The sequence below is a fragment of the Bombus pyrosoma genome, linkage group LG5 (assembly GCF_014825855.1).
Source record: "Bombus pyrosoma isolate SC7728 linkage group LG5, ASM1482585v1, whole genome shotgun sequence".
In the NCBI taxonomy this organism is placed as follows: Eukaryota; Metazoa; Arthropoda; class Insecta; order Hymenoptera; family Apidae; genus Bombus; species Bombus pyrosoma.
In genome coordinates this window covers 1,713,669-2,002,026 of record NC_057774.1, presented here as the reverse complement: position 1 = coordinate 2,002,026, position 288,358 = coordinate 1,713,669, and the positions used below count along the sequence as shown (strand labels likewise).

At 36.5% G+C, this 288,358-nt stretch overlaps 1 protein-coding gene and 2 long non-coding RNA genes across 4 annotated transcripts; 1 reads left to right on the top strand and 2 right to left on the bottom strand.

Moving 5' to 3' along the window:
• Positions 1-3,484: 3,484 nt before the first annotated feature.
• LOC122568025 lies at positions 3,485-7,554 on the bottom strand. The gene is made up of 4 exons (XR_006316947.1): positions 7,508-7,554; positions 7,061-7,162; positions 5,969-6,036; positions 3,485-5,584 (listed from the first exon to the last, which is right to left on the bottom strand). It is a non-coding gene; the product is annotated as an uncharacterized LOC122568025 (long non-coding RNA).
• Positions 7,555-7,677: 123 nt separating this feature from the next.
• On the top strand, positions 7,678-19,395 carry LOC122567965. The gene is made up of 7 exons (XR_006316935.1): positions 7,678-7,924; positions 8,994-9,079; positions 15,394-15,448; positions 16,058-16,917; positions 17,034-17,371; positions 18,147-18,409; positions 18,930-19,395. It is a non-coding gene; the product is annotated as an uncharacterized LOC122567965 (long non-coding RNA).
• A 31,914-nt stretch (positions 19,396-51,309) lies between these two features.
• LOC122567430 (hemicentin-2-like) lies at positions 51,310-262,472 on the bottom strand. Of its 2 annotated transcripts, XM_043725919.1 has the most exons (13): positions 262,264-262,472; positions 262,113-262,176; positions 115,267-115,396; positions 109,062-109,273; positions 107,881-108,198; positions 91,828-91,979; positions 87,810-88,085; positions 87,182-87,341; positions 82,801-83,135; positions 80,717-81,083; positions 59,862-60,110; positions 56,041-56,321; positions 51,310-53,139 (listed from the first exon to the last, which is right to left on the bottom strand). In XM_043725919.1, exons 3-13 carry the CDS (start codon positions 115,389-115,391, stop codon positions 52,996-52,998), a joined length of 2,619 nt encoding a protein of 872 aa, XP_043581854.1. In that variant the 5' UTR covers positions 115,392-115,396; positions 262,113-262,176; positions 262,264-262,472; the 3' UTR covers positions 51,310-52,995. The 2 variants fall into 2 exon arrangements, with proteins under 2 accessions (XP_043581854.1, XP_043581853.1); XM_043725918.1 differs by lacking the exons at positions 262,113-262,176; positions 262,264-262,472 and adding an exon at positions 217,877-220,148.
• Between the last annotated feature and the right edge of the window lie 25,886 nt (positions 262,473-288,358).

Here is a 288,358-nt window from a genome sequence, read left to right as displayed (position 1 = left end):
CGAATTTAAAACGGCAACACATAATGAACCACAATATGTTAAACATGATGGGTTATAGAATAAATTTACACAATCTACTATTCTGTGAATAGAGCTAGCCTACTTTGTTGTTAGATAAATAATCGATGACTTATTTTATCTCACTTAAAACACTCCTGAAACAATGCACGTCTAAACTTCATGTTTGCGACACATGATTCTTTACAGTCTTTAATTACATTTGTCAAATAGTTTCGTTAATAATAGAATTAACGAATATATAGTACATCTACTTCTATTTTCATTAAATTAAATTAATTAATCCCACCTTTTTCATCTTTTTCAAAATAATAAAGCGAAATCTCTAGATATTCATCGAGTATTCCACTAATTGCATTAATCTCTTCTGAAATTTTTAGAGACTCGGTACGATAGTAATACACGTAACCAGCAGTTTAAAGCAGTTTACTATGCATTATGCGATTGGATTTACGATTCACGATTTCCGATTTCAAAACGCTTATGCTTAATGAAACAGTGGAGCAGAAAGCAGTCATTTACAGTTTCCTACCATGCACTCGCGTTTACTTCAAATTGGAATCATATTACAGTCAATGATTAAAGTAAAGATACGATTCAAAGGGAAACCAGCAATGCGCCATTGGCACTGAATGCATTATCGATTATAGCTTTATGTATCAAAAAAATCTTCAATTGTAATGAAATTAATTTTACATATTGCATATTTTATGAAAGGAATAATTTAACGTGGATTTTAAAGAATTCTGTTCTAGTGAATAAATTGATCTAATTGAATAAATAAAAAAATATAGTCTTAGAATCGCCAATATCATTAAAAATTTTACCTAATAAATTAGTACAAAAATCTGAGCAAACCAATAATCAGATTACCCACTACTAAATCTATCAGCATTCTATTCCTCAGAAGTTCTCCCAGAAAAATTGAAGTATGAGCATCGTATCTTTTTAAAACCTATCACATCATTGACCGCGTCTCACCGCTAACAGAATCTCCAGTACCGCTATTTGCCAATTTTCACTATCCCTTTTATTGTCACAACTTGAAAGCGTATAAATGCCAGAAAGAATATCTCCACGTCCCGTAACCGGAGGCTCTTCATTTTCCAGCATTGTTGAATTTCGCGCTCTACACCTGGAAAAGGGACGAGAGTACACGTGCGCGAGCCCACTACGATTAATCATTCTGTTTTTCGATGCTGCATCCCCCGACCTCGAGCTACCTCGTTTTTTTTTTTTTTTCGTTTTCGCCAGTTTTCACGGAGGAGTCGGGGGTAATTGTTCGCTCACGGTACGAACAACAAGCGCGTCAAAAGCCGGACGAGCCAACGGATTCGTTAGGCAAGCATTTAACGAAAAACGACGCGGCGTTTCCCCGAGCTGTCTCCACCCCTTCTCGTCCGGCTAGTTTTTGTTTTAACCCGTTACGTTCATCCCTTTCTCCGACGATACATACGAACACTTGTCAACGTCGCGTGTGTGCACCAGGAACCGCGGAATTTACGTGCGATTTTGCGATCCGTTTTATTTTTATCCGCCTTTTTTTTCTTTAACTTTCTCCCTTGTACCGTTTGATTCTTCACACCTTCTCAGTCTGTAAATTTTTCCGGTGTTTTGTTTGCCGTTAACTTTTTTATTCTATCCTTTGTGTCAACCCTCTTCTCATTTATTTTCTTTGTCTTTTCATTCTTGTTCCCTTATCGCTTTTTCCTCTTTTTTATTCAATCCTTTTTTTCCATTTTCTCTTCGTCTTTCTCTGTTTTCTTCTTCCAATGTTGACTTTTTAATCATCAAACTCCTATCGCTCTCCTTTTCTCCGTTTTCGAACAAGAGTATTGTGTCTACTAGTTTTCTTTTCGTCATATACTAAGACAGTAGCTATATGTATTTTTCTACAAATATTATATTTTATGACAAATTTGTAATAACTTCTATAACATTTATAAACGTACACAAGTAATTACAGCTAAAATAAGAAATAAGAACCTATGTCTGCTTTACATGTTTCACAGAGAAGTAGCGTTTGTAATAAAATTAATTAATTCCAATTTTATATCATATTTCTCACACGTTACTTAGCAAATCATATCATAAAATCTTCATCAACGGCCAAACTCTCAAATTACCCTAACATTTAGGTATTTATTACATCAATTAATTTCGTTTGATCCACCAACTGATTCTAAATTATTTAAGGGAGCATTGTTTTAATGGCTGCTCAAATTTCATCGCCCGAAGCATGGTCTGATTTACGCTATACATACTCGTGGTATCCGATCACTGCGATGCACACACCCCCTAGCAGTTCCCTAGAATTTAATCGGCGCTATTATACTGACAGTTAATCTTGTTGAACTGTACCCTGTTCTGCTCGTAAATGTGTAATGTTATGATAGTTGGCTCTATGAAGATTCCCAGATTTAGTCGTAAAGAAGAAAAGCATGATATTCAGAGACGTAAACGACCCCTCACTATGTTTTGCAAAAGAAATGGTAGATTATTATATTATCATACATTAAATCTGCTTACTCATGGAAATTACAAGAAAATTTTCGACTTTTATTGCCGTGGAAGTGAAGACTAATTGATTACGGTTATAATAATTATGATTAAGAGTTAAATAAAAAGGACAAGAAAATAAGATGAAATATGTGCCATATAGAATTAACTGTTACATAATATATACATTCTACAATGCCACGTTTTCACTACGATGCCATACTTCTTACTACTATGTCAAATATTTACTACCTACACCTTACCTACTTACTTAGATTACAACCTCAAAGTATCCTACCTTACTATAAATCACACCTACGTAAAAATCTAAATATTTGCTTATTCTATCTACGCAATAATCTAAATGTACAATAATAAGGGGAAAGGGAAGGAATATTGTATGGGGTATGAGCTACAAAAGACTCTGAAACAAATTCAATCTGCGAAAGGTTAGTAAAATTCTACAAAATATGTATAATTACTTTTTGATTGGTAAAGCCCAAATATTATTTCCTAATATTTAGCTCCTTTCTTTTGTTCACCTCCTATATTTCTCTCAGTCTTTTGAGCCTTTAGCATACGTATTTAAGATGCAATGAAATATTAAAAAATATAATTGAAATGTATTTTTTGCGAATTGATAAATCTGAAACAAACTCATTTGCTGGATTAGTACTTAAAAAATAGACATCTTTAAAATGAAAACATTTTATACGTGAAAAATAAAGTACTAATTATCAATTAGATTAAATTACTCATGAATACATTTTAGCAAAAATAGAGAATCATTTGTATGTTTTTAATCAAAACTAAGAAAATTGAAAGGAAGAATTTTAAGTTATTTAATTTGAACTGAATTAAAAATTGAAAATTTTATTTGAAAACTAAGATGAAAGAAAAGCCGATTATTATGAAATCACTTGCTTCGTCTTTTAACATTTACTATCTGTTACTTCTATCACCACTTTCACTATTTATTATATACATCGGCCAAAAAAAGAACTACTACTACTACAAATACTAAAAGAGAGCATAATGACAAAGTAGTAACAAGAATGACTTCCCATGCTTCTGGATGATCCAAAGGATCGAGGGTAGTTGCCCACTTCCATGGCAGTTTGCCGGGCCTCTTCGGCTCGTAGCCTCTTCTTTCTTCGAACGCAATGCCCGCTGAAACTCACATCTAAGCTCGAGACTTTCGATGACATGTTCCATTCGTGCCAACTTTACCGTCGATTATTCGAATGAAATTCCCTGAAACAGGTTGGTCACTCGAAAACGCGCCTACCCGACCAAAGACTGTGCCAACCTACCCGGTCCTACCTACTTATAATTAACAGATACACCAGAAAGTATACTACCTATCCTATCTAGCGTTATATTTAAAAAATGGCAAAACAAGCATACCAACACACTCGCTCCACGGTTCTCACATATAACACCCGAGCGCAAGAGTCTACACTAGAGAGAACGTCCCAGGACGCCTCCGACACCTGAGCTTAACACACAACATGCACAATCTAATTTGTGTACCATTTTCCTGAAATCGACTGACGAAGGCTAGTGAGCATTGCGCAAAACGTGATAAAACACGTCTAAAGAAATTATATCGTCAAAATAAATGTAAGTAAATTTGGAATTATATTTGTAATTTACAGCAATATTAACAGCGTGGTTACACTTAATCGTGTAGCTTATATTACCACGAATTGCGATTGTATTGATACATAAGTTGAATTAATATATGTCTCAAGATTTTTAATATCTTAAGTTGTAGCGAATGAGAAAAACGACTCAATTCCACAGCCTAACCACACACACACAATGTGAAAAATACGTCGTGCACTATACACTAACACATCGTCAGTCACTGAGAAATTATTACATTAAATATGATCATTGTGCCCAATGTCTTTTTCCCATTAAAGTAGCACCTGGGCACGTGAATGAGATCCTGACAATGGGCATGGAAAGGGTTAAATCTGAAAATCCTGATGTAAAAGCATGATTAGTTCGTCTAATTTGTATTTAACGGACCAACGTTCTTTGATTTTATATTTTATTACTTCGTTTCGGATTATGATAACTCTATTTTATTAATTTAATAAATTACTGAAATTTGAATATTATCAAAAAAGTAGCATTAATAGGAAAAAGTCTAAGACTTGATGAAATGGAATAATTGACTTTAAATGTATTACCAAAATAGAAATAATCTCAGGCAATCTCTTTGTCAAAGCATATTTCCGAAAATGCATAGGCAGTGTTCAAAATTATTGCTTCGATTCAAAAATCGACCTGCAGTGAAGTTTCTTCTTGCACATAAAATTTCGCACATTCTTGTACGGACAAAAAATAAATTTTAATTCATATTTTAAATTCTACTGATGTTTATAATATCTGAAGTCATATAAAAGAATGTGACTTAATATTGTCACAAAAGAGAAAATTAAATTGAAGATTATTTATTGTACCGTATATTGTATGTATCGTCATTATCTTTGAGTGAAAATTGCATCTTTCAACAAAATCGGAGGGCATCCGATTTCTCCGCTATAAAATGTTCAAACGAAATGGCTTTGATACTTCTTATTTATACCAAAATTCATTGCTTAAGATTAAATATATTTGTCATACAGGTATATTCGTCTAGATATTTGCCTTTTGCAAATATTTATACCGAATACTATTATACATATTTATAAGTACCACGAATATATTCTCAAATTTATACGTTTAAACTAATTATTAAAAAATTAATTATCATAATCCTATCCTGAACTAATAAATAGATATGAAAAAATACTCACGGGTATAAAAAATACCCGCGGTCACTATGCTCGCAAAAAATTCTACATAATACAACCAGTCACCCGTGCCGATTCGGACCTTTTATCCTACGACATGATTGAGTGACCGGAGGAACAAAAATGCATGCGACTCGCCATTAAAGAAACGGAAAACGTTGCCGTCGATACTGCACTATCTCAGCAAATATCATTAGAAAGACTAACATCAGGCAGGAACCGTTGAAAATCCAATGGTGGAAATGGAGGTTGTGAAAAATCTGTTATAAAATAAAACACGATAAGTGATCGCTAATTATTTGGAAAGTTGGAGATTATGAAAAATGGAAACTTATTACATTCGTAACTTTAGTAATAATAAAGATTGAAATTCTAATAAACTTCCATAAATGTAAAAACTGAAACTTTAATATAAATGTTTAAAATCTAGAAATCAAGAATCTAATGATTCTTTAAATATATTAGTCATTTGTTTTATAATTTGGTATTAGGAGTTTAACACTTTTTTTATTTTAATGGAAGAATAATCTTAGAAAACCCTAAGCTATGAAATTTTCAATCAAATTGTATTTTTTAATCAATAGTATTCAATGCAAAATATACAGAATACATATAATTCAAGTATGATATGTAAAGTTACTTACATTCTTGGCTTTTGAGCCATCGTTGGAGCATTCCCAAAGAAGGTAAAGAAGTCCAAGCTGTGATATGTCTATAACAAAACACAAAATATCATTAATGTCGTTAATACACAATAACAAGCATGGAACTTTAACAATAATAAATACTAAACTCTAATAAGTTGCACGCGGTCACAAATATTCCTTAAAAATAAAGTTGTTTATGGATGGGATGGGGTGGGGAGTAGAAAAGAAGCGAAATATTGTTTCGATGTTTTCTTTCTTTTCTCTATTTTATTTAGAAAACACTGCTACTTTTCTTTTCACACTTAAGAAATTATTATTAAGAAATCGAAATACGTATGAAAAATATTAGTTTAAAATTATAAGATATTTCTCGATATCGAACAGATGTTTACGAATAGCTTGAATACAATGCGATCATTTACAAGAATTATACTCTGAATGTTCGTTACTAGAATATAAAATATACATTCCACTAATACACTATAGTCGCGTGTTGTAAATAGTTGAAAATATTTGCAAGAATTCAAAAGTTTACAACTAAATATATTTAAATAATACTACAAAAACGCATGCGACATCTTGCTTTGAAGTACTTGAGTCTACTTGCGCGCCACCTCTATGAAAAAGATATAAGTTACGAAGTTGCAATATATGACGTTAACTAAAGCGAATTCACATAATATAGTAAAATAACTTGAATTCTATATGTGAATGTTACGATCCCTATCGAAATAAGTTAAAACTATTGTTATTAAAATTTCTATGTTTCAAACTGTCTACATGGAGCTATCTTTAAATTATCAAGAACTTTATATCGCGAATTACATTGAAACAATAAAATAATTTCTTACAAATGTGTTTGAAATAAGAGAATGATTTCATATATCCGAAATAGAACAATGATTAATTTAATCGTATTTGCTTTCATCTTAGTATTCCAAATAATTACGAAATTATCTATTATGAAATATGTACGAAATATATTTCAAAATAAATATAAATTGTATATCAAATGTTTACATGCTCGAATACAAAGACAACAGAATTGCTCATACGCAGCTGTCTTAGTTAAAATAAATTAAACATTACCAAACTTTCATGAAGATTCATCGGATCCATCATTAATCGTCGTTGCGTCCATATATTGATATTTCTGTTACTTCTATATTATCCCTGCTATCGATCAATAACCTGCGCAAAAAATAACTATAAGTCAAAACAAATATATAAAATAATTAAATAAAAACACAATCAAACTCAAATTTTGTTACGAAAGCTTACGATAGAAGCTATCGGTAACAGTATTATGTAATAAATAGACAATCGAAGAAAAAGTAAAACAAAAATTTAAAAAAACTGCTTAATTTCATTAGTTTAGTCTTCAATGAATTGTTCAATAAATGTGTATTAATTAAACGATATTAATAACGAGATATAAACGATAGTAAAAAAGATAGTAATGAATAATGCGAAAAAATGTACTAATGACAGTAATAAAGGATCGACGCCACCAATAGGTTATAATACGTTACAAACCTGACGCAACGCGATCCATGTTATCGGTACGACATGAGACGACTGAATGACTCCTTGTACCTTAGTTTCGCCGAGAAACTTCCAAAGTAGTGGGGCGAAGGAGGGACACACGAGCCGGTGGCACAAGCAGGTACACAGTTAACGATTACACGCAGTTACAGATGAACGATCTAGACAAAAAAATGTATGCATCAACAAAAACATTCATCTTCTACGCAGCGCTTACTCGAATCTTTCTCTAGATCGATATTTACAAACATCGTACAATAATTCGTAGCCCTACTGGCGGCATTCAGTATCACAGACACGTTTGTCTAACTTGGAATGAGAGAAAGAAACTCTTCTAGTAAACTCGCGGACGGGACACTCGCAGTATACGTTTCTGAATACCATGGTCTTCTCTACGACTTGTACGAGGTAAGCTACTGTCCATGTATCGTTAGGATTGACCATCACTGTGCGTCTCGTTGCTTAAACTAACCTCCTTTCGTTTGCGTAAGATTTTCTCTCCTGCAGGAGTATTTTGACCGATTTTTAATTGTCTATATAACTAAAAAGGAAAGACGAAAACGCAATATTTTTATGCTTGATTTCCATCTTATTTCGGCTTTAAGAATATTCCCTTAAGTTTCCTGATACCTGTATAATAGGAACCCTATATGATTACTTATCTAAATCATAGTCAAGTATTTATTAAAAAATCTCTTCTTCTCAAAGTACAATTACCCAATTATATTCCTATAGTGTGCTCATCGGTTTTACATTACACTGGCACACGCAACACTTTGCAGATGAGCCTTTTTCATAATGGCTGCTTTTAAACTACACCATCGTGACTTCCTAGCATTTGCCGTAATTGTTCCTTTGGATTTGATATCATAACGGTTCCACCATCCAGCTGCCTTTAAATTGAATTGTTTTATGCAATTCTTCTAAATTTAATACGTCACATTTTACATGGGTTATATATGTATTCTACATATTCTACATATATAATATAGTAATATACGTAATTATATACTTGTATATAATATTACATATTAATATATTATATTATAATATTACATATTAATATATATATATTATAATATAATATTATAATATTACATATTAATATATATATTATAATATAATATTATAATATGTAATATTATATTATAATATATATATATATATATATGCATCTACCACATTTTTATTATATATATTTATACAATGAATTTTTAATTACGTTTCATAGTATGTATAACAATATATTTTAATGTTTGAAATCCTATTGATGTTTGCATTGCTTCTGTTAAACTTAATTTTCTCAAATTAAAAGTTTTATCACATGTACTATTTTTCTTTTAAAAACTTCATTTATATTAATGATTACATTCAGCTTTTCATTATAACTACTGAGATCAAATTATGAGAATGCAACGCAACTTACGCAGGTTGCGTTAATAGTCTCATTGTAATTTCTAATAGAGTGTTTTTGTAGGAATGCTCAACGATATCCAGGAATTTTCGAGGCTCCTAGCAGTTGAGCAATTTTGTTGGAAGGGAAACTTTAAGATGGCGTATCAGGTAAAATTTCATAACAGTTTCCATTGGGACGGAATATTGCGAACGAACATTGTGCGAAACAGGTTGCGTTGGAAATCGTGCACAGGATTAGTATGGATAAATCCAATGAGAATTTCTTTAGTTTTTGTGTCACTTCGTAAGTACAGTCCTTGTTATTGTTGTGAAAATTGTATATGGCGGAAACAAAATAGTTCGATATGACTTCTTTTAATATTTGGATTTAAGCGTTTTTAATAAATACGTTTTTGTTCTTGTTGGAATTGGAAATCGCGATTTGCTTTAATAAAAGGAGGATTAAACGTATTGCATACTTGAATTTGCATACTTGAAATACTTAGCTTTTTAAAGATTTTCGTATGTTTCTTTATTATATTAAATGTGAAATAGTTAAATAGTATTAAATAGTGAATAGTTAAATGTGAATAGTTGATTTATTACTAAACTTGTTACGATTGTGCAGGAATATTTATTGGTACTGATAGTAATTTGTTACTATTGATTTCATTAGATTTTATTACTAATATTATTAAATTATTAGTTCAATTGTGCGAAAGATAATTTTTTCAGCAATGTTACATCATTTTGTACAGTATATGTTTTGACTATTAAAATACAGATATATTTTAATTATTCGCTCACTCAAATAAAGTTACAAATATGCAAAGAAAATCTGATAACAAAACTTCCCGATCTACTTAATATTTACTTCTTACAGTACTACAATGATAACATTTTAGTAAAGTTAGTAATATTATTAACTGATCAATTATTGCATAAAGAGCTCAGATTATGGAAATCTCCATGCAAAAATATTATAAACGATCGGATATTTCAGAAACCATCAAATTTATTTCTTACATTCTGGTCTTGACATACACAAGTAAATCAAGAATTATCCAAACTTTATTTATACAATTAATTAAATTATTAATAGCTGGAATTCTTAAACGCTAAAAGACACCACAGAGTAGAAGCTAAACAAAACATATCGCAGTTCTCAACCACGTTTCTTATTCGCGACCTCAACACACCTTATCGCGTAACAAGTTTACTCTTATCGCAATCAGTATTTCCAGACATTTGAGCGGATCTCCTTTTACTTCCGCGCGTTTTATCTTCCACGAGGGCGCGCCGGAGATGACGTGACGAGAATGTTGAACATGACCCGTCGAGTTACATCGACTTTGTGTCGGTTCGACCGGTTTTATTGATCTTAAAGTATTTCTCCAACGTGGAAAAGAAAAAAAACCAGGCGTGCAACCATAACCGTAACTAATGTAAGCTTCTTTCGGGGCTTGCGGAGAACTCTTCGCCGTAAAGTTTCCGCACGGCAGGCGCAGCCGCGAAAAGTTTCTACTACGGTGTACATTTGCACTCGGGTGTTTCTTGAATTTGAATATCGCTATGGGCACCGTTTCTCCCCCGCGTGAATTTATCTCGTGAATTATCTCTCTCAAGTGTACTCACGCTCACTCAGCTGCATTCAAACGCGTACACGCAGTGCGATTCATTCGAGTAGAATCCCGAATCCACGGAAAGAATCCGCCTGAAGAAATTGAAATCCGTAATTGCGGTCAGCCGTGTCAATTTATGAATAATTATAATTATAATAACGGTGTACAAAATAATAGTACGAGAACTACTGTTGAGATAACCAAATGATCAGTTTACACCAATTACTTTCGCACTGACGCAACTAGCTTCTAGTATGTAGCAAAACAAACAATTACTAATAAAAAATCTATAATTGTACATACTTTGATCTGAACAAAAGTTGATGTTAATTTTGTTAAAAACGTTTATACTAGACTACCTCACCCAAATACTAAATTTATATTTCCAACAACTTTCGTGGCATTTTATTAAAATAAGAAAATTCATGTTTTATGCGACGTGCTTTTTATTCCACTTTAATAAAAAAATTTACATTTATTTTTTTAACGTACATCCAAAAGTATCTATATATACAACATAATATGATAAGTAAATGGTATTGCGCGTGTCGTGTTTATGGTATCAGAGGTGAAATACGGATTTCAATCGGTGCTCTGAATTGAATGCTCAGTTAATGGAACGATACGATTGAATTGGTCGCCGCTATTGTTTGAGTTTTACTCAGATGTCAATGAACGAATTGATATGTAAATGAGCTCCTCCGACTCCCGTCGCTACTCTTCGTATTATTCTTTTCGTGCAGCTCCGTTGGATTATCAAGACTCATCGTGGTGTATTCGCTGGCACAATCATTCAACGATATTTATTGCCTTGGCGTCGTCGTCGAGATAGGAAAGTTTATGCTGTCGTTTTATCGACGATCACCACGATCGTTGATATCAATTCCACGCATCACGATTTTTCGCTAAGATCGCGCGTATCTTGCTTACAAGTTCGATACTTAAGTCTGCATCTCATGAAATATCAACGAAGAATTGGATATTGAATTTGCTTAATACTAATACCAATGCATTAATGATTTATATTTGCAAATTTGCAGATTCGTGTTAAGTAGAAGATAAACAGCCTTTCCTGTTTCACATATTTTTAGAATAAAGGAATCTCTTACATCATGGAAATACTTTACAAATGTGTCTTCTACAATTACTTAATATAAATTTTACCAACAACTTTCAGTAGAAGGAAGTCTATTAATTCTCCTTACATATATAAAAATTTGATAATGCGATAGAAAGGAAATACAAATAAGTATTATATATTTTTGACATTTATAAGGCATTAATACCTTCCTGTGGCCGTTCGATACTCCATTGTCGATGGCTATTCTCGACCCCTTTTTTATCCATCGATAAAAATGCTATCCCTGTCCCGAAAAGCAGCTTACGTGGAGAAAAAGGGAAACCGCGGGATTGAAAACCTTACCGCGCATCGTATCGTTTATTTGGAAGGTCCACTACACGTAAGCAAGTGGCACGCTGAGATAAAGTTTAAATCACTGGAGTAATAAAAATGAATACGGGGACAATATATCTTGCCATGAAGTCTTTCTTTTCCCTGTGCCAGACCGCTAGCCCATACAACTATGCATTGTCTGTCAAAGATTCGTTCATACACGTAATTTTTATCGTCATCCGTTTCCTTATGAAATTGATACTTCTAGATACGATCTCGAATAGTCTTAAAAGTTTCTCATACTTGCGTATTTTATTTCTTTTTTCAATATATTTTCCGAATTCTGATAAAATCAGTTCTTTTATTATTTATTTATTTATTTTCACTGATAATCGATTTTACAAACGAGTCATACAGTAAAAACAATAGAATAAGATAACCAGTAATTCATACTTAAAAAAAAAAATATAAATATTGTATAAGTATGTGTACTTTTCCGAGGAATGACCGTGTTTAACAGAAACACCATTTTTAGAAATATTATTAATATTTGTGCATAGTTTTGTTACATGTTACTATTTCTGTTACTTCTTTTCTTTCATTTCAAAAGAAGAAAGAGGTAACAGTCTGTTCAAGGAAATTTCAGAGGCAAAAATTATGTTGCAAATTATATTGGAGAATAAATTAATTTTCTTTATAACCCAAGAATAATACACGTAAGAATAATACAGCTTTAATACACGTATATGTGTAGGAAAAGGCAAGAGAGCACAGCTGAGGCAATATTTCATAGTAACCACGTTCGTTCACTGACCTACTCTACGCATCAGCTTTCAAAAGTATTCAAACTGGCCGAACAAGCAACAGTTCTCTCCACAATCCCGATCGTTCAAACCCCTTCTCCGTCTTTTCTTCTCTCTTCGTTCCTCTGCATGGTTCCTTGACAGTCCCGGGCGACAACAGCGTGGCAAATTAAATTAAATCCGCCTACAGGGCAACGCGATCGATAGATTTTCATTTGGCGTGGAGCGTTTTCGATTGGAGCGAGCAGGACAAAACGTGGGAAGAGAAGAGAGAAGGCTGCAACGACGCCGTAGAGACGAAAAAGAGAAGGAAAGAACAAGGGCGAAGTGAAAATATTGCCTCGCGGCCCTTTCGTCCCCATCGGTCTCTCTGACAATCGTCACCCTCTCTCGTGGGTGCCACCCATCCACCCACTCTCTCTTCGCTTCTCTTCTCTTCTCGATTCTCTTTCGCCGCCGGTTGCATTTCCAAAGATTAATCTCCCGATTTATTCACCAAGCACGCAGCTAGTCATGAATTTTTTCTGCCCCCGGTATCATATCAATAGCGTGTAATAAGCGAACCAGACACTGCGCTGAAACGAGGTTCGGTCAACGAATTATATATTTATTGTGCGAAGATAAGGTGCAAAAGCGAGAATCATGGACATTGTGTTTATTGTATTACTTAAATGTCAGTTAAACGATATTATTGTGCGTGTGTGTGTTTATCTAATGCGATTTTGGTATTCAGGCGTCGAGATAAACTAGTGGGATGTTTAGACGATGAAAGTGAGACATAACATGGTAAAAATGTTGATTGCACATTTATTAATAGATAAGTAGTACTCAATATTTAGCGGACTCAGTTTCAATTTCTTTAGATAAGTTCATAAAAATATAACTTTATATAAATAGTTTATTATACATAGTTCAGCTTCAAAATATTGTACGAACGTTCTTATTTATAATCGAATTCCGATTAGTTTAATTGTCTATATGTTTGAGAGAAATTTTCGTTACCATATGTACCTTTCTCACCGATTTCTATCAAGTAATGGAAATATTTTTAAAGGTTGATTTTGAATTATTGCTTGATATTTATGAAATAAAAGCTGTCGATTTAAGTGGAATAGAAAAACATACTTCAGAGACAATTATACGATCTATCAATAACACAAAGAATATTGAGCGAATTTTACATATTTACAAAAAGAATATGTACCCGGAAAGTCGAGAAGAAGGCTCAATAAGATTCACAATAAGTGGGCTCACAAGAAGTTGAAAGAAAGGAATATAGACTATAACGACGTTATTAGTTTCAAATGTTAATTGAAGTTATCGATTTATTACTGACGGAGGCAACAGAATAATTAATGCATGAAACCTTTGTGATAATAACCAATCGCTCGATATATTAAAAGGCAGAAACGGCCAATAAACGCGACCAGCTTGATTATGAAAGCATTTGAGAGAAGACTTCTATTTGATTGAATTTTAGCAATAAGTGGACAGAGCCATGTTTTCTACTTATAAGCGGCGAACTATCCATACCGATCAATGAGGTTAAGTGTCTGCATGGGTTTATTTCGAGCAGTTTCGATAGTAAAGTACGCCGCACACTCCATCAGCCGAATAGTATTACGAGCGCTATTGCTACTAACCACTCGTTATTTTGCTATCGATCGGTTCTAAGCTTTATTTCGGCGCGCGTGTACGACTAAATTATAATTCCGGCGGGCTATTACGATGCAGGCAGTCCTAGTTTCTACGATGGCATCGCTTGAAAATTTACTACCTATTTCTTCGTACAATAAAGAAAATGTTAGAATATCTTTTTTACAATCTCGATATAAAATTATTTTACAGTATGTTTATTATACGTTATATACCATCAAAAAAATTACAATTATAATCATCATATATTATTTTCTTGCATAATTCGACTCGCATGATTATTAACATCCTTGGATGTATAGACGTTAAAAATTAATAAGAACGAGCATAGAGATTGAAGTCGATACACCAGCGACTACATCATTACAGGTTTCATATAGAACCTAAAGATTTTTTAAAAAGGTTAATTTAGGATTCTGTTTTCTCGAAAGACTTTGTGATTCAAAATTTATTAAAGGAAAGCAATAAAACAAAATGAATCTTGCTTTAGTAACTAAGGGAAAAGTGAGAAAATCAACAGATACGAACTTATCATATTCTTCACGTGTGGTCTTCAAGTCAAATAAACATATAGTACGATTATATGGTAAAAACAATATCAGTTAAGGTAATTTCAATAATCTGAAGATTTTACATCGTTTCTTTCTTAATCGAAGATTCACAATCAATATTACGTTTACGTTTAACGTTTATGATAATCCAGCGATTGAGATTTGTCACGCCTGATTACCCTTGCAATGTAGCAATATCCATTCGTGAAAGCAGCTTGATATCGGAACCAATTTTCTCTATCGAATACAATAATAGATCTGAAAGGATCTTTTTATCAGATCTGCTTCGGGCGAACATATTGAGAGGAATATTATACGTGTACACCTCTCAGCTTGTAAAATTAAATTACGCAGGTCGTTTCGCGTTTGCGGCTCATATTGGAAGAAGAGGGAAATTTTCTCCTTCTACGCTCAACGCCTTGCACATAACGTTATTCACCTCACAATTTTGTTTCAGGTTATTCGACAGCGGTTCGATGCAGAAGTTCAAGATTCTTTTCCACGATATCGAGGTAAAGGTGGCAGCATATAAATGTAAACTCGCAAGTAACCGAGAAGTTACACGGAGTTCGCAATAAGAAACTCGCTCCCTTGCTTACTTGCACTGCGTTACGCTGCATTTAGTTCTATGGATTTACGAAAAATTACTTTCGAAATTAGTTCTTATAAATTGCAAGATATCCTTCGAGTGTAAATTCGAAAAGAAAATCTTTCTCCGGGAGGAATTCTGTCAGCACAGTTTTACATTTTACATTCTTTAGTTCTTGTAGTATATATTCATATTCGAGTGATAAATAGACTAATTATTAACTGTTGGGTAATTTGTAACTTCTTTAGACATTTCCAAATCAGTTCCAAACTTTAACGATATCACCATGATAATTGTGCTTTATAGCAATATTAACAATATTTCAAAAAGTTTCGTATAATACACATAATATATTCATAAAAGTTTTGTATGATGAATGTTCAAGTACTCTCATAAGTTACTATATAATACAATTAGGGTAACATTAACGGATCATGTCAGTTAAGGGTTAAATATAATTTTAGATATCAAATCTTTATCGAAGAGAAATTAGTTCGATCAAAAATAAGGAAAGACTTGATTTCTCAAACAGGTATTCGGGGACAACGAAATTGGACAATAAAGCTGGTTCCTGGAGTTAAACAAAACGTATCTGTTAAACGGAATACTGTTACGAAATCTGCTCGCCAAACAAGGGCACTGCCGTACTTCCGAATGACATCGTAGTCTGTTCTCTGTGTAACGGATTCCCGGACTCGAGATTGTCAATCGAAACAGGACTTTCGGCATGCTTGTTACCACGTGACTTAAGCGTGTTCTAAGACATGCCGAGTGGAGGCAGGGAGATGAGGAGGGAGTTGGAAACTTTGAATCTTGCAAACAGCCTCGAGGACTTGTTCGCCACCCTCGTGAAGACTAATAAAGCTACGAACTGCGAATAGGAACGGTAAATGGCGGGATTGCTAGGTAAGAAGTGGTCACCATCCATTAAAATTATCCAGCTCCTTACGAGAATATTCTACCAAATGTCCAAATTGGAAAAATTGAGAATATAAAGAATTAAATAAAAAAAACTTAGAGAATGAAACTAAACTAAATATGGAAATAATTAAAAACATTGCAAAATGTACCGTCGGTCACAAAAATTTACACACACTCTCGACGAATTTTATGTATCCGACTTATCAGAAGAAATTAAAAATGTACTTTGTATAAAATTATTTAGATTTGTATGCAAAATGATCTATCTTTTCTCGATATATTACGGTATTTGTAAAAAGAATTAAAAATATAAAGCATTTATGAACAAAAATCATGCTCGGAAAGTGCTTCGGAAAGAACAAAACCTTCGATTTTATCGATGTCAAGAATATTGCGAGCCGTAGGCTGTTATTGAGTCTTATTAGGACTTTCAACGTGTTAATATTAAATCTACTTGTTTCGTGACTTCATGTAAGTATAACGAAGATATTTACACTTTTATGAAATTGTATTCTTTTATTTCTTACGTTCTCTATTCGATATGTACAATATTGTATTATCTTTTATTTATTTTTTCATGTACCAAGATTACTTGAACACCATATGCGTACGAACGTTTTAGTAGTTAGGATCAAGACGCGTTCAAACAAATGAGAGAGGCATTTGAAATCCTTACAGCGAGAAAGCAATTAAATTGGCGCCCCGCTGCTCTCTTCTTTCGTGGAATCAGCCGGTGAGAAAGCGATAAAATTCGATTATTACCGAGCTTAATGGCGCGGCTTAAACATCTTTAGTTCATCTTTGCCAATGTCCATCGCGATTTTCGGCTTCACACTCGAATGCTTGGCAATTTTGTGATCGTCAACGACTCGAATGGAACGGCAGTTTTCACTGCCACGCATTTGCGACGAGTTCCTTTTAAAAGGTACGTAGATCTATCCCAAGCCTTTTTTCTTGGCTTAAGAATTTTCATGGAATTCAGGATGAAAAGACATTGTTCTTTGGAAGCGTTTAAAAGGGTTTTATTTTCTTCTTATTCTAGTCTTTGTGTTTGGCTTTATTACCATTGCTTTGTTCAGGATGTTCATATTTTGTGCTGTTTTTATTCAAAGTAGTAGTTGTAATGGACCGGATTATACTTCTATTTTTTAATTAAATTTTTATTTAAATTCGGAAAATTATATCATATCACATATTCTCTACTCCCGAGATCATTTAAAGCTTCGCAAATTTTAATTTCATTGTGTCTGAATCCAACGAATTTATAGTTTCCATGGAGCAACTGGAGTAGAAAAATCTCTTTATGTTCGATATATAAAGGGAAGGGCAAGAATAACTTTACTCCTCCGCCACTATAGGATTTTGAGGAGAAATAAAAAATGTCTAGTGGGCGATATAAAAGCAATAAAATTAATTTTTTATATAGCTCCATAATATGTTATGCGTTTCAGCATATTGCCATCTTTAATACCTGTGCTGATGACATATTATAGTTTTTAGAACGGTATTTGCGTTTATAAAATTATTAGTATATTTGAGGAAACCTGAGAGTAATGAATAATAGGAACAGAAATAAAAGGGAATGGAAATAACAATATGTTAGCGTCGACTCTTCTATAGAGATGATGTCAAGGTCGACGCATCGCGCGATGTCGAATCCATCTCCAAGCCGGAACCATAAATGTGTCATCGTGGTTTAGGATCGATCTCGATAGCGGCTTTGAATGGCGATACTCTGAAGGACCGTTGCGGTTCTAATTCGTGGATGTTACAACTATAGTTTCGGGATGCCGACTGTCAACAAGAAGATCAAGAGGATCAACGCTCTCTGTTGTTCCACGCGCCGCGCCGCCTATGACTTGGGGATACTCGGGTTCACGGTGGAGAGCGATAAGAGTTTTCTAGAAGGATCTGATCATGGACCGCTGGCGGGCTGATAAATCCTTTGGCAACAGAACTGACAGTGAGTGAAAAACCTCAGCACTTACCTCACAATCTTCGCGAGATTCCCATCGTCCAAGATGGATATATCGTCGAATTTCGAGATACGTATTATTTAACATGTACAAGATAGAAATTGGTCAATTAAACAATGATGATAGAATACGTAGAAATTTAATTGAAATCTGTGAAATTATTTATTAAGTTTTGTAGTTAAAAATTAAATTTTATTAACAATGAAATTTAATGTTTGTGGACAATAAAAGGATTGATATTTAATGAGCATTCCAATATACTTCAATACGTACGTACATACATTCACATGAAAAATTTCTTACAAAATCGATCCATAAGTAGATGCATTATTTCAGATCGCAATTTTATACAAACGAATAGATAATTTCACAATTAAAAAGTAATAGTTGATGTAAAACACAAAGTTGTATTGACCGACTTTTACGTCTAGTCTGTAATTAACACAGGTTTTTTTCACAGCGAAAACAGACAATCTTATGATAATTACGTATGATTCTATAACGAAGGCGACGCAACGTCTGGATCGACTGGATTCAACGAAAGCAGCCTGAATCCTGAGACTTCCTAAACTTATTACGCTTCCCTGACGTTGAAAATAAACGATGAAGAAGAGCGGCAGACTGTAAAAACCAGGGAATTTTTGTAAAACAAGTGGCTGCAACTCAGCTTGACGCCGCGCCGTGGAAACCGACTTCGAGGTTGCATTAAGAGCTCCGCGGTAAAGTGTACTGTCAATAATTTAGAAACCCTCCGATGAGTTTTTCTTTTCAAGCCAGCTACCGTACAGCAGAGACCAATAGAATGGTAATAAGATAAAGAAAATGGGACGAAGGTAAAAATTTTTGTTGTTTAATGTAATTTGCAGAGGTAGAAATCCATTAAATATGGAAATCAGAAGTAGTAATACCTTTTTGCTGTTTTAACGAAGTAATTTTGAAATCATTCTTGATTATGCAGTCGTTTTATTATTAAGATACATAGAATTAAAAAATTGTATATATTTCTTTTTCATAAAGTGGTTAATAAATTATTTCATACAGTACAATGAAAAATACTAATCGTAAATAAAATAAAATATTTGTTTTTCGTGATAAACTTTTTTTTACTCATTTATTTATGCGAACAGGAAATAAAATATCCTTTGGCTTTACAGAGTAAATGTAAGGAATACTAAATACTTAAGGCCAGCAATGTATAAGAGATATTACTATGTTATGAAACTATTAGCATGCATTCTATTTTAGTTTTATTAGAAACTTTTTATAGATACTCGATTATTGATTGATTGGATATGAGAAGGATGATGTGAAGTTACAGATATATGATTGATCGGTGACAAGCTGTCGAAAACAGTTTTGTAAAAATAGAATGTGCTAATAAAATTGAATGGATGTCAAGTGTTTTTTAGCTCTGGTTCTGCGCTTGAACGCTAATAAACTTCACATTACTCAATCAACCATTGACGTGTTGAACAAGTGTCACATCACATATACTTCTATGTTCATCAAATAAAACTACGTCAATAGTACTCAAAAGGTAATCAGTAACATGAAATACAAGTTATTTATACAAGTAAAAAATCAATGGATTGCAGTTCTAAGTAGTTCAATCACGTTCTTGCAGCTGTGTAAACAAAAACAGGCATACATCCTCTTGATTCATTGACGAGAATTTAATTTTCGCTCGCTCGATATTGTTCGGATAAAGAATAACAAATAATCAAAAGTAGTAAACATACACGCATAGGAACGATATGGATCTCTGTTTCAGTGAATACGTCGTGCTCTATAATTGTTTTATTACGAATAATATTTATCGGAACCCTGTGGTAAAACCCCATCTTGTACCGCGGATGTGTCTACTGGCTACATGCGGTACAAATGCCCATGAGGTTCCGGATGGGGTTCGTTTTCCCAAAGCTACCTAACCGCCAATGCAATCTCGTATCTCACGATGTAACATTCACCCTTACCACCATCGAATTTAGTTTAGGCAGGTTAACGAGTACGTATTTTCCACTCGCCACGTTATTCTTCAGTTGATTACAATTACTGTTAATATCCAATACTGTATAATTATTCTTACAATTATTACATCGTATAATAACTTTAACAATCATTATTGCATAATAACTTTCTCAATTATTGCATTTCATAGTTACTATATCGTAGTGGAATAATGAAACAGTGAGACAGCGTTCAATCGTCTTCATATATAATAGAATGCATTAACTTCCTAATTAAATTTCGTAGCATTTTATGTTAACAAAAGCAACCTTTGTACGCAGTGTACGAAAATTTTTGCGGGTTAACAAGCATCTATTACACACTAAAACTTTTCGTGAATCGTATAAATTCAGATAATAACACCCTATATTCAGTTCCTTTTTACTTAAATAATAGTGACCCAAGAATAAAAATATTTCCAAAGTCTAGAAGGATACTCGCGGCAAGAAGCGCCGTAGAACACCGAAACTGCCACTTCTGTCCGGAAAGCAATTCATGCTTTCGTTCATTCTTATCTCTATCCCATTCGAAAATTTCATTCCCCTCCAGAGGCGATTTCTGTCCATTGTAATTCAAGGGAACTGCAAGTTTACGCCTCGGTCTGATTTAATTGCCATCGCCGTGGCTGTTTCTATTGGCATCGAGACGATCGTAGAAAGAACGTTTCAAGTTCTGTTATTGCAGTTTCGAGTTTCTACACGAATCTTCCCCACTTTTTTGAGTTCATTCGGGATACTCGCTTGTGGCAAGCAGGGACCAATGAAATCCAGCCATTTCGAGGCGACCAGTCGGCCGCTGATCTTAAAGCTGCTACGTCGAATATTTGCAGCCGGATCGAACGTTGGTTGCCCATCCGACTGAGTTTCCGTCGAATAAATTCGAATGGCCACGAGGGTGAAAGTCGTGGGGGACACACGATGCTCGTATACAAGGATTATTCAAATTTCCGGCAACCCGTTCCCGTGGAAAACTGTCGAGACGTCCCGTGACCGAAGGGATTTGCTCGAAAATATAAAATAACACCACCCAGACAACGATTCAAAGAGATTTCCTAAGACAATGGCCTCTATTCAGAACTCGCTTAGGATGCAGAAAGATGTTTTCCTGGTCTGTTTGCTCTTCGTCCGGGACAAGTCGTCGGGCTTGCCCTTTCCTGGCACGGACGTTTTTAAGGGAATCGTTCAGGCTGAAAGTATAGCGTGGTACTAATATGAACACGTGCTGGCAGTGACTACTGGAATTGTAGAAATAAGGGTGGATAGAGCATACTCGAAAGCACTTGGGAATAGAGAATGTAGTTTGTCGAGTGATAGAAAGAAGTATCGAAGTATTTCTGCATCATTTAGAAAAATTGCATGTAAAGACTACGCAGGAATAAAAATATATACATGTGGGTAAAATAAAATATATACATGTATGCAGTATAATTTAATGTTATTATATATATTTATTAATAATTTATCATTATTCATTATTTAATGTTACACAATTTAATGTGTATAACAGTGAACTTAATCGAGGAATTGCGGAGTGTATGAATAGCTGTATATGTTTCTATGTGGTTTATAACCCGTTTCATCTGTTAACTGAAAGTAATTAGTGTTGTACTAATGTTGCGAAATATGTGGAAAGCATAATTTATCAAGACCTTCCGTACGAGTTGTGCCGTACTCCGCGAGTTTCGTAAGCGTTAAGAGCGAAACACAAGCTTGTATCTCTTTTATGCCATGTAAATAGTAAATAGCGTCAAGGAAAAGTGATGTATTCTGCAAAATAAAATATCGGAAACTTAAAAATAAAATGTAAATGAATTGTCAAGAATTTACAATATTTATTAGCGATACAGAATAGAAATGTGAAATGTTATAAATCGTATTAGTAACGTCAGCAGCATTTGTTACAAATATTCCTATATCGATCGTAATGATGTTTTTACAGATTCTTGACGCTAACACAATATCACAAAATAAGAACCATAATTGCCAAACATTTATGTCCCACTTCGTCGTTTTAACCACTGTCGAACTCCCATTTCTGTAAAAGCAAGCGAAACTCGATAAAAACAAAAACAAGAGAGCAAAAAAGAACGGGTCTATAGCCTCTCTGTGCGCTTTTACGCGACCGTACACCTTCGTGCATCTCGCTTTTCTGAAATATTACCGTCCACGCAAGCTCCACACCCGCCTCCGCTTTTAACAGCACCTCGACTGTGACACGGTTTGTATCTTGATACGATAGTCTAGGCCAGTTAGGACGGTTCCTCACGTAAACCTGTCGCAAACCGTTGGCAACCGGTCTCGACAAGCTACTGCATTTTGTAGGTCAACGCCGGTTCCACCGTGAGGGTGGTTGACAGTTTCTGAACGGGAGAGGGAGAAGTAGGGGATGAGCGGCAAAGGGTGAGATAGTCGAGAGTCGACGCTGGTTGTACGTGTCGCGAACAATAGCCCCGAGGGTACACGGCAACCTGATGTCACTTCCTGCGTCGGTGAAACTGCCCTAATTGTCCCCAACTGTACTCACAACGGCCACCTTCACCTCTATCCTCTCTCAGCATCGAGCGTTGAGAATCGTTCTGTTACTTTGTCCACGTTATACTTTCATTCAGATGGTTTGCAATAGAAGTAAGAAGAAGAGAGAACGGAAGCATGCCAAGACATAAAAGTGGAGGAACATTTTATTCGTGTGAAGCAGACGTGTGTATTGGATGATTGGTTGCAACTAGTAGTTTTTGCTTTGATTGTTATATCGCAGTAAAATCTCTGTAGGATGCTGTATTATATTTGTAGCAGAGTAAAACGTTTTTCTTTCTTATAAGCAATTCTCCGTTTCGGGAGCATTTACTAACGAACCATTTAAAAATGAATAGATTAAAATAGCTTCTTTAAATAGCTTTAAATAAATGAACAGATTAAATAGCTTCTTTTGGTTTGAGTCAAATAACTGACAAGAGAGGAATAATTTTATATAGAACAGGCTATATACGTTCATACATAACGTATGAACTTTTTTTAAGAAATTTGATCAAAAATCTGACAACAAATTTATAATATTATTCCCAACTATGGTTGAAACGAAGTTTATTTCTAGCACTCGTCATAGACTCAACTCATTTTAACTTAGCACTCACTCCCACATTAGACAATGATACAGTCAAGTCTCCTCTCTGTTACGTCGTAGCTGATAAATGCTTTTGAGATAACAAGGAGCCTAATCAGGGAAGGACAATAGGGGTGGCCTATCTTGCGTGGAAGCGAATTTTGCTGCCGTTTCATGCCATAATACGATATTCATGAGCCGATTATGACAGCACGTAGCCGTATAAGTAGGGCGCGCTGATGAGTTATTAACTTCCATAATTTAACAGACGAGCGTGCGACGAGAGTGAGAGAAGAGAGAGGGGATATCGTGATGCATTGTCAGTAGTCCTGAGCACGTCGATTACGGATTAGCATCTACGATTCCCTCACAGAAGATTCGTAATTGCTTTGCCAGGGTTTCAACCAGCCTTTGCCCCGACTTTTCATTAGGGATTCAATTATAATTTGCCCGATTGTTACTGGGAATCTCGAATACGCTGGTGATAGAGAACGTCGTCAACGGCGGCTCTCAAAATATAAGAGATTTGAAGTAATTAAATCTACTCTTTGCTGGCACACAATTCGATCAGATATTTCCTTTCATTTATTTTGTTACGATTGACCGAAATTCTTTTGTGGATCCTATCAGGATGAATTAAAATTCATTTGGTTCTAGTACTCATCGTTCGTTCCTTTTTTCTAGAATAAAAGATATAAGTATTCTTTTCCACTGGATACATTGGATTGTTCGATAAGCTCATAGTGAAATTTAATTAAGTATCCATAAGCGAGATTTCCTTTTCCTAAATTCCTTTTCACTTTAACAACGTACAATTAATTAATGTAATTTAATTTGGCACTAGTAAATTAAATATAAGATTTACATTTGCTTTTCCGAATCCCTATAGCAATATTTCACTTATTTATGTACATGTACATTGAAATGTAGTAAATTTTTTTAAACAATTTCGGCATTGTCCATTCTTCGTAATCTAACTAATAATGCATATGTTAACAAATTTTCAGAAATAGAGGCGAAAGAAGTATATATATAAGAGGGAGAAGCATTATACTAGCAGTACGCAAGTAGTAGCAGCCTATCATTAGTCAGACTGAAGATAACAGGCACTCCTCAAACTTGGTACGTATAATTATCGTTCTAGGAACTTCTAAAGAGTCATCTATTTCAATCGATAGTTTGAAAGTGCGATCACATTTACTAACAATACTGTATAACAATTTAGAGCATAATAATTTTAAATCTTTCCTTGTTTTCAATCGCATTCCGCTGAGCCAAGTGTCAGCGGAGCTCAACACGTGCCGATTCATGTTTTCAAAATGACCCATCCATCGTTTCGTATGTTTCCATTGAACCTACGGAGAGGTTATAGGTCCCTTTTTACGCCTCGCATCTAAAGATGGGATCGCAACCGTCCCTGGGAAAACGGTGTATCTAAATTTGAGGGAGTCGCTCCGACGTTATTACATCGTCAATATCAAACTTATGTGAGAACGTGTCCTTGAAACCTTCGTACATAAAGCAGATCTCTTCGAGTATCGTATCAGGATACACGTAACGACTTAATGCCGTCGTCAACTTTTATCACGTTCGTTGCAACAATAAGTCTCCTGAGCGTGCAGAGAAAACGAAAGCTCGTTACACTCTTTGTTTAACTTAATTATGGTCTCTTCGTTTGTGGGTGAAGCTTAATTTTTTGGGGTAAAAATAAATCGTGATGTTAAAAATGTTTTATAGACGAAAAAATAAAATATTGAAATTATGATTGGGGATGTTTTTATGAATATTTGTATTTGTGGGAAAGAAAAATATATAAGAGAATATAGGATGTCCATAATATGCAAAAATATATGAAATCTTCAAACTAAGGTACCATTTATCTACTTTTTATACTATGCACAAAACAAATTCTCTATAGTATTTTTTGTTTGTAATTACTATATTTCTTTGTTATTTTTCATATGCAAGCATTGTTGAGATATAATGTAGCTTTAAATGTTGCAGACATCAGATTATATTATAAATGGATAAAATTTGATTAGTTTACAATGTTGATCCTTCAAGCTTTTTATAACTAAACTGAAATTCTTTCCCTTCAAAATACAAATTGATTAACTTAAAGCTTAGATTTTTGATTTTTCAATTTTTCTATAATTTGATTAAAATTCATTAAATTGATAAAGTTTGTTTATTTTACAATTTGGATTTTTTCAAGCTTTCCATGACTCAACTGAAATTTTCTGCTTTCGTAAAGTTTCAATTAAAGTCGGTTATAATCTAAATTTCGATCTTAATAAAAGTTAATTAAAGTGCCTATTGGCAGAGAGTTTACAATCCATTGGGTACAGTTTTTGCAGATTGCACGATGCTGTTGGAATAGAACTGGAGTACATGCACGTGTAGAAAATTCGTTCAGAAAAACTGTTATTTAATTAAGAGAATTTTTCAAATAGTAATATGTGTAGCGAATTGAATTTTTAACAGTAGAGGATATATATATATATATATGAATTTTAAGTTGAAAATAGTTAATTTTCGTTACAATGTTAAGACACGATATTTTTTATCTATTTATTAATAACCTTACATGAAACCAAAATATATTTCCGAACCTTTTAAAATAATATATTTTAAAGGTTAAAGTTTAATATAAACTATTCACAAAAAAGATGTACAATTAAATATGTCGATGGGCTAAAAATATTGCACTCGAAGCTGCATTATTCTCGTCGATATTACGAAAACTAAGCACTTAACATCGAATACCTTCGAGTAGCGCTGAAGTGATATGCGATGCTCGCGTACCGATATTAATAGAAACCCATTAACTCAACCGTATTTCACGGGCTTGTTAAAGTGAAGCATGATCAACGTTAACGATAAAATTTCACGATCGTCTCGAGAGGCTTGTTTGTACGCAATTTTCTTCGAAACTTATCGCTGATACAACTTCAAATACGTGTAAGTCAAGATACGTATTGAAATACAGTAGTTCACAAGAGTGTTTGAACTGTTATAGAAATCTTTCATGAATATATTACGCGTGCTGCTTGCAAGCTTCCGAAACTTTTTGAGATTATATTAGCACTGCTTTAAGGCACAATAATTATGATTATATATGTAGATAAAATTTCAAATCAGTCTGGGAACGTGTATAGTAGTTACAAGATTATAATTGCAAATATACATTTATTATTAATCGAAAATTATATAACACGAATGACCGTGCTATTAGTTTTCCATAGCAAGTATTCCAGATATTTTTGTGAATCTTTCTATACCCTCGAGTGTATTGATCAAATTGTGCATTCGAGGTTTTTGTTCCGCCTTTCCCCAGGGAATGTTGCATGCTCTTTCTCACTGCGTTACTTTTTTCCATCTCGTATGGAAGATATTGAATCTAGCAGGATTCGTGTCTACGCATTCGCTGAGATGAAAAATGGCGAACGAAGAAAGTAAGGAACGTTCCTTGTCTTATGACAGGAAAATGTTTTGATTCCACGACGTCGACAGATTTGTCTTCTTCTATTAGTTGTTGAGATGTGGGCAAATAACTTTAAGACCAGGCGATACGCGAATCTCAACCACTTATGCGTCCTCGCGGTATAAAGATATTGCTTCTGGGCGTTTAAATTTTTCAAGTCGCGTCTGTCGGGTTAGAAGCGAACGAATAATATTATTTTCGGATTTGACACAAGAGGAGAATATGTTGCTGAGTTGCTTGGAGAGTTTGTAGCATTTTTCATAGTACGAGTACTACAAATTGAAAGGATATTGACATATTTATTTTAAATATCTTATTATAGCGTTACGTGATTTTTCGTTTTATTACAAGTATTAAAATGAATAGAATTTATTTTCCTTCCTCTTGTATAATGCACGTTAATTATCTGATATGTATTATCGTTTGTAATATCAATATTATTATATAAACTTCCATTTAATAGATTAAAATTTATCAGCAATTCTTCACACGTTTGGTAAAAGACCAACATATCAATTTCAACAATTTCAAAATTAAACCTTTTCATGCAAATTTCAATTCTGCTAGACTGTACGTGCGTATCGCGCATAAAATCGTGTGACGTGATAAAAGAAAAGCGCAGCAGGAGATATGAAATGAACTGCAACATCATCGTAATGCAATTTATTCCACTGTCGCTATTTCTAAATGAAAAGAAAAAAGAAAAATGTAATTTAGCTAGTTCCACGAGACATTCGTATTTATTAGAAAATTAAAGGATAACAGAGCGAAAAAGGGAAAAGAACATAAAGTGGTTTATTCGTATACCGCAGGTTTCATTTCCATTTACAGTAATCAAACGTGCCAGAAGGATGTAATCGTTCGACTATCTCACTGTGTCGACGCCTACCAAACTTCTTTTCATTCATCTACATTGAATAATTATCTGTGTTGTAATCTTCTGTTTCCCTTTCTTCGATCCTTCTCTTTTTACATTTGACTAATTTCGATCGGCCCTGCTCGCTTTATCAGCAAACTTATTTGATCAACGAATCGACAGTAACTACGAATATTATCCCATCGATATCCATCGTTGGAACTGCTTTCGAATTTAAATAAATCGAGATTTCGCTAAAGCCGTGAATAAGAGAAGGAATACAAGAGATTCGTTGAAAGTTTGCTAAAGTAGGTTTCGCTGTGAATATTCTATTTGACCGTTGCGTGACTACTTCGATTAAAGTTAGTTGTAATTAAATAGGAGCGTTAAAAGTAGCTTACAAAGTGTGCAGTGATGAAATGTAATAAGATTCAAATTAATTACCTTTAGTATCGCTAAATGTGATTGAATAGCAAGATTCTACTTGCTATGACATTTTTTCCGTGATACACGAAACATAATTACAAACATGGTAATTCTGTTCATCCTTTTTACTCTATCTATATAAATTACAAATCCTTAACCAAATTAATTTGCTTCTAATTCACTAACTACTTTCGATGGTAGTAGTAAAAATGAACGCGAATTACATCTTATATTATCTAAAATATATTTCCTAACTCTATTTCATTTCTGTATAAATTAAATTACGCCATTGATTTGTTTTTATCAGTTTTTAATTTCGTAAATATAGAAATTCGTCACAGATCTCACTGACAAACTATTTTCGCATTCTAAACTCAACACTAGCAAACGTAACAGCGTCAGGGTTCAGATTTTACGAGCGTAATAACTTGGATAAAAGCGATTTAATTACACGTTATTCTCGTACGGGTTTGGGAGATAAAAGTAGCAACGTTTGGTCGATCGAGTCGATCTTCGCCGAGCTGGAAAACAAAATCCCTAGCGAATACGGAGCAACCCAGCCGGAGACCGAACCAGCTCCCGCTTGGAAAATTGATGAAAAGTGAGATTTGACACAAGCACTTCGCACTAAGCGGATAACTGGACTGCTCTCCTCTTCCACTATTTTCGCGTTTGCATCCCGAATTCCGGCTTAAATTATTGCATGTACCATCTCTGTCAAGGGCACACACATTCGACCCTCTAAGCTTTCAGTTACCAAACCTGAATGCGACTTCGCATTGCGATTGCGTGTGTCGCTGTAAAATCTCTTTCTTTCTCCCTCTGTCGCTATTATCTCTTTCTTTCACACCGCCAGTCTCTTCTCTGTCTCCTGGAGGACGCACCGAAACATGGGCGAAGTAAATTGGAGGATGGTAATCGTACTCGCGCAGTTTTCCCTAATTCAGCAACCCTTCTTCGTACCATCTCTCTCCCATCTCTTGGTCCCGTCCGGGTGCAACGTACGGCCAGAGCGCGAAATAATGAATGGCTACCAAGTTTCCACGGCTCTGAATTCTGCGGATATCGTTCCCTACTCGCTCGTTTCGTCCACCTTTCGTCCACCTTCCTCTCGTACCGAATATTCAACCGAGACTTCTGAATTGCACGCGCCCGTTTTAAATCCCTTTGTTACGCCGTCACGTTATACATAGTGATGACGCGAATTAGAAGCGTGCCAATGCCAACGGGTTATCCATAAACGGAAGTGAAGTGTTGCTGGGTTTGCGTCGCGCGTGAACACGCGGAATTATTTCATCACCGTGGAAAAGTTTAATACACGGCGATTTGGCGGTACTTTTTAATACTACAATTTTATTAGGATATTAATAAATATTATTAGTGAAAAAACTAATTCACGAACCAATAATTATTACAAATAGATACAATCGACTAGTTAAAATTATGATTCCTCGTTTATAGAAATAAAAGTTACGATTCAACGTACTTTCCAACTTTATAATCTATGAAAGAATAAATTTCTTTCATTTTAATATGCCACGCGCATGCTGTTAATAATCAAAAGGTATGACAGAAGTAGTAAAAAGAAGAACATAAGACACGAATATGAGCAATTTTTGTTTGATTTAAGAAAACGAGCAGTAGTTGCCCTTTCTCCATTTCTTTAAATATCATCCTCGCCATCCGGTCTTTCGGTGAATCTTACTACGGGCTGCAAGCTCCACTACTACTGTCCAGCTTCTTCTCATTTGGAATATTCATTCGAGACTTTTGAATTGCGTCACTTTAAATCCCTTTGTTCCACGACTACGTTATACATACTGATGATAAGAGGTGAGCGTTGTGCGCAACGTGCGAGTATACCTACGAATATGCTGGACCAAGCCGCGAACAAAGTAGAAGCTTTTATTTTCTTTTGCTATGCTAAGAACGAGGAACAACCAAAGGCAAAGAGGGAGCAAAAACGTCTTTTCCAGTGAAAATAACTCTTAACGAGCTTCCAACGTTTCTCATTACAGAAGAAAATAACAGAAAATATTGTACGAACGTTTATTATAATTATTATTTATGTAACTATTATTTGTATATTAATTAATAATTAAGGACCAAGCAATGAATTTGTATATTTTTGTCATTATTTTTAATTCTCTACATTGTATGTATTCTGTATATTTTTTCAGATTAAAATTTTCCACGATTATGTTAAACATTCGCGGTATAGATATAATCGGAAGTGTCTAAAAAAGATAAAAGTACAGTAGACAAACAAATGGATTTAATTAATCCGGCATGTCGTTTGCTGCTTGCTCCTCTCCTAAATTTGAAAAAGTAACGAGTCATGAGAATCCGTAGACTTCTAATAATAAATAATGTAAGTAGCAAAATTAACAGAAGTTTTTGTATCTATCGAAGATCTTCACACCTGACATTTACATTGTTTATCATTTCAACTTCTCAATTAAAAAAAAAGAAGGCATCTTGTCTATCGCCTATGCATAATATTATCTTATAAAACAAACTGTAATGTAAACTATGTTGTTGGAACCAGCGAACGTCTTTGACATCTTCAATACACTGACACGTTCGCGTACAAGTAATTTCATTTCGTGTATATCAATTTTCACTTTGGTTAGCCCTAAATCGTCCAGGCGAAAGGAAAGAAGCTGGAGATTAATTCCAGGGCAAAGTTTGAACGGACGATAACCTCCGATAACATTGGGTCACCTTTCTCACCGCGTAACAGAACTTTGATACGGAAACGGTCGGATAACGGCGAGAAAAGGGAGAAGAAGAGGGTTAGAGAGAAGTGGAGGCCGCGTTCAGAAACTCGAGAAACGCGAGCCGAGCAACTATAACTTAGCCTCAGCCAGGGTTAATCGTCGTAATGCCGTGATTTAATACCCAGGCGAGACGAATATCCTCCATTTCTAGAATTAATGGCAGGATGCACTTTGCAATGACAAAAGAAAACGGACCTGAATTCGTGAGACATTCGTTCGTAATGCTTAATTTATTATACATTATCTCGTCGCACTGAATAGAAAGTCGACGATTCTTAGACACTAAGATTACTTACTGAATAATACATGTATGTACAACAGAATATGTATAATATGCGTATATATATATATGTATAATATGTAATATCTGCGTAATGGGAGAGACGAAAGTTGCTTGAAAAGAAAGTTTTGTAACGTAACGTTGACAGTTTTATTTTAAAATAGTATCATGGTTTTCGATAATATACTCTAATTTTTGTCATTGACTGTTTACGATCATATCAGCTACTATAATGGATCAACAGTATGAAAACTTATGATAAAGAATTGTCAGCTCTTGATTTCTCATCATCTTCTTTTAAATGACTTTTTCGATGCTATTATAGAGTAAAACACGTTAAATTAAAATATGTATTTCAATTTCTTAACTACATACAGATAATTCTTTTTAAATGCGCACGAATGTCCTAGCAATTCTGTCAAATTGTTACAACAATTAATCGAACACCGGTCGAAGTTTCAACCGTTCACGAAACTAATTACAACCGTCGGCAGCAATGCACGATTGTAGAGATTAGGACAATCATTATTCAGATCAAGCTCTCACGTGCGCTCGAACCGGAAACGGATCTCAATAAATGGCCATGCCAGATGGGCCAATCCTTTCCGAGATATATAATAGAGGCAGGAAACAATGTGCTCCCTGTGTGCCGCAGGCATTATCCTTTCATTCTCCTTGCGGCTTAGAATCTACTCGACGATCCGTAGTTGCAGAACCGTCGAGTTTTCTGCGTTAATATCTGAAGACTGTTTGTACTAGAATCTATAGATAATACATAGGCTGCTTCATTGGTGGCTACGATTACTTCAATGAAAATCGATTTCACGATTTATCGTTGAAAGTGTTCCCGTTGGCTTCACGTTTAATATAGAAATCATTTGAAAAATTGACAAACATATACAGATTGTCCCAGCTTTCTTTTCTTACATACATTCTATGAGTAAAAATAGGGAACTTTTTTAAAAATTCTGAAAAAAATATGAAAGTTTCTTGATTTTTCGTTATGGTTTATTTTTGTATGGTATACGTATTTTTTTTATTTTTACTTGTAAAATGTGCTAACCTCGTTTCACAGGAGGAATATGGGACATTTTGTATATGAAAGCTACGTATTGCATAATATCGAAAATAAGTTTCTTAATAAAATTTTTCATTCGTATAGAACATCTTCTTAACTTTTCATCCGTTTCCCTCCTGTTGTAGTATGTACTAATGTCTACTTTTGTATATTAAGGATATGTCTTACAGGACTAAATATACACATTTTATGTTCTCTTTTCTGTTCCTTATATCGTGTTTTTCGATATATATGTAGGAATATTGGTTTTTAAGGAAGTAAAATTTCATGATACATCTATGTATATTTAATTCATGAATTTTAAGTCATTTAGTATAAACTGTTACTTGAATATTGTATATTATGTATGAGACAAAAACAACGACAAATTGCAAAATGAATATTGAATTAATGTACAGAATAATTATTACTATCTGTTAACTATTAATACTTCTGCGAACACAATGCTATTTCTACAAATTTTCCTACAACTTTTCCATCTACAAATAAACATGATTTAATCTCACGAACGGAAACGTTGCCACTCGATAGTGAATTAAGTTTCCGAAACGTGCAAATATGTATTCTAACGATACACGAATATCGTAGATCACTTGTGCAATTTGCAAGTAGTACAAAGTGAGGCAACCAATACATAGACCGCCGCAATCTTCATATATTTCTCCTCGTTCGTTCATTCAGGCAGTTGCTTCAACTTTTAATTTAACTTGTATTCAAGCCGAAATATGTTGCCACCGGTAAATTGTATAGTCCGCCGGTAACAATATCTCGGAGCGTTTATGTGAGAATCATGGTTTCTGTTGTGGTGTACGTACAAGGTAAAATATGCTGGCGATAATTTTACGAAACGCGCGAAGAAAATAATCGTACCGATACCGGTGGATCGTTCCGCCGGAAAGTGTTTCCATAGCAATTTTTTTATTGCTTTTATCTTCTTTTGTTTTTAGTAACGTATCCGGCGTGAACAAGAAATATAGGTGTCGTGATTTTAATCCAAATCTGACCGGAAATGGAAGTAGTCACCGAATGTATCGACGCGTCAACTTGTCAAACCGATCCTTTCGGCCGTTTATCTACCGGCGTGGCCAACGTTTGTCACTTTTTTCACTCTTGTGCGACCGTAGGGAATGAAGTTATTATCTTAACCCTTCTTGGGTCGACGCGAAACCTCGCGTTACAATTCGAGTAGATTGTTTTTAAATTAATTATATTTTTACAACTAGAATGATGTTTAGCGTTAACAATATAATAGCGTGTCCTGTGATATTTATTATATCTTTAAAATAATATTTAGACTATGGATTTTTATACATTCGTGGTACAAAATTTATGCAAAAGTATAAATATTAATCCTAAGTGATTATAAAGACTAACTCTGTAATTTTGACGATCCAGATAATATGTGTATAACATACGAAGATATATAAAATATCTAAAATATAGTTTAAGATTCAGCGGAACAGCCGTTGGAAGGAATATTCGAAGATTCATTTCCTTATAACAGCATGTGCTGTAGAACCGTATTGTAAAATATACGTATCTCATGGATATTAGAAAACCAATATCGTCCAAAACTTTCATAGAACTTGCATCCATCAATTGCTCCTGATTCAAAGAGATCAATACTTGAAATTCGAGAAAGCGATGTTTCCGCGTCAATGACGTTTCTTAGTCCAAAAAAAAAAACCAATCGTGAGCCACATAAGAACTCAAAACAAACTTGCCAGGGGTACAAAACTTCGCGGCTACTCTCCAGCTAGGTCGAATTCCCACAGGGTTTGCATAATTAATTTGAGAAACCAAGATTATCCCGTACGCTTCTCTCGACCCTCTGTGCCAGGATTGGAACTTCTGTTACTATTCTTGTCTTCTTTTTCAGTAGACGCTATCCCTTTCAGCGCACGTATAAAGCCGAAGACATCGCATCGTAATCATATTTATTTCATTGGCCAACAGGAGCCAAGCCACCGTTGGCTGCTATGCCTCTTAAAAGCAATCCGAAAAAAGAAGTAGCGGCCTAGGTTTTCACAATTCTCCTTTTTTTCTCTTTCGTCGGGCTATTGTGCGTCTTTGTCGAATTTGCTTGAGCTTCCGTTCTCCGTCGCAGTCTCAACGGTCGTTATTAAAGGCAGCGAATTGCGACGATGCGGCACCGTGCCGTGAATAAGAAATTAATTTTCTTTTCCTGCATCCGGATTCCGGCGTGTCTGGCCTCCACCCACCGATCCTCCTTGTGATCCATTCCTTCTCTTTCCCTCGTTATCTCTCCCCTTACAGCCTTTCCTTTTTCTCACAGGCTAATCCAATCGCTAATAGGCAAGGAAGCCGCTCAACTTTATAGTTACAAGCGTAAACTTCATTAGCAGCTTCCAATTACTTTTCTTTTCCCTTCTCTCGGCTCTCTTTACCGCGCGCTTTTCTTGGACCGACTTCATCTTATCGTCTCCAACGCCCGTATTATCTTGCTGGTGCAGGAAATGAAAGGGCGCTTCCGTTTTAACGAACGCAACGGCGCCTGTGTGAGACAGCTCTGCAACGTGGTGCGTTGTCGAAAAGAACGTTGCCCACTTAGCGTAATTATAGTGAGATTTAATTAACGTCGTTCACAAGCAGTATATTTTTCTCTTCCTTCTTCAGTTTTGCCCGAGATGACTTAACAATGAAATTATTCGTTATAGGTTTGTTTTGCGTTTTGACAAGAAACTGTAAGAAGTCGAGGATGTGATTAACGGATAGTGCTTCTTTCTTTAGGTGTCACAGTTTCTCAATTTACGTTGCGTTATCTATATGTCTCAGAGTAGATTGTTTTATTTAACAGGTTGATTGGTTGATCTCAAACTGACACGTTGCTTTCAGTATTTATAATAAAACTGGTATAAAATATTAATTTCGAAGCACGTTATACTTGCATAACCCAGAAGTGTGCATCCATTACACAGCAATTAAATTTTTAGAATGAAAACTGCTATGCGAGCATGAACTGACTCTATACCTGCATTCTGCATATAACAATATGCTTACAAATTTTGACTTAACAAAAAGTTTTGAATCGGAAATGTGATGGTCCCTGAATATAAATACTTTGATTAATATTGATATTATTGTATACTATATATTACGTCATATATGTATATTTCATGCATTTATTTGTACCATTAATAATGCATGCATATATACCAGATGTAAAAAGCGTATTGGTCATGCTCTGTGCAAATGAATCTATGATAATGGCACGATAAAGGCTATGACGTTATTACGCATAATATCTGAAGAGTAGCTGCGAGTACATAATAATTGTGAATTAATTCAAATAACAAGAATCAATATATATATATATATATATGATGACTGACTGCATAGTATTAAATTTATTTTACGATCTTTCAGTACTATCTATACTTGCAATACTTTTGGGAAGTGATTATGGTCATGTCGAAATGATAATATCAGGATAATATCATTTGAAATATCAACTGTCAGTGATTCAAAATTTGACGAATACATTCGATTTGGAACTGTAATAAAGGGATGACATTATTAAAAAGAAATTATTACAAAAACGTCGAGCTCCTAGATGAGAAAACATCAATACACCAGCTTTAAAATGTTTAAAGACGAGGTATTAGCTTGTTTGATTCTCTTTTTCTTTCGTTTTGAGATTTGATAAACGTGTAAGAATAGGGAAGATTACCTATTAATAGAATGTACTGATTTTTAATTACAGGCTCGAAATGACTCTGCCATACGGCCAACAAAAAGAACCATGACGTGATACATTTCTTTCTATTGCTTTCGTCACGAGTGTACACGCAACTGAATCAAATGGATACCTTCCTACATCTTGACCAATATAAAAAAAGAGTTTACGAGTTCGATGAACGTCGCCGATTATGTCTGGAGCTGAATTATTTAATAAAAATGAGAAAGTATCGCGTGTTAAGTTGCAGTTCCGTTGTAACTTCCGGCAGACGTATTACTGCCCTTTTTCATGCTGTTAACTCGTGCCTGAAGAGAGGTATAGAAAAGGACAACGCGGAAATGGAGGACGAAAACGGAGCGCGGCAAAATTATTACGAAATAATTAGAGTTACCATTAGTCACGAGTCGTTTCATGACTGATCGATGATACGGAAATTGAGTCATCAAGGGACATTTCGTGTCGTACGTAAATATATATATATACATATAAAACTATCAGCAGTTCCTTTATCGATCAATAATCTTCCAAAGGAAAATAACTTAATCGGTAGATTTCATGTGCCGCGAAATTTTAATTTTTAAAACCTTACATCGTCTAGCGCTAGATGTAATTTGCGCTGCGTTATTCTGTTGCAAATTTGAATCTCCTATTAACATTAGAATCAAGTTCTATTAAATATAGTAAGTACTTAAAATAATACATACAAAGGTACCACTTGTGCTAAAAATATTGAAATCACGTTTTCCTGGAATGAATAATACAAGGACAAGGAGATTGCTGATTCACATAAGAGTCGCACTAGAGTTTTATAAGTCGATAATAGAGAATAGTTAGGGATAATAGTTAACAAATTTGATTGTCTCTTAAAATTATCTGTCATGTACTACGTCTACGTTTTTGTTATTGATTATTTTATTATTGATTGAAATTTCAACAAAAGTTTTTTTCTTGGCTAACATTTGGCTTTAAACTTCAAACGCAACATAGTAAACGGTGAAGTAACGTTCAATTTTCAACAAACATAAAAAGCTCGTTACTACAACGACAACAGCCAACCTCATATTTCTTGTCGCTCCATGCAAGAATACCATCAATAACGGCGCAATAACGTATACTTACATATACAGAAGGAGTAACATACGGAAAGTGACTGAGCCATAACTGTATAACACGTAACTATAGCTATCCACCTTTTGTTCTGTTAATTGCTACTTTCTCACTGCGAAAAATTTCTTCCTTTGAATCGTACTAATTTTTAAATAACATAAATTTTGAATAATAGCAATATCTTTTCATATTTATGAAAAAAAAGTTTACTAAAATACAAGATATAAATTTTTACTTAAACAACAAGAAAAGAGTACTAGTTGAACATATTTATATTTAATTCCATGAAAGATCAACGCTTAGTTTGCGAATAATAAAGAATAATAAAGATCTCCTTAGGCTGAAATATTCGAAGTATTTGGAAAAAGAGTTTTGACAATTTGAAGTGCAAAAAGAAGTTACTTGTGTAAAGAAAGTTATATAATTAAGCAGCCAAATAAATATGGGACAATTCTTGTATCGAAACAGACTGACAATTTCTTGATTACTATTTGAGTAAATGAAACTGTCTATTGTCTATTGGATCTATTTGTCTGTTTATTCGTTCGAATGCAGATAATTATGTAATATGTAATGTTACGTATACTATAATTATGTGTAAATATCGCAGTAAATATACCGAAATCGCCAAGACTATCATCTCGGGGCATGCGTCGGAAATTTAATCTTATCATACAGAAGCAACAAATTCGAAAAACCCAATTGCGTCCAGTCGCTACAACGGTCAGGCTTATTTACAGTCCGCAAAAAGATGCCGTTTATTAATCATAGCCCCATCGAGCTTTGCTAAAAAAGGCGAATCGATGAGACGTAACTTTCGGTTGGAGTGACTCTTGAGTTTTTCATGCGATTTCGTCCCTTGGAAACAGGTTCTGTGACGTCTAATGGATCGTTCCACGGCATTTTTTCGTTCACGCCTCAACTCTGACTGCCTCAGGCGTTAGATAAAGACATTAGGATGGCCACGATCCTGATTCGATTCCCTTTTTCCCGAGAATTCGACGACTGGTCAACGACGACATCGAAATTTATACGCATCACTTCTCGCGGCGATCGTTTCAATTTCGAGCCACGAAATTGGCCTGGATTTCGAGAGAGAACCGATCTCGTAGTTTACGATAGAAGATTTCCGATTATTTTCTATCAACTTGGTCTCTCTATTCTTTTATTTTTATAGAGGCTTTGTTAATACGATAGAATATCCATCGTCCAGACTATCGTAATTACTCACACAAAAAACAAATGATTAAATTTTTTATCGAACGATTAAAATCAAAGATTGGCAGAGAAAAACGCGATAAGTCCATTTTTATCGGTTTCCTGATCTTGATGTTATAAAAAAAAGTATATTTTAATATGAAATTATCGCGAAAGGAACAATTAGATCCAAATGCATGTATTTTGTAAAAAAACCAATGATATTTACATATATGTATGTTTTAATCATTTTCTTTTTAGTCTTCTAATCTGTATTCCCAATCTTTTCGAGCTACCAAGTTAAAAATTGTTTTTAAACTTAGTAGATCTGCAGATTTTATTGGATAGGAGAAGGTTGACTCGACGGTAATCGATTAAAATTTGACAGATGCCGTTCGAAGTGGGTTGGACTAAGGGATCGGTTGTTAAGCCGTTGTGTTGAGAGGATTCAATTAACGATGTCGTTTTAACGAGACTGTGTTGTCGCGGCTTGTAAGATTGATAGTTTCGGACGAATTAGCGTAAGAAAGTGAATCGATAAAATAATGATTAACGAGCGACTGTCCTTCGCGCGTGGCTGGTAAACACAACACGAACATAACATGACAATTACTGTTTACGAATATCAAATAATAACGAAGTTCAATTAGATTTAATTATTTTATATTTTTACTATTGTAATAAATTGTTATAGTTTTATTGCTAGGGATATAGTTTGATGCAAATTCGAAAATGTATATAACAGTTACGGGGAAAAATATATTTAGTTTACAAATAACTTAATTTGACGTTCACTCAATCATACGTAGGTACATGATTTATAGCAAATTTCTTCCTGTTTAACGTAATTAACAGAACAACGTTATAACCTAGTAGTTCCAACTTCACGTCGTTATCTTCAATCCTTTGTAATAGTTTCTAGATTTTCGTAAGTACTTAGACTATACTATCATTTAACCAACCTGGTTTCAATAACGCGTAACTTGTTCAGACGAATGTGTCAAACCGCCGAAACTGAAGCGATCCCTGGGCAGACAATCGTTACGCGGCTCGTTTTCAACAGCTCTCAGCAACGTCACGTTGCAATTAACCGTATCTCTTGCATAATAAGCCAAAACTCTGGCTGCGTCGTACGACGCATCATGCCGCGCTAGCTGTCTTTGCAAAATTAAGCGTTTCGTCGAACGCGAAACGCGAAGCACCCTTCAAACATTCTCGCTCGTTTCGCGAGCGAGACTCCGTCGGCGCTCGCCTAAGAACCCAGTCAGGCCGAAACTAAAGCTAACTTGTAACCCTGTTCGCTGTGTAACTGCATCGCAAAGCGGCACTTGTATAAATTAACTGGAATCTCAAGAAGTAAAGTGGCCGAAGAGCAACGCGCTGGTTGACTTGTTAATTCCATTTACCGGCGCGCGCCTCCGTTCTCGCGTGTGTTCGCCGATCGCGTTCATGCAACTTGCGTTGCAGCTACTGATTTTAAGTGGTATCTTATGTACGGTAGTCGCGGTGCGACTGGTATAGTGAGATTATAAATTAAAATGTCAAGTAGCGATTGAGAAATGTTAAAGCGACGTATAAAATCCTTTTAGGAATTTTTGCAATATGTACGAGACGATACTTACTCAACGTATATGAATATATATATACACATATAGATACACATACGTAATTAGTAAATCATAAAATGTCATATTATAATCGATATTCATTAGCATTTTTGTCGTTTATATTATAAAACACAGTTGCTGAGCCTTAGTGAAATTCATTAAGTTGCTTGAATCGAAGTAAATTGAACATCTGTATTAATCGAAAATGAGCAAGATCACTGACAACTTTATCTATGACATTTCAGATATATCACTTGCCTGAGTATTTAGGTAAATATCGGCTACTCTAGTGGCTACGTAAGCATCCGAATACTCGCCTGAATACTCATCTCATAAATTAATAGCTCTAAACGTAAGCACCTGTTGGAAATTGTTCTTATGAAACAGCTATGTTCAGCTCGTGTGTCTCTTCCCTCTAATTTCCCGGCGGCGACCACGCGACGTCAAAAGTCGGCCTTTCTCTTCCAGTCACTCGCTGAAATTCCCCGCACGTAGTCCTGTATTAACATCCTGGAAAATGAATGGTTCGTTGCGACTCGTCGAGTCGAAAGAGGATCCCCCTCTCTCACTCTCTTAACGAACTTTTCAGGTATACGTTTCTATGTCATGCACCTACCTTTTCGTTCCTTTCCACCCTTTTTGTCATTTTGTTGCTCCCACTTTTGGATTTGATTTCGTCTCTCTGTTTCTGAAAGGTATACGTTTTTTCATTTTGAAATTCAAATCACATGGGGGAACCTACACATTCTCTGTTTGTTGGTGTTCTGCCTTTGTGTCCGATTCCAACGCAGAATTGCAGAATTACTGACTAGTTCAAAGGTCACGCGGATTTCAGCCGTCTTTCTAATGCATTTGTCTACGTGAAACGACCGATTCGAAAGTTGATTGCGGTAGGTCATAGTGTCAGACGACACGCGGTTATAGGAGAAATGGTAGCTCGACGTTTTTGGTTTCAGTTCTATTTCAGGTAATTTTTGATGGATGATGCCTTAAATACATGGCAACGCCATGTGCCGATATATCTATATACCGAGGGAAAATTCAAAGTCGATTTTCTCGAAAACAAAGCCTCAAACGAAAAATTTTTATTCTATATTTTCGACTTCTTTTTTCGCGTAGAATCACCCCCTTTCCGATTGTACCACCAGTTACCAACCACCCTGTATATTTCTTGTAATACGACAGACATGTACATCACATAATATTTATCACGTGATGTATGATATATACATACCTTTTTAATTTTATTGTCTTATTAACTTTATTTCCACACAACTTTCTTCTAGCTCCACATACTTATAATTTATAAGTGCATATTCTTCGATAAACTTATATTGGATATTACACTTATTATAAAGTGTCGTGATAAATCACGTAAGTTTCTTTAACATATACTTTTTAATTTTCGAAAAGGATGAAGCAAAATGTTAAACTATGGAAGAAATAACGGAAAATGAAGTATATTTTTTACATATAATTATTTTACATAACGCGATGTGGTCAGTAAAAAATATTTAGATACTTAGAAATTATCCTATTATCTTATTTTATGTAAAATTATAAAAGTACAAAATACAAGTCTGTAATTTACAATTTCCCACGTATTAATTCGCTAACATTATCAATTAATAAATTATTGCAATAAAGGACTCAACAGTCAGGATTAAATGCTAGAGAAAACTTGTATAATAACGTTGTCAACTCGTCTTACTATCAACATTTTTTATGCTTCGAAACCTTTAACAAGCGAAATACTTACTATGACTATTTTTATGTCAATTTTCAAGATTGACTCGGAACAGTTTTATCGACGTTTGATAGGCGAACCACTTTTTCACGCCAAGTCTCAGAGAATCACGCATCAATCGGGAAATGTCTGGAATGAAAATCGCATACGTGGCAACTTTTTTCGTTCAGCTGCCATATAAGTATTTAATTTTATTCGTAGAAATTCCCATTTTATTGTCTTGCTTGCCAATCGTTAATCGAAAACACGCTATTTATACATATTATATAATACATTAAATTAAAAATACGTTATACAAAAGCATTTATTATCGGAAATAGTTCTGTGTCAAATTTCCGTCAAAATCACTGAACAATTATGAAACATAATAACCCCTAATTGGTTTGAAGAACGATCTCCGTCACTTAACGATCAAAAGAGAAAACTTTTCGATAAGTCATCCCCGCGACGATCCTCCTCGATCAAATCTACCACTTTGAGCGAAACTTTTCCTCGATGCGACGCCTCAAAGCGTTCATAATCGAGCTCGGAGCGTTGCGTTGTATGACTGACGTTGCTATGTTAGACGTTTGTAATTTTCCAAGTTGCCAGCTTTAGGTTTATCGTATATCAGGCGTTGCCATTATTCTATGTCCCGTTTACGACGAAGGCTTGTATTCAAACTATACTCAACCGTACTCTTCGCCACTTACCTCGACTGACGTACATCGTGTGTACCAACGGCGTTTCAACAGCTCGTTTGGTTAACATGTGCCGTCGTATTTCTAACACGGAACACACTCAGGCCAAAGGAAACGAATCCTTGCCGCTTGTGCTTCTGCGCGAAGACGCAAATTGCGCGAGGCGATGTCGAGGGTGCGACGATTCGAACGGAAGAACGTAATTCCACAGGTTTAATGGTCGTACTCGCCCAGTGTTAATTACGCGTTAATTGACTTGCTGTCAGGTTTTCAAACCTCGTTATTGCCTGGCCGTGTAAGAAATTACGTTTGTTCCAAGTGGTTGTCGTTACGAAATTTGCAGCGAATCCATGACCCCCTACTAGTCTTCTTGCAAATGAACTCGCATTGGATCGCGAGTTTGTAAATATTTGGAAAAGATGGATACCTCAGTTAGGACATTAGAATTGCCCGTCACATTCGATACAGGTAGTTCTTAAGTGAGGAACGACGAGGATATAAAGTTTGAAAGCATAGGAACAGAAGGTGCTAGTTCTGCTTGTAGTTAGACGCGAAAAGTTGTTGAAGAAAGAACATCGAACTTTCTTAAGATTCTTGGTTACTATTTATCGTATCTAACAGTCGTAAGGTTATGCGGTATTTTTTATGTTCAATAAAATTCCACATGATCTCACAGTTCCATTTTCAAAAAATGGTTAACTTATTGCGACGTGCATCACGGTGCCATTTCATCCATTCATTATCGATAATATTCCATCAATTCCTGCAATCATGGCTGCTGGAGACTATCGCGAAATTTACTGCGCGATTCTTTCGTGCAAGTCGACATTTTGCTAGAATCCCCTCGGCATACAATGTGGCCGTGGAAAATTACTGGGGAAACGATGGCGGGTCCGTAGTTGTTACCGCAGATTGCTACGATGCGAGTGACAGTGCTTAACTTTTCATACGCGCGGAAACTTCAATCCAAACTTTTCCACACCGCTCCTCTCCCTTTTCATCCTAACCCATCGTTCTTTCGTATGCCGCTTTAGAACGTTCACGAAAAGCGTCCAGATGTACATTTTCGGCAAGATTTCCCGCGACGAACCGTCTTCGATAGCTCGTTTCCGCTCCTCTCCCCTTCTGTCGATCGAAACTTCGAGCGCCTACTCGTTGCGAATCCTCGACTAGGGCTGCATCGACGAGTGGCTGTGCTGCACACCGGATGGGTTCTGGACAACGAGAGTGGCACCGAATGGCTCGTAAAAAATGATCGTAGCCGCCCGTAAAAATAGAACGAGCGCGAACGAGGCGGTCGAGACGGTTCGCGTTGCGTCCGTGAACAACGCCTGGAGCTGACTTTCCGCGGAACTGCGGATGAGGGATATACCGATACTGATAACAACGATGGCAAGGGAATGGAAAACCATGAAACCGTGTAATCCGGTGAATCGATGATGTGTCTTGCTCTTATGTATTTTTTATTCCTCAAATATGTATACGAATTGTTTGGTCGTAAACATACATATAGATATAATTTCGGATTTTTTTCATTAAAATAAATCATATCGTAAGTGGACGAATTACCAAATAAATTCTTATACATAAATAGAGACCAAATATTTAGCACAAAAAAGAATAAGAAGACTTAAAATTTTTAATTGAGAATTTTTCGAGATATAAATCGGATCTAACAACATCTTCATTGATATATGTTATATATGTTATCACTGTTTGGTACAATTAGTGAGACCATTAAACAATTTTAAATTAAGAAGTTTGCATATTCCCGAATATTCAATCGACTTTACTTTAGATATTTCATTACTCATTCAATCATTAAAACCTACAACATAATTGGATTCCAGAGAAAACAATTTTAACAATGTGAAATTTCAGCATGTAATATTAAATCATATACATATATATATAGTCGTACACATTGCAAGAAGCATTTTAATCATTTTGCACTTTAAAATGTACGATGAAATAAAAAATTATGAAACGTTGGAACATTTAGTGAAAAATTTCCAACGTTTGCTTTAATTAAAATGATCATACGCGAATGAAATACACAAAATGTGTTCGGCGAGAAATATTTTTTGACATAAAGTTATTTTATTTCCAGACATCCGAAAGTCGAATGTTAAAATTCATTTTGTGCGTTCTTGATTTTATTGAAATCGATAATTCATTACTTTATGCTCAAACTTACAGTTATACTTTCGATAATTTCTATCTTCTCTCAATTAATTGATCGTTAATCCCGATAGCTATAATTCTGTTTTATGGCGTATGATTTTTAAAAGCAATACCTATACCAAGTTAATGTTATAGTTAAACCGTCACACATTACTTATCTGAAATCTTATTATACGATTATTTCAGATGCGAAAGTTTATCGGTTAAAAGTTAGATTAACTTTTGTCTGTAAAGATTATTTCACTTAATTTCCTGCGTTTATCATAATCATATAACAATTATTATTTCAGTCAAGTTATTATGGCCATAAACTTCTAATTTATAAACGAAACAACTGGCATAATATTAATTTTAATGGCGTAAATTGAAGAATAAAATGAACTTTAAAATTGTCTGTGAGAAAGATTTCAAATATTCCTATAAATTCCTTCTATCGCGCTTCAATTTTTAATTAAGAACCGAACTACTTTTTCAATAGTCTTGTTTAATTTTGTAGGGCTTTCGCGCTATAGAAACTCTATATTAAATTCACGATCACATTTAACACTAATTAAATCTTCTAACTTCGTGCTTCATCATTTGTCGTAAATAATACGCCAATTTTATCGACCGACTGTTTATAAATCGATCACAACAGAAATTGAACAACCTCGGAAAACATATGTAGGTGCGCGTAAATTAATTTTACGGTGTTTCCATCGTGAAATCCAATCGGAGTGATGAAGAAATATCGGCGGAAGCAAATAACTCGCCTTCCCATGTCGAACGACACGTATTGCGAGAAAGGTGGTACATTTTTATGGAAGTCAAGTCGGGCGACGCGATGTCATAAACGGGTGATCTATAACATTTGACGAGATATTCGACCGTCGATTTCACTTCTTCTTCGACGGAACGATCGATGAAACGGAGTGACACACGCAATCGGCGCATTCGCCTTCCAACATACATCCGATACGCTCGATACACGTCTCTTTCAACATTCATAGCGTATCCGCAGCGTCCATTGGCTGCTTCCACGTGTCACTTCGCAGCCATCGATCCGCAATTATTTACGGGCCATTCCGGACATCAGATACTGTCGATTATCCTCGACTAGAGTTGGTCGCCTGTCTGAATCGTACGCGGCACGCGGCTCACATTTTGTATGCGCTACACGTTCATCGGCATCTCCGTACCAAAAAGCTTCTTCTTCCCTGTCCTGGAACGTGGCTTGAGGTAATGAAATATTAAGCGAACAGGCGAATTTTTAGTTTAATTCTCGACCATAGTCAAATCGTAGGAGAGTAACACGAGTTAAGTCAAATTGATATATTCGAAAGAATAAAAACTCAAACGTGCAAGCTTTTATTTTAAGCGATTCACGGTTGAGCCCGCAGGGTTAAACTCTTAATCTGCTGTATTCTCTGGACTCTGCGTCAATTACGAAAGTGCAAAAGATTGCTATCTGAAATACAACGAATAATTAGTCGCTAAAGCATCAAAATAAAATTTCCACAGTTTCGCTAGTTTACTTTAATCGCGTCTGCTATTTACACTGAAACAAAATAATCTATATTAGTATAATTAATATAGGAAGAAAGTTTACTAACATAAACAGATTAATCGTGAAATCTACCTGTGGACGTCCTTATGAATATGTAACGAGGATAAAACTGGAAGAACATTAATTATTAAGCAATATACCAACTAGCAAAAGCTCGGATACTTCCATCATAAATATTTGAGACGTTTTTGATAATTAGGGAACTATAATTCTTGGTCGGTTACTATGATAACAGATCATTTTGAATAGCATGCAACATTTAAAATTCTGCTCCAATAGGAACTATATCTTTCATTTCATTGTTAATTTTTTATTCTAACCTGCGCCGCTGCTTTCCTATATATACCTAATTACAATTTTAATTGTCGGCCCTTATCGAGCCATTCGGCCCTTTATCTGATGTCAACGTGGCATATCACATTATTCATAGATATCAACACTGTCTATCTTTACATCCTTCGCGACTTTATTTAAAGGCTTCGAGATAAAGCAAAAAGTTGTAAAGGAGCATGTGCATGTATAAGTATGTCTAACGATCAAGTCGTAAAAATGAGTTCAGTAACGCGAACCATAAATCTGATTCTCCTTTATATCATTAGATACACTATTATTGTAGATAATAAACATTATCTTTGTTATGACCTTTTTTGCTAAAGCTGACATTATTTCAGTCTTAATATTAGAATTTCTTTGTGATTACTATTTTACAATTTACTTTAGAACGTCAACAGAATGTAAATAAAAACAGAATAGTGTAAATGATATCTTGATCGGTTCTAAGTAAATAGTTTCGCACGTAATCCCATTTCATTCATCTCAATTTATTCGACGAATTAAGAAACAGTTAGCAGAAAGCTCGCTAAAGCTAATCGTTAATTGAATCAGTGTGTGCCCGTAGATCTTATTCCGGTTCAATACTCGGAGAACATTTTGGCTAATTTTCTGGTACGATAACATCAAGCCTATTCCACTGGGTATATTTGATCTAAGCTTAGAAGACAAATATGAGACAATAGATGGCATCAAAGTAAATGGAATTACTGCGTAGGCAATTGCCAGAGATGATCCAAAGCTAGGGATTAAATTATACTGATTTGCTTAATTATGTTTAAACGAAGAATCATTCTTTTTCGTAAAAAAATATTAAACAACTAAGATGTATGTTAGAAATTAGTTAGGAGAAAAATAGGCGAAGAAAATTGGAAGTAGATATATTATAATTTTTCTCTAAGAATGATACGTAAATAATATAGCAAGCTAATAATAATGATAATGAAGAAGCAGGAAAGGTTATCATAATGCCATATACGTATCTACTATTGATCCCTATATTAATAAATAAGTAGCATAATAATGTATGTTTAAATATACGTACCTTCTATTTCTTGTAATCTTCTTAATAACATTTTTTATCCTAATTTATTTTCCTACAAGAATAAAATAATAATACACGTAGCATACAAATTAAGCTCCTTACCTAGTCTACAATAAATTATTGCAATTATTGCATTGTACTCTAAAATTAAACTCTAAAATTAAATAATTGAACCTACCCTGTTTTCAACTACCTATGGATGCAACGTACACCATCTACAAGGGAGAGCGTCAAATCTTACTACAAATTTTGCAAACGTTCCACATTATAAACCATTTACCTGTCAAAAACATTTGTCATTATTCCTATTTTAATCTCCAGTTAAAAGTTCATGATGGTCAGAAAATATGTCAAGGGCAACGACAACGATTACAAGAAAAAGCTAAGCGTGTAATTGGGAATCCGGTGAACGTTTAAACAAAATGTACAAATCAGGCTAAAGCCGATACTTATGCACCAGGCGTACGTTGTTCATATCGATCACAACAGGCTGTGCTTAAAATAATACACGTTTCTGTGTAGATTTAATGGGCGGTTTAGGTAGGTAAGTGCAGTAATTTAGACTACGATTCCATGACCATACCGCGAGCTCGTTAATTATTAGAGAACGATACCGCCCATGGATATCGAATACTTTACAGCGTGTTGTGTACATTTACATACCAGACGTTTTCAGATACAGAATATCGAGGGCACCTCCGAAGATATTTTTCATGTTTTCAAATAATACGATATCGTTCGACCATTTGTCAGAAATATAAAATGGTTACTACGATCAGTCCCCATGGAAATTTATTCGTGTATTAAAGCGATTGTTATCGACGACGAACGTTCCATTATGTTAGAACGCAGCAACAATATTCTATGAATTGTTAAAGAGTTCTATCGTAATTTGAAATATCTCATCTCTCTCAACAGGGTTTGACTTTGACAATTTTGTTTCGGGAATTTGTTGTAACTTGTATAATTACGCGTACACAGTACAGCTTATTTATAAGTTTTGATTACCTATATTGCACTTTATTATAAGTTCTGATTAAATTTTGATTAAATTTTGATTAAATCGATGAGTAAGAATGTGTATGAATACTTATAGGTCATGGTTTTCGATGTATATTAATCCTTTGACAGCGTAATAAAGTGACGGAGAATTGAAAATTAATGATTTAGAAAATAATTATTTATTTTCGTTTCTTGTGTTCCTCATGTCAGATATAAAATATACGTACTTATCATTTTTTATAAAGAATAGATATTGATACGAAATTCCTACCACTATAATTGTTGAATCGTTTGAATCTCCCACTGATTACATCGTGAAAGGAAAAAGCATAGATATAGGTGTATTATATCTTATATCTTAATACGTGAGCTTTTTCAAATTAAACGCAGCTCTATTCATATCCAAATCAAATTAAATTTAATTCATAATAGAAAAGATACGATGTCTGAAACTTGTCGCCACGAATTAATTTCGCTAATGCGGTCACGATCAACCAGTTTTGGTTAATTTTGAGCACAACTGGTTAATTGGATATCGACTATGACAAAACTAGGTCAAGGAGACAGCGATAGAATCGAGTTCCAACAATAATACATGTATATCATTGACAATGATTTGTGGACATTTCGGCATAATTTAATATTAACTCGAATAAGTCGCAGTTGAATCACTTTGTTTTAAGATATTGTAAGATACTTCAGGACATTTGTTAATTTCTCACGTCTAATTCATTTTTCTAAATTCTGACGTACGTTTACGTGACAAGTAAGAAGCCCAACTTACAATAACATTTTAACATCATAAAGAAGCGAACGTTTATGAAAATGATCGTCGTTATTTTTATCAAAAAGCGATCGTGAAATTGAAATATAGTTCTAAGAATTCTAAAAAGAAATTACATACAGAACATTGGCAGAACCACTTGATTAGAAGGATACGTATTCTTAAACATTCTCAAAATAAACGTGCATTATTAGCTACTTTATTTTTATCCTCATGGAATAAACTACAAATCGTTAAGCTGCTAAAATAAATCAAAGCTGACAAGCAATATAATATACGTATATATTTTTAATATATTTTGACGTTACATCAAATGCGCGTATGTGAATATTAGCAATAGATAGTGAAACATGAAAATATCCTGACGATTAAAATTTGTTATAAAACGAAGAAAAATTTTTTGAAATTTGTTTTTATCCCACAATTTACAAATTTATGCCAGAAACATCAATCACGTAAACATTTTCGACTTCATTGTCATCTTCAGAAGCCGTCATCTTTCTTCGGTTCATATTACGCTCCATTATAAGCATCGTTCGTCTTCGCTCGTGTCACTTACCTTCTACCTACAGTGGCAAACAAATCATCTCCTCAAATTAACAACAAGCAGCACCGGAGCAGTGTACCGGAAGCAACCAACGGAGAGCCAAAAGCCATAGAATCGAGCCAACTCCCCAAAATAGCAATTAGAACAGACACAAAGATCCCCCATCGAACGAGCCATCGAAGCAAAATCAACTACCCTACGTCGTTCAAGTACGTAGCGTAGCTGCACGAAGTACAGTCAACCCAAAATTCGAAGAACCAATTACGCGTCAGCACTGTAGACGCTTTCGCTGATGGAGCAACGACGATCATGAGTGTTCACCACATCTGTATCCACTACAAAATCATCGGATTACAATGGTTGGATGGATCGTAATTACATAGTGTATTCACGAGTAGAATGGGCGACAGTTGGAGGCGCGGGGTGAACGCTGCTTGAACGTTAGGTGTAGAGAGTCGGGGTCGTCTTAACAGCCCCAGAGACACGGTTGGCACATAGAATAATAGGGTTCGTCAGTGTGCCGGGTTAGCAAGACCGAAGGTGCACAATGTATGCAAACACCGTCGCGCCACGGGATTCCCTGGAAATGCTCTAATTAATGCGCTCTGCCCAATAGGGCGCATCCTCTCCTTCTTGTCAGCCCGCTCTGCGTTCAAAACTAACGGTGACAAGCCGGCCATCCGTTTTCCTTAAAATGTTGGAAAGTAGGTCGAGGTGATATTCGAATGTGTATTCTTCGGGTTTGCTCGAAATCAAAGAGATGAAACAATGTACACTACACACTATCACTCAGAAGAAGTACGTGGACTGGTTTATTTGTTATTTTTTGGGAGCATAATTTGATTAGAAAGTTACAATTGGGGAGATGCAAAATGATCCCTTCAATGTAATTTAACTTTTTGATCTGATTTCATATCTTTAATTCAGTCGAGCCTTTATCAGAGCAGTCGTGGGATATCAGGACACGATAAAATTTATTTTTTAAAGTTTGTATATAAAATATGTACATACGTAGTATATACATAAGTGTAGTTTTTTAGAAGTCTTCCATATTTTGTAAAAGTGCTAAACGCTGAAAACCCAAAGAGTTCGAGCAATAATCGTTGTAAGTGTCAAAATTAACGAAGTTGCGTCTTTCTTATGCGTTATTCCTATCGGGATAATTTACGCTTGTGAAATTATACTTACCTGCGTTGTAAAAGTACTTACAAATTACAATACGATAAATTGCAAATGGGCGTATGAATATACGTTTGATTAAGCAAACTTATTCAAGCAAATTTCAAGCTTTTTGAGGAATACCTTCATCTTACCTTTACCTTTACCTTAACAACGCATGTCACAGAAAGTAAAATAAAAGGTAAAGTTTGAAAGAAATCGTAAAATTAACAACACAAAAGATAAAATGAAATTTATATTGAAGCAGTATAATACACAAAATATATCGACTTAACATTCATTTACGAATGACAATAATGCCAACGAAAATGAACCTAAACGATACATCCAGCTTCGTTTAAAACAAACACAAGTAAGAGAAAGAAGGTTTACATGGCTTAATAGACAAAATAAATTTTTAAGATTAAAATGATCTCAAACGAGATAATAACATAACAACGCATTGATACTAATCTGTTAACCGTGTCATCTCTTAATTAAATACCTACTTCTGTAATCATGGAATTCAAAATTAATACGGACACATTAATTTTCGTTAGACTTGATTTAGCTGTCGCAAATGTAGATATATTATATCTTCAAAGAAGATGAAACGACACAGGAAAGAGATAGGAGATTGGTCAATTAAAAAATTATTATATTCATCTTCTCCGGTTAACGTCAGAAGATTATTTCGAAATGAAAGGTTAATCGTGCCTTTATCGTCGTCGAAAATTTAAACCAAAGTCGAATCGTCGTTCGATACGGTCGTAGATGTTATTTGATAGTTGAGTGGTTCTGCTACGAATAAAATTTTCATGCTGCTTTCACCGCCGTAAATGCACGTGATGCGCTAAGATTTTCTTCACGTCCGGGATGGAGAATGGTTAGCGGTCAGTGAGAGGAAACGCGAAACGCGATTCGACTCACGTGCGACTGAAATTTTGACTGCTTGTTCGGTACGTTTTCTGCTCTCTTAATAGAGAAGATCGGGAAAAGGTTCGGACAGGACGACAAGTGGGCGAGGCTCGTTTCTGTAAAACAGATGAAACGTATTCTCTTTATTTCGTATGCCATCGAGTATTTATCTTACGTGACCGAACAATCCTCTCCCCGACATAACACGTGACTTTAGCGAATGAAATTCGGACATCGGTAACTATCCACTAGGACCAGGCTGTCTCGCCTATTTACAATAGATCTTTGTACAAAAACTAATCTCATATAAACAGTACAATGCACGATTCCAAGGTTCATGTACGCAACGTGAACAGGAACGAAAATCGTTCGAGATATCCATTTCGTGTTACAAACTGTATATTCGATAATTCAAGGACGCTGCCTCGTCAAATTGGACTTTGCTCTTATCGAGCTCTGTTTCCGTTCCCTCTGCTTTTCTATTTCCGTTTTGTTCGTGTAACGTGGCCGTACTCTATTATAAAAATCTGCAGGTAGAAAAAGAACGTACAATTCAAACGATTCGATACACTTCGTCAAGCATCGAGTTCCTGTCTGATCATCAACGTTTCATTAAACCTGCAACTGGACATCCACTTGTCCAATCTCATGGTGTACGCGACTAAAATCGTCGGCCCATCCGGGTGCAGGTCCTCGTTCCCGTCACAAACCCGGAATTTTTCCGTCGGTTTTTCCCTCTTTTATTTTTTTTTTCTTACTTCTTTCTCTCTTTTCCACTTGTTATCTCCGTTTTTCTTTTGTACAGCGAATTTTCGAAGTGTTTCGCGAAGATGCTCGGAATTTCGCACGTCGATCGTAGAAAGACGCAACGTGCGACTCGGCTCGCGAGAATTTCGACTCCGTTTCACAGGCTCGGCAACAATGTTCGCGCACTTTGTAACTAGCTTTTCGTACGAACGTTGTGCAGAGTTGCTCAAGTGTCTAGACTCGGTGAGACCTTCATCGCGAGCTTTATATACAACTCTCTTGTATTCGATTCGAACGCGTCACCACCTCCGGTTGATGGAACTTCCCCTGCGCGGAAACCGACGAGGAAACTGGCCTCTGCGGCATCGACGATAACCCTTTGCCTGACCTCTGGAGACTGTAGTATACCTGCAATCAATGAAACAGGATTCTTTGCTTCGAAAAATAAATGTTAACCATCGATTGCTAGTTGAGTAACGAGTTAATTCCTTAACGCTAAAGTTTTTCCTCAGTTCATTGATATTAGATTATCCTGAAAATTCTCACATTTTTTGTCATATTTGACTTTATAGTTCTTATTGTAATAAAAATATTTGGAATTTTATAAATTCGATATTGGGTAAAATAAATAAATTCCATGAATTTCACGGAACAAATTAATCTTCAACGTTTCATGAAAAATAGGATAAATATGTAAAGCAATTCATATCATTTAGAATTTTCCATGTTTCAAAAGTACAAGGAAAATGTTTTAATAGGATTGAACGTAATAAAAACAGAAGGCTACACGCATTAAGTAGGGGTAATAATTACGTAATTTCGAATTTTAATGGTTGTCCAATTTGGCAGAAACCTGCGCTTAACTAGTTTACGATGCCGAGGAGAGAGATTAATTATTTTCTTTAACGCTTTTCGAAGGATGTAAACATTCTTTAAAATTGAGTTTCAGTTAATTGCGTCGAGAACGTAAAACGTTAAATGCTTTACGGAAGGTTAGTTCGCGTTCTTAGAGACTTTTCTGAAAGGTAAACGTGCTTTTTCTAACTTGTTTTTCCAATGTTAATTGAGTTTGCACGTTACCATATTGCATCAACGCGTTCTATTTTCATTTAATATATCAAGGCCATTCCAAAACAGTTTTAAAATTGACGATAAATGGATTTAATTTTTATGAATGATTACTTATTAATGCATCGCATTTATTTTATAAAAAACAGAAAAAAGACACGCTTTTGTATCTTCAAAATTGCGCACTTAAAACTCATTAATTTCTTGTTGTTGTAACTTATAACAAAATATACAAAAGGTGAGCCAAGTAAAATGATGCCAATTGCTGTTTCCAAATATACTGCAGATAGATACCGATTTCAATTTCTTTTTTCTTCCTTTTTTTAATTAAGCTACAAAAATTTACTTCAAAATTGCAGTTCCTCGAGTTCAAATCACATATTAAAAATACGTAATTTGCGCATACCGCGAGTGTATAATTTAGCGTCGCTTATGACCGTATTATTAGCGCAAAAACCAGATACATTAAATCGGATCTCGAGATCGATAAAATCTATATCGTATTGCAGAAGCTGCATAAACTATTTGTTTGGAAAATAACCGAAACTTCCGATTTACGATAGAGCCGCGTGAAATGCGAGTGGACGAGCGAAAGAGAGAGGTTACAAAGAGAGGAAGAAAGAGGGGAAAAAAAGAAGAACGGTAAATGCAAATGTATCGATACTTGTGAAAATTGCAAATTCGGGGTTGGAATTAATAATGGAAGAGCTGACGGGGAACGAACGCGCGGAGCGAGGTTGAAAATAATCGAAAACCGCGGCCGGCTACGTAATTCCGAGGAAAACAAAAACAGTGAAACGAAAACATCCAGGAGGAATATCGGGATCGGTTAATGAAAAGGACGACGAAGTAATGGTGTAGATGTTGGCTGGATGGGGGACTGGTTCGAATCGGTATTAAAATTATTCAGACACTCAACGGAACGCGACCAGTGTCGAAAGGAAACTGAAGTCGAGTTCAAGACGAGTTATATACGCGCATCGGGACCTCTCGAATTATCGAGGAAACTTCGATGTAATTAAACTGGCGAAAGCACAGATAACCCAAGGCCTCGCTAAACCGGAAAAGTTAAAGTAGAAGACTGCCGCATATTAAAACGAACGATCCCTTTTCTTGGCTCGTGCTCTAGGTCTCCTGTGGTCGTCTTCGAAACTTCGAATATTTAAAACAACCTTGTCGGTTTGGCTATGCGAGACAGTGTAGAAATTATACAGAAGAAAAAGAGAGGGGAGAGACTGGTCGTGATAAAGAAAAGAAATCGCGTCGACGAAAGAGGATCGATTGTATTACTTCCTCCGGCGAAAAAAAGGAACGCGATCTCCCTGTTGAATATTGTATCACGTTTTATCGATCGTTCGTTCGGTAATTCGCTAGTTTCCCCTACGACCTTCCACTTCTTCCTCTCTACCCTCTTCCGCAGCTAGGGGAAGCGTTAATTGCTTCTCATTAATCAAACGGCTTCGACTAAATACACTCTATTAGATATCGCTAAAAAAGGCACCCGATTAAATTTACAGACCGTAATGAGTTTACGGGGCTAATTGTCGGAATGATTTATATGGCCACGGGACTCATCGATTAGTTCCGCTTCCGGGATATCGGCTATTCTGCTTCTACGCCATTTTTGTCATCTCTCGGCACGAGGGAATATGAGTGAAACGCGATTAAAACAATAGACCGGAAACGAATGAAATCTGTATTATATCGGAGATGCTTCTCCTTTCGCTTGTATATTCGTTTACTTGTTATCTCGTTTCTTGTCCTACTATCTATAAGAATGGTGGCTCGTGAATTGAATCTCCTTCAGAGAAGTAGTCTCTATCGAACAATTTCGAGGAAATTTAGTTTAAATCGAGTAAAGTAATCTACACTTTTAGTGGAATCCATGATCACGATTGTAAGGTTAATATTGACGCTACAGTTTCGAAAATTATACGTTTATTTTTGGTCTTGTATTTAGTTTCGAGATATGTTCCTACTGTAAAATATTTAACTTCTCCTAGATTGCTGCTGTATGAATGTAACTTCTAATAAAATTAACTTTATGCGGAATTATTCTTTCAAAGAATCGTAGAAGTTTCATTCTTTATGTCAGATCGATGGATATGAAATATCTTTTCGTTATCCTTTGAAATCAGTACATAGATGTAATGCTTCAAATTTGGATATTATAAAAGCTTGGACAACAATTCTCACTTTGACTTGAAATATATATTACGAAAATATTCTTGAAAATCTCACATTTTGGTTGTTTCGCTGGTTGTAAGCGTCCATTGCCATCTGCTTGAAGTCCGCCATAGTGGGTGGATTACTGTAAGTATTCGCTTGGGATACATGGTTTTGGGGATAATTTATGGTCGGGGTTGGCAGACAGTCGGTCAACATTGGATCCGGTGGTAGATCTAAACCGTGTTGCACGATCGGCCTTTTCTCTGGTGAGATCGCCTCATCCATAACTCGATCTTTCTTTCTTCGTTGAGGCGGTGTCTTATATATCGGAGTATACGTTAGAGGTCTTCTCTCTGTGAACAGATTCGAACGAAGCCATGCAAAGTCGCGCATCCACTAAGCAGATTAGTCGATTAAATCTAGACGAGAATGGTCTCCGCGTACGATACAATACGTTACAACAGGACAAAGAAGTGCGCAAGCAGCGCTAGATTTATTTAATATGCTATTTTCTTAATTTCTCGATAGTAAACAGCTTATTGGTCATACGATTCAATTCCATTTGTTTTTCTTTGAAGGACGTGAAGAAAACAATTTCCGCGAGATGTTGTGTAGCGTTAGCTCGAGGAAATTTAATGAAATAAAGCGGAGGAAAGATGATAAAAAATTATTGAAATCTGAATGCATCGATATTTAAAGTATGAAGGATAGAACAAATGTTACACATATGCGTGCAATGTATTAACGATATTACCAATTATGATTTCATTTCCTTTCGCAATTACCAAATGCACGCAAATGCTTTTAAAACTAATGTTGACTTCGATTGAAATAAAAACATCATTATACTATACATATAGCTATTAATTTTCAACACATTGCTTTAATTATAATTATTTGTGTGGAATATATTCAGATTCTATATCTAGTTGTGATATCAATAAGGTATTATTAACAACAAGAACCTAAGAAATTGTAAAACAGTAATTATTTACTATAAACTTGTTTACTTAATGGAATTGAATGTATTTTAAGTATCGGAGGTATCTAAATTCAGATCATTCTCTACCATGTTCCTTTAAACAGAGAGAAAATAGATCAAAGAAATTCAAATCGAAAGAAAAGAATACTTTCAGACTATTATATTTTAAGGAGAAATAATTATTATTATTTCGTTCATTTTTCTTTCGACGTATCGCGCGTCAAAGCTTTCGACGTGGCGGACAGTGCGTTTGCGTTCGCCCACGTTAATACTGAGATAATAATGTAGAAGTTTGATGAGCACACATTGATCACTATTCACTGTGGATAAAGGCATTGCATTTCCGATCTATTAATGTGTATTGAAGCGTACCAATTTAACCTGACAATGCATTTCGAAATTCATTGCTACGCGACGCGGAAATATCTTTGATGGGAAAAGAACGCCAAAGCATTCGCTATTAACATTCCCGGGAATTTGAATAGAAAGAAATGACAATACACTATCATACCTTTATCGATCTTTTCTTTCGTTTGATCAACGTATTTTCCAAAATTAAATATACCGTGAATCATAGCTTAAATAGAAAGCAAGTGTGTTTATAATTAGAAATAAAGATGATATCAAATCAGATGATAAAGTTTAAAAGAACGAAATTATGCATTTACATTGGACTTGGGCAAATTTTATTTGAAATAGAGATGGAAAAATTTGGTGCCGATTATCTTAGTGAAATTTAGATCAAGTATCTAAATATTTAAAACAAAATATAATTATCTACTCGTTCTACCTTCTACATTTTTTATTTTTTTTATTTTAAACAATCTATCGGAGGCAGAATGGGATAAGAAAAAAGCTCGGTATTTGACAGATGATATGTAACTCTATAAATGTTTTGCAACTGGTAAATTGCAACCGAAACGAATAAACCGCAGAATTTCCACTTTCAATCAAGCGATTTAACGAGGAAGAGAGATACGGTACTTCAAAACCAATAACGATTCCATGAAACGATAATAATCTGTCCAGAACAATCATCGCGTGAAAAAATCTTTCTGAAATTTTCATTTCACCCGAAGATTATGTTCTGAAAAACATAATATATCCTACGGGGGTGGAGTATCACATACCAATTAATTCTTTGAAAAATGAAGATTCTACATGTGTGTGTATGTGTGTTTGTATGCGTTATCTTTTAGTGGAATATTAAATTTATATTCTCTTATATACATATACAGGGTGATTTTGAAGTAATATTTAGTACTTGCAACAGGGAAAAAAGTGATACTTTGGATAAAAATAAATCAAAGATATAAACTGACATTTTTTCACGTTTCGTTTCCGAGAAAATCGACTTTGAAAAGTTGTCAAATAGACTTCAATTTAAATAATTATCGCCTGTACAGAATCGAATATATTTTATTTATCTACTTACAAAATAATTGCAAATAGCTATCTTTTTTTATCGTAGTTTTAAAACAATAGATAGTAAATTTCAGCAGTTGAATAATACATTTTTCTACTCCAGGTGATATATTAATCATGAAAAAGAAAATACAGAAATAGAAGTTTATAGCAATAGCGTTATTCAAAGCAAAAATTGGTATTTTTAAACAGTATAAAACTTCGGTATATAACAGGTACTCGACACCCTAAGCATCTTTTATTATGTCCTGACCCAGTACGCGTAGCAGGGTTAAAGGAATCCATGAAATCTGTTTTTAACTCTACTGAAAATATTCATACTTCTCAATGAACAATTGAAACAAAAATAGAGCGGGCCACGTCGATAATCCAAGAAATTGCACGATCTGGAGGCACACGGAGGTATAAGTACAGGCACACGAAAGCGGTACGATAATCGACCTGCGATTGTTCCAGTTACGCGAATCATGGCTATCAATCGTGGCGAAGACGAGCAATTAAACAACCAATGAGATAAGCAGATAAAAGTACATTTTAACCAGTTCAGCAACAAGAATTCTTTTTCTAACCTTACACGTATATTTGCCAAATCTAGTTTATTTGCCGAACTTTGTGCTTCGTGTACATTTTTTCTTTCTTTTGGACAGAAAAAATGTTTGCAGTGAATAGGACCATTGTACCTAGCTTTACGATACAAACACTGAATTCATCCTTTGTTTTCAAGCATTTAGGTTTTCAGCTTTTGGGCACAGCATAGTCGAATATTTCCACTCACGATTTTGTAACAACGTTCGACTCTTTTGAACTGAATTTTTGTTTGCTTGCCTGGCAAGAAACTCTAATTAATCATAGTTTCTCATTACGCTCCACAAACTAGAAACAAATAATTGTCATAAATAGACTCTTTGGTACTGATATAAAAAAAGGTAGGAAAAATTAAATTAACCAAGTTCGCTTATACTTGACAAATCTTCAAGGATGTCGGTTTCATTTTGAGTCATGGGATAACTTGTACCGATTTTCTCAACGTATTAAACCATATTAAAATGTAAGATTTTAATTGTAATAAAAGACACTTATATTTTGGTTTGGTCCACAAGGTGATTTCAAGATCATGGTTCAAATTTTATTTTCTCAAGAAGAAGGCGTCGAATGAAAAAAACCTTATTATACGTTTTCGACATATTTTCACCCATAGCATAAGCTCCTGCCGAATCTTCGCTTCTGCACAAGCGATAATTAATTAAACTGAAGTCTACTTGACAGCTTTTCAAAGCCGATTTTCTCGGAAACGAAACGTTAAACATGGAAAAATGTCATTTTATATCTTCGATTTATTTTTGTCCGAAGAATCACGTTCTTTCCCGTTGCAAGTACCGTTACTTCAAAATCACCCTGTATATGTATTGGTCTGTATGACCGCGTTGTGTACACGAAGGCCATAGTTTAGCGAACGTTTCGAACAATCGGAAAGCCGTAGACTCACCATACTCGTTGGGTATGATGTCCGGATCGATGTCATCGACCGCCTGCTTGGTCTGGGGGTGTACCGGAGTAGTTGCACCTGCATTAGGTGGCTCGCACACGATGGGAGCGTGCTTTGGACTTCCGGGCCGACCGTTCGAGTGCTTCCGGTAGAGCGCCGTCAGGATTCCAGCTACAGCCAGGGCCAAAAGGGTCGCTGTTGCTGCCAGGCCCAGCAGCAACGGGTTCAACATTGATGCGTCCGTGTTCCCTGTCATGGCAGCAATGTAAAATGCTCGATCAGGCGGAACTTCCAACGGGTTACCTATCTGTTTTGTCCCTGCTTCTCGGTTATTGCGGCAAGTATATTTTTACCTCGTGATACATCCACCCACTCACCCTTTTTTTAACCCTTGCGATCTCGCCACCGACGATCCGATTTTGCCGACAGACATCGCTAAATTTACTGTTCTATCGGTATTTCTCGTCTTTTTGGAGCCACTGTAGGCTCGCGAAACAATTCCAGCATATATGACAATCTTTTACGAATATATTAAATACATGCGCTGTACGAAACATTTTGAAAATTCATTGTCACTGTAATGAGATCATGATCGTGATTATATTGCTAAAATATAAAACAAGACTGACAACCTGCGTGGAGTATAAGAGTTGCAAGATATTTGTTACAAATATGTATTTAGTAACAAATTAGTATACGACATAAACAGCCATCTTAAACATGTAATAAATGTTAGAGATGGACCTACCGAATGGATAATCGCACTTTTGTGATTTTTATGAAATGTATACTTAAAATATCTTGTACCTTCCATGTATATTTCCAATCCTATTTCAATTAACAATATAATCGTGACTGTCGTGCCCCACTACAATGCTAATGAAATTTCAGAATGTTTCACGTAACACGTGTTATATATTCATACAAGATTTGTATATATATATCGTATGTTTAAGTTTAATTCAAAGATATATCTAACATTGGAGCAATAAAATATTTCTAAACAATCTGTAAATGTATTGGCATTTTTTATGTTATTCAGACACTTGGCACGATCCTCTATTTTCAACCGCATCATTATCTCCACTCGTGCTCTTTCTAGGATATGTCAGCTTAATAAGCAGAACGATAATTAACGAAGGTACGTCAATTACGTTGCTATTGCAGTTCAACCGTAGTACACGTACAGTGTTCCACTTCAATTATTCGATGCGACTATCTCTAAACTTAGTGACTGTTGAAAGAAATGTTATCGCTCAAAATTAATCTGCTTCCTGACGAATGGCTATAACTTTTTAAACAGCTTCCGTGATTTAGTACGCTGTTTTAAAAATAGTGCTATCATTTAAACAAAGGTCGATTGTTACCGTTTTCAGAAAGGAAACGATGAAATATTTACATCGTAAAAATGTTTAAGTTCGATATAAAGTAAGATATCGTTCAAAAATAAAAGATCACAACTGACCTCCTCTTGTATTCTATTACGAATATGTAGCATCAAAAATAAAATATATTTTTGAATATTACAAAACTAATATTATCTATAAAAATGACATAAAATTCGATTGAGTTTAATAAAAAAACAATGAAAACATCCGTCGGAAAACTAACAATTTCAACGCGATTTTCTGATAAACGAGAATGTTGATTTAGAGCGAAATCGTTGAAATAGGACACCGGCCATTCACATAACAAAGAGTGATCCTTGTGTCCACTTCTCTGAATACAAAATGCTGTTGATCCTTAGAAATATTACAAAAATTAAAATGAATCTTCTGGATGTCACGACGCAAATCCTTGTTTCGATTTCTCTTGAAACTCAACGTACATAGCTCATTTCTACCAACGTTGAAGCAACGTTGAAGCAACCAGATAATACAGTATGATCCTTATGCCCACTTCTCGGAATACAAAATACGATTCAACTTTAGAAACATTACAAACAGCAGAATAAATTCTTCTGCCCTATAACGACGCATGAACCTCTACATTGTTCTCCCCAAATACACAATGAAATATAATTTTGTCAACTAAAAAAGCCAGATAAGCAATGAAAATTCTAAGAACAAGAATATATATCATATTATCGATTGGAATATTCTTGAACGCAGACCTCGTTCAAATACGCACGTTTCTTCCATCGTATTGAACGCGCTTATACTTTCTCTACTTAAAATCTGTTCACTTTCATTCTTTTCGCATTCTGACAATTTCATTAATCCGAGCAAACACTCACAGCCGTGATATATCGATGCACGAAAGAAACGTTACAAAGACTAAAACAAATCTTCGTAGAACGAGACGACAGAAATTCTTACGTGCATTTCTTTCGGCACGCAACGCGACTGATCCTCAGCATCCGGCTTTTGTACGCCTGGTGCATGCGGATACATGGAAGCGTGTGCACGCGTCACTGCAGGGGGTTGAATCGTAAATCAGCCGTTAGAAGCCGTTTAAAGCTAGTCGCGCCGATGTCGCGCGTTGTAAATTTTGTTCCGGCGCGGCGCGCGTAATCGTCGTAAATTATTAAACGGCCGGTGTCCGTTTCGCACGAGGCATCGGTTCGCTTTCGCCCTTATCGATTTTTCCGCGCCGATTTTTCCGAGCGCCTTCAATGCTATCGTGTCTGCTAATTGGTGTTTGCGCGAAAATGTTTGCTAGCCGGGCATTAATAAGGCTGTTTGGTTTCGTTACGCGGCATGTTTGCTCACTATCAAGCGAACGGATTATTCGTTAGCTATTAATTGGGAAGTATTCATAGGCATTGCTCGCGCGCTAATACCGCGATGAAAAAAACTTGATTGCTTTCAGTTCATAGTGAGAACATTCGATCAATTTTTATTACCGTTCCTGGAAATATATTAATCATTATACAGGTTTATAAGATCTCGTAGATTTCTTTAAGATCATTATGCGACAAACGCTTTGATTAGACAGGTGTTAATATCGAGATGTTTATTGAGAATTTTTCCATATTTAATTCGCGTTGAAAGTTGTTCTATTAGGTATGCTAATTTCTCTACAAGTATCATTCTTGCTGAGTATTATTATGGCATCGTTGCAGAATATAACGACGTTTATTGAAAACAGATCTCGAGTTGTGTTTTTTCTACTGCCGCGTAATTTTACATAAAATGTAGCAAGTAATTTATACTGCCGAATAATTTTGCGAACTTCATTTTATGTTATGAACATAAAACATAAATAATACAAACATAAAGAATAAATAAAAGAATCTCGAGCGATAATATGATTGGTAATTGTAAAATTATACAACATTAATTGATATAATTATAAAATATTTAGTGCTAAAACGCTGAATTCTATAAACAGTTTGGTTTTTCCACTGCATCCCTACCCAGGTGTATGTAGGTTTCAAACCACATCCCTCTCATTTTCATGGAAATTTCGCATTCATTGCACCTTTTTGTTCGGCGAGAGTACGTTTTAAAACTTCATGAAATGAAATCGATAAATTCGCGTATAGCTCGCGGGCCGAAATAAATGCGAACGAAAATAGCCGTAAATAAAGACTCGCAGTACGAGCGACGACACGAAAGAGCTCAGTGAAATGTTATATTTCAATCGTCGTGCCTTCATACGAAAAGAATCATTTCAAAAACAGCGTTGAAAATTACGAAAATCATTTATTTTCAATATATCAATTATCGGCTGCAAGAACTGGTCAAAGCAAATATCAAGAAATACGTATTTTTCAATTCGAGTGAACTTTAATTCCACGACGAAAAATTGTGATTGACGTCACATTATTTTACCTAAAAGAAAAGAATTTTTAGAAACTTTAATTCGTAGTTCATGAAATTGAATTTATTATTCAATGATAGGTTGAGAACAGTGGCGTTATTTTATCCCAGAAAGAATTAATTCTTATATTGGGCGTATTATGTTTCGTTTTTCCAAATAAAACTTTAACTGCATGTTAAATGCATGTTTATGTTAAGGTATTATATTTAACTCAAGTAATTTCCACATGATTTTGCGCAATTTTATTATTTCAAGGTCGTAAATATAGGGAATTGACCACTAAATTTCACGATTATGAAAATGTTAATGACTTCATTTACACATATCACGCTTAAACATTGGCCCGATATTTCCTTAACGTAAGAATCAAAAAATGATCTGAATTAAAAGAGAAATCCAGTTATGATTGATCCGAGGAATCAGCTATTACTCTAAGTACTCCAATACCTTTTCAAATGTACTTTCAAATACATTTTCAACAATCTTCCGACGAACATAGCTAAATTTTTGGATATGACATTGCAGAAAAAGATTTCAAATTTACATTAGAATACTCTCTACTTGAAAGAGATCAAAAATTTCTAATAACATACTCCAGGAACTTCGAGGATATTTATATTTTATATAGAAGAAATATACATATACACGAGGAATATTTTACCTGATCATTTTCATCAGTCATTTAAATATCATTTTACAAAGGATTTCGCATTAAATAAATTGAATCGAAGTCGCACAACGACATTGTTTAACTTAAATATATATTTCAAGACAAATCTACCGATAACATTAGCGCCATGCATTGTTCGGAACGTAAAACATCCCCTGAAAATAATCAAATTTCATAGTATCGTTTAAATATTATTAAGTACCATTGTACGATTATTAATTATTAACGCCTTTCATATTAATAATAATTATAGGTACTTGTGAATAAAACCACAATGTTCAGTAACTATATACAGAAGAATATAGCGAACTGTAAAAATTTCTATAACGTGGTGGAATTTGATACTTTAAGGTTTAATCATACTTCGGTTGAATGGACGTGGTCTCATTGTCAGTGGAAAAAAGGGGAACGAAACCTATCGGTAAAATTTAATTCAGCGACCAGGACACACATCTGCCCATATTCAACGTTGTCGGCTGATCGTTGAAATTTTTAAAAGAGCCGTAAATCCAGCGTAACCCTTACCGACTATACTGTCGCAGATCGAGCCGGCGTTGAATTCCCGAGCTGGACGATCGTCCAGGGAGCATTCGTGATACTCGTTAAAGTTTGATTAGACTTTGATTGCCGGCAGAAAGCGGACCAATTTAAACTCCACCTAGCGAACGGCAGTCGGTGTGTACAAGATAAAAAGAGGAGCAACGACGAGCAAAAGGGTAGAACGATAACGAAACGACATCCGGTGATCAAGCGAGCGTCGCGTCACCATCGAGGAAGAATTCTACCTCGAGAAGAGTCGTCGAACTGTCTTTCTCTACCGGCGTGCTGTACAGACGTGTTTACACCGGAATATGTCACCAACGTTCACTGTAATTAAACTTTTTCCGCCGCGAAATTGGTTGCTCGCCACTCCCATCCCGATATCCCTCCACCGGAACCCGCTCGACGGCAGATTAATCGATTGCTGTGGAAAATGGCAACAGCGAAATTGCTCAGACGTACGCGCCAAGAAGAATATGTTGTAACGCCCGCGATTCCAAATGAATCTTGTTTAGATGAGTCATAACTTTAACTACGTTCTCAGATATACCGAAAGACAAGTCGCAATTTGTATTTACGATAAAAATAGTTGATTAACGTGTTGATTGCAATCATATATTTGTAAAACAATACACACAAAGTGTATGCTAACACGCAATTAATAAAACATAAATCGTGCTACCCGAAGACAAAACGAACTTTTGATGATCATTATCTGATACTTTTAACGTTTTTCTTTAGACGATATTTTTCTCTTTTATTTTGCTTTTCATAGCGATGCATGAATATTTTCGTTTGATCAATTAGCCGGAGTTATGGACGTTGCACGATTTCATCCTGTAATTTGTACAACACGAATAAATTTCTTAATTTATCGATGCATTAACCTATCGCGCGCAGTCGCTTCTGGATCTGATCGTACAAAAATTGCGTTTTATATAGTTTTACATAAATATCACCAGACTATTTTCCATGGAAAAGTCACTATATAAATTGTTAACAACACGATGGATACGGGTTTACTCACTATACCACATACCGTACGCTTTTACATTTTATTTGTTCGTTTGCCAGAATTTAGTATATATATTGCGTCTAACAGATAGGAAAACGAAGATAATATCTGTATATTTTAATTTTGCTATTAGATTAGATTTATGTGAATGAAAGATTATTACTAAAACTTCTCTAACTCCTCGATTATTCTCTGACAATAGTTACCTTATTACTTCATTACATGCTCCTTTCTGCAATAGGAAAAAATGTCAGAAGATTCAACATCTTTTCCACACAATTCAAAAAAAAAAAAAATAAAAAAATATCCATGTTCCATCCGGAAAAAAAAAGAATCAGAGGATTCGGTATAAATCATAACGCATCCCGCGATTATTTTGCTGGCACAACGCCTGCAAGAAATCACCCATCTGAAATCACAGCGACGATCCGCGTTCCCCATCTGCTGAAACAGTCTAAATGAGCTTCAAGTTTAACCGTAGAATAGGAGTCGTAAGACTGGTGTCTCAACTATTCCCATTGGTGAACCAAACATACTCAGCTAGCTTAAATACGTTTCCTGGACTGTTTGCGTTGAAACTCGTGAGCTCCGCCAACCTACCGTCCCATTACTAATTGTGACAGAAACAAGAGCAAATAATGAAGCAACGACGGGGAATAGGTACCACCACGTCAACTGTTGCCAAATATTGATATACCTGCTACTAGGTTGCAGTAACGACTGATGGAAATTACTACCACTACGGGGTAATAGCAACAACGGTAACAACAACGCATGTTACTGCCAGGACTGCCTTTTATAGGAGAAATAACCGTCTAAACACGCACGAAATACTTAGGATAGATGTTTGTATATCCAGTGGCAACGTAGCTTGCGTTGCGTGCTGCTACGTTTCTACCGCCTTTCCGTATCGCCTCCTTTGAATATTTAGGGAGCAACTTTAAATAATGAAAGTATTCCTTAATAATGAACCAACTACCTTGGGGAATGCATATGTCGCAATGTATCTGGATTTTTATAATTCTTTGCACTATCGTAGGTAGATAGCACGAATAAGAGTTTCAATGAAACATTGAAAAGTATCGATATTAAGGATTTTTACAAAAACGGAGAATAAGGAATCGATAAAATATTGTAATAGTCTTATATTTTGTTGAAGTAATTACTTCAAGAAAAACTCTATACCTTTTCTTTTGTATACTCGTCTCCTGGAGACCGCTGTTACGAAGAGAATAGAATTTAGTGAAACAAAAAAATATTCTAAATAAGGAGAGGTCCAAATTATGTTTTGGGTTACAAGGTCAAGAAACAAAGGAGCTGTGTGATTTCTATTGCTGTTTCTTGTAGTTTTTAGCTAGAGCTACATGGTTAACTTTTTTGGTAATGTTCTTTATCGCTTCTATTGTTTTGTAACACTATAAGAATGAGGATCTGGATCAACATACTTATACTTATACCCTTATTTATTTCGATATATTTTTCTATTACAAATTCATCCATTCGTTCTCCTATCAGTCAACCTCAACAAATTTAGTGAGTTATGTTCTTTTTTATATGGCTTATTGTTCTCTTTTTCGAAATGAAGAAAAGTTAAAAATTTCGAAATTTATTGTTTTTTTTTTTATGTTACTTGAATCGAACTGTAGTAGATACCTGCTTGACGAGAATCTTATAGTTCAAAAAAATACAATGGACTCACGTACAGCGCAGCAATGCGTTCCTCCTTATATGGGCGCATATTTTTCTAACCAAAAAGTTGACAAATGTGTCAAAATTTATTTAAAGCATTATACAGAATGTTTATCGCGTTGTAAGTGTACCAGGCCGTAATTTTTTCGTCGTGTCAAGAATCTACTGTACAGGTAGCCAAATACTTATGAACGATAGTGTATATCTTGGTTCAATTACGTGCAACACCGTATACTGCTTGATTATGCCCGAGATCATCGATCTTCATTTCATATCTTAATTAGTCTGTTTCATCTCAATAAAATTAAGTTGTCGTTTCAATGCACCGCGGCGTCGCTCCGTTTGGCATTTTCTTCCCATCTCGCTCTCTTGAATAGTTTGCCGACTATTGTCGGAAATTTCCTATGGCGTTCGCTGTAATAATTTCGCTAACTGAAACTTATTATCACCCAGAACGAAATATCTCATTGCACGAATCTTCCGGCTCTATATATTTTTCTGGATGATACGCTGCCCGTAGGAGCTGGCAATTTTAAACGGACATATTCGCAAAGAGCTTTACGATCCCGCAGCATTTATTTCGGGATAGGAATCAACGGGCGAAAAAAGCGGAAGATTATGGGAACACATTTCCAACAACTGGCTCCTCTGGCAATTCGTGTTTCAGTTTTCGTATATTTCACGGAGAAATAACCATCGTATTTAAAAAGAACTTTTCATTCGTTCTTTTCTATTCTTTTTATTAAATTATTTAAATACTTATAAGAAATATTTGTAAATACTTTTATACATACATTATGTGTCTTATATGAAACACTTTTCGACAATTTTGTTGATATTTGATAAAGTTTGAAACAAGATACGAAAATCTACATAGAAACTAAAAGATATTTTGTGCAAATATACATTTCGTAATGATGAAAAAAGTATTTAAAGTAATTTAAGTAGTCGATCGTCTACTATGTTAATAAATCCTATTTCACATTACTTTTATACAATCGCCAAAATTCTTCAGAGCCCCACACAAAAAAACTCTCGATCTAATTAATTTTGTCTTTAAAAATTCTTCGAGTAATACATCAAGGCACGCCAGTGAACGAGTTAAAAGCCAATAAAGTTCCAACGAATTTAATTGCAGAAGGATACCGTGTGTCAGTCTTAATCGGTCGATTCCTTTTTTTTTTTTTTTTTTTTACCCATTGGAAAGTTTAAAACGGTAAACAGAGAGCAACAGTAAATAAGGTTGAAAATGTCTAGGAATTTTAAGAGGACAGCTCCTCGTTCCTTTATGAGTGCAACTTCTTCAGGATGGAATTTGAATATACTTAAGACACTCACCTTGTCGTAACTTCGTGTTGACCATGCACTTTGTTCCGCCTGCATAAACAATGCAGTCCCGGCACGCTAGTAAAGCGAAACGCGTGGACAACCGTGCGTTGGAAACTACGATGCAAGTGTATGCACTTGAAATCATTATGCAACCCTTCTCGCGAGTTGACAGATGCCAACTGTCATCTAAGCTATCTGTCAACACTCCTCCAGAAAGAGAATTTTTCTGGTGGATGGTTTCGGAATGCTGCACGCCCTGACAGTCAAAAGACACGAAGAAAAATGGGAGCTCGACGCGCAGCCTGCTTCTCTCGTCACCGTGTATACATTTAACCGACAATGGTAATCCGTATTTCAGAAGACGAAGTGAACATTCGCGTGTCGAAAAGTGACTTACGCGTCTGACAACCGAACTTCGTAATACGCATGCTTCCCGTAATTATTGATGACTTAAATTTTAGTTTGTAGCTTGATTTTAAATCTATCGTATTCCTATGTACCGTAATATTAACCAGTTTATCAAAAGTCTGAATCGAAATTTTAAACGAAATAACAATATACAATAAAGGAAAACTAGTAACACGAGTATCAGAATAGATTTAGAATATAAGGATAAGATTATATATTTCTATTTGATAGCAAGTATTCGAATACGAATAATCTTCAAGCAGATAATAAAGTTCTTGAAGATTTTAATAATTTTCTAATCGTGTATCATGCAAGGAGAATTACGTCCTCTGGATGGTACGTTCTAACAAGGAAAAGGAATCGTTATTGCGTTCTTTCTCATTTTACAAACGTTTGCTAAAGATTTATTTATATACATACATCACTATCTTATTTCTTGATATGATCATTATTTTAATCGATAGTTTATTTAACCAAATACTTATTTCTTTAAAGAATATGAAGATACATAAGAAACTTAAGGCATAATTTCATAAATACAAAAATAAAAATTAACAGTGTCGCAAATGAAGATTATTTACCTTTAAAACGTACTAGGGACATTTGTCATATTCTCTAGAAATTTACTTCTCAGACTTTTCGTTTCTTTTCCGAGTTATACAAAATATCCAAAGGCACAGTTTAAATCTTTGTAATATCTATCTGTTCAAAAACGAAGTTTAATGCTTCTTAGAAATAAGATCTTAGAACTCAAATCGTAATTTTGTCCTGATAAGATCGATTTAAGCTTCCTTCCTGTATCTTGTTTCGCGTTTGCTCTTCATAAAGTAAACATAACGAAGAGAACGGAAAAGAACAAGATGTCGCTTTCGCGGAATATTCGAGACCATTGCAAGAAAGTTTCGCAGACGTCGAGTTGGCCGAAACTTCTCCGCGTTCTAAGCTGGCCGGAAGTGTCGGGCATGCGAGCGTGCGACTTTAAGGCAGTCAAGACAATTCATCCCAAATCGAAGCAATCTCGTGGAAACCCGAAACCAATTTCGAAAGAATTGCATTCTAAAACCATCCACGTGCTAGCTTCCGGCCAAACAATCGACCACCGCGCGCATACGATCGAAATGTCTATCCGAGCGAATGCAGGAACTTGTCGAGGAGTTCGTGGTCGAAATCGATATCTTGCTAAGTCAAGAACAGGGAAACGACCCTGAAGCTACTCGATCCTCTTTTTTTCTTATTCTATCAACCAGCGACTCGATGCTCCTGATTTCGTGCACGGTTTCTTTCTGTTGCGTTGCTTTCAACTTGTCGATCTCCTTTTTCCTCTGACGTTTTACTGAATAGACTACGTAGACGGTGCACGCTAATTCACGAAAGTATTCAAATAGTTACCATAGAAAACTTGCTCAATATATTATGTACGTTATACGAAAGTTTTCGGAACTTAATTAGCATTGTAACGAGACACGACCGTCACGATTATATTGGTAAAATTTGGAAAAAATGTGAAAGTATAGATATATAGAAGTTACAAGATACTAAATACAAACACGTGTAATTAGTAGAAAATTTCTATACGACATGAATAACTGTTTTCAACCTGTAATAAGTGTCAAACATAATCTCAATGAAGATCGGGGCTTAATGCAATGGATAATGTTCTTCGTAGAGTAATCTAAGATTAGCATATTTTGTGTCATGTTCATTTTCAGTATTTTGTTGGGTAAAAATTTGCTATAGTTTAATTCTATTCTAAAAGAAATGTAACTAAAGATAGTAATTTGAGAAATGAAAAAGATAAAAGTATTATCAGATGTAAATTATTGTTATATTTTAGTGAAAATCAATTACATTAAATTTGTATGTTATAATAATATCTAGGATAAACTTTTGATAAACTTTTTCTTTAGTACATCGCATTCGGTCGTTCTAACTTTTGAAAGTTTCCGCGAAGCGAATTTTAAGACACTTAGAAAATTGAATTGGATGCCGGATCTCGAAGGATGCGAGATCCTGGCAAGTAATTTTCTTTTAATTTTTAAATGATTAAAAGTTGCACGGAGTGGTAAATGAGTTTTAGAAAATAGAGTGGACCTTTTCCTTTGAAATTTAGAAACCTCATCATGCCGAAACTTTCCTTCCTTCGTCATTGGTAGGTACCTTGTGCTACAATTTTTCCAAACTAACGCAACTTTCCCGGAATATTTTTGTCCGAAATTTTTAAATCAGAATACTCGATGACATAAAAATTATAATAGAAGAGTTATGTGATAGGAGATATTAGAAAGAATTCGGAATAAAATTCTATAATTTCATATATCGACAGTTTGATTTTCACATAGATGAGTTGCTTTTTTTCATAAATTGACGATAAAATAAAATTGTCAAAGCATGAAATTATATAATTTTGTTATATTTCAATGGAAATATATGTATAATAAAAGGAATCAATGTTTATGATTTTATGATTCTATATCTGTATAGAAAATCATATCACATTTTCACCACATCGCCATTTTTGTTACAACGTCGAGGACAGAGTTTTCACTTTGAATTGAATTTTTATGGTTGTGGGGAATTCTTTCTCAATGTAGTTTTTAGCACGGATGTGGAAGTACTTTCGAAATTTTTTGGAGCTTGGATGAGTAATGAGATAGAGTCTACTTGTGTATGGTGCCCTAAGGGTCTTCGCTGGCGAACTATGGTGTTCAGCTTCGACAGAACAATATCGCGTGACTGGTATTCTATGAAGAAGTTAGCAGCTGCGGAATAGATTTTAATTTCAGATGTACCATTATGACGCGAACGCATTAAATCTGTTATATTTTAAATTAAACAGTAGGTAATATTATTTTATCAATTATTCGTAAAAAGCGATAAAATTTATGAAATGTAATTATTATCGCAAATTATTTCAATGTTATTATTATCATAGATTTTATAACTTCAGTAATGCAATTGTAAAAATTCAATTATCATCTCAATATTCCGTTTAATTTTTTCATTGTAATTTCGATCTGAATTCCAAATATTATCTTCCTCTCATACAAAGTGAAATTTAAGGAAAATTAAATAAGTGGTATTTAAAGAGTTATAAAGAGCTATGCAAATATAAAATTTTGCATGTTTCACGTATTAAAAGTAATAGTCACTTAAAACTTGGGAAATTGCTATAAAATCTAAATTTCAAATACCTTGATAAAGATTCGAACAGTGCATCTTACATTTTTCGAAGTACTTTAAAATTCTTTTCATGTATGAAAATACATAAATAAATTGATATGTTATCGAAAAGTTCATCGAATTTTAAATTCCAAATAGGTTTTTAACGTAAACATAAATAGGTTTACTAGAAAAATATTCGTTTTAAAAAGAACTTGTCAATATTAAATTTCCCTTCAATAAAGTAAACCAAACATTCAAATCGAAAGCAAGCAATTAAAATATTTAATTTCCAGCGAAAAAAAAATAACGCGCGAAATAATTACGGTGCAAATTTTAATAGCTCTTGGAGTATAAAATTTATCGATATTCAGAGGAAAGCAATTGCATAAATTGCTTGTCTGAGGAACCAAAACAGAAGCGTTCTTCGAATAGTTCACGACTGGATATGAAAGGGAGAATGGTGGTTGCAAAAAGACGTGGGAGAATGACTATTTATCACCTTGCTTTCGTTTCCTCATCTCCGATATCTTATTCGTTTTTTCACTCTCCGGGGCTATGGTTCCTCCCTCTATCTTTTTCTTGTCTGGCGGAGCATGGTGTGTGCTTAAAGAAGGGACAGCCTTATTTCTTATTCCACGATCCGCGACAGGTCGGGCGGGGTTAACAAAGAAGAACCAGAGGATACATTACTCCGTCAGGAATAAGGAAAGCCCTATCCCACGCTTAATTTTCCTAATGGATTAGCTGGAGCTAGTTCAACAGCCACCACCATGAAATGGAGAGAAGCGATTCTGTTCGCGCGTCGTTCGCGTTTTCATTCTCCGCGCTCATTTCCTTGCTCCGTCGCGTCATCATCGCCACTACGGCTCGATTCGCCGTTTTTCTTTCGTCTTTCCTAACGGCCAACCGGGTTCCTTTTCCTCGATACCTGAGAAACCGCTCGTCTACCCAGCATTGTCTTTGTCCACTGAAAAAGAATCTCCTCGAATCCCTTCGCATTTCATAACGCGACTCGTTTTGTACTGTTGCCTTGAGTCGAGATAGAGAGAGAGAGATAGAGAGAGAGAGAGAGAGAGAGAGAGAGAGAGAGAAGGAGAATAAGGGAGATGGGGACAAGGAACGCGAGCAGGTTTCGGCTGCCATTTGTTTTTCCACCTTGGGAATTACGCTTGATGTCTTTCGGTTCCCAAGATGGAGCCTCCGCATAGAAGAATTTCAACCCACGTTGAATGAATTTTAATGCCAAATTCAATGTTGAGATATTAGATGTTCGCTGTCTTTTGGAATCGGTGAATTGAGTTGATACGATACGAAGTCATATCGGTTAAATGTAGAAATTGAAAAATATAGGTAAATGAGGTGTTAGAAATAGCAATAATGGTAAATAATATAACGTAGTATTTGTACCGATTACAGTTATTGTCTCTATGTTATGTGGTAACCCAATTACCATGCAAACGAGGTTTTGATAAGAGAACAACGATAATGTAGCATCCGTGCAGATTATAGACTCGTATTCTATAATACGTAGAGAACTCGACTATCTTGTTATACATTCTGCTAGTTAGTTGCTTCTTGTAGACAACCAACAGACAATTGTGGATTTCCAAAATGAAATCTTCCTGAATTGTTCTTTATTTGACAATGGTATTAATGCCGATTGCAATACTAATTTCTGGCAAAAGAATTATAGTACTAATTGACACCCAGCAAGAAGAATATACTCTAAGAAAAAATGATCAAATATTATCTTTACAATTTTCTATTCTCAGCTCTTGAAATCTCTCTTTGACAATTTTCATACGCTTGTAAGGCAAAACTGACTTATGTCGATTCATAATACTTTTGATCACAAGTCTAATATCAATTTCAATTTAAATATAATAAACTCTGATTCTGAAAAAATCCTACCACCTACAAAGGCAACGTAGCTAGTTCCAACATTTCAAGTTAGCCAGTGTGTTTCGAACGGAAGCTTCGGAGAAGATACGAGCGGCACACAGAATAGAAGCGCTGAATGCGCGGAGAGAGTGGCACAAAGGGCGGTGCTACGACGACTTTCTCGAAGAATTGACCCCAATGGCGTTCCAACAAACGAGGACAAAGCAAAGAGGCCGAAAATTGGCTGCGACGGCTCCGCAGCCGCCGTGTCGTTCGGACAAATCAACGCCGCGGGCTTACGGTCGTCAAATCAATATTTGCAGCTCGCCACCCTTGCACACGGACAGACTAGGGTGCAAAGTCAGGCGTGTTGGAATTAGGAGAAGGAGGGACAGGGTTGCCAAGAGTGGTAAGGTCGAAGAAGGAGAAGAGACGAATTGGATGATAGTCGGCACCTACTCTGTGCGGTTGGTCGCACCGAAGATCGCCGGCAAACTGAATTAACCCAATGTTAACCCCGTGACCGTATGTTACCAACGACTTTCTGTTATGTCCCAAGGGCTGCCAGGGTAAAGTCGATTATAACCGAGACGCCTCTGGCGCGCCAGGAATCCGCCACGAGCAATTTCGCAAACATACAGGCCGATACTCTGGACCAGTGACGTCTTTGTCCGTGATTCCCGTGGGAGTCGAAACCGCGCTACGAATTTACGTTTGCTCCGGCCAATTTCCTTGGGAACGGATACACGATAAATTTGATCGTTGTAGAAACATGACGTGTAATGAAAATGCATGGTAAATAGAACCAGGTACAATATACATATGTGTAGCTAAATAATCATCAAAGTTCGATGAAATTCATCCTGAACCCTCTCAGAACAATCCGCTTTGATAATATCGCGAGAGCGACTGGAGATAAAAGAAGTTAGCTTAATTGTGCCCGAGATTTTTGCTTGAAATGTACATTGGGTCGTCGGTGACGCCCTTATAGCGAAAAACATTATGCTTGATTAAAATTGTTTTATTTAGTTTAGCAAGATAATTTTCGAGAAAATTAAGACGATCTTGATATGTTCGATTAACTTATCGTTAATTTCCTGCTGCTATATTTTCATTACGATTATAATTTTAAATAAAACGACATCAAATATATTCCGCCACAAAATATCCTCACTCTACCGATTCTATCGAGCCTTACTGAATCCAATTCGTCCTTCTTTCCCTATCACTTACCCCATCGCATCAATCGCTTCATCAGCCTGCTACCATGACAAGCATCCGCTTGCTACAATAGGTAGCCATTGAAACTTCGATATCGCACACTCACTTCGCACAATCCTTTCTCGTCAGATCCATGCCAACACGGAAATCCTACCACCTGAAACTAATTCGGCAAACGATCGTGGCTATGGTAGAAACGGATGCTCCGTATCGACCAGAGGAAGAGGCACTAGCCGACTGGGGGATTCCGGTATTTATCATAGAGAGTCGGCGCTCGCAGAAGGCATCGCGGAAGGCACATGAAAGCCAGTGTAACGATTCTGACACACGGACACCGGAAGAGATATAGGTGCTCGTTGATTGTATAATCTGTTTTGTTAATTGCAAGGTCCGCAGAGCCCGATACCTGCGGTTGCGTTCTGCTATGTTCAGCGTCAGTAAACCGGCCGGGCCTCTGTTCGGTCCCTCGTTTCTACTTCAAGCATTGTGTGTACCTGTAAAGGCCAACAACGAGCCAGACCACAGTCAGGCTCCCTTATGGGGCCCATGTCGAGCGTAGCGTCGGCGATGGGCCGAGTTTGAGGGGCGGTTAACCAACTAATTGCAATACCGACGCGTGCGCTTGGACTATTTGCGCAATTGCAATCATATCCGTCGTCGTTGTGTCGACTATCGCGAGTATAATAGACACAGAGGCCGCGTGCAAGCGCCGATGGACCATCAAAAGCGGAATTCAGCGTTTTTCCGCCAGTCATTTTTCAAAAGCCAACCTACGCCGGAATCGGCAACAGTGATTCGCCGTCGCGACAGCGGCTGTTACCATTGCGACTCTAGCGTTTTTCTTTTTTTTTCTTTCTTCTTTTATTTATTTCGTTTGTTCCCCTCGTCTCACTGTCCTCTACCATCGTGAGTCAGTTTCGGCAAGCCGCGTGAAAAACGACCGCGCAGGATTTATGTGCAGCTTTGTACGCCGTTTTGTTCCCCGAGACCTTCGGGCGACTTCGACGAACGATCTGTGGGTTTTGTTCGACTCTTAGCCAATTACGGCTGAAAAATATCGACGGGTGAAGTTTCTGTGATTGTAAAGGAACGATGAGGGCACTTAATTTCTGGGTGGTTTAACGCGTTTAATGGTATTGACACTCTGAAACCTGGTGTGGCTTTGTGAAACAGTTTGGGATATTATTGCCAAGTTTTCTTCACTGTCAAAGTAACGGTTGTATTTCTGACGAGACAAAGAGCGAGTCAGTATTAATAAATAAAATGTTAGAAATCATCGCAAATATCTTTTTACATATTTTTACTCTTTGTAAATCGTAAAACCTCGCTCTTGTAATAACTCGCTAACAATATTAGTTGGATCATGCAAACAAGTTCAGAATATAGAATTATAAATATAATATTATAGAATATAACAAATATAGAAGAAGCATTGATCTTTTAGCTCTGGTATCTTCTAAATTTGTACAAATTAAAGAAATTTCGAAGAATCGAGTCATTTAACGTTTAACGTTCGTTCGACTAATAATTTACAAAAGATATAAACTTATTTAGTCGGCTAATACCGAATGCTTAATAAATATAAATCTAATTAGTTTCTTACAAGGCAAAAGTTCGTCTTTGAGCGTAAAGCACGTTGAAGACCGCTTTTTATTCCAGAAACCTGAAGTACTTTAGAGTTAATAATAAAATGTTACAAAGAGTTTGCGAAAGTTGTATGTTTCAAAGGAAAGAAACCATTGAAGGGAGAAAAGTTGAACTACTTGGAATGAAACCTAAAATAATGAATGTTATCGATCGACCTTTTTTACTCCCTGTAAATAAGACACTGTATACAGCATTACAAATAACGATGACATAAAGTATCTTTGCTTAAGTTGGCTGCATCGTGTTAACAATAGTTTCATAGCGTGTAACGAAGATAGAGCGCTTGCAAAGTTCTTCCCATGTCGATGGTACGGTCGACTAGGAATTTTTAACATCGCGTCAGTCGTTTTTTCAAACGCTAGCAACATCAACGTTCGTAAATTATAGCGAGATTTATAAATGCTTGATAGTGTTCGTGCACTCGCGTAGCGTATTAAAAACAACAATTACGATTAAAGTTTGCGTTGCAGCGAGATTTGACAGTTGTGGACGTCAACGATTTAATTAATGCCGATTACATACGTTTCCAATGTCATACGATTTTACATTTTTTGTCAAACGAAAATCACGCTGGATTCGCACCTTCTCCTATTTTTCGCGATTTTATGCATTTTCCCTTAAATTAAAATTTTTATAAAATCCTGTCGATAATAATTTATATGTCGAGGAATATTTCAGCTTCAAAGTAGACATAATCGTCAAATAAAATAATACCGCAATACAATTGATACTTTGTAACCGTAATGAAATTTACCGCATTTAGTAATTTCTACTAACGTAGCGTAATCGTCGTGCGATCTTTTACTCCTAAAACCTACGGTAATGGTTTTTAACCTATTCGTTTAAAAAAAAATTACTCTTTATTTGATAATAAATTTTCCTTAGCTAGCAAATATATATACATACGTACATATATCAAATCGATTTTGAATTGTTTATCGATCAACTCCTGACTTGGTTCGCGTAAAATTATCATTTTCGAAAATGGATCTAGGCTTGTAAAAATTTCAAAAGGCTTGGTATAAAACAAAGCGACAGAAGTTTCCACGAGTCTTGATACAATCAATATCAAATCATTGCGTAACGAGTATCGCGACATATTTTCCACGAAAACAAAGAACGACGATAACGATCATTGAATATTACTTTCAGATTAAAGTAGGTTCTCGGAAGGTGTATTTAAATTCGATATTCGATGAAGGAGATCTGAATACCTCCTTCAATTATACCTCTTCCAATTTATAATCTGTTTCGATCATTTTCCTGGCCGTTAATCGTGCCGTGCCACGATTCGAGAATAGCCTCGTGACCGAGGCTTAAAATTTACCGGACGTTCCGTTTTCTTTTAACTTCTCGTTTTCTCAATAGCAAGAAGTTCGTTCGCGAGAACCGTCCCAGTTTCCCTTAGCTTCCGTTCTCCTCCTTACAGATAATGCGAAAATAATCATCATCGGTAACGAGAAAACTTCTCGACGCTTCTTGCGCTTTACTGAACTCGATAATGTAAATACACCCTCCTGCTGTCTCAGTCGAATTAGAGAATCGTAGAGAATATGAATGCACAGCTTCGTTTGTGTTTTTCTCCTATTCTTACAACTCGAGAAGCGTTAGATTACATATCGCTTACAGATAAAAGTTGATTTGATCAGGTATCTGTTAAATTAATCAGTTAAATTAATGTTATTAGCGAAATTTCATAAGCTGCAAACTGCAAATTGCCAACATTATTCAATTCTCTTATATGATGGGAAGAAAATTAATAAAACAGATAGCAGTTCTACAAGTGCAATTTTTCAAACGTGCCAAGACTTTCTTGCACAATAACTTAATACCTAATTAATGCTTAATGCTTTTATTGAACTCTTTTAAAAGTCAATAAATTTTGGAAATTTTCCACCAAATAATTTATACTAAGATCGTTTGGCGCTGATACGATTAATAATTTCTACAACTTACAGTCGTAATCGTAAGCGAGTATTGCAATGTATTTGAAACACAACTGACACAAGAAATTGAAATTATCAATATAGAGAAAAATACTCTGTCCATACAAAGTTCCGTCAATTTTTCAAAATCATCGTTCTTATTGAAATTGAAGAAAAGAGAGGAAACAGATCGCTGTTAAAATTCAATTGGATGTGACACATTTAATCGATTCGTTTTGAATATCGTTCGCGACCAAAATCCTTTGAGTGAAAGTATTTCGAGGTCAAAAAAAAAATAATAAATTTGCATGTTTGTATTCACTGGGATTTCTTATACACCTATAATTACCGAGCACAACTATCATGGTGTTACTCTCTCTGTATCGTCGCTATCGAAATAACAGTCGAATAAGCAGTAATTACATCCTTGATCGCTTATCGTTGAGAAGCAATTTTCGTTTAATTGTTTCTGCTTCAAACGATTGCGTGATTGCCAGTTGTTGTGACTAATACTCGAAACGAACGAAAATCAGTGCACGATCGATCGGCCGGTGCAAAGATTTAAATCGAGGTCTTTAAAACGTGGTTATTTTGTATGCAACTGGAAAAGGGCTTGGCGATATTTATTACCGCCATTCGATATTTATTACCTTTGTAATTGCATGCTTCCTCGCAACATTACCATTTTCGATTGTGGTAATTCTATTAGATCGTTCAATAAGTTCGTGATAAGGTGTCGTTTTATGACGAATTTTTTCGAGTAACAATTGCCTACCTGCAATCTATCCAGTCCTTTCATAAGCTTTGCTCTTTCTTCGTTGTTCCATTCATACGAAGCATTATTTTCTATTTCGTTTTATATTCCAAATTGAAAATACTTTGAATACTTGGAAACCTCGATCATCGTAAGCGAATATTAAAAGTATTCTTCGTTTAAAAAAATTTAATTACGTTACAAAAATCTATATATAAATATCGTTAACGTTAATGATCACGTAGTATATATAATGATTCGTGTAGTTATGTAAGCAGAAATGCACGTTAATATTTCAGACTATCATCTCATATGGATATACAAACTGACCTGCTTTCGTTGTTCAAGATAAAGATGTTCAATAATCTGATGTGCCACGTGACATTCAACGACTATGTAGCGATACATAAATTCTAATCATATCGTAACTAATTATAATAAACCAAAGACGAGATTCCGCAAACTTTTTATTTATCATATAATGGGAATTGAGCTTAATAAATTTTTCCTGTTTATAAGATAATTCTCATCTAATACTCGTCGCAATAGTACTCGTTTTTTTCTAATACATAAAACTTAAAACCCTTTCCAAGCAGGTATATAATCTATAAAATGTGGCATAACACACCTCCTCGAACATTCAGATCGCTTCTACACATGCTCCATCCCATAGGTATTCTATCCCAACATATATAAAATAGATTCGACGAGCAGAAAACGTTAAACGAGACTGGTCGTCGTTTAACGCGTCGTTTAACGCGAAGAATCGTTTCTCATTAGAGAAGTGATTTGACATGTGTCAAACGGTTCCGTTAAATGCGATACGCATTAGAAAGTCAATGTACTCACCGGTTGTGTACATGGCGACACCCTTCAGGGTCACTGGCTCGAGAATGGCAGGTTCGCTCCTCCCCTTTGCATTAATCGCGTACAGAAAAAGTCGATAACTCCTTCCTGTCGTTAGGCCTGCCACCTCGAAAGTTGGTCCGTTCGGGCTGGCGGGCATAGTTTTGTTCAACAGAATTGGCCCGCCGTCTTCATCCGCGACCACTTCCAATTGATAGCTATAGATCGGAAGACCGCCATCGTAACCCTCCAAGCAGCGAACTATCAGTCCGGTTCCGGACTTGGCGTTTAGTTCCTCCGCGTCTAAAGGCGCGGACATTTCCGTCGTACTGCAGTTGTGCAGAGCGTACGGACGTCCTGCGGCTATCACCTGAAAAATGTGACCATTCGGATGTTTGTACTTTTGAATTTAATACAGTTCGAAAAAGTTCGTATTAGATTTCGATTTAGACGGTTCGATTCAATTATAGTACCTTCGATGTGTATGAGACATGCCACGCGTTTTAATCTATTAAAGGCCATTGTTGCTTTAACACAACATGTCATTCGCAGGTTTTGTTAATTACAGTACATTGAATTTTGCTTTTTAACGTTATGATTACGAGAAAATTCCAAGGGTTCGCTTAATATCCTTTTCGACGAGAATTATAATATATTAATGATTGCTGCTAAAACTGAGCATTCTATGAAAAACCGATTTTAGTAAATTACGATGAAAATCTATGGCGCACGTAATTCACCGGCACAGAATAACGAAATTTATCGAAGAAATTTCCAAGTGACACAAATTTAAAGCAAATCTTACTGCTGCTACAATAGTTTACGTGTACATGTGTATGTAGGATATTGCGTAATCGATATAACTATGCTTAGATTGAACAGATCAACGTAGCAATCATGTGGTATTGTGTTGACTTAATTAATTGATAGAACTTGATTAATAGGGTTGATTGAAACCGATACATAATGTCATATGGGGTTGTTATTCATCGCTACAAAAATTTTCACGTACATAGATGAAACACGAAGTAAAGAGCTTTTACGAACAATCTTGTTAGGTATAGATATGTATTGACGACAGCAAATGTATTAATTCGGCCAAAGATGACTTACTGATTGAAACTAGCTTAATTTAATTAGTCCTATTCAAAGTATCAACTGATGCAAATATTTTTCTCCAAATTTCGAAAAAAAACGTGCTCTATTATAACTTATTTCACTTTCATTTCACTGTTCAAATATTCGTAGTCTGTTAACAAATATGTTAAATAACAAATCAGAATTCTTGGCAAAGATATATCATTTTCATTCATCGACCTATTACATTGTTGATATACCGTATTGGTCCATGAATGTGCAAAAATGAACAACTATCAAACATTTAGCTGGATGGAGTATTTTCCATTTTGGAAGAAATTCGATTCCGGGCCATTAAAAGCAATTCTATGTTTGCATGGCCGATCTGCAATACGCTCGTCGCATACAAATACGTATTTGAACACTTCTCTCTAATAGACTCAATTCCTGTAGATTTTTCAATTATACAATAGATAGATCTTGCCTTAGAAAATTCATTCACGCGCCAAACTTAATTCTTTTTTCTTGTTCTCTTGTTCCTGTAAACTAATCACACACTTTACGGAAAATTCAATATTAACCAATAATTAAAATGAAATGTACCGATCTGATTATTAAATAGGTATTTAATTTTTCATTGTTTAGGTATAATCAATAATAATCGTTGATATTAACATTTCACAGAAAATGCACATACAGTGACTCATGAAAGTATTTGAATCTTATCGTGTCATAATATTTTACTATACATATTTGTAACTATTATAAAAAATAAAATCGTTAGAAATCCATTCATTCGTAAAAAAAGACGATCCAGCTTTCGTTTATTTTTGATCGGTAATATATCTCGCGCATTCTGTGTAAATCCAAACAACTATAAACGTACTTAAATTATTTTCTATGCCTAATGTTCCTAATATCGTCCATTCTAAGTAATATAGCGTAGTGAACAATTCGGAAAATTGCAAGATGCCGGTGCAACGTAAGATAAACGAGAGAAATGCATTTACCTGAAAGAGGCATGGCGTCCGTTGCTTGCCAACCTGGTTGCTCGCCCAGCACGCTACCGTACCATAGTCCATTTCCGTTGCGGGCGTGTAGTTCAGCCTGGACCCATGAAATTGTGGATACTCCTTCAGGTTTTCGGCAACGGACGGCGTCCCGACCGCTGCCACGTGAGAGTAACGAGAATGAGGAACCTCCACCAACTCTCCGGAATTATTGAATGTCCAGTGGAAAATCAACGGTGCTGGGTGACTCTCCACCGAACAAACCAACGATACAGTTTCTTGCTTCAGCGCACCAACCACCACTTCGCTTCTACCCTCCTTGCAAACTGGCGTGTCTGTGAAAGAATGTCACGTTTCTTTTTATTATAACGTTTCAGTCGCGTAATTAAAGATCATTTAACGCGAATCAATTTTAGTGAAGAAGGTCTTGGTTATTAGAAATAAAGATAGGGATAATATATAAACGAAGTAGAAATAGAAACGAAAACCAGAGGGGGAAAACATAATAAATTATATTTTTCATTTTTTAATTTTAAAATTTGATACGCCATCCTATATTATCAAGATTCCTTTGTGTTCCATTCTAGGGTTAAATACGTATTCTTGGTGACATTTGTTCAAATAATATCCAAGGCTGCCCGATCCATTCGTATAAAGGGGAGTATATTATAATTTATCGAATTCAATCATCGAATCACAACAATGTCTCGTACTTCAATGTGAATTTCACTTTGATGTAATCGAACGCTCATTACAAATCCGAAGCCGTATATCTGAACTCTATAAACTGAAGCAGTCATGCGGATCCAATTGATCTAATACACGGATAAGTCGGACAGCGTATTAAAAGTGGTAAATTAAACATACGTTTTAATGTTTCGAACGTTTATGCAGATACGATGTCGTTAAAATTTAAGCAATTTTTAACTTGACACTTGCCGAAGTAATTGCCTGATGCTTGAGCTCGTATCCACGCTGTAAATGAATTGTTTTCAAGCGAATTGCTACCTCTCCGATGGGTTTAACTTGCTTGCAAAAGTCTTCGGAAATGCTTGAGCTGTACTACTTCACCTTCAAATATTTGCGCCTTAATCAAGTAATCATTTCTCTTAACCCAAATCTGATTGGGAAAGTTTCATATCGGATGTAAAACTCGGAGAAGTTTATCCAATTCTGAATCGAAACTTGGAACCAAACGAAGGGTCCATGACAAAAAGGTATAATATCTTTTTCGCATGCTCCTTGCCTGCTCTTTATTCCTGGCTATGCCGCATTGGAAATTAACATTTTCCGAGTTTTATACCAATTACAACTGAGATGTACAATGAAAAATAAATACATTTCATTTTTTAGAATTTAACGTGCTATACATTACGTAAAATGACAATTAAAAGTTGAAACTGATGCAGAATATTGAAAAATAAATCTCTGCTTTTTGAGAAATGCTGAAACTTGATATTCTTTCTTTTTCTCATGATTCCTTCAAAGAAACGCCAAATACAATAGAGAAATTAATAAGACGAGTGCCAGAATTGAATGTTTAGAGCAACAGAAGCAACGACTTAATATAAATAAAGAAGTTGGAAATTGTCGCACATAAAGATGAAATCTTTATTATAGCGTTGAATATACAAATTCTTTATTTACATTAAATCTCTATAGTCTTTGTATAAGTTCCAAATCAGATAACAATTAATAGTTTTAATAAATCTTCCATCCAGATGATAATTAATAATTTCGGACCCCGATGCTTATGAATATGGCTGTATCTCTACCACTCAAAACTCGGTTATTCGCAACAAAACAACTATCCAGAATTGTCATTGCCTCAGAATTACCTACAATCTTTTAAAGGATCTAGTCCAACCTTTCCTTAATTTGTTCTTTCAAGCAGAAGAAATTACTACCGATATGGAAAGCGTCTAGAGAAGACGATGCTCGAGGGAGCGTTTAATATCCAAATGTGAGAGATGTTGGCGCGTGAAACGGAAGAAGAAGCTCGACACCACTGAACTAGCGACTAGTTCGATCGATCGCCTAATAGGAAATTCCCTTGACATCGGTATTTGCAATAGGCCATGGCATACGGAAATTCCAAATGGCACGAGAGATGATTTACGGCGGAAGTACGGGATCACCAGACGGCTTGGTTTCAATCTGATGCGTTTGATGCACTGCCGAATTAATTACTAATACGAGAAGTCGACGATACTGGATGCTCGACGTATCACCGACACTGCATTTGTCGAGTGAAACGCACAGTACACGGTTCCTGATTAGTACGCATTACCAGTCGCCTGATGTTAATCGAGATGCGTATAATGTTGTCTTACGGATGTACTGTAGGTTCTTTGTATAGCATAGCTGTATATTATTTGAAATTCGCTTCTCGAACTATTAGGTAAATCAATTTCATTTAAACGGATGGCTTGCCAGCTCAGGTTGCAAATGAAGAGCGACGCGTTGCAGTGATATATTACGATTTGATTATGAATTTAATGAAAATGTTAGATATCATTATTAGATTGTGGATTATTAAGGGAATTCAAATTTTCTGAATAGAAATGAAAGGAGAGTATATAACGAAATATCATTACGGATACTTTACCTTGGATATTTTATACATCTTTACGCATTGTGTGTTTAAATTTTGAATCCATAAATATCCACAGGCTATTTATTCTAAATTGAGGGATGATACTGCTTGATAATAATTTTCGCCTGTTTCATAATTGAATTTCCTGTTTCTTGAGAACATTAATCCTCGGATGGCGAACAACAGATGGTAGCGAGTGGTTAGTTATCTCTTATCCAACACTTTCTGAATCACGTGTTTGTCATTATTTTTATCGACTTACATATACAATTTTATTTCTTTAAGTAATTTCACTATCGAGTAAAGATCAAGTAAAGATTGAATAAAACACGAACCGCTAGTTAAATTCGTCAGCGGAAATAACTCGATTTTCGAAATTCTTCCAGCGACTCGACTCAAGGATCAATGCCAACGGCCGAAACAGCAGCGAGTGATGGAGAAATCCTAAAACATTAGGGCGAATTCGCGGTTTCCTTTAACTCGGCGCGCTCCCACTGTTGTCTCGCGTCGCGTCGGCCTGGCTTAGCACATTGCCAGGCTGCGTTCACCCACACATGAATATTCAGTTATGCTTTACATACATTGAATATGCATCGGAGTCCTTCCTTCCCTCTTAGGTCATTTACAAGATGCAGATATGCCGGGCTACCAACGCCGCTACCGACCATTCTAATAGAATAACTCGTGCTGTGTGTTTTACAGAAAACTATCCGCCCTATCCTCATCCTATCTTTATCCTCTGTCCTTATTGCCTCCTATGTTCCTCTTGCCGCTTCCTTTCACACCAATTTTCTCTAACGGAGGCTAGGAAAGGTCCTTTCGAGTCTCTGATTCCAGTATTCGACCGCTACTTGCCATCGATTAAGTAATTATCGAACAGCCGAGGCGAGAGCTGGCAAATTAGAGAATTGGCGAGAGAATATCAAGCCGAAGCCGCAATTCTATTCGCGACCTCTTCCGTTGTTCTTGTGATTAACGAGTGGAAGCAGGGCTTGAGATCAGGCCAATGGAACGCTTTTGTGCTCGCGCGGCAGGAGAACGGTGTTGCCCGTTGTTTGGGTAAAATTTTCGAATCGTTGTTTCAACGAAGTTTCGTTGGCCGATTGTGTTAGCGACAGGAGCGTTTGTTTATTCGCGAAAACAATCGTGGATCGATTACTCCAAGATTAAGAACGAAGAAAATTATTTAAAGTGTGTAAAAAAGCGTGGTAATCTGAGAAAGTCATTTGAAGCAAGAAGATGTATTCAATGAAGAAATATATGTATATATAGAGTTTTGTTCGTATTCTAGCAAGTGAAATAAAAAACTAGTGTAATTTAATTTTTCTCCTTGTAAGTACAAGATAAAAATTTCTTGTCGTTTGTCTTAATTTCTCTATAATTTATTCTTATTTATAGTACTAATTAAGAAGCTAATTATTTATATTGCTAATTAACTAATTATTTATATACTACTTTATTATATTATATATTACTAATAAACTAATTATTTATATTACTAAAGAAGCAATATAATTCGAATAATTGAATAAATTACTCTAAGAATAACTGTTCGATAAAAGAACTTCAACAATTCTTTTCTTAAAATACATGTATAACTATATAACAATTTTTTCTATAGTACAGCGTCCGAAAATTTTCTAATACACGTATCATAAAGTATCATTCGATTAAATTTTGTGCGTAACATTAAGAAATTAATCAATCAAGTTAACGATGGATATATTTAAGAGCAAATTTATTTGTAGAATCGAGAAAATAAAAGTGAGAGATACGTAAACTCACACATTATTTGAAGAGTCACCGGGTTACTGGCAGTTTTCCCTTCGCTATTGGCAACAAGACAAGTATAATCACCTGCCGAGTATCGGGTTATGCGCTGAAGTACCAAAGAATGATCGCTGAGGACGATACCTGCCGTGGCATTGTTCTTTAACTCTTTGCCCTGCAACAAATAACTCTATTCCGTGTAATGGCAGTTGCGAAATTTTATTACTGTACATTACAAAATCTTATTATTTGTAAATTATTTTACAGCAAAAGGTATGAAGCTTATTTTAGAATTAATCTTTGAAATCTAGATCAAATATAACCTTTGTGTGTAAAAGTTTTTAATAAAAAATTATCCATTCCTGTTAAATACTTCGTTAAATATAAATCTACTTAATGCTATTTCTCATCAAAATTATCAGCGTTTATTTTCTTCGTTAATTTTAATATACAAGATGTGATAATACGTGGAACACAGAAAGTGGAATAAAGGAAAATTAAATCTCTAAGAGAAATATCCAATAATCTTCTAACTGTTGTATACATCATAATCAAAAGAATGAAAAGAAACGCAACTAGCTGCTCATCTTATCGTAATACCCTTAAAATGTATTATTTAAGGATACACTATGTCGAAACTTACGTCTTTGAACCAGGCAAGCTTGTACACTTTCGGATTAGCCCTGACTGAGCACTCGAAGTAGACATCGTCACCCTCTTTGATATCATCTGGATTCAAGGTCTTGCCCATTTTCAGAGTGACTACTGGCTGATACTGCACGTCCAGTCTCCACTTGTCCTCCAAAGCGCTGCCAGAAATAACGGGATTCTCCGCTCGACAAGTTAAGTATTTGCCATCGTCGTCAATGCTTGGCACGAAACTCAGGACACTGAGGCTCTCGTTATTTTCCAACGGATACTGCCAATGAAAATATTCCATATTCTAGTTATAATTGCGAGAACGATTGAACGTTCTGATATAGAGTGAAAGGTAGATGTATAAATTACGGAAAATGAATCATTTTTGTAGGATACAGAGCGAGATGAATTAAATATTAGAATTGAAAGCAATATTTTCAGATGTAAATTGAATGTTTGATCACGTTTGTCGGAGGGGGTAATGCAAATTATACGTTTTGGATTTTATTTAAAAAGCGAAATATCAGCTTTTTTATCTTTGTAATTCAGATCGATATTTATAGCGAGGAATTTCAAGAGAAGAAAAGCTACCGATAATATCAGATAAAGATCAAACGGATGATTGAAAGTTTACATGGAGTTGACAAAGTTACCGTGAATAAATATCGCTGCTGCTATCAATATCTTTAAAAGAGGTATTTCTTATATATAAAACTATTCCTATTTGTATGAAATTAAATCTTCATTATATTTTCTTAGAAAAAAAAGTTATTTTAAAAGAGTAAGCATTACTTGATATTTTTTTCACATCAATAAGCAATTTCAGATGATTGCTATTCGTTACGAAGAAGTATCGTAGTAACCAAAGCGTATATCGTTTCTATCAAACAACGTCCGCTTCATGCTTTTCATTACCCTCTGTCCATCACTTACCCTAATCCCTCGATCTAACAAAGATTAACGTTTCTGATTTCACACAATTAAAAGCTAAACAGATTTCGTAGGCTGTAATGGCCCGGTTGCGTAAACGAAAGCATCCGAGCGATTTGTCACTGGTTTAATATGAAAATCCATTCGACAGTGGCTTGCATTGCCGCGCAAGAGAAATGAGAAAATAAAGGGGCACGGCGACAGGAGACGGAAGGGGGGACGGGCTGAAAAATAGATTAACGATTTTTCAGAATTTACGATGCAGTCGCGTGGAATTGAGGAAACTGTAGCTCGACCAGACGGGCTAGTATAGCAAATGGGTGGCAGGTCGATGACTGTCTCCTGGCTGGATTTCATCTTTCTGTTTCTCTTATAGCGCGCCGCGTAACCTTCCGTTTCCGCGATGTCATTTTAATGATAGCGCCACGAGGCATACGTATCGAGAAAAGCCGCGTATTCCGCATGAGTATCGCGAGCACGATGAATGGAACTAACAGTTCGTCAGGATGAATGTCGCTTCGCGAGCTACCACCATACTTCTTCTCTCTGTCTCTGTCTCTTTCTCTCTCTCTCTCTCTCTTTTGCTGTTTTTCTTTTTCTAACCCTTTCTGACCAGCAACGCCATTATCCGTTTATTTCACTGATTTTTCGTCTCGCTCGCTCAACGTTGACGGTTCGTCTCTCATTTTTCCAGCGTAAGCTACGAACCGCACAGACTCGGTTCGCTTCGCCTCGTTGCGGAGCGATCGAATTTCTCGATAAAATTCTGCGGATAGTCGAGCACTAGCGTCGATATATCTTGCAGGGAGGATAGTGTGCGCAGACTACGATGGTGCGACCGCTATGCCGGATACGCGCGAACGCGAAACTTATCCGCGCAGAAATTGAGGCTATCTCTTCCGTGAATGATGCAAAATAAATCAGATCTTTCGCGGCTTTCCCTCGCTTCATAACGCTCTCAGTCGTCAACAGCTGACGCTTCGATCGGGTTATGGAACTACGCAATTTATCTATTCCGTTCTTTTGTACATGATCGAAGTAAGGAAGAAATGAATTACTCTGTTTTGTCAGTGTAACTAGGCATAAGTCAGTAATCGACTAAGAATTTTGCAAGAATCATTGACGACGAACAGTAATTGTTTTGAGCAAAGATTCAACGATGACGCGAATTTAGTGTTATTTGTTCTTAGCTTTCAATAAGCGTTATTGATTAAGCTTAATATTGTACCTTATAGATGCGATTTCTTAGACATCTTCTTAAGAAGACTATTTTGTTAAACGTTGTATGCGTCTGTGTGTAATAAAACTAAAACGCATGGTTAAAATGAACATAAATGCAAATGTGTATATAAATATAAATGTGTATACCCGATGGACATGACATAACGTGGTTATAAATAAAATAAGGAGCGTCTAGCATAATTTAATGCGGGAGAATATCAGATAAGCCTTAAATAGCATTTTAAAACATCAAAGATAATTAGGTATCATATTAAAAGCAGTAGAAATTTGTGACACCTACACCATGCAAAACGAACAGAGCTCTCATATTTTTTACTCTACCATATGGTTTCAAATAAACTAAAAAACTATTCTTTGTAAATATCTTCGAATTACACTATTATCGATTACAACTACTAAATTGTAAAGATTCGTGCAAGTCTATATCTTTATGAACATAATTAGAAAAATAAAATCTAAGCAAAGATTTGCTTCCTCGCACTTCTTTTTCTATCCATATTTTCTCCGCGATAATGTAGCATAATCCGAACTGCCGAAAAGTTTCGAAAAGTAAAGAATTTCCGTTTCGAAACACAGGAAAAGTAAATTCGGCGTTCAGATTGTACGATTACGAAGGAGAAACAGCCCCGTTGCAAATAAGAAATGAAAGTAAAGTCTTCGGTAATTTATCGAGGGGCGTGGAAGGAGTCGTAGAAAAAGAAGGGAATGGAAAGGGAGTATCCAGTGGATTTGAAGTTCTATCTCGTCAGTACCGGGGAAGGTGTCGAGTCGACTCAGGATCGAAACGAAAAAAGAAGCAGACCGCTTGTTGGAAAAACGGAATAACTTCATTGCACCAACTTCCCGATGAGCCGTTGCGAACTGGAGAAACTCGTGGCGCATCGATTTCCAGAATTCTCCTTAAAATCGCGTCACGAACCTCGCTGACACATGCGTAACTTCCACAACTCGAAACGCTAACGTGGTCGATTCGATTGGCGATTTTTGCGATTTGCTGATTCTGTAAAGCTCGCGGTTTTCCTTCCGTGTTCCTTACTTTTCTCTTCAATTTGCATCGTAGATGCTGTCGAAGCTCGAAGCTTGTTTCTAAAACGACGGCAATACCGTCCAAAATCAATGAAAACGTTTTATGCAGCACCAGAGAAGTTGTAGCGAATATATGGAATTGGGGATTTTTCGCTTATCAAGTGGTTATAGAGGCATAAAGTCTAACAGAAGGCAACGAAAGTCGCTTAGATATTCCTCGAACAGTTATAATTGACATGAGAGTTTATAGAAGCATGTATCTAGAAAGTGACGGAGTGATACTTAGATGAAAGTATGCCATGTGACAAGTAATATATTAAATGTCTGATGTAAATGTAGACAAAGCGACATATTTATATTATATAATTACAGTAAGAAATATTTGATTTCGTATCTATGGAAGAATTTCATTTTCATTGCTTATCGTATAAAACTCGAGCAGTTTTAGAAAAGGAGGTAAGAAATTTTACGGCATTCATCGAGATAATAGTAAGGTTCGAAACAAAATATTGGGCGAAAGAAATTATATTGAAAACAGAACGGAGCGGACTATTGGATTTTGCAAAATTCCAATTATCGGTAGCGGAACGTTTTTAATTATCACGAGTTATATTACACATTGTTTCCAACATCGATGCATGCTTTCTCTTTAGGCATTGTAATCCAGTCGTTCGAACGATAAAATTACATCGTGAATAGAGAACGAGGCAATTTCCATTGTAACGCGAACAGTATTTTCATAATAAATCCGTTACGAAATAAATGTACGCTTTCACATCGGCGTTTGTGGAGATTGTTAGGTATTTATCCTCGACAAAGCTTACATTTTGCGCCATTTTCTTAATCTGCTTTTCCGCCTTCCACCAAGTAATTACTGCTTCTGGTCTAGAACCACTTGTCCTGCACTCCACATCGTAGTTCTTGTCAGCGGAAACTCGAGGCTCCTTCGTCAAAATCTGCACGACCAGTGGCTTTACTGAAATAAAAGATACAAAATGTCGGTTTTTGCATACGATAAGATAATAAGTTGTTCTACACCGTTTTAAAAATGATAAGTCGTATTTCCCATCTTTTGTAACAAAGTAGTTTTAAAATTCGATACGATGTCAACCGATTGTACGACAAAAACATCTTTTTCATTTGATTTCAAATACAGTGGCTCGCGAAAATACTTGGCCACTTACTACACGAACCTTTTAAGTGTATAATATAACTGTAGTACATTAATTTCAATGTTAATATTTGCAATAACTTTTTCTAAATACGATGCAACTTTTGCATTCGTTAGTTCCTGTTTGAGAAGTAGCCGTCGTTCTAAAAACGTTGAATATGAATTTCGATGCATCGTTGAATTTCTTCCAAGCTAACAGGAAAACTTTCTTTCCTCTAAAACTCAAATTTCCCTGTAACTTTGTTAAGTTGCATAAAGGATCGAAACTGATAGCGAGCAATTTCTGTTTCTACTCTGTTTTCACTACCTTACAAGAAACTTCAGACATTGAGTGCTCGATTTGCGCTATTATACAAATATAACATTTGTAATACGCTACTCCTCTTTTCACTTAATAATTTTATACAGTTAGAATTCGCAACGAACACAAATCTGCCTAAAATATGCGACTAAGATATGCACGACGTAACATCCTCTCTAGAACAGTTGTATCGTTCTAGATATTAATTTTCCAGTATGTTCCAATAATTTTCTGTATCCTGTATCTCTAAATTTTCTGATTTTTTTTAAATTTCGTACTAAGCTTTCCAAAGATCTTTTTAAATAATCTTCCTAAACATATTTATAATTTTCGTTCTGTATCCAAGTCCTTGTACGTATACTATAAAACTACAAGTCAATTTGAATTTGCGTTGTATGTGAGTGTAAGTACATAAAGAACATATTAAAATAATTCAAATGTTCTAGTTATTAAAACTCGCAAAAACAAGATAGCATTGGATGCGATACCAGCATAATTTAACGCGAATAACGGCACGATAAACATGCAACGAAATAAGTAAGAAGGAATTACAATTTCGGGAGGAGATTCTTAACTAGACATAGTTTGTTCTAAAGCACGTTATATAACCAACTCTCACCTAGTTGCAAAAACAAATTTTCTCTCTGAACAACTTAACTTTAACCAACTTATGCGAGCGCTGCCACTTTCCGAACTTATCCTGTTGGCTCTGTCGTTCGTGAAAACTGCAAATTATTCCGACGAAGCGCCTGTCGTGTCGTCCCATTTTCGTAGTGCTCCACGCGTCGAGATAATGTGAACGAATCCAAGGGGACGATAAGACAAGAATGTCTAATTCTGGGAAGCGTTGCTAGAACGTGTTTAGCAAATAGAGACAGGCCTTTCTTAAACTCTATGTAACAAGTTCATATTCAACTCGATCGTCAGCAGTGTTTTACATCGTTGCGCTAACGACTCGCTGTACATTACTCTACATAAATATATTTTGAAGGTTTTGGTCGATTATTAATGAAAATGTTTGTATTTGCCAAAAGTGTACGAATTACTATTAAGGTCTCTACAATAATTGTTTCAATATTTTTATAATTCGCTGTATATGTATGTCAAAAAAGTGTCGGAGCATTGTACTTTTACTGACAAGTAACCGATAAATTATACCAAGTAGTTGGAACAAGGCAACTTCAGAAGTAGCGTCTTCGAAATTAAAGAAACGGAATAGAAACGTATAAGCCGCACGTGTTTCGTGGAAATATTACGTTGCTTAGGGTTAAGGAGAATCTTTCAGGGCGTTTATTGCCGCGTAAACGAGCGGGAGAGGCTCGAAGAAGGGCGTCTTACATGCTGAAGAAACCTCTTAAAATGCCGACGGCACGGTACTGCGGTAAATCTCAATTATTTAATTTCTTGGTTATGTCAACAACCCCTGTGTTTTGCGGCCTATTGAAATTAGACGATTTTCTTGTCAATTTCCGAGCTTTAAATTAAAACGAACTGAAACGAATTAATGCGAAAGTATTCAAGAAAATAAAGTTTCAGTTACAGAGAGTTAATCGTACGTCTCAAGTACATAAATTATGATATTCTTACTTAGAATTAAGAGTATCATCCGTTCGTATCGTACTCTTAAACCTATTCAATCACTTAAGTTTAATTATTAAGGTAGTTCGTCTAGAGGGTTGAAAACTTTCTGAGTTTTAATCTCCGTAACAAGTTTTACGTCTGGAATATTAAATTTCATAACTCACTTTGAAAAGTGATAGCAATTTTCGTACACGGAGTTTTTAGCAATACAGCTACTCATCTTTACAGTCAATATTTGTCGTACATGAGAATAAAATATTTAACAAATTTGAGATAAATAATGAAATTCTGTAATTCTTGCTATTCAATTGTTTGTAATTACATATACCCGATCATGCTGCCTTTAGGCAAAATTTATTAACAACTTTATAATTGAACATTTAATTTCAATGTTATATAACGCATTAACATATTTTAAAGCACGTATAATGCTAGATGTGTTTATTCTTCGTTAAATATACAGCACACTGCTACGTATTGGTTGTATAACATATGCAAACGTTTCATTGCAATTATCAGCGGCTACTTATATCGAGCAATTTTGCAGGATGAACGATAGAGAATATTGAATTTCCTATTAACGTCGTCGCTTGTGCGTTGACTACGGAAATTCATAGGTTGGAACGTATACATCTGTCACGGTAAATGCATATATGTACCGCCTGTCCATTTCCATCAGCGATAAATCTTGGAACGTCTATTGATTGCAATTATTGCATGCAATATTGGATCGCCTTAATCACGCAGAATAAGGCATGTGTAACGCCAACGAGTCGCTGCAACATTCTGTTTACGATAATTGTTTCACCACTTTAACGTGTTATCGAATGTGATCTACGAATACGGTTAGTAACGAAAATGTGATACATCTGTTGTATCGAATTAACTAAAATTTCACATCAAGATATATATATATCTTACGACAATGTCTTGATACTATGAAACAACTCGTCAAAATATTACAAGAAACTAGCAATTCGAGCTGTTCAAACTTTTATATAACTTTTTCTCTATTAAAGTACTTATTAAATTTACAAAATTAAAGAAAGGACAGAATAACGTTGCATGTCCGTTCGCGTGTTCTTTCCCGTCTTATATCCCATAAAGCCTATACCACCGACTAGTTACATTTTACTGGCCGTTCATCGGTAGAAATTTAATAACGATCGAGACTGAAAACAAAAGGCCAGTTGTATCTAGCACGATCTATAATACCACGTTGCCCATCGCGCGGTCTGCCTCGTAAATTCCAGCGCACGCTTATGCGCTGCCGCAACCAGCCACTCGTACAACCCCTAATTGCCATTAGCCGGTAGCCACTTCTCTGAAATTGGTTCCTCCGTTCCGTTTCGTGGCTTCGCTGCTACTCTATGTGCGATGGCGATCCTTCTCGTCGCTCGACCAACCCCCACTCTCTTTTCACTCACCAACAGATACATACGTTCGCGTTTATAAAGATCTTCGTTCCTCGAAACATTCAATTCTTGGATACCAAACAAACTTTTCTGTAGCTTGCGAGGGAGGAAAGAAATGAAATTGTCTTGCTCCCGTGGCAGTTTATGCATCGATGGTTATCGATAACGCAATGGAGATTATGTACCACGTTCGAAACGTTATATGTTATATGTCACTATCGCGTGTTCACGCGAGATTATAACTCGTTACAGCTTTCCAGATTACAACATTTTGTTATACTTCAAATCAATAATGAACGGCTATAGTTATGTTAACTCATTAACGCTCACGCTCGTAGGAAACACCACTTAAACGAGAGAGTTGTACGTCATAAAAATCGAATTTATTGTATCTGCCGGAATTAAAATGATAGTTAAACGACTAGATAGAATAATACATTGTGAGAAATTATAGATATAAAACCAGAAAGGCATGTTATATAAAATTGAAAGCTATAGTCAATCAGAGGCATATGTATCTTAAGATATGAAGTTGCAGTGCGAATTTCTGTTTTCTAGATATTCGCTTTCAGATCAAAACGGAGCCTTATGATTGGTCAGTATCGTAAAGATAATGGAAATGGAGAGCACAGATAAGTGATCAAAGAAGAGGTAATGTCTGAAATTTTCGATAGTCTCGACTATTTTTAGCAATTGTTAAGACATGACATTACTACTACAGCTGGGTGCAGTTAGCATCCCCAAATGCGAATTTTTACAAAAACCAAACGACATTCGTTTGTCCACGATATGTCCACATTCACCCAACCAAAATTTTCGTTTGTCTTTCCGTCCCAAAAAATGTACCAGTCCTTCTAAATTTTCATTTAGCAATAACTTTTTTTTTAAATGGCGGACAAACAAAAATTCTGGGTGAACAAACATATCTCGCTTGAAAGTCAACGAAAAAGTTCACGGGGCGCTGATTACAAATTGTTTGAAATTTTCATTTAGTGATAACTTCTTTTTCGAGGGTGGACGAACGAAAATTCTGGATGGACAAACGTAAAAAAATCGTGAACAACCGAATGCAGCTTGGTTTTTGTAAAAGCTCGCATTTGGGGATATCAAATCCATACCCCTTTTTTTTAAATTTGGCGATAACATCGTTTTGAAGGGGAGACAAACGAAAATGTTGCTTGAATAAATGTGGACAAGCGAATGTTGTTTGGTTTGGTAAAAACTCGCATTTGGGGCCGCCAAATTCATTCAGCTTACTGGTACACTTTAATGTCTATAGGATTTTGTAAATTAAAATACTTATTGTTCATATCATTAATAGTACAATTCCTCGTTATATCTATTGATTATCGTGAATTATATAAAAAGTTAAAAAATAAAGAAAATCCAGTTATCGGAAGAAAATATAAAGATTGTAATTAAAGAGTATTTCGAAGGAATAAATAAAGTAAGAATTTGAATAATATTGCCTTTTGAATAAAACCAATTTGAAAAGAAGAATAAATGGTAGGATTGATGAATAAACAGGAGAATGAATAAAGGAATTTAAATGAGATTCAAATCGAATGAGTAGCAGAATGAATGTTTGTAGTGAAGAGTGTGTAGAAGTCCTAAGGATTCAAAGGCTTTCATCTTACGAGCATTATGAGCAGTGTTTTAATATCCTCAGATAATTTTTGTGCTGATTTACTTGAAAAAATTAAAATTGAAATTGATTTAATAGAATCTGGTGGCGGCTGACTCTTTCCAGGTTACTCTACTTGTCAAATTATAACACCATTTATTCCACCAACTGTTCTGATATAATAAAGGGACATTTTTTTGTAACAGATATTGGCCTGAACCCTACATTTTGTTTTCATTTGTTAGATAAAACATTTATAAACAAAAATTAATTTCAATATTTTGCATTCGATTTAGTATAGCAACAAACGCTGAAATGCTTTAATGCTGAAGAGATCGTAAGGCAAGAGATTAAAAAATTAAAGTTAATAACATACACAAGAGTTCAGACAATATGACGATTTATTTTAAATAATTATCGTATTTTAAAAAGAGAACAGAATGATGAGATAAAAATAAAATCGCGAGTTAAATTAATGGAGAGTGCGACAATTTCAACTTTCAATTAGACCGCGATGTTTGAAAAATCGTGGACAAGAATCGCAAAAGTTCGTTTCGTGCGAGACATGTCAGGAACATGTATCAAGCATCGATAAGAATGGCATAGCTGAAATCAAAGGCTGTATCGTTTGGTGCACGAAGCATCGCGTGTTGTTGCATCGTGATCACGCCTTCCTGCCTTTTAAGAAGCAGAAGAGAATCGACTGTACTTTTTACGATCAATTACGGAGAAAATCTGCTCCGAATGATTCTTCGAATTGCTTTACAATGTCAAACGAAAGGTTTGATTCGTACTTTTCTATGGTTTTTCGTATGATTTCATTTGAAAGTCTTTTTACTTTTACAATCGGGGCAGTTAATACGAACGGTGTAAAACAGTATACTCGTTACTACTTTCACGCGTAGGTACATCTATACATGATAATCAACCCAGATTTATCAAACGAATTTATTACGTTCTTACATTTTTTGCTTACACTCTTGCAACAAACTTTTTCGTTATAAAATGATTTGTATGTGATAACTTCAGTTTCTTTCATTTTGCAAAAAATATTACAATTTTAATTTCTCCCCAACTTTAATTCAGATATAATGTTTATTGTATGCTATCAATATTGTATAATATACTCAAGACTTATTTAACATTCTAAAAATTGTATAGAGCTTTGGGTTCCCAAATGCATAATATCCATTTCTATTTACTTGGAGCTTCGGAACAGAGCCATTACAGATACGCTGGCATAGGTAAAATTTCAGCTAATAGATCTCCTTCTGCTTTAGAAATTTCATGCAATAGACTTCTTTCTGCTTTAGAAATTTCATCCATGATTGTTTTAAAGAAAATACGAAACATTTGAAACAGAAGCTACAAAATTCGCAATTTTTATGTTCCAAGAATTCTATATTACCTATTCAAATTCTATATTTTTATCACAAAATCTACAAAGGAAAGTATTCAATGTTGTCGGTAAAATAGCACGAAGAAAATTCAAGGAAACACAACTACATATGCATTACATTTCCAAGGAAACAATGTTCCATATAAAACGCAACACGCACGGTCTAAACTTTAAATACAACAACGTACAAATTAAAAAATTAGAACGTACAGCAGGAAACGTTAAGCGTATTCGCATCTTTATCACACGTAATTACGTGTAGCGCACTACTCTAATAAGTTCACGACTAAGTTCACCTTGTGCTATTATCGTTAATCTGAGTGTGTAAGCTTCGGCCACACGACGCACGTTCTATTGACCACTGGTGCACGTCCATCGTTTACATAGATGTACGCTAACTATCGAAATCGTGAGTTAACACCTGTGTAGTTGGCGCTACACAATGTAACTTAATGTCCCTACGCCTGTTTATCACGACGCGACTTTGTCGTTTTCTATTCGAATAATTCTCTAAGAATCGATAACTCGCTGATAAGCTTGTTGCACGTCCATCAAATTGCATTTCTGCATATACATATACATAGGTTTTTGACATAATACAACGATTAATATGTAGACAGATGTACGTGTAATCTTTTTCTCGACGCACTCGACAACATTCTTTACCTACATTTTGCATTATTTGATATACTATATCCGCATAAACATCTGCAGTCTGGTTATAGCCTATTGCATGTCAGAACATGTAACATACCATGAATAAATTCACGTTTAGAAAACGGCGTATCAAGGCCGCATAATATTTTATTTTTGAATTTTCTTTACTTTTCTATTAAAGATTCAAGAAGTTAGTTACAGTTATTAGTATTCGATCTGCACCATAACAGTGAATCTAAATATGCTTAAAAAGCACCATTGTTGATTGGAAGAAATAAAAGAAGCAAATCTATCGTTTGCAGTCTGAAAGTAACCAGAATTTAAAGGAAATTTAAAGTCGCATAAAATTTGGCGACAGTTTCACAGAAGATTACTTTTCACGATACAAACGGTAACAAGATAATTTTTCACAGACAATCGGAATAAGTTGGCGAAAAGAGGGAGGCGAATACGTATCGCGCATGAGTCCATTATTAATTATCATCCCGTGAACAGTTTTGACACGCATCACCGCGTTCGAGTAAATATTGCGACCGACTACAACTGTGCTTCTGCATAGTCACGGATAGTCGCGTACGAGCACGCGTTTGGTGAGCATTCAGATCAACGGAATATAAATTAGCGACAATCAGAGTAGCGATGCCTATCAATAATACGATGGCCGTTTATATTAGTCTTTAATCCTTCATTGGCATAATATTTCGCAAATTTCAGGAATTTAGATATTAAAAGAGAATTAGTTGTTGAATTCTCACAATCCAATCGGCTCGTTTATACGCTCAACGTATCTATTTACGTATTCCCTGTGAAATATATTTACAATTTTACATGATTGATTATGGAGCAACTGGTCCTATCTCCATCTTTTCTTTCTTTTTTCACGCGTTTTTCAGTCAAACATAAGGTAATATTTTTAACTCAAATCGAAAAATGCCTATGAATCTACTAAATCGTTACTCGAATTTTTTAGATATACATAATTTGTTTCTATGGGAATCCCCTATCTTTTTATATATCGTCTCATTTTTATTAAGGATAAATTATATCGCGTTTTGATTTGAGAAGATTGAAACTGATTTAACTGACGCTCATCTGTTTCTAATAGCTTTCATTTCCCTAATTATCGGAATTTCTGTTCAAGATTGATACGATTAAGCAGCCAACATTTTATTAGGTTCCGTGTTAAACGGAACGAAATAGTTAACAACTGACAACTTGTATTGGCAATTAATCTGGGAGATATCCTTTTTTCGCTTTTACTGATACATAACTCTCTTTTAATAAATACAATTAAATATTAAATCTAATGCTTGTAGTAACAATGCACAGTCTAAAAATATGATACTCTATGATATTATATATATACGATATAGATACACATATGTACTATGATTGTAAATGTTACAATAATTTATAACCAACTTTGAAATTCATGCTCCTAATTGTTAAGTAATCAAGTATCGTGTAAATTATTTGATGTATCACGTGAGACTACTTGAATTACAGAAATAATAAATGAACAATATAATAAAATATAATGTATTATTTATATAATAAATAAACCACTTACACATTGAATTAATTAAAATTTTATGTTTCAGATATTAATGGAACTGATTGAAGGTCATACAATTATGCAGGATTATTGTATGATATATAGACTAATGTAATGAATTATATTAATAAAATAAGTTTTCTTTAATAATTAGCATAAATTCTTTCCAACTATTGATAATTTGCTATGAAATTGATTTTGCTATGATATGTAGATAATTGACAGTTATTTCTTGTTATAGGCGTTCATAGTTCTACTTTCTCTTCTACGTATTATACAGGTTTTCTTAGAAATCAACTAGTCATAGGATACAAATATCTATCAAATAGACGTACAGTGATGTACGTCTGCATGTTTATCTTTAGTTTCTCCACGAGAATGAAACTTCTGATTAATTCATAATAGTCTACCACAAGATTCAAATGCGAGGACTAAAAAAAGGATAAGAACATTTTCAATATATATTTCTTTAAAAAATAAAAATATTTGCGATTGAAGCAATAAAGTCAGTAATAATAGTATAACGCTTATTAAAAAATCATGTTCGTCCCTTTTGAGACAAATTTCTCTTTTAACAATGACTATAATTAAATAGATCGTATATCAAACTAATAGTTACATTTGTAAAAGAATCTTAATCCCAACAAATGAAAATTATAACAACCTGGTTTTTCCAAAAGTTACTTCAGGGCCTATAGGCCAATTAGTCTGAAATGGGTCAATATACTGAGAAAGAAATCACAGATTACCAAAATAAATCAACGCTATAGTTTCTTTCGCAAAAATATTTCACTTGGGCTATCAAACAGATTTTAATCGCACAAATTATCAATTATCTAGTAATTTATCGTTCTTCCCATTTTCTGTATTAACGACCATCATATATAACGTTAAAGCCATAAAAGATGAAAAACGTTCGAACACCAACTCCGTCATTGAACGAAATTCGAACTTGGCCACAGAGGCGAAAAACGGCGAGATTGACCCGGGGCCACTTTAATGAAAAACGATAAAGTTCTCCGGGAACATTTCTGGAAAGGAAGGAAGAAAATCGAAGTACATAGAAGAAGCGGAAGGATTCGCGAAAGAGCAAAGTTGCTTGGCCATCGAACACCATATCGCTCAAGGACATTTAATTGGCAATCGAATCGGTAACGCTAATGCGGGCTGAACAATTAAAAGAGAATTTATTGGCGGTAAACCAACCAGTACCAGGAACAGGAATGCTTATTATTATTTGTACTGTTGAATGAAACTTGCTACGGGCTGGCAATGCTTCGAATTAATAGCTATCAGCCGGGGGGAATATATGAAATTATAGCTGGTTATGTGTACTTCCCTATACCATTGCGCGCCACTGTCGAAATCGGCTAACCGCAAGCAGGCCGTGTTCGTACGTCTAAATTTATTTACAACCGTTCTTTGGCACGAATTAATCAAACGGCAGCTCGGCCGACCTCCATCCAGCTCTTACGCAGCGCAGGCAACGCTTGTCAATTAGAAATTTAGGGGATTGGTCTCTCTGTGAAACGAGATAATTGATTCCTACACGCGTTTCCTACAGTTGGAGAAATTCAATTCCTCTGATTATAATATCCGGTGATTTATCAGGGAAATTCGCAGTATCCCAATATGCAGCCGTGTACCTATTTATTATTGGTATGTGCAAATATTGTAATAAAGCAGCATGATATAAATTGTATTAGAGAATTTTCATTGATTACGCGAAGCTTGTATAGTAAAATGGTAGCGATTGGTCCAAAATCAAATGCCAGACGCTTTTAAAAAAATATTGATTTTAACTAAATTGGAACTTTTTATATTAAATTGTATCAAATTATTTATAGTAAATTAAATGGAAAATAAAAATTCAAAAACAACAGATTATCTTCGTGTTCTGCATTTCTATAAATTCATTTGAACTTGCATTTTGTTCCGTAATAAAATTTAATTATTCTATATAAAATTGAAATTTCAATGTTAATAAAACATAAAATATATTTATAATTGATTTAAACTTACATAAATATAGTTTTCAAAATTGCTTTATCACCGAATATTAATTTAAAACATACTAATTTTCATAAAAATTGGATATATTATATTCCCGAACGGAAGAAACTATTATTTATTACGATACGTATCAACATTAGATGTAGATTATCTTCTTAGAAATACATAATTGATTAATTTCATGTGCTACAATGCACTAGATCGTAATTTCCTGATAATTCTCTTAAAATGATACAGTCTAGATCGCAGTTCTTTTTATGCGTTTACGAAAAATTTAAAGCTGCCAAAAATACCTAGGATTCTCATAATATAAAAAAATGTATAAAATAACCAAGGTAACTTGTCAGAATATGTACATATTTAGCGAATGAAACAAATTTCTACTTAGCTCTCTTTTCTTTATTTGTCCATATGAAAATATGAATTTCCATAAATATTTGCATTCTAATACAGTCTCCTAGATTTCGGACATCTTATCCAAAGTCGAACAGCGTACCGATACGGCGATCGACAGGATCAGATACCGATGTTCGAGTTAAAAGCACGAACTGTAACTCAAGCTACTAATCGTTTCACGCGTGTTTACATTAACGTTATCGCTCGGTTCGAATAGTTTTACCCCTCGTAATGGTTACGACTCCCTAACCCTCGCCCTAACTCTATTCTTGCAAGTAAGGCAACGCTTCTAGCTTCTCCGGAGTGGAACACCCTTCAGCCACCGCTTGTACAATATATCTATCCCGTCACCCCAAGCAGCTCTTTGCACGGTAACACCTAAACGCGTGCCGCGGTCGTACAAGCGCGTATCCTTTAGCTCGTAGAAAGCAGAAACTAGCGGATAACACAATCGCACACATACATCGAGTGTCTCAATACTCATGGTACAATCGTCGAAGACGATTCTACATGTACAAATTAGTCGAAAATATACGTAACAATTTCTCATATGACCTTTTATTTTCGAGAAAATCGAGTTTGAAAATTTGTCAAATATATCAATTAATTTTACATTAGACTGAAGCGGATAATTAACAGGAGGTCGACCTACTTGCGAAGATAAGTCGAGAAGCGTAGAATAACATTTCTTCGCACGATGTTTCGTTTTTGAGAAAATTAAAGTCGAGAATTCTCATCAAGTACGCGTGTATCTGGCTAATTTTTAACTAAACACGATGAAACTCTATTTTTTTTTGGAAACGAGGCCTTAAACGAACAAATTTTATTCCGCATTTCTCGCTTATTTCTTCACGTAGAATCACTTTCATACCGACAGTAGTACGATTATACCGAGATACTCTGTCTTTGCCTTATGCAAAAATTCTGTTCTACATACGTATCTTCGATTTATTTCTTCATGTAGAATCACCTCCACGCTGACGTATCATGATTATTGGAACACTCTATATATACACATGCGAAGAGAGGCATATATATACTACACATACGACGCCTCGTCACAAGTATCGACCGACAACGGCTGAACACGCCAAGAGCTCGCGTAGAAACACGGAATCGAAGCCGCGGACCTAGAAAGCACGCGATCCACTGATCCGTCTTGCGAGAGGCGTTACTGTTATCTTCGCTGACCAATCTCGAGCGGACGACTAATAGGTTCAGCGCGTGAACACCTTGTCCTGGCAGGACCACGTGAAAAGGCGTTCGGTAGCGAGAGTCCATCGGCTCGGCTCAGGTCCGAGAAATCGTCGTGGCGAATTGTTTAACCGCGATGGTAGATAGAACGATAACCGGGGCAGAGGCCGATCAAGCCTCGGGTCAGGTGGCTTCGCGAGCCGCGAAGAATATTACTTTGAAGCGTTTATCGCCGGAATCTAGCACGCCGGATTTTCCTCTGATTCCCTAGCAGATTAGTTCGAATTGGACTTTAATTCTGATAGTCGTACGAGGATCTTTCTACCGTAGTACTGTTTCTTTCATGGCATGAATATTCTCTGGATTTTTCTACTGCAAATATTTATGTGGCATTGATCGATGTCGATTAAAAGCTAAATGGGACCAATTAAGTGTAACTGAGAAAGATATATTTTATGTATTATAGTGGCAAATAAAGAGGTGCTGATTTATGTAAAATTATAGATAAGTTGTTGATTAGTCACGTTATTCATTTGCAATTAATCTGCTGTTAAGAATACAATAAAGGTGTGAAAATATTTCGAGTTGCTTTCTCTGATTTATTATCTTTAGTTTTCTATCGTCGGATGGCTTTTGAAATTGTATGAAATGTAATGAAATCACGTCACCGCAATCTAGTCACGAATATTCGGAACATTACTGTGATTTTACGCGAGTCTAAATTTGAGAAAAGTGAAATGAAGGTTACCGGAGACGTTGTTTTAGCGTTTGAGGATACTTCAGATCCCCAAAGTCACCTAGATAATTTTTTAGCGCGTAAATTATTTTTAAGAAAACTGCAACAATTCTAATTCAATTCAATTTATAGAACTGATAATTCCTATAAATCTGGAATAACGAAACTAATTCATTTAAAGTGGCAGAGAAAATGTATCGAATCACACGGGATACTTTAGAGAAACGAAATGCCACCAAAATCTTTTTTAAAAGACTATATTTTATACACTTCCACCAATAAATCTCAGCCTAATAAATGTTTATCAGATTTGCTGCTTTTTCTATCATACGATGTTAAGCCTAATATTCTCTTCGCAAATGAAGAAAGCCTGTTCATGCACCATGGAAACTCCAGACGGCCAGCAAGGAAATACATACAGATGAATTCTCGAACGAGTTTCTTAACCCTTTCCCGTACTTTATCGAGTCAGACTCGCGATGAAGATTTTGGCCAAAACATGAATATCGCGAGTCTGACTCACGACCAGATACTTGGGCCAAACATAAATATCGCGAGTCTGACTCGCGACCAGATCCTTGGGCCAAATGTAAACATAACAAGCCAACGAAGTGGGAATGCGCGAAATGTAAAGTGGCTTTACATCTGCCAGGATGTTTTAAGAGGTATCATACCACGGAGGATTTGTAGAGTTTTACGTATTTCCTTTTTAGATATTCATTCAGTTTTATGATTAAATTTTATATAATTATATAATGTTATATAATTTTAAATAATTTTATGACAAAATATAATAAATTTATAATATCTATAAAAGTAAAAGCATAAGAGTTTACTCCCCCAACAGCATTATCGCGTAAAATTAACTATACCACAGGTATCGCAGGCATCTACGTTTCAGTTCGTATTGCGACTGTTTACGAGTATCAGTCTGGTCTGTTTACCGTCGATGTCTACCGCTTGGGCCCGAGTTTCGTTGAACTAAATGGCACGGGAAGAGGTTAATCGGTCTTTCATTCCTTTTTGCGTATGATCGTCTGAAGCCGTAAAAGACGAAACTTATTGCCGCGAGTCAAGCGTGTAAGTTGTATGACCTATGCGTTAATTCGCCGCAAAAGCAACTGATTTCTGTATAATTTCGTTGCGAAAGTTTCGACAACACGAACCAGAGATCGCACGAAACGCGCCCTGCGTCTCGTTAATGCTTACCACTTGACGTCACCGGTATCATGATTCTATCTACTTATAGCAGACGGAAATATGTAACCGTTTAGCCTGGTATTCGTGCGATTTCGCCATTATAACTGCAATTGTACATGATTTAGAGAAGCTGTTGAGGGAACATACTTTGTTGACTATGAAGAAATATCACGAGGTATTTAGAAAGGTGAAAGTGATATATGCATTCTATCTAATGTTTAATTTACGATAGACACGTAGTTCTTAATGTCATTTTCTCGGAGGGTATATATCCTTAATAGAAAATTATTTATATCGCTAATTCAGATTTATTATTATGTCCAACATTTAGACAAAAAATTAAATACTGTACTCAATGTGCTAAGTTGTATCACAACACATGTGTAAGAACAGAATTCTTTTCGATATTCGAAGCAGTAAGGATCAGAAAAATTGTTAGAAAATATTTTGATATGTTTCAACTCTTGAAACTAGCGGAATAATACGACCCAAGATAAGTTTGTCATTTTTCTGACACCAATAATGTCTGTGGAGACATAAGATCTCGTTATAAGCGAAATATAAAGTTAGCCAAGACCCGAAGCTCCTAATAAAGTCTAACGTTATAAGATTTTGATAGACTGTTTCCAAAATATATAAATCTTACAAAAATAATGAAATGAATATTTAAACGATTTCATTAGCCTTTTCTTCCTTATATGCTGTTTCAATTACAATTAAATTACCAACTATTCTATTTCTGGATCTTCTATCTAGAAATCTTCTATCTGAAACTGCACCAGCTTGAACGACACAATTATCTCCGAATTACGACAAGCACGATGTTGAAATTCTCGGAATGAGAATAGAAATAGAACCAATGATGAGATTAAAGGAGTAATGTCATTTCAAAATGCGACGAAGAGAAATGAACAAAAAGTCGAAGAAAGGCATTTCCACAGCAAAAAATGAAGATATCTTATTCGATTCTTTAGATACCTCAAAAATATTACATTTTCAATATAAAACATAAAGAAACATCAAAGCAAGTTGCTAAATTCTCTACTCTAATCCACCATTTATCCGAATTCCTTTCACTCCATTCATCATCCTATTTCGTTCATTCCCATCTGCAAATAAACGCAAGCTTCGTCTCAAAGAAAATTCTCATCAACCGATGGCAGCTACTTTCCAAAACACATTGTACTTACTAACGCCACCATAAACGCCCATATTAAAGTCTCGAAAGTATCTGTTGGAATACATCGGGACAACGTGGTATTGAAGCGCGATCCAGTCAAAACGTGCGTGGAAATTTTTTAATTACAGCTATCCATCACAGTTATTTTACGCATTAGCTTTGCTCTGTTCACTGGTAGCGCTTTTATGCTTTTAACGAACAAGAGATTAAAATGCAACAATGACAAATGTAATAACTAGACTACGGGAAATTTGAAAATGTAAAAATTCACAGAAAGTTTATAATCTGCAAAAATATATAAAACATCCGAAGCGTAATATCTTTTGCTAAATATTTAGTAGAGAAAACGATCTTCTGCTTGAGTGCAATTTTTTCAATTACACTCGTCAAAATACGAATATACGTAAATATCCGCGATCTGGTAATATGGTCGCGAATAAGATTCTGTAACTTACGATTCACATCGAGAACGACCAGCCTGGTTTGCGGCGACACAAGGTTAGTGTTGCTGGCCTCGCATATCAGGCGAGCCTTGAGATGTTGCCTTCCAACTTTAGGATAGGACAAGCGGTTAACCGTCAGGCCAGAGTCGGCGTTGTAGTGATAGGACTCGTCTATCACGGTGTTGTCGAGGTACCACGTCAGCTTCGGGGGCGGCTTGCCACCTCGTACCTCGCAAATCAGGTTCACGTCACTCCCCTCGTTGTATGGTTCCTCTAACCTCGAGATGTCCCTCGTCGTCCCGTCCAGTATCACCGGCTTCGACGGAGGCACTGTGCGAAACACACATACGTATGTACACATGTACACGTGTATATACAGACGCACAGGCACACAGAGGCAGCATGATTGAATCAGCGGAAATGCGGATTGATTATTTGTCCGCCGCTTGAGAATGGCTGATCTATCGCGCTACCTGCGTGCCGGCGTGATTTACTCGTGAAAGATTGATTAGGGCCAATTGAGTTCCGCTGATGCGAGTGATTTACCATTCGGTGAATACTCTTTTGTCGGCGATTACGCGCAAACCGTGGAAATGAACGGTTAAAAACCAGCAAATCCTGCTGGAATTCGTGTAAGCGTGAAACGGTAAATTGCGCAAGCCTTGGATGGTTCGTCTATCTCTCTTACTGGATATATAATTGTTCTTCTCGTTGCCAGAAATACGAACAATTTCGTGCAATGAATAGCGTAAATGAAGGTGTTCCGTGCAACGTTAGAAATATTTTCTAAAATGAATTCGATGAGATACGAAAAATGTAAATGTCTTGATCAAGACGATAGTTATGTCGTGTGGTTAGTACGATAGCTTATCTTTCTGGTTTGGAATCCAACTGCCATTGAGAAATTATTATTGTATGATATATCGAATGTGATTGTTAAATTATTATACTTTCAGGATTATTAATACAATTAAATTTTTTTTCATTTATATCTTTTCTTTCTCTTACTAGCGAACGTTACGTTGTATAGATTGGTAGATGTTTCAGTATTTCTGAAGGAAGATGTATAGCGTTACAATTCCGACGATTAAAGTATTAATTGCAGTATGAAATATTCGCTGAGACTTTTGAAGAATCGGAACAGCTACTGACGTTGCGCGTAATTTCTGATAAATGACAGGCGCACTACTCACTTATAACAGTCAGATTCATCTTCTGCTTTCTCGTCGGCGAATTCTTGAAGTCCACTCGACACCAATAGATCCCTTCGTCCTTCGTCTCCAACCGATCGATGCTGAGGTGAGCAGGATTCGATGCTGTGATAAAAAAAGCTCTTGGTCCTAACGCCGTCGGCGACGACCACAGGCGAGCATTGTTCAACTGTCGACGACCACGGACGTCGAAGCTGAAACCATCGGCTCTTTGTAGCAATGACAAGCATCCACGAAACGTTATTGTTTCTTATTACATTGTGATAAATTTGATAAGACACGATTACTAATGTAATCTTGCGATATGTTTTTCATTTTCTTTGAAAATCTGCGAAAGAAAGATTTATCAAACAACCCATATCGTAACGAAAGGATTTCAAGTACTGCGAATTTCTTCGCGAGAATGTTTCTGCTGGATATGAGTCAGTACTAAAATCTCATGGAATTGAGACGAGAATTTTCATGCAACAAGCACTTGTAATCTCGAAGATCCGACAGTCGACAACGGTCTTCGAGTCGTCTAGCGTCGTAGACTTTACTTGGTGTAACGTGCGAACTTGAGAACATGCTTGCGCGAGCTTATCGCTCCTGAAATCCTCGACGATTCCGCCTTCGATCTAGCTACGAATCTTGAAATCATTGGTAACACGATTATGGAGTGAATAATCGTGTCTCTCGAGTCTAATTGAGCAGGAAGGAAAGCTTCCATTCGAGAAACTTAGTAATGTTCGAAGTTTAATCATATGAATATTAAGTAAGTGTAAAGTCTTCTAAAGCGTAGATGACAAATGTATAGCTTCCCTTGTTATATACTATCGATCTGCTAAAACAGCGACGAAATTAAAAAATATAAATTTAATAGAAATTTTGAAACAGAATTAGTCAATTAGAATTTAGTCAAAGAATTTTCGTTTATAATTTACAATTTAGATTGTATATTTTGATATAATTGAAATTTTTATACTACTGTTACCTACTATTTGAACGATTATTTCCTATTGCAAAGAATATCGTCAAAAATCGTAAGATATAATAAGATCTTCGAATAATCCTTTCTGAAGGACGATAGTCGTATGTAGATGAAATCACAATGTTTTCCGTTTCTCAAATATCGAAAAACATATTTTTTAAACACCCGAACAAGATTCTATTATTTATAACGTAATCCCGATATCGAGGCCAGGGTCCAAGTCCAGTCACGATTTAAAATTCTTCGCTGTACCGTGAAGGATCTTAGCGGGAGAAGCATAACGGAATTAGGATGCGGACAGGACAAAGAGGTAGGCGTATACGTCGAGTCTCGTCCGGGGAGCTATTCTCCGCGCATGATTGCATATTAAACAGTCAAGGACGAGGGAGCCGCGAGAAAGGAGATGATTCCGCGTGTGGAAAGACAGACGGAAGTTTCGGGAAGATCGAAAGACAACGAGACGTTAAGCCTTACTCCTTTCACTCGTCTCTACCTGTTTCTCTTACCTGGTATCACGACGGTGAAGAGGAAGAGAGAGACAGAGAGAGAGACAGAGAGAGATGGGGGTCGAGAATGAAAGAAGTGGAAATTGGTAGGAGGCCGAGGAACATGGAAACCGACGGTTCCTCACGAGCGACTAAAAGTTAAATTGCGTTCCACGACTGCACGGGAGTTCGGATTTCCGCTCGTGACTGAATATTCCCAAAGCTATCCCACTCTGCCGGCTGCTTCCGCGGCATTGACGTTGAAATACGATTTAATTCTTCCACTTCGCACTTCCAACAGACGAGGAAAGCGCTTCCGTGACGTGCCGCCGCCGTCCGGACGTCCGTATGGTTGCTTGCCTTGAGGCCGCCGCACCATCGGCCCTTAGGGCTCCTCCACACTGATGCAACGTATCACACACATACATATACGTATACATATGTATAATATGGATCTCTACATATTTCCTATCCCTCGTCTCCTTTCAGAAAATCACCAGTTTTCCATCGGGGCTGAAACGATTCTTGGATATAACGCGTTCATTCCTTCGTTCGATTGGCTTTCGACGAGCGATAACCCCGCAAAGCGATTCCTAGCTATCAGTCTTCCGACTCTTGGCTGAATCTTCGGATCGATCGACGGTCTCTCACGTGCCTCGTCGATCACCTGACTGATTCGCGGAGATTTTCGAAAGAAGAATCGCCGATCGAACGTTCCTGAACGCGGCGTTGCATAGAAATCGGGACGATCCGCGGCGAAAACCCTCGTTTTTATTGGAAATCACAAGCGCTGGATTCAAGAATTGCAGCAGGACTCGACGCCTGCATTCGTGAATGCACGGCGAACTATCTTACTATCGTAAGAACTGCTCCCCTGTGGTCTGTATGCAGCATATTGCTCCTCTTTGATTTGCTGAGTTTCGGTTTCGTGATTATCTGCAACGTTCGATGGCGTATCTATGGCTCCTTGCTCTAAGTTTGTAAATTTGGTATAAGAGAGTATTGTTAAATGAGAAGCATTTAGAAAAATGTTCAACTCCTTAAAAGTGTAACGAAATGAGTAGGATAAATACGATAAAATAGATATTTTAGTCTAAATTCATTCTATTAGTAAATTTGCATTCATGAGGACACGGAACGAATTCTTGTACAATATATAATTTGGTATAATAATTATTCTAGTAATTTTTATTATATACGTTCTAAAGAAATACTTATTGAACGAATATCTACAAAACAGTGACTTCAGACGTTGCAAGTTGCAACATATTGGACTATTTTTTCCCTGTCTTCTGCCAGAACACGCTCTTATCTTTTGTTTCCCTACGGCTTCGATAGTAAACTATTAACCCTTTGGCGAAAGAACGACACCAGGACGATCATTCGTATAATGCAAGCGATTTAGAAGGTTTCTAAGGGGAGTAGCGTATGAAATTGGACAGATTCAATTCGATGGAACGATGTCCCTTAAGAGCAATTCAGGACGCTGTTCGGAGATCTCACAAATATTACGGAAAATTTCATAAAAAGCTGACGGTGACCGAGTCTAAAGAAAATACGGAAGAGTGGAGCAGCAGTAGGAACTGGAGAATAAGAAGGAAGAAAACGTAGAAATAAGGTCAGCCAAGAAAACGAAGTAGATGAATCGATAATCGGGAGAATCGAATGAACGAAACGTCCTGACGGGGTAAAACATTCAAGTGACCGAATAAATCGGTGTAATAGGATTACAAATGAGATTAAGCGGCAACTACACGACGGGGTTAACACGGGTGAGGTGATTTAAACGGGTGAGAGGGTAGATTTAAAAACGTTAACAACTCAGTCAAGTTAACTCGTAAAAGAGATTCCAAATATAATATCATAATTCGTCGGAGTTTTACGACGCGACATACAGAGAACTAGATTTACATATAAAACAAGCCAGCGCTTATCTCCCGACATGGGTTTGCTCGAGGGCGGAGTAGCGTTTCGTTTCGTTGGATTAGTCAAAAAATTACCCCTGTTTATCAGGTATAACAGTGCTTAGTCATAATCACAGGAGGTATTCGCTTTCTCTTTACAACATACGTTTTCATTATGCCGCATTAATTAAAGAAATCTGAAAGGTTATTATTTCTCGTATTATACGAACGAACGAATAAATTTGGTCTACATTGATAAACAGAGTATAAGCAAGGTGTAGAATATTATACAAGCCATATGGAAAGGACGTGAATGATTTACATTGTTAAGGAAATAATCATTTCTGTTATTATAGGGAGTAGAAAATAGAAATTAAAGAAACGAACGTGAAGCGTAACGTGATAAAACGAAATATCAATTAATATTTCATTTACATCGAAGCTTTAAGCAAAATTTGGAATTTGAACGGTTATTGAAGAGATTAATTCAATTTTATTTGTTATAATTATGTGCGGAAAAGAAACGTGATATTTGCATTGCTATTGAAAAGTTTGAGCTGTGTACTTCTATGTGCTATCCTAAAGAATTCATATCCAATGTATATTATTTAACGGCAGATTATCGCTGACTAAGACTAATTGTAAAGAAGGTTATACAACATAATTAGGGAGATTATTAATCAAATTACAAATTATGCGCTACATTTGGAACTAAAAGCACCTCTGATGTGTGAAATGAAATAATTAGTCTACTCTGATCTATTTATATGCTAAATATTTAGATATTTCGCATAATTAATTAGCAAATAATTTACAACCGCTTATAAACGATTACATCGTATAGTGAATAGATTCGTATGTTTGACAAATAATAATTTCGATTTTGCGGTTTCTTTGTAAATATACTATGTGTAAGATTATAAAGAAATAACTTTACTTGAAGCTATAAAAATATATGTTGGATATAAATTGTTAAAAGAAGACATGTAAGCTAAGTCTATAGAAGATAACAAATAGATGAAGTTTAAAATTCTTCAAAACTTAGAAGTTTGACGGATTTCTTTTGGAATGGTAGGGATTTAACGTATCCTTGCAATAGACGCGACATTCAATAATATACGTATGATATGATAACTTAGAGGTAGTTTTCACGTTTTACGCATCTAAAATCTGCACTTTTGTACGTAAAATACACGCACTATTTTTATACGTCGTAGAATTGGTATAAACCGATCGCGAATGTTAGCAATAAAACATCGTATAGTACCAGATTTTGTTAAGAATTTATGAGCTATTCATAAAATCGTATAATTTCGATACAGACACCCGGCTTACATGTTATTTCAAAAACACAACTTTCTATATATCACTGAATTTCTCTCTATAGCAACTGAAACAGAACAAATAAAATGTAATAATAAAAAAACCAATTTTTAAAAACAGAACATTCGATATGCTTCATTTCATAATACATCTTTATAAAACCTAGTCTTTTTCCCTTTTTCTTTTCCTTTTGATATACTTTTTACATTCTTGAAAATAAAAAAAAAACTTTTTAGGGGTTTAAATACACGTACGATTGTTGTTAAACCCATTGAGTAAGTCCCGGTATCAATTTCAAATTGATTTAAATTGTAATTATTCCTCAAAATAATTAAAAAATCGAATTCTCAATTCATTTATAAAAATTCTGATGAAAAGCTTACCATCGCTTTCACATCGCACCGTTGAAGAGAGGGTGTGCGATAACTTGAGGAAAACAAGAGAAAGCCGAAGAAACGATATTCGCCATTTCGTGTCTTTAACAGTCTGGCGCACGTATGATAAGCGAGCTGGCACGTCTCGTAATAAATATTTTACTGCCTCAGTCGGAAAAGGGTACGCGGGGAGGACAGGAAGAAAAGCTCGTCGAGAGGATACAAGGGGTGTCTGTCTGCCTCTAAATTTAAAGTTCCCTCTCTAGCGGCGAGGATTAAACTGACTTTACAACAGGCAACGACCTATGCCTCCAACCATCCGATTCAACCCCTACATCGCTTCTGCTAGGGATGGAAGAGAAGAAAACGGTGGAAAAACTCGAGACGATGCATCGCCACCACCACACATATCTTACACCTTATTACATTTCTTAAATATGACCCGACGGGCAGCAACGTCGACTACCCCCACGACCACATACCCCTACCCTATGATAGAGAGTGTCGCGCTTCTTCGCGAAAGCGACGAGCTTCGAAGGTTTGCGGGCCAAGCACCATTCTATATGCAAAATTTCACGGGTCGCGGAAGCGAAATAGCGAGTCGGCAAGCAAATGAAGTTCACGGTGGAAAATAACGCGAGGAATTTCTGGACCGTCCCTTCTCCATCCCTACGACCACGCCCGCAGTGCTCCCCGTTTTATTTCTTCTAGGCAATTTATATTCCCGGATTATCGGGTTTCAAGAGAATTTTAGACGTCGCATAGCCTCGCGTGATATCCTTCTAACCGTTGGCTGGTTTTTAAAGGCTTCTGATGAATTCGGGGCTTTTAATAACGATTCGGGATTACAGTGGATTTTATTAGCGGATAGGAGTACGGGAGAATTTAGTTTTCTATCGTGTTCTCTAGTTATTCAATGTTATGTTCCGTCATGTCTTTTCTATCAGTGATCATCGGTGTTTTCTGACTGTTTATAAATTGAGATTATCGCAATATTACTTTGGCATAAATATCTAATAGCAAACAAGTAATGTCCTTCCTTTTTCTGCCTTAAGGAGGAAAGAGGTTGGTTTTCGTGTTAATAGAATTTATGTATCTTTGGTTATTCAAGTAAAAGATTTAATGGCTCACCTGTAGATTGGTTCACCAGCACCTTCTTTGTACCAGAATACCATGCTGACTTCGTCGTTGTCGTTCGAACGAATATCACAAGGAAGGTGCACTTTGTTTCCTACAACCCCACTGATAGTAATCATTGGAACTGTAAGCAAAAAAGATGAAATATTTATAGTTAATTGTACTATAATAGGATAAAAATTGGATTAAAAGTGATGAAGACGATTAAACTTGAAATTTTATTATCCTCCGGCATCCTTTTACAGTAATTCGCTAACTGAAACCTTAATTAAATTAACATGAAATTAATTATAAGTTTAAACGGTTACTAACACATATTTCCTCGTAATATAATACTTGATATAATATTTAAAAAGAACGTAAAACTATATTTAAAGTTTAATTCAACAAAGGTTCCAAAGATTGAAAATACTTTAAATTATACTTTATAGAATATAATACATATTTCATTTATGGAAGATTATGCATGTATTGTATAATATAATTTAGACATTAAATAAAAATGTTAATTAATCACTATAGCGATATATGTAATGAATCCAAAAAGTGTTGAAATAAAATATTTGCTGAATGATATTGAAGCAGTAAAATATTTATTTCTATTCTATGCTTTGTCTAAACATTAATACCTATCAATATAATACGCATTATATACATTATATATTCATATTAATATAAATTGATGTTTGTAAATTTTGAAAAGAATGGAACACAAACAGAAACATGTCTCGTAAAATTTTGTAATTAATTATACTTAATTCAAATCTGCTCTTTAATTAATCATACGCAGGGATACTTGCTAACCGATTTATTCGCAACTGAACCTACATTGTAACCATTTTTCAAGGCAACATCAATCACGCTCAGAAGTGTGAGCGAACTTCTTTCGAAATCAATGAACACACCAACGCCTCGAAATATCTAATCTCGCCATTAATCAAACTAAATTAATCTCCTTTTATCAATTTGCCATGTACCTCGACAATTTTCTTTCCTCTCTTGCGTAAATGTGAACGCGCGATTCGCATCGAATTAAATGACTGTCATGGACAACGTAGCATGACAAAACTTTTCCCACGTCACATTCACGGCCAAACAATGACAAGAACTTACCGTTCTTACTAAAACGCGCAAAGGTAATCCGACGTGCGTAATAATATTTTCATCCTCTAGCTCTCGAATTTTAAAATATTTAATGCTGCATTGTGAAACAAAAAATCCTCCACCATATATGGTATTGACAACGGCCGAAAGAGTTTCTTAAAAATTATATTAATTCTCGATTCTACTATCAAAACCAGCGAGCCATCTCAAGTATGTACATTATCGTACATCCACGAGGAGAATAATTAACCGCATTCGTTTGGTAGGTGGATAGCGTAGTTTTACCAGGTAATAGAAAGCGCCCGTGAGAAGCAGAACCAAGGTGGTGCACGCAAACTACGAAGACATCCTTCGGGATTAGGTCTCATTACATGAGAATTCTGCGGTGACGTACGCGCTGACGGTTAAGGTCGTGGCTTTCCGACCGAGCTTAAGGCGGCCAAGTCGTCTTGCTGGTTGACGATGCAAGCTGCGGTTAACGGAGGTTTGATGTCCTCATCGCCTTGTCTACCCGATTAGATTTACATGTAGATGGAGTTATCGCGTTTTAACGAGCTACACGGTGACGTACATATCACGAATACCACTCCTTATTTTCCTTCTTGACTGATGCGTTTGCCATCCTTGTCAGTCGAAAATCAACGATTGCGTGGAACGTTCTCGAGGACCAATGGTCGGACAATATCATCGATCAATGACACTCTCCTACCCACTTGTTCCACAAAACAATCGTAATAGCTCACTGTTACGTGGACTTCCATCTTGGGTCACACGACGCTGATACTTCTCTACAAGTTTGGAAACATAACCGCAAAAGTCGGGAAATCGTGGGTGGAGGATAGATAGTGGATGAGTGTTCCGAGATGAACCGTTAGAAAGTTGCTCCGGCAGTTCCGACTGAATATTATTGGCCGAGTAAGTTTCTATGATGAATTCCCCGCATTGTAAGATTCGTAAATTCTGTTATCAAATTTAACTTTGCTGTTCGAAGGAAAATGGCTAATTGAGGCACTTAGAGATCATGCCGAAGACCATTTCGTTTAAGTCTTCGTATAGTTCGCGAAGTTGTGTGTACATACACTAATTTTTCAGTGAAGCAGCTTTTTTATCAGATTCTATATTTCGTTTCAATAGTATAGTACATAAATATCATTAAATGATACGAAATTTGATATACCTACACCAAATTAATTAGTATGTAAATACCATAATGAATACAGTGGTGTACAAATACTTTTTGTAACCACTATAGATTACCAATTTCCGATATGCTCGTCCTACGGCAATTTAAAAAAATTCTGTCTATGTTAATTTTGTAGTCCGTGATTCATAAATGTAGTTCTAATTTTACAAATATAATTGAATTATAAAAGTTCAAATCTTCCACCAACGCCGGTCATCCGACCAACATTTGTAAACTAAAATTCTAACGAAGAAAAATTTCACGCAACATATTATACAACAAGCGTAGTCACAATCCGACGAACTTATCGCAAACTTTATTTTTCGGCAAACACAGACTACGAAAACGTCCACAGTGACAAACACCAGGCTCGGTTATATTAGAACAATTTCATTTACCACAAGAAAAATGCTGGCTAAATTTCACGACTAGGCGTAACCATACATTTTCTTGACATCCTGATCTGGAAGAAAGAAGCCTCTAATCAGTTACAAGCTCATGAAACGTCGAGAAATGGGGAGCAATGATGGCTAAGTCGTTTCTTCTTTTTCGTCTCCTATCGTTATACGACGAATATTAACGTAGGAAACGTAATCCGGTACAACTACCATTTTTTTTTATGGCATTTAGCGAACTCCAGACGAACAATTTGCATCGTTATGCAAGTCCGCATCACGTGAGTCGTGGTAAGATTTTAATAATTGCACGTGTTTCGATCGCCGCTGTTGTGTCCGGTCGATCAGGTATCGACTATCGGCCAACGTAACTTCTCCAACCTCTGGCTAGGGTCGACTGATTTTAATTACTTTTGCGAAAGTTTAGCAACTGAAAGTGTATTTACCGTGGAAATTCGCAATTTTGTTGGGTGGTTCGTTAGTTCACTGATTGTTCTCTATTTTTCTTTATATCTGAATGATTTCAGAAGGAAGATAGCTCTATAGGTAATTTATTATATAGGGTGAGGTACGTTACGCGTTTTCGCCGAGTATTTTTATGAATATCGGTTATATCGAAAAGTTTTAGTAGACGAAGTTGAAACTTTTCATATTAAGTTGAGTTTGTAGATAAATAGTAATAAATCCAAAATAAATCAAGACTAACTTAAAGAACGACTCAACGTAGATTCATCCTATGGTGCAAAAATTCGATGTGCCATACATATTCCAATTCACCGATCTACGATAATCAGAAGATAAAACTACCGAATCGTTGAAACAGTTCTGTCAAATTTCCACCTTAGTAACGTTTCATAGTCGAATCGATTGGACTGACAAGCGAATAGTACCCTTTAGCGTGGTTAACGTTGACAAAAGCGTCAATTATCATGATCAAATAAGAGACTATTTCGAACTTGTTTCAATCGAAATTCTAGTGGTCGTCTAGTTTGCCGATTGGACAGATATGCGTGTAGCGTGCATCGTAATTGGTTTCTGTTGCCGAAGAATCCTCGAACCCCCACGTCGTTCCCGGTACGGATCGATGCCTCGACTCGTGCGGTTCATAAATAACCTTTCTACGCGGAAAACGAATCCATCAACGGGTTTGCTTCTTAACTAGCCAATTCGAGGTAACATCAAACGCAACATAAGGCTGCCGTCTTCTTCCATCCCCTCGCAGCTGCTCCGCGTTGCCAGGCCCCCGTAAATAAGTAATCTTTCCGTTTCCACGAATGCGCGAGAGGGTTTTGAATCTCGAGGATGATCGCCTTCGGGCGAGCGTGTCCAAGATACCAGCCGCGTTTATTTTCTTTTTTATCGAACGCGTAAATTTAACTGGCCTTATTTTTGCCCGACGTTTTCATTCGTTTCCGTTGCTCGCCATCGGCAAAATGAAATATAACGTTATTATTCTGGCATGCCGCGAATCCTTTCGCGATCTCCTTCCTTCCTCTTCTGCTTCTTGGTTGCGCATATCGTAAGAAGCACGTTCCTTTTCAGCGTGAAATCTTTTGATAATTTATCGACGCACGAAACAATCTTTCACATAACTCAAACGTAAATAAAGAAGCCGTATGTCAATGGCGCAAAGAATTTTTACTTCTGTTTCATGAATTTTAGCTGTCAACATGTATTCCGCGAGTTATCGACACTTTTATCGTGAGAATGTACGAAGACGCTGTGAACGGCTGTTGATTTCGGATAATTTAATCAAAGTTGGTTATGTAGAAAATTAATTAACGTGTACCTGTTACTATGGAAACTACTGAAGATAAATAATAAATAGAGTTTAGGCATAAATTCCTTTCACTTACTAAATATTATAACGAGTATTGCACTCTGCATATTTTATACATCTTCGCCCCTTAAATTTCCCATAAATGTATAAAAATCACCACTGCAATTATAAACTTTGACGATCTTGAGGATAGCCCTAAGGATGATAATGATCGATACCTTGGTAATTTAATAATCTACAGTTCGTCGATAACAGGACCATATTCCTCGATTCCATTGTAAAGTTGGAGCTAAGACAAATTGTCTCGTGTCGGGGTAATTAAGACTTGGCCTACCCTTGGGAATCGTGGAATGAAAATGTCAAAAGATTCTTAAGCCCTAGTCGTCTCCACCGTCGCGTGTAATCCAGATTTATACGGTGATAGATCTTGTTTCTGCGTTAATTATTTCCTTGAGTCGTTATTCAACATATAGGACCGTTTTACGATAGTGGCGGAACGAAGCAAAGCTATTGAGATAAACTAGCTGAGCGCCGTTCAAGTATCGTTCGTTATCTTTGCCGCGGCATAAATACGACTGTAAAGGAATAGCGTTAACAGGAAAGGGTGAAAATGTCGAGGTTCGTAGTCGTAAAGTAATAACAAGAGTAATTTGTTCTTGGTTCCACGTACATTTTCCCTCTCTGTAAGGGATTAACGTTATCGAATTAGTAGTAGAATGTACTTGAAATTTTGTAACACGACATTGACGAACTTGACGATTCTCACGATCAAATGGTCTGCGACTGTTTTGATATTTGATTAACTTTCTTTTCGTGAACATAATATGAATTAACAATTATTTCTATATCGAAATAAAAAATTCAAATGTTACAATGCCTTTTGTAAGCAAATCTAATTATCTGGAAGAAGAATTTTTTTCCCATTCAATTACATAAATAGCACTATCTTCTTTATAAAATAGAGATATAACATGTAGAGGGTGGAGAAAATAAAACTGAACGTACTCGTCCGAAAGAGGACTGTTATTAATTATTCAGAATGTTATGTCACAGTGCAATTTACTATCGGCTAAATCGTTTAACTAGATTCGACCGACAGATGACACTAGATTGGCTGATTGTTTATTAAATGCTGTCAAATTATTGATGCTAATAAGCCATGGTTTGCCGAGCACGCGTTCGAACGATGCCAAATAAGCGACGGTGGATGTCGAAAATATCTGGCAATGACGCATATGGGTAACTATATGACGCCCACCAATCAAAATTATTGTAATATTCGAACGCGGCCGTGACTCGGAAACGTCGGCTCTGTCCATAAGTACCTAATGAATCGAGAATTTATGTTAAAGCATTTTAATGGTGTTGGTAACAGTTTCTCGTTTCACAATAAGTTGAATGACATACATGCAACGTTGCATGAATTAATTAGATACGATGCTTCGGTTTTATTAATTTCGATAAATTTATACATGCATCGTGTATGTTCATGTATGTCAATTAAATATGTACATTCGATGCTATTCTATCTTTATAATTTGCTTGAAATTCTCATTACGTGTTAGTGCATTCTTCTAAAATTCCAGGATGCAGGGACCAGCCGAATAACATGTAAGAGTATAAATAGTGTTTCATATTGATGTACCTATTCAGAAATCTGAAGTATATTTAATATTTTGGTAATTATATACTTAAAACTTGTACTTTATTATGACAAAATACTACTCGACTTACTTTAACAATAAAATCCGGAAAGGATGCACTTGGAGTAAAAGATCCTCAAAAGGTGAAAAGTTACATAGATGTACCTTTCCGTCAATAAGCGAGTGAAGATACAAAGAGTGTCATCTCTCTTTGAATAATCTTGTCATCCGACTTCCGAGCAATCGAAATCCCTTTCAAACGAATAAACACGGGTGAAACAAATTACACGAGGATAAAGAAAAACACGAGAAAATATGGCGTTCTTGGCCAGTTTCTTAATGTCCTCCTTTGTAGCGGAGAAATGAAGGGAGACTATTAAAATGGTGCTGGTCTGTCGAAGAAAAATTCTCCTGGCAGCGGAGACGACTTCTCTGTTAAGTCCAGATGTATTGTAGACCGCAATGTAGTAGGTAGATTAATGGTTTTTACCGGTGCTCCACCGGAGCTTTTTATAGCAAAAGGTGGCCCTGCTCGGGATAGAGTGGCGCGACCGGCACATTCGGGTTCCGCTCAGCCAGTAAAACTTGTAATTACTGTAAATCGCGATGTAATTGCCGTAGTAATTACCGTGGAGCAAAGTAGGCGCCGGCTCGCGTAAATAAAGCTGTGCTTGCGAGCTTACCCGCAACCCCCGTAAATTTCAATCGTGAATGTTTCATTTGTTATGGAACCACTTTTAATCGCCCGCCCTGTTCTCTCAGTTCTATTAACTCCTCTGTACGATGGATATCGTTTTTCCCAGTTACCAATCTTATTTTTTCTCTTTAATTCCGCTAATAACAAAGATCGTTTCCAGTCCTTTCGGGATACCGTGTTGCGGTAAGCGTTATGACTTCCTTTTTTTAGAGGTTTCGTACGTACCGTTTATTTATATGCCGGGTTGTTCGTTCGTGTATGTTAATGTTTCTATAAGTGTCTGATTTAATAAGAAATTTATTCGGTTTATTAAGGACTTGTTATATTTTTGTAAAAATTGCTGTTACGAAATATATTGAAAACGCAGCTTTGCTTTTTTTTCTTAATTCTATAGAATATTTAGATATTCCGAATATTTGTATTTGGAATGAATTATTCAACTTAAGTTACGGGATTCACATATAGTTACTTTCCATGAATTTCTGGCTGGATATCTCGTGAACTTCAGGGACACCCTATGCGGACGCAGTTGTCGCGATTTTATGGATTCCCTTTGACGATCCCCACCCAGAAATGAGATTATGTATATCTCCGATTTACTTTGCTAACTACGCAAAGCCGATTTATCAGCGAGCTGTGACTACCAGGTCGCGTGTTTTTCTCTTTTACAATCGATTCGAGAAGTACCGTCTACCTAATTATCGGTGCTGCTTTAAAGTTAGGAAATACTTTCAAACGTGCGGCCACCACCAGCTTGCATTGCAAATTCGTTTAGGATCACGACTAGAGGTACGTGCACCGACATTTCCGTTCCTTTCAGTTCCAGAGGAGAAGTAGAAATTATTCCTTTTTTACAGGGAAATCTTGAGAAACCCAACCGGTATCTCGTTGAAGTAAATTACGTTTCCAAAAGACGAGTTCGTCGTACACTCTGATTAATTTCAAGTGAGATCGTTAAATGACTTTATATGTTGATAATATTCCATCCCTATCACAGGTAATGTTATGTCAAAGAAATTTTTCTAAAACTTTGAATAGATGGAGAAAATAAATCAAATATCAGAAATTCTAAGAGATACACTATATATATGTTGAGGCTTTTAAAGCATCGGATAATTTAATTAGTTTCACTGCTGTAGTTATAAATATTTAGCCCTTGCTAACATTAATCATTTGTAAATTATTTTACGTAAAATTAATAAATTTAAACGTTTGTAATACCAGTGTTTAATACAAAATTGTTTAAGTATTTAATGACCAATTATATGTACTTTAATAAATAATATGTTACAGGATTTAATTGCTTTCCACTCGTTATTATCCACTAATTAGTGTAAGTGTTGCTCCAATATAAATGATTGAATTAATAATAACTTTATTTCCAATTAATTTTCTATCAGGCTAATAACCCCGCGTTATATTATTTTCATCAACCAAATAATCAAAAGATGATTAATGGAAATATATTAATTGAAAAGAGTAAGATTAATACTACAATCCCCTTTTCAAATATTATGCCACCTACTCGTACATATGTGTATGTAACATACTAGAAAAATATTAAACACAGGGGAGTTCCCTAATGCCAGACGGCACATAATTCCGGGCATTAACTATATTGGTAACATTTGAAACGCGACCGAGCCGTTATTCCATGTAGAACATAGAGGAGCAAATGGAACAAATAACGAGTACTTTTCAAAACGGTCCAGTCGCATGTGCACATCTAACGAGATTCATTGATTATGGTGTTTGACAAGAATCTGGTGCATCCTATAAATTATAGCCTATTATATTTACCAAATTTCGTGGCTAAAAGACGCGTGAGTTGCTTAGTTACATCTTTTGGGAAGTGCTTTTTAAATTATCTTTGTATGTTGTGCATACATTGCACTGGTTTTTGCAAACAAAATATTTTCGATGGGTTTACTGTCTCATAGTTCCGAATAAAACATTTTCTGTCATCAGCGGGCAGAACAAATCTCAATTTTCTTTGCTTCTATTCGTATTATTATTTATTATTTTGGTCTTATCGGTACATACATCTAAACAACACGAATAACAAGAAAAAAAGATTCAATAAATATTTCACTGCAGGAAATGAGGGATCGTGAAACTATCATCGATATTTTTTATATGAATATTATTTTATATAATCCATACAGTTCACGCGCGTACATAAACTTCGAAACAACACGAGCCCTTACTCCAGGGACCAATAAAGGGACGCGAAGAAAGAGGAAAACTAAAAAAGAAGAAAAAGAAAAACGTGGAATAGCGGGATAAAAACATCCGTCTATTATACCCCGTTGGCCGCTTTATTCACGAGAAGCGTATTCGGAAACGATTTCCCCTATTCACGCAGGGTTATCAATAAAGAAAGGCCGAATTTCCCGTAGAAACGGCAAAAGGCGGCCAGGCTGAATACTCAAAGCTGCTCTTTACGACGTTCTACAGTCGCATCACGATCCTCGACTCAGTTTCCTCTGCCGAGTAACAGCTTTCGTACAGTAACGGAACAGTTTCTGTAGCGAAGCTTTACAGTTCTCTAGTTCCGCCGGAGACATTAATCTCCCTTATGAGTTACGACGTGTGCGCGCCACCGGTACACGCACACACACACACCCACATCTTTCTCGAGATCCAAGCATTTTCGGCACGCACGCGTTCGATATTTATACAAGTATATATTTATACGCGTGACGTAAGGATTTCGTAATCGCTATGATGGATAGTATCGAGGAAGCACGAGCCATAAAACGGCACGTGCTACGCGAAACAGAGAACACGACGAGAAGAAGAAGGAAGGAACGAGAGAAAAGGACAAAAAGTAAAGAAATTAATCGTAGGTGCAGGGGTGGAGTGAAATAAAAACGAGCCCCCGTGTGTCAACGCTGCTCCTTTTCCCTCCATCGACACGTAAGTCGAGTCGTTTTACAGGGCGTCGTAATTCACGCTTTACGAGCGGCCTGCGCTCGCTGCTCGCTTGCCCTCTCACACCCGTCCGTCCTGTTCTCGTGCCCAGGACGTTTTATCGAATTTAATTAAGTCGCCGCGCGTCTCCGGATTCCTCTGATTCCTGAGCGTTAGCACGAAAGTTGCCGTGGTGAAGTTAGCTAAATTACGCGAGCGCAACTTACGTTCTCCGCCGAAAACTTTCAAGGGAAACTCGCGAACGTGTGAACCAGGACTACCGTGAAACGCGATGCTGCGTGTCGTGTGATGCAGGCACATAACGTGATCATGCAGAGATTCTTCTGGCAGAGGAACGTTGGATACTTTGTTCCTCCAGAGAAATCTCCTTTCTAGTTCCAGCAATCAATAGACCAGTGATGGCGCGAGTGATATGGTAATTGAAAACGATTCTATGAGATTCTATGAGAATTGTATGCAGTTTGATAGCGACAATGAAGTAAATTTCTGACATATTGAATTGTGGAATAGAGTTTCGTTTTTGTAGACGCTGCTCGCGAGTATAGTCGTCGGGGTTTGTCATTTTGCTTACTATTGTTAGGCAAATGGTTTGCTCGCGTTTTTCATCGATAGGATTTCCACCAATCACCTGGAAATCCTCGCTCGTTTCTTTCAGATATACGGAGCATATCGAAATTGTACGGCATTTTAAGTGGACAAACACTTTTTATTAAATTAAGCGCTAACGTTTTTTTTGATATATCTCTTATACATTTAAAGTAACGAATCTTGAAGATTCGAGACTCTAAGAACTATTAAATGTAGAAAAATAAGAAAACTTCTTTGTTTCGCTGATAGAAAACTCGAAATAAATAAACAAACGTTAAATAAGATGTACACATTGTCCAGTCAAAAAAGTTTCATGTTCATCGATCAAAGCCAAATTGGATACAAACTTTTCTCCATAAATCGTAATATTTTCACTTGAATACCCTGCTGTGTCGCTCACACTTGTTTGCAAGATGTACCGATTTTCTTTTATGGACCGATAAAAAGTTCGATGATGAAACCCATCGAACCTCGTCCTTTCCTTTACAGCCTTCCGTTTCTCTGCTTTTTACGACTGACAGCTTTCGCAGAGTAGAGTAGCGGGTAGCGGTTAGCCTTTACACCACTTTGATGCCGCTAAGAACACCTAAGAAAGAGAACTATTTTTTATCGTACCTCGACGATTTGCACACATACAAGAAGAATTTATGGAAAGCATAGAAACAAGGAATAACGCAATGAAAGATCTAATAATGCAAATGTCAAAATGCACGAAGAGAAATATACGTATAGTAGTGAGAATACAATAAGAAAGAGAAAACGTATAACGAGAAAATGATTCAGTCGCGTTATTTATCGTTCGAAAGATTTTTATTATAATCTTATTATATAATTATAGAACACACGATATAGATTCCTTTTATCTTACGATTCGAAACGGAATAATAATTCTAAAGTTTGTAACAAGTTCTAAGTTGCGAATACTTTACTCGAAAAGAAATAGAATATTCGAGTAGCTTTGGAAAATTTGTTTAGACCAAAGTAATTTACAGGTTTAGAATCTTTTTCTCGTTCGTGATAAAATTTAAATTTAGCGTTGAAAGGACGACGACAAATTGGGGACACAAGGATGCTCTGGGTTCCGCACAGTTTGCAACACTAACGGCCGAAGTTGGTAGAAGCGTAACTGTCGCCGCTTTTACGATCAAGTGATTTCAAACATCGATACTATTCGATGCGCTGTTTTGGAACGGAAGCGTTGTATTGTTCACGATATAAAAGAGAATAGAAAGACTGGAAATTGTTTGAGGGCTGAAACCTGTACCTAAATCGGGAAAAAACTAGAACGTATTATTTCATAGAAAAGATAAATGATATTCCCCATATGAATCATTTTTATAGAAATACCAATGCTTCATCGTTTTATTTTTCCTGTAAAAATTACATCTTAATTAAATCTTATTTATGAGTGTCAATATTCGATTCTTATATTCATTTTAGTTTCATTTCAAAGTACTTCTCTTTTACCATAACGCGATACGTTATAAATTATTCTTATCATAATCGTGCATGATCTACCGAAGTTTGTCGTATAGTCACGATTATGTGGTTCACACTGATATGCTACTCCATAATTATTATCGACGCTCGTTGACTCGTGGCCGAAGATTATGTCGGATAATTGTTTGCGAATAAGACCATCTTCCACGCGATAAATGATTACTTCGAGCTTGATATATAGTTTCGTCGCTGTGCGTGCCATGATTTATCGATCAACGACGATCTCCGATCCGCAGCATCTTTCTTTCTTGCTCGCGAGAAAAAGAAATCTCGTGACAGGTATTCGTAATTAAAAATATCAAACGTAGCGCAATTATCAACAGGTCTGGAGTTTTGGAGTTATCGAGGGCCAGAAGGAAAATCGAAATCAGTTCGTTGGTAGTAGAAGAGTTATGGCTAATAATTATGGGTCCATGCAAACAAAGATGATCGTGGTTAGGTCGAGACCTGACTAAGGCTCAATGGAGATGAGCGATACCACCTGATTGCGTTTCGTACAAGCGATGAAAGATACAGTAGCATAGCACAGGAAAATGATCAAAAAAGAATTTCACCCAATTCCCGATTTTTTCTAATTCCAAATACTTCAAAATTGTGCTAACAACATATGCATTGAGTGTAAATGTTCTTTACAACCGTACAGGCATTATATTACATTGCATTATATACATACATTATATACATCCGTATAGGCATATATATAGAATTTAAGAGAAATAGCATGTACACATAAATAACATCAAGGTTCTAAACATATGTATGCTATTTAATTTGTAACAGCATTGTAATAAAGATGGTATTACTAAGTACCTTTAGAACATACAGAGTTGATCGGCACAGGTCCGACAATTAATTCTATCGATGAAGAATACAATTTTTTTCTTATATGCTATGAGATGTTCGATATGGCTTTTCTTCGTTAGAATGTCAAATCACGCAGTGCCATCGCTACGGGATAGCAATAACTCAAAAGTATTATTATACGACTGCGTCGAGTCTGACTACTATTCATAGCGTTCGATTTTTTCACGCAGTATATATATATATGTATGCATGTATGTATGTATGCACCCGTGGCTGATTCATCTCGGTGCGTGGTCGGTTACCAAACACTTTCCCGCCGATTAGGTTTCTTTCGCCTGTATGAAAATTGCGCTTTGATCGTGAAAGTAGACGCGAGAGGCGACTCGCGCGGAAATTGCAGGGGAGATTCTCCTCGGGGGAAAAAAGTGATTTAATGAAGGCTTCACGAGCATAATACGCGGCGCTGCGGCGCGACGCGCCGTTCCACTGCATGATGGAAAAGTCGAACGTTGAACCAGGGAAACGGATAACGTGGCTCCCTTACTCGTTTATTTAACTTCACTGCTTACTTAGCTCTGATTTTTCTCGTTAACACTTTCACATTCTCTTGGAAAAAGTATCTCTTCAAGAAACATTGTCTCGTCTCTGGTACAGTTATACGCGTCTATTCGATGAAGCAATTTAATTTTGGGACGATATTGTTTTACAACTATCCGGTTTCTTTCATTGTAACGTTTTTGTTGACGTTTCTGTATTGGGAAAAACAGCTGCTGGAATCGAACGATCATTTATCTAATTTAAGGGTATGCTGGTATTCGAATGGATCAATTAAATATTAATGGTTGAAAGAGAATTAATATGAACCTATCTTCCCTCTCTGAAGTAGATAAATTAAGTGTTGTTTGAGAGTGTGTGCTGTACAAAATTTTCAGGAAGAAAAATAATCTTTATTGTTAGAATATTATCTGTCGTAAATGATATCAATGCGACGTACCTAGTCTTCTAAGTCGTTAAAATCGTTCGACCCTTTATACCATTCAGATAATTATACGAGCATTGGAAACGTGGTAATCGAGTGGCGCTATATAACGCGAAATTACCTTTAAAACCTGCTGGATTATCGATCAAAATCTTGATGGGATATCACGGCTCTTCGATTCACTAGGAAACTCTTGGGATATTCACGGCGTTGAATGAAATTAAGTTTGTAAAGACTGTAATACCGGTGAAGTTGCTTTGGTATTTTGAGGTTTTACGATTTAAATTTTCATTGAGATTTTGTGATTGACTTCCATTTACGAAACATATTCGACGAAGTAATCTCTGATCGGTATATAATTTTTTCCTTATTAAAATATTTAAAAATAGATTGCAAACATTTTTTTCGTTGTATCATATCTTACATTTTTTAACAAGCATCCCTCAGATTAATGAAAGCGCGATATAAACGTGATATGGATCTAAAGCCTGCGATATCAATAACGAAGTCATATTGTAACGAAATCGTTGTTTTTATTATCGAACGTGCTATTGGTCAAATAACAAAACGAATGTTTTCACAAATTTCCAGCATAATCGCAGAAAAATAAAAATATCAATCAAAAGAGGGAAAATTCAGATTATTAGGTATCTAAAATGTAATTTAGTCGTGTATTGTGGTAGACGAATATATTCGTCGTACTATCATAATAAAATTAATTGTTTATTGCAGAAACAATTATTGTTTAGGGCAAAATGATGAAACGCATCTGAATGAAATCAAACAGAATGAATAATGTAGTAAAATGTAAATTGGAGAAAAATTGAGGACAACAGCCTATCAATTTCACGATGCACGAGTGACTTGGCTAAATTTGCGTATCAATAATAACAATGGAAAAAATAATTATCGAAAATTTTTGTCGCGATGGAATATTATTTTTGTTTATTTCGTGTCGTATTATTTGCTCGAATACGTCTATTTCACAGGTTTCATGCTTTTGATGATGTTAAAGTGTACAAACAAAATGGTAAAGTATTGAAAATAACTTTTAATAAATGTGAAAAATATCGTAATATATTACAATATAATTTCCATTATTAATAATTATATAGTGGCATTTAAAAATTATATTGAACATTACGTTGAAGACACTACAATTTTTAAATTCAATAAATACATATTTTTGAATCTACAATTTTAATATTAACTTATAATATAAACTCTCTTAAACGCCGTAAGAGAGTAATTAAATAGTATGTTTTTGTAGTATATTATGCTTGGATCAATATCAACTAAATCGATTGATTATTCTGCGTAAAGTTCAGAGTTCAAAAATAACTCGAATTTGTCCTCTCATAATTTTTTCACTTTACATTAAAACAAGTCACTAATTGCAAGCTGCAAACATTATGATTTCATCATTTCATTATCGTATTTTCTCAAGCAACAATCTCCCTTTCTATCAACTTTTTCTTTATAAATTAGATACGATACTCTCGATGAAAACGACACAGCAAACCTAATATCGCATCGAATATATAACGAGAGCCTAATATTTTACTTTGGTAATACAAGGACAACCAACTTTCACCCTCGTCCCCTTTACAAACTCATGTAAAACGTGGTCCGTCACAGGTAGCCACCCTTTTATCAAAGATTCAGTAACCTGTTAAACGAGCATCCAACACGGTCCGCTTTCAGGCTTGCCGCAGTTTCGATTTTTGTTTCCATTTCTCGTAGACACCGACCGGGTATGTGCCCAGAACCGTGAAAGCCGTGTGCAGAATAGCATTTGGTGTCTACTCTGGCAGGTTTTAACGGCTTGGTCCCGTATGCCAGACGCGTGCCAACTTCACATCCCCCCACCCTCGCATCTTTTCGTCTGTCTGCGCGTTTATCTTTCACCCTGAAAAAGAAGAAGCAGAGGGAGCAGCCAGCTACTATTTTCCCTCTGCAAGCATCCTCCATCTTGCCTTCAACCCCTTCGAATAATTCCACGTCGGGTGTCTTGGCTAAGTAGCTGGTAGCCGAAGGGTTTGACCGATTTCGAACTTGTTTCCTTATTTTATGGTCGTTAATTATTAAAATTGTATTTCACAAAATTAAAAACATGCAAAATCCTAGAATGCTCGATATAGATAATATAAAAATGATATTTCGTTAATGTTACATTATACTGCAAAGCTTCATTGCGTATGATATAGTTAAAAAAGATTCGATATTTATAGCTAGAGAATTCTAAAGTATTAAATACAGATTCCAGCAAAATAGTGCAACTTTATATACTTCTCTAGTTATGAATTTACGAATTGAGATGTTTGTACGGTAGATCTTTGTTGTTTGTTAGCGCTGACCGTGTAAGGAGATTGAAAGGAGAAGTTTGATACAGCTCCTAGTTGCATCGTATCTCATACTTAGCTTCCTTCTTATAACACGCTGTCATATCGATGATCATAATGTTTTACAAATTCTTTCAAGTTGTTTCAAAGCTAGAATTGCTTTTTCTTCTGAAACTGATAGCAATAAGTAAGATTATTATTAATTTTATTAGAAATTTTAATATCACGATTCTGTTATTCGTTTCTTTATTTAGTTGCGAGATTTGAGCAGAATTTACTAATTGTATAAAACTCGGAAATCCTTCCTTTTTCCAGAAATTCCAATTTTCAAGTTCACTTCTAAAACGATTCGTTAACAAGAAACATGTTGCGATCCAATCTTTCGAAGAATTTCATAAAAAATTTCAATTTCTCTTTTTTATCACTGTTATATTATTTGTAAAGAAATTTCAATTCAACACGCATAGTAATTTATAGCAGAAAATATAATCCAGTTTCAAATCTGCCTATTAAAATATTTTTTCTTTTTATGAGAGGAAATATTCGAACAACGTACGCGAGGACAAACAGTGTGCTCCGAAATTGTAATTTTGATGCGTTTGAAGGATAGCAGTCTATCTCAGGATCAAATTTGCGTAGGACAAATAGCGCTTATATCAAATACATAACGGCGATAGAAAGGACCGCTGCATCGGTTCGAAGCCACGATGACTCTCGAACGATTTTCAGCAGGAAAATCTCTCTTCCACCTCCGTCCATGCCTCCAAGGAAGTAGAGACTCCGGTTCCTGTAGGATTTCCGGGGACAAGCGTCCTTTTACTCCGAGGAAAATCAAGAATATATGCCGCAGGTCAGACTAGGATGCTTACAATGAGAAATTGCATATTTCGTTGTCCTCGAATTGTCAAACAGAAACCGTTCGAATAAAAACCGATTTCTATTCTTCTCGTTTTGACGCTCATGACCTTTGACTTTCCAAGTAGCGACGTTTCGATACGATACACCGCATTATATTTTCTATTGCTTTTATTCGCATATGTAAATAAAGCAATTTAAGAAAACTATGAATAGTCGATCTTCCTTTTACGTAGGATGCTAGAAGACAAAACTAAACAATATACTCTCTTTACGAAACCATCCGAAGAAATGGGTCCTCTTTATCGCAATTAACGAAACCAATTTTTCTCGCATGTTGAGTAAGAATTCGCTTACGAAAATCTGTGTATCTTGGAAAATAGTAGCAGCATGCAGCGTTTTACGATTTGTTTCTCACATTTTCTTTCAATTGGAACGAACTTAACGAATCCTAAAGACATTATCGTGCAACAGCTTTCGATTAATCGAATTTCTTTTCGCACTGCTGGCTGACGTTATCGAAAATCGGCATAATTTCTTTTTGATCACCTTTAACATTAATTCTAATCCATGTTTCCAGCATATTATGGTAAATCAGTACAAAGTATACACAGAGCACATTCGTATCCGATTGCTTTTTCGTTTTCGTTGAAAGACGTCTGGGATCAAAGGGTAAGGCCACGGACTCTTGGGAAACCGTCGATCTTCTAGACATCTCTCTTTCATACTTGCACCATCCGCAATACTCGTTTTACCGCAATACTCAATTGAACTTGAACAAGTTCTATCGCTGCTTCTTCGAACATTCATCAAGCGCTCTTTCGACAAATCAACGAACATTTGAGACGTAGTTACACGATGCATCCAAGTTTTAAAGTAGTAAAATCTTAGCTTTCCTAGTTGCATCGTTTCTCATACCTAGCTGTCATATCGATGATCGTTATATTAGGTTGTCCGAAAAGTTTCTTTCGTTTCATAAAGTGATAACAAAAGGTGTGAACAATTTCTGTTTTATTATTATTTTATTGAATTACGTATGATCCATTTCGTTATATTTCTATTATTATGTTCGTGCATAATTCAATAAACTAATATAAAACAAAAGATATTGTGCATCTATTATTTCCTTATAAAACGAAATGAACTTTTCGGACAACCTAATATATGTATATTATATATGTCGGGGATGGAAGGACACTGGAGCCTCCCGTTTGGAACTATGGGAAAAATCCTGTAATATTGTAATCTAGATTCTACTATAGCCGTAATTAAACAATTGTCATTCAATCCGATTGTATTTGTTCGAGACTTGTGATAGTGGGATTGGGTTCGAGGTGACACAACTGGTTACCGAACGTAGCCGCGGTCACGAGATGGACATTTTTCCTCGGAGATGTCAATATAATGGGACACACGTTGTATTAACAATCAAACTCCAAGCAAAGATTGCCTAGCAACGGCGATTGGAGCCTTCTCGAAGCTTCGGACCAGTATATAACAAACAAACGCAATCGTCAAGGCAGGAAAGAATTCCATCAGTCTATTATTCGTGCGATCGCCTTGGAGAGTTACACATTGAGCAGTATATATAGAGCGTCCCATTAAACGTGTTGTGTGTTAAAGTATTTTACGTTTAATACAGAGTTATCCTGTTGACCGTGGATTCGTTATCGAACCTGGAATCATTGTCACTAGCGTCTCGAGTATCTAATTACCACGGTTACTTGTCGATATCTGTAACAATCGTGTTTGCATTAGTCAATATCTTCTCTATTGCATAACGACAAAGTCTAACCATAACGAAGATTCGCTTCACGCCCTTTAACCCCAACCCTAAACATAATGCGAATCCGACATATATATATATTATCATAAATCATTAACAGATTTCAAAAAAGGCTATTAAAATATTTCTGCCTGTTTAAATGCTCTGTATAAATAGTTTTTTTTTAACTATGTCAGCTGTTATAACGTTCATACAGCTAATTATTATATAAAAAGAATTTTAATAAAATATATTCCACGCTTGCTACTAAAGCGATATGTACAAATGGACAAATGTTGAAGACAGTTATTTCTATACAGAATTAGTTGCCTTAATTCAGAAATAAAATTTATTTTAGTGTTTGCGTTTGGTATAACACGGAATTCATATTACGCGGAACGTGTTTCTTGCGTTATAGGGAGTCCCACTTTAATTGCATTAATATTTCATCAATTCTGTCCCTTTTAAAATATTCTCGGTATCAATCGAAAAGCATACAGCAGAGATATTAACGCATCGGCAATATCGGTAAAAAAAAAGAGGGAATTATTGCGTATGGCAGGGTCTCGTCAATAATATGTGCCAATAATGACATATAATATTTCTCGCTGATGCATTATTACAATATACAGATAGACATTGGCCGTGCAATTAAATTTCATTCACCGATCGTTCGACCAGTTTTTGTCGTTTCGTTGAAACGTCACGCAATCGTATGTCCATTACAGGGAATAAAGTTCCACGAACGGAATCATGGGTACATGCATGAAAATATGGTCGATGTACAAATTTTAAAATTGCGTAGCAATAAATTTTTCCGGTCGCATGTTCCGAACAAATTCTCCGACGGATATTCTGTGACGCACGAAACTGCTGCAACGTTTTATCCAGTCTAAAATTGCCTTTTATTGCGAAAATAGGATGGCTGGAATGTCTTTTCAAGGCGAGAATATAACTCTGATCAACATGATTCACACACACGATGTTAAAATATTTGAAGACCAGGTTTATGATGCGCGCGATTAAAATACCATTAACTTTGTAATCAGGGTTCAGGCAAGTCGCTTATTACTGTATATTTCGTAAATGTATGTGTTTTTTCAGTGCTTTAAATTTACTATGTAAGAACTTTTTATACCAGCTAATGTGAAACCACATAACCCTGCACGAGATTTTTCCTTTTGTTTTTTTTTTTTTTTTGAGACTAATAAAAAGAAAAAAACCGTATATTTCATACTTTACTTCTATCATTCGATAACTTTATGGACAATTCTCGAATAAGTTTTCTCGCTTAATCGTCACGAGAGTCTGACCAGTCTATAATGTCAGAGTTCTTGCAGCGATCATCAAAGGTATTTTATTTGAAGATCATGCTTGAAAATCGAGAATTATGTGACGTTTTTCAAAGCAGACTTCGGTTCATCAAGGATTTCCATCCTCGTCTGCTTCAAAGATCGAGTTACCTAATTAATGACCCTTTTATCTCTCGGCGTAGCCTTCTTCGCCCTCGTTGATTACTCTTTGATCGGGCGCGTGAAAAGCGACTTTGTGAGAAAATTTTTAAACAGACGAATTTTCACCGGTGGTCTGATTTCAAGTATTATGTATAATATGAGTCTAGAAGAAAAATTGCGAAACAAAATGTCCATTTAGTAGAAGCTGACGCTTGCGAATGATCAAGCAAGTAATTTTCTTATAGGAAAATGCAATTTGCTCGAAAATGATGCAAAGAACGTACACAAGGATTAAAGTTACGTGGAAAGAACTTGCAATTATTGAAAGATAATTTTCACAAGTATCCTTAACCGTTGCGCTTAAAGCGTTACGCTAAAATAGCGTGAAGAAAATTACTTAGAATTGAACGACGTCTAGCATCGATCAAAGTCGTGACGAGTTGTGCGAAGAAAAGTTCAAACGAAATCGACGCCATGAAAAACTGGCGAGAAAGGCAAAGGGGAAAGAAAGGAAAGATTCGTCGGAACGGAAACCGCGAAGTTGGGGGGGAAAAAGTACGACAGCAGCAAAGAGAAAAAGAACAGCAAAAAGCGGATGAGATAAAGGTGAAAAGAAAAGGCTAACGCGAAGCTGCCAACCGTGGAGAACCTTGATACTTTCGCGATCGATAAAAAATAGTATTACGTCTCTTTGTTTATAGAACTTGAGAATCGTTGATAAAATACTTGCCTCTTTTCATAAAACACAAACCTTTGACAAGCGGTTGCATTTTTTGTTCCGCGTTTTATCTTAAAACAGAACAGTTAAGAGAAGAGATATTGTTACTATTGTTTTCGCTTATGCAATATTTAGTGGTCTTTGTTTTTTAAAGCTTTTCCTTTCACAAAGATATTTAGTAGCTTGTCTTATCTTCAGTTCTCTTTAAAGATAAAGCATTCAGAAATTTATAATTACAAGAAAAATGCAATCCTATAGAAAGTATAGGATATTCTAAATCCCGTCAATTTATTTAAATAATATAATAAGTGAGTAATAATAACAATAATAAGTGAGTAAAGGTCTTTAAGAATTCCATTTGTATCAAGGATAAATGTTCAATTAATATGAAAAGCAATTTTCTATTATTTTTTCACGAGTATATTAAGAAGCTAAATTACTTCAGATAACTTGAAATAATACGATATAGAAAAAATTAGTACAGAAAGGTAGGTAAAATCATAAAATGTCACTATTACTCATAAATTTAGTCGATTAAACTAATCGTCGTCTGATGAAGCAATTTCATCACTCTCATCCCTTTTCTCACCAGACGGATCACTTAGCAAACTAACGAAGCAAACCGCGAGAACATAAAACACGCAAGAGAAACCGAAGAATAATCAACGACAAACACCGGCACGACGAAACGAGCGCTGCTTCGTAAACGAAGAAAGCTCGGGAGAAAGGAAGAGCTAAGCGACAGAGCAGGAGACAGAAGCTACGAAACAAAGCAAGTAAAGACCACTTTTAGAAAAAGTAGAAAAAAAAGAGGGGAAAAAAGGAAGACGAAGCAGAGTAAAGGCAAACGAGGAAGGAGGAAAGTTAAACGAGCAGAGGAAGAGCTAAATAGCCCGTTACCGTCGGTCGTGTGTAACTTCCGGGGCTTGACTTACTCCTCTATTAGTCGGCGAGCCGGCAGCTCTCCGTCTCGAAACTTCGTTTTAATACGCTCGCATCGAAGAACGACGGGAGAGGAAAGGAAAAGCGGCGTCTCTCCGCAATGGAACATACCAACGAGCGTACAACCTTAAGCCTCCTCGGTTTGCTCTACTCCCACGGCTTGCTCTCTGCCAACTTTCCTAAAGTTCCAGCGAGCGCGATCGTTTCGTCGCGAAGCCGACGAGAGAACCTTTCGAATCGCGAGCGGAACGTAATCCCCTCTCGCCTCGATGCCCTGAGAACAACAGGGGCTTCGTGCAACCCCTATTCTCTCCGTACCCTACTTTCGTCTATCGAAATTTTGGCTCCTTTATTCAATGGGGGTAATAATGCGCAGATTAAAAGTTACCAGCAATTCTGCCACGAGCATCAATGCAGTTTGCGGAACTAATCGCATCGGATGATTCATAGATCACGCGTTGGTATAATTAAACCAGCAGACTTTAGCGAGATTGGATAGGTTATTCTGGAAAGAGGCATAGAGGTAATTGTGGATGATAAAGGATGGTAATTCGAGTAAAGATCGCCGAGGATGTAACGCGGGAAAGTGATGTTTCAAGGTTTTAAGTGGAACTGAAAAAGGCTGATTTACGATAAGACTTTTATGAAGTTCATATCTGAAAGAAATTAAAAAAATGGAACCTATATAAAGATTTAAATATTCGATATATTTTTGTATATTGTACGCTCTGTAAATATTTGCGCTTTTAAATATTACAGGAATCCAATAAAAGTTCAACAGACTAATGATAACGAGGTGAATGGAATTTTTCGTTCATGCCGGTCGAAGGCAGACTCGATATTGGAATTTCGTTAAAAAACAAAATCAAATGAAATAAAATTCGGATTTGAAACACTTCTGTGAACAGCGCGAAAATAAGGGATAAATTAATAATTCATTTAGTATTAATTTCGGTAAACCGCGACGGAAGCTTTGCATTCAAATAATAATTAGAATTTTTAAACGATTTCTAAAAAGGAATTCCTCTTTTCTATGGAATTCTATGCAGTGTGATTTTAACAACTGGGTCAAGTTATATCTTCGTTTCAAACGAAGATAAAAAGAAGCAGCAGAGGAAAATTTCTGCCCGTTCTAGTAAACAAATTGGATGAGCTATGCAAATTATAGATCGGAAATGTTGCGCGATATTTTAATCAATGGTAATTTTTAATTAAAAATATTCTTGACTAAAATGAAATTGCAAATTCTGGATAAATATACACATAATATTCTATTGTTTCCAGTTCTTTGTGAGTTCGTCTAATATTGTGAAGTGTAGAAGAATTTAATAAATCGTATGACGTGTAACAAACTCTTCAATCCTTCTTCCAGTAACATTCTACAGAATAATTGTTATACAAAAGTTAAAGTTGGCAAAGAAAGAAAAAAGGAATTCAAGATATGTAAGAGAAGAAATTATAATTAAAAACCCATGCAATGATTTAAGCGAGCATTTTGTTGAAAACGCTAAAGCCAAGCTAAAAGCCAAGTGCGCACAACAAAGTCTTGTCATGTATGTAACTTTCTGGCGTAACGTAGTGAAGAGACAGTAGCAAAGTTACTTACACGAAACCTAATTTGATCCTCGCTGTCTGCGCTTACGTTGTTTAGTATAGTTATTTTAACTTTGAAAATATAAAAATACTCTTCGTGCATACCGTATACGTATTAGCGACGAAAACACCGAAATAAGATGTAAAGCTGACTAGTCTAATCGAAATCTAATAACTTAATTTAATTACTTTGAAAATTTATTATTACAGAATAAACTTACAAATTTTCTCATAACCTTATTTTCAGGGAATAATGCGTTATGAGTCCCTCTCCTTAAACGTATCTTAACAACCAATGCAATATAAAAGTTAGGTTCCTTCGCGACTGAAATATTGTTTCTCAGCCGAACCGCAATTACACAACCGGAAAGACACGCAAGGAACTGCATTCTGCACTCGTCAGCTGGACACCGTGGAATGTCAGGGTGGATGAAGTTTTACCAAGGAATCGTATGCGAGACGCGCAACCCGCCGAATTGTCTTGCCTCTATTATTTCGAACTCGTATCGCCAGGCACGTTCCACGGTTTATCCGGATCCGATGGAGCTGAAAAGACACGACCCCAAGACAGTTTCTCGTGTCTGTCTTGGTTCTATTGACCAATCTCATCAGCACGATCACGAGGATATAAATGAAGATTCTACCTTCTGACTCGTATTCTTTCGGTGAAACGTTCTCTTTTAACTGAGCTGGAGTTTCTTTCCACGAGTGTGATCGTTCCGGATCCAATTGTCGACGAATTGGTTCGCGTTTAAAGCATAATTGAGCGCTAGACACGGCACATGCCGTACATCCACCGCTCAGACTCGATAACGGTACAAACGAAAACGGAAATTTGTGTCTTGAGGCAGTTGCCGACCTCTCTTCCTCTCTCCTGCGCCTTCCTCTAGTTGCGTTCATTGGCCAGACCTCGTCGACGTGACCATTCTACTCAGCAGAGGAACTTTGGTCAATTTCGCTGACCAATCTCAGACACGCGAGTGGAATTTCCGTGTAATGTCGTACTGTCTCGAATGCTTGCTTCTAGATTATGTTTACCGTCAAAGAAACTTTGCGTTCGGAACGCTCGGTTAGAATCGAAGTTCCAAGGTTCGGACTAAAGTACCTGCAAACCCTTGCTTGCGTTCACGTTGACGTTCTACGAACGATGTACACCAAGGTTTCGAGGAATCTCGAACGCTTCCATTACGGTGTTTATGAAGAGATTCTCAGCTAGTTGAGAAGTTGCCGTCGCGATGGAGATGGCTGGTAAGATTGATCGACTGCTAATGTATCGATCAAAGTCGGCTGATGGACAAATAATACCTGACAGAGATATACAGGATTCGATCGATGAATTAGTCATTTATTTAGAAAAATCGAGAGAGATATATTGGACAAGACTCTCCAACTTGTCATGTTAAAATGAAGACTGAATCAACAAGAAGAAGAAAACGAAACATAGTCGCTCTTAACATCTGCCGATATTTCCTCTAAATTAAATTCTTTTCGCTGTTTTTATTTTCTAGCTGCTTTAGTATAGATGCACCATTTCATTTACGTCATGTATATCTCATAATGTAAAATACCAAGTAAAGGAAAATTCGTTAGAATCTGCCAATAAATGTGGCGCAACGTGTATATCCAACATATTTTTGATATATTTTTCGCGAATATTTGCATATTCTGCGCGTATAAATGTCACATACTTCTTGCATATTCAACGCGCATAAACATCCGCAGTTTACTCATAAGTATAGTGTATAGTATACACGAATACCTTCGTCATCTGTGAACGATTACACGTACTACCGTCATGGTAAATATTTTATCCAACTTATTCGATTCGCGTCGGTTGCCGGAAATAGCGACAAATCGCGGGTGAGAAAAGTCAGGGAACCGAATTTACGCTTTTCACTCGACGGGGAGAATTTCGTTGCCGAATACAGGCGCCGGTTTGCAGAAGTAATACGTCTCGTGATATTTGCTCGAATCACTTTCCCCTTTCAAACCAACCTTCGCTCCTTTTTCTTCCAGCCATTTCGTGATTCGTGGCACTCTAGGCGATTCGGTTTCGATTCTCAGCCAAACGCGTTTCCTTCCTTCCCGCCACCATCTTTCATAAACTACGCCTTGGAATATCTCGCTATTTCCACATTATTTCAACAATAAATTTCTACGTGGAAAATGGCATGGAATCGTCGAAGGGCAGCAGCTATTCACCAAGCAACGGTAAATTTATCGTCCAAGAAAAAAGATGGTCAGGACGCTGCGGCTGGTTCAATTCATTCCTATTATCGGTTTCCTCTTTTTCCTTCTTGCGTAAAAACTTGCGAAGAATAGAATACGAGAAATGTGTTTATTTCAAATTTACTAGAATTAAAGATACGACGTGGAACATTAGTTTACGTTGCAAGACATTTTCCTCGATATTATTGGGAAGTATCAAACATTCAACAGCGATGATTTTTAAAAGTAATCTCGGCACTTTGTTATATAATAATTTATTTTTGTCGATATCTCGTTACTTATAGCGGAAATAAACAGCTAGTCATTTATTTATCGGATATTAATTTTATACATTTAATTTCCTTTAAATCGTAGAATTATAAAATTTATACATAGTGAATAATCTCGCCGGTATCGTAAACTTCAGAACACCACAGTCGATTATTCTAAACACGCCTCGCGTATATCTCGCACATTGTTCGATTCATTAATATCATTGGACGAACGAAATCTCACAGAAAAACGAAATTTGGATTCCAGCACGAAACAAAAATTGAGCGGGGCCCGCGACAAAGTGATTGGGAGAGGGCATGCCGATGAATCGAAAATCAACGTTGCATCGACGATCTTTGTTCCGGCACAGAGAACACCTCAATTACTTCGGCTTTCGGGGCTTTGCTGATACACGTAAATTACAGACGTGACCCAGCTCGGCCCCTAGGGGGCAGCAAATTCGCATGGTCAGTGTTAAGGTGCTAGTACAATAGCAGTACCGCGAACAGAGAAATTGTACCACCAATGAAATATACGCTGTCGTCCGGCATCGGCCGAAGATTTGTCAAACGAGAATTGATTTAGGTTGCAGAAAATGGAGGGGAGGACCTTAATCCTCGAGGGAGCTGGCAGCAGCAGTTGGTTTGGTTTGGTTTGCCTTGGAACTCGTTCGATTGCAACGCAGCCCGCTCGTTTCTACGCAAATAAATTGAGATCCTTTATGTCGGTCAAAGGACACAAGCCTCATGTTTTATTCTGCGTCGCTCCAAATCTGTTGACGTATTGCTCGCAGCTCCGCTTTAATATTAATCCTGGATACTTTCGCCTGGAATTTCCGCAAAATTGTACTATCTGTAATTTCGCTTCTATTTTTCTTTCAAGCAAGCATTTTCCTGTATCTTCGAACAAAAATGGAAATATTTATGATTTTGTTTAACCTTAATCCTTTGCGGTCTAAGCCTATATTTTCAAGTAAACGTGATATTTATATGGCACGTTTATATACTTGCATCTTTATGAAAACAACCATACAAATTGATACCAAGTAGAAATTCGTTTCACCCTTTAAGTTACAGCAGATACTTTATTTTGAATATTTTGTACTTTTCTTCTGTATACTTTATTTGTATTTTGCATGTTTCGCATTTTAGTATCTTCACATTTTGTTCTTTGTCAGAGAATTTAATCTCGAAAAATTTCATCCTTCGAATATTTTTCAAGAGACACAGATTTTTATTCTAAGATACGCAAGTCTTAGAAGATCTCAATAGTCATAAGAACAGTTTCCATCGGAATTTCTTACAGCTACGTTTCGCGGTGAATTGTTTTCACAAAATGTAAATTCGATCGAGTCAACTGGGAATCGAATTTACTCTAATCGAGAACCAGGTTGCATCGCAGCAAAGCACACCGTGAATTGGTTTGTATAATAAAAATTATTATCATGCGGTACACGGATTTCAGGTTACGTGATCCACTTTTTCCACAAGAACATATCATAATGCCTGTACAGCCGCATAACGAGGGGCCCTAATTACGCTGCAAGCCAGCTGCGCCACGTTTGATGTTGCAAATGATCTTAAGAACAGCTGTGCTCGTGAAATATCCGCGTACGACCCAAGAATTTTTTGCCAAATATAATAAAACGTTTTCGGAAATTCTCTGTTGCCGTGCTAAACACTAACAAGATTCTTCATTTCTTTGGGCGCTATAATATACTCATAATGGTATCTTGAATAAAATTATCGGCTTCAAGGTGGCTACAAAGATCTCATACTATAGACAACGGAATGTGTGAAACCTAAAAAACAAACTATAGATAAATAAGAGAATGTGGAAATTTTTGTAACCACTGTATCTGTACATAAAAACTTTGTATGACAAATGTTCAAATATTTTCGTGGGCCATTATACATTTGTCCATATACAAGAACACCAATTGCAAATGATATTAAGATCGAAGTATCTGACGAACCACAAAATCGTGAAACAATACTGGCATCGGTGGCGATACCATCGGATCAAATTCACCCTCTGGGTACGATTTGTCCAATTTTAATAAACATTCGAATCAAGCAAATTGTCCAGGGCACCGAACGAGCCTCCGGAACCAAGTTGCTTTTTTATGAAGCTTTATCTCTCGCCATAAAGCCAGGGAGCAGAGGGAAACCAATATCGTGAAAATGTTACTTCCTCGTCATAGTCCTCCGGTCTGCCATAAATAAAGAGAAACACGATTTCGAGCTAACGTGCTCGTCGTTTCGTTCATCCTGTCCTCCATTAACCCTTCGTACGTGATAGGGACTGCGATTCCCTTGGAACGAGGGTAAATACCTTTGGCTAATGGTCTCCTAAATGGGATCGGAAACAGTTACCATGAAACTCTTGATACCTTGAGAATAGCTACCGAAATAAATGCGTGTGTGAAAGTGCAATTATCACTTGCATGTTTACAGCGTTTGTTAAGTGTTCGAGAGATTCGCCAACTACTTGTAACATCGCCACCTGGTCGAAACTAGCGCGCTGTTCTTCTTTTTTCGCGTCTCGATGGAAGTACGATAGAACTGCATTTAATGTGCTGAAAATTGCACTTTTGTCAATTAAATCTCCATGCATCGAACGTAAATTTTGATCATCCGAGCCAAAAGTCATAGACGACTATTGTACAAACTCCAGTTGTTATAAAATTTTCGTCACAGGGTGGTTGCAGATAAACGCAGTAGCACTGTATACTTTAGGAAGTTTACCTTCTGTTCTTTGAACGTTGTCCTAATCGTTGATCCAAATCACTTGCACGCTGCAGATACCAATTTACTATATAAACGAATAGGTTAAATCGTATGGAAATCAGAGGAGAACATTTCATTTGAACAGTATTAAATTGTTGAACGCTTAGCGCTAATTGAAAGAAAATTAACATGATTTTCTAAAAGATCTTTCAGTTGGAAAGTTCAAATCGAAATTGCAAAGTTTGTGTTCCTTAAAGGCAACAACGATGATCACTGAAACGAGAGTGGATTTAGCAATACGAACAGAGAATATAACAGCGTAATGCATAGCAACGAATGCAAATTTTCTTGCACGCGATAAAATCGAATTCGCGAAACACTGGATGAAATTAATATTGCCGTCGTGCCGTTTCCAACATCTGTTTCGTTTTGAGACCGAATAGACGCAAGTTTCAAGAGTATTGCACCAAATTGATAGTCGAAGAAGGCGAGAACGAGCAATTCCCGTTCGAGTGTATACGATGATTCATCGTGTTAATAGATATTCGGATTGTACAATTTTGAGAATGGTTCTTGCCAAGAACTTTAAACGAATCGACCGTGTAAAGGTACGAGGAAATTCCCATTTCACAGTAAATGCTTGTGGCTAACGTTCTTACCACAGAAAGCCGATAGCTGTTACGAACTGAATGTTCGTGTCTTCGAAATGGTTCGCAGAATTAATACTAACGTAATCGCAGGCTTCACAGTCTACTTGCAAATGAGATGGCAATAATATCTTCGACGCTTCGTATAAACGATCTGGTTAGGAACTCTGCTGTCGTGAAATTCTTTACGATATCTTTAATATTACAGAAATACGTCGAAAGCGAAATCATTTAGAAATAAAATGTATGTCTTTGTAACAATAAAATTATAATAACAAAGTACACATAGTTCATGATTGTATTGGAACACTTACAAAGAACCGAGTTAATCATAATTGTGCGGTATACTAGATACACATAAATACTAGTTGTTTCATTAAACAAACTACTTCATCAAGCAAATTTCCATAAAATCGATCTTAACTATCCAAACGTACCAACCACTCTGCCAATGTGCCATTGCATATCACAGAACGTTCAAGCATTCTCGGTGCTGAAATTAAACTACTTAACATAACATCCTAACCATTCATCGACAGAAGCAATGTGGTTGGATCTCTCGGCAAAATCAGCTGGATGTAACCGTAAATTTCCATTTCTCCCGACATGAAGTTCAGCCATCAAATTTTCAGCATGCTATCGTGGTTCTCCATTCTGAGCGAATACGGCGGCGAAAAGCAATCCGCGCGGCCGACTGGCCGCCGATATCGCCCGAGCATCGACAAACGCGTGGCCCACGGAAGCTCGATTTCCCCAGATAACGACGCGCGAGGCCGTCGGACAGTTCGCGATGCCGCATGCACCGGTTGGACATTAATCCAACTGTCCTCTCCTGGACGAGCACCATAAATTACGGGATTCCAATTTCCAGACGACGAGCCGTTGTGCACTGTTCTCGCGGATAGAGAGTAAAAGAGAAAGAGAGACAGACAGACAGAGACGGAGAGAGAAAGAGACAGGCAGGCAGACAGACAGACAGACAAAGAGGATGGAAACAGCCGGTGGTAACAGAAAACCACGGGGTTAGAGGGAACGAGGGTCGCGCGTCGGTCATACGGAGTTGCGTTTAATTATCCACGCTCCTAAGGACGCCGAAGAGGCGACAGGTATTGCATTTCCGGTGGATAGACGACTGAAAATCCTGTTACAGTTTAATTGTTAATTTACCAACTCGCCAACTGGGCCACGCCATAGTTCGGGCGAAAACAATAGGCCAACCCTTTCGGGAACCAACCCCCCTGAAACTCGCACACACGTACGGCAACCGCCTCAATGCCTCGGGAAGAGTTTGATCTCTAACAAGTTTCTAGAACGAGGCGTGAAACTTCGCCGCTTGTGTCCACAGGAATGAACGTGGTCCTTCGACCATTGGCCTCGAGAGAGACAAACGAGAATCAATACCTTATGAATGGGAACACTAAGTTTAAATGGTATAAAGGATATACTACTTTGGTGGAAGGTGTCAAAGATTGTTGGAGGATGACATGTTAGATTAGTAGTAGTGTGGGCACGTAGCTTCGTAAATTATGGATTTTATCGGAGGATATGGTAAAGATTGTTGCACTTTAGTTATTTCTGTGAATCGACGTAATTATTGGAAAATGGAATTTCTATTGTAAACGATAGGAAATGTTAACAAAATATGGACGTCCTGAAGTCTACTTCTCAATTCTCAATTACAGACTATTTGCGAGACTGAAATATCCAATTATCATCTTCTAAGTCCACCTAACTTAATCCTTTCACGCCATTATCCTCATATCACTCTTCTCTGTCATTTTACGATTCTTTCAATTCCTTCTATTTTATTTTAAAACGCGAAAACCGCACTACTATTCCTTTCGGTCCCATAACCACTAGAGCATGGATTTTATAGATCAGTGTTGCCTAACGAAATGAAACGAAGGTGCGGCAATCTCTCCTAATCCCCTGCGTCCAGTGTAGAAAACCAAGGACCTGAAAGTAGATCGAGTTTCGCCATCGACGACAAAGCCTATCTTTTCTCGTTCTAAGCTCGTACTCGCCACTTTTTTCCACTTTGGGTTCGCCAACACCGGAGTTGTGTTGTAAAACACAATTGCGTCTGTTAACGGTCAGTTAACCTCGACCAAGAAGCATCCACTTCCGACTACGAGCTTCGGTAATAGGTTCATCGACATTTTCTTAAAAGAGCACGTCAAGTGTTTCTTACTTTCACGTAAGATCTATCTAACCAAAAAATAATTTACTAATCTCATTTTTTCGTAGATCCAGATATATGTATTTTTACGTTCTTTAAACAATTTTCATAACATACTTCGAAATATATACGTCAATGAAAAGTGAATAAAGTCATTTCTCGATCCAATATTTTCCACAACGTTATTATTAGCAAAATCTTCGTGTCATTTGGAGCACCTTAGCCTCTGCCATTTTTCCATCCCACGCCGAGACAAACGAACTTTTCTTCACCATCTGGTTGTTTCTTCTTTCACCGCTACCACTTTTCATGTCGAGGATCGTTCGCGGCGTTAAATTCGTGGAATTAAAGAAGATCAGTCCGCCGGCACTCCGAATCGGTTTAACCACACCAGGTACAGGTAAATATGTAATTAGTATAGAAGCGTATACTGGCGCGTTCGATCGATACGAGCGAACCAGAAAGTTGTTATACGTATGTTGCAGCATTGGAAAGATACAGAACGTGGATGTTAATACACGAGGTTTAGTTGTTGCACAAATTAATGACAAATCGATGCTTAGAAGCGAAATTAGAATCAGTAAATAATTGGCCAAGTTCTCAAAATCAGTATTTTCTATAATACTTAAAAATAAATAATTTCAAAAACTCTAAAACATAAGTAAGTCTACTAAATAAGTTATACAACAGCATCCATATCGTAAATTACAGTTTAGCGGTGAAAACAAGCAATCCTGTTATGACTAACTGGTCAACTGGAGTATAAGAAACGTCTTTAGTAAGTTCGTTGATGATCGTCGTGACAAGATGATCGTTTGGTGAATTGATTAGGACGCAACGCGCTTCTTCTTGGTCATTGAACATCAGCGCAGCGCAGGTGAAATAAACGAGCACCGAGATAAACGCGTGCATGAAACAAGCTTGGTAAAATGCAATGTCAGAGCTTGTTTCATTAAGGTGATTGATGATCTTGGAGGGAATCTTTGCGGTCACGGCGTGTTTTTCCTATTCCGTGCGAGGCAATTTGAATTAAGGCAAATTCGTTTACCAAAGGACCAGAAGGGAGGGATGTTTGCACGAATGCATGCATTATCCCTTAATAATGGACGGTCGGTTGAGTACTGTCCGTCAATTTCTTGCTGCTAGCGTTTGCGATCTTATCGTTTCTTAGAAAACCTCGTTATAAATCATATCTGCACATAAAATGTCGTAAACTGGGTTTTTATAAGTTCGTAAATGATAATAGATCCAACGAGTGATATTAATATCTGTATGTTTCGATAAATGTATATTTTTAACACCAGAAACCACACAAAATGACCGGTTTCGGACCTTTCGTGTTCGCAAAAGCAAGTAGAGATTTTTGAACAAGATTAACGTTCAATTTCATCAAAACAGAAATATAACGTTACGTCCTATGCACTTATATTATTATATATAAGTTCAAGTGCGGATTAGAGATCGCTAATCGTGATATTGATGGGATATAAAAAATGGGCAATATGTATATTACATATTTGTAACATTTTTATGCCGATTCGATAAATTTGAATTTTTAATTCCCTTTTATGAAATTCCTTTCGAAACTATCATTCACGTCACTAGCTCCATTTTTGTTCTCATCAAATGCAATGTCTCATTCCTTTTACGATTACTATCAGAAAAGTCAACTTTTGTATCAATTTATTATTTAAACGAAGTTAAACAACTTTTATGCGAAAACTCTTTTCACATATTCGATGATCGAATAAATAACAACATGTCCTGTAGCTCATAGCAGATATATTGTATATTCGTTACAAAGAATAACATCCTCCAGAAATTCTTGCTATCTACTTACAATTTTTGATATTGTTGGAGAAAAGAGTCTAAAATCCGATGATATGCTACTGTCTTCCCTACTACGAAGCTTTTTACAGAACGCAAATAGTAGGATAAAATTTCGCGAGAGAATGCGTATGTCACGCCAACTTATTTCACTTTAAAATCCCCGCTGTCAAACTATATTTTCTCCCGATTCTTACCTCGTAGGTTGGTTTTTTCAGATAGTCGACGGGAGGAAAACACGCTCGGTTAGAAGCCATACACCGACGCGACGGCTGGGCTCCTTCTTTAGATTCCACCGGATATCTGTTGGCGGTTAGTGAACCGTTACGCCAAAATTAATAGATCCCTGGCTTCGCTTCTCTTCCGGAAGGTGAAAGAGCCTTGATAAACAGCCGGTCGCAGTGTATCGGGGTGCTTTGAAATTTATGTTCGCACCGTAGACCGCGACCTAGCACAGTGATTTTTCATTGGCCCTTTCGCCATGACAGCCAAGGAAAAACCGAAAATCGCGTGCACCACATCTTCGCAAAAACCGTTTCCCTGACGCTATATTGACATTTTTAATTCCCTAGATTGAAGAAGGGACGTTATATTTTTTAAAATATCTCTCTTCCTGGTATTTTCTCAGATAAGAGTTTAGAAATACAAGCTGGAAATTTTTATCTGGTCTTTTTACTTGAAATATTTGAGATATTATTTGCCGAGTCATAGCGCTTATTTTTACTCCGATATTTACGTGTCATGGAAATTATTATAACGCGATAAAAATTATTTACATTGTGAAGGTTATATCAGGGACAGATTATAGTAAAAAGAGGCCAGTATTCACGCTAATTGAATTAAGAATGGTCAGTTAAAAATAGACAATTTACGAGGAGACAATAGACGTAAAGCTATTTCCTCTATAAACTCTCTTGATCTTATTTTGACTGCGTGCAAAGTAGCTATTATTCTCTTGCCTCGGCGAATTCGGGCCATGATATTTCGCACATTACGAGGATTAACAAGATTGAAACTGTCAGTAGTTAACGTATCACTAGACGTTCGTTCTTTAGAGATTACGGATCTTCTTATGGCTTGAAAATGTAAAGGTGCTTCCAAGCGGAAGAAGTTTCTAGCAATATTATTTGCATATCAATCATCAAAAATTTTAAAGAAGAATTTTATAAAAGACTATTATTTCCTAATCATAAAATGCTATAGAAAGGGTTAGTGGAAAAGTAAAAAAGCAAGAAATTAATTTTATACGCTTCCAGATTTTCTTCTCTGGATACATGATTAATGTGTACGTACGTATGTAACTTCTCTAAAAATAAATGACTTACTATCATGAATTTATTCGTCGCAGTAGAGTGGCACGAATACTCGTACATTCCAAGATAAATTTTAAAAAATTACATCAATGCTTCCCTCTGCTTCTCAAAATAGCGGCTTAAATATATACTTCAGCTTTGAAAATAGAATTCTCGACCAATCGAAATTAATTTACCACGCAGATAAAAATATGAAGCTCAACTTAATCTCTAGCAATACATCAAGGAACTTCTGCTCTCCAAAGATAGTCGTAATAAAAAATTTCCCTTATCAACCCGTGGAATTTTTAATCTTTAGACGTGCTCATTTCCAGCCCCCTTTTTCTTCTTTCCTTTTTTCTCGTCCAGCAAAACGTCAGCCGCGAAGTGTCTGATCGCGCGCGAAGGATTCGAGATAACTGCGCGTGAGGTTGGTTCTAAGGGGCTGGCAGTTAGAAAGCCAAGGGATTCCACGGAGTAGGAGGACCACGAAGAGTAATCAGAGATGACGAAGCGCTCCCAGGATGGCCCTTACCCATTTTCAGCCGACCTACTACTTCCTGCTCGACCTTTCTAGCACAGAGAAGGCTATAAGATACCTCACAAACTCAGCATGGGGAACATTTGCAAGCTTCGTTGTGAAAAATGAGTTTTGACAGTTTGCAATTAGTCAGTCAGTTTCGTTCCTCTAAGATATCTAACATATCTAAGATATCCTCTATCTAAGATATCTTTCTTAAATTGTAATTGAGGAATCTTTCTATTCTTTTCGTTATGTACTACTATATTTTACAATAATCTGTGTAAAAAGAATCCCATTTGTTTTAAACATAGATACATATTGATTTTGATTACGAACATTCGTCACAATTCGTCACAACATTCAATTTTGTATCGCATATAAAAACGCGTTTACGCCTATTTTTCATTTCTATTTTACGGAAAATGTTATTTTTTCACTAATTTGTACGAAACATCCGATATCAAAACGCAAATACTTTTAATTCTCGAAAACGTATAAAATTCTGATGAATGGATTCGCGCATTCAATCAAACGTATTCGAATGTTTAGTTTCCGAACGATTAACACAGTCATTTAATTAACACGGATCGATGCCTTCATTAGCATAGGAAGCGTAAATTGACGTACGATCGATTTAAAATTACTTCGGTATCGATGGAATCTTGACAGGCGTCAAGATAATAACAAATTTCCAAATTTCTACGTGATTAATCGTCACCGATTATTCGTTATCTGTTCAATTATCCTCTTGCATGGTTTCGATGGTCTATTGTTCCAATCGATAAAGTCCAAATTTATTCGTTTTCGTTCTTCTTCTCTTTTGGTTAATATTACAACTACCTAACCCCAATCAAAGATCTTTTTTAAATTACTATCGTCATATGAACAATAAGAACTACGCGACAATTTACCAAGTTATCGCAACTTGTAAAATTAGAAAAATATTTTTATGTTTTTAATTACAGTCTCTTTGCTCGTTTTATATTAACATTTTTATCTCCATTAATTCGGACTATCGTGTGTAATATTAAAATATAAACCTACATAAACGATGAGGCGATGATTCAACTCTTTTACATCTCTGTCTAAACCAATTAGTAACGAACTGTCTCTACAAATAAATTTAACCGGTACATAATTATTACACGTGACAGCTTGGCAGTAAAATTCCTCCATTATCCGTAGCAACTTACTTTCAGCCAACAAGCGGACAGTGAGAAAATTAAAATTCCCTGTCGTACGAAATTCGCTTCTCGGAAGAAGCAGAGGTCATTTAGTTGCGCTTAGGGCGCGTAAGCACGAGCTGTTGTGTAACGTGCGCGGCGGAACATTTGTCAGCAAAGAACGATCGTAAGGAAAAATGATGTTCCCAAAACTTACAAGCCGTCACGTGGCGCGAAGAATGCGGTCGAATAGCACGGACCGAGCTCCGTTTCGGAATTCGAGGTATTCGTTGGTCCCGGAATCCCGAGAATCGCGATAACCGTCGCGCTTCGTCGAACGTTTGGTATGTTTACGATTGCAGGATGCGTTCGTGGATAGAATTTCTCGCGAGTAGAAAAACCGCACGTTTCTCGTTGATAAGCGAACGAAAATTATATCAGGTGAGAAAATTTTAACAGGCTACCTCCACCTGTATATCCACTGGACGAAAATGCGAACGAGCCATTGATATCAGTAACTAGCTACGTTCGTGCAGCGCGGCACTCCTGATAGCTTTAGTATCGAATAAAAAGCACAGTTTAACATTTTATTCGAGCCTTCGTTCTAATATTTCTTTCCTTGTTTCATCGGACCATTGGTTTTCTCTTTTCGTTGGATTTCACGCGCGAGTGATGACTTTTTACGGTTAGTTTTATACGTACGTGTGTGTGATTTTGATAAGATCTGACGAAGTAAAGAGTTATGTTGGAAGAAGCATAAAATCTAGAGTAGAAATGGTAAAATGAAAATATGTTTTCAATGATTCTATGTAATTAATTATTCTATTTCTTGTGTAATAGTGGGTATTAAAAGGTATATATTAATATATTACTATAATATTGATATATACATTGACATATTTAAATGTACATCCAGAGTAAGTAACTTCAATTCTTATAATGGTTAGAGAAATTTGAAAAAGATTATCCTGGAAATAGGATTCTGCATTTCCAGTAATACTGGCGGCAAAATAGAAACTTATCGCCTGCAAAAGCTTTCACAAACACGGAGCAGTAATCCAGTCCTTCAAAGAAAAAAAAAAAAAGAAAAACTAGCATCTCTACATATGACCTGTAATTAAAAAAAGGCACACATACACCCACACGAAGGGAAAAATTCGTAACAATGGTAAGTTAGTTTCTAAAAAACTATTGTGCCCTCGTTCCACGAGAAAACACAATTATTCTCCAAGCTTTTGCGTACGCACTTAGGAAGCTTTTTCCACCTTAAATGAACGAGGTTGCTCTAACGGGCGGAATGTTCGCAACAAAACGTTCCACTGTTTTGTACGTTCTAACAATAAACTTCTTCTATTACTACGCTCTTTTCTCGCGAAAGTAATATTTAAACGCGTTGTTTAGCCCGCTTCCCCGTTCTGCGTTAATCGGCTCTCGTGCACGCTTCAACCAGGAAACGAAAACATATTTCGTAATTAATGTTGCATTATGTCAAAAGTGGCATTAAATTAATTGTTGGTTGTTACTCGGCGAGCAACCGGTTATTACGTGTAATCAAATGTTTTCGGTTTAAAACCCGTCGCAACAACGTCAACCTACTTTCGCTATCTTCAAATTGCGCCGTTACCATTTTCTTTTCAATTGTCCTCTTGTTTCTCCACAGCCATAATTTCGCTGAATGATTTGATCGAGGCGAGAAACTACGTAAAGCAACTATTTCGTTTGTCATAAAAATAAGAATCGCACATTTTCAATTTTGATAAAAATCTACGCTTTTATGGAGGAAGAATATTTTTTACATAGAACTTAATATATATCCAATAAATATTGTCTTTTTCCTGCAAAGACATGACCATTGCCTTATACGCGAACAAACCAAAAAATAATTAACGATATAGTCGAAAACCACTTAGACATGAAGGACATATTTAAATTACAACAAGGTTGTATAGGAAATAGAAAAGTTTCACCAGGGTAACAAGCAATAATTCAAAAAATGACAGCACTGAATTATCGTCATAAACCACACCTCAAATAGACACGAATGGTCGTAATTAATATCGACTTCTATTTAAGGACGTGAAACACGCTGTGGGCCATATATCACGGGAAACTGTGTTAAGAGGGAATTTAACTCGTATTAAATATTAATGAGCCAGTCTTGTGCGAAAAGTTACGACTCCGTATTTTGTCTTATTTTATTACGCCCACACGAGCATACTACCGCCTGTTATAATTACCACCGATATAGCGTGCTGAATAATAATCCGAGTACTCCTTCAAGTTATTTTTCGTTCCTCTAAAATACTAACGAAAGATTAATGCCGGTTCCGGCAGACATATGCGTGCCCACGACCACGATACGTCCGCTTCCATTCATCAATTATTACGACGAGCAACAGTGTTTCCTGCACGTGGCTTCGTTGTGGTTAGAATTCGAAAGAAAAGGGCGTGCGTTGAGGGAAAATTTTTTCAAAATTCAGTAATGAACGGAAGAATTTCAGATGTTATTGTTGAGAATTGTGGATCTTAATTGCCGAAACAAAAGTAGAGGAATACTAAGGTTACACTTAGAATTCATATTAAAATAGTTTTAGATTTATTTAGTAAACGATTTCCAGGCTCTTCGTCGATATACATAATGTCTCGGCACTCTCTTCGTCTCACTATCTTCCGTACCACACTGCCAATGAAATAGTTACTATTCATCTGTTTTTCGAGACGCCGCGCACCACATTCTTCCACACACTCATATTCACATACGTGTGTCACTACTACGCACTATAATATTTTACCAAATGTCCTAATGGACAAATTGTAAAATGATCTATTTAAAAATAAAAAAAAAAATAAAAAAAAAAACTACTACGCGGCCAATCTAGTCTAGCACAGAAAATTATACATATCTCAATAGTTATTTTCAAAGGATAGAATAAAAAGGAAAATGGAAACAAATTCACGACATATCATTTAGGTATAGCTCACTTATCGTATAGACGCAGCGTAATTTTGAATTTATATATCTCGATATACCACAACGACGAATTTGTCATCTTTTCGATATTCTTGCTTTAAATATTAATGTATTCGATGATTAAATTTCATATTCGAGACACTACTATCCTCATCTATCGTCGCTTTGTCATTAACGTCGTCAACGCGACTAACTTGAATGTAACACAAACGGAATGTAACAGAAAATACCGAACTAATATCCGAGCCTGTAAAATTGAAATTTTATTTTTAATTCTCCATTCGGGAAAATTGCTTGCGCGTCATATTTTTCGCGCGAGTTATGCATTCCCAGTTTGTATATCTTTCTCCCTGTATCGTGCAACTACTATTTACAGTGTGACAAACAATCGAGAAACAAACTAACAAACACGCGAAACAGAGTGAGTAAAGTTTACATTTTTTAAATAAATTCCAGGCACACCATAGCGTACTGTATCGTTGCTGTAAAAATATAAATGTTGCCGGAATGTCAATCACGTGCAATGAGTTAATCGTTCCAATGTTAAGACAATAAAGTGATCGATCAAAATGAAATACAACGCGATGAATGTATAACAGTGGAAAATTGTCTAGTTGATCGGTAAAACAAGAGACAAAAATTCCACTTTCTATCACCCTCAGGAAATCCTTTCGAGACTAGTCGGGCGAAGAACCAGCCGCCACCTCGGTTGCAAGCCCTTTCTGGACATGACCCGAATAATGACCGTTCCTCACGCGTCAACAAATTTATGAGGAATTTCCGTTTAAAGAAAACGAACAATTGCAGCATATAGCATGCGGTGGAAGAAGGATGAAATCGATATGAGCTGCAGTCGATCTCTTTTCGATCTTTCATTGCAACATTACCATTCTCGCCTATGGCAATCAGCCTCGACCACCGTCCACTTTCACGGTTTCGGAACACGCTGTCAATCTCTATTTCCATTTCCTTTTATCCGGCTGTTTGAACGTTTTACAGTTTTATGCGGTCGTACCTCTTTCTAAAATCTTCTTAATGTTCTCTTCCAGTTCCGTTTTACTGCTCAATCGTCTTTCGGTTTTATTTTATTCCCTTCCTTTTTTCATTCTCTTAAAGTGAAACGTTGAATAATATCTCTCATAGACATTTGAAGGACAGTATTTTAACGAGGGAGCTTGATGGTTTGCAAATTCTCCGTTTAATTCTTGTTATAAACGATAATATTCATAATTAATGACTGGTGGTATTATTGTTAAGCCGTCAATGGTTATGATCATTAATACGAATAAATATAATAAATGACGAGTAAACAGGTATATTAATCAATTTGCATGCGATATGAATTTGGTGAGTTTTCCGTTTCACTTTTGCAAGCAAAAATGGAAAAAAAATATTTCTGCTCGGAGGGACCGAAAGGACAAATACCATTTGTTGTCGACCAGAAAATTGTTCATTATTTTTAATTTAAATGAAAACCAGGCACAGTTAACTTTTATGCACCTTTAAATCTGACACGTTAATAATTCATTCGGTTCTATGTTTTCTTTTTGTTGAATTTTTATACAATTTATTCGTAAGATTGTTATTTATGTTATAACAAAGATTTGATGTGAATATTTAAAGCAACTGGCATTAAATATAGTTATATAAATAGATTAATATCCAAATAAAAAGACCGACATGCTGGAAAAAATTAAACACACACATATATATACCATACATTTTAAGAAGAAAAATTCGATGCCGAATCTTGCACTTGCGATGACGAGCATACTCGTCAAAGTTGTAATGAAACGACTGTTTCATTCTTCAATTTTATTACTGACAGGACTCGTCGTAACAGATTACCGTTCCTCCATGACGAGTATACTCGTGAAAGAGAACTGACTTGGGTAAAAGTTTAGAAAATTAGTTTAAAATAGGAATTACTATCAAATGTAGAAAGAAAATGAGCAGTCAATCTGTTTGGCTTCCGAGAAACTCATACGATAATCGCCTTTTGAACAACAAATAAGAAACATCCAAGCATTCATCCAAATACATATTATTATTAACATACATATTCCTAAAAAAATTCAATCGAATCTTATCAAATACAGGCCAATTCTCTCTCGACGCTTCATCTGAAGAGCAATAACATATCAGGTGCACGTACACCATAAACTCAATGAATGAAGAACTGTCAATCACCTTCCCTAGACACCCTCTTCTGCGCATCCTATTCGATCTGATCATTCGTCACGAATCAAAGGCCCACTTCGATCTGACAAAAGGACGTACAAAGGAAGAGAAAGAGAGAGTAATAACGTCAAACCATCCGAAACTCGTAAGTTGCTTTCGAAGGCAGCTTCCGCGAAGCAACTACAGCGCCAACGACCGTCATTATTTATGAAGCATGCGTGCCCAGCATACGCGTGCCATTTCACGTGTGAGACTTGTGGCACAGGGATCACGTGTGCAGCAACAGGGAAACGTGAGCCAGGAAAGAGCCCACATTGCCCAATGGAAACGAACTCTTGACTCATGACTCGACACGCGATATCGACATACTAGCTACCAACGTGACGTTCACTTCCTGCACATACATTGGTGCGCCTCTCTAGTAATAACGAAATATTGCCCTCGATAAGAATTCGACAAAGATAGGGATCTGGATCGAGACGATCCATAAATTCGCGGACATCTTTCACGGGGTTAGATAACGTTTCGCGTCATTCCTTACCGGACATGCATTTTTGTGGTGAAATTTCAGTTCGTTTCAGCTTGAGATGTACACCGATGTAACGAGGGTACGGACGTGACTTGTTTATCGCTGTTAAGTGACGAATACGAGCAATGGAAGCACCTTTGGCTTGGCGTTTCACCCACTTTATTCGTTCGTGGAAGAGCAGTCTGTGGAATCGCATCTCAAACGTATCATTGCTTTTGTTAGACGTAATTAGGGAGTTTTGCAGTTAATTGAACGATAGATTTTGATGAATTGCACATCGTGATTGTCCAATGAACTTCTAAAGATGTTTCGGGAAATACTATCGAGTTGATATATGTATATCCTTGGTTTTTAAAACGGATTTTTTAAAACCGAAAATTAAACTTCAAACTTTTTGCTTTAAATGAATTCCCCGAAAGAAGAAAGCATGGTAATTATCGATATCCCGTTGATTTCACTTCACCGATTTCGATGATTTTGTATGTCGTAGAAATCGATATTTTGTTAAACTTTTTCTGAGATGTTCGCGAAGAAGTGTCGGTACCGCTACGGTGAACCCCAAACCTAATTCTTATCTTTTATTTATAGTTTATATAGGTTTGAGTTAGGTGTCACCTAATTCGGCCACCGGCTGCCGGCATCACGTAGATACTGACGCATGCGCTGCTACGGACGCACAATTATAGACAGAATTCACTGTAGCGGTGTGAACAGGCGGTTTTGCGAATATCTCGGAAATCAAGGCCGAGCAGCCTTGTATTACATGTACAGGAAAATGATACTCGGAATTATATCCCGAGAACATGATGGAGAATCATCGAAATCCATAAGACGGATGAGATATTGATAGTTGCCGAAGATAGCATAAATAACACGCAGTGAATTCCTTTAATTAAAAGAAAAAATTGCAACATTTTTGCTTTTTCTTTTTTTCTCGATCTAACAGTTCAAATACGGTAATCACGATGAATATGCTGAATAAAATCACCGATATGTTGCAAACTAATAAACCACTAAAAACACAAGGCCAAGTAGCCAGCAAACTCAGTTCAAACTTCATATTCGCTTATTGTTAAATCCAGACACTTAAAGCGAACGTTTCCGAAATAGAAGCGAAAGAAAATGACCTGATTGTTAGAAAGGCCGCTTCGCAGGAAACTACACTCCCGGGTGTCATAGCGACAGATGCGTTGATTAGAAACTGGCCTGGATTCGCTGACGTAAAAATCGTGCCCTATAAATCACGCGACGGCGATTCGAAACCGACCTACACACGTCAACGCATTTCCATATTATTCAACGTGCCCTCGGTACGCATCAAAAAGAAACTCGTCGATTTTTTTCTTTTTTTTTTCTTCCACGAAACACTCGTCCCCGTTTAATCATTGATCCGTTATATCTTCTATCTGCTTGAGAAAAAAAAGAAAGAATAAGAATACGGTGACGCTTCGTCGGTGGTACGTGTTTCCCGCGATTCACTGAACGAGGATTGTCCCAACGAGAACGGTTCATTTCCATCTGAGGAATTCATCCATTTGCCCCAGGGAGAAGGTGAATTTCGTCGAAACGGCATGGTTCGCCCTTAGCACAGGGAACCTCAATTTGCAAGGAAAACAACGGTCTAAGTAGATTTAATTCCCAAACGGGAACGAGAGAACGCAAGAACGTGCGAGTCCAAGACGAGCGAGCTCAACTTCCGTGAACCTGTGTCCCGTGGGGGACGTTGCCTTTTTCCGAGAGTGGCAGGAGTATAGTGGTAGCAACAGGAAAGACCGCACGTCTAGACTATATGTCATCCCCTGTGTCCCGGTAACCACAAGTCAACTACCCCCTTCACGACCGCCGTACGTTCCGGGTGCGGTTAGTGACGACTCTACTCACGGATTCTTGTTTCGCGCCGACCACCGGAAGATTCTCGATTCTATTGTTTCCATAGGAAATACACGCTGAATATGTTCACTCGGAAAGGGAACATTTCTTGCGGCATCTTAAAATGGAAAAATATCTTGTAAAACGTACACGCTAATTTTTGGATTTCTCCCAATAGGATTACCGACGATAAGAACCACAAGATAGTCTAAACCGTAGATCAGCCAATATCATCGATGCAATGAGATTTCAAATAAGAAAAGAAGAAGTTACAACAGTCAGGATCACCGAAGCGATGAAACTTGGGAAATATAATTTTTTTAGACAATTAGACTTCATGCTCGTCTTAATTAAACTTCACACGATTGAAGTCCAAACATTAGCCTGTTGATCTTTCGAGTTTACAGCTTGTTCGATGTTCAGCGGTTTAGCAAAAACAAAATTGACACGCTCTAACGAATTATGATTGTTTCATTCTGCTCGCTTTATACAACAATAGTTTGTACCACCACTACATTGAATTTTTGGTCCCCGAGGAGGAAAACTTTCATAACCCATGTCTAGGTTCTGATTTCTAGTTTAACTACGCGAAAGTCGTATTACAAGATTACAAAGTTAGTCGAGATATTATAAATCAACAAAAACAAGTCAACGAATGAATTACGCTATAGAATTTTCTTGTAGAACATGTTAGTAAAAAAAAAAAAAAAATAACAAAGAGTAGTTCCATGACACCATTTCTCTTATTTCTTTTTATTTGGTAACGCAATCGATGAAGAATAATATATTTTTGCAGAAGAAATGCAACCTTTGGTTAGTACCGCTTACAAAATTCGATCTGGATATTCGTAATAGTCTTTTTCGAAATAAGTTAGTCAGACTTTCGACGGCTCTCCAAAAACTATGAATCGTTACTTCGAGTTTTACGTATCTATCCATATATGTATTTTTCTTTATATCCATTCATATGTCTATTTCTCTTTATTTATCTCTATCCATATATCGTCAGGTTGAAAGGAGAGTGGCTACATTTAAAATATCGCCCGTTCCGAAATATCTGTCAAAAGTTATTCTAGAGGTGAACTATTTACTAGAATAGAAGCGTCATAATTATTCAATAAAACCATACTATGTAACAAAAAAATGTTATAATTCATAGAATGGTTTGTTTCAACGCTTTGACTGCCGCTGTCATATAAATGGTATTTCCAAATACAAGTTCACTTTTTCTCAATGCGGTTTTCTTAAGTTTAGTTTAGTTATCTCAATTATAGAGTAATAGACTGAATGAAAAATGCCGGCGGCTGGCAGTAAAGTTTACGCCGAAATGTGCGGTCGTCAAAGCGTTAAAACCTAAAAAAAGTATGAACTAAAACAACTTTTACTCCGCTAAAATAATTGAGCAACGTATAATTGCAATTTCCTGCTTTAATCTTTCAAACTGATTAAATTTCAAAGCTTAAGAAAAATTCTACCACCAATGTCTTATATAGAATTGTCATTGTATCAGAACGATGTACCTACGTACATGATACGCGTACGTAAGTGAATCTTTTTTCAAATATTACTAACTTTTTCAGGAGTGAATTTTCCATAGTAAATTTTGTTACATATATGTATAAGGTATTCAGTCTGTCACTCGAACAGAAAGACAATGTTTTCATCCGACGTATTTCTTTTGTCTCTTATCGAAGTCGATGCTGGATACATCATGTCACTCAATGAATAGACACATCGCGTTACGTTCCTACACATAGATTTTAATATGGTGGAAGACAGTCGACGAAATAGGAGTTCGGAGCAGAATAGGAAAGGATGTCACTGCATTATTCAGAATGTGATTACATTAAAGCAGTAACTCTTTCATGATTTTCGTGAAATCGATTTTCTTAACAGAACTGGAAAGTAATAGACACACTACATATATGGAGATGTTAAAGTAGTTTATTTTCCATCGCGATTTTATTTGTATAGCGGTTGTAGTATAGCTTTTGTATAGCAAAATCGATTTTTGTGAATTTTGCATTAAAAGGAATCGAACTTCTTTTATGTACCGTATAAAATCATTAAGATATTTAAAAAAGGAGCTGGCAGCTATAATATATGCAGATACACTGTATTGTGAAAATATATCGTAGTCGAGTTATTTAATACCTATTATCTTCGTGAAAATAGATTATGGTATACACTGTCAACCACAAGCAATATTTTCTATGTCTTCTAAATAAAATTACCTATTGTCATCCGTGTCTTCCAATTACTATCGAAGGCCATAAAATTGATGGAAACATCATCATTCAGCCAGTAGCGAATAAAACCATCCAAGTCATCCAGCCACCCTTCTTTCGCTCAAAAGTACGCTTTTCCCAAAGTCCCAGTTATTGGGTGGTATAATCGAAGTAAGAAAGACCGTGGTATAAATCAAGGAAATCTCTTTCGTCCCTTTTCTTCTCCCTTGATCCTTCCACTGACTCCCTCCCTCTTGTTCCAGTCTCGTAATTTCATCCAGCCCCTGCTGAAGTGGTTCTACGTGGTCGCGTAATATCCGCGCGAGGGTAGCGTAAATACGTGGATTGGAGGACGGTGTTCGCGAAACCAGGGGTGGCAATCTTCCCTCGTAAAACTGATTCGGATCGTATTCAGGACGATTCGATGCTCCTTTGCCCGTTTCCTCGTGGCACAGCGCGTAAGCAGGCCTATTGTGCCGCGGTCCACTTTGAAACGTGCAAGCTCGAAACTCGACGAGCACAATCGATGAAAGCAGAGTCGTAAAAAGGAAGCTCAAGCGCACGATCGGCACGAGCTTTTACCCAGCGTCGACCGCAAAGCTCTTACCCGACGCGACGCCAGGATTTCGTGAAAAGCTGAACCGATCGCCAAAGGAATCGATAGGCGATCGTCTCGAACAACGAGCTGCCGCCTGTTCCCTCGTTGAAGAGAGACAACGAGGTCGCGCACGGTAATTCACTATGTGGCCTGAATCACTTTCATCCACGGAAGTGATCCGACGATCGAACCGGTATTCGTTTCGTATGCGAGAACCATCACGAAACGATTTTAGCAAATTGGTATTATTAATCGTTCGTGTGCTTCGTTTGCTATTTCGACAAAGAGATTGCTGTAGGTACTGGTTTGAACAAATTTTTATTCGCTATTTAATTTTAACTTTTTCTTTGTTTATTCGTTGGACGATTTCAATTTCCTTTCGTTTGATCATTTATTCGAAAGTTCGTCCATCCGTGATTTTTATATCATCTCTTGATTATTCTTGTATTATATTCTCGTATTGCGCATGAATCTCTGCTGTGAATCTTTCGTGCCCCGAAAAGCATTATTTATCGAAAATTTTATCGTGATCATTGTAATTATTAACATTCAAAATAATTATCTTATTTTCGGTTCATTATTTATATATTATTCAACTTTTATCCAGCTGTTATTCAATTATCACATTATTCGATATCAATATCCAAATTATTTATTATTTGCAGTTCATATTGGAAAATAAATTTGCATTTATCTTCCTACATTGTAAAGAGCATCTTTCCGTCGAACTGTCTGCATTTTATCGCTGTACAGTTGGCGGGAACAATGATATATGTCAATAAAATGTAAAGGGAATTAATTGAAAAAGGAATTTTATTTGTTTTGTCTGCTTGAAAATTCTAGATATATAAATAATAAATTTAATTCACGAATGACCAATAGGCATATAGGTATCTGCAAGATACGATATCGACGATGTAGAATTTGTATGTAATTGAAATTTGTATGCGTTAATCTATTGCAACTGGATAGTTTCATAGGCAGAATCTCTCTTCAGCATGGAATTAACGATTAATTGAAGCTAATCTTATTGAATTATAATCATAACTCTATGAATTATATTCTATTAAGATGTTGCATGTGAAATGGTCACATTTCTCAAACGCATAAAAGTAGCTGAACGTTATAGCATCAATTGTGCATTAAATTCAAAATGTTATATCTTTAAAAAGAAGTTTAAAAAGAAGACAATATAGTTTTAGACAAGACGATATTTTATCGTGTCAATAAGTAAAACCTTTTAGCTCAGTGCAAATATTTGAATATATAAATATATAAAATATCTAGATTGACATTTTACAGAAGTTTTCAATTTTGCTTTTAAGCGATTTATTGAATATTTTAGCGATTTATTAAATATTTAGGTTGACATTTTATAGATGTTTTCAATTTTGCTTTTAAGCGATTTATTGAATATTTAACTTACTTTATAATGTTGATGAAATTATTCATTTACCCTAAAATCAATTATGAAATATAGTTACGAGAAAAAAATCAGTAACAGTAAGATCTGATCGCATATTTAATTAAATCATTATTCTGATGATCGCAGTGCTTGAAATATTAAATAAAATTCTACTGGCAACGAGGTATTCATTCAGCTTTGACGTGACGTTTCAATTTCAGAATTAAAGTAGAATTTTCGATCGGACATTTCTCAGCCAGATCGAATCTTAAGCATTCGATGATGTCACATATTCGATTTCCTTCAGTTTCAACTGCACGAGTGCCCGTTTAAAGTGAATCGATTGCAATGTGAACATCATAAAGTAACTTTTCCTTGGGAAAAGCGCAGCCAAGTATTAGATACTTAATTCGATCGATTGCTTCGATAAAAGGTAGCCGAATCGCTTTAATTCGATTATTATAAAAATGATCTTTTAAATTATTAAACGCCCTTCCTCGTTAAAATTTATTCAATGAGATTATTTTTAATACTAGCAATATGCTTGATACGTAACTTTGACAAATATGGAGAAAAATAAATTGATATATCTGTGCTTAATACGAATATTAATGCTTCCAAAGTATTAAGTGAAAAGTAAAATAGAAATGTCTTGTTAATGCCCGCCAAATGCACACAGTTTAGTAAGTTTAAAGTTAACAAACAGGAGTCTCGTTCAAACTCTTGCATCACAGTCACAGTTCAACTTCTCTGGTTATGGTTACAGTGACTTGTCAAGATATTCAAGCTTCAGTTTGACTTCTCAGAATGTTCCGCTTACTACGAGTTGTTAAAACATTCAGGTTAGCGACTCGCAAAGACGCTCTGATTTGCAAGTTTTAGTTTTAACTTTGAAGTTAAACTAACGTTACTTTCTCCACATGCGTTGGTCTTTCAAAGTTACACCTTCAGCAAGTGAATAAATGTTTTAGTAAATTTAAACGCTTGGATATTATTATGCTCTTTCTATGTCGCCTGCATAGCGCTAGAGCAGCTTCTACACACTGCAGAATAATATTTTCTGTATATGTATTTCTTACTTTTGGATTTGAATTCTTTTTGAAACTTAAAAAATTGAATTAAAATTTAGAATCACGTGCATCTCGCAGGAAAAGATATAAAGAACGTAGGGAAGAATATATTGCAAGAGGATGAAATTGAAACATCTGCCAATTGCAACAGAGTCGTTGTAGTTTACTTAGAATTTATCGAATCGCTTAAATTTTTGAAAAATCGTTTGAAAATTTGTTTGTTTCCTAGAAAATAGAGGAACTGATTGTTTAATGGCAATTACAGAATATCGTAAGAGCAAACAATTACGAAATTCATTTTATCATTTATTTTATATTCATCATAATCAAAAACATATTGATGGAACGATAGACGTAACTATAAATTGCGGAATAATCTGAATTCACGTTCATTTTTGGAGATACGGTAAAGGAAGATTATAACAAAGTCACCCAATGTAAATTTCATTTTTATTTTCTGATTAATTTAATAAATATAGTTTAATCAAAATACAGTGTATAAAAAAAGTCATATGACAACAATTCTTTTACATGTACCTACTATAACCTTTATCAGATGCCCGAGAATATTGCTATTATACACATACAATAAGCACTTATATCATACAAAATGACTCATAAAAAGGAACGAGTGGTGTTATTACTGAGAGAAAATGTAGAGATTATGAACAGCTATAAAAAGATGAAGATATTTTCGATACAGAGGGTAGCAATATTTACGAAGAAATACATGTAAATAACCAAATATGAATAGAAATTTAGGATATAAAATATAAAACAGTAATATATATACATAAATGTAGCCATTTTATTTATTACATACACATTCTTAACGCCTTGGCCTCGAATAACCAGTCTGACTCGTACTAATATAATACAATGTTCGATATATACAAACATTACATATACAGTATAATAACAAGCTAATCACAATTAAATCGCACGCCGAGTTGTTAATTAAATATTCATTAATACAAAGAACGAGAGGGTAAAAACATTTAATACTCGAGGAATCTTTCAGACGTGTAGTAACAATAAATACGCTGGATAATAAACTGATCACAGTGAACCATAATAACTAACCACAATAAACTGAATAGTGTAAAGAAATAAACAGAATTACGCAGCAAAGTAGACACTGACTAAACATTTATATCGCAAACACCATGAAACTTAAACGCACCTAATAGCGTTGAATGTATAAATCATCCTATTAAAGATCTTAAAGGTCTTTGTAGAAATTATTTTCTCATACGGAAATATGAAAAGTACGTGTTATTTCTATATAAAACATTGTGTATGTAAAAGAATGATATCTGTAGTCGTCGCATTTATAATTACGTACATGAGAAACGAATATGGCAATAGAAATTGTGCAAAGTCCTAGCGAATATCCTTGCGTTATTTCCAAAATCAAAACAACGCTCAACCTCCTTAATGCAATATTCCATCTCTAGTGATCACGAACGACTTTCTCTAGCGCGATCCGATGTATAAACCTTAAGCCGGTATAAATTTCAGTCAATGTCGTTTTCAGGCTTCCTTGGCTTTTGCATCACCGTGTCACACCGGCCGAGTACAACTGTAAATACTGTCCATAAGGGAATTCACGCGACGTATTTCTCTAACGTATCCCGACTCGACCAATAATATCACTGCTCCGAATCTGTTCACATTAATCAGACGAGACAGACAGTAATTTCTGAGAATATAGAGTCGGTCGTTTTGCATCCGGACGTGACGGGATGTCTCCTTCTCTTTCTGTTTCCCAAATGCTCGACGATGAACAAAGAAAATTCGAAAACTACCGCGCGACACGACGCGAAAAAAAGAAGGAACAATGAAACGCGACAATATCGATGGAATTGATGAGCGAGATACACCGTCGTTTCGACGCTGTCCAATGGACGACGGCTGACAGAGAAACGAGAAGAAACGCGTTGACAGCCCGCTCGGACAGTGTAATTGCGAAATATCTTCACCGTGCACACGGTGCTTTTTGAAAAATGAAAATCTTCACGGAGACGACAACTCGGTGGAAATTGAGAAATTGCAGTTCACGCTGAAATTATATATATATTTTTTTAGCGAAGCGATAATAATGCTTTTATTGTTATTTCGTTGCTTGTCTAATTCGGAGCACCTAGTTTTAATCTGTATAAAACTTACACAATTTTAATCTGTATAAAAATTTACACAAAAAATAATATTACCTTGTAAGTTAGTTCGCATTTTTTTAAAAAAAAGGAATCGACTTAACCACTATCTCATAACATTTTTGAATGTGTAATATAGAAGTAAAACGACGATGGTTTCAGTGCCTTCGGGGCATTGGTCTTTATGGTTTCAGAGGGATGAATGTAGAGTAACAAAGACGTAAGTAAATGGTTTTCTTAAATACAAGGAAGAAGGTGTAACAGCGTCCTAGGTTATAATAAAAAGTTACAATACGAATAATAAATGTTTCAAAACTTTGCATGTACTTTCGCATAAAAAAGAAAAGATAACTTTCTGATTTTATTACAATCTCCCGAACTTACGTGATATTACATCAAAATTCTGATATATTCGATACTTGTGAAACGCGTATTACAATTTTAAAACGGATACAGAATATTTATTTCCTTTTAAAAATCAGAATTCTTGCTTCTTCAAACAAGTATGACACCAGCGTTTATATCCAAAAATTCAAAGACAACTGAGCAACGACTATCCGAATATTAGTATCCAGATACTAGGGACGCTAAATTTAAACACTCAAAAATAACAGACACCTCTATTATGAACTGTGCTTCGTAGCAGACTCTAACACGATCAAACCGGAAGATCTCGATTGGATTTCGTTCACTGTCAAGTTAGCTAATAACATAACAGATCGTAGTTGTACCGCTTCGAACGGCTGATGGTTGGTAGTGTCTACAATCTGCTCTACCCATTATTTCTCTGCACGTCCGCGATTCGGAGTAGCGTGTCTGAAACACGAGTTCGATATTATCGCCTATCGTGTAATTTTGCTCGTGCAGCTACACCATATAGCTAGCAATACGAAAACGGACTAGCTCTGGTCCCGTTCGATCGATTTCGTTCACACGATGACGCGACTGGGGGAAATGGTCGCGATTCTAGCGGCATGTTAATTGGGTGACAGTAAATAATGCGTCCATCTGATACAATCGCGCGCGACGTGACACGAGGCGCCACAGACGCGTTGCTGCGAGTTATTCACGAGCAAGAATGGCCAATGTTCGTGAAAATTAATTCCCCGCCATGCAGCTTAGTGTCAGTGGGATGATCCTGCGACCGTGCCCTCTATTTTATTAGTTCGAATTATACTAAGTTGAACATTTTCGCCGATACCAAGGTTTCTATGGTGAAATTTATGTATGTGCGTTTGAATTATATCGATGTTACTATTTGGCATAGTTGATCGTTTGAAGTTTGGATAAAGATAAAGGATAGCGACTGGGGATGTTTATATAAGTTCATATCTTTATGAACACCACTAAAGAAGTATGCGTAACATACGCGAAGATTTGTTTTATGTAGGAAAGTTTCTAACAAATAGAATATTGCAAATACAAAGTACGAGGAGAGAATACATACAGCGGACAAACAACCCCTAATTTTTCTACATTTTTTATGTACCTACGTTTGACAGTACAGTATTCTCGTCGATAAAAGGTTTCTGAAACTTACCTATCTCACTATCTTGATTTTCTACGTGTAAGAAAAGGATTCTCATATGTTCAGATTTTTCCTCGCTGCTACTTTTCTAAAATACGTTTACTTGTCTAAAATACAATTATTGCACTGAACTTTTGAAACATTCGTATTTTAGAATTCAATTTAATTCTGTATCGAATCTAGTTTATAAACGCGTTTGTATTATATTTGTAAATAATTAAATTGTTACTATTCACTGCATAGTTAACTTTGCGAACTAGATGCAAATCCTGAGAGCTATAGAAAGCTACATAAGTCAAAGCTTGTGTATGTTAAATGCGCGGCATTTCTCCAAGGAAATATTGCCATTTCGCGATATCTGTAGGAATAAATAAAAATTATATCGTGGAAACCTACGTAACCTTAGACGGAGATAGCATTTAGTTTATATGCGAATAGATTGGCTATTGTACGGTAAACGAAGGGTAGCCAGCAAAGAGACTTTCTTTTACAATGATATATATGAAACATGTTTGCGCACCGCTGCAACTGAATAACAAGCCGCTACCAGGAAGAATCTTTCCAGTAAAAGTACCTACGATGAGGAATAACAGTTCCAAAGTTCTTTCAGAGTTGGCACGCTTGAAATATTCTGCAGTTTAGAAGAATAAATGTTTCGCAATCCTGCGTTGTGCGTTTTTCTGATATAAAGAGATATTATTGTTTGAAAGCTTAGGAAAAACTTATATTATTCTGCTGTGCGTATATTTTTGTTCATTTAGTGAAAGTAAATTATTAACATTAATTAGAGTATAAGCGAAGACACATCTTAACTCATTTAAGAAACAATACTTTTTATTCCTATTCAAAGTAAGACACTGTACTTTTACTATACTTGTAACTACCACAGATAAGCCAACAAGTTGACATATTGATGTTATCGTGGAGAATATAATTATTGGAAAGTAAAAAAAATAATAATTAATAGAAAGCATTTCTTCGTATAATCGAGAAAATTCGTATTATTCGTATTTTCGTATATAAACATAATTATTGTTCGTACATTCGGAAATATCAGAACCTCGGAAGCGTGTAGAGGACCGATAAACTAAGAAAAAGATTTCTTTAGAGATTTGCCGGTTGTTGCTTCATTCTGGAGAAAATCACGAAAATAGAAACAAAGTTTCCATTTTTACGCTTATTCGTTTATGTTATCATCTATTTAATGAAGACTGTTCAAAACGCTGGTCTCTTGCAGCAATGCATACGTTACACCTAACACTGACCGCTGTAATTGCAGCTAATTATTGCTCGATGTCATTTACTGTATTGTAGCTACGATTCGATCCTCGGTAAATAGACGATGACATGAACGAATAAGTGTAAATAGATAAATGAAGAAGCAAAAATGTTGGAGATTCGATGGAGCAAAAAACGAGCAAATTTCCAAAGGACTTGTTTTCAGTTTATCGATCCCATTCACGCTGTCGAAGTTTCAACATTTCAATCGGCGACACTCTGCGTAATTGTATATAAAATATCGTGTATATAACTGCGTGTATGGAATATAACGAGTGTACGTAATTATGATAAAACGTTTCTTTACGAATATTCCTACAGCGCCGTTATCAAAAAGCGAACGTAGCAAGAATTGAAACATTACCATAACCATCTCGAAGCGTATCTACCTGTAGAATGGAACAATTGAAACCTCGATACACTTAAAAGATGCATTAACGTTCGACAGCGGTGCCGCACAGGTTGCTGCATCAGCTGCATAGAACCGATATTTTGCCGAAATCCGATTTGCATTGCAAACTTCGAAATCATTCGTTCCAATGGTAGTCCATCGAAGAACTTTGGCCATTGATGATTAATCGCTCCAATGTGTTTCACGAGTAATTTAGCTTGTTATCAGCTTCTAGAGGAGAGCTATTATATATATACTTCCATTTGTTGATATCATAATCGCTACCCTCACAGAACCATTTCATAATCGCAATTGTTTCGTTTAACGATACGCATAAATCCAATAATTGGCATAGCGTGAAACGCACGGACCCGAAATGCCAGCCGAATAATTACTGACAACGTTACAAAATCAAAATTCAATATACCTCGCGTAATCCGTAATTCGTGCCGTTTCATATAAGCGGTAAACGCCGTTCGAAATAGTTGCATTATTAGCGCAGTCCTGGCAACATATTAACACGACGTACTACTTTGATACGTTCAAATGGCGCGTAATCGCGAATGAATGAACTGAGAGTCGAATAAGAGGAATCTAGATGCACGCGAAAGGTGTACATGTATTTTATATTAATATTCTGAGATATAGAAAATTAATAACCTTGGTTCTATAGAAAATATTGTTGAGGTTATTAGATGTATTCGTCCAAAGCCGAGAGGCACGGACTAAATAAAAATAATAACATATATACATTCAATATGTACATTTAAATATACGTAAAGTTAGGAGAAGTTCATCTACACGTAAACAAACTACACAACATTTATACAGGTTACAATTAAGTACAAATATTATGTAACTGAAGTATTTGAACATTGTGTTTTAGAGTACATAATTTACAAACATGTATTTAGTCAAAGTCCTAAATATAAATAACTGATCTCCAATATGCTTCTAACAGGATTTGACAGCAAATAGAAACGAAAATTTAACGTATATATTAGATGTATAATGAGAGAGACGCGTGGATAAATTATAAGGTAGAAAAATATATTTGAAATACGGAAGTGAAAAGTACAAAAAATTGAAATAATAATATGAGCTGGTCCAGATCCGCACGCTAGCAGTGTTACTCTATAACAGAAAACCCCCAAAGCCAACGTCGCCTGTCGACTGTTTATGGTCTGCCTTCGTCGCAGTCTTTTGTCTATACGCTGTCGATGGCTTCGGTGCTTTAGAAAGCTAAAAAGACCAGATGTAGGGTTTTCTTAAAAGCGGTGACCTTCAACAAATATGATTTCCTTTTAAAACAAATTTCAATTTATTTTATTCGTTTAATATTATGCAAAGTATTAGATTCCTCGCTTCTCTATTATGTAAAAGAATAATATTTTTAATATACAGGGTGTCGATAAGTGCTGTTTGTTATAATTACTGAACGGTAAATGATAGAACAAAAATGTAAGAAGATTTTTATCATCATTTTTTACGTAGAATATCATCGTGGAAAAAAGAATTTTTACCTTCGATTTTTCAAGCTCGTACTAAGGTCACCTCTATTTGTTCAAATGGAGTTATTTCAGCAACGAACATACTCAGCAGCATCGATGATCGATTCGTTTCACGAACTTGAATGCGAATAATTCAACAGTGTTCCCGGTTCATAGCGATCCTATGTAATAATTTTCATGTCGAACGGTGGTCGTACGTTGGACAGTGTAATCAAGTTTTCGAAAAATTCCCGACTATCACGGTCGCACGAGTAGACTAATGGATTCGTGGTGCTACGTTCAATTGAAACACCATTCCCGAAATTGCGCGTAATCTGATGCAAACGATGATTCACGGACTGTATACAAATTGAATAATCCTATAAAATGTACACATTTTACTTTCCCGCCAGCGTCGCTTTCGATATCCGTATATTTGCGCAGATTAATGCTCAGTTGGTATTCATAAATTTTATTAAGCCTTTGCTATCGTGCAAAGTCCGTGTAATTTATGTTCCACGAAGATATTTATAAAAAATCGAAAAGAACATGCTAGTGGCTTATTTTTAATGGACTATGCTACACTTTTATAATACGTTTTTATGACGGTGAATCAACCTTCGATTTGAAATAGCGTGAATCTATCAATCGATGTGCTATCTAGCATTTTCTCACTTTTTTTAAGTGCCTGAAGTTTTTCTACGTTTTTCATCTTTTAAGAAAAATTATAGTCCTGACTGCTCGTCAGATGATTTTACTAGTTCGTAGCGTCTGTCATCATCTAGAAAATTACATCCATAATTATAAGTTGTAAAATACAATATTCGGATTCGAATGGCGAATATTTATAAAAATCTTACACGGTTTACGCAGCGTTCCGCAACTATTTGACAGAAAACGTTCGATATATCACAAAGTTTCTAGTTGAAAGTAGCGTGACGCGATACACATCGCGAGCTGCGATGCAATTGGATTTTTTTAACGCCCGTTGGTTGCAATTGAATCTATCAGTTTTTATTGCTGCCGAGTCCGACAATGGAACTTGTTTTCTCTCTGTCATGCGTGAACAGAGCGTTTTATAACATTGCAGATACGTGCTATGATATCGTTGAAAGCAGAATGTGTTGGAATTAAGCAAAACAGGATTCGTGTTATGCAATCGATATGAATATATTGTACGATCGAGTATGTTTTACAATAACTCAGGATGAATTACATTGTCGAAGAAGTATTCAATTAGGTACTCGTTTAATTTCATTGATCCAATCAAGAACAAAGTCGGTTCTATTTAATTAAATCCACATTGCATTTTTAACAAGAGATGTTAAGGATTTGTTCGATATTCCTTTTGTTACTGTTTCTTCTTCCGTCTAGATTGCACACTTTTATAAAATGTGAAGAGACTGAAGTATTTTGTATTATTCTGATAAAAATCTTTTTTTCTTTTTTTTTTTTTGTAATTATAAAATGTAAAGTGAATAATTTGGTCACAAATCGGTACTGATCGCTCGTTAAAATCTGTTTTTTCGCTACTCATCACTCAAGTTCCAAGAGGATGCACACAGAATGTGGAAGATAGTTAATCGATACTTTTCTATCGAACTAACAGAACTTCCGCAAGTGTGTTCGTGATTGATGATATAAATTGATAAACTCAGTTACTCGTTTATTGATTAACGCAGTATTTATTTAGTAAAACATAGATCTTGCAAATAATACATAGAAAAAGACGATAGAAGGAAGGACAAATAAATTATATATCTTTCTTTTTTAAATACTCGATACCTAATGGCTTGTGAATAAGGAGATATGTATGTAATGATCGATTAACCCTTAGAGTGCTATGGACGCATATATGCGTCTGGCGAAAGCTATCGGTGTGGACTAAGGACGCATATATGCGTTTGTCAATTTTTCCGAGCACCTACGCAGAAGTAATACTATTACGTTTGTGTGAGATAAATATAAATGCTAATTTCAATGTTAATGCCGCGTTCGAAGAAACTGTCTTTGAGAGAATATTGGTCTACGGACGAACTGTTGAAAAGCAATATTTTCCACAAAATAATGGCACGAGATCGATACATGATATTATTACAAATGTCGCACTTTAACGATAATAATACAGCAAGTGACGATCCTTTAGAAAAAATACGACCAGTAATCGATAAATTAAAGATTTCCTTTTCGCAGTCATTTGCACCTTAGGAAAATCTATGCGTCGACGAAAGTCTTTTGCTGTACAAGGGCAGATGTTATTTTAAACAGTTTATACCATCCAAGAGAAGTAGGTTCGGCATTAAATTATTTCTCCTTAGTGACTGTAAAACTAATTATGTATTGGACTTCGTAATTTATACTGGACAAAAGACAAACATTAGTAGAAGTAACACAGCCATTGGAATCTCTGGAGATGTTGTGATGACGCTGCTTCAACCATATCTTGGAAAGGGCCATGCACTAATTACGGATAATTGGTACACGAGTTCACGTTTATATACCTTATTAAACGAAAACAAAACCAACGCATTTGGAACCGTTCGTAAAAGTAGGAGAGATATGCCCCGCATGGAAGAAAAGTTGAAGAGAGGAGAAACGTGCTACCGATCGACTGGCTTTTTATTGGCAATGAAATGGCATGATAAAAAGGAGGTTTGGATGTTGTCTTCTGCACATGCAGCTGCATCGATTGAATCTGAGAAAAGGGATTATCGTACAGGATTATATAAGAAGAAACCATCATGTATTGCCGACTATAATTCCAACATGGGTGCTGTAGATAGAGTTGATATGATTTTGAGTACATTTAATTCCCTAAGGAAAACTATAAAGTGGTACAAAAAATTATTTTTCCACTTGTTAGATTAAGCTATATATAATGCATATATTTTATATCAAAAATCTACTGCTTCGAAACAAAAATTTAGTGAATTTCATTTATCGTCGATAAGAGACATTTTACGAAAATATTTCCAACGTAGAAGCATGGTAGGAGGAGGAAAGAGGAAGTCTGAGGATTTAGCGTTTCGTTTAATTGATAGGCATTTTCCATCAAAATGCCCTAATCGTGCCGGCACAACACAATTATCAAGAAGAAAATGTGTTGTTTGTGTGAAAAATAAGAGAAGGAGCGACACGCGATACGAATGCAGAAAATGCGATGTCGGATTATGTATCGATAATTATTTTGAAATTTTTCACGCACAACTGAATTGTTAACTTGTGTTATATTTACTAAATTTAGTTTTCTAGTTTATTGTTTTCTAGTTTACTACCCAAATTCTAGTTTATTGTAAATTTCAATGTTTATAATAAATAATTAATACTAAAAAATAACGCCCTTGAATCATTTAATCTCGTGCAAAAGAATTACAATAACTTATTACGATTTGCGCCTTGAATAGTCAATCAACAGAGTTCAGTCTAGCGACAAAGTACTCCGTCCACAGCGATCGTCAGCGCTGGCCACGCGCCGTCCGTACGGACCGCATAGGCCGCGAGTATTCAGCACTCTAAGGGTTAATAATTTAATAAAGAATGGAATCAATCTGTGATTTGTGGCTCGCAGAAACAAATGAAAATACAGGAGGAAAACCTGAATGGCCAAATGGTATTAGAACTTGTTCCTTAATGTTGTTGACAATACTGCATGAAACACTGGGACATGTAGCGAGGAGATATAAGAAAGTAGAAAACGCTGGAAAAAATCTAAAGAGAATACTTGCCAAATCTGAAGAAAGATACTGGAAAGACATACTGGAAAGAGAGAGGCAATACAAGGGAGCAAATATACTTTTTGCAATTTCAAGGGAAGTAAATACAGGACAAGCACGATAAGTATGGTAAACAAACGTTAACAAAATATAATAAGAAAGTAAAATATGTCCCTTGCAATGCCGGAAGGCAGGACAATAAATAAAACTACTACTAGAACGATGAAACCTATGTAGGAAATCATTTTATAATAACGCTCATTGTACTTTGAATGCGTTGCGTATATTTTGCATCTTCAAATTTCTTATAATTGTATATATTCTTATATAAATAATATTACTTAAATTCTATCGTTTTTCAAATGTCGAACGAAAAATTTATCCGACCCAACGTTCTTCCATATCGCTGTAGTTAATATTAAAAATCTAACACTAAAAGTAAAATACTTGCAACGCACGTTACTCGATTCATCATTCTGTCTTATGCGCCTTTTTTCCAAAAATCTCCTTGATTAATCCCCCGGTGGGAAGTTACAATAAAATAGCGCAAGATACATGTAACTACGATTCTAATAACCGGCTCGTAATTTTAAACACTGCCGGCTATCGTACAAGAGCAAACGAACGACCAACCAGAATGGAGGCTGTTGCTTGCAGTCAAGTTATACGCGCGTGACGTAATCAGATTTTCGTAGAACGGATAGAATCGCATGGTCCCAGAGCACGAGGCCGTGTGCTTCTATCGTAACGCGAATCGAAGCACTGTTTCCGAAATCATGCGTAATCTGATGCAAACGATGATTTAGCGTCGCTGCTGGGCAGAACGCGTTCGCGAAAAGGGGCTGGCAAATGGCCGCCAGCTCGAATGGGATGCTGTGACGTTACAGTCGGCATTATTTTGCGTTTTGTTCGACCGCCGCGCCGTTTACAACGACGGAAAACGCCGTTAATATTGATGAAAGCCGTCGCCACTACCGTTGTCGAAACGGTCATGCTAGTTTCCACCCGCACCTGTCCACCCCTAGTCACTCTTCACACCCTCTGTTCGTGCAACGAGTTTGCCGATCTTTTGCAACGAATTGCACGGACAATGACTGTCCTTGCATCCACGACGACAGCCTGGGTTATTGACCGCGGTTTGCAATTTGCAATTTTGAACGTGTTGTGTCGTCGGGTCGCAGTTTCGCGAGAAAATTTTGCTGAGAGAGGGAGAGAATCGAAGAGTATGCAACAGGAGAAAGTGTCAATATTTAAATTGTATTTATTGAAAGCGAAAGACAGATATGGCTCTATATTCTGCACAAGTTTATTGCTACGAATAAATAGCAGATTCTTCTTTAACGATTATGTTTCAAATACGGCAAAAATGAATTTAAAAAGAATTTGGGTTGGGAGAATGTGAGAATGAAAAGTTAAAAACGATTCCCATTCGCCGTTTTAAATATTAAATGGGGTAGACATTTCGGATTGCACAAGCTAAATTTTACATTCAAGCCGCAGATGTTTCCAATGCGTGTAAAACAAGTGACGACGTGTACCATTGCCGGTACACGTGGTTCGAGATAAAAGTCGTACAAAAACAGAACGAACCGCAATGTACCACCATTATTTTATACCTTTGACTGATTGGGGTATTTGCCAAAATTTACAAGATTCTACATATATACGACTGATTGCAATTATTTTACTATATATATATTTTTCGTATTTTCATATCTACTACTCTAATTCATAAGATATTTATAAACTGTTCGTAATATAATATCGTACTTAGAGAAGTAAACTCTCTACACGTAGTTCTAACTCGTATATTTAATATAACATTGTACTTAGAAAACTGAAATTGTTGTCGATGATCCTCCTACTCCGATATTCAATGGCGTTCAATTGAAATGCAAAACTCTCGAAACTAGGTAGACCCAAAAACAAGTGATTAATAAAAACTACCAAACAAGCCAGCACGATCGAATAAACATTTTCTTTACGTTCGACCGATCAAAAAGAAAAATCGATCTCGTATCATCGATGCATAGAGAAAATGGGAGGTGGCACCCGGCGCCACCTTCCACGCCATACTCATCCTCCGCAAATAAACAGAAAAGTACTAACCCAATAATGCTAGCGGCAGTGATTGATATCCGGCACGCAATAATACCGGGTGGCTAGATAAAAAGTTCCAGCCAAGCTGACGGATGGGCGACGTGCGGCAGGATACAAACGGGTGGACGACGAATCGGAAAAATTTCAACGTTAATGGCAGCGACATATCGACCGGTTGGAATCGTCGTACGATTTTCGTTTCATTAAAAAGCCCTTGCGAAATTCCGAACGCCGTCCAACGAACTCATGCGTTTTTTATTTCTACGCCCTTCCCTTCATCGTCTCCACCCCTTTTCCCGACGAGATCATTATTTTCTCATGCATCTGTTCTTCCGATCGCAAAACCACTTTCGACCAAATGTATTCTGTGACGGGGATATTTCGACCAGAAACTCTGTGCTTCGCGTGCTTTTTCACGCGAGATTAATCGTTTTTTTTTTCTCTTTTTCTCCTTTCGTCCTTTTCGTTTCCTTTTTACACGGGGTTATGAATCGCGTTACTCGTGTCATGATCTTCGTAATCAAAACGGCGATACGGTGGGACAATGGCGGTGATGAAATTTGACTGTGAATTTCGAATCGCTCGGGCGAATCGCACTTGTCGCACGACCGATAATATTGTTTCGCGTAGCCGCGTTTTTTCACTAAGGCGCGAATGTAGCCTCTATCGAGAGCAGGTACATTTATCATACTAGTTGTACCGTTTGAATTTTATCTCGGTGTAAATGGTACACGTGATATTTTCATGGTCAGATGATCGATTAATCTACTTTCAGCGGATACTTTGTCTTTCGAGTAATAACTTATGATCGTAGAACAATGTTCACAGAACACGATGTGTACTTCACGTCGAAATGATATCGTGGTTAACGAAACGATGAGAAATGATAAATTTCTATTCTTTCTTTTTGAACCATTTCAATAGTTGTACATTTCAATTAAAAGATCGATAGAATCAAACGTTTCATGAATTTTTCATTGCCTAAGTGATAAAAAGAGACGTTTTAAAATATATCGCGACTGCAAGTGTTATTTCAAGTACAATCTTTTGAAGTAAATCGACTGCGATAAATAAACTTCTATTACGAGAAAGTTAATTCGATCTTTGTAAATAACGTTAAATTTGAATCTAAAAATATGGCAGAGATACTTTGACAAATGAGAAAAGGCAAATAATTATTGCTAGGAATCGTTGATCAGAGGCGGACATTGGAAGAGAAATTTGCCTGTTAGATCGTCCAACGACCGACGTTAATTTCGAATCAAAGGTAATCGATGCGCGTTCGTTTACAGCTGAAGTAACTAACTTAAATGGTCAAAGGTTAGAGACGTGGTCACCGACATTATACGTACACGAAGCACTGTGTACAGGCGTAAGTGTGACGGGTGGCCAGGTAAGATAGCGTAATGATAGCACCTCTGCACTATGTTGTAATTGCCTATTAGTTAGTTAGCTAGTGCAATGCACTTCATAACCGACATGCACCCTTTTAACATGACGCACAGGATGTACGCAGTCGCCTAGTCTTCTAGGAAAATTACGATCAAATATCGCAGCCAGTGATTCTCCGTATTAGAATTTTATCAGGAACAGGAAGTGTCACAAAACTTTTCGAACAAACTGTAACGGTATAATCTATAAATGAAGATTAAAAGAACAGAATACGATATTTCGAATTAGCATAAAGGATATTTCATTTTGAAAGGTATGGCGTTAGTTTCCTTTATTTTCTCCGAAGTCTCCTTTTATTCTTAATAATTAAAAATTCATAGGAATGTATCATGATATCGGTAGCATGATAATCGATCTTAAATATTAATTATACGTTTGTTATCCACAATACCAAAATATTACTATAAAGCTAACGTAAAGCCAACTATATTTCAGAAGCCACGTTTTAATGCCACGATAAACCAAATTGAAATATTAAAACAGTGGACGTTTGAACGTAGCATTTAACGATATTTTGAGATATCAAATGTTGAAAAAACAACCGTTATCTCGAATGTATCTGATATCGAGATTTATGTCCTACCGCCATCTACATAACAGTTATTAATCCATGTCATTTTATAGCGAGTCGCTCCTTTGTTAAACATATATAAATCAATGAAAAAAGAAGTAACCAAAGATAAAATTCATCTATCTGCGTTATACCGAAAGGTCCCTAGCTCCTGCATTGTAAAACCTTGTATTCAAACGCTTAATACTCTTGCATAGCGTTAAGCAGTATAAATATGACGGGGTACGCTTTGCTACCAGGATTGCCTGGTATTATTTCAGACTTAATGCCAATGTTACCGTAATGTATTATTACTGTACCTCGGCTACTGTTATCTTACAAACCAGCCGCTTTTATCGTAACACAGAAATATCGGGATACGACTTTTGAATCTTTAAACATATATTTTAATACATCTGGATCGAGCAGTTCATAGACTTTACATAATGCACTACCGCGTGTGTACATTCGCATAAAGTAGCAGATTATTGAAAGGAATTCCTGCATGATGTCTCGTTCGTATCACGTTATTCCGATATTTATCGGGCTCTTTCTCTGCTATTCACGTAAAAACCATTACCGTCGAATTGTGCTTTTACAAATTTTTCTTGTTCTCTTGAAGTAACGTCACCTCAAAAATGGTGTAACAAAGCAAACTCGATTAAAACGATAAACGTTTAGAACGAATGGAATGTGAAAAATTGAAGGATACCAAAAAAGGTACTGATTATTTTATGCGTATTATTTGATCGAAATTTAGTTGGGAATTAGTCGATTAAATCGTCTCAACAATAACACAAATAAAAGCTTTATATAAGAATATAGAGAAGAGTGATCGTTGCTATGAATATCAATTAATACAAATAAATCTACTTTTGGTTTCCTCTTCCGGAACAAATTCATTGACAGAGTGAAACTTATTAGCAAAGAAACATCTTATACACGTGTTCTTCGAGCTGAAACTACTCGTGGTTGGGATCCAAAGTTAGTAACACTCTGAGTTTGTAAGCTGATTTGACCATAGTTGTGATAAGAGAACTGTTATCAGTTCTCTGGGGTGTTGCGAACTTACACATTCCCTAAATTGCTAAGGACTGTGAAATTAATAATACAAGACTACCTTAGAAATACATTTGGCTAACAAAAATTACACGTAGCAACTACTCTAAATATTTTAAAGTCAAATTTGTAATAAAATAACAAGACAACGAAGACAGTGAAACGCATTCAATCCAGATACGTATATCAAACATCGGCAGGTATCTTTCATGGCCAACGGTGTGCATCTTTGCTTAAAATATTATGTACTCTTTAAATATCCATTATAGATTTACAAATATTGTATATTCTATGAAATAATAATATTAATATAGAAACTAAGTACGTAATATGTATTTCATATAAGTTATGGAATAAAAATTATCCTATTTATATGCCCGTCACTGCAAACGAGAATACTTAAGTACTTGATTGTTAAATAAATACTTAATAACACTCGAATAAAATTCGTAACTCTCGCTACAAACCAATTTTTCAAAAATAATATAACTTGCTGAAAATTCGTGTAGGAATACAATTATCTATGTATTAATATTCTCGTTAAAACTTAGAAAAGCAGAGGAAAAAGTACAAATATTTAGGAATCCTGGCTAGTCCTGGATAGCTGCCAAAGGAAAAGTACCATGGACTAAGATAGTTTTATCCCTTAATCAACTCCCTTGATCCTTCGAATCACTGTAAATGTCGCAAGAGCTGCAAACAGAGCTTGCAATAATCCCAGTCAGTGTAATCGTTTCCGGATGAACGGCCGAGGGGCAGTGAAAACTTTCCAAAGTCGAAAACGCTCAAATTCCATGAACTTTTGACCCCTCCGCGTTTCCTGCCTAACCAACATAGCCGAGCTGAGGAGCTATGCTACTATGAAAGTTTGAGATTTGACTTAATACGTTGCTTCGACTCGCCAACAGACCTCGCCTAACAACGGCATGCAAGCTTCTCGCTTTCCTTTCTGTTTAGTTCACTGTCACGCACGATAAATCCGCTTAGCAAAGGCGAAATGGCAGTTTCATCTTGTTTACATTTTCCCAGAATCCTGTCCAGTAAATCACCGTTTTGAATGTTAAGATGGTCCTGTGTTTTTTGGGAAAATAGTGAACAAAGTCAATTTTGTAGACACGGACACAACTATAATAATAATAGGTAGAAAAATATAAGCGTATAAGGTGCATAAGTCGAAAAAGAATTTTTATGGTGCAGAGAACTCTGTTAAAAGATCATATAACATAGTTCGAAGCTCATTTCTCCTCGATGCTCTACTATATCTTTTCTATATATTGTGCACAAAACATTTGAATTAATTACGTTAAAGATCACCATAATCACCGTGCATGAAATCTTAAATAAAACACATTCCAACCTTTAAGGTCGTATGATCACGCAACATTATCCATCCTTCGCTTTTCATAATACGTGTACTGAACAGTTCATTAATACACAATAAATTGATTATGAGTTTATAGAGGAAACTTATCGAAAACAAGCAAAAATCGTACGCGAATGAACTGAATGGTGAATTGGAATTCTCAGCATTTCAGTATCAAAAAATCGATTAATCTTAACATCCTTCGTTACATATTATAAAATCTTTTCTCTAAATAATCTACTTAGCGATAAGAAGTAACTGATATTTTATCATTTCTTTGTGACGTATTCAAACTACAGCCGCTCAAACTAACTTTCTTCGTATAATAAAGAGTGGCCGTGCGTTATCGTTTCACCGATACTCAAATTCAAAATAGCAAATCAGAAATCAGATCGTGGAAACAAGATTCAAGTGACGCTATCGTATTACCTAGGTATCAGTTACAACGTTGCCAGCAAGACAACGACAGGCGAAGCTCTAATTAGGCAGCAACATAATTCCCATATTTCAGACTGCAACGAGCTCGCTACTTGGATCAGAAACTGCGCGATACGTGTTCATAGGGATCTGTTATTAATTAGCGACTAATACGTCGCTTCGTTAGCGGATAAAGAGAGCGTGGAGAGTCGTGAAGCAGACGTCAAACGCAAATTGTAGCAACGATTCGACGACTGGCTGGCTGTTCGCCGTGTTTCAACAATTCGCGACTCTTCCCTTTTTTCTTCGACCTCTTTTGCAAGCGGTCGTTGTCACAAGCGAACAATGAGCGACGAAGAACAACAACGCGTTACTAGCGGGAAGATGGCAACGACCCCGGCACAGATACCGAAAGTCGAGGACACTCGATTCGCTTCAAGATTAACGATCAAATACGACTTCACCGAACCCTCGGTTTTCCGTAAAACAAAACGAGCTCGTTTGTACATTCATCGGAGTTAGTTCACTGTAAAACGAGTTTGCATTAGTATTGTCACTCGGCTAGCATTCTGTTGACGAAAGGACGCTTATAGAACCATTCCCCTGCTCAATTCTGTAATCTAGATTTTCAAACGAAGATGAAGTAGTCTTTCAAACCGTCGCTGAATAGATGTTTGCAGCTTTAACAGCATGTAATCTTGCAATTAAAAGAATCATTTTTTCTATTAATGGCGTATGAAAGGAATTCATATTGAATAATAAAAGTTAATTAGGAAAGCTGGTTTGTAAATCCATTAATTTATTACGATCTTCTGAATGTTTCCAATCCAATCAGTTTAATATTTTCCTACATTCATTATCAAACAATTTGTACAAAACTTTGCCTATATATTCTGCATTATCATGCTGCATAAATTCTAACCGATCAATCGTTCCCTCAACGATCTAGATCAACTATCGCATTTTATATGAAGCCAGCAGGTGTCCTAGCACTGACGAACGAAGGCGTAAATCGGCTACCAAGGTAAGGCATTATCCACATCGCATTCAATATATCTACATCTACATACAAGCATAACGAAACGTACCGCCTGAGCCACATCCGTGGGAGAAGATCGAATCGGTTCGCGTGATTAACGCCCACGAGCAGCGCAGTCTAATTAATTGGATCTCTTCGAATGCGAATATTAATCGGTGTTAGAAGGGTCGATTAGGACCTCGATTAGAATCTTCCGAGGTGGTTTCCATCGTGGCATTACGCTCGAGGGAAAACCGCCCGCTGCGAGAAATCGCGACTGACAACTCGATACGGATCGAGGTACAAAGAGATACGAGCGGATAGACGTGTCTCTTAACCATCCGTGATTCTCCTTCTTGTTTCTCTTCTAATCCCGTGACTTCCAACTCTTGATCGCGATACCCGCACCATTGAGAGGGAGAGGGGGGGGGTGAGAAGGAGAGAGATTCCATGGCTTCTTCCTTCGACTTTTTGTCGGCAAAGATGGGAGGAGGTTGAAAGCGAACCGTAATGGAACCGGAGATGTATCGTTCCCTCGCGAATAACGAGTTTTATATTTCTAGCCGGCCCCTAGGGCCCGTAACTTCCCCGGCAACAAGATCGAGGCCGTTGCCAGCCCAGGGTAATTAGTTGCGTTCGAGTTATGTTACTCTCGTAACCGATTTCGTTTTTAATTCCGTTGCTTGCGCGCAATACCGACCTGAGTAACGGGCTTAAATTCAGCACCGGTATATTCGCGATACTGTTGCAATTGCACGCAGAACTCTCTTCGCGACACATACAGCATTGCTGCCGGCGCTTGAATTTCAGAGTCGTCATCCTCCGTGAACAGTGTAGTAAATGTTTGATAGCAAGAAACGTTCAGCTTTGTGGATGAAAGTTTTTTTCGATTATTAGGCTTTTGCTTGCGTTTTGATGTACGCTACGTCGACTATTTACCGCTTCCTGCTCGTGATATTTTTAAGAAACTTGTTCATATGTATGTAGTATCTTCAATGGAATATAATGTTATTATATCCTAGTATTTGTAGTTTATTTACAATGAATGGATTGTACAAATATAGACAGGAAAACGATGGTAGTTTAATATGAACTAATCGCAATAACACGCTACAATCTAGACAACTCTCGACACAACGGATCCAACGTTCTCTCTCGCGCGGACCACACTCTCTCGACAACACTAACAGCACTATATCGACAACGCAACTCGCACTCTCTCTGACTTCTCGATTCACAGTCTTCGACTTCTCAACTCAAACTGCCCTGCTCTCGCATGTCTTTTGTCCTCCCGTAGACCCACCACACACGTGTTCTGCGACCGCTCGTGGCCAAAGCCACCTAGACCTTTTTTTGAAACTATTCATTTGAAGGACCGATGACACATTTACGGGCCCATCGGCACCTCGGCTCTCGGGACATTGTTTATGGTTTAAAAACGCCTCGGCTCTCGCGACATTGTATGTGGTTCACCCGCTAACTCCTAGGCTTTATGTCCGCGATACTACATGTATGTGCAAATTTCCTATTGTAAATATCTTCATGAGCCATTCTAACGCTTTACACAGGATTGCTTCGACCTAACAAGTGTTCTTCGTGTCACTATTCAACGAACCACATACTACAAAAATGCTACTTCGTAGCCAGCGTAATTATTATTTATTCGACTTTTCTAATCGATGTACTTACTCCAAATGGAGAACATTGGGCACCGCTATTAAAATTAATACGATATTGGTGAGAAACGGCTGTAATAATTTTCTCCAAGCGGTCGATGTATTATAGAAAGTGGCATGTATCGGTGTTGTAAAATCGCATCGGCCTCTCTCTATTAGAAGCTCATATGCACACGATCGACTCGTACGGTGGTAGCGGCGCCCCATTGACCCACAAGGAATGATATTGATCTAAACTCGGTTGACTTACACTAACGCGTGCCTATTATTAGCCGACCCTAACGGAGTTGGTCTCCCAAGCTAATTACAAAAACCAGGAAAGAGAAAAAAAGGTAATATTCCAGATCTTATCAAGCTCGTTCAACACGGGAGATCGAACAAAGCTCGAGTGAATGTTAAAGTAGGTAATTACAGTTCAAAAACGAAACGAACGCTGTCGATCGTAGTGGACCGAGAATTTCCCTCCGTGCCATCTTCCTTCGTTCGTTTCGTTAAGTAGTCACCGTTTCGAATGGTGACTTTTCGTATCAAGTATGTTTATTTTTATTGATATTATATTATTATTAATAATTAGTAAAATATACGATAGAAATACAAATAAATAAAAGCAATCTTTTAAATCAGAATGAAAGACTGCCGTAGGTATTATCTGACATCGTGTCAGTTTGCAATTATCTTGTTCTATTGTGCACCGAAGGAAACAAAGTCGTGAAAAGGGAATCCTATGAAGTTATCGAAGATGTGGAATATTGTCCGGGTTTTGGTTCAACGTCGTTCTCACGTTGCACGCGACATGCATGAACGTTTGAACGCGTTAATAGACGTCTGAGAGAAAGCTGAACGCAAAGCAGCACGATCAGATTGAAGAATGAGCGCTGGCGAATCCGATCGAACTTAGATAAACTAAGGACCCCGTCGACGTTATCGTTTGTCATCCGAGGAAAGTCAATTTTTACAGACTTCTATAAGGCAAAGGTTAAAACGTTCTACGGAATCCGCATATACAGGAACTAGAATAAAAGAAGCCTGAAATATCGTATAAATTATATACCGTACAGACCTATTTTCGTTAATTTAGCTCTTATCGAGCATTAAAATATACTATCATTAGAACTATTATCTTTGTCTAAATACATAGTGTGTACCTAAGGCGTGCATGTTTTACGACTATTTTCTCAGAGATTTGAAAATTTTTCATAAAAATAGCATTACGTGGCTTGCAGAAGAACGATGAACTGGCATAAGCAATTCATAAATGGCGATAATTCTGACCTGAAATATACAATGTAGTCTATAGACGATTATGCAGTAAGGTGAGTTATGTTGGTATACAGATGGGAGAAAATCGCAGAGGAGACGATTGCTTGGATAGAAGGAAAGTTTTCTTTCCCACATTACAGAACTTATAGCCCTGTGCTTCTTCGTAAATCCACGTACTCGCCTATGTTCGAAATGCAATTTTATTTTTTTATTTATACACCGTAATGTACCGTGTAATTTCAAATGCATATACATAGTTTTGTGCGAATACCTTGCCAAACATAAAAAAAGAATATTCCACAACTTGCAATCGTTGGTAGTAGTGGATAGAATTACGCAGAAATTATTTCTATCAAGCATATTAGTGTCTAAGAAATTGCATATCTTTACTTTCTCCAAACTACCAGCTCGAAGACGTGAGTGTTTTAAAAAAGAACTGTCTTCCAACGTGGTAATAATTCTATTATTATCAGTGGATTCGTTTTATATTGATCGATGAATGTTTATTCCTAGGAAAAAGATCGAACGAGAGGATCGAGAAGGATCTCCGAGTGAAATACACTCGGATGCCAAGACGTGTTTGCATCATAAACCGCCATTCTCGGTCAACGAATCGTGTAAGGGAAAAAGCGTTTCGTTCTTTTGTCGTAAAATTCCACCGAATTATTTTCGTATCCACTCTCATCGAGTAGAATATCGAAACCACGTATGCACTTACTTATTTTATCGATATACATCGACTACGACGAAGACGAAAGAGGACTGGCAAAAATGATTTCCGCCGATGAAAATATGAAACTGGATCACCAAGGTCCAGTCGATTCCCTTCGATCCATGCGTTTCAATGGCTAATAACTTGTCGATGGGTTTCAATTTAAAATCACCAGCCATATATATACCTCGTCGTAAAGTTCGTCAGGGTTGTGGGGTTATTGACAGATATCCTGCATTTTTCAAGCAACCGAGTGGCTTCACAGCCGCTCTATATTGTACAATATTCACGAGGGAGCTTTCTGCCTGTAAAATGACCGCTCTATCTCTTTCTCTCTTCCTGCATTTCACTCTGTCCCTCTTTCTCTTCGTGCTTTTTCACCAACCGTGAGAGCACCGGTATTCGTCATCCTTTTAAAACAGATTATTTCACGGTTAACTGATGGTGCTGACACCGGGGTTGCGAGCGCTTTATAAAAATGCAAGCGTACAACTTTTCGCTCGATGGTCTAAGCCACGGTTTTTTCGACCATAGAGTTTCGGCTGCTCTCCGAGCAATCGGAATACTGCACTATCCTCGTTCACAGTGAACCTCAGTCTGAACAGGATGTGTATTTTGAATTGCTTGAATGTTTAACTGCAGTTGAATTTTTTCAGTTTATGAAACATATATAGGTGAGCGAAGAGAAATTTCATTTTTCTTGCATCTACGATGAAAGAATTCGTAAATTTAATTGCGATAATTAAATAGCGAATCTTTAATATTTTGCCAGTTTGACATCATGTAACACCGTACAATATCATAAGAAGAAATTAAGATAAGAGACCAAGGAATGAAAGAGAATTAGAAACAGACTTAACACTACGATAAATGCAATTAGACTACATATACAGGTATGAAAAAAATGTAAAAGGTGTACGTAATATACAGAAAAATAGGAAATATTCGCTGTGAAGTAGTCATTGTACTTTGTAGTATTCAACGAATGAAATAAATCGATTAGGATGTATTTGGAATCCATTTTTTTATTTACGCTTCTCTCAATTTTAAATGAAAATATGATTTCATACGAACATTCGCCATCTAGTAATTACTGCCTATTGAGTTCTATTCTTGTGTGCATTTCCTAAATGAAAAGACTTATTACTCTCTTAGTTGTGAGAAGAGATTTATTATTTTCTTTTATCTAAAAGAACCGCGTCGCAGTAAAATCGTTTCAACTTAAACGCGTCTTTGAAAGGTGGTAATATCTTTTCATGACAGAAGTAATAACAACGTGTTGCAACAATTTCATAGGACATTATTCACCGTCCTCCCAACATATGGAGTAACATTGTTATACATTAAGGTCCAATTTGAAATGTCCATAGCTGAAATTGCGTTCAGTAACATAAAAAGACCGTTGGCAAGTACACAGGAGAAAACAAGCGAAAATTGATTTGCAAGGTGCGGTCGTAATCATCTGGAATGTGTTACATGAAATCGATAAAATTATATACAAACATACTCGTTACATGTTTCTTGATAAACTAATACCACAAATAGCTAAACATTAGCTACTGTTCTACATTTTTGTTACTTCGTGTTTTAAGCAAACATAAATATGTATAAGTTGGGATAAAGGAGAAGTGTCTTTTTATTATAACATTAAAAATATATTTAAAATATACATATAATAGAAAGAGGGAAATTTTTAAAACCAAAATGTGCTTTGCAGAGTGAAGAGCTTAGAAATGTGTGCAGGCGGCAGTGTGGTTAAATGGCCGCTGTGAGTGGCCATCCAATGTAGAAATAACTTCTTAAGGGTGAATGGCACGCTGTAACAATGATTTTTGAAAACGAGTTTAGAGCTAGAGTGCATGAAAAACGCTCGGTGTATTGTGAAAGAAAATGTCGGTGTAAAATACTCTTGCACATTTCACTCGGCATATTTATATCGTTATTTGTATTTGTAATATGAGATATTGCAATCAAACCAATATCTTGAATAAAAAGCATCTATCAATATTACTCTTCCTTTATATCTCTGATATCCAATGAATTCTTTATATTTTGCCCGTCATCTTACGTGTGCCGCGAAAATTATTCATCGGAATTTTATAAAATAGAAAACCATGAAAGATATAAAATCTACAAAATTGTATTCACTAATATTAACTAATTAATTATTAACCGGATAATTAACATAGTATAATAGAGGATTCCATGAATCGTGACATAGTTTGCAACGAGAAAAACAGAATCATTGCTACACGTGTCCCATAGATGATCGACATGCATCAAAAAGGGAGATTGGTTGCGTGATATAACGCACCCCCGAGTTTGCAGCGATCCCAAGGCGATGACATACTTTATTTATTGATTACTCTATTTCGTTTTCCCTGTCTCCCGATCCATTCCAAGATAGAAGGTAAATTTTATTAACGATAACATCTAATATTTCTTCTTGTTTGCTAAGAAATATTTGCACACAGGTATTTACCGTCGAAGAGCACGCACAACCGTTCAATATGTAACGTTGCTATTCAATCTCACAGATGTGAGATTTTATTTAATCTTTGTATATTTAATTAACAGTTCTCGATGTGCTTTTGGTAAAATATTCGCTTCCGATCTTTTTACATTTTAATCGTTATATTTTACTGTTACAAACGGAGAATTGGAAAATATTTAAATGATAATCCGGAATGCTTTCGATATGAATTTCTTGTATAATATAACGTAGATTGCTTGAGGACAATATAATTGTTTCATTGCAGAAACGTTCTTTTTTTTGATAAATTGCTAATATTTACATTTTTCCGGTATTATAAACTGTAATTTTAATGCTATTTATCTCAACAGTGTTACATTCGGACGATGAGAATTTTTATACGACGCGACGTTAATGAAATGAACATAATTTCGCTCTTTAAATTTCTTTAAATAACGCTGAATATTTGCTCTAAAGCTCTCTACCATTTACTGTACTTATTCTCTTTAAAAACTTCCAGGATGCACGTTTCACTCACAGTACTCGCTAAATTCCGCTCTCACCACGCACTGACCACAGTTAAGAACCCTCTTCATCTCACACCTTAAACATATCCACACGTACGCGCCGCATCTGCCACTATTCAGCTAGGCCGGAACAGGAGCACAATTTTAGATCGATCGTGTTAAAAAATTCATACTTTTCCAGCGTCGCAAATAATTCTCGTTCTTTGACTTCTGTAACTATTGAACCATATACATCGTATCCATCGTATAATTTAAAATTAATTTCCCATTTACTAATTTACCGTCACTTATAAATAATAATCCACTTGTCAAAGTGTCGTCAAGTAATCTTCTAAAAAAAATTGTTATCGCAGAAAACTCGAAAGAATCAGTTTGACAATCGTTTCTACTAAACACTACGATGTTTTTAGAACAAACAAAGAACTAAGGAGGCGATCTACGCAAAGCTAACTCTCATGTTATTTCCTTAACTCCTTTCGCTACTGTATCGTTGGCTGTACAGTTATTATAGAAAACCACTGCTACGCTACATATACGAACGATGGAACTATAATGATATAGAATATAGAGGGTGTGGATGATATTGTGGTAGAAGCAAGCAGCAGGTAATTTCCTATGCAAACCTGAATCAAGAGTATGGAACAAAAGTTTACAACCCGAGCTTAGTTTTTAATAAATTTTTAGAATCTCAGAGATTTTAGAAATCTCATGCATGCTATATATGTGCTTCATAGCGGCCTTAAAATCGCAATCAGGCTGCTAAAAACCCAAAAAAGCCGACGATATCAAAATTAGGCTGACACCATTCAGGACCACAACGACAATTTATATACATAATGTTATATTTTAATATTTTTATAATTACACAAATAATTATTAATAAACATTAATTAACATGCATTATACAGAGATTAAATAACTACCTATCTCTACGATGTAATTAAAATAATTCAATCTGCAAGCAGGATTTTTCTCAGCCACAGTAATATCATCACTAATTCACGTCCTCGCGAGGAGTTCAGCACGAATGCGATTATACGACTTATCGCCGTTTGAATAAATCATGGTTACATTGTCGATAATCATTGACGACGTTGAATGACAGGAATTTCTTCGATTCAATGTTGCACGCTCTCTAAGAGAGAAGAATTCGAGAAAAGACGGGAAACGAACAAACGAAAGAGAGGCAAAGCGTCATCCAGCAAATTCATTTCTCGTTTTTCTGCCACGGTGTCGTTCATTTATACTATTGCAGAGGTCCAATCGTAATCGCAAGTAGCTCGTTAACGCGCTCTCTGAACCGGTCGAGGGATAACTTTGGCGCCGATAAAAAGCTAATAACGGCAACCTTTAATAAGCGTCGACGTATAACTTACTCTCCAACTCGCTCTTGCCCTTTCTCTCTCTATTTCTCTCTCTCTCTCTCTCTCTCTATTCACTTATTCCTAACGTTCATGTTTTTTGTCGTCTACATTCACCGGAACTGCATTTCCTCTTTTTCTGACGATCTCTAACGAAAAACGGTTTCCATGAGTTTTCTAAAATCACATAAAAACAAAAGCAAATTAATTCGAAACAAAATTCGATTATTTATAATGGTTATTTATAATCGGAACACTTAGAAATTAATATTCTCTAATCATTAAATTTTTTGAAAAATCTCTAAGATTTCACGATTATTATTTTCTATTTGAACAAAAGTTGACATTTTCTCATTTTTTCTTGTACAAATTTTCAAAACAGCTATTATCATTTAACCCTGCATTCAGACTAATATGTAATAACATGCGAACTAAATTGTATGCTTCGAACTGATTAACAATTAAATGATTGACTGATATTAACAAGTCTAGTGTTAATATAAACATAATTACAGGAAGTCTGAGATTAAAATTTTCTTTTTCACTTTAGCTTTTTCTCCTTCCCGTTGTTTGTCCCTCTGCCACTCCCTTTCTCTCTGTCTGTGAACTGCCGCTTTAAAATTTCTTCTTTCATCAAGCACTGTTCCCTCTAAAGAAGTTTCACCCCGTATGTACACGAGGACAAACACATTCAGACTTGTTAGTTACGAGTGTCAATTACACCAACACGGTACTACGATTCTAGCTCTGCAAACACCACAGACACGTATCACCCTTAAAATTCTTCGCTGCCAGGCTATTCATACCTTAAAACCAGGAATTTTCGTTTATGTACCTATGTCATGAAAGCAGGTAGCTAGGTATGATGAAATTTTCAAAGTCAATCTGCATACTTCTCAGCTGTAGCTGATGTATGAATTTACAATTTGCAAGTCTATTTGCAGGCAACACGCGAACGATCGGTTAGGATTTGGTTGCTGTATAAAATATTTTTATATTCAAATGTGAAAGCCGACAAATTGAAAATGTAGGTTTTATACACGAGAACACGCTTGAATATTTGGTTCATAAAGTGAAGACATTAAAATGGAATCAAGTTTAGTGATTGGTACAATTGGTATTCTCTTAAATTTTCTAATCCACGGTTAAAAAATCATCGCCTCGACAAATAATAAATTTATAATGTCAGAAATTTACGTAAAAGGTAATTTAAAGCCATGTAATTCTTTGTAAGGGTGTTTTTACTTTCAGCCTAATAAACACAGAGGAAAGGAAAATTTAAAATTCTTGAAACGACATCAACTCACGCGTCTCAGAATGGCAATACAATTTGTTATTTATACCGTTGATTTTTAATATCATGGAATTCTAAGGGTGAATCATTCATATGTATATTTGATCCGAAAGTGAAGTTAAATGAAGAACAATTCTGCTAATATAGAATTTGTTCAAACTACACGTATTGAATTTTAAGCTACGCTTATGCCTGTGATTATCAAATATTAATGGCCTAGTCGTTTCTTAATATCCTGAAGAGAAACGACTAAAAATACCTTTTTTTTCGAAGCAATACTGGAATTATATTAAATTAGAATATCCATAAATAAATAATCGGCATTCGATTGATTCTGTTAATTTACATGTCATATTCGTTCACAAGTCAGATCTAAAGAATATTTGTTATTAAATTAAAAAGAATGCACGTTAAAGATACAGTAAGTAAAATACAACATTTATTAATAGTAAAAATTATTCTTCGCATAATATGTTTAATCATAGCTTCCGTTATAAACGATAATAATGCTTACATCGATAATACTGAACAAATATGGTCGTTTTTACGAGGGTCCGATCCAAGAAAGAATCGAACAGTATCCAGGAACATATGTGGATAGAAGAAATGGAAAAAAGAAACTACCATAATCCGTAACGTTACAGTTCATAGCAGCGGTATGCGGTTACGTAAATCGTAATATTACGACTGAAAATTGCATCGTATTCCCTCAGGTAAAGGTATGTCAGAAACATAGTGCATGGATATTTGGCGTCGACATAAAATCACTACAGCCTATTATAAGTTCGTTTTTCACTGAGAGTACCGATTTTACGAATTTATCCAGAACATTACGTTTAATTTATTAAGAGATAAAAATATAAAAGATACCTGTCAGGTGATATATGTACTCCATATACTCCTGGGATTTGGTAATATAACTTGGAGTGTGAAAATTAAAAATATAGCATTAATGGGTAAATTATTACGTGTAATCTTCGATCAAAATATTATTTAATTTTTACGAATTGTAGAGATGTCAAACATCTAAGATGTAAAGTGCACAAACTGAAATTTTACAGGAAAATTTTACGAATTATAAGTTGGCTAATGGTTCTATTCGATAAAGTTACAAAATTGAAAAAAGAAAGTGTAGAATCTATAACCCGTTACTTGTCAGTTTACTAAAATATCATTAGTTAGTAAATTATTGTGCAGAAAAGCCCGTCAGGTCGTAATAAATATTAATTTCTTCCCTTTATTCTCTATCGTATACTTTCGTAAAACGCGTAATTAAATTGTAATTAAACATCTAAAGTTAAGCTTTCTGCCTTTTTCAATGCAAGTTTTCTTCTGTTCGAAATATTTTCGACTTTGTTCTTTCATATCTAACAATCGTAACTAGTAAAATATAAAACGAATGTTTGATAGGGCGAGTTTGTTTAATAAGTTTAATTAAAACGGTAACATAATAAGCTAATTGAAAATGCGAAATGTTTGCCGTATAACTGATAAAGTAAATAGAAATGCAGAAATTAATTACGCATTTCATCTTATGAAATGTAAATCTGTTTAACTAAATAAAATCATTTTAAAAGTTGTTCATAAATAAGAAATTCTACCTTTTCCACTGTAACCGACATGTAATTAACTAGCGTTAATTATCTACTAAAACACTCGAAAGGATAATATCAATTTATTCAATGCCATTTTACAATCTCATTCGAAAAGAATTAAGTGGCATTCTATCTAAATTCTACTTCTTTAATGGTGTTCATAAAAAGGTTAATTTGTATAAAAGTATAGCACACTACAAAATATACTACACATACTGCGTTATACTACCTTCTATTATATACCGTTACGCTACAAAACCTAACAGTAACATGTTCATAACTCTAAAATTTTATATCAACGCAGGAAACTAAAAAACCTCCATCCATGATTAAAAAAAAAAAAAAAAAATAGAAGCTTTCGTGTTCTCGCGTATTGTGGACGCAGTATCCCTGGACTGTCACGTTTTAATCGTCAGTGAACAATTTTCTTACAGTTATCCAATCTCGTAGCTGTTCACACCAACGGATAAGCTAACCGAATTCCCTGAACGTCTACTCACCCACAGGTTCCGATGGCTCTCTCCTCTCATTAAGCGAAATGGAGAGATAAATCACAACGAAAGGTAAATCAAAGTCGGTTCCAGCGCGGCTGGCGCATTACGCAAAGGCAAAACCTTCAAAACGGAGCGGCGGCCAAGCACACGTCGCACCGGTGTGGACCACCAGAAAAACAATCCCGCTCGACGATCGAGCCACCAGGATAGATTATCTAACGTCGGATTATGACATTGGAAAATTGGGTCGTGCTATCCAGCCTGTACAATTCGTCACACCGTTGGTCACGATGTAACGCCATCCGTCCCACGAGTCTCTGGGATCGGATAGCGGATACTTGACCAACGACTACAGCGTTAACTAACATGACTGTGACACTGTCTCGAGGGAACGTGGACAAGGATTACGGTGATATCACGAGATCGTTCAACCTTGGTATCGTTTACGAGGGCAGCTTCGTTCTTTGCTACTTGTCGGCATATCTTTTTTTTTTTTTCTTTCACGAAACAGTCTTTTGCGGAGATTTTAATTAGGTTCCAAGATTTCTAGGAAGCAGTTTCGCGAGATGCGATTTACAAAATTTGTGTACTTCGTTTGAGAGAATATTTATATAGATTTAATATACATCTTTTACGTTAATGTATCTTGTATAATATACGTGTAGGTTATATAACACATATATAGTGTACGAAGCTTTCAGAGGAAAAGTGGATTAAGCTATATTTCTTCTGTGACAGGTACTTACTTTGTTTTACAACGAAGGACGTAAGTACTAGAAAATAATGTCTACGTACGAGTTCAAATTGCTTTAATAGAAGAAAACAACATCGATTATAGACGACGATCAATTATTGCTAAAAGAAAACGTCTCTAACCGTAAACCTATCGATATAAAAAATCCGATTTTTTAGTACACTCCTTCGCGATACAAGTAGGTCACTGCGAACGTTTTACTTCGAAAAGAAGAGCTCGATTTTGAAAAAGGTAGGCGCTACCGTTCGAGTTTCTTTTCAATTCCTTTCGCAGATAATTTCTCGAGATCCGTTCTTTCTTTACGAACGCCGATAAAGTCTCGCGTTACTTTGATTCTCAAGTAGAGAGAGGCGCGGCGCCCAGGATAATCCTCGATACCAGCACGATCTCCAGCTTAAGAATCGGAATCCAATCTAAAAAGGGCTATCGGTGTTTACGCAGTTTATGCGGGCATTCGTCGGTTAAGGGGATGTTTCAGCCGAGATTATCCGGTAAAACTCCATAAAAATCTAAACGGGAACCGTGGCCTGGTCGGTTCCTTAAAAGCGATCCCATCGTGATTTTACGTGTTCTTGTCTTCAACAAGGGAATGTTCGCAATGTTGCTGAATGTTTTCAGCCAACAGAGATCCAAGGTTTTATCGACGTTACCGCAGATTGGACGTAAGACAGGTATACTGAAATCCTTTTGTGCTAGGTATCATTTGCCGCGCCTGTTGTTCCACTTTATATTCCTCTGCCTTCTCCTCCGCCTCCCGCGTTAATCCTTGTGGCACGATCGCGCCACCCTCTTTGTCTTCGTTTCTCTCTCGCTGCGTCTAGCCATAGAAATTTTCATTGTCTTAATCCAACGGAACGACATTCGGTTTCCGAACGTTTCTCCGACTATCCGCAAGAGCCACCGTGTAACCATTCATCTGGCTGCAATAAACTGGGCGCGAGCTCGTTCCTTTTACGCTTGGTGCCGCGTAAAATAACGGGACGGTGTATTGTACGTCCCTAGTCGTGAAACAAGCAAATTATGGTTTATACGTTGCCGAGCGAGTCATGCCTCCGATTTTTCACTGTTTCAGAATTACAGGTCTCGCGCCCGATACACGTGTTCCATTGTAATTAAGGTGCGTGTGCTTCTGAAAGAATTAGGTATCGAAAATGTACGAATCGAGAGAACCGCGTTTCAATACTTTCTCTTTTGGTATCCAACTCTTTGGCGCGTTTTCTGCGCTATTCTTCTTTTACACGATTTTTGTACAGTGTTTCAGCGGTAGAAGTTAGGCTGGTGCACGAACAGTTTCGGTTTCTTAAACCAGACTTTGTGCATTTTAAGCCTACAAAGATGGTGTATCGCGTGTAGCTAATACGTCCATCATTTGCAAGTTTATCTTAGCTATTGATTTTCGTAAATTCAAGCTCCGTTATTTCCTTCTTATTATTTCTTTTTTATTATTATTTATTCTTCGATGTTTCTTGTTACGATAAGTTTGACTATATAAATATAACAAATCGGGGAAAACTGACGCGTTACAAAGTTAATGAAACAGTTCAATTCTCTTCCCGTTCCCTTTATTGCTCGTTTATTCTTCTCAGACAAGTTTATCACGCAACCACGTACATATGTATATTCATAAGATCATTACCAAGAGTATGACGAATCGCGTGCTTTTGTAAATGATCCAGTATGAAACGAACTGACCGGGCAATAATTTATGGCATTAAATACGTGTCATTAATTAATACCGCGCGGAAATTTATGGCTATATTCACTTGCCAAGCTTACGAGATGCGATGTTATGTTCGTGATGTAATAATGATCCAGCGGCGTAAACGGACTAATTAAACTAGTGTAATGATCCTTTAAACTGGAAATCCAATACTGGAAACACGCAGAACCACGTTACAAGTATAATCCTTTTTAACGATAAGATTGCAAGGTGTAAGTGAAAGCAGACGACGTATCACTGCGATTGCCAAGAACCGTTAGAAAAGTTTGCAATTCGCATTTTCCAACTTTCCACGCTAATGGACCCGTGACAGATTCTAAATAATTAATGCCGCGGTAGGAAGAACATTTTCCTAGTAATGCACTCTTGCCGTTGCTTAACACGCCCAACAGACTGTATTTTTGTAATTTTAGTTCTTTAATGAAAGTGTAAACGAATTGAAAAAGCTACGTTGCGAGATTTAATTATGCGTGAATTTGTAGCAACTTCATTGGTTTTTATGTTTAATTTATTTTTTCAACAGAAAAGAAAAATTGCTCGTTCGTTCCTTTTTTTTTTTTTTACAGAAATTCTAGTTAAAAATTCACACGCTATGGAAATACGTGTTAAGTCGAAAGTTTTTTAATTTCATCCCTGTATCTATATATTGCTTTCGGTATGCGATACTTTTCCTTTACTCATTTGCATTTCGACTGAAATAACATTAAATAGATTAGAGATACAGTTTGCACTGTTTCTCGTTTAACATTTATAATTTACAGCTTTTGTTTCAAACGGTTATCCTATCATCTGTAAGATAATATTTTTAACTAATTTTGTTTTAATGGACTGACATTAGAAAATGTTTAGAAAATACATCTCTGTTTTTTGTCGCTGAAAGAAGGATTTGTTTTATATTTTAAAAGAAATCGTCGATTAAAATTGCGATAACTCTGGAAGAAATAATTCTACAACGTGTATACTTTTACACCTTTAGTAATAGTCTATAGGATATTATTTAAAAATATATTGCACTTTTGGCATAAAATTTATCTCGACTGTACTATATAGCAGCTGATGTTCAAAAATTCGACAAAATATTACTACGATAGCTAGCTGCCTTTATGTTGAAACTAAAGAAGAAGAATTGAGTCATTGGATTAACATGCGTAACGATAACGTAGCAAAGCATGGTAGCGGAGAATAGGATTTGAATAACACCTTTAATCAGCGCCATCGTTCACGCATAGTGACAAGGGAATTAAAAGTGATCAAGGCATACAGGAGTACCTTATTTGATTTGTGCTCATCAGTTAGTTAGATAATCAACGCCTTTGGTTGCTTACAAAGCTGACACCTGCGAACAAGCAGGCGCCAGCATTAGAGTAAATTACTCAAGTGCTTCAATCAGAGAATGATCAGGAAAAGGCATCTGGCGAAAGAAAGAGAAAAAAGAACCAAAAAATTGTCTCTCTATGCAGTTTGTGCTGAGAAAGTGTCGAATTATATTTTCAGATATACATTTTCTATATTTATTCTAAATATAAATGTATTAAATGTATTTTCAAATATATTTTAAATGCTATTTTAATATCTTAGAATATCTTTAGGAATATTCTATTCTATGATATTGTGCCAGTAATAAAGGGTACTCTAGCATTACACATAATTTGTTAATCCTAAGTTTCTCTTAAGTCCCTTTGATCCTTTGAAAGTTCTTAAGCGGTGAAAGAGAAGTTAAGAAAAAAGAAGAAACCGTTATAACGTAAAAGGGAACAGGCAAAGCACTTACTTCGCACGCTTATTTCGTTCTACTTTGTTTTCGTTACAGAGGAATGGTAATAGTATATGAAGCATTTGAAAGAGTATATACTTCATTATGTTTTATCGATGTACGGGCTTCAAACGAGAGAACAGGAAAACTGTGATACACGTATACATGCAAACTATAGCAGAGGTAATATAGAATTAATACTTTTTATGAGAAATGTGGTTATAATATAAACGAAAGGACGGTTTAAAAAATAACTTTAAACTTCAATATATTTATAGGTGTAGATAATAATAATATTTCGCAGAGTGTAAGATAAAGAAGAAAGTGGAAGTAAATAATTTTAGGGCGAAAAAGAAACGACGGTTTGGAGAATAGATATTAAAATAAAAAATTAGCAAAATAAAATCTTAATATAAACAAATGGAAAAGAGATACCAAATATTATTCAAATAGATTTTACAAGAAAAATTTAAATTTAAAGGAGAATCAAAATTACTATCAATAAAGTATGACCACGTGATATTGTATTATTCTTTTTGCTCTAAAAGCGAACAAAATGAATATTCTACCAGAACGGGTATAATTCAGTAATATAATTCAACAATTGCAAAATCTTGCATCTTTATCTGTCCACGGAGTAAATTTTACAATGCAGGATAAATTCAGCACAACGCAGAAGACATATCGCATATATTTTTCCGCTTTACACGAAAACGCGCTTAACTAACGAGCTATTACGGAGGAAGTGCATTTCTCTATGAAATAATGTGCGTCAAGAGCAAACTTTTTCTAAAAAAAACGTGCATAAAAAAATAAAATAAAGACACATATTCCAAGTACTGAAGTGGAATTAAATTTGAAAATGTACAGATAAACAAGTTACATTGATATTGATTGCTTTGGAAACCTTTAGATGTTCCTGCTAGAGCGTGATCCGGACCAAATAAAACCAGATACATACAGTTCTGAGTTACAGTCGTGCGAGAAAAAATGTCGACACTTCGGAGATCGAATGTCAGAATGAATAAATTTGTAGCAAAATAATTGATCTGATATACAGGCAGCGTGGCGTAGTAATGAATTAGTTAATAATTTGGAGATTCGTAACAAAATCCTCGACATAAACACGGATGTTGTGTACCTATCGTTCCGTTTTTTTCTGAAACGCGATAAATCTCGGAGGAATGTCGAATAATTTTCATAATTTATCGAAATCGTCGACCCAGTGATATTTCGTTCCATAGGAATATTTGCACAGTGACGAAAAGCGGCGTTTATAAGTCAGAAAAAAGCTTAAAATTCATTTGCTGAAATATTTGTGAAACTTTTGACGTAAAAACATGAATATATCCTCTAGCAGGCAAATGGAAATATTGCAGCAAAAATGGTTAATGAGATTCTAGGTAGCTTTCGGTTTAAAGTATTTCAATCGCACAAATCAAAGGTTTAATTATTTAAAGACACATACGCATACTTTTGCCAAAAGAGAAATCACAACATTGTTACAGAAATGTGTACTATACTCTGTACTCAATTATTTTTAACACCAAAATTATCAAAATAGATAAATCGACGAATTCGTAACATATCACAGCAATTTTATAGATTTACAAAGGTACAGTTTCAAGGATATGTATGTAGATGAAAGCATAGTTTCCTTCTTCGGCTATACGAGATATTTATCATGCTTTAATCGTTGGCAGCTCTGATATTAACTGAAAACACTATTTTTACTGATTGCTAGTAACAGAAACGTGTCATTTCTAATATTTTTATGAGGAAGACTTAATAAGTATACTTAAATACGCAACCAACTTTCTCCAAAATAAACACAATTATGTTATATAATATATTTAGTTAATTAAGAGTACACGCGTCACTTAAGAATCATTCCAAACTTACATCATTATCTCAAAGGTATTAATTAAAGGACATTTCATCGATTCGGTGTCTCGAAGGTAAAATATTATCCGGAGAAAACAATTAAAGACCAGTATCTCAATCGCTTCAACGCGTAATGAATTCGACGCAAGTCCGTTCTCTCGCATCAATCACCCTGTTCGATTTAAACCAAATTCCGCGATTAGTATCTCTTTTGCATCGTGACACGACCTAAGTGGTACACGCAGCGTCAGATAGCACAAGAAAACAGGGAGTTTACTTGATCGAACTTTGTCGAACCTGTTACAGGACTTGGTAGTCGCGGTTGAACGTAGTTGCGTTCGTTCCATTGCTTGGTGAAAAGGAGAATGGGTCATCAATACCTGTTAGATAAATAGACACAGATACGGAATAACGTTTTGCGCGTATCTCACGACCGCGTAGCACCAACCTGTGTTGGTCGGCGAAGTTTACGGCGTGCAATATGCGCCGCGAACTTACGTAAGCCGGAACGTTTTCACAGAAATGGCACAAAGACGCGGACGCCCAGTTGAATCGCGTGTAACGGGAGCAGAGGCTGGCGAAGCACAATGAGTCGGTGACGAGTACCGATCGCTAACGGGGGAATATCTTTTATTAAAATAATAAAGGAATTTCATTAAAGGAGACGTCGTCGAAACGTCCCGGGTGAGCCGGGGTTGGTCGAGGGGGATGAGAAGGAGAAAGAGGTCGATAGTGGCGAAAGGAAATAGGAGGGCAAGAGAGGAGAGATGGTTGAGTAGAGGAAAAAGAATATGACACGGTAAACGGTAGAGGGTAGGAAAACCCAGCGAGTATCTTTTCACCCTCCAACCCTTATTTCTTCATCCCTTACTCTGGTCGCGTGCATTTTTCTCCACAACCCCTCACAGGCCAGTTTTCTTTTCCGTCTCACGATATCCGCGCCCCGTTTAATCCTGTTGACACGGATTAACGAGGATTCTTGACCGTTGTGCATCAATGCCTACTTTGTTCTGTGGTGAATTAATGGACGTCGCGTTTCGGATTCTTTCGTCCGAGTCGAGGCGAAGGTACGTCGCGTTAACGACCGTTGTCGCAGCACGTCATCAGGGTTCTCTATCAAAGGCAAAGTTGACGAACGTCCCACTCGTTATTTTTTAGAAGAGTCATGCAACGCCCCTTTGCGCCTTCGTCTCTCGCGTGAAATATGAGCAGATCGGACACATACCTGGATTAATACGGCTTATAGTTCGTTCGGAAAGTCTGTCAGACGACGTTTTCCTCGCTGAACATGGTAATTTCATCGAGAATAGCCGTGTGACTCACCCAGCGCCGTGAAAAATGTATTTGCACGAAGAAATGCAAGGACAACATTACTATTAACGTTTCAACCTCGCTACAATCCTTGCATCTTTACCTCTCAACTTTGATCCCGTTTTAAAACACAAAGGAACGTTTGCTGTTTCAGAAAAGCTCTAATATAAATTAGAAACTTGTAACAAAAAACAAAAGAAGTAAAAACTAAAGCATTCGAAAATAACTTAAACGTAAGAAGATTCAGCCTGTATCAGATATTTTAGGATCTTTGAATTTAGCAGTTAAACGTAAAGAAAAGCTTGTAAGAGAAATTAGGCCCATCGCTGGAAGAACTGCGTTTTATTTCTTCCCACAAGGGGCCACGTGCAGTGAATCCGTTACCTCCGGCACCATGCGCATCAATCTACAGTAGGCCTCAAGGAGTTTTTCCCGGACCACACCCTTGCAAAGGGCCCTTTTTCAGCCTAACGAACCATCTTCGCTTTCAAACAGTAAAACACTCAATGGGTAACGCGTCTCCCGTTTTTATAGATTTCGTCTAACAAACTGTTCCATTGCAAAGTTTCTACACAATTATCTCATATATTATTTAATATTTCAAAAACTCTTCTTGTCGAGGTGGAGATGCTTCCGAGTTTCCAATTGGTCTCTGTTTTTTCAAATGAAACTATTTTCATATATTCGTTATACATACTTTCCATTCTTTCTATACCGTACATTCGTTGTAACAATGATGAAAAATAAATATTTCGAATTGTCATTTAATCATACAAATACTAACCAAAAGGTAACAAAATCTGGATCCAAACATTTGATTTTATACAGTGGATTCCGCTTAAGCGGCACGCCGGTTAATCAGAACCACCGTTTATTTGGGACAAATACCGAAGAACGGAAACAAAAGCTAGAATACAATGCGATTTCAATTCGCTTATATGGAACATACCGCCGTTTTATTGCGACAGCTTACGCTCGTATAGTTTACGATTGCAGATAGAACGAAACTTACGAAGTAGTGATGCTGATTTGAAGCATAGCTATGGCTTGAACGTAGGAGAGGGCAATGTGAATGAAAGAGAAAGAGATCCGACAGTCGGAACCGTATTAAAATGATTAAAACGAGATCAGGTTGACACGCTCGAGCCCTGGCACAAGAACGCGAGTGACATGGGGGCGTGACACGCGTCTTCCCATCACAGCTTCAGCGATAGCTTTTTGTTTATCGGTATAGTGAGGCTACCCGAGGGGCGGGGAATAATTTGTTCCGCTGTAGCTCATTTTGGCCAGTTACTAATAAGATACAAAGGTGAGCGTACGTGTACGAGTGAGATGTTTATTGTATCTTGCATACATCGCATGCAAAGAATTTGTAATTCGTATATCCTTTTCCAACGTGCTTAGGAAAGATTTAACCCTTTGCACTCCTATGTCGAATGTGACTCGACATTCTTTCAGTCCCACCTTTTTTTATGAAACGTGCGAAAGAAAATCAGGATTGCATCCTGGAAATTGTTTCAAGATATATCATACACTTAAAAATTACAAAATATAACAATAATGTGAATAGAACTGGTATCTAAGTGAATTTGTTTCTTCCTTTATTTATTTAAATTGTCTTATTTTTTAGTTAAAGTAAATTTCAAATAAAATGCTTAAAAGCGTTGGGAGCTGCTGGTAACGAAATTTTCAGCGATAAAATCGCTTTGCTCGATGAAATACAAATAGGGCTAATGCCCAATGCAGGTTTACATCAATTGGAAACATCAAGAGGTATCCTAAAATCTACGATTTCAAGGGTGACGAAGCTAAACAATCAAAAGGGTGGAATAACAAAAAAGCAAGGAAGAACACGGAAAAGAAAGCGCACATGTATTCAACACCAAATATTACATACGTTCTTCGATAAATCGTTTTAGCTGTACCTTTTACGTTGCTTAGATTTTGTCCGTTCAAATTCGATTTATTGGGACAAGTTAGCTCGGACTCAAAGTGAATGAAAACTGGAATCCGCTGTATCTGTTTGCACTGTGTTTGATAATTAAGATCTATTAAAACGTATAGCTGGTACTTGAAGCGTTCGAGCGTTATCTAAATCGCACGATTTATGTATCGATAAACTTACTTAATAAACTCGTCAAATTTCGTTTATTACGCTTCAAATCCTTGAAATGTAGCGGTAAAGATTTTGATCAATTAGTCGACATCACGCAATACAACGATTTGAAAATTTTCAGATTAACAGCACGCATAAGTTCATGGAATCATGAGGTCACATATAAAAATATGTATCAGGAACGTCGATCTAGTTTATCTGCCATTAACTGGAAATACGAGACTTCCGTAGCGGCCTCTAATCCGTTGGCAACCGATTCACCCCTGTCTACCGCTCATTTACACCACGCCACGGGTAATTCTACACGAGAGCCGAGCAAAACGAAGTAACCCCATTAAACGTACGTTGCTCGTCAAGCGGCGAACGTTTAATCGGATAATCGGGACACTTCAAAAGCAGTTGCCAACAGAGTATTGTTGTTCGTGCCTAACCACTTCAATTTTTGTCCTGTTGAGATTATTAGATGTATAAAGAGAGAGACACGTGGATAAATTATAAGGTAGAAAAATATATTTTAAATACAGAAGTGAAAAGTACAAGAATGAAATAATAATTTGAGCTGGTCCAGATCCGCACGCTAGTGTCACAAACGGAATGTCACAGACGAAATCCGACTAAACAAAGCGATAAGATAGCGAAATTCCAAGCGCCTTAGCATGAGTGACCACCGGGATAATATTCGGTCGCTCTATCCATTCCCAGAGATATATGATCGAAGCCTTTTCCCACTCCCACGAATAAAAGAATTTAAATACTCCCTCTAAAAATCATCCAAGTCAGTCTTGAGCAGTCACGCCTAGAGCTCGGAAGTGTATTGCAAACAAGAAAAAATAAAGTTTCTTTTTCTTTCTTAAATTTCTTTTTTTATTTTACGTGACACTAGCAGTGTTACTCTATAACTGAAAAACCCGAAGCCAACGTCGCCTGTCGACTGTTTATGGTCTGCCTTCGTCCCAGTCTTTTGTCCATACGCTGTTGTCACGTAGAATTCAGGGTTGAATGATAAAAGAAGAGAATACTGAGTCGTAACCCAACTACTAAGCTCCTTTATTACAAATTCACCATTTACAACCAATAGACTGACACTGAACCGGAGAAAGGGCTGCGGAAGAACTGCCCGAGCTGTCTGAAGTCTCGGCTTATATACATTTTAGTTTGAGGATGTCGAGGGGTTTGGTGTAGGTTATGATGTGGAAAAGTATCCGAAGGTCGAGAGTTGATGTCTTATCTATGATGTAGACTAAAGTGTGTCATAGCTTCTGTACAGGCTATGATGATAGGATAGTGATGTGTCCAAAGGAGTCCGAAGTTCGGTGGTCGATGTCCTATCTTGATGTGGACTAAGGTGCATCACAGCCTTGGTGTAGATTATGATGATAAAGTGGTGATGTGTCGAAGCTCGGAGTCTATGTCTTATCTCTGATGTAGGTTGAAATGTGATTGATGTTACACTGTCGATGGTTTCAGTGCTTTAGTGCTTTAAAAAAATCAGATGTAGAGTTTTCTTAAAAGCGGTTACCTTCAACATGTCCGTTTAAAGTATTCGTAGCGTACAGCTGAATTTCATACGATTCCATTGAAATTTTGACAATCCATCGACCAACGTGTTATCGATACAGGATCGAATTTTTAGAGAGTCTAGACTTACCGAGATGGAAATATTCGTCTTCAAGGTTGAAAGTTTTAATTCCTGTAGTAAACCGTTGTAAAAATTACTTTCTGATTAATTAGAAAAAAAACTGTTCCTACAAAGTTGTTAAAAAGCTAATATCGCGTAAAATGGCTAGGAGAATCTTTTTTCGAAGAGAAATTTAGACCTCGCTTCACCGTTTTCGAATAGAAGTAATATGAAGTAATATACAAAGTATAGGTAACTTCGTCGTCCAAACTGCTGTATGTTATAACGTGAAGTTCCCGTTATGTTAGTGTGTCTGCGTAAAAAGTACAGACAGCCAAGAAATTTCTTCCTAAAGAAGACACATTTAGACACGCGTGTTAGATGTTAGGAATTTTTAAGAAAGCCTTAGGCTTTGGTAGAGTCTCTATTCTTCTAAATTCTAAACATAGTTCGGCGACTTCGAGTCGTAACGTTCACTCAAGTAACCTGTCGAGCTTCTTATTAATCCCTCGGCCCAGCCATAAATTACGATAAGGCTAAATAGCGGCGGGCTATCTGCCATTATATCATCATTATAGCGTATCATCGCGAAGATGCTTCGTTGTTACATGCATGAAGACTGTGACTTTCGAATCTCAGCGCGTGTTCCTCTTGAGGGATATCGTCGCACTACGAACATCTTAAGTGGCACGAATCTTAATTCGTGATAGCTAAACTTAAAACATAACAAGTTACAGTTATTTTGTTATAAATTAGAACGTCAATTAACGATGCAAAAATCATAAATCGTACAAAAACTTCGGCAAAATTACTACCAGACCTAACAAGTTGTTAGACGCACTGTACGTGTGTATCACGCGGGGAAATTCGTCCTCCGGCTTGTCCCAGCGGCCTACGAATACCACGGGGAGATTCAACGACGTCGTCAGCGTGAATGGAAGTTCGTTTCGCCGCGGGCCGACATAGAGCGTGGTCAAACTTCCCTGTCTCTCGTTGAAAGCGTGTAACTGTTACCCGAACCCGAGGGATTACCGGTAATCTGCGGTAAGCTAAGCTACGTGAACAGGTACGGGCAACCTGTTTCGGATATTGTTACGAGTAGCCGGCAGCCATTTCGTCGAATCGTTCGAACTCAAGACAATTCACCCTTATTCCCAACCATTTCCCGATGCATCTTCTCTACTCGCCTACACTCCCGGTCAGACTAGTTAGCGACTACTCGGCTATGGCCGGGAGGACCGATAGGGAGGCTACGATAATAGTTTCTCTACGAATTAACGCGTAACTTGCAAAATTTCTATCGCTACCTGGAGAAAAGCAGTTGCCGTTTGGCCAGCGATGCACGAATTACGTTACGGGTTCTGGTTATCGCTTTTAATATGCTAAAATACGTGGCTATTGCGAAAGGATATTTCCGACAACTTTCCGAATTCGAGGCTGTCGTACTGCGTGCATTATGCACCACACTGGCTATCGAAACGTTTGAACGTGATACAAAATGCACGATCCGTGACGATGAAGTTTCAAGGATAAATACGCAACTGTCGAGATTACATCAGCGTATCGTATAACCGGATTACTTCTTCATCGGCACGTAGAAGACCAATACGATCAATCGTTAAAAAATTGAAATTCAGTTCGTCAAAGATGCTGAACTAAAATGTAAGATCATCGTAGGTAGTTTTTACAGCTTTCGCCATGTGTTTCGCAGAATTCCAACCGATTAGTAATCTGCCTAGCGATCTGAATCAATTATCGTGTTCTCTATGAGACCAGAGGATGTCTTAGTACTTAGAAATAGGGATGTATTTGTAGACACCTCTGCATACAAATACACGAGAATCTGAAGGAAGTACACGTAGATTTTATAAAAACGAGGTTCGTGTAATATCGACCTACTTACAGACTCGCTTTTTACTATTACGTAACTTCTATTCCTGTATACTTTATACTTTTTCAGCCAATTTTCAATTTATGCAACATACACGATAAATTCCGTGCTTTCAAGATGTTTGATCTTGAATATCCCTGTTTGTTTATTTTTCAAAATAGCTGATAAACTCATAAATTAATGACTCATTGGTCAACCAGAAAATAATCGATGAATTGTTAAACGAGTCATTTCGAATATCTCATCGTCGCAGTCGGTACATCGGCAAGGAACTTCGCGCTATTGATTAATCCGAAAGGAAGGTTAGTTTTCCTTCGTGCAACGGCACGACAACTTTTCATTTCCCCGAATAATTCCAACTTACTTCGCTAGAAACAGCCGGCAGGCAAATTTTTGCCAAACTTCTGTTTCCAATAGGTAAGATGGAGTTCCGGCTGAACGAACGAACGAATCGAATTGAACAACGCGTGAAGGAGTATCGATTCGCGACGCGAAAACTAATTACCGTTAAACGAGAATAACAAAAGGAGGGATGCAGCTCGGTGTCGTATTCGTCGAGGAGAAAAGATCTGCGATCGAATCTTCCACTAGCAATAGCTAGAACGCGTGACTGATTGAAATTGATAGCTTGCTATAAGAGGATTTCATGAATACAAAGTAGCAACTGCGCGTCTCTTTGACATGGATCTGTTAATGAGATTCGAATAAATAGATCTAATTAAAATTTAATGTAATCTCGTTTCCTATACCGCCGCTAACGCAGCTTTGACCAGCAAGGGCGAAGGCGAAAATTGAAGTTATCAGCTTGCTAAGATTAATTAATTCTGCAAATTATGGATATTTAGTAAATATCGACAGTGGTGCGAGAAAAATAATATTTGTAAACGCTTCGGGTAACGATCGCCAAACAAATTAATGTTTGCCAGGGAAAATGTTTGAAATGCTTAAAATGTGATTCTGTAATCAAGGAAAATAGTAGCTACGTTTTAAGTTTACTCGAGTTATTCTTAACGACATACGATATACGCACATATTTTGTACGACGCTCGTACATATTTATAAAAGTTTGTAATTACGTATACGTAAAGTTACGATAAACATAGTCCAGGTTGAAGTTTCCCTTAATGTCGGTGAAAACATAAGAGCAATGAGTTTAGTAAATATTTAAGCATCGAAACACAATGAAATCTGCACGATTACTGCGCAAATGGAGAACGTTCGACTGCTCACGGCGCACTAGGGAAAATTCGCGAAAAATTCCAGCATAGTCTGGATTACGGGTTTAGCTAGGCGGTATAGGGACAGCGAAGTGGATCCACTTGTTACCTGCATCACAGTTTTGTGAAACGAGACCCGTGGGTGTGATACTCCGCATTTTCACCATCAACCACGCGAACACCCATGAGACACGCGGAACACGAAACGCGAACATCGGTCGCGAGTGGCATAATTGCGTGGCACATAATGAATTATAATAATACAGAGATGCGCACTCGATCCTTGACAGCAGGTTCCATCGAAACAGACATTCGTTACGAACCACAGGGATACGACGATTACGCGTAATTCGTATAATCCCCGTAATTTGACGAACGTTTTGATGCACGCATCGTGACTTAATTGAATAAACTGTCTGGCAAATTGTGAAAATACGTGACATAGAACTGTCAGTTTAAACAATTGCGGTGCTATATTGTTGAGCGTTATTTACTCGAATGCACAAACTGCTGGATAACATTGGATTCGTACGTCGTTGATTAGATAGTTCTTATTTGTCGCTGTTTAAAAAGATGCAAACTTATTACGCAACCTAGTACGTTATTGCATTATGATTTATGAATTATGTATATACACTCTCTATTTATAGTAAGTGGATTTTCTCTGAACCGGTCTGTATAGAACTGGACTTCTACTCGGTATAATGGAATCTCAAAAATAATTGCAAGATCCGTTAATTTAAAGATATTACTAAGAAAATTAAATCACCGATACAATGTATATTGCGCCCTATACTTTGTGCTAATAAATTTCAAATCGAAATTTTTCGCCAAGTTTCTTCGCAAACTTAACAAAATACGTTAAGTTTGTCCCGAAGTTTGCATGCAAAAAGCCCAATTCGGACAAAGGGAGAATAATTCCATAGGTGACATTTTTTGCTATACCATTTGACGATCGATCAAAATTAGTCTCATGGATGTTACGTGAGAACAGCTTTTAGATTTGGTGAATGATGCAGCGACATTCCGCGGCGTGGTATCGTCTTTCACGCGACACGACGGAGGGCAACGTGTTCTTTCCCCGTTAAGAGGGCAGGAAAGCGTAATTCGTGACAAGAGACGTTGCAGCGGTATGCCCCGTTTCTACGAGCACATTCAAATTAAGAGCTCTCTAGATGGGACGCACGCCGTTCAATAAACAGAACACGCCATGTCACTTGACCGCCCACTCGCGTTTTACACTACAGGAATAGCGTACTATTTTCACAAAAACCTAGATCAAACGGTTCGTGCCGACCAAGTCGCGTATACACCGTCGATTCCGCTTTTATTTTCGGTTTTTCCGTATCGACCGGGAGATGCTGCGACGTTTAATCGCGGCTGTTAAAGCCAGCTTGGGTTCGAACGACGAACAGAAAAAAAAGAGGATAAAAATTCCTCGGAAAAATTCTCCGTCGTGTATTTCGTAACTCACGTGTAGGACGCGCGACGTGACCAACAACACGAACGATTCGCATTTCTGTTTTTCAACTATTGCTTCGTATGTGTTTCACGTGTGTTTCTATTAGCAGATATCATTAAACGGAAATGTATACGCCGAGTGCAACTAGCGTGTAAAGACCATATAAATAGTACTAATCTGTGCTTTCTGTATCACTGAAGTTATCGGTGTTCCCTAGCTATTGCGATAGAAGGTGTCAGTTAGTTAGACTCATAAGACTGTCGTATTTATTGAGAATATCTACGATGTTAACGATCTGTAGAGAATAATTATTGCAGAATAGGATTGCAATTACGATAAACTTGCAAATCTAGTTGCGGAGAATGCGTTAGTTAAAATTAGTCTATAAGCCTTTTAGAGGCAGATAAGAAAACTAAAAATCAAACAAAATTCGAGTCTTAAATCTTATAACTGACGTATATTTAAGTGGCATAACACCGAGAAACATGCATACGCATAATCGTTACCCTGATTTGTTAAAGCTAACAACTCCTTCCATTTTTTCTTATCATTCCCATAAATTATTAAAATAAATAAGATGCATAAAAAAGAAAGGAAAGAAAAACTCGCGTAACCACTTGTACGATTTAAAGTGACTACCAAGAGATATTTTCAAGAGTTTCCAAATATCCCAAACCACGTTCCATCAGACCTATCATAATCCAACGACAGAAGCCTAAACAAATCTGGAATGTCCACCTCGTTCTCAATCTGCCTCGATCGACGACGACGTTTAAACTCAACCTCTCAAATCTACCATCGTCAGATTTCGGATAAAAATGTCAGAAGCAGCGCGTGTTGCGGAAGTAGACGAAAAAGGCTGCGTCATTTATCGGGTACAAAGTTCGTGAGCAACGTTACTCGTGTTTCCATTAAGTCGTACAGGTCGGAAAGTGTGTACTTACGGAGGTGGACGGAGTGCAAATTATCGTTTGTCTTTCGTCGAGGATGTGCAAAAGGCTTCCGCCTTCCGCTGTTCATAAAATGACAAATGACCAGCCATTAGACCGATTTCGTGGTCATTCCGCGGTTCCTTCGCTCACGAGAGTCGCACGCAAAAAATTAATTACCATGAGCGTTCGGCCGCGCGATGCTGCAATTGCCATTTTCGAGTGTCATCGACTCTTTGACCAGTCACCAGGACGCACAGAATGCGCCGCTCTTATCCTTGTGAACGTGTTGGAGCGGAATTTATCACCCGGCCGGAGATCGTGCCGCGTTAATACGTTTGAAAACCATGACTGACTCCTCCTGATAAATAACGCATGTAAGTAGTGAAACGAATTTCTATAGATTGTCCGGTATGTGTGTGACCGAAAACAGGTATTAATTATCTGCACCTACCTGGAGTTCACGCTGTTTTCTAAATTGAATTACGTATCGTGCTGAGTTTTATTAAAAAACGTGTCATTTTTATATCGAATATCAGGCTGGTAGATACGAAGTGAAAGATTTTTATCAGATAAATGTTCCAAGCTTTTAACTTCCTCCACGAAATAAAATTAATAATAATTGTATGGATACGCAAGTATAAATAATTCGCTGACAAAATGTGTTCTTACTTTTTCTGCTAAGTCGAATACATAAAATTCGTTAGCTGTATATATAGATTTTCGTGACTGTCTGTATATCTATGTTCGAAATAAAGGTTTTCTGATAACGATACATTCTATTCGACTCTAGCACTGGAAATAAAGATGGAATGCCAGATATGAAATCCTCCGAGTTTTAATACTGCGATCATCAAAGTACTACTCGCACTTTTCACTGTTCGATCACGCTACGTACATACGAACGCATATAAAGGAAAAAAGAAACAGATGTAGCAAAAGGAGAAGCAAAACCATCTGCGCTTTTAATCCTCTATTTAGATCGTTCAAACCGTTAGTCAGCGGTAAAGGAACCACAGATACGTTTTCCCTCGGTGGTTTTCGACGTTAGATGGTCTTCAATGGAGGCGTTCAGGTGGCTGCGCCGCGGTTTTCCACGATACAGCGTCCTGCACGGAGATTTCTGTGCGTTTTACCACGCGGCAGTCGTGTAAAAGCTTGCGGATAAAAAAGGGGCACGTCTTTGAAAATCGCAGGCAAATATCATGCGGCGAAACTCGGTCGATGTGAAATGAGCGTTAATGGAAATGGATCGAAGAGCGACCTTTCCTCCTCGAACAAGCAAAGAGAAACTTCAACCAGTGATTGTCAGCCATTTACGACCTTTCCTTCGTATGGTCTCAATGTATCAGTTTTTTACGAGTTATGGATGGCGTAAAAATTAAAAAACAGTTACGACGTCATATGAAGGAGAGATCAGACAATATTTTGTAGCGTAGGTGATAAACCAGAGATAGCAAATGAATATGACGGTGAGTAGCTATTCGTACGTTCGTACAGATTCACTTTACTATGACGTAAATTGAAATAGCACGATGCATATATAATAGTAATTTTAAGCATAGAATTTTAAGCATCGATGAGATGATAAAGGAAGACTTCATTACCCACGTTAATTTTATTATTCATATTTTTGCAGAATAAAATTAGACATGACATTTAAATTTCCTCGTATCCTCTGATACTATGCAACAAATACATACAGAGATTACGTCCGAATATTAACGTAACTGTACTTTACTATTAAGATTGGATAGAATATAACATCATTATCAAGCAAACAAACGATTCGTGCTAATTTTCAGGCATATATTTTCTAAAAATGTTTGTTTATGTTACGAGAGTGTAATTCCGAATTACACTGCGTATCATCGGCTCGATCTTTACAAGACTCATAAATCTAAGACTAGTTATTTCCAGCTGTAAACTAGTTGCTTAGCTTACTTGTTGAATGACCACAAAACTAATCGAAATTTATTGAGAAATTAATCACGGCGCCACAATATCACAGAACTAGAATGTCGTCTAACGGTGCCTTGTCTATTCGCCGCGAAAACCTGTAAAATTTCTAGCCTTCGTTTTCTACGATTCCTGAATTTCGCTACTCGAATATCAAATGATCCGTAAAGTGATAAGATCAAGTTCAATGTGTACAGACTTGAAAGTCTGAACACTGTGAATCTTCGAATCTATTCGCGACATATTTTAGCCCGTCGCTAATAATCGCTGCAAAGGTTCGATCACCGTATCTGTTTGTTATTTTTCTCAATACGAATCAAAACAAATTATTCAATGTTTTGAAAAACCATATTGGATATCGCTGACGTCCTTCTGTACGTAAACCGTGTAAAAACTATTAATTAACACGACATACGAACGAAAAAGTTACTACGCGTTCTGTTTTTCATCCTTGCCAGCACCTGTTGAAACAAATATTCAACAAACCCGGCTGAACCACGGGGATAACATTCGATCACACACGGTCATAGCACAGTTTTGTAACTGCAACGCGATCGGCAATTGCAATCGCAATTAACCACTTTCGAATTCACTACGAAGCTTGTATTGTAGTATATTAATTCGCTTCGAGCAACGTTTGTTTCCCTATGCCGAGTTAAAATTGTATTTTTTCTTTCCACAATTCACAGAGTTTGTCCGATGATCCCTGAGATTCTATTGAAAAATGAATTCTCCCTAACCGTTTAACGCTGTAACCATAAAACGAAGAATTCAGAATGAACGACTGAAGAAAACAAATATTTTCTTATTACAAAGATTCTCTGTATGTTGGGTATTGGATACAAAGAATACTTAAGTTTGATTTTTTATAGAAACTGAATATTATTAAGCGCGTGAAGCGCAATAACATCTGAGATATGAAATCTATCTTACTATATTACATAGCTGGAATCCTATTCAAAAATTCCTTTATCCAACCAATTATACCTTCGTATCGATGCGAATACTAGATATTTCATCGTAATAATTGTCATTCAACGATAGCCGCTTGCAACGAATAATTAAATCATAAAAGTAACAATGGAAAAGAAAGAACGAAGACGAGAGGGAGAACGCAATGATTAAAGGGTTCGCGAAGGAAAGGGCCGTTTTAATAAATAGAGAACTTTTACAAGGAAGTTTGGGAAGTTGCGAAGTCGGTGCCACATTATTTTCCGTCTTACAGCCCAGAAAGCTGAACTTCGCTATTGAAATTCCAATTTTTTTCTGCCTCTCCTTTTCTCTCAGTGGACCGAGAATTTCTTTTCCTTTGTCATTTGACGATAAATTCAGAAGGGGCTTAGAGCAGCGGTTTAATTAAACTAGTTTAACTGTCATTCCGTTCCTTCGACTTAGCTTGTTCCACACTGTCCACTCAAATCGATAACGCGCGGCTTTCGTTCTACATTTTTATTACATCTACGTACGGATTGTAGGCTTTAATATTAATTTTCCGTGACAAAGGAGGGCCTACTCCATTACGTACGGGAAACGACCAAATATCCAGCTTTATTGGAAATTCTTATCCGACGTTGCGTCCTTCCACGAATAAAACATTCGAAATGAAACTATTCACTGTGATATTAACGCTTTAAATTACATTCGGTAATGAGAAATCGGTTAGCTGGTAGCTTCAGCAATTGCGTTAGATAAGAATACTATCAAAAGCTGGTCGCGTTTCAAATGTAATTTTTAGCTTCTTTATCAACTTAAAACCGTTCCATACGTTAAATGTTCGATCAACGTTCGCGATAGGTGGTAAAATCTAAGTTCAACGCGATCAGTTAAGGGTTCTGACATTTACGAGATCTCACAGCGTTTCAACGAGTAGAAAATTTATTTTGTCGCCTTCACCTCGATCACGAATAATTTCCCTATGAAAGAAGCGCGACCGCGAACCTGTCAGCAATTTCTGAGAAACGTTTTCTTAGTCTTCGTCATCTTGGAGGCTTCAACGTGGAACGCAGGAATTTACGCATATTCGTACACACGGATTACATAAAATGCATTTACATTTATCCTCGACTTGTCATTATCCATAGAAAATGGATATTAAATCAATGGCTATTTTTTACTCTCACGCAGAACACGCAATGAGAAATTTATTTCAATGGAAAATAGATACTATAAATGTTTCTCAATGGCACGCAATATCGTTTTGCAAAGCGGTGAATCTTGCTTTTACATAGCTGAACGTTTATGCTAAAATTCTACGTGTGATTTTTCGTTTTCGCTGAGTAAATATTACAAAGGCAGAGCTTGTACTCTGATAATTTTTTGAAAGCAATAATATCGCGGTTCTGATGGAAAGAAATCGATTTAAATAAAGAATTTTTCCTCTTAAAGATGGAAACATTTATTCTAAAGAATTACGAGGAAATAATAATTATGTATTTATTGGATTGTTTGGAAGGATCGATTTTTAAATAAACGAGGAGCTACGTATATTGTAAACAAGTAAAACGTCTTCTTTTACAATTTTTCTGTTATTTCTTGCACGATATGTTCTGAATTATTTGCAATTAATGCCTTGATCGATGGAAGGTAGCTTTTTAAAGGGCGTCTTTCAACTTATGGCCGAAGTTCTTGTCTTTAGAAAGAGGAAAAGACTTTCTGAAACATCGCGCATTTTCAGTGAGTCCCTTTCCCTTTAGAAGGAAGACAAGTATTAAATTTCAAAAATATACTCAATTTCTTTCATCTTCGAAATATTACAATTTCCATAAAAATTGACCAAATACAATAAAACTTCTTCTCCGAAAGATACGTGAATTTTCGTTTGTTTCGAAGTATTCGAAATATCGCTGATAAACTTCCCAGACAAGCCGATATACGAACTTGTAATTAAAATTTTAACGAGATATACGAACAGTAAAAGTATTTGACGTTGTAGTTGTACAATAGTTGCAAGCTTATCGAAATACAATATTCGATACACTGCAAGTATGTGTAGCTGTGTAGAAAAAAAAAAAACGGTAGAAAAAATGTTGTGGATGCAGTTATTGCTTTCTCGACGTAAACAAGGTTGAACGTTAAGAAAATGTATCTTCATTGTTTTCCATTACGTTTCGTTTAAAAGAGGGAATTTCATAGCATAATTAACGTCGATGTTCCTAAAATACCAACTGTTGAGGAAACTTTCAAGCTCCACAGACGGTGGCTTGCATTAACTACATAAATTATGCTCCTTTCGATGCCTGACATAACTCGATAATCAATATTGACTTCTGAATTAAGATTTCGTACAGCAACTTTGACGTAAGTATAATTCCGGAGGGATATCAGAATTTATCAGTGAAGGGAAGTTTATAATAACTGATATTCTAATAGAATATTATTAAAACGGAATATTAAATCGTAATACCTGCTCTAATTATTTTGATGATATATTCAGCTTATAAAAATATTTTGTTCCAACTATACAACAATATTAGTTTTAACGCTTTTATACGAGTTATACAAATTACACACGAAATATCATTTTTTTTTTTTTTTAATTTAGAAACGATAAAAACGAAATTGGTGAATTTGAAAGTCAAGCGATAAATTATCTCGTAGAGAAAGACAGACATTATAAAAATCGTTACCAAGAAAACTTTTCCACAAAGAGATTGACTTTACACGATGGTTCTTAGCCGATGGCCCGCAGGCCTCCGGAAGACCGTGAGATCCTCGCACACGCACCAAGTTATTACAATTTATTATTCGAATAAAAAATACTTTATCTGCATATTTATTTATTTATAATAACTTTTCTCTTTAAATTTGAAGGTTGTCGATGGCCAGTTGTTGAGTGTTTTAAATATACATATTTGGCACATTACGGATTCAAGTCTTGAGCTATGTCTTGAGGTTACGCGACAACAGAAAAGCTTGAGAATCGTTAGTCTAACATAGTCTAATAAAAAAAAAAAATTAAAATTGAGAAGAACATCGCAGGAACAAAATATTTCAAACACATTTTCTTCGATAAATCCAAAAACAATCGTTTAGTTTATACTTTTCTAATTTCGATATTTCGATGGCCATATTCTGCTAAACTTATCGATCATTAAAAATACAACGAAATACATGTACATACATATACATACTCGAAATCAAATCTGCAGAGTAATACAATTTCTCAAACGTGAAAGCTAAAGCGCAAAATGTCTGCTCACTGAAATGTCGAAACAAAAACAAAAGTGAACGGATGTTCATCTTTTTTATAACATGACTTCACTTTGAATAGCTATACCTGTGCCGTGTGTACGCACGTATACTTGTCTCTCGTTGCCCTTTGACCTTTCAAATTTCTCTTACAAACTTAATCAATTGATTCTCATACGACGTAATTCGAAAGCAAGGTGCTTAAGCTTATATCACAGTCCGAATAATACGTATCTTTTCCTTCGTCTGTTTCTTTTGTAATTTGGTTTCCAACTGTACAGTTAGTGTAACGATCGAATCATTATCTCTATGTATTTCTTTTTGCTTGGCTTAATGGTAATTTCTATAAGATGTCCCTTCATTCAGCGTAGAATGCAACAAGCTAAGTACGTATTCCTTATACGAATACTCAATGAGTTTACCCATTGACGATCAAAGTTGTATGAACGTAACATTTCACTCGTAATTCCTTTGTAGTAAACTTGAATCGTTAAATTCTATAAAATTCATATCCTATTTATGAAAAGGAATTTCGAGAATTCGTTCGATATTTTCTTCGTTACTAGATTCTATTAGATAGAGTTTATGAAAGAAGAAATTGAAGTATTCTATACAGCTACGACAAACTATATTTTTCGAATGTTAAAAATTCATTTTCTACCTTCGTGCTGTGCAACGGGCTTCTATAATACATGTTTTGTAAATTGACAAAACAATAATTTGCTTTAATAACGTTGCCTGAAATTTTACCTGTTATTTCGATACTTGAACCATGACGAGTTAAACATGAGACCTTTTTGTCGTCGTATTTGGCTTCGTACTTGGTCAAAAGTTGCCAAAAAATTTCGAGCAACGGAGACAAAGGCGTTGATTATCCTCCAGCGTGGTGGTATCAGATATAAATAATAATAACTGTGTACAACTTACTTGGCTTATCCAAATCAGATATCTCCAGCTGCGAGCACACCGTAGCAATCCCCAACACGAACACCGTGGTCGTAGTCGCGACACTCCACCGGCACCTCCACCACCACATTTTGTCTCCTTTTCGCGCACTCTTGGCACACACACCGTCGAACCAACACCCCGACCGATCTAGCCGCCCCCGCGTTCGCCGCCTTTTCAGCGGTTACCTAGTCTCACGATCGTCGTGAACCGGCACTAATTGCAGCTGCTGTTGCTGCTGCTGCGACCGGTGCAGTCGGTGTTCTCCTTCTTGTTGCCGATGTTGCCGCCACTGCTGCATTGCGCCGCCGTCGTCGACATCCTCTCAACGCCTTTCTGTCCTCCTCGACTCCTCGCTACACCCTCGACGATCACCACTTTTGTCACTCGATCGGAGATTTCAACTGTGATCAATGATTTCGTCGTCGACCATTTAATCGACGTACAACACACTACGAACCAAAGCTTCCCTCTGCTATCCCCGAGAGTCTTTTCTTCCCCGAGTCTTTCTTCCAACGACTCGACGAACCAATTGATCTTGTAACCTTCCCTTCGAGTACTCGTTCCAATTACGGTGGCGAGATCACCTTCCAAGGGAGTCTCAATTAATCCACTTGTAAGATAGTAACTGAACGAGAGGTGTTCGAACGTTGTGATGGTTTCTCGCGCGATTGTTAGCCAAGAAGTTTCCAGCAACTTTCTAACTGGTACTAAGTTCGTTGGATATCAGGCTGGGATAGCTGCATCGCAGAGTTGGCAGATTCTTCTTGAGAAAATTCGCTAGAAAATGTGTGCGGTCGGATTTCGATGGCAGTTAGAAGCGTTAGGTGAAACTTTGTGTCTTTCGATGTATTCACCGTAAAACGTGAACCATGTTAAATATTAATGTGACGCCAGGCTGAGTAATAAAATCTCCATAAAATTCTAAAACTTGTACGCACTTCCGAGAGACACGAGTATCGCTTCGAGTTTGTCGAATTACGGTCTAAGTTGAAGATCGATGTATGTATACACGCTATTGGCGTTAAATCTTCGATCGTCGAGCTTGATATACAAATTGAATCGTGAATTCGAAGAAATTGAAATTCGGCAGTAACGAAATCGATGAAATCGAGACACTGTGCGTAAAAATCGTGGAAAAGGCGGCAGTGTGATCTGTACCGAAGCACGTCAAGTATGAGACTGAAGGGACACGTTTGACTCGTTCTAACGTCCCTGAGAAATCGTACTGTGCTTGCACAAAACCATCCGCGTCCGATAGACTTCGATAGACTCTCTTGTCCTCGAATTGTAGCGTGGGTGGAGCTACGTCGAGCTTCTGGATATTTTTCGTATCGAATACGCAAGATTATTGCGAATAGAAAACAGCAAAAGTGCAGAACGACGATCACGAGTTCGTTCAAAATTCAAAGTTCGAATTGCCAGTTTCGCGAGAATTGGTCGACTTCGAAACGGGTCGCACTGAACCGCAAGTAACGCTCCGGACACGAGTCTAGTTTACTGCACCACTAGCTCCGAATGAACTCGTCGGTTTGCCCCTATCTCACGGCTCGTTACTCGCGTCGCTACTCGAGGGGCGCGTACACGGAAGGACATTCGCACAGCAGAGGCATCCACCCGGGATTCGTGCGGTCCTCGTAATTAAATCCCTGCGTATCGATATTAATCAGTCAACGAAATTGAGTCCGCGAACGTTACTAAGTTAATTACTCGGTCACCCGGCGTCCACGAGTATTGCAATCAGATTTATGAACCCGACTCTCCGCAAATTATTCCTCCAAACACGAAACTCCGTTTCTACTTTTATTTTATTTGATTTTCTTCTCTCCTCTTCCTCTTTTGTCTCGTACAGCGAATCAGATCTAAATGAATTTCCAGACTAGCTGTATTTTGCATTTACCGCAGCGTAAACACGTGTGTAAGTCTTCTTAACGATTGTTGCAGGAAGTCAGGCACCGTCGGCAGATTGTCTTCCGTACACAATACCATCACATTGTCCAACATATTCACTATGATCGATCATTTACATTTCTAAAAGGAAAGGACAAGATGCTTCGTGTCAGTCTGTCTTCGCCATCGGTCTTGTTGGACGGGTCATCGATCGAACGAGACAGATGAGAAACGTGACGGCACGCTGAAGCCGAGATCACGTTGTCTCGGCACGATTTTAATTCATAGATCACGCTATGCCACTGTGATCGTACTCGAATACGAGTTTACTACAAATCCCCCACGTGATAGAACCACGTCGAGTCCTGACCCGTGGCGGCTCGGTACTGAAACCATTGAATAGCGTGAAGGACCACCGCAAGCCGGTTCGGCTGCCTTCGCGGCTACTCGGTCGACTTCGGGCACGCTCGCGTTTCACGTTTCTGTCTCGCTCGTCAATCTGTCCTCGTCTCGGCTGGCGCTACGTCCATCTTTGCTTTTCTCTCTTGGTTTCCTACGGTCCGTTCGGTCGGATCGGGTCTTCTTCTCGCCTCTTCCTCGCGCGTTCTCCACCACGCACTACGCGTTGAGATCATTATGATTTAGTGGCGGCGGGGCTAATGAGCCGCCATCGTCATAATCGCCGCAATACAGGGCATGCAATATCTTCGAAGGATCGACAAGGTGACGCGAATTCGCGCCGGCTGAACGACAGCTTGTATATATGGAATTTGAACGGTGTTCTCGTTCGTTTTTAATAAAGCTGGTAATATACCGTTGCCGCGAGAACGTCTTCGAGAGCCGTGTTCCGACTAAATCATTTTCGAGACAGGTTTTTATTAGTAAAGGAACTAACGCCGAACGCGAGGTGTTGAAATTCTTGAAAATTGCCGCGTTACATAAGATCCGGGGCGAGCCGACCTCTTCGCTTATTCCACTCTAAACGCTTGCGAAATTAATATGTTTTATAGGTCGATGACGACCGTAATTCTCTCATCTCGCAATATCATGCGAATTGGTTAATATTCATGGTGTTTTGGAGTCAGATTGCTTTCGAGAATCTTCGACAAATCAGATTTTCTTCCATAAAATATTTATGCCGGCATACCGAGAAATACGGTTATGAGGATTTTAGGTGTTTCATCTGCGTTGCTTGTGTTTGTAATTTCTCTTCGAATACAGGATTTTTATTTATTAACTCCTTAACGCATATAAAATATCTATATGCGTACTATCGGATCTTTCCTCGTAATTGATTTAAAAAATCACGCGACTGCCATTCAATTTGTAATTTATTCAGATCGATCGATAAATCTTGTTACGATCTAGTACTACTATTCGTGTTTGTCTTTATAAACATGGAGTAGAGAATTATTAGTTTCCATTAATCTCTGTCAGTCTCCGCCAAGTCATTGTAAAGGCAAGATATTGTGCAGTGATGATACAGTGATATGACCCTTAGTTTCATTGTCAGTGATAATACAAATTCGCCATTATTTACACGTTTGTGCTGCTTCGGTACTTCTGTGTCTACCTGTATCTCTATACAAATTGTTTCTCGTTCCTTGACAACTGTTATTTCGAAATATGTACCTAACCGTATAGCTCTGCTATTTTCTTATCACTTGCCCTTTTTATGTAAAGATTAATCATCGTACTTTGAAGAAATTCCATTTACAATATACATCGATATGGATATTGTGTCATGCCTCTTTTGTAAAAGTCTTTGTATCTTTCGTCAGAAGGAAAGCTTGTTGCATCTTTTACGATCTCAAAGTCATTTAATCTTTCACGTTTGAACAAGTTATCGAAAGCTCGAAAATGTCCCAAAAGTAGAACGTTTTAATTTGGAATAACTAGAAAACACTTTTAATTTAGTACGTGTTAAGTAGATATTAGCGATACAATGAACTCAAGCGTAAGGCTCTGCGTCTAGTGAAATTCCTACTTCCTAAATTTACTGGATAGGCACTTCACTCGTTTGCGTTCTATAAAGGCGCTCCTCCTCTTTCTAAAATTCTCATTCATCATACAGTACTTTCCTGTAAAAAGACTCAGCCTCATATAGATATGCGTTCCTGCACGTACACGCGCCACTATCATCCAGGAGCTTCACTGTCTACACGCATTCTTAAAATTCATAGCTTTTATGCATCGCACATAGTTCCTAAAATCCTTCTATTCTTGAAACATATTAAATAATCAAATGATAAATCGTTGAATAAATTAATTGTCTATATGTATCGTAAGACATACATAATATAAAGAATTTTTAGAAACATACGAATGCAAGCAATATGTGTAAATTTGTAAAACTCACAGGAACATTGGAATAAACACATATTTAATCGTCGTCAAACAATCACATGTCTTAAGCAACTTACTAATGATAAAAAAGAAGTCTATAATCTATAACTTGTACCTTTTCAATTTACTAGTACTATTAATTAATCGATTTTCGTACAAGAGGATCTTACTCAATGACTTTTGTATTAAATCAACGTTCATAAAAGCTTCCACTATCGACTTTTGGTATCGAAGCTGCTTCAATCTTGAATACGATATGTGAATTAAAAGAAAGGGAACTTTCATTCGGAGGAATTTTGATTCGACCCAGACTTTCTACAACTTGACTGCGATCATAACGCATATTAAACGTATCAACTAGCTTTGTAACCGTGTGTATAATCATTACAAAGTACCTTTCATAAAATGGCTATGTTTCTAGGTATATGATACCCGTCCTTATGAACAGTGGTTACTTTAAGAGTTTCAATTCAAAATTACTTCACGCGAGCTCCTAATTTTATAACTCCGTGATAAGCATTATCGGCGAGAATCCGTTCGAAAATTAATGTGTTCGATACACAAAATACATTTCACCAGCGTGGCCGATGGTAACTTTAAATGCACCGTTTACAGATTTAAGCGCGGCCAAGTCGGAACGAGGTTAATGAGCATCACGAAACATATGTTTCGATTGGAACACTGAAGGTTTCAGAGGGGGTAGGACGCTTATTTGCGTCATAAACATGTTCATGAAAACTGATAGTTCGTGCATAGGTGGTGCACGCGCGAGATAACACCCCTCGAAACTTCATGACTACGAGAACTCTCTGCGATCACGATAAATTCCGGCTTTCGTGTTTCCGTCGCTATCGGGAATCGCCTGCAAATCACTTCCTAATCCTCATCGAGTAGGTATCTGCGAAGGTATCTTTCCCAAATCCCCTTTGAACGTTTGAGAACATTCCCGGCTTAGTTATGTGTATCGTTGTTTTCCTACCGTTCACGATCTGTAACGCTAGATAGGGTGAGATTTTTCCTTCTTGGAAATTCATGTGAAACTATTTCATCGCTGTTTGATAGCATTATTAAACCATTAAATGAGTATGCGTATAGTACGTTTCGCAGATGAATTATGAACAAAAAGATGTTTTATTTCTATAGGTAGAATAATAAAATGAGATATTACGTACACGTTAATTGGAAGATATTTGTTAAAATTAAAAAGATACGGTAGATATAAATTCTGGTTTGGACATTAAAAGATGAAAAGAGGATATCTAAACTGAAGAGCTGTCATATGAAAAAAAAAAAAAAATTAGGTGTTAGAGCGAAGCAAATTAGGTAGGAATTTTCTCCTTGCTTATTTTTGTGTTAATCGTCCCTGATGATTATTGCGGTCATTAGCGAGAAGGATTAATACTGTAATAGCATCTAAAATATCGCCTTGAACTCTTTCTCACTTTCTTAATAGTACAAGTTGTTGTAATTATCCGAGCATTATGTCCTCACTGACCAAAAAGCAGACTTATAAAAGCAAAAATTTCAAGAACAGATACATACAGGTAGTATTGTATACAAGATATTTCAAGCTACGTATATAAACTCAAATTATATATATATGTGATTTTGAATGAATTGATAAAACGTTATAAAGCTATTTATTTCGAATATTTTTGTATATTTTTTTACAATTAAAGAGAAATAATATATATAATTTAAAAAAGGGTAATAATATTAATTATGATATAAGAAATCAACAAACATACCTAGATGCATGTAGCAAAATCTATCATAGGATTTTCAGGACTTAAAACGACATTATAATTTACGATTAATTAAGCAATGACCTATCGAAAGAAGATTGATAGTTCAGTTTGTTAGTAGTGGAACAAATTGAACCGCGATATGTCTGTAACTGGCTAAAACGAGCCAGCCTCGATTAAGGTTTTATTGTAAGCATCGCACCTTAACCCTAAGGTTAAGTGAATATATCCTCAAGACATTTATCTCGAGAACAGGTTTTAATCTTTGAAAGACGTGAACAAATCATTGTAATTTTAAATCGTATTGCAACTTTGTACGATTCATGAAACGATTTCTTGCATGACAAATGGATAAACGACGAGTTTAATATCACGTATATAATTATATCAGTCTAATTACAACAATTTCAGTTTTCCATCGGCGCATAGACAACCGTAATCTACAAATAACTTCATCCACAATAGAAAACATATTTTCAATTTCTTACTGCTTTTCTTTTAATTTCCGTCACTTTATCCGAACTTTCACTTTAATTTTATTTCTATGGGTTTCTTCTTACCGACTAAGTCTCTGATAATGTGATAATGCTTTCTCGTATCGCGTGAATCGTATGCATCGTTAATTTAAGCGCATATCAGAATCAGAGAAATCTCGAACGACTTTAAATCTCAGTCACTGCAGTGAAAACTAATCGTGTGGCTCGCACGCTATCGAATTTAACGTACTTTTTAAAAAGTCTCGATGCCTGGCGAGATCGAATTGTAATCAGAGACTACGATCGATGTGTACCCGTGAGCAGATCAACGTGTCAGGATCAACAATAATTTATCTACATCGAGATAGCTGTACTGTGCGCGCGTTCTCTCACTTGCGTTTTTAATTTGCGAACTGAGGCCGGTGTTCAGTTTCAATTTCCCTTCAAATTGGAAAATTGTTTTCTCCTTGCTGGCGAGAAGCGGAGAATTACCATGAGTCACGAAATTATTGGCACCGACAGCGATAGAAAAATGAAAAATGGAAAATAAAATGATCATACCAGCAAGCTTTTACATCTTTTATTCGTTTGAAAACTGTTTCAAATAGAATTTGAGCCTCAAATAGGCTGTCGAAAGTATAAAATATAACATTGATTATATTTATAATTATTACGGTGTGAAAAAATTATAGTTGAATTATCGAGACGATTTCTGAAACTATAAACGATGGATTTAAATCTTCTAAAAGTTAAATTGAAGTAAAATTCTATGGAGATTTAAAATATTTTTTATTTACATCAAAATACGTATTCAAATCGGAAAGACATCTGGACAACAAATATTAATTTCATTACGTTCGAAATTTACAAAATAAGTTCCGATTGGTTTTACAGTAAAAAAAATTAAAAAAAAAACAAAGACAATAAAACAAACATATTTGAAAGGAAAAAGTTATCGAATGTTTGATCTTTCCTTCGGTGCTTCCAGTCGAAATTTTCCTACAATACTAAATCGAATACCAAAATTGTTTGCACACGAAGGATACAACTTCTCGAGAAACATCTCATACAACAAAAATAAACTTAATCCTATGTTATCAAGCAACCAATTCAGATATGGAATAAATATTACGTATTTGAAAGTACAAAACGAACATGAGAATCGTGCTTTAAAAAAGCGTTTACTGATGAGAAGATATTAATCGAGGAAACGGTGTACTATAACGACCATAACCGATAACGTTGATCCATTACCTAACAGGTTTAAGAGAACTTGTTGATGGATTTTCCTGCTAACCATTACTAATTTATTTTATTATGCAGAACTCACAAGTTGCAGTACCGTCAAAAATCAATTTATCATAAGGATTAGAACGTTTGTATATCCTACGATAATTCATAGATTATACTACGATATATTAGGTATTCAAAAAGTAAAGAGGAGAAGATTAGAAGAGGGAAATAGAAAGCCGAAAGAAGACTAAATTACTATAATTAAGTGAAAACAAATCATTCATATTGCAACGAATAGGAAATTGTTAACTGTGCACTATATTTACATTGGAAGACTGTACAAAATTTCTTCGAAACTATTTCTCAAAACCAAAAAATTTTATTTCATATTTTCTGGAGTATAAAGAGAAGAATTTTTATTCGTAAAACTATTTATCAGTTTTATAAATACCGAACTAACGATTCACACGACTTAGTAGAAAGTTGTATGACCAAAATGTGTTATCACGTTGTTCAAGCGTTATTTTATGTATCTTACACATAATGAAAGTCTGATTCGTCGATGTTTTATCAGATTATATCCAATCGCCGTATCGGTGAGTACGAAAAATGTTTTATATTATTGGAAACGTACAGTTGTGGTCATAAGCACACGTTAGGATAGTTACAGAAAGTGAGATTAAACTCGGAAATGGTTCAAAACTTGTGAACGTCTCTAATTAAGATCTCAATTGTCACCCGATTGAGATTGAGTCTTATGCAAAAATAGACAAACATTATAGAAGTTTCAGATAAGTAAAACTATACATTATAACACTATACTTTACGATCGTTGCTTTAATCAATTCGCTTTATTCAATTTTCTATCGTAATTCCGAATTTCAATCGAGAATTTAAATAAACCGTCTTTAAATAAATGTATCTAATCCGTACAAAACTTTTCGTTCGAACTATGACTCGTAATTAATGTTGCTCACATTTCTCTTGCGAATCTTACAAAGTTTTTACAAACCTTGATTGTCTTATCAGATCATGAATCAGAATACAGATCATGATCGGTTATATGAAACGAAACAGTGTTCCAATACTTATGAACGGGATTGTAGAAACGTACATACGCCAGTAACGTGTCCCGACTTTGCCTATGATTATGTACTTACCAATGGCTCATTAATCTTGCAAAGGCGAGGTAGTTTCGTTATGCTATTGATTGACAATGATTATTCATTATGTAGAATCCATTAGCTTTCCTACCAAGTTTTAATCCTTGGATTAAACTCACTACAATACACGAACACATTAATCAATGTTATTTCATTACTATATAATAGTCAAAGATTAATGTCATTGCAGGAAATTTGAAATACCGCGTATTTTCCTAAGGAAGGAAGAGAAAATACGCCGTGGAAGTTTCCAGAAAAATTGGCGCGTGAGACTATTGCTGGATTCTCCATGCTTTTGATAATTATTTGGAATAGGGGACATCTCACTGATCATACAGTACGTGTTCTATTATATACGTGATATAATATAAAATGTGTTTATAAAGTAATGTACAATTTCTTTGGAATTTAGAAAATATCCGGATGACAGAAGTTCTACTGTAAGGAAAGACATAATTTAAGAGTTTAAAAAATTCTTGCCGTACTTGTGTAAAACTTTGATTCGGAGAAATATATTTCTTCAGACATGAAAAATTTCTTAATCTTATGCTTGGTATTCATACGTTGCTAATGGAGCAACTAATCGCGACATGATACACGAAGATTAACGTCGCTATTAAAAAAATAAAAGATATTCAAAGAAGACCTCCCTATTTTCTGTTCCCTAGTTCCCCAACTTAATATCCTATGAATATGCATTACTTAGGTGGCACCAAGCTATAAAATCATGACAAATTCCCTTTTCCAAATTATCATAAATATATCTTCATTAAGGAATTCGGAGATTATAATTAAGAATCGTAATATATAATACATATACTATGTGACATATTCTGCAGTATAATTAGTTTGGGCTATTAATTCATGTATAATGATTATAAAAATATGCGGAGATACGGTCGTACATTTGGAAATTCTTCGTTCGTACAATAAGAATATGATTAATTATCCATTTTTAATGAACATGTGAAATAATTGAATTTGTAATACGATCCGATTATACTCCTTTCAAACCAGCAAAAATCTATATCATATGAAAATAATTATCAGAGTATATAGGTATAATTTACCAATCCTTGAAATTATGAATAAAGGGATAGAATGAGAAAAGTAAAAAATAGAAAAAACATTATAATGTATAATTAACTACCTTCTATGTTATTTGTTCTTAAAAATAAGAAAGAAATCTATCCTAAATGTTACTAATAAACGCAATATTAATTCTGCTTAATATTATATGAATCATATAGTATTATGCAAGTTACACTGATGTATTCCAAAATTGAAAACTAGAGGAAAGAGATAATACTAGGAGTGTCATTTTATGAAACATACCTTGGAATTTAAATTTCTGAAAGTCATTCTTATTAACAATTAAACGTTAATTGTATACATACTTATGGTAATGAAGTTAGGAAATTTAAAAAAAGGTGGAATTGGTCGGTTTGACTTCTGAAACGCCCACATAAGATCTAGCACACAATTCGGAGAAGTAAAATTATTCGCACAACGAATCCTCAAAACGAAAATCCTCGTAAACGAAAGTCCTCAAAAGTCTTATATTTACCTGCAAAGATAAACATGTCCAAACAATCTAGAAATCCCACACACGAAGCTTTTTCTCTCTTCGTACGACCGTAATCTTCTTTCGAAACTGGCAAAGCATAAAGCATGCTTACACAAACAATCCGCGTAACGTACCGATTCTGTGGGGAAAGAATTAAAAAGTCGTTAAAAGCAGCCATGTTTCAGATTATCGGGGATAAAGCCACTTGAACGCGGATTCGAAAGACTCCGATGCGCTGGTAATCGGTGACCACCATTCAAAACCTGCTGCTGGTGAATTGGTCAGAGTGTGTCTGGTACTAGTCCAGACCGCGTGCCAGATCAACGATATTTTACATCGAGCACAGAACCCGCTTTCATGGCATTCCCAGAGGATTGGAACCTGACACCACGTCATACATCATGGTACACCGTCGAACACCCAGGCTGTTAACCCGAAGCACAAGTTGGATACGATGTTGTATCGCAGGTTTTCCTGGTCTGATCTCCAACTTGTCGAATAAACTATGAAACCTGTCAGTCACATCCTTTCCTCGTTTACGATCAGTTTGTCGATTTCTTTTTTATCTTTATCTCGTGAACGAATTATTGTCTTCATCGATGGTTCTTTCCCCATTCTTTTTCTCAATCTTATTGAGGTATCTGTGATTAAGCAATAGTGCTACTATTATTAATTGATGTTTCAACTCTTATTCTTATTTTGCATATACAGGTTTCTCTTTTGTATTAGAAACTTAGGAAATTTAGATGTAGCTAATTAAATTTGTCAAAGTTACGAGTGATTTTTTATTTGCTTGTAACAAGAAATATTCGATATACGAATCCCCTACATGGATCATCGATATATAAATATTTCTCGATCATACGTATAAACTGAATTCTTAATAGAATTATAAAATATCATTCTTCAAGATTAAGATATCACCAATTAGGATGCTTTTTTCACTAGCTAATTAACGATCGCCATTCAACATTAATACCATACTTTTCTCTCACATCTACGAACTAAATTTACTCAAAGATATCCACCTGAATAATGTCTTCTGTTTCTTCTTATACTGCTTACAGCACTGAATCACAAAGCATAATTCCTTTTTCTGCCGACAAATAAGAGAATATTTGCTCGAAGAACCCACCTTTATCCAATTTCCACGTACTGAGACAAAACAACCCTTCCGATTCGATCATAAGCACGTTATGTTAAGCTCTTAACGAGAGCTTAATTCGCGTCAGCCAAGTAAGGCGTCGCCAGTATTGTCATCGTTATGATCGAAATCGATCAGATAAATGGAATACGTTGGTCCGTGAGTTTGTTCCAGTCGAATGGGAGGGGTACTACGTTAAGTGGAGGGTGAGAAATACTAGATGGTCCGTAACAGTTAACGGTGGAGCAAAATGGTCAGGATGTAATGTAAAAGTGGGTGGAAGAGGACCGCGTAGAAATTTATGTTGGTGTTTACGCGGAGTGGTGTTACCGGTGAAGCTCAGAAGGAGAATAGTTATTACGATTACCGTGCCGAACACCGAGTTCCCATCCGGAAAACAAAAGATTTTACCTTCATTCTGTTTCTTCTTGATTTCTACGTGTACATATTGTTAAGGCTGATGCTGTTCGTGCAACTAGGTACTTAGCAAATAAATCAATCCTATTTTCCAACGTTAAATGTACTTAGCAGCAATAATGACAGCGAGTTAGTATAAAGTTTTAAGTTCTGTCGCTTCATCAAATTCAAAGTTTTCGAAGCTGAAGGGATTACCGCGATAAGGAGATAGATTCACTTTCTAGTAATCTGAGTAAATTCAACGAAAATCAACTGGATACCGATCAAGAACAAATCATTTTTTTAAATTCACTATAAATTCATAGCTATGTAATATTCGTAGTAACAAGCTTTTTGCATTACGTATGAAACCTTGAGAATCAAATCTACACTCCCTTTCTATTTTCCAAAGAAATTCCATGTTAAATCTGCCCCCTTATTGCTGCAAACCCTTCGATTGACGAAAGATTCTTAAAAATTCGTAAGTTTCGTAACGGATTAATAATACAATGTTGTAACAACCAATACCTTTGAAATGTTCACGAAAGCAACGAAGACAAACATGGAATTCCTAAGTTATTTCTTTATAAAACGCGAGAAGTTGCGACTTGTTAAGTTTCTTTCCTATAATTTTCATTTGTTTTTTACCGTATACCCTCTCGCCTGACCATTGTCCTCCATTTCCTCGGTTTTCTTCCCTTCGTGACTTCATTTCATTCTTTTCTTCAATTTTGTTTTCATCCACTAACGGCGTCACGAGACGCAGAAGTTTCCAGCAAGAAAAAATCTCGAGAGATTGCAGGCCATACGCCAAATCTAACGTATAATTCGCAATGCAAAAATAGACGAGCCCATGTACTCTATTTATAATGTTAACATAATTTATGCGCTATCTCTCACGGAAGCACGAGCCACTAATGGGCGATGCATTAACTCCGCTCCCGTATAAAAATCGCTTCAAGCGCAGGAAAATTATTCGGAATAGTCGTCCTAGCAAACTTGATTACGTTCAAACCCGTTCAATTATACGTATAAGATATTTCGTTCTTTCATTCCATTTTGCGCGGACGCGTGCATTCGTACGAAAAAATTCTGATTTCTAACAAACTGTATTTTCATCATAGTCATGTACGTAAACTGATGTACCGATGCCGTACTGACGCGTTACTGACCATTCAGTCAAATCTTGGTGATAACGAATGTGCGAAACATCTAAAGGAAAATTTCGTTGGACCTTGTTGCTGTTTGTTTTTCGGCGAGGATGGAACCCGTAGCAAAAGAACTGACGGAAGAATAAAAAAAAAAGGACAGTTTTCGATTGCCGCGGTTGAAAAACGTGTTCGAGCAACGATAGTGGAAGACAAGGACAAGGCGTGCTACGAATATCAGGGGCGTTCGCGCGAACCGTTCGCATCTGCATTGCACCTGCACCACTGCCATGGGAACCCATGGACGGGCCACGTATTATGCAGATGACTCGCGATTCAAGAAATGTAAGCGACGCACGGTCCTTTCGTTTGCGTCTCTCCGATTCGCGTGCAACGCAACCAAAAAGGGGACGCAGATCAGGACACGATCAATCATTGTGTACAATGTACAATAGCAAGTTCCGATACGTCGATGCAGTCCCAGTTGCTGGAAATTATATCATTTTTTATCGAATGGAAACATCTACGCGTGAATTCGCACCGCAAATTCGTGTAACCGAGCGTATTACGTATCGGAGCAGTGGCTCGTACGCTTCGATAAATTCGAGCTATGCGTTCTCGCGACAGAAGCTCCTTTGCGAAACACGTTTCGGTGGTAAAGCCGCAAATTTCTCGTTACAAGCTCGGGGACGAACGAATTTGAAAAATTATTCGCTGAAAATGTTAATAATTTCTTGAGGAATTATTCAGGTTTGCCTAATTTTTCGAAAGCGTCCTAATTCGTTTATCGCAAACAGTTTATTTCTTTTAACGATCAACGGGTACTTTGGTAGTAAATGAAAGGTACGAATTGATTTATACGAAAGACAAATATCTAAAAGTTTATAACGAGCAAAATCCAATTAAAAAGGATTTCCCGTTTGAGCCATTCCTCTCGATCGTTCTCGAAATATCCAGCATCTTTGAAGAAAAAGGATTAATAACGAACAAAGTTAATCACATTGGCAACTAAAAGATTTCAGAAGTATTACAAAGCATCGGTGACGCACGAAGTCGTATTATTGCTGGAATCACCTTTATGCGGTGATTACCTTTACAGTGCGTTGCTAGACTTTCATATTAAAACGAGCACATATGTAAGTCGACGGTATCTTATCGACGATGTATACGTTCATAATGAAAGCTCGAATCGCGAACGAGAAGACGAGAAACGAGTGTGTGTGGCCGTTTCAAGAATAGGAGAGCTCGCGATACATGTACTTGTAAAGTAGACAACATCCGCTGGATCAACATAATAAAGGCAAGAAGAGAGCGTTGAAAGAAGCACGAGTGGAAATAGAGTAGAAAAAGGGTAGAGACAAGAGAAGGAACCTTTCGCTGAGAATTTGCTGCGGATACGGAGTTCACCGGTTGCTTCTAGGCCCCGCTTTTCTCGAGGCTTTCCTCTTAACGAGAAACGACTTGTCCTCGTTACCACGCTCAGAAAACACAGATCAAGGGAAAGGAAAGGGAGAAAGATGTTTCTTTTGAACCGAAGGATTCACAGAGCCCCAGGGAGAATTAGTCTCGTATAATGCGATGCCTTGCGAACATCGCTGCTGCCACCGCTCTGTCGCATTCAATTTTACAAACGAAAAAGACTTCGAATCAACGATTGACGTATAAATAAAAAAGCAGGTTAGCTAGGTCAAGAGTAACGCATACCATTAAATCCAAATTCATCTAATTCTTCCTTATACATACTCTGGCTATATCCTCGTAGAAGACGAAGGTACCGCAATGTTGAGGTTGACTGATAGAGGAACGAGTGGATGAATTTGTAATAGAAAAATATATTGAAATAAGTATAGGTATAAGTGTAAGTACAGGTATAGTGTATGCTCACTCTTCCAGTGTTACAATACAATAGAAAGTAATAGGGAGCACGTTCATGTATTTATAGCAAAGGACATTAGAAAGTTAACCTTGGTATGTAGCTCTAGCTGAAGGCTACGAGAAATAGCAATAGAAATCTACTTATAGCTCTTTTGTTTCTAGACCTTGTAACCCAAAACAACATTTATATTCAAGGGCACAATAATACGGACTTCCCCTTGTTTTGAATTTTTGTTTCACTAAATTCTATTCTCTTCGTAACAGCGGTCTCCAGGTCACGGATATACAAAAGTAAAGACGTAGGGTTTTTCTTGAGAATTTTTTGTTAAATAAATAATACTTATTGCGTACTTGTAGCAGCTCATCTACTATATCGTGTTCTTTCTTCTTTTTTCTCTATCAATGGTTCTCGGATCGAAGACTTTAAAGATCAGGCGAATGAAACAGAGATTTAAGGACGAATTTAAAAAGGAATTTAAAAAAAGCATTGAGAAATATTAATGCCAGAAATGTTACAAGGAGAATGCGCTTTCTGTTTGCTTTCTCGAGCATTTTCAATCTCGAACAAATGTAATGCAGAATAATACAGATACGAAAGTGTTGAAACTTCTTAACGACAGTAATCTACCATCTTCCCTCTCAGAGAATTATTTGCTCCGTTGCGAGGTGGAAAGTAAGAAGATTAAAACAATTGAATCTTGTAAATGTTCACTAATTATATAAATAGCTTATGATGTTTGTTACGCGAATTGTTAAAGATAATCTGTTAATTCCTACATAATACATAATTTCTTTACTATACAAAAATTAACTATAAGTAATTTCCTTGAGAACATTATTTTCTCTGTCAATTACGAATATAAATGCACACGAAAATACAGCGTAGAATGAAAATAATAGTTCACTGATGGAGCATATCTCTCGTTATCCTAGTAATAGTTCGTACTATGTTATTTGTGTCTGAACGGTATTATTCGCGACAAGAAAAAGATAAATTTGCTCGATTCGTATTCAATGAAGGTTCGAATGATTGAGGAATCACGTACAGCTACGTGCCCAGGCGTCAAAATGTTAACATTTGATGAATATGCCAATTGCGTTTAGCCAAGTGCTATGTATGCGCGAAAATATTACGGTATGATTATATTAACAACGCGATAACTGAATATCGTAAAAAGAAAGAAGTAAATTCGTAATTCAGTGCCACGCGTCTTATATATGTATCTATGAGTACACCACCACTCAAAAGTTTGAAATTACTTACTCGATGAGTAGGATGCTCGAATTTTTTAAGCACCAGATGCACATGCCCATGATATATGCGCGCATAAATTGGATTTAGTTTAGCGAATTGTTTTCGCATGATTATTATCGCATACGTATTACTTCATTTCTATTATCGTTTATTTTTCATTTTAGCATAAACATTCGGTTTTACTCATATCGTAATGCATTTGCATCGTAAATATTGTTTCTTGTCATACGAGAATTAAATTGTTTTGATTATTAAATCAATCCTTTTGCCCTGTACCACGAATTGCGGTGCACCCTGTGTAATAAAAGTATCAACATTTTGATCGAATTGCACCAGATGTCCAAACACTTATGCGCGATAGTGTATATCATATTTTTCCGCTATAGTCTTCAATTATTGTGAAAGTTTCTTGCCAGCGAAGGAACGCGAACGCAAAAAAGAAGGGGCGAAAAATAACGAAGGAAGAAGATGGCTGGAAAAATAGAAAGGTCGTACCCGAAGAAAAAGGATAGCGAATCAGAGGACACTTGCCTGAAAACCGGAAAAGTTTGACCGAGTCGCGACGTGATACGGGACACGATAGTGCAACACATGAGTTACACCTGCTGGAGGCGCAAAACTCGGAACGAGAGGAATAAACCGACCGGTGGAGAAATGAGTTTGGAAAGAAGAGGATGCGGTTGGTTATTAAAAAGCGGCGGTACTAAAATCGTCCATCTCGTTACGTAAGCGTGACGCAACACACGTTTCGAGTATAATTTCACAAGGCTTTCTTCTCGCCAGCTTGCGATCCATGCAACCGCGGTGCGGCGCGGCGGCCGTTTTAAAAAGCAAGGCGGCCAGCGAGATTTTTACGAGTGGAATACTAAATGAACGGTTCGCTGAAATTCCATGTTTATACGAAATTCTTCCTGGGATCAGTTTCGTACACGCAACTAACATTCGCACCGAACTCGATGGAAACACCATGACATGTCGCACTGAATTTTAAGTGGTAATTGATACACAGCATTACGCGAAAAACCGTACATTTTCATTTCTCAGTATGTACATATATTGATTTTACTAGGATCGGTAAATTTTTACAGTTATATATTCTTTTATATCGTAGCATTTTTATTATATCATAATAGCATCGTTTCTAGCGTTTAGTTTAATTAAACTAAACTGTACGATATATATAGAATACAAATAAAAATCAAATAACTTAACTCACGATCCACCTATACCAGTCGGGAAGTAATTATGGTAATTTCCATAATTGAAGACCGTAAAAATATGATACAACCTATTAGTTGCCACCTTCGCTGTCGCTATCGGAAAGTTATCCACGCATAACACGCATAATTTTCTTGTTCAGCTAAACGATTGTCATTGCAATTTTTTAAAATATACCGCCTTACCATCTTATGTGAATCACCCATAATATCTCGCCATCGATACTAATTGATAGAAATTGCAGTACCTACAAACCTGTCCTGAAAAAGACGCCAAACAGATTTAATTTCAGAATGCGTTATATCAACGACAATCTCGGTGCTCTTCGAGCGGCGTAACGTAATCTCTCCGCGCACTCACCTCAGAGTACACGGTAAATCTAGTCAGAACGTATTCATCCCAGCCTCCCTTGAATGACGATAATCTCCGGCCGGGATCTAAATCACCCCTTGTATTGCGCGCATTATCGCCATCGAGTCTTTTCTTATTTAATCCCCGACACGTCGATCAATCTCGAGGCATAGCGGTACCATCCTCATTCACGCTCGCGCGCACGCACGCATCCCTGCGTCCTTGTACGCTCGTGTTGGTAGCTACATATATCGACGGGCGTTATACATCGCGATTCGAAGCTCTTGCAACATCGTTACACCATGCATCAGATAAAAGCGTAATTAAAGGGTTGGCGCATTTATGAGGCCGCCATGTTGCCTCATGATGATGCTCTAGCTATACGCAAGTGTAAGTGGTGAAGACCTTTTAGAGAGAGCGAGAAAGAGACAGAGACAAAGTATGGTTTTTAGAGGGAAGGGGGACCAATACAGGTGGCAAAGGGTGGAATGGAAGGCAAAGGGACGTGTGCAGGGAAATGGTAGTCGGCAAATTGTAAAACGTGACGCAGATTACGCGCAATAGCTGCACCGGTCGTAATAATAAATTATCATCGACGGGGCTCGACGTTAAACACTACTGGTTTCGGGGCAACCGAACGGGCTTGCAAATTCGTCGGTGATTCGGTGCTGCATACCATGCCCGCATAAAACGTGCAACCTGGAAACGTTGAAACGTGTCGCGCGCTTGCTTCTCGTCCCTTTCACCTCACCGAACCTTCGACCCCCTCTGCGCCTCCACCCTTCCGGACCGAGTTCCCCGCAAAACGTTAAAAGAACGGGGGCGGATTTAATGCCGGTCTGATTGCCGTTGCGCGCCGTATCGCGGCACCAGCATACTTTATTTCTTGTAATCCTCCCCGCTCGCTACGAATTTCGCTATGGAACGGTCGTCGTAATGTTTATTACGTACGACGCTTTGTTAGTTCGGAATTGCACTGGCATTTATCATGGCTGGAATGGCAGCTGGTAGAACGGGGAGGGAAGTCGAGGAGAAGTCGAATTAGAGGCTGTGAAAATTTGAAAACATTATTAGGACGTTGATAAATGTTACGCCGCGCAGAAAATTCTTTAACTCGGTCTCGGTATTATTGCGGCACCTGGCCAGCGCCGGCTACGAAAAAGCTGATTCCCGACGCTGCAGCGATTTTCCCCTTTCTTTATGGGCAAACTCGCTGTGTGACGCGATATGCAAATAGGATCTAGCTGACACGGGATAGTTTCGGTCAGCGTACACTCCTCAGGTGTAGAACGAGTTTAATTGACACTTGCTGCGCCTGGTAATACACCTACGCAATTAAACGATCGTTAACGGTCGAATTCGTAACTGGTACAGTCGTGAAACCTGGACGTCAAGTTTCGCCGGTTATGACGATAACTGTAGCGTAATAGAAGGGTAGCCGTGGCGCGCCGCGGGTATTTGCCCAAACATTGAACAACGCGTGCAAATAACCAATGCAGCGCGATACGTCAAAGTGCCCCGCGAGTTATAAATTCCAATTTCGAGCACGACAAAACAGGCCGCGCGCCATTTGTAGATTGAATTGCTGATATTAACGAAAAATTCATTAAACACGTGGGATTTATAGATTATATACCTACGCCGCATTAATAGAACGCACGTGCCCTCTGGATTTTGCCTTTTGAAATTTTAGCGAGATAAAGGCCTTCTCGAACTACCTATTTCCGATTGTTTAATCTTTATTGTCAGGGAACATCTGATCGTAAATATCGTTATTTAATGGTAGACCGACTGGACCGTATTGATCGCTATAAAGGATTTATCGAGCTCTATAAAACAGATCTTACGCCGGTGTTATTTCAGCCAAGTGAATATCGATGTTTAAAAACTCAGTATGGCCAACTGGAAAATACGAATTTTATAAAATCCTTCGCGAGGATAAAGTTGATGTAGCTTTTCGAAATAACAGAGAGAAGAAATTTAGATTGCGTTAATTCCTATTCATCCGCTTTTTTCCCTTTAATTATACCTTTTAGCATTTCGATTTCCAACGGATTACTAAATTTATACAGAAAGAATTTTTACATAGATTGAATATTTTAGTCATGAAAGACCATTTATGTCAAGCGTTCGACGTACGTGTATACACATTTACACCATGAACTTTATCGTCTAAACTTAATAGAACAAGATTGCTAATGCAGAAGATCGGTCGGGCATCTTGCTGACGGCAACCGTATATAATCGTCTCTCCGAGATTTTAAGCCCTGAGTCACGTTCCTTAATTGTTTTAGCGCAATCAGTTACAGTTCGTTGACTGGTAATTACACGGGGCGCTCTCATCCGGAACGCCACGATTACCGAAACTCACAACCCTTTTTACCAAGAAAACCGTTTCCTCTTTTCCGCTGCTCTAAGAAACGGTGACATTCGTTTCAACGAACCTGGCGGCAGATCGCTGTGCCGTGATGAGTAAACATCCATTATCCAAGCGGAATCGAAGAGAGAGAAACGTCGAGGGGAGAAGAGAAGCGCTTGGACCCTGACGATTTGACCATTTCAAAGGGAAGAGAAATCGATCTTGGTGACCTTTGGCCAACTCCTCGAGGAAAAAGCTGAACGTCGACCCCCGTGACTGGTTGCTTTCTCTACAGATATCTGGAAAAGATATTACGATCTCTCGATTGAGCCCGATTGACCTTTTCACGAGACACTCTATTCCTTCAGGATTAAGAGGTAGGAATGATTTAAGGTTAATTTTCAACGGATTACTGTTCGCCTCGCCCTTTTTTCCCCTTTTCGTCAGACCCTTTTCTCCGAATGTCTGTCTAGATATTTGCTTGCAAAGAAATATTGCGTTGATATCTTGGAAGAATAGTCAGGAGACACGACGATATGCCGGATTTGTTGTAATATTAAATTTTTAATAAGCGTTCGCCATTGTTGAGGTATTTTTCTAACGGGGACGTGATTCCTTTTGAAAAGGTATGGACGTACACGAGCTGATGAATTTTGCCAGGGATTTAATTCCAGGAACAGCTCGTTATATAACTCTTCTCTATAGTTAATGAAACAATACCTGGATACTTAATAATATATTATAATAGAATATCAATGTTTTTCCTAATTCGTTCGTTTGCAATGTAACGTATAAAAGTTGTAAAAAGTAAGAATGTTTAATAATTGGAAATTAATTTGCGGTATAAATTATGCGAGATCCGCGTTATTTGCTTCACCAAGCGTAGTGTTCTTTTAAATAAACGAATATTTTAAAGAAATAATAAAGAGTGTAAATAATAAATACTGTACGTATTACGCGCTATATACCAAGAATTAGCTTTGCGTTAAGCGATTTGTATTCTGATTGACCATTGACTATGATATTTATATTCATGGCACATACTTGCGTACATTATGTGGAATCAATTACGCACAGATCTTCGAATTTTCATGTCTCAATCTCGTTCTTCTTTCAACTAACGAAAAGGTTTTAGAAAAACATGTCTTAAAAAGCTTTAGCCCACGTCTTTGGATTTCACATTTGCTTATTAACGACGATTCCTTCGTATCTTCCTCAAGTTTAGAAATTCACGATCAATAAAGAAACAGTTAACACGATACAACGAACGCAGTACAATTAAACGTTATAAACCCCTATTTTTTTATCCCTATCGCAGAATATTACTTTCAATTAACCCTACAATTACTCTTCGAACAAAAATCTCATATACATACGTATACATAGCCTGATATCAACAAAAGTTTCATGCACAAGCCATTACACGCGAGCGATAGTGGACAAGCAATAAAGTTGCAAAGATCACGCTCCTCGAGGATGTGAGGGGAGGCGGAGCCTTATTTGGGATTTACGAGCGAGGCTAGTTAACCGAGATACACGAATCGGAAGTTCATCGCCGGAAGTTTCTCGGAGGCGACACTATCGGCACGTAGCCGTGTCCAGTATCTAACCAAAGTAAAAGGAAGCTGGCATCCAATCGTGGCGAGGGGTTGGGAGGTTGAAACGGTGGTGCAACGGGTTAAAAGCTGAGTGCTCAAGATGTCATTTAGTTGGACATTCCTCTCAAGATCTTACCAGGGTCCTGCCATCTCATCGTGTATCTCTTCCGCTTCGAGGCATCGCTTCACGATAACCCACGGTGCCAGCAACTACGAGAAGTTTCATTTCAGGATTACGAACACTCTGCTCGCACTGCTAAAGCCCACGCTGGTCGGTCGATTCGCAGTAGTCGGGAGACCTTGTATTACAAGACGAGACGAGCATCGTAATGAGGGATGAGAATTACAGGTCCGGGAGCTCGACGCGGTTCGCCACAAAGCTCTGTCCTGTCGTTGCGTTACTCTTCGACCGGCTACAATCATCGGCCGTTATCGAATACGAAAAATCTTTTACCCCGGCTGCGGCCAAGTTCCTTTTCAATCTTTCTCATCTCCCGATCTTTTTACGTCTGACTTCGAACGTCGCGCTTTGATCTTCGTACTGGGGTCCGATAATGATTTTATTGTGGAGTATTTTGTGAATAGAAAATGCAAATAAACGATACCGTAGCCTTTAGAAGTATCTGAATGTCTAGGCCCTTTGGCGCAATAACCTCCACGAATTGACAAGTGACTAGTAAATTATAGGTTGCTTTTTTATAATTTTACAGTTTTACACCAAATAGGATAGCATTTGACAATTTTGGTTTGTAAAATTGATCCGTAAAATTTCACTTGTTACAATTATATATTTGTATATATTTTTTATTAGCGATAATTGGAAAAAATGTAAAATCATAGAAAATACAAGTGGCCGCGTAAAATTTGGTGACCAATAACACGAGCAAAACTCCTGACGTATCGAGCCACTCAGAAGCTTACCTCCAACTTTGTTTCTCGAAAATTTTTAAATTTCAACCTCAGAATACGTTATTAGAGTTCAATTCTTCAAGAACTAAACGATCGACGTTTATAGAGATAATCGGATCAGCTTCTTTGTGGCTTATATCTAAGCGAATAATGATAGGTACGTATCACAGATACGCATGCATCTGCCGATCCTAAGCGAAAATCTTATTTCTCTGACAAAAATATTTCAGTAAATCTAGTGACCTCTGGCGAGCGCCGCGTATAAACCAGAAAGTACGTGCATAAAGCAAAGTAACATAACGGGTATAGTAAAGTGCCGCCTCGTCCAGATATGTATAATAAAAAAGTCTAAGCTATATTTAGGATAAGTATCGTCTAGCGTGCAACACGAAAGAAGCTCGTTGCTGAATTCGCAACAATTGTCCATAAGAGTGGTTGAAGATTATACAATTTCAAATGTCCTTCGTACGATTGACTTGATACGAAGCCATATTATAGAACGTTATGGTCTTGCGTAGTGGCATAGTCATGGCACAAAAGGTCGAAATGAACTTGACACTCGTGCAGCCTATGATAGATAATGGAGACGTGGCGAAACGTATAACTATGGCGTGAAGAGGAGTTCCTTCGCAAAGTGGTTATTTCGACTCTCTTTGTCGAGCCGACGCGACGACGTAAAAACACAGAGATCGTTGATCGTGGCAGAAACTCATTCGACTCTGACATTTATCGTTTCACGATCATTTACCGAATCGAAATGCTTCCCGAACCGCCCTCCGTAATAAACGCAGATCGCTTATATCGAGAATAATATGGAGTTTCGAAATGATTGGGCTGATTGGATGGTTAGATCCTTTTTTCTTCTATCTTTCGCTGCGATCGTCGTTCGTGCTTCGTATAATAAAATTATTAGATACGTCTAAAGTTAATCGAGATACCATAGCATTTTACTTGAAGCTGTTAGATGTTCTCTCGAAGTAAGATTTAACCTCTTGATCGTGTGATATTATAGGATGATGAAGAATTTAGAATAAATAGTATAGAGAACAATCGTCTCTTTATCTTGAAAACTGCCTGTATTTTTGGAATTAGATACAAAAATACATGCTTTCAATTTTTTATAGGAGATAAATACATGTTCATAATTGCTATGCGCACGTTTTTAAAATGCTAAATACCAAATTCTAAGCCGCTAAAGAGATGGATGACGTTCAATCGACGTACAAAACATAAAACAAACAATTATACTAATACCTATAAGCCTATTTCCACTGGTTCGATCTAATAGGATCCGCAATCCCAAAATATCAGTTATATATTCACAGGCTCAGATATATCCTGTCCCAATATATACGACAATCTCTAAACATTAGAAACGAACACCGACGATGCAATTGTCTCCTAAAATAAGAACAATCAGCAATTCTTTTTGAAATATTTTCAGGCTTACTTCAGAGAATATGTAGATAATATTATACCACAAAATTGTTTCTAGATAATTTTTTTTATATTTCAGGAATGATAAAATTCCGTTAAAAGTTTTACATGTGAAAAAATCAAGAAAATCAATATAAAAATTTGCCAAGTATATATACATGAATTGGAGTTGAATTCCCAATTGGACACAAACAAACAATTGGCGAAAAGTTATTTCACACGTGAAAATAAATCGAAAATGTACAATACAATTTTTCGCCCGAAGTTTTGTTTTCCAGAGAAGTCAATTTCAAGAGTTATTATGTGTACCGGTTTAATTCCTAAGGAAAGAAGTTCAACCTTTATTTTCTACGTAACGAAGCCTTAAACGAAAAATCTTTACTCTACTTTGCCAAGTTATTTTCACGAGAAGAATAATCTCCTGTCAATTATGTATCGCTGTCAGTTATGATTAGGTAAATTCTTATATACTCGACAGGTTATCAAACTCTCTTTTCTCTGAAACAAAACCCCCAAAGTAATTTTATTATTCCTGACTTCCATCTTATTTTAAGCCATACAATCTCCTATATTTCACTCGTACCACGAATTTAAGCCACAGTGTATCATAACGGAAACAGTGTCGATATAGTTTCTAAGATGTGCGCCAAGTCACTATTCTGTTCCCGTCTAATAGTCCGCATTTGGTTCGCCAATCGATCCTACGAATTCGTACAGAGAACGTAGAGCATCGGCCCCATGCATTATTTGAAATGTCGAAACTACTTTCGCCGTATCGGTTTGAGTGCCAGGACTCGGCAAACGTCGTTACTGGCTGTCCCTGGTGCTCCCGTTTAATCCTACGCGGCCAGTTTCCTGAATCTCGTACGAACTTCTCCACTAACTTATGCATCGTTCGTTACATTCCCGTGTTACGACTGATGTGGTAGTTGCATTGTCGAAATGCATTACCGGTGTCGTATATCACTCGCTCTTTCACGACGCTCGTACGTATTGACGTTTGAGAAGTCGCAAATGGTATTACGCGTAACATAATTTCGTGCATCGAGTCGGAATTTAAATGTCACGAGGACATTGTGACCACGCGGCGACGCGCGACGTCGAATGACCCATCAGTCCATGAGGTAGCCAAGATTTTTCTCCGGAGACAGTTTATATATGATATGACGATTAATTTTCATCTGCTGAAGGCTTTGTCATCGTTCGCACGAGTATCGAACGTTTTATAGAAGAATTTTTTATAGAAGAAGAGAATTTGTAATCGTATGTAATAGAAAAGTCACTTCGCGCATAATATTCATGAAAAAACTGGCGCTATTCGTATAGCTTATAGAATGATAATTAAACTGTGAATATTTATGCAAATTTGGATTTTCGTGAAAATAAAAGAATATAGATATTAACGGAGTAGGGCAGATTACTCATTTTTTGTTCTGCTTTTTATTTTGCGATTAATTTTTCACTGTTATTTCCAGCAATTTGTAGGCAACCGCATCATCATACCGACAAAACGTAGGATTTGCACAGCGTATCCCGAACAGCATGGCACGTTAGTACCTTGATATCCATGTTGATACGGTATTACATATTATTACGCGAGCGGAATCGCGTATGAGATGTTACGGTATAGAGAATAGCATAATTGAGATGCATTGCTTGCGGCGGACTTTAGAGAACGCGCAGCTGCGGCTTTCGCGTTATGCGAAATTTCCCGACGAAACTTTTTGACGGTAGGATTTAAGCCTATGCTTGATAGTTTTGCCGACGAGCAACTCCTTCCGCGAAGATTTATGCATCGTTCGCGAATATATCGACATCGTGCCTAATACGTCGCTGCGCTACCCAAATATATTACTCGCATCATACATCACTCTGCGATGGATATAGCGCACGGATGCATGCGCGTTGCCCGCACTTACGTACACATGAATATACGAGCCCTAATAACGCCGGAAAAATATGATCAATCTCGCTGATTTATCTGGCGTTCATTGAAAATTATTCCGCTATACAGCCGGATTATATACCATTTGCTCGGTTACATGCTAAATATTTTCCACTGGGTCATTGATAATTTTACGCTCGCGCTAAACTCCGGAAGAGTGTTTGTAGCAAGCTGATCGAACATTCGTTAAAATATTATTAGAATCGTTGTAGACGATTAAAATTCGAAACATCGATGACAAATTATTTTCGAGCCAATAACCGAGTCACGGTAGAGACGGTTCGTTCGATCATAAGCTTAAGCGAGATCGCCTCGTTCGACATTCCTTCTAATTTATTCTGATCATAACGTTATTTTTGCAGAACGGTTAAACACGTTTGATGTTATGTTCGTGACTGAACGCACTATGTTACATCAGATACACCGAAGATTTATCGCCAACGAAGAGAATAGGGGAAAAAGCGCGAGCTTTCCTCCGGAACGGTTCCTTCGTTTCCTTCTGCCATTCGAAGCTTAAATCAAACTCCGTTCGGTTTCTTCTGCACAACAGAGGTCGATCGATGGATAAATCGGCCAACCCATTCATACCCGTTTTCATTAACAATCATAATGTAGGTGAGCTTTATAAAAAGATGGAAGGTAACTGGCTTGGAGTCTGTTAAATCGATGAGATTGAGCATCGAACACGAAGAATAGTCGTTCAGGTAGCGATAAAAGTTTGTTTACTGCCCGGTTCTTTTGAACAGGACTTTAACTTTAATAAATCTGTCACGCAGGATAACAGTGTAAATACGACTGGATCGTAGACCTTCGAAAGAGTAACTCCCACTTGTCGAACTTTCTCATTGTCATTCGCTGACTCCGCTAGTTCGTGCTCCTCAATCGATTTCATTGTATTGGGTATCGTACGTGTATTAATTGGGTATAACCGTAATATATGACTCGTGAAAGGTTTTCGAGTCTTCTTCGGAACAGATACCATCGTTCCTGGAATGACACTGACAGGGTAATTACCATTCAGAGTAAGAAGTTACGAAACGTGATGGTTTTTCCTCGTTGTTACTCTGGCTAATTGCGAGTCTTCTCGTGATTTATTAAAACACACGTCACGCTTCTTTGGATATTTATATCTAATAATCTTCGATAACCTTTTGCTATTGGATAGAATACGCAGAATTTTACTATGTGTAACTAATAACAGCAAAATAGTATTTTCTCTAGTAATAATCTCTTGTCTTATATAAGTTATACTTAATATAATTTTTCATTTTTAAATATTCCACATGTACGCGAGAATAGGTGCAGTAACTCGCTTCCCTTTGGTTACCGGAAGGATGCTTTAATATGAAGCTGAATCTTTTTAAAAAATACACGAACGAACGAGTAAACGAGCATGCAGATATAACTTCCTACACTAGATCAATAGAATTCTATCCTGTCTGTGTCCCTTTAGGAACACCAACCAAGTATCCGTAAACTACCTTCGTTATTTTTAGTAATCCAAGCGTATTGCTATCACATTTCTCGAAAAGAATTATCGATTTCGTCATTACATGTGCGGAGCGTATCTGCGACATTAAGATTGTAAAAATTTCCATCAAAATCGAGCCCGTTATTGATCTATTTGTTAATCTATGGGAAACAGTCGTCTTTCCGAAAATATGTATCAAAGGTTGTCTTCGTAAATACAAAATTTAACAAATTTCACAAAATATGTAATATAGAAAGACCACGTATTACATTAAAAAAGAAGTTTTATTATTTTTCCTAAATATTAGTTGAACAATGTTATCCATGAAATCTTAATTCTGTACAAGACATTATAAATTCGTTTCGATAGTGTATGCATTTGGAATGTACTACATATATATCCATAATTTGTCATATTAGAATTTCCTGTGTGAATTGATACTACTGAATATTAGCAGAGAATCGAAAATCAATCCCAAATTTGTAACATTCAACGGGATGGACATCACGGTATATAATTTCTGTTACATATTCGTACAACATATGTATTTTGGTGTGTTACTAGATGTTATAAATAATTTATATGAAAGTTGGATGGTAGGGATTTTAAAGTTATTATGATACAAGAGTGTATTTGAAGTAGGTGTATCTCGTAGTAGGAATAGTAATCTCTGTTGATTGGAATAACAATTTTTCAGCCGAGAATTTGAATTTCCGATTTGTAGTAGATCAACGAAATATGAAATTACTATGATTTCTAAATTATGTTTAAAATATGGCTAACGTTGTTTCGAAAATGATAATAAAGGATACACAAGTTAATAGTACGATCTGATGAGTAAATGTAAAAATATGATGAATTAAGTAACAAATTTCTCTCAAGAAATGATAAATTGAGTTACTCAAATGTTCCGAGCGTTGATTTGCAACACGATCCGTATGTTACTTAAGAAAGTTGATAAATCACAAAATAATTAATTTACACTGTTTATTTATGTTGAGATACTACAGATTCTTACATATATGTATGGATATATTTATGTTTTCTTTTTATTAATTATAACCAAGATATTAAGAAGGAGGAATAGATAATAGTTGATATTGGAATTAGCATTTTTAAATTATATATTACTACACACCGTATATAGGAAAATATGTGCTCCTAATAAAGCGCTCAGTTTTGTATGTTATCAATGTTGATTATGGGTGATCGATATGCATATGTGAATATATAGCGGCTCTACGTGTGCACTCTTGAAACTAAAATCGATATCACTGTATTAATGATAAAAGCTTCTCGATTTTAATTGCTTTAGTGGAGGAATTCGATCATTGGCTTATAGCAAAGTCAAAAACATCGGTTTTGACGTTTATTCTACTTCTGAACTAATGCCTTATCCGCATAGTAAATTGATACAAATTGATGCAAAATGCTTCGACAGATGGGCAAGAATAATTAAATCACAACGCTATTGAATCACAATTATTAACACATTTTCGCAGATTAATTAACTTTTGTCAATAACTCTTACCTGCTTTAATTAGAAATCAATAAATTCTTGAAATTATCTACAGCTATTTGCTGTTACCAATGCTGCGACTAATTGCTGTTAAAGACTTTATAATGATCGAACTTTGTTTAACTTATATGAAGTCGATCAATGCTTGAATCTCCCTCAATATGATGGCTGGTTTAATTTCGGTAACGAAACAACTGAAAATTTTCGTCTGAAACATTGAAAGTTAAAAACTGACAACCTATACATAATCTATTCTCTGTGTATCACTATAAGTTTCATTGTTCAAAGATATAATATAAGAGTATTATTATACATCAACTTGGTCGATCAAGCTAAACATAATTTTATGCCTGAAGTTTAAAAACATATTGAATTCAAAAGGCGCGCTTAAAAGCCGTATTTAAATATTCTACTAAATTGACGTTAACATTAATGATGAGTTTTGAATATCAATTAGAATGTTCCATATAGATCATCAATTTTAAATGAATCTGTCTCATTTTGCACAACGCTTTTGCATATTGTAGATTGCGCGACTGATATTCCGCATAACAATAAATTTATTCGTATAATTGATTCGCAATGAGAAACAAGAGCGTTTAATTTTCAATTTTGCTGCATTTCCCCCTAGCAATTTCAAAAAGAGGCCAAGAGAAATTTCGCTTGTTATCGTATTTTCTGCCCTTTAAAAATCGTTTCTCCGTATGCTTACATATGGCGCGTGTGTGAATACGATATGCCGACCAACTTTGTCGGAGGCCTTAATTATTCGGATGGCTTCTTAATTTAATTGCATCAATTAGCATACTACTCCAACTGTGGTTTTGGCCAGGCTGAATCGTTCGTTCCTTCCTGCCTTGGTTTCAAGTTTGAAGCAACATTCTGCGAATCGCTATTCGCGTTACAACGACGGTGATTCTTTTACCATGTACTTTCCATTCTTATTTTCTTGTATAAAGAATCAGCATATTTCCTTGAAATTTATCAATATTAATAACTTAGATAAAATCTGTGTAGCAATAAAGCATTAAATCGAACAATTTAGTATAACACCTTTTGTTATTAATCTGGTTCTCCATTCTTCTTCCAAATAATAAATATGATAGAGTGTAGTAAGAAGCAAAAATTATACCGTAAAAATGTTCTAATATTTCTCTAATTAGAATCGAGCCACTGTTCACTGTATTTCAATCGGACGATCACGTAAATATAGAGAAATAGACGTCGTGCCGCGTGAGCCTGCATGCGTGCGGGCGCACGCAGACCAGCTCGTAGGTAAAATAAATTTCCGTGCGAGCGTAATTAAGCACTCGCTGCCGGGAATTACATTGGGATCGGCGAAAACAACTCTTCGAGCACGTCCACTCGAGCGCCGGTACCTCTCCGCATAATTAAGCCCTTAACATCCCTCTACTCTTGGCTGCCACTCAGCACGCGCGAAGGAATGCAGTTTCGTTTGGACGTTTCGTTTGGGCGTTTCATTGGTGAACATCGTAGACAAGGTGGACTCGCCCGTTCACGCGTATATTTTCTTTTTCCCTCTTTTCGAACCAACTTTTTCGTTCGACAGCCTGGCTCTATTTTTTGTGCTCGAACCTGCCATTTCGTCTTTTTCTTCATAACCGCGAAAATGAGACGAGAAAAAATCGCTGCTGCGAGGAATTTCTGGCGAAGTAAAAAAAGAGCATACCAGTTCGAAGATTGTGTGTCATTACAGCCAGAGATATTGTATCGCCGAAAAACGAGTAGAGCGAGTGTCCTTCTTTTTCTTCGTTTGAAATCTGGTTCGGTAGCATCGAGTATAAAGGGGCCCACATTCCACACACGAACAATGTACTAATATGGCAAGTTCGATGAAACGAAAATTAAAAGAATTTGTTGAAATGCTTATGTTTCCGTATTATCCGCGAATTTCCACCAGCAACCAATGTTGTCAATATCGACGATTATTGACAAAATCATTGATCGTGTGCAGGCCCCTTAAAGAGATCATGGTGGTCTTGCTACGTGTGTCCGATCCCATCCGACGTACCGATGTCGAAAGTAGGAGCCAATTAACGGGAGTAAACGTTGAATTAATTCCAAGATAGGCTGTTAGAATGTGATATACAAGTTCGTATCGTAATTTGAGCAGTTGCGACGTGGCATTTCCTCTAGTTCGTGTAACAAAGATTTCAGTTCAGTTTCCCCAGACTTGGTGAAACCACCGCGTTTAATCAAGTCGCGCGACATGAAACTCTTTATCGTTTCAGAGATAACTATCGGAGAGCGCCACTACATAACGGGTGTACACTGTCACGGTCTCTAATCTGTGATTTCGACGAAACCTTATCGTACAATTATCGGCGGACGGAGAACGGCGAAACGGTCACACTGTAATCTACGGCATCTTGTGAGACGTTCAATCAGAAAGCCTCGTAGACAGCGGTAAATAGAGTTACTCGCGACAAAAACGAACAAAGAAATTGAAATCGAAAGAGCGACATTTTCAAACAGCCGGAAGATCGCGTCGTGGATTCGACGTTAGATACTCTGTTTGCTGTGAGAAAAATTCGATCGGAAAATTGGTTGTACGATATGATATGGGACAAAAAGGAGATGCAAAGGATAATTAAGGAACGCAAAGAGAGACGAGATTAATTCTTTCTAAAAATACAATAATCCCATCATATTCCCTCATTCCTCATATTTCAAGTTATATATATGCCAAAAATAATTCTTCACCTGTTCTTCTCATGTTATCTTCTCTGCTACTCAAATAACCCTTAAACGTTCGAAGAACACTCGTAAGCGAAGGAAGAAATCGAATTAGTCGATTGGCTCGCTGCAGTTGTAATTCGAACATCGATGCTTCAGTTGCTGAGAGCATTAAATTGTATCAATTTAAACAATTCACGTCATAACGATTTGTACCTGTCTAAAGAAATCAATATCCTGTAGCTTTTTAATTTGTATAAATCGTGACCAAATCTAGATCAGTTTATTGGAAATTATTATTGCCTGTTATTATATGATTAAATCTCAAATAACGCAGCAAATAAGGCGTTTCTATGCCTCTGTCAATTCTGGTCTATTCCATTTCTTTTAGACTGTTTAAATCATGAGCCAGGTTCAGTCCAAGACGGTAAATACTTCACGGTGGTCCACGCTAACAAAGAGACGCAGTTAATTCGGCCGACTCTGTAGCAGTGAGGTTGTGAAAACAATTTATCGACGTATCAGCCTTTCCAGAATGTTGAAAGTAACAGCGACAATAGTATCGATCGCGTAAGTATTATTTATTGTATACCGTTTACGAAAATAGCCTATTATAGTATACAAAGTTAATATACAAGGAGAATACACATATAAAAAAATAAGAGTTAATAAAAATACAATGAGATACGGCATAATAACTCTTTGATAGAAGAAGATTTAGAGAATATATATATCAATTGCGGAAAGTGGGTTATCAATGTTAATGGCCATGCGATCTATGCCGGTACGGTAAGCAAACTCAGTGTTATGTTATGCGGTTTGACACAGAAAATTTCATGGTGTCGCACATTTCTCTACGGACTGAAACATTAATTTTCAAACTGTTGACCATTATACACTTTACGTACAAATAATAGGATGTCATGAAGCTTCCTTCTACGTTTCAGTGATGCGAGGCTCATTTTTTTAGTTTTACAGATTCATACTATTTTATAGGAAAAGTTGTATTCGCGTTTACAAATTTTAGTAACGAAACATAAATATATATATATTTTTTTAAGATAAAATTATTTTATACGATTCTGTGTAAATTAGAACTCCTTAAATTTTGGATTCGTGAAAGAAAAAAGATATTTAGAAATTAAAGTCTTAATTCCAAGCTTTAAGAATGCTCGTAAAACCTTACTATGAGATTAAGATTATGTTAATTATTTTAAGCACTATTTTATGTATTTTGTTGGTCATAACTAGAACTGAAAATTTGAAGAAATTTACATCTGGTGGTTTACTTCGAAGAACTTGCGAAGTCGGTAAATACGAGCACACTAACTTTTGGATTTAACTTTGGATTAAGGTTTTAATACTTGATTTGTTCCGGGACAATAAGAAGTTGAAAAATAAAGTTAAGTAAGTACATAGAAATTAAAGTTAGTTCATCTCACTAGAGATTAAAGAGAAGTTTTATGTATGAAATTAAGAATTTATTATTAAAGACAACTAAATTCTTATAGGAATAATAAATTACGAATTGTATCACTTGAGTATGCGACTTGTGTCCAGCTTCGCAAAAATCAACTCACTTACCTCCACGAGCTTATTTATCACGAACAGGTAGTAGAAATTTTAAGGAAATTTGTGAAAGATGTTTATAACGACGTTACTGTCCCCTGGTTTCGCATTTATGGACTTTTATTTTTTTTCTTTTTATACGTAGGGAAATCCTCACGGACACCCTCCGCCCCACTCTTGGAAGCGGCGGGGTAGTGTAGGACTATACCGACTAAAACTTCACCGTGGACCGCTTGACGTTCAGCTGGGATGCTCCGGAACCTCTTTCGAATTACTGTCTGAGAAAAAAAAAAGCTTGTCGTCCGCATACGAAACCAAATAACAGAAATCACTTCAAGGATGTACCATCGCTGTTCGAAGACTTGCACCGGCTGAATTGGTTCCTTTTGTTTCTTCTGCATTTTGTAAATGCATGTTCGTGGAAAGGAAAGATCGGGACACGACTATGGGGGAGACCGGATTTGAATTCCCGGGCCCCGTACGTTTGTAATCAAAGGCGCTAACCACTGCGCTGCCGTCGTGCAACTTATACAAGAATTAAATCCCTGTAACTCAATTTAGCTACAACTAATATAAGAACTAATTGCTGTAATTAATATATGTCTACCATCATTGGTCTGCAGCAACGTGTACTTTGAAATTACGTCTGTCGAAAACAAATGAAATGAACTAGGATCTAAAATAGCGGCGTTTTTTAACTCGAATAACGACAAATCAGTTAGGAAATCTCGATTAGGCTTGGCTGTTACGGGCGAGTTAGTTCCAGTTGACGATCAAACCAAAGAGAATTTCGCGATATGACGTAGGTATATAACGTTATCGATGACAAAGAGATATCAATCACGAAGATACACGCGGATTCCCTGGATCCTCGGGAATCTCGCGAACAGGCGATGGATTGGATATTCAGGTGACCGCGTTCAAAGCTATCGATTACAATCAACGCACGGATCGATCTGGGAGCGAAATTCACACCGCGTGCGAAAACCAGTCCTCATACGATATCTTGATGACTATTGGCAAGAAAAAATTCCACGGATGGTAGCAACAGGGGCCGATGATTGCGGCTATTTTCCTTGCGGCGTGACGTGGTGTTTGGCCATGGAATACGAGAGGAGAAAACTGTATATATGTGTGAGTTGGAGAGAGAGAAAGAGAGGGAGAGAGAGAATAAGGCAGTAATATACGAGAGAGGGAAACAAAAGTAACTTGGGAAAATTGAAACCAGAGAAAATAGGGAATGATCATTTTAACGGTTGTTATAATTTTTTGATAAAAAGACTGTTTCAAAGAACAAATTATAATATGAAAAGTGGTAAACAAATCCGTATTGAATAAAGAATTAACATCGCTATAACTTTTTTAAGCAACGTGATATACAGAGTGTTCGAAAAATTATGTCGAAATATTTTAACTAAGAAGAAGAAGAACAGTATATGCTTGTGAGGTTAGATCCGAATTTTTTGAAGCAGAAGCACCTGTATAGAGGCGAGACGATAGCGAGAGAGAAAAAATACGATAATGAACTATGAAAATTAATATATACTTAGAGAGAAATATATGCTCAGCCTATGATTCGCGTATTTGGTTCAAGTTCGTTGAGAAATGACATTCTCTGCTCCGTGCGCTACTCTACGTGCACACGTATCAGATTTTTCCCGCGAGGAACTCACAGGACCGTCCGAAATGTTCAGTGAAACGTTCGGCCAGGTATTGGACGAGGTATATTTTTCCGGTGATCGCGATTAGATCGGACGGATTGGTATTTGTGAAAAATCGCGAAAGTTATTTTTCGACGTACTGCGCGCCGGTTGATTGATTAACTGTATTGTATTTCTTTGCCTCAGCTGTTTGTACAACGGGTACAATTTTCATTGAATTTGCATCGCACGAGTGTAAACAATACGCTGCACGGTTTTTTGAACGCATCGATTTTTAGTTGTAACACTGGAAAATGCGTGTGGAATTTTGTTCTTCTATTGTGTAAGAAATATTTTGTTCTCCTACTTCGATCGTTTGTGAATATAATATGTGATGATACACCTTATCTTTTCTTAGACTTTCTAGAGTGTTGACATTCCATTTTGGAAAAAAATAGGTAATTTACGATTTTGATCGCAGTGAAACTGGAAAAATAATAGTAAATAGATAGAATGCCCCCTGATAAAGAATTATTGAATAAAAATGATCGAAAAATAAAAGGAAAGACATCGGTACAACAGAGAATTTTTCACTGATTGATTCAAGATACATTTTGTTAAATAAAGATTGTAGAGTGTAAACGATTAGCTTGTACTAAAGTTAAGACAATAATTATATAATTAAAATTAGGAGCAAAGAACTTTGCTGGATTTGATTATATGCTTGGAAATTTGGCAATCAATTTACTAAGTGTAATTTGTACCATTACTTATCGATAAGTAGCTCAAAAATATACGGTAAAGTTGTAAACTCGATCATTAAGGTCTAAGTACACGTGTCGCAACGTTACTTCACGTATAGCGTAATTACATGAAAAACATGCCACACAGAGAAATATATTAACAGGAATAAATATACGGTTGAGACCAGAATCATTATCTAATATACACAACATGTTGCGAATTCATGATCGATCATGCGCCGTTAGAAATTTCACACGAAATTCGACAAGTAGGTCAGTCCAACATTCGATGCCTTTGATAAATAATTATATTTTAAAACATTAGATCAGAAAACTATACAAAGTCTAAAAATTGAAGAACAAAGGTAGGATCTATGATAAGGAAACTTTCGAAATGTTAAGTTATATAACTTTATCGTTTGTTACACAAAATAAAAATTATAACTTCCATACTAATTACGTGTTTTCAAACGTTTCCTTCTCACGCTATGTTAATTAAATTATCTAGAATATTTACTCAACCCTTTCTACGAACTATGTCTTTCCATACATTTCAACATCGGCGTGATATTTGAAGAAAAAAGAAAAGAATTTTTTCAGTTCTATACAATTTTCCAATTTGCTACAATTCTATACTTTCAAACCATTTTTCTAGCAAACTGATTATATACATACACCTATACCGATAGGCTAAGAAAATAGATTTTGCCTATAGGTGTTATAGGGTTGTAAGTGTTAAAATAGAAGTTTTTAAATCAAAATTTTTCGCTTTAATCATCAACATATTATAGATTCTCTGATTATTAGGCGCTTCGTCCTTTTCGATCCCATACTTTTTCGTGTCTAATTATCTAGTCTCATCTCGACTGCTTCGATTTTTAACGATCACGCGGCGGATTCAAGAACTTCGCTATAATAATGATAAGGAAAAAGGAGCAAAATATACAAAGAAGGGGTGAAAGGCGGTTCTATCTGTCGTGCTATCGGTAGAAATGATTATCGAGCGAAAATGTGTGTGCGGCGTCGGAGAGTTTGGTCAGGACAAAGAAGCGATCGGTGCGTCAAGCAACCGATTAGTTTGCCAGTCAGGTATGTATTTATATTGTTAGTCAGCTCGTAACTGTCTACCTGTGGAATCGTTTCACGCTGGCCGACCTGTCTGGTTGGTCTGACGCGTCTCATAATGCAGGACGGAACATCGATACGCTTCCTTACGACCTGTTCGATATGTTTCTTTTGGCCGAACGCGTAAAATCGGGACCTGACAAAATAACGCAGTGTTATTATCTCGCCGCACAGGTTTTTCAGGTCTTTTAATGGTCTTTTACCTCTTCAGCACGGTAACGTGTTACTTTTGCTTTACAGAGAAGGTAAAGTTGATTAAAATTGCGCCTTCAAGCTTCATATTGGATTCATTTTGTAACTGGCAGGAGAAATTTATAGCGAAATGAATATAAACTTTTATATAAATATAAAAGAAAAGTGTTTCAAAATTTTATATTCGAATGAAACAATGCGATAATTGACGTTAAAATAAAACAAATCTTGCTGCCATAATGTAATTCTAAATATTCCGTAGTCACTTAATGTTTTGTTCTAAATTGAATCGTGTATTTCCGTAATACCTGATTAACACAACGCACTACTATGTACTATGTACTAAGTTAATGTTATAAACGAAACACGAACGTTATCATCGATTTTGATGTTTAAAGTAAAACCAACTGGACTTTCGCATAGATAATTTGGAAACAATTATGCATCTAACAACATTTTGATCGAGCACGAGCCTAAAAGTTGCAGTTTGTTGCAAGCTTGTCACAACAGCATGACAATACATGCCGCTTTAATCGAGCGGTCGTTAATTGAATATTTACATATATCCTGTATTTATGGTACGTACGTAGTTGCGTTAACGTGATTAAATGCCGAGGTCTCTTTAGCCTGTTACATCCTTCTGGTGAATGGGAACGGAATTTTATTACTGTGCTCATAGAATGTGGTCACGCTGTTGTGTAACACGTAATTGCGGTAGTATCGTAAAGCGTGTAAATTTAAGAGCCTGTAATCATGTTATTAATGATAACATTGTCTATAAAGTGATTCGAAATTGGAATCTTTGTATCCTAAGAAGGACGTAACTATATTATAAACTGTAATTTATTAGACATAATGAAAATTCTACGCACGATGATTTTAGAAAATGTTAGAAGCCAAATGTCAATATAGTCTCAAAGAAGCTGAAAATATGTCATTTATGTTTTGAATATCATATAATTAAAGTGATGGTATAAAATATGGAAATATGGAAAGCTATGATCATACATTATATACATCTATATGTATGTATCACTAACGATAACCTGTATTTACGTAGGAAATTATTTGTATCATTATTCCTTCTCTTAATGAAACGAGACAACATAACCGAGATAATTGAACGTTACAGAAATTTATTTCTGCATAACGAATTCAATTGAAAATGAAATATTTATATAATACCATAGAAATCGAAAATAATTAATTTACATCTTGGAAACACGACATTAACGTCATCAATATCTTACTTTTAAGGATTTACATATATAATAATAATGTAACAATAATTGTAGGAACTGAATATCTTATTCTCAAAACCTACAGTCACGACTTGTAACGGTGTCCATATGTAACGGTATACGTAAAAAATGACTAAACGTATCATTTGAATAATCAGCTGTAGCGAAGATTAACCTTTGATCAGAAGATTTAACTGTAACCATAGAATAAGGGAAAAGAGGGATTAAATTAAATGGCGTAAGCCGGAAACTGGCTATAAACGTAACTGTTACAACACGACGATCAATGACGACTGCTACGACGCGTCCAAGTGGTTGCAGCTGTCACAACAACCAGACAATGAAAAAAAGTGTTCCTGTCTCTTTAATAAGCTCCATGTTACACGCCATACGGCGCGACGTCGCTTCTACTATCTTTTTCAGATTTGTATCGCCGATTAAGATAAACGCAAACATGTGTTTCACTGTCAGAGAATATTAAAAGAGTATTAAATTTTGGTACGCACTTACAAACAATGGAAGATTTAGGAAATAAATGTATTAGATTGCGTATTTTCTCAGAAACTGTGAAAAAATTCTAATTGCTAATTATTTGATGCGTAATACGAACATGGTTGTTGCATGTATTTAATTATAAGTATACTCCTACTCCTAAAAGTCTTAGAACGCCTATTCTTGATCAACTTTCAGTATTTCATGTAGGTCATAAATTCGTAATTGCATTTAATATATTTTTCGTCGTATAAAGCATCAAGTTAAGTGATCTTTCAACCATTCATTGCCCTACTTTTGAAGGAAATATAGGCAGTAACTGTCTTAAGGTTCTCGAAAGAGGGTGTATATCTTAAAAAAATGTTAACGCTTAAAAATCGCCCAAAATATTTTCCAACGGACATCATTTACTCTAGAAATTTCCAGATAATGTAAAGTATAAAACGATGTAAAATATTCATTGTAACAAAGCTTGCTGTTGCAGTTTAAAAATGTTTATCGTATAATTTTTATTTAGGAGAAAATTACTTGTATTTAAGAGATCCATGTTAAAGAACCGTCTGAAATATTTTTTGAAATGCACACATTACCTTGGAATTTCGTAAACGATGTAAAGTGCGAAACCGTGTAAAATATTCACTTCCACGTTTCCACGCTTAAGAAGAAAGCTTGAAGTTAATCTTTACGTGAACTTTACAAGCGCGATAACGTATTCTTTCAACACACGTCTCACAAACTCTTCGCCAGGTACATTCACCGTCGTGCAACTTAACACTTATTTATACGATTTTTTACGTGGTGGCTATTCGCACTTCAAATGGAGCCAAATACGAAAGGTGGGCCGCGTGAGAAAGTCCCGTGGCGCGCTTTTGATTGTCTTTTTTCGTTTAAATAAACAGTACGTCTCTGGTCTACCTTTCGTCCATCCACCAGCTTCCTTTATTCCACGGTCCTTCTCTCAGACCAGCCACGGTGAATAATGGCTGCTCCAACCTTTAGTGAGAGGAAGCCTCACGCTGAGTGCACGACGACGACTTGCACGCGTTTTTTATTCTAAGGACGCCAACTGCAGCCAACTGTGATATTGTTTTTAAGAGCAGCTGAGAGTATTGCATTCGAATATAACGGGCAGCGGAGTACGCTTTCGCACTATGCTTCCGTGATGTTCACGTGAAATTTAAATTGGTACGCGTTACGATGGTTAATTAAAGTTTAATTAAAAGTTCATTAGGCTCGATATGAAGTGCCAACTGTCGGCAAAATTTATCGGGCCATTCGGCAACGACTCAGTTTCGTAATGGCTTCAAAATTACTTGCGGTCATAACTGCGATTATTTCGATACAATTTTCTCCGTTCATTAAAGCTTTCTAATTAAAACAAACCTAACGGGATAATGTCTGTGGATCGTTGAAGAATAAGACATCCTCGAAGAAATTGGACCGATCACATTCGTCCCGTGTAGTTTTAGAAGAACGGTTCCACGGCTTCCTCTTTCGTTTCCTCCCTAATTCAACAGAAGTCTAAACTCGCTTCCTCCGACGGATAGACGTTCCAGCTTTCCATCTTGGCACGCCATATCAGGCCTGCATTAGACTAATGATCATGATGCATTAATATTCCGGCTGCTTTTCTGTGATGCATCATTCAAGCGTACTCCTTCAATCTATCTTGCTCCATTAATTACTTCGGCTTTTTGTGCCTGCGTATTCCAGTCGGCAGTTCCACTCTTTGGGAAAATAATTTCCTTCCTCACGTCATCGTCCCCAAGCGGCGACTGCTTTAATTGCCGCACACTCCAGGACTCAACGCTACGAAATCTACTTGCTCGTTTCCCCGGTGGACTCGAATGCTCCTCCCATTATACCCTAATGGCATAATAATCTGTATATCCCGCGATATGGTTTCCAATTTCAAGCGCTGATGCAGTCGGGGCGCAGCGTGTATAGTGTATACGTATAACAGCTGGCTTTCTGGGCCGGCGGTGAGTTACGATTGCCACCAAGTAATGGCTACGTGGATGTTTCGCTGGTTTGTGCAACTCTACTGCGTATTCCCCAAACCAGATTTTCTCCCGCCAAATCGGCCCGTTCAAGATCGTTTCTCAATCCAGCTGAGGAAAATGTAATTTTCTATTTTCCTTGAGAGGATTTTAAACGAATGCGGCGGCTAATGGGACCTCCCATGGTCGCTCGATACCACCGATTCGATTGCTCGAAATGCGCGGCTGTCTGATTGAATTTAAGTATTCGATATATTTGCACTTTCACGTTTGCTTCATATGTCACGCGATTTGTATCGCGAACAAAATGCGAATAGCACATGTGGTTCCATCCAATTTACCTATCTATTATATTATAAATCCTTTTTACAAGCGAGATTTTAAAACTATTTCCTTTATTTTTATTTCGTACGTTTTACGTTATTTAACATTAACGATGTACGTATCAATATAACCCTTTTAAGCACCGTAACAGTCTTCTAATGGCGTTATACGAAACCAGAGGGAATCATACTGTATTTTGATAAGTTTAAGACACTTGCATAAATAAACGCCATCCCTCTCAAAAGTCCCATTCGTTCGAGCAAATTCACAGTAGCAAATTTTAAAATACACATTTGCACGATTTTTCATTTCTCGACCAGGAGCTTTACTAACAAGGAATTCTTTGAATATTAGATACTCATCGAATCGCGAAGAAGTTTTATGACTCATTATGAAAAACACTCTTCATCGGTAAAACAAAGAATAGGCGAAATTTATGGATATATCTTTCGATTTTATATGACATTTACGGGTCTCGTATAGCGACACAAGGGGCCACTTATTTTTCGAAGGGTGCTTCGCTAATGAGACATCCAAACGGGAACCTGTGTTACGTGATCGTGAACACTTCTACGGCTCGTAAACGTCCGGTGGTTTTACGCGGCGAAGCGTGTCAGCGTCGCCGTCATGGTAAATTTGCAACAAATAGAAACTGTGCGGCCGTGAGTGTATGCATGCTTCACAACTAGAAGGTTTCTTCAATAATGCACGCTTGTCGTCGAACGTATAGGGCCGTAGAGTAAGGTCCGACATGGTCGACATTGTTTTATCTTTCAACAACGTGTTCGTGATAATGCGCCTGCATGTAGATATTCGTGATAAAGGATGTACCTACAAATATTGTTCTTTTCGTGGACGTGTCAAAAATTCATCGCACGTCTCTTATTATACCTGGCGAGCTATATTACATTTGTCGATTTTTCATCGCTCCGTAAAAATGCTAGCAATTGAAGTTTTTTTCTGATATTTGCAACGCTGGAATTTGAAAACTCGCCGATATAGAAAATGCTTTTTCCGCTTAATATCGACGCTGAGGATGCTTAAACAAGGAAGCCGCCGCCAGCTTTCGACTCTCGATTGTCACTCTAACTGGCACAAATTGACACTGGTACGGGAAATAATTAAACGCTCGTTTCGCTCGGCCCACGCTCTGTAGGGAAACAAGTTAAAATAAATCACCGAAATGTCGTTCGTTGTCGTGTGACTCGGCGCATCGACCCGCTGATCTGTGGACACGGTCCCGCAACTTCGAAACAACAATCGTTAATCGACCTTAAATTCGGATCGTAAATTATTTTTTATTCCATGAGCACCCGATGAAAATGAATCAAGCGTTTCGTGGTTTTACGTGCTTGTATTATCCAATGGAGTTGTTAGTAGTTCATGTAATAATATGTATTTACTTAATTAAATCGTATGTATCATTGTGAATACGTTTTATGCTCTATTGAACACCATTTACAGAACATTAATTAATTTCTTTGAACATAAAAAAATGAAACGATCGGAATCGACATGGACCTGGAAATCGGTCAATTTCAAAGTGGGCAGTACTCTAATCTTTTTGTTTCATGAACTTTTCGTGATCGATAAAACGACAGTAGTCGTTAAAAATTCATGTAAAACTTTGGAACTGGAATCTGATGCGAAAGTTTACAGTCGAATTTTAGAAAGTCATTCTTCGAAATTATAACCTGCGAATACCATAACTAAATAACAATCTTGAAATAAAAACGTTCGTTTTAACATTTGTCAATATGTGAAATTTTCTTGTAGGAATTAAATTCTCAAAAAATTATTAATACAGTTAAATAAATTTCAAAAAATAGCAAAATTACTTTCGCCAAGACTGTATATTTGATAATTACATTAAAATATTAATTTATTCTCTGAAAAAGTTTTCTAAAAAATGCATCACCTAGGTATGTCACAAACTACTGGACGATAATACAGAAACAGTGTGGTAATTAAATACGGTAATTAATCATAACGTAAATGAGCTCGACGCATCTTTGCACCTTTCCTTATCTCGTTAAGTTGTCAAAGAAATGTACAGCACGGTCACGTTTCTGAGGAAACTAATGTTGTGTGTCCAACACGTTAATCGTTGGTCTTTGTTAATGAATTATTACCATACACTTCGCATACAAGCCAAGTACCGGTACGACAGCCAGTCAGCCAGTCAGTCACTGCAGTTAATCGCGACGTTGACGAAGAACGAGTGGCTAAGTGCGACACGGGAATTTTTATGTCGTTCCTCGAGCAAGCGTTAACCTCGCCGGCCGATTTCTATCATTGTACATGTCCGGCTGCACGGACGGAAGCAGGGAAACACGTGTATTCATATTACGAAAGCGATAACGCGCCTTTTATACGTAACAAACGAAAAAATTCCCACCTTTATCACGACCATTCTATTCAGCTAACAAATGAAAGTGTTATTTACGCACTTTTTCTTTTAATCGGTGATATTCAAAAAGCAACTATTGTATCGTTTTGCATTTTGCATCGATATTAAACGATATTTGATTACAAAAGTAGAAGTAAATAAAGCGAATAAAACGAAGTATTTTGTACGTAAAAGCGAATAAAATAAAGCTGTAATTAAGTTGCTTATATACCGTGTTGTATCTATAATTCTTAATTCAGGTTGTGTTACAAATCTTAAATTTTAACAAATGGCTAATCTTATTGTTAGTTTACTCGATTGTTCGACAATTCGCAAACAATTAATCTTAATTGTTAGAAAGATAGCATAAAGTTACATAAAAAAGTTGTATAATTAAATAAATTTTATTTAAAAGTAAAACATACCGATATAATAATATATTCCTATTATTAATTTCTATCAAGACATAATGTAATGTAATGTATGTTCCTTCTATTTCCACGAATAAATTCTATTATGCAAAACCGTATTAATTTCACAATTCTATTTCATAAAGAAGTACGTGGCAAATGCGTTACTGTATCAAACGTGGAATTAATTACCACGAACATCGCACGAAGTTTGTTCGCAGCACAGAAATCATCAGTTCGCCGATTAAATATTCAGGATCAGTTTCGACAAGTTTGAATTTTCTATCCACTAGTGGCAAACCACCAAACTCGTGACAGGAGTACAGGTATACTCGCATACAGAGTACTTACGTTTCTAAGTGCGACAGATATTATCAGCCGCGAGAACGACTGTGTTTCTGGTCGTCGAAGGGACCTGCGAAAACGACGAGATTATTCAGTAAAAGTTCGCCGCCACTGTCTTATCATTCGTGTTCAAAACTTGTTCATGCTTTCCACTTACCGGAACGTGATGAGAAATCGGGATGGGAGGTCTTGGCTGTGTGTGTTCTCAGAGCTGGTTCCTGAGCTGGAGACGTTTCTTACACCGGTGACAACCCACCTGCCCTCTGTAGATCGCGCAACATCTGCGCACGATTCACGTGTGTTCGCGATATGTTCGCGGTTATGACATCATTTATTTGAAGAACGGAATTTATACAGCACAAAAACTTCACATTGCAAGTCCCTGCAAGGAAACAGACACGATTTACTTAAGTAACTTTTTTGACGAATAACTTGATCAAACGAATCGAATCTCGTTATTATCGAGTATCGAAAAAAGAAACCGTAAAGGAACGGTAAAGAGGCACGTACAGGATCGATAATATTATCGATATCCTCACTATTTAACGCTAGTGGTACGTGGATTGCAAAATATATAAATTCTTGTCAATATTTAACCTCAGTTCTTTAATATCGATCACACAGGATTGATAATATCGTCAATGTCATTAAACATATATCGTCATTAAATATTGACGGTTAATATTGCTAGATATTCGAGATATTACTGATCGTGTGCAAACCCTTTAAGAAAATAATCGATTTTACACGGTACAAAAAGTTTTTTAAGTTAGGTGATTGGTTTAAAGCGCATTAAAATGTATTAAACATGTGACGAATTGTCTTTTATGTATGTGTTAACACTTGTTATAATATATACATAGTAGTTAATGTATTGTTTGTGATTTTAAATGAATAACAATAAAAATATAGCTACTTACGACTTGAAATCGACTCCCCACTGTTTAGCAGGAACGACACTAGCGACCCTGGTGGAAGTTGTTATTACAATTCGGTTATATTTGGACGGTAGAATAAATGTGTTTTCGCGTTCCCGAAGGATTTATTTACCAACATTTGAACTTTCGATACTTATATAATCCCGGATTTTTATATTACATTTCGTGTTACGAACGTGTTATATGTTATAAAAACAGTATTTTGACATACATACACCGTCCAAAACAATTAAATAATCATTACTATAAACAGTTTTATTACACGAAAAAGGTTAACAGAAACGAAGAATGCTTGTGGACTTCAATACATTATTCGTGCGATGTTGTGATAAAAACTGGCTTAAAGACAATCATGGAAGCAATGTATGTAAGAAACAAGTAAGTGAAATAGTGAATGATTTACTAATTATTTAGGCAGTGCACTTACATGATTTACAACAAATAACTGACTTGTATAGTAATGATTGTAACAATGCAACTAAGAATGTATAAATAGTTCATATGATATCTAATTCAAATAACTTTATTTTAACGATAATTGTTAATACATGAAATTTGAAATTGATTTCACTGCCTGGTTATGTTCAATGCATACCTTTTATTTATGTATGCATGTTTTATTTATATATTATCTTTTATATTATTTCGTATTTATTGCTTGCTAAAGATTACTGGTAATTTTATATTAAAGTATTTTTATTTATCCTATTTACTTTTTATATTTAATTATATTTATCTATTTTTATATATCTGAAATTTAAATCTACATACAGATATGGAAGTCCAAATTTAACCACTAAAGTTATTTGACAAGGAACAAGTTCTTAATCTGCCTTTTCAATCTTTATAGTCTTTAATTTTATTTATAATGGCATAAAATAATATTCTAGATATTATATAATCTTTTATTCACGCAACTCAAACAAGTTTAAAGTATGCTTTCGTTAATTATGTCTTTGATGATATCTTTTGTCCAGAATCCAATCTGGACGAACAATTTATGGAACAAAATAATAAAAATAATTCATGAATTCATTTTAATGAAACGGTAAATGAAAGTACTTTTCCATTTTCGCGGAAGTGTAGTTTCTTTATTCCCTATTAACATCTATCTTAAAGCAAATTTAGAGGCGCTTAAAGTTACACAGTAACCCCCTCGATTTATCAGGATTATCGATATTTTAAGGATATAAAGACAGTTTTATGGTCGCCGATACTTGGCCATTATTTATGGATAATCGATTGTAACATCTGTACTTCATAGCAGTGGTGTGGCGTATATCAATATTTATTTTATCGAAACGTTTCGTCGAAATATTGCGCTTTTATGCCTTTACATCTTTATTAAACGATAATGTTGAGAATAATGGTTCTGAGGTTGAATTTCTCAGCAGTTCAAAGTAATATTCTTGACTGGAAATATAAATAATATCTGAGATAAAATTAAATTAATAATAAGTATACTAAGTAGGTACAGTAAATAAATATGTATATTTTTATATTTGCTATAACGAAGATAGAATATGTGAAAATGAATGAAGCTGTAGGAAATTAATGCTTTAGTTTTAATCAATAAAATCAGGATACTATAACAAATCGAAACTTTTATGTATTGATATACTTTATTAACCTATTTATCTTTTAAGCGGAAATGTTTGTAATTACAGTGTTAACAGTTAATAGAGACAAATACATTTTAATTAAATCGGTTTTAATCTTTAGAAATGAAAATATAATTTTAATATTCTTTTGCAGGAATGAAACGACACTGAAAGCACAAGGTCCTTCGATAAAGAAATTCTTATATTCAAGACATTGGTAATTCAAGTGACAAGTTAGCCCTTCTTCTTCGCGTAACAAGGTAAGGCAAGTTCCTTTTTATGGTTTAGCATGTAGGTATAGTATCTACATAAAAAATACATAAATTAATTTGAGGTATTATTTTTATATTATTTGTACTGGATTCTAATCTTACTTTGACCGTGGCTAAATTTTTTAAATTAAAGTATAGTAAAACGGTACACGATACTTTCGAGAACATACATAAAATTTAATCCTATTTGAGAAAGTTATAAACAGAAGTTTCTTATTGCAATTAAGCTACATACATATATACATATAGAGGAAATTGAAAAATCGTTAATTTTATTTTCGGCTTGCTCGTATTCTACTACGTTTATAAACTTCGTTCATAGTTTAAATACCAGAACGAACATGAAACTTCGTACTTCTATCTCACGATCGACCAAAATTACCGTTTTCGACCCTTTTAAACACTGGGTCGATTCTACTTACCGTGAATCGGGTTCACCTACCTTATTACATTCCGTGATAATCGATGGTGATGTTATTTCAGTAACGATAGGTACCTTAAAGCACGATAGTTTCATATAACCGCTCTGAACTTACGACTTATACGTCCTTTTTTATCGATGCTACTTCTAAAATTGATCTGTTAAATTTCAGCATTTCTAATTTGCAATCTGTAATGAGGATACTCAATGATGTACACCGGTTCATAAGTACTAGGAACCAGTATAATTAACAAAATTGTGTAAGTTACGAGATAACAATTATTATTGCCAACAGATTTTCTTCTGTAATTGAATAGTATTTATCAAAGATTTTAGTAATCTTCTAATGATTATTCAGATTAGCAATTTTTCGTAAGTAATTAAATATTGGTACTTTACGTACATTGATACACGTGACAAAAGTAATAAAATAGTGGTGGGAAATATTTTGATTTTAATAAAAACACTACGCGTAAACCATTGCATGGCGGCGCACTACAGAGTGAAAGATATCAGCAGCAAGTATCTTGGGCTTTTGTCCTTTAACGGGGCTGCAGAGAGCACCAAAGAACCAGTGGTTTGCGTGCACGATGCGATAGGTTAATTAATTAGGTTCCCTTGGAAAGGCATAGCGGCAGCCGGTAGAAGGAATCAGGCGACGTGGATGACACGGGAGATAGGTTATGTATTCTAACCCAGCTAGGCAGACATACTCGCACATGCCCCGATGTAGCACGAGTTCGCATTTCAATGAGAGACCTTCTCATAAGATGTTAGATCGTCGTTCCCCTGTTTCGCTCTCTTTATCTTCCACCAAGTTTCCTCCTTCTCCCATTTGTCTGTTCAGAAGCTAAACCGATCCTATCCAAAGGATACGCCTAACTCCTCTTACGTGACGTCTATCTTCCTTCGGCGAAAGGTTTGTAGTTCGCGCCAGCAACCACTCGGAAACTGCTCATATAGAGCATCGAGTACGTATGAAACCGCCACTTTGAAACTGAACTGGCGGAGCTATTGGCGTTGCTGGCTCAAGATGGTTTGTTAGGGGGTTACTCGGTGTTACCGTCCTCCACGTACGGAAGTTAGTTCGACCGCAGTCTTTCCGTCAAGGCTTTATGTCACACCGTCTAGCAAGACATTCAACATCTATCCTCGGTCTTTACCGAAAAACGAATACGTGTGCGCGTACTTGGTCGCGTGTGCACGCGGAATGACAAGTGGTCGGATCTCTAGACCTCTCTTGGAATCCGGCTTTTCTATGGAACGCTTGAGAGATGCTTCGTAGATCTGGTTTTTGTTAACGATAACAGCCACTTCAGTCTGGCGCCTGGCAATGAACTTGTTTCTTGAGAATCGCAGCACGATCGTGATGTGTGTCGATTTATTCACCTCGAGTCGATATCTTGTACTTGTTGATGTTTCTTGGCTCTCGAGCGTTCGGCATCTTCGATGAACTGGAAGTGATTCAATTAACTTTGGAAGTTGTTTTGTGGAATTTTCTTTAAAAATTATGCGATGACGAATATGTTGCGCCTATTGTTTGTAAGAATTCTCATTTATTGCAAAGACAATTTTATATTTAGTTATAGGGTTGTATATGTAATTAATTGAATTAGATAATAGAACTAGAAGCGATATTTTGTCTATTTATAATCATTTAATAATAGCATATAACTCGTTTGTTTAAAGAAAAATAGCAATGTATTCCCTACTCACGAGATTTAACGATTAACGCGTTGTTGATATCCTGTTTGTAAAACCGTACGGCAAATCTGAGACTACGAGGATAGGCAGCAGTACATAAAAATTTACTCGAAGTCAAGTATTTTTAAGCGACAACTCGTGAGAGTTACATCTCGTGAATTACGTCAAGAACAGAGTAGGACTCTCCTAGAGCGAGCTTAATTTGCGAATTACGTTGGGTACACGAGAGAAGTGCAATGTCTCTTGCAACGAGACAGTCCTTTGCAGCTTACAGGCGGTTTATGTTTCGCTTCGTTGAAAAACGAGTCGAGGGTTGCAATAATTCGAAACATCCCGTAAATAATTTCACGAATGAATTTATGCACTTGCTACCGTTCCATGATAATTATCGGGCCATTAAATATCAATCTGGCATAAATTTTCCCAAATAAGATCATTGTATGATTTTGTAACGAATGTTTCATTTAACCGAACAGTTTATCTTCTTGCAATCTTTTCGCGATGGAATTTCTAGCTTATCGACTCCTGAAAGTATCAGCAATCAGCTAAAACGACCGCTTCCTGCAGTTTTACCTCACTAATTACGGACAGAGTATCGCGAAAGTTCCCTGAATCGAATCGTGGCAAGCTCTCACTGCCTTTCAGGTGACTTATCGTCCCCGTCGACAGGAATTACGAGCAGCGACAAGGAGAGACGAGGAGACACGCGAGGTTCGTGAAGACGGCACCGATCGATCGATCGATCTGTGGAACAACAAAACCATTATCTGCTTCAGGCGTTCAAGCACAAGGTAAACTGTTTCTCCTCGTTGAAGTAGGACTGTTCTGTCGGAAGTCACAGGGTCACTCTTGCTTCTCCACGTTGTGGCAAGTCGTGCACTCTCCATTCTATCTGTTGTTAGTCGTTTCCAAACCATTGAGATCGATTTAAAGTTCGCATCTAAGGAAGAAAAGACAATATCGACCGTTTTAACAGCATAGGTAGGTATGTATGCGTGTTTAGCGTCGTTTTAGTGTCGCGATGATTTTCTGACACGATGATCTAACGTTGTTGGCAATTTAATTTTATTAATAGCTTTTCATAATTTACGAAGATGTTTTCGTAAGCTGATGTTACTTTTTTGGAATATCATATCTCTTTAATATACAAAAAATTTTAATTTCTTCAGTGCATATAACTTTCCAATCAATATGTCGTATTTTTCAGTCTAAAAGTTCAAATTTCTTTTAATGAAAAAGATAATTTAGCTTTATGTCGAGATTCGTAGTGTTGGGCAAGAGGAAAGATTCATTTAAAGACGATAAACAATGGGCGATTGTTTTCGAGGAATGTTTCAGCATAATATTTAGATTGGTGTAGCTTCCAACTGGAAACGTTGGTGTCTTTTCTTAATTTCAGCCTGCCTCTTCTCATGAATACCGTGGTTTACTGAGACCGATACGCCGACGTGAAGCTAAGAAAAGGATTACAATGATTATTTGTACAGGCCGATTCCGGCAGTGCTTTGCATCTGCCGTGGGAAATAGAACATTGAACCCGAGCGCAGATGCATATTTACCATTTTCTTGCCACGAATACCGCTCCCATGAATTGATTCTAATTCGTCGATACATAGATTAAATTTACATACAGACTATTGGAAATTTGGAAAATTTCAAATTCTGAGGGAAACTATATTTATATATCCAAACGTATTTCAATACATATATCCAAATACATTTTTACTTAAACAATTTAGATGTACAAGATGTGAAAACGCGGAAACACAATTACAGTAAATTGATTGATAGTACTTCCAAGGTAAAACTGAACGAAGTTAAATAAACCTTTAAATTCCTTTTTCATAAAACTCGCAAGAATGGAATATTTCTTGTTTTGAATTGGATTTATTATAGCTACGTGTTTACGTATGTTTTGTTTATTTGTGTTCCAAAGAATATCCGATAAGAGAAGCGTTTTCACAAAGAGGAAAAAAGAGAGTGCAAAAAATGAGGGAATTTAAAAAATTAAGCGATATTATTCTCAAATTATTTACATTTCGTTTTTGACCAAAGAGGCAAATTTAAATATCCCCAATTTAAGGCAGAACAGGTAAGCGTAAAAGTAAGGATACGTAGGGAAAAATAATATCATAAACGGGTAGTCATTAAAACAGCAAATATGGTTACAATTTTTCAGATCGTATATCTCAAAGAGAATTATTATTTGAAAGCGTATTCGATCTTCCATATAGGTTTGTTCTCCTCCATGAGACAAATTTTCCAGACTAATGAATGTTCCGTTAAAATTTTTAATGTTTTCACGTATTTGTGGATCCATTTTATTAAAATGTATAAAACCTGATTGAAATACTTGCAGAGAATTCTCGACGTAATTATTTTCAATATGGAAAACATTCGTGAAAAAATAAATCGCAATGCTGTTACATTACTATCGAAATGTTTGACATAAAAATGTTTATTTTTTATTAAAAAAGGAACTCAGGATATGATACGATAATATGAAATGTAATATATGTGAATTTTTCAGACGTTAAGAATAGTACAATTTATCAAAAATTGTATTTTAATCCCTCGCAGTATTGATCTTAATATAATTATAAACTAAAAAAATTTATATATAACATGATAAATGACAGCAATTAAATCAGTAGATGGTTTTTCGTTATTATAAATCGTCTAAATATACTGCAAAAGGACTTTTTCATTATATTTATCTATTTGTTATATTTTTCAATACATTTGTATGGAATTTTCGGTTACAGCTATTTGATTGATCGCAATGAATGTCTGATTTATATAACAAACTACCTCGCATAAATTTTACTACGAGAAGATGCCATAGTGTATTTTTATTATTAAAAAACTCTTATTCTTAGACTGTAGATATTTATGCAAATTCATATTTTTATAAACGCAACTAAAATGTAGAACCTAGACAAAGATTTATCTTCCTCGTTAAATATTATTCCAAGTAATATACTTTGGGTATTTCATACATTTTTGCATATTACCTACATTCTTGTATCCTATTTCTCATAAATGTATAAAATTCCTCAGTTTAATCATTATAATCTAAAATAAATTTTTGAATGAATTTAATACTACTATGAATCTAAAGTACCTGTTTGTGAAATGTTTTCATACTGTGACTTTTCTGCAGCCTGTGATGCGTAGGACATGAGGAAGTTATCGTCAATCTTAGAATTTCACGAAAATGGGGGAACAATTTTTGTATAAAAAACAACAGATAAGTCACGAGTCAAGGTTGAAATGTTTTAAGGTGATCGGTATATAAATCTCAGAATGTAAATGTGTAGTATATACATATAAGTATGTTAGATCTTTATCAAGGAATTCAGAGAACGACGTTAGAAGTAGTTAAGAAGGCAGTTTTAAGAGGCGTTTTCCAATTTTGCCAGTCGTGTAAAACGTCCATATTACGTGCACGATTTTATACGCATGCTACAATCAGCCATATGCTTTTTGCCGATTTGACCTATCAATTCAAATGATTATGGAGCTCTGAACCCTCCGGTTAATTAGGCTGCTACTATGCAGGTATGTACTCTGAAAGGTCGTCGCGACGGCGACGAACGTTTGACTCGAAGTTATCAGATCGTGTAAGTCGTAGGAAATTTATGAACAGCAAGTACTTGCTAATGCTTTGATATGTATCCAAATTCTTTCTAACTATACCTTAGAACGTAAATACCTTGTTACTTTTGTTTCCGTTTTCTTTTTCCAAGAATGTTAGTTTGACTGAAAGATTCTGTCGCTTTTGTTCTTTGAAAATCGAAGAGGAATAAATCAATTGTTTTAACAGAAATTTTTACTCATTTATTTCTGTTTAATTATTTCAAATGAACTTGTTTGTTGATTATAATAGCTCGTCAAAGCGACGACATGGTATTTAGGGATGGATAGTTGAAAGCGTATCTTTGCCACCTGCCGTGGATAGAATTGTACGCCATTGTCGATGAATAATGTATGTACAGCCCGTAACACGTGTTCCTACGAAGAAAACCCTTCTATTCTCTAACGCACATATGCCAGCATATGCGTTCATGTACGAAAAAGTGCAGCAACGATGGTAGGAGAATTCTTTGCAAAAGTTCTGCCAACAACGCTACGCCGTTATTATTTTTCTCAAATTTTCCTATTTTCCTTCCCGTTCAACTCCAATTTGTCCATTGTTCTGACCATAAATCTCATCGTACCTACAACACTATCATTTTCAATCATTTTCAATCGGTTTTTTTTGGTCACCTTATGTACCATTCAGTTCTTCTTGAATATTTTGAAAATTATAATTTATAATTTTGAAAATTATAGAGTACATTAATATTTATAGAATCTATTGGTGAAGTGATTAGATTGAAAAATAATTAGTAGAAATATTCCACATTTAAAAGTAAAAATGAAAGATTATTTCTTTCGGTGTATGTACCTGAAACAACCTAAGTATAAGATATGTAAATATAACATATAAGATCAGTTCAAAAAATATATGATTTCAAAAAATATAAATCATCGCAAGAAATATGTTTATATCAAACGTAAATAGAAAGTAAATTTTTTCATGCGAGGAATCAGAAAATATCCTAAAGGGATGTGAGTTGGTTTCTGGCAATATTTGGATAAACACCGGAAATATTGATACCGTCTATATCATCCTTTAGAAGCAAATAGTCGATGTATGCGAACGTATGATAGGTACCTGCACACGAATAATTTCAGTAAATGTATTCGTCACGACCGCGGCATATAATTAATGCAAACCTTTAGTTGTAACAAATTATGCGTCCTCGCGGCTGCGACAGCTGTTGTTTACTTTACGTGCTATCAGTACGCATTTATTTGCCTATTGGTGTCATTAGTCACGTTCACATGCTCGCTTCGTGCTCTTTCCGGGTAAGCTCTATAGCTGACTTTGATAGATTCCCTCACGACCTCTTATAAGCTTGGCATTCGTTACTAAACAATAACAGAATTTGATATTTTACCGTTATTTCAGTGGTTCTAATTTCACTCAACTCTCGCCGTTGCATAACCGAGGATTGGCTGTTAATTATCCTCGAAGAAACAATGAACAGAATTCCACCAAACATGAAAAAAGTCGAAATCGATATTAAGCATTTTTTAAATTCATATCGTAACATTTGTCTTCAACTTTATATAAAGCTACGAAATTTTTCAGTTAAATTTTGCTAAAGAATTGATAGACGACTTTTTACTTTTCGACAGTCGACCTATTCTAAGTTAAAAGAAATTATTAAATAACTTTAAAGATAGTAATCCTAATAGTTGAGTATCGCGTCAACGTAATGGTTCGATTGAGTACTTTAACAATTTAGTAATTTAGTAATTTAGTTTAATTATTCTAAATTTCTATAATTTATTTTTATACGTGTAATTTAGGAAATTTCTCTTTAAATCCTGGTAGATACGACTGATAAGAGGATTCCGTTTCACTCAGTTTCGAAACGATTCTTTCCGGATTGCCTCTGCCCTGGGCCGAATATTTTCTTCGACAGCCGGTCTCTGATATTTCAAGCGCGTCGACGGAAATGTAAGAAGTGATATCTTTACGAGAGTGCTTTTTTTCGTCGTTTTCCAACGAACTTCTCCTCGTGTTTTTCTTAGAGCTTACTTGACTGCACAGTGGTCGTATAGCGACCGACAATCCTGCGATGAGAAATCGAAACGAGGGTAGGAAATGACTCACTTTCCAGACATTCTCAGCAGGCGCAACACTTGCATCGGACGAGCTACCATTGTTTTTCTTCTCTGCATCGGATTTTGATGAATTTCAAATACGATCCGATTTTCATCAGCACGATCGCTTAAGAAAGCAAGACAACGTTGGTCAAAGTAATTGCATAATTTAAAAAATAGAAAATTTTAAAAAATAGTCCTTAACAAAATATATAACAAATATATCCGAATAGTGAAAAATATCAATTTTGTCTCAAATATAACGTATATAACAAGCTTAATGTTTAATTCTCGTTCACCGTTCTAATGAAATTATAATTCGATTTTGTAAAATTATGGCATTTCCGGTTTTATATACTCCTTAAACTTTCTTTTGTCCATCGCTGCATTTCGAATATTTATAATTCAATTAGGTTTCTACGTTATTCCAATGTTTACAGTACACGGTAAAAGAGATTCGTAACCACTTAAATATCGCATAAAAAAGGAGTAATCAAGCTGGTTAACTGATAGTGAGAAACATAAAAAAATTGTCTCCCTTGAATAGATCATAATCTGAAATGAAATTGTGTAACTGTCTTCGCACTGTGTCCTTTTCATTTCCCTTTCGTTCGTAGTTCTACGGGATATTCCGCAAACAGCACGCCTCATATTTGCATTTGCACTGGTAATTGTAACTTCCTGAATGAATGTAATCTTTCTCAAGCTGAGAGTTTTCATTAAAAGGAACCATCATGGCATTTCCAACGATATAAAGGAAACATTTGCGCTTCCTGAAAGGAAGAAAAGTTACTTCGTCTCGTTCCTTTCGTGACAAAGTGGTGTATTAATATAAAAAAACACCGGAAAAGTGCGAAACGGACCTGGAACCATGCTGCAGCACTTCTTTACAGCATCATCTTATTATTGCCCGTTTCACGTAAACATTCTTCTGTCTAAAACGTGGTTAAGGGATTTATGCCAATCGAATTGTCAGTTATTGCAAACTTTTCGTTCAATTTTGTTTTAGCGCATTCTCTTTCTGTTTTACAATATTTATTCCTCGAGGAAAAGTATTTATGAGAGGATATAAGTATGTAATTACATGTTTTACAATAGTAAGATAGGTTTGAATGACTAAAAAACGCTTGAGTTTTCTAGAGAAGAGATTTTGGTAAACTAAAGATTCATAATAGCATTTTTCATTGCGATAAACCTGTACAAAATCTTTATTTATTACGATTTCTAAGGTTCCTAAGTTTATTTTCAGTTGTTTATTAACAGAAAATATTAAAAATGTCTTTTCTTATTTCAAAGGCTGTAAATTCTTTCAAACACATTTTTTATTTATATTTTAAAATAATTCGTGTTCAATTTTAAAGTTGATGGAAAATATACAGCGAAAGATAAAAGTATAAAATATACTAAACGAGATATAATTTTCAATCTATATTAGAGTAACTTTTGTTCAATTTTATCATAAATTATATTTTCAATCTATGTGCATTCTTCCACAAAAGTCACGCAAACACTGAAATGTCAACTTTTAATCAGCCACGTTCAATTTTATTCGTTTACAAAGTAAACTATCATTTTTATCAGCCAGATTAATTCTTTGTCACTTGAGATCATTTTCGCAACGGAAGATTAAATATTGTTTGTTCTCTATGACAGGCTTTCGAAAGCTTTCATCTCGCAAAGAGGCAAACCGTGGCACGACGTAATGCGATTGCTCGCTATACCTTTCTTCAGCCTTTCTCTTCACGATAGTTCGCATCTATACGCTTATGACAACTCACGTTTCAGGGTAACTGAGTTATTTTCGCGTACATTTCGATGGATCCTGTGTCGACCCGTTACAACCTCTTTTAGCGGATACATACGTTTCTACTTATACGCGCCTATATCTGCACACGCACGCACAAGAAATTCTAGAAGAGACGACGAAATCATCTTAACGATTAAACACTATCATGACTATCACGATTACTCCATCGATGCATTATGTTCCTTCATGTGGAACGTGCGTCCGATGGAACTGCTTTCCTGAATTTAATACATTGTTTTAAATAATTAGAAACTACATCGTCCAAATGAAATAATCGATATTTTAAAAGTCCATTGATATCACAGACACTAAATGCTGTGCAAGCCAAAGTTTAATTCTATAAAATTCAACGAATATCCGATAAAAATATTTTCTTTTGTGTGACCGATTAAATGTTGTTAAAAGTTTCATAAATATCGAAATATAAAAATGTTAATCGTTCAAATTTTATATCAGTACATAGAAATATCGTGTCCATTATTTAGGTTAATTTTGAACTAGTTATGCAGATTGAAAATCAGATAATGACAGACATTTAAATCGTTAAATAAGTTTCGATATTAAAATGTATTCTTCGTCGTATTATTTCTACTATTAAAACGATTAATAGAAAATATCCCCAGTCGTACATCTTTGCTTAATCTGGTGCAAATTTGCGGCCGAACATAATAATAAATAACGACGATGTCCAATCGTGATATTTCATGAAAGTAGCGCGGATGGTTTAATTGAAAAATAACCAGCTTTGTAATTGCAAGGCGTTGGTGGAGAATGAAATGAATACTTTTGCCGATGCGTGGTTTAATCGATAGATATTTTAAGCGTTTCTTAATTAATCTGTGCGTATGCATAACCTACGTAACAGCGGGTATTTGTTTCAGCGGATCGGTAATCAGTTTACGCGCTTTTACTTAAAAATCATCGGCAGGAAGATAATGGAATTAAAAACCAATCCGTTTTAATCAAAGGTTATTCGATAAATATTCATGCTGCCATCGGACAAGATTATATTTGTGCAAGCCGATTCATATTTACTCATTAGTATTATTTCTGTCAGAGATCTTTGCATCGTGGGTAGGTTAATTAATACAAACTGTCTATTCCGCGAGTTGATTCGTCGATTAATCGTGAAATCTCCAAAGGATAATTTTATATTGCAAATAATTTACCAGAGACGTAGAGACAAAGGTACAATAAATAGCATAAAAGTCATAAATCGTGGTGAACGCGTAACACGTGCTAAAAAATGAAAGTGACAAACGGAAGAACAATTTCGATGTTATAACGAAAAATAAGGTCTAGAACGAAGTTAATTTCCTTTTGTATATATGCATTAATTCGATAAACTGTCTGCCATTGATTTACTAGATTCTGCTACGTCAATTAAAATAAATAAAATTTCATTATTTAATGAGTAATACAATTTAAAAATTTGTTTGCCTTATTGTTAATAGCGAAAATTTTCTGCGTGAAAGGATAAAATATTTGCACTCCTTTAGGAACTTACTACAACGTAAATCGACAAGAAACTTATAATTATCATCTATTGTAATCAAACAAATGATTTTCTTAAAAACGCGAATTGAAACTAAAATAATACTTCAGTTTCATTTTTCTTCCCGTTTCTGATTTATTAATACGCTTCTATTTTATATATTTCATTTACATTGACATATTTTAGAAATGCCAAAATATCCGCAGTTTAGCAGCGATGTAAATTCAACGTAAAATTTTCCAAGAATTTTTCGGGAACGCTTACGTATAATTCGTATAAAAAACAATAATCGGAAACGTGTTTATTTTCCTGTAAGAAAACAATCGGTGCAATAGTTGTAAATACCGAAAATTGACAATGGCGATTCCATGCGAGATTTGCACTTTTACGACCACCTATTTTTCCATTTCTATTCCCTTGAAAAGAAAAGGTCGATATCGCGTGGCAAGGACGGTGTCGCAGTCGTAGAGTCTAAGGTAAATGCAAGTCCGGAAGAAGCGCATACGATAGTAAGAGCAATATTATCGTTGAGAGGGAATGATAACACCTGGCTGCATACGTTACTCCACGCTGATACAAGTGTTCCTCTTCTCCTTGGAACACTGATATACTTCCTGCGGGTATGCTCGAACCAATACCGCGAACGGACGTAAGGATGTTTTAAAACAGAGACAAACGTACCGTAAACCTACGTAAGGAACGTTCGAGTAAAGGAACGATCCCTTTGAAGGCAATGTTAGCACTATATCAACCTATCGAAACACGAAGCGCGAGGTAAATTTGATCGTTTAAGTGCGCGTAAGTTTCAGTAATTTGCATTACACACGGTAATTCGAGCGTGGGATCTATAGACGATGGGGGATTAAGTAAAGATCCTGGGACGTTTAAGCTTAATTTATTTCTTAAAAATCTTTTCTTCTTTAAATATTTGTAGGTCCTCGGCGAAGTAGAATTATATTATGTAGTTAACGAAAAAGTTGTTTGAAATTAAGGTATCGTAAATTTCTATCTCGTTACAAATGTTTAAGAGATATTCGTTGACTGTGTCGCGAAGAAACAAATAACTACGAGTTACAACGATAGTACAAAAGATTCCTTCGTTCATATTTTCTTTATGGAAACGCGCCACTTATCAATCGGCTTATCGCAATAAATAGAAGAGACATGTTCGTCACGAGGAACAAAAATTATTTCGTAAAGAATCTTTGTTCGACAGGCTTGCAATAGTTGATTCGGGATGAATTTTCCTATTCAACCAGCCCTTCCACGGTTAATATAAAATCACCGAAACTTCAGGTTCGTGAATAGAAAAAAGGCAGAAAGATCGGCTGCGATAAAGTGGTGCAAAACAAAATTTAACGAGGGCACTTTATAATTCACTCGGCTGGGAAGACGGAGAGCGCACCGTAATCGAGGATACGCAAAGCGCCAGCCAGATCGTTAGAACTCCATTTCGCTTTATTGTAATTCCATTTTTCTCGTCTGCAAATAAACGCTCGGCTGGTTACGTACATTACGTTAACCGCGAGCAGAGGAAAAGTTTCGGTTCGACTCCGAGGGTTAAATAGCCTCTCCTTTCTCCTTGCCGTCTAGCTTCTCACCCCTTCTCGATTTCATCCATTGCTCCCTTCCGAGTCTTCACCCGTCACTCTCTATTACCTTCGTATTTTTCGTACTTTGTACTCTCTTTCCTGTACTGTCTCTCTCGCCTTTCGCTTTGCAACTCGTTCTTCTTATTCTATTAGCCGGCGATTCTGCTTATTTACCGTTGAATATTTCTCCCATTTTGCTACAATTTCTGCGCCTTTATCATATCCCTTCTGTCTCGCTGTTCCGTTCACCGGACTGCTTTGATCATCAACTCTTCTTCCTTTTTTTTCAACCCCTCTTATAACGCCTGAAATGATTTTCTTTTATGCACCCCTATATCTGCCACCCTCTCGTCGCGCGTTTCCGCACTTTCTTAGTCGCTTTTTCGCTTTTGTTATGACAGGAATTACGGTTATATTCGGTTTCCTTTTGCTTCTCATCTCATCGTTCTGTCTCCTTGACAATCTATCTCTCGCTTTTCTTCCACGATCGCTGTTCGAACGCGTGGCCAGATCACGCAATTCCAGCGAACAGGATAGCCGATATTATTAACGAGCTATTGCGGGAACATCGCTTCTTCCTTTGGCAACGTCGTATCTCCGTTTTGTTCATTCTCGTCCTTGATAAACGTTGTAAAAAGAGAAGCAGTTTGTTCATCCTGCTATTTGCATGCGATATTTAAATCGTGGAGGGTACAAAAGGGCTTTTTGCCCCCTTTTACGTTCACTGAAAAGTTCTTGGAAAAGTTTCCACGTTTACAATTTACAAAGAGTTAAGGAAATTTCGAGTCTGGTTATCCTAGTAATATCTACTTTTATTTCTGATTAAGTTACTGCCCGCGAAAAAGAATCTTGATCACCTTTTAATAGTAATAATGGAACCAGTCGAAACAGCTTTTAACGTTTTCCGATATCGACTAAAAGTGTCTGCGTTATTCGTTTTCTCGCTAAAAGTGTAACGTCGAACATGAAAGTAAAATGACATACACTTTTCGTATATTTATGTCTTCGAATATATTTGTCGACTTTGATTTTCAATTTAAAGAAATATGAAACGGCGTTAGTTCGTGTTCTGTCGCCAAAGCACCGGCGAATTTTGAACGACCGGCTTCGAAACGGATGTAATCTGTGGTAAAGCACGTAATTAGATAAAAACGACTATTTGTATATTTACGGAACAGAGCAGCATCGACGGGGGACACGATGGGTGGAACGCCGTAAGTTAGTTACGGCCTCGTAAAAGAAGCAGAATGAATTTTAAGCTGACGATCACGAGACACGTGGAGCTGGTCGCTTCTGTTTTTGTCGACGTGCGCGCGAATGGAATCGCACGTTAGTCGAATCGCGTTTTAATCAATCCCGTTTATTCAAAATTATGTTTCCATTGCCAGATTTAAAGAATTCCATATCACGTCGCGTGATATTTCATCTCGCTGACAAACGATTTTTCTCCAATTTTTTTCTTCTTTTTTGGTCTATTTTTTCCTTTCCTACCTGCTACTATTTTGTTTGTTTCGTTTCGTACAAATACGTGTTTCGCGTAGGGAAACGGGGCTGTCTCGTTTTTTATTCGCAAATAGCGAAAAAATATTTCGTCAGAGCAAATAAAGTCGTCGTTCGGACATTTTTAAGTATTATTCAAAGATATGTGTCGCGCTCTGTGTGTTCAAGCTCGTTTGTTCACATCTGTGTGATGATAAAATAGTCGCGTGCTTGAGAACGGAAGAAAAGACAAATATACAGAATGAATAAAACTACCGACAACGGGGTGCAGACCGAAGGAAAATAGAATGGACGGAAATAGTAATCTGTTCCGCCGTTTTCGGAAACAGGTATCCATAAAAGCGATACGAAAATATGTCCGATGCATGTTCCTGGAATTAACAGTCATATGTGGGAAGGTTTATCTTGAATCTTATTATAAATATTTGGGAGAGGCCATGTTGAAAGAGCTAGGTTGCAGAAGGATGTTTCGTCCAGATGGCACTGTCGGATTTTTTGCTTCAATAGTGTTTTCATAAGACAGGAAAGCGTTATCTCTCTTCGCGTCTCGTCCACTCTCTTTGAATATTTAAGAAGCACACGTGTAGATACCATCGTGACCGTACTTATGGTTTACCACGCCACATATGTACCTATATTGCTACATACTACCGCTCGTACACCTATATACACACTACATGTTCCTGGAAAAGTGGCTATCACCCCTTTTTGCATTCTCGTTACGTTACATATTGATTTATATTTGCATGTTAGTAAAAATGATACGAAAACTTTGTAAAATTAAATATCGATATTATCAAAATAAATCTAATGGTCTTACTATCAGTTAAGCAGGTACTTTGAATCGAAAATTTGGAGAAAATTATGCAATAGCGAGTCAGATACTTTGGGCTGGAAAGATTACGAGCTGATAAAGAAGAATGAAAGGTGTTTGTAGCACGCTTAAGGCTTTGCTATTAGGGTAACTTGAATCATTAAAGCTCCCCTACTGTAATATTTTCTGCTCATTTCACCATTAGCCGTTTGCCCCAAACATCGCCAATCTTAAGGTATTTCTCCAGATCCTGTACCGTAACAAAGGTGCTCGAAAGTCGGAGATTATCTTTGCTTCTAAAATTTCTTCCTCCTTTAAAAATTATGTCGGATTAACATTTAGAATACTAGAGAACTTGATGTATAAAATTGAGTTGATTTTCTTCATTATTTATTACGTACGTAAAGATATAGCCAGCTGTGCGATTTTTGAAAAACTGATACACAAGTATAAAACGAGTGTTCCTCTTTCGTTCTTTCTGATCCCTTCTCTCCTCTTTTTTTTTTTTTTTTTTTTTTTTTTTTTTTTTTTTTTTTTTTTTTTTTTTTTTTTTTTTTTTTTTTTTGTTTAGATTTTATTCACTGGCTTTATGTCTAAATTCAGCAGTTTGTTCTTCGTAAAATGTCAAACTGCGCTATAGCCGTGCTTCATACATATGTGTATTGGCATTTCATAGTTCGAACGGTATGATTCGCGTTCGATCAATTCGTCCCCCGTTCCCTGGACGCTTCTGTTTTGTCGATGTTTCGAACGGCCCTTAACGAGTCATTGTGAACGTGACTGTCAGACATTATTTATGCGTAGCATGGCGCATTCGTAATAAAAACCAGGCCGTGCCTTTTCGGTCAGTCGAGATGGCGAGAGAGATCGGCCGTGCCAAATGAGTTGTAAAGGATAGCTCGTAAAGGAATTTCTGTCAGTTCGTTTTTACGATTTTAAAGATTTAGAGACCTCGGCCACGAGGTATCGTTGGAAACGGAACGAGACGAACAAAGCGAGAGCTCTGTACTGTCGGTCATTCACGCGGTTCCAGTCGGAGAATGGCTTTAAAGTAAATTAAAGACGACGATTTATCCTTTAACTTTGTACACAATCGAATGGATAACTCCCCGATTTTGTTTGCTATTGATCAGCGAAGTGATAACGTGGATAATCAACGTGATCGAAAAAAGTATAACAATAAGATAAAGTGGAACAGTGCGAATTTAAATTCAGAAGATAGAGATCCTTTTTTCTTATTTTTTAATTCCAAAAAATTGTTCACGAGGCAATCCCGTGCTAGCCGGAGCTAAATTCCTACAAGTACCAGGGGCAGTTTAGCTCGCTAATGGAGACGCCCCCATATCGATACATTGAAGCATATGCTCTTGGATTAGCTTAGCTTGCCAATGGATCTTCGGCTTGTAGAAGTCGACGCTAACAAATAACAGCTAATTTGAGTTAAATGCGTGGAGATCGTTTGTTTCATGCGTTGGATGCTGCGATGCATAAAAAAGTAGAAACTTTTTAATTATTTGCTTTTCTTTGTACAGAGCTAAAAATTATTATGAATACAAATTCCAATCGGTACATTTTATCCAGATTTATGCATATTTCTTTCTCAAGATCAGGTTTACAAAGAAGATGTTATTCCTTCTTTGATATTAACACAGAAATCGGGATCGGAATTGCTGATTACAGATTACTGAAAAATTACCTGTTACCTTCGTCAATATTTTCAATGAAACGTTAGCTTTAAAAATGTAACGTTGTACAAAATCATCGATTTCAGTAGTTCATATCGAGGAGACGGAACGTATCTATCTTGAACGCGGTCGAATGGATAAGCTTTAATCCATGGAGGAGCGATTCCATAATCTCGGAAAGTGGACTCGATTCTCTCTATTTTTCTGACAAAATTATCTCTCTTCCGATATTCGAATCTCTCGACCGATTTGATGCAAGAATCCGACGATCAGAATGAGACAACCGCGACGAACCTTTTACTCTCATTGAATTATTATGCAAAGTAGCAATTAACCTCTCTATTCGGATAATGTTGCCGAGAGACTTTTATATGTATAAGATGTCGCCGATGAATATTTAAATATTACATCGAAACGGTGAAAACGATTGGACGGTTCCTTTTGCTTCGGAAATGAGGCCTTTCTCCTTTCTCTGCGGCTAGATAAAAGTGATAAAACGTGATTTCACCTTCTCTCGTTCTCGTCAAACGAACGCCCCAATGGGTATGCATGCAGAGGAATATTTTAATATTTCAATGAGCGATTCTGTGAAAATATTCCTGTTTAATGGCGTTCCAATCTTTTGTACTTTTGCGAGACATCAAATACGGAACTAAGTATCAACTTGAACGAGAATTGTTAAGGTTTGAAATTTACATACTCGCGAAATTTTATCTCCTATGATCTAAGATTTTGAGGCTGAGCGTGAGTAAGTTTTGAAAATGTTTATGTTCAGGCTCGTTGTTCGTTAAATCCTATCGTTTTCTCTTTGAAGATGGAAAATTAAATAAAACGTGTCTGCCATATTCTACGCCAATTAACAAGTTTCAAAAAGAAATTTAAATCAATCGCTTAGTTAAACCATAGAGAACCACTCAGCCAAAAATTTTTAGAACACACGAGATTGAAGCTGTAAAATTCCAAGTGTCATTTCTTTGCTCGACCGAGATAATCGACGCAAACATCTTGCAGCTTTCCACCCAATGCTATTTTAATAAACTCTCAGTTAATTATCCAAATTATCCGAGTCTTAACAAACACCCTTAACAGCTGATCCATAAAAGTCACTCTACTTCTATTTCTATCCAACGATAAGTACATATAACGTACCACTTTAACTCAAACGTTTCACACGAATAAATCTGCCCCGAAAGTAAATCCAATAGCTGACCAGTCTGTCTCTGCCAGTTTAGTCTAAACATTAGTGTTGTTTGTGAGAACAAACGTTCTAGCCGCGAATGCTTAGGTACACGCGCGCGGATGTAGGCTTTGGTACGCTTCGCTTTAAATTTAGACAGGTACAAGTCCTGTCGCGGTCTCCGATGGTGGCCCTGCCGTGTTGTGATGCGCTCGCAAATTCGAATGATGCACGGAGAACAAGGCTGGACGTGCCGCGACGATGATTGCCGAGTCGCAATGCAGTCGCGCATTATGTCGCACGCATAATGACGAGCTCGCATGAATGCATTGCATTTTCGGGACGTTCACGCCGATTCGAGTGCCGACAAAGGCCGAAATTGGGCCGAATCTGTCGGCTACCCCCAGTTGTCTGTCCGCCTGTCTGTCTCTTTCGGCTCGTTGATTCGCTCTTTACGGTGGTCCACCGTCTTTCTCGTGCAATTTACTTGTCCTCTCTGGTTTCCCTTTTGTTGGACAAAACAGCGGCGTCTATGAATGGCGACCCTTCTTTATGGAAGCAGGTGTTTAACCCTTAAATGCGTAATTCCCTTCAGACAGGACAATCAGTTTGAAACTAATTTACGTGTCACAAGGTTATGGAGAAATGAAAATAATTAAAAAAAGAATATATATTGATCGGATTTATTTATTTGAGAGTAGAGTTTGTTGAACGCGATCTAATTATCATGAGAACTATATCAAGATATCTAGAAATAGCAGCCCCTCTTTACGGAAGAATGTTAATTTGATGTTGAAGTTTAAAATTAAAATTAAAAGAAATATGAGACTTATCGTACGATCTTTACTCAAATCTAAATCTTGCACAAATTTAGTCTCCCGCAACGTTTCTTAAACTGGATTTAACTCGATCATTTAACCGTGATTTTGCTCGTGTACCGATCATCGCCGCATTTATTTGCGGCTTGCATATAGAATCCGATCTCTGCGATCTATTGCGATGTATGTACAAAGAATAAACTGATTCACCGTGAAATCACCTCATAAATTCAATCTCTTCGTATATTCTCTTCAAATAATTATCCGTCTTTCGTTAACCTCGTATGGAGTCAATCCAGAGATTGTAAGCATTTACGATTATCACGGTATATTACACGTATTTTATTACGCTACATTATATCAGAGATACAGGTATTGAAAGTAATTCTCCCTTAAAAGTCATTCACTTTATCCGTACAGAAGCATAATTCGCATGGCAGGCATCATAGAATTTCCATAATTAATTCCCATATCGAAGAGGTTATTATCGGTCGTTCGAATTTTCATTAACTGGTAATGGCATTATAGCGGGCAGAAAGAGGAAGAAAAGTCGTGGCGGAATAACCGGGAACACCGTTCGAGGGGATGAATTATCTCGAACGCGGTGAATTCGATTGCTTAATTCGCGAACAGATATGCCGCGTCGCGTCGCGTTGTGCCGCGTCGATCGGGTTGCACGGTGAAAAGAAGAAGGATATATATTCGGCGACGAAGGCACAACGCAAACTCCGTAATCCAATTAACGCGATGAAAGGCGAGATTGACGGTGAGACGACGGGGTTTCGAGGGGCTACGGATCGATTCGGGGATCTGGTGGCAGATCGATCGTCGGGACGCAAACCTGTCAAACTGTACTCTTGGGACCAGAGGTTGCATTACGAGCGACCTAGCAGTCGCGCGTGTTCGCACGATTAGCGCATTCCAAAGCGTCTGTTCACCGATGCTCTTGTGTCCGAGTGGAGATAAGTCGATTTGCGAGCCGTTCACGATACCGCATTGTTTCCTTCCACACCTGCGCTCGACATTTGGATACGAGCAGCGTTCACTCTCTTCTCGCCTACGACAATGTTTCCAGCTGCGTTGAGCGCCGTTCCTCCGATCGCCCGATAGTCCATTTCGCTATCCTTTATACCCAATTGTCTATCCAGGATGGCTTAATTTTCGAGAGGAATTGCGGCTCATTCAATGCACTCGTTGCAAGTGTGCGTCCTGTCGACGTAAATCCAAGGAAATTACTTTTTTCTTCCTAACATAGAGAAGAAGCGATTCAGCGTTCTATATTATCTTGATACGCTTAATAAATTATATTATCTATCGGATATCAACGCAAAGGTAAACGAATAATCATCGATCCTCCGATTAATCGGAAAACATATTGGTCTACGAATATTTTAATAATCTAAGGCGAATCTACTTGATTAACGCTCATTAATTAATGACTAATTAGTTGTCGAGTATCGAAAAATAATCTTCATAAACTTTCGTTACGAGACACTCGAGCATTCGATCATTTTCAGATTTCTCTCTCGGAAGGGATCGCTCATTTTCTACGTTTTTACTAAACTTGACGACATCGCGACGTGTATGTAAATTGCACGGGAACGAAAAATATTCCCTCTTCGCTTTTTCACGGATACGGAAGAAAGAGTTGCGACTTGGTAAGCGTGTATCAAAATCCGAGCGACTGGCTGGTGGAGGTTTTCAAGCAGCTATCCAAACCCGTAACGTAGGTTTGCAACCCCTTCGTTCCACGAAGTGTGTCTGCAGCTGCTGCCGGCTGCTGCCATCTATACAGCGATGCGAAACGTTCACTTACGTAAATCCACGTGGGCTTCTGACGCTCGTACACACAGAGAGCCGAGCATCACGCGCAAACGTATCGACGTGTCTCTTTATAACCGATCGCATTGCAACAGAGCAGTAGCTGGAGAAGGCGGCAGAAGCTTTTCATTCGATCGCCTGCCTTCCTTCCTTCCTTCCTTCCTTCGCTCCCCGTACCCTTCTCCTTTTTTACGAGCACTAACACCGACCTCCATTCTTCGCGCGATCGTCATTCTCAGCCTTCGTTCCTATCCCCGACTCGCTCGCAACCTCTTTCTCTTGATTTCCTTCCCTGTCCCTACGCCATGCTGCTCCCAGCAACGTCTCGACGAAAGGGAAGTCTATAAATTTACCGGGAGAAATTGTCACAAGAAATATGGAATATCGAGTGCGAAAGGAGTTCTCAGGTTTTACCCCGACGCCGGATGCTGAAAAGGAGGAGAGATTTGCCAGCCGGGGTAACATCGGTTCGCGCATCGACCCCATTTTCTTCACCCTTACTTTGTAGAAGGTCCGAACCAGTTGCCCTCGCTGCTCGTCTTTTTTCTTCTTTTTCATATTTATTTTCTGTTCTTCGAGTATCGCGAACAGCGCCCAAACGACAGCGCGCGTTTGCAAGATTCTAACGGCAGCGTTGCTCAGTTTCGCATTCGGATCGAAGTACATTTGTTTCTCCGATTCTCATCGACAACGAGGATCGCGTGATTTGCGTTAGTACTTTTCGGTGAAATTTCCACGCTCGATAGTGCGATTGTCATCCGCTCCTGTTTATTCATCAGGGACGGTTAAAAACGTGAATTTTGCGTTTCCACCGTGAAGAGGTGAAAAAGCAGAGAGTGCTTTCGTTCAATTAACTGATGGGATTCGGTATGTAATTTTTTGAAACGATGCTCGTTAGATTGGCCATCGAGACGAACGAGCGCTCGAGAACGCTTGTCGAACTTTGTTCGATCGCGCGTTATTTATTCGGGCAACGAGAGCCCGCGTTTCGTGTATTCGATGCGAGGCCTCGTTTTATTCGATTCTTGCCAGGGATTGTTGAACTTTCGATCGTTCGCTTTTCATCCATAGATTTTCTAACGTTAATTCCTGCGTAATTATTCGTGAAAAGTTTTTACTCGAATGGAATAGAAAAGTGGCTAACGACGAATATGTATGACATATTTATTGGTAAAAGCTAACGGTATGTAAATTTCATAGACAATCTTCTGCGATCTATCTACTTTAAATACGTTTCTAGCAACAAGTAAGAAACAATTAAATAGAATTTTGATCGTGGATCGACAAGTATATGCGATTTGCAATTGTTATACGTTAAATAGCTAGAAAAAACTAGACAATTTTCCATGAAACTGATTAAAAATACTGACAGTTGTTAAGGATATACTTACATCCGTTTCACTTCGTTTATGTCGTTGTCGTATCTATTATTTGTAAGACATTGTTGATACGAATTATTCTAGAATCCGTAGAAGATCAGAATCAGAATAAGATACATGCTTTTGTTGGCATTTTAGTAGTCAGAAATTCAGAAAGTTTCTTACAATCTCTTGAGATGACTAGCCATATAAGACATTGCGTGTTTTATGAGTTTCAGTTTGATCACAAAAAACATTCATTTTGCATTTCGTGAATGTGCTGTGATGGTTCCTACTTGTCAACTACGGTTTTGCAAAGGTTCGTGCGAGAAATTTCAATCTTGAAGTAAGTTCAGCCAAGGCTTTTTATACAAGCGCAGGAAACTAATTAATCGAAGAAAACACAGAATTAACTATTTGTAATATTATTTGCATTCACTGAATTCATAATCGAGGAGCTGAAACGGTAAACGACGAGAATGATAAAAAAATGGAACAGCTGTTCACAACGTAATATATTTACACGTTGTATGACACAACGTGTATTGAACTAATCGCTAGAACGTATCTTCAAAACTTATCCATTTTAAACTATATCAATGCGCTTATGTTACAAGATAAATAAAAATTGACATCTGTAGGAAACTATGAAAATTGGAAAGTAAAAACATATTATTATACGTAGTCATAAAAAAAAAGAATTCACAACAAAATTCTCGAAATAAATAACCTAAGGATCTAGATCTAATGTATCATTTTCTGTAGATATTTACTTTGTTTTCAAAATAAAATACCCTTGTACCATTTTTCCACTGGCAATGGGCCCTTCGCATAATTTAAATCACTCTACGTTTTGTCATACGTGTTACGTGTAATATATGTTAATAGTGTAATATTTTACTGTATTGCACATTACAAAGATAATTTATGAAAAATTCCACTATTTTGAGATCGTGATAGCATACCTTGCTACTATTATACAATACTTGACAGTATTTTTCTTTACACGTAAGTTAAATACAGACTATCTTCTATCACGTAGCAGAGATACGCGAAGAGTGGCAGCTGTCGAATTTCAGATTTTGCGATCGAATACCGATAGTGCTGAAAATGCTTTTGACAAAAAGAATGTCACCGATGTCCTTTGCATCATGGATCGAATGATGAGCCTGAATACACCACGTTCCGTCTATCCTATACAAATCGGCAGATAGTTTTCAATATCGCATAAGCGAACAGATGATGCGAGCAAAGAGACGTCGCTCACGTCGATCTATTTTCAGAAAAAATTCACGTCCTCTCGTCTACAATTGCTGGGCCGTCTATATAATAGATAATAATTCATCGTGGAATTTTTGCGTCATAGACACGTAGGATATATTTTTCTTTCTCTCTGTCTACCCATCTTTCATCCTCTCTTTTAATTCTTTCTTCCTGATTCACATCGAGTCAACTCTTTAACGCATTTACCGCTATCGATGCATTCGTTGTATCGATACGATTATCTAAGTCACGCTATCGAGACGACTGT

What these genes read in the sequence shown, in the direction of transcription:
- LOC122567430 (XM_043725918.1), bottom strand. Translation starts at nt 217,985, where the DNA reads ATGTGGTGGTGGAGGTGCCGGTGGAGTGTCGCGACTACGACCACGGTG. An exon ending in TTAAGAAAATGGCGCAAAAT is followed by an intron (nt 88,086 to 91,827) that starts GTAAGCTTTGTC and finishes TTTCATTGGCAG; the next exon opens with TATCCGTTGGAAAATAACGA. An exon ending in GGTGACTCTTCAAATAATGT is followed by an intron (nt 83,136 to 87,181) that starts GTGAGTTTACGT and finishes ATTCTTTCACAG; the next exon opens with ACACGCCAGTTTGCAAGGAG.